The 288,358-nt window shown below is 38.2% G+C and overlaps 4 protein-coding genes and 1 pseudogene across 13 annotated transcripts; 4 read left to right on the top strand and 1 right to left on the bottom strand.

Annotated features, from left to right (window-relative positions):
• Nucleotides 1-30,559: 30,559 nt before the first annotated feature.
• On the top strand, nucleotides 30,560-32,083 carry LOC309959782 (neuropeptide Y receptor type 6-like; the record flags this gene model as incomplete). The annotated part of the gene is given in 3 exon segments (XM_082836276.1): nucleotides 30,560-30,646; nucleotides 30,648-31,137; nucleotides 31,140-32,083. Coding segments are annotated over 3 exon segments (1,113 nt in total). The 3' UTR covers nucleotides 31,676-32,083.
• Nucleotides 32,084-55,031: 22,948 nt separating this feature from the next.
• On the top strand, nucleotides 55,032-56,697 carry LOC309959229 (sorting nexin-5-like; annotated as a pseudogene). The gene has a single exon. The product of its transcript is annotated as a sorting nexin-5-like (transcript).
• Nucleotides 56,698-110,267: 53,570 nt separating this feature from the next.
• On the top strand, nucleotides 110,268-123,386 carry MYOT (myotilin; the record flags this gene model as incomplete). The annotated part of the gene is made up of 9 exons (XM_082835125.1): nucleotides 110,268-110,623; nucleotides 114,594-114,768; nucleotides 115,645-115,749; nucleotides 118,085-118,131; nucleotides 119,069-119,201; nucleotides 120,237-120,444; nucleotides 122,054-122,219; nucleotides 122,702-122,835; nucleotides 123,061-123,386. 9 exons carry the CDS (start codon nucleotides 110,268-110,270, stop codon nucleotides 123,231-123,233), a joined length of 1,497 nt encoding a protein of 498 aa, XP_082691251.1. The 3' UTR covers nucleotides 123,234-123,386.
• Nucleotides 123,387-125,274: 1,888 nt separating this feature from the next.
• Nucleotides 125,275-163,980, top strand: PKD2L2 (polycystin 2 like 2, transient receptor potential cation channel; the record flags this gene model as incomplete). Of its 2 annotated transcripts, none has more annotated exons than XM_082834972.1 (14): nucleotides 125,275-125,305; nucleotides 126,003-126,104; nucleotides 127,725-127,858; nucleotides 129,552-129,808; nucleotides 132,345-132,566; nucleotides 140,960-141,188; nucleotides 142,519-142,689; nucleotides 142,992-143,173; nucleotides 149,174-149,294; nucleotides 150,333-150,434; nucleotides 151,898-151,962; nucleotides 152,557-152,611; nucleotides 159,842-159,954; nucleotides 163,929-163,980. In XM_082834972.1, the coding sequence occupies 14 exons, from the start codon at nucleotides 125,275-125,277 to the stop codon at nucleotides 163,978-163,980; spliced, it is 1,836 nt and encodes a 611-aa protein (XP_082691098.1). The 2 variants fall into 2 exon arrangements, with proteins under 2 accessions (XP_082691098.1, XP_082691097.1); XM_082834971.1 differs by lacking the exon at nucleotides 163,929-163,980 and adding an exon at nucleotides 160,395-160,491.
• On the bottom strand, nucleotides 163,603-250,898 carry FAM13B (family with sequence similarity 13 member B). 8 transcript variants are annotated; one of them, XM_082834966.1, is made up of 24 exons: nucleotides 250,666-250,898; nucleotides 234,612-234,778; nucleotides 233,024-233,215; nucleotides 232,376-232,588; nucleotides 226,881-227,058; nucleotides 226,431-226,572; nucleotides 220,548-220,643; nucleotides 218,575-218,735; nucleotides 204,464-204,619; nucleotides 202,573-202,705; nucleotides 184,076-184,140; nucleotides 181,597-181,645; nucleotides 181,010-181,157; nucleotides 178,193-178,258; nucleotides 176,585-176,795; nucleotides 175,820-175,949; nucleotides 174,549-174,630; nucleotides 172,667-172,896; nucleotides 170,164-170,247; nucleotides 169,839-169,934; nucleotides 167,333-167,416; nucleotides 167,073-167,239; nucleotides 166,223-166,324; nucleotides 163,603-164,183 (listed from the first exon to the last, which is right to left on the bottom strand). In XM_082834966.1, exons 3-24 carry the CDS (start codon nucleotides 233,178-233,180, stop codon nucleotides 164,060-164,062), a joined length of 2,874 nt encoding a protein of 957 aa, XP_082691092.1. In that variant the 5' UTR covers nucleotides 233,181-233,215; nucleotides 234,612-234,778; nucleotides 250,666-250,898; the 3' UTR covers nucleotides 163,603-164,059. The 8 variants fall into 8 exon arrangements, with proteins under 8 accessions (XP_082691092.1, XP_082691093.1, XP_082691094.1 ...); XM_082834967.1 differs by lacking the exon at nucleotides 250,666-250,898 and having other exon boundaries at nucleotides 234,612-234,830; XM_082834968.1 differs by lacking the exons at nucleotides 234,612-234,778; nucleotides 250,666-250,898 and adding an exon at nucleotides 205,574-205,615 and having other exon boundaries at nucleotides 233,024-233,336.
• Between the last annotated feature and the right edge of the window lie 37,460 nt (nucleotides 250,899-288,358).

Raw genomic sequence — 288,358 nt, 5'->3', positions numbered from 1 at the left:
GCCAAAAGAAGAAGGTGTTTCAAGAATAAGGTCTGCTGTAACAGAACACCCCAGACTGGGTGGCTTAAATAACAGAAATTTATTTCTCACAGTTCTGGAGGCTGGAAGTCCGAGATCAGAGTGCCAGCATGGTTGACTTCTGGTTAGAGCACTCTGGTATAGTCTTTAACTGTTTCCTCACATGGCTGAATGAGAGAGCGAAAGAGAAGACAGACAGACAGACAGAGACAGAGACAGCATGTATTCTGATCTCTTCAACCCCTTACAAGGGCACCAATCACATCATGGGGTCTCCACCCTCATGACCTATGTAACCCTAACTATCTCCCAAAGGCCCTACTTCTAAATACCATCACACTGGGAATTAGGGTTTCCACGTACGAATTTGGGGGAGGACACAAACATTCAGTCTATACAAGATTGCTATAATCTAAAAGATAGACAATAACGAGTATTGGTGAAGATGTAGAAAAATTGGAATCTTCATGCATTGCTGATGGAAATGTAAAATAAAATGGTACAACCACTGTGGAAAAGTCTGGTGGTTCTTTAAAAGGTTAAACGTACAGTTACCATATGACCCAGAAACCCCACTCCTAGGTATAAATCCAAGAGAAATGAAAACATATGTCCACATGAAAACTTGAACACAAATTGTTCAGAGCAGCATTATTCATAAGAACCCCAAAATGAAAGCAATCTAAATATCTACCAACTGATGAACGGATTATCAATCTGTGGCATATTCTTACAAATGAATATTATTTGGCAATAAAAAAGAATGAAGTAGTACTTATACATGGTACAACATGGATGAACCTTGAAAACATTTTGCTAAGTGAAAGAAGTCAGACACAAGGCCACATATTATATGATTCCATTTATATGACATGTTCAGAATAAGCAAGTCTACAGAAACAGAGAGTAGATTAATGGCTGCCTATGGCTGGAACAGGGAAGGAGGGGGAAATAAGGAGTGAATGCTAATGGGTACAGGGTTTCTTTTAGAGAAGACAAAAATGCTCTAACATTAGAGTGGGTGATGGTTGCACAACCCTGTGAATATACTACAAACATTGAGCTGTACAATTTAAATAGGTGAATAGCATGGTATGTAAATTAGGGAAAGGTCACCTAAAGCAAATACTGCTGAGAGATCAGTTAAGATTCGAATAGAGACCACTCTATCGGTTAGCATCAAAGTCATGTGTAACCTTGACAAACAAATGTTTAGTGGAGTGATGGAGACAGAAGGCAAATAGGGTGGACTGAGAGGGAATAAGTGAGGAAGTAGAGTCAAAGAAGTTTTGCTGTTAAGGGTTGCAGAGAAACAGGGTAAAGAAACAGAGGGATATGGAATAAAGGGAGGGTTTGTTTTCATAAGATGTTTCATAAGATGGGAGATAATACAGCATGTTTGTTGATGAGAATGAATCGATGTGGAGGCAGAACTTGACAGTGAAAGAAAGAAAATGTTTGCTGTTGAATCAAAGTCCTTGAAAAAGGGATGATTAAAAAGCACAAATGAAAAGGCTGGCATGCCTTCACTTCAACAGGGAGAAGGCAGAGAGCCGAGGCATACATGTCAGTAGACTGTAGATAGTGTTAGGAAATCGAGAGAGGTGCTGCTATTTTCTACATGAGGCCTGAAGCAAGGTGACCAACTCAGGGTAAGGATGTAAAAGTGTATTGATTATATTGCTGTATAACAAAATTACTCCCCCAAACTTAGCAGCTCATGAGGTCATGTTTTTTCTCCACAGTTTCCTAGATTTGATCTTTGCCTAGAAGCCAATTCTTAACCTTAGAATCATTGCTTTTTGGAGATGCTAGAAACAATTTTAAGACCAGTAAGTAAGTCCTGGCTTCTTTGTGTTTAACCAGCTTTTCTTTAGCATCTCTCTTAACATTTCACTATAAGCAGCAAGAAGAAACCAGGAAATACCTTCAACAGTCTGCCTGGAAATTTCCTTAGCTAAATCAACAAGTTCTTTATGTATATTTGCTACCTTCCACATTAACACAGGTGACAGTGTTGCTAAACTTTCTGCCTCTACATATATGTGATCCCCTTTCCTTCGGTTTCCACTAATATTTTCCTCACTTCACCCATAGTCTCCTGAAAGGCCATAATGCATCTCCTAACAAACTATTTAAGCCACTTAAACTTTTCTCTAACATTCTCTTCAAAGTCTGTTCAGCTTCTGCCTACTGCTTAGTTCCTAAACTACTCCCATATTTTTAGGTTTTTGTTATAGAGGAATTCTACTTCCAAGTGCCAAGTCTGTATTAGCTCCCTATGACAAATTACCCAAACTCCACAGCTTAAGATGACAAATATTTATTATCTCACAGTTTCTTTGAGTCAGGAATTTGTGAGGTACTAAGCTGGGTGATTCTGGTTCAGGGTCTCACGAGAGGTTGTCATCAAGATGTCAGCCAGGACTGGAGGATCTGCTTCCAGGAGAGCTCACTCACATAGCTTTTGGCAGCTGGCCTCAGTTCCTTGCCATGTGCCCCTCTCCATAGAGATGCTTTGACATGGCGGTTGACTTCCCCTGGAGTGAGTAATTCGAGAGACAGGGAGAGCAACGGAAGCCACATGCTTTTTATGACCTAGTCTCAGAAGTCATATATAGTCACTTTCTTTATTTTCAGCTTCACTGGGGTATAACTGACAAATAAAATTGTAATATAAAGTGTGCAATGTGCTGTTTTGATATGCGTACATATACCCAGTCACTTCTGCCATATTCGTTTGTTTGAAATGAGTCACTAGGTCTAGCCCATACTCAAGGGGAGGGGAATGAAGCTCCATGACTTGAAAAGAAGATAACCAAAGAATTTGTGGACATATGTTAAACTACCTAAAGGAGGAATGGAGAAAGCATGCAAAGAGAGAAGGTGAGAAATACCTGTTTCTGAGAGTAAGAAAATGAATATAAGATTACTGGAAAATTGAATAGATTTCCAGAAAATTTTGAGTTCCCATTTAAGATCTGTGATAATGAATTTAAATAACTAGTCAGGGGACTTCCCTGGTGGTCCAGTGGTTAAGACTCCGAGCTTCCACTTCAGGGGGCACGGATTCGATCCCTGGTCAGGGAATTCCCGCATGCCGTGCAGTGCGGGCAAATAAATAGTCAGCCCCCTGAATTCATTGGCTGGGTTAGGTGTCTCTTTCACATGCTCCTCCACCATCCTATCCTTAACCTGTATTATATCTTTTATCAGGAAGATCTGCAGTGTCTGTTTACTTATCTGTTTCCCCCAACTAAATGATTAATCTTTCAAGGTCAAGGACTGTGAAATAGTCCTCACATGATAGGTATGCAATGACTATTGGTAATATAATTTAATCTGTTCCAAACACTTGCCTTTAGGCAAGAATAGAGGAGAAGGATGAAAAAGGAAGCTACAACATAACCTCGAAGAGAAGGGTGAAAATAATAGGGTAATGAGCACTTGAAGGGTCATAACATAACCTGGAAAGAGAGGAACAACATTTAATTTGCCAAAGAAACTAGTTTATTACCACCTTACCTCCAGTTCTTTAGGTTTGCCACTAGCCCAAATTCAAGCTAGCTCTACACTCCTCCCAATCTGAGCTTCCAGACCCAATTCTAATCAAAACATGGGGTGGAGGCTTATATTAGTTTTCTATTCTTGCCGTAACAAATTACCTCAAATCTAGTGGTTTAAAATAACACAACTTATTATCTTACTGTCCTGTATGTCAGAAGTCTGATGACACTGGGCTAAAATTAAAAGTGTTAGCAGGGCTGCATTCCCTTCTGGAGGCTCAAGAGGAGAAACTGTTTCCTTTGTTCACATTCCTTGGCTCATGCTCCCCATCCCCCTCCATCTTCAAAGCCAGCATCAGTGAGTCTATTTGCTTTCACACTTCAAATTTTTCTTGCTCCTTCTTTCATTGTCCTATCTATCTATCTATCTATCTCTTTCTCTCTCTCCCTCTGGCTCTCTGACTACAACCAGCAAAGGGGCTCACATGATTAGACTGTACCCACCCAGATAACACAAAACAGTCTCCCTATCTCAAGGTCCTTAACCTTATCACATCTATAAAGTACTTTTTGCCATGTAAGGTAACACATTTGTAGGTCTGGGGATTAGGATGTGGACACCTGTGAAGGGTCGTTATCCTGCCTACCACAGGGTTACAGACACAGAAGAGGAGAAGAAGCACAGGGAGGAGTAAAGGAGGCCATGCATTTGTACAGGTCATAAAGCCAACACTGATTTAATTAAGAGAAGCGCTGAAGGAAAATTTTAACTTTGATTACTCAGTTTACTTAGCACCACATATGAGGCTGAAAATGCCAGATGCTGAAGCAGCGCAAGGAAGGTAAGAAAAAAGTAGGTAGAGAAGCCATAAAATACCACAGGCAGACAAATCTCCACGTCCTCAAACTATTGCTGTGATTTGGTGGTTTCAATATTTGGAATCACAAACACACACAACCATTTATTGCTTCTCTTCAGTATATTATATTACAATTCTCAGTATAATATATATGTTATATATATTTTTAGTATAATATATTATATATTATATATGTTTTCAGTATAATATAATACATATTCAGTATATATTTCAAAATAGTTGAAATTCCTTATTTTCCCTCCAAATGCAATGTTCCATTCACATACCACCAGATGGCAGAGAAGAGCAAAGAATAAATTCCAAAATACCAAAGAGACAAACCCAAAACACAAAACAAAAAACAAAAAACCATTTTCTTATACTTGAAGCAGCCCAGCCCTCTGGTTAGGTGGCAAACACAAACATCTTAGAATAGAAAAACACCTTATTTTTTTTTAACTTTTTTATTATTTCAAACATACACAAAAGTGGAAGGAGTAGTGTAATAAATCCCCAGGAATCCATAAATTAGCTTCAAGAATTATCAACACATGGCCAATCTCATCTCATCTATATCATTCTCTTGTCCTCTCTCCATTTTTCTTATACAGTAGGTCCTTGTTGGTTATTTATTTTAATATAGCAGTGTGTACATGTCAATCCCAAACTCCCTAACTATCCCTCCCCTCCAGGGAGTCTGTGAGTCTGTTTCTGTTTTGTAAATAAGTTCATTTGTATAATTTTTGTTAGATTCTGCATATAAGCAATATCATACAATATTTCTCTTTCTCTGTCTGACTTACTTCACTCAATATGACAATCTCCAGGTCCATCCATGTTGCTGCAAATGGCATTATTTCATTCTTTTTAATGGCTGAGTAATATTCCACTGTATATATGCACCACAACTTCTTTATCCATTGCTCTGTCAATGGACATTTAGGTTGCTTTCATGTCTTGGCTACTGTAAACAGTGCTGCAATGAACATTGGGGTGCACGTATCCTTTAGGACCATGTTTTTTCTCTGGATGTATGCCAGAGTGGGATTGCAGGATCATATAGCAGCTCTGTATTTAGTTTTTTAAGGAACACCCATACTGTTCCCCACGGTGGCTGTACCAATTTACATTCCCACCAACAGTGCAGGAGGGTTCCCTTCTCTCCACACCCTCTCCAGCATTTATTGTTTGTAGATTTTTTGATGATGGCCATTCTGAATGGTGTGAAGTGATATCTCATTGTAGTTTTGATTTGCATTTCTCTGATAATTAGTGATGTTGAACATCTTTTCATGTGCTTGTTGGCCATCTGGATGTCTTCTTTGGAGAAATGTCTATTTAGGTCTTCTGCCCATTTTTTGATTGGGTTGTTTGTTTTGATGATATTAAGCTGCATGAGCTGTTTGTAAATTTTGGAGACTAATCCCTTGTTGGTCACATCATTTGCAAATATTTTCTCCCATTCTGTGGGCTGTCTTTTCATTTTGTTTATGGTTTCTTCTGCTGGAAAAGCACCTTATTTTTAAAGGCTTGAAGAGACATGAATTTCACAATTTTCCTCTAATTGATATTTGGGCAACCTGTTAAAAATGTGTATCAAGACAATATAGCCAAGATGACCTCAGACTAGTAGGCAAGTTCTAAGTTCAGAAAAAACTAAGAATCACAGTAGCTTAAAAAGAACCTACCAAAACCAAAAATTTTTCAAAAAACCAAAACCCACTGCCTTGGCCCTGACCTCCTTGAGGAAACTTAATGGTTGCCTCCTGATCAATCCCATGTGGCTGACCCTCAAATTCAACTTGTCCTACACTGAACTCACCCTCTTCCTTCCATACTCTCTCTTCCTCCTAGTCCCTGTTTCAGTTAAGAATACTATCATCCACGTGGTTGCCAAAGCCAGAAATCCTCAGGTCATCCTTGTTACTTCCATAACCCTCACACTATAAAGAATGAATATTTTATTATCCCTTTTTCTTCATCTACTGGTTTGGAAATAATGCACTGCTTTTATTTTTTTTAGCAGTTATCCCAGAAATTACTGCATGCATACTTAACTTATCAAAACTAAAATTAATGAATCTCTTTATCCTATGCTTAGGTGATATGAGTATCATTTAAAATGCATTACCCCCCTCCTGGATGACATTATTGTTGTTACTGTTGTATATTTTAATTTTTTAACCCTACTGGGACATTATTATTACTGTTTTATATAATTAGTGTTTGTTACATTTACCCCTATGTTTGCTACCTTCTTTCTTTCTTCTTCTTCCCTTCTTCATCTCAGACCTTCCCTTGGCATCACTTTCCTTCTCTCTGAAGGGCACCTTTTGCAATTTTCTATAGTGAGCATCTGCTACAGATGAACTCTCTTACCTTTTGTTTGTCTGCAAAAATGTCTTTCCTTTGCACTCTTTATTGAAAGATATTTTTGTCTAGTATAAGTTCTAGATTGGCAGATATATTGTCAGCCCTTTAAAGATAATCATTCCATGGATAAAGAAGATGTGATACACATACACATGCAGAAACACACACACAAAATGGTATACTACTCAGCCATTAAAAAAAAAGGTAAAACTTACCATTTGCAACAACATGGATGGACCTTGAGGGTTTATGCTAATTGAAAGTCAGATGGAGAAAGACAAATACCGTATGATTTCACTCATATACAGAATATAAAACACACACACACACACAAAATAAATGAACAAACCAAACTAAACAAAAATAAACATGTAGATACAGAGAACAGAACAATGGTTAACAGGGGACAAGAAGAGGGGTGGGGAGAGGGCAAAATGGGTAAAGGGAATCAACTGTTTGGTGACAGATGAAAACTAGATTTTTGGTGGTGAGCACGTTATAGGGTATACAGAAGTAGAAATATAATGCTGTACCCATGAAACATATAACGTTATAAACCAATGTTACCTCAATAAAAAATAAATTTAAAAAATAGATAAATAAAATAAAGATGCCATTCCACTATCACCTGGTTTCCACTGTTGCAGTTAAGAAGCCAACCGTTAATCCAACTGTTGCTCCTTTGAAAACGATCTACTATTTTCCTCTGGTGCTGCTAATACTGTTTGCCTATTGTTTGCTGTAATTTCTATGATGTGTCTTGGGTGGATTTCTTTTTATTTATCCTACTTGAGATTGTAGAGCTTCTTTAATTCATTCCAAAATACTTTCAGTCCTTACATCTTCAAATATTGCCTCTGTCTCATTCTTTCTCTCCTTTCCTTATAAAACCCCAACTAAATGAATGATAAACCCTCTTACTCTATCCACAACACATCTTAATTTCTCTTCCACATTTTCGGTCTTTTTGTCTCTCTTCAAAGCATTGATAATATCTTCCGATGTATCCTCTAGTTCATTAATTCTCTCTTTGGCTTTGCTCAATCTTCTGTCAGACCCTTCAAATGAGTTTTTATTGGATGATTTATTCATCATTTCTGGAAGCTCTATTTGGTTCTTTTTCAAATATTTTCTTCTCCTTTTATAAATTTTCTATTCCCTGCAGACAGTTTAGGCTTGTATTTTATCTCTTTTAACATTGTAAACATACTTGTATTAGTCACAGAAGGCTAAGTTACGTGACAGTAATAAGTGGTTCCAAAATCACAATGGCTTACGACCACAACCATGTATTTTTTGCTTTCTCCCTATGTTCAGTGTAGGTCAGCTGCAGTATTGACCCACATCTTCTCTGCTGTGGGACCAAGACTGACAGATAAGCCATTATCTGAAATATTAATGCTTGTCATGGAAGAAGTGAAAGAGATTATGGCCAAGCACATGCTGACTCTTAAATCTTCTGCTAGAAAGTGACACATGTCACTTCTGCTCACATTTCAAGTACAATCCTCTTGTAAGGAAGGGCACCAAATCTCATGAGTAACAAAAAGTCTATCACAGCACACCTTATCATTAAATATTCATTTCCCACCATCTGTCACATACTAATAAACTTATCTCCTCCCCAAGGGAGAAAACCCTAAAATTCCACACAGTCACTACTTTGAGCCTAAAGTGCAAGATCTCTGAGTGATATGTGTTCATTGCTATATAAGGTCTAGATGAGGTTCATTTGAATTAATAATACACATTATCTGTTCCACCCCACCCCGATATATATACAATAGTGGAACAGGGTCAGGATAATTGCAATAAATACTTCCACTTGGAAAGGAGAAAGATAAAAGAAACAATTCTAAAATCCCACTGGGCAGACGATTATAAGGGGTCCTACTCTGAGGCGGGGGCGGGGGTGGTGGTGGAGGATATTTCTTGAATAGGTCCTGATTTCCATAATCCATTGTTCCACTCCCTAATCCACTGTTCACTTGGCCCTTGGTTCTGCCCTTTGGCAGAACACCCTTTTCAGTTATTCTTAGTCACTGTGAAGAGGGCATTGGAAAATATGCCCTCCTTGGGGACTTAGCAGCTTTCTTTGCATGTTTCCTTCCTATAGAACATTGGGGCAAACAGTAGCAGACTCTTTTAATCCAGTCTGGTGGTATTTTTGATGTACAATTCTTTCTCAAAAATATGTTTGATTTTTATTTATTTTATTTTAATCAGCTTCCTATACTAATAGCCACACCCACAGTTCTTTTTAAGACAATCCCCCCTCATTAGAATCCATTCAGATACTTGAGCCTATCAAGCTTCTGTTGGGATAGACACACCTCTAGTCTCTTTTCCTTGATCATTCTGTCAAACTAAAAAGAACTTAATAAACATCACTTTGATCCACTCATACTTTTTTTTTTTTAGTTGCGCGGCACGTGGGATCTTCATTGAGGCATGCAGGATGCGGGATCCTTAGTTGAAGCGTGTGGGATCTAGCTCCCTGACCAGGGATTGAACCTGGGGCCCCTGCATTGGGAGCGCAGAGTCTTATCCACTGGACCACTAGGGAAGTCCCCATTCATAGGTTTTAACAATGAGTGTATGTTCACATCCTTGACGTGATCCTTGCTTTAGAGGCTAAGGTTTTTTTTTTTTTTTTTTTTTTTTTTTTGCGGTACGTGGGCCTCTCACTGCTGTGGCCTCTTCCGTTGCGGAGCACAGGCTCCAGACGCGCAGGCTCAGCGGCCATGGCTCACGGGCCCAGCCGCTCCACGGCATGTGGGATCTTCTGGGACCGGGGCACGAACCCGTGTCCCCTGCATCGGCAGGCGGGCTCTCAACCACTGCGCCACCAGGAAAGCCCGAGGCTAAGCATTTTTAATCAAACTTTATCATTCAAAGGTCTTAGTTTTATCTTTTACTAGATGGAAATGAGAAATGGAATCACTTACATCTTCCAAACCTCCAAGTTCAGAACTTCTATGCTCTCTTAATTTCCTCTCAAATTAAGGAATTAAATTCTTTTTCGACTTGCAAATCAGCCAATTCTTTTTCAAGCCCATCTCTTTCCTGTCATAGCTTATCAAATGCAACCAATATTAACTAACTCACACTACAAACATTCTATTTTTCCCAAAAATCTTCCCATAAAGAAAACTATAGGCCCAGATGACTTCACCATCAGTGCCTATAAATATTCAAGGGAGAAATAAGTCTAATAACATCCAAATTCTTTTAGACACTTTAAAAAAAGAGTGTATTTTTCCAATTTATTTTATGAAGCTAACGTAACTCTGATACTCTAACATAACTCCACTAAGAACAGTAAGAAAAAGGAGAACTTACAGGTAAGCTCACTGAAGAACATAAATGCAAACTTCCTAAACAAAATATTACACAGAAAACTGCAATGTATAAAGAGGATAAGGCATCATGATTAATTTGTGTTTACAGAAATTATACAAAGTCGATTAAGCAATAAAATATCAATCTTAATAACCAAACATCAGAACAGAGGAGAAACTATGATTATCTTAATAATGACAGAAAATGTATTTGATAAAAGTTAGTACCTAGTCAAGATTTTTAAAAAATAAATCTTAGCGTACTGATAAAAGAATTTTCGTATCCTGAAAGCAGCATTTACAAAAAACTTACAATAAACAACACACTTAATGGTGAAATGTTCAGTTTTGCCTTTAAAGGATGCCTGTTGAAACCACTTTTTATTCAACACTGTACTGAAGAGCCAGTCCAGTAAAGCAAGTATATGAAATTTTAAAGCTGGGCTTGGAAAGAGAGCAACAAAACTATCATTATTTGTAGATGATAGGATCACAAATGTGGAAAATTTAAGACTATCTAAAGACAAATTATTAAGACATTTTAGTAAGATGACTGAATATAAAATGAATTTGCAAAATCCACTTTATTCCTATATATCAGCAACAATTTAAAAAATGAAAAAAATGTTAAATACCAACTACGCTAGCATAACATATATGAAATATCTACAAATAAATCTTTAAAGATATGCCAACCTCTATATGGAAATTATAAACTTTATTGAGAGAATTTACAGACCTGAATACATAGAAAGATATACCACATCTATGGAATTTGGAAGACTCAACACTGGAAACATTTCAACTCTTCCAAAATGAAGTACAGATTCAATGTAATCCCTATAAAAGTCACTAGCAGTTTCTTCGTAGGATTTAAAAGCTGATGCTAAAATTTATAAGGAAACACAGAGGATCCAAAATAGCCATGATGGACCTAGAGTCTGTCATACAGAGTGAAGTTAGTCAGAAAGAGAAAAACAAATACTGTATGCTAACACATATATATGGAATCTAAGAAAGAAAAAAAAAAAGGTCATGAAGAACCTAGGGGCAAGACGGGAATAAAGACACAGACCTACTAGAGAATGGACTTGAGGATATGGGGAGGGGGAAGGGTAAGCTGTGACAAAGTGAGAGAGTGGCATGGACATATATACACTACCAAACGTAAAACAGACAGCTAGTGGGAAGCAGCCACATAGCACAGTGAGATCAGCTGGGTGCTTTGTGCCCACCTAGAGGGGTGGGATAGGGAGGGTGGGAGGGAGGGAGATGCACACAGCATTGTAAAGCAGTTATACTCCAATAATGATGTTTAAAAAAAAAAAGATGTGATTAATGAGAATACTGAAATTGAAATATAATTTTTCAGATTCTTAAAAAATAAATAAAAATAAATAAAATAGTCATGATGCTTTTGAAAAGCAAAACAAGCTGGGAGGACTTATTCTATGATATCAAGTCTAATAAAATACAGTAATTAATATAGTGTTATATTGACATGAGTGGTTAAAAAGACAAACAGAACAAAATAGCCAAAAATAGACCTATACCTATTTGTCCCTTGATAAATGACAGAGATGGCACTGTAAAGTACTAGGGGGAAATACTGCCTTTTCAATAAATGGCTCTGGAACAATCAAGTATCTATGAGAACAAAATTAAACTGTACTTCTACTTTATACCATCAAAGATCAGTTCCAAGTAGATTATAAACCTAAATATGAAAGTCAAACTGAAAAGCTTTTAAAAGATTATATAGGAGAGTATCTTCATGACCTCAAGATAGGGAAGAATTTCTTAAATAAGATGCAGAAAACACTGAAGATTTATAAATTCAACTCCATTAATCTTTGTTGAACTCTGGGGTGAGAAAGAAGATAATAAACTGGATCAGAAAATGATAGCAAAGTAAAAGGTTAGAGGGCTACACCCAAATTGACTGAAATTCCACAAAGTTGGAAAAGAAGTCATTTAAAATGGCAATGGGGAGCTAGAAATAAACAAATAGAGAGATAAATCAATAAAGCTGATTCTTATTATATGTTGTACTTATGGTCTATAAAGTTGTCATGAATGCTAAGTTAGTGAATACTAAAACATTGTTCCTAGGGGAAATATGGGGTTAGGTTTCTGTGAGCCTCTAGTCACGTTTTCATCAACTGATCAACACATAACCTTGTTTTGAATGTTTCTGTTTAAAGATACTTTATTTAATATACTCATGGCAACAGCCATATAACTCATGTTTGAACAAAGCTCATCTAACACATACGTTTTCTCTGTAAGGCCTGTCATAGCCTTCTTGCACTTAAGGACAGTAGATAGCACTTCAGCACTACACTTGGGGGACCAGTTTAAACAGTGAAATCACTATCAAAAAGCATAAAAGTGTGAAAAATATGGCACTAAATAAACTAAAAAAAGGACATCTGTTTACAGTATGAGAGCTAAAACAAGAAGGGAGAACAGCTGCCTTATTCAAACTCAATGTGCTCCTTGTATGATACAAACTGTCACCACTCTGCATATGTCTACAAATGACCTTGAAAGCACTGTGAGTATTGATTTGGGGGTTACGAATAAATTTTAGTGAGTAGGTGAATTTGTAAATATGTAATCCTTGACTGAGGATCAACTGAATATATATATTCTCAGAGAAGCACCATGTGAAGCTCTGAATTAAATGGGCAAGAGGGTGCAGGAGGGGCACACTGCCTGGAGGGGCTTATATTTTGAGAATACCTAAGGATGATAGAGATGAAAGAAATATTTGGAATTAACAGACCCCAAAATTTCAAATGAAACTCTAATAAAAAGTTCTTTGGGAGGTTTTTATTATGCTTTGACATATCTGTCTGCCACAGCACCACAGGACACTGATTAGGCCTGGATATATGGATATATTCAACATGTTCAAATATCACTGTATCCCAGACTGTTACTTCCTTGGGATAATCTCTAAAAATGAATGTGGGCTAATATTTAGCCACAAATAAAGTTGCTGTTTATAATTTGGTGTTGTTTGTAATGGGGGGACCATCAATAGGAAACTTGTTAAATTATGGTCTACCCATAAAATGGATTATTACTGTTAAAAGGGTATTATCAGGAGTATGTCCTGATTTATATTACCAATTCCCACCCTTACCTCTACTCTCCCCCTCCAAACCTGATCAACCATCATCAAAGAGAGATAGGAGGGCTTCCCTGGTGGCGCAGTGGTTGAGAGTCCGCCTGCCGATGCAGGGGACACGGGTTCGTGCCCCGGTCCGGGAAGATCCCACATGCCGCGCAGCGGCTAGGCCCGTGAGCCATGGCCGCTGAGCCTGTGCGTCCGGAGCCTGTGCTCCGTAACGGGAGAGGCCACAACCGTGAGAGGCCTGCATACCACAAAAAAAAAAAAAAAAAAAAAAGAGATAGGAGAAGGTGGGATTCTATAAAAAGATAGGTATAAAAGTAGGCATTGTCAAAAAAATAAAGGATTATTTTAGCTGCCATTCAACAATCAAGCTACCCACCAGCTCACAGAGTTCTTCCTATAGAGTGAAGAAGATACCGTGTCCCCCATTAAAACTTCTTAAAATTGGAGTTGGGAAGGACTTGATGGACTGTGGGGAAGGAGAGAGATATGAGATAAAGTTGAAGAGGTAAACAGGAACTACCTCATATAAGACTTTGTCAGGAATAGTAAAGAATTTGGATTTTCTTACAATAGCAATTAAACACTGATTAAAGGCTTTAGGTAAAGAAGTGACATGATCTAATTTATATTTTATCAAAATTCACTCTGATACATTGTGGAGAAAGGATTGGAGGAAGTAAAAGAAAATGTTGAGCAACAAGTAATTATACTATTGCTTTAGTCTTGGTGAGAAATGATGATGGCTTGGATAGGATGAGCACAATAGTAATGAAGAGAAGAGGATGGATTTAAGACACATTTTGGAGAAAATAATCCTCTAAAATGCTAAATTGATTGCACTACAGTGGTGATATTAAGATTATTTTCCCCCTCAAGTTATTTCCCAAGTTTTTAAAAATAATGTTCTTACATTTAAAATAAAAAACACATGGGCTTTCCTGGTGGCGCAGTGGTTGAGAATCTTCCTGCCAATGCAGGGGACACGGGCTCGAGCCCTGGTCTGGGAAGGTCCCACGTGCCACGGAGCAACTAGGCCCGTGAGCCACATTACTGAGCCTGCGCGTCCAAGCTTGTGCTCCGCAACAAGAGAGGCTGCGACTGAGAGGCCCACGCACCGCGATGAAGAGTGGCCCCCACTCACCACAACTAGAGAAAGCCCTCGCACAGAAACGAAGACCCAACACAGCCAAAAATTAATTAATTAAATTTTTTTTAAAAAATTAAATAAAATACATTTACTCTAAAATAATTAAACGTTGAAATAAACAAATAAAATAAGATACATCTAAACAGACTCATGCCTAATACTTGCAGGGTCCAGGGCAAGATTAAATGGAAGCTCATACCATATCTCTAAAAATTCAAAAGTTATAAAACAACCTATTAAATAAAATGTTTAACCTACTTAACTTGATAAGATTAAAAATGTGTAAATCAATAATTTTTATATAACTTAAAGTTGACAAAATATCAAAGACAATTGAATTTAAGTATTATTGCACATGTCCGGATACAATGATGAGCTGGCAATGTACGAATGAATTAATAAAGACATATTTAATTCATAAATTGTAATATATTCCATAAAATTTATTTTTCTTACTTTAATATCATCAAAATCACTAGTTATGTTGTTATAAACAAGATTTTCTCATAATCTGTCATATTGCCAATAAGGATCCACAGGATTAAAAATAAGATGCAGTTTAGAATCATCGACAGGAAGACACTGGAACTCACCAAAAAAGATACCCCACATCCAAAGACAAAGGAGAAGCCACAATGAGACGGAAGGAGGGGCGCAATCACAATAAAATCAAATCCCATAACTGATGGGTGGGTAACTCACAAACTGGAGAACACTTAGACCACAGAAGTCTACCCACTGGAGTGAAGGTTCTGAGCCCCACGTCAGGCTTCCCAACCTGGGGGTCTAGCAATGGGAGGAAGAATTCCTAGGGAATCAGACTTTGAAGGCTAGTGGAATTTGATTACAGGACTGGGGGAAACAGAGACTCTACTCTTGGAGGGCACACATAAAGTACTGTGCACAATGGGACCCAGGGTAAGGAGCAGTGACCCCATAGAAGACTGAACTAGACCTACCTGCTAGTGTTGGAGGGTCTCCTGCAGAGGCGGGAGCGGGGGGCTGTGTCTCACATGAGGACAAGGACACTGGCAGCAGAAGTTCTGGGAAGTACTCCTTGGTGTGAGCCCTCCCAGAGTCCGCCATTAGCCCCACCAAAGAGCTTGGGTAGGCTCCAGTGTTGGGTCGCCTCAGACCAAACAACCAACAGGGAGGGAACCTAGCCCCACCCATCAGGAGACAAGCGGATTAAAGTGTTACTGAGCTCTACCCATCAGAGTAACAGCCAGCTCTACCCACCACCACTCCCTCCCATCAGGAAACTTGCACAAGCCTCTTAGATAGCCTAATCCTCCAGAGGGCAGACAGCAGAAGTGAAAAGAACTACAATCCTTCAGCCTGTGAAACAAAAAACACATTCACAGAAAGACAGACAAGACGAAAAGGCAGAGGGCTATGTACCAGATGAAGGAACAAGATAAAACCCCAGAAAAACAACTAAATGAAGCAGAGATAGGCAACCTTCCAGAAAAATAATTCAGAATAATGATAGTGAAGATGATCCAGGACCTCGGAAAAAGAATGGAGGCAAAGATCGAGAAGATGCAAGAAATGTTTAACAAAGACCTAGAAGAATTAAAGAACAAACAAACAGAGATGAACAATACAATAACTGAAATGAGAAATACACTAGAAGGAATCAAAAACAGAATAACTGAGGCAGAAGAACAGATAAGTGACCTGGAAGACAGAATGGTGGAATTCACTGCTGTGGAACAGAATAAAGAAAAAAGAATGAAAAGAAAAAAGAATGAAAAGAAATGAAGACAGCCTAAGAGACCTCTGGGACAACATAAAACGCAACAACATTCACATTATAGGGGTCCCAGAAGGAGAAGAGAGAGAGAAAGGACCCGAGAAAATATTTGAAGAGATTATAATCAAAGACTTCCCTAACATGGTAAAGGAAATAGCCACCCAAGTCCAGGAAGCACAGAGAGTCCCATACAGGATAAACCCAAGGAGAAACACGCCAAGAAACATAGTAATCAAACTGGCAAAAATTAAAGACAAAGAGAAATTATTGAAAGCAGCAAGGGAAAAATGACAAATAACATACAAGGGAACTCCCATAAGGTTAACAACTGATTTCTCAGCAGAAATTCTACAAGCCAGAAGGGAGTGGCATGACATACTTAAAGTGAAAGGGAAGAACCTACAACCAAGATTACTCTACCTGGCAAGGATCTCATTCAGATTCGATGGAGAAATCAAAAGCTTTACAGACAAGCAAAAGCTAAGAGAATTCAGCACCACCAAACCAGCTGTACAACAAATGCTAAAGGAACTTCTCTAAGTGGGAAACACAGAGAAGAAAAGGATCTACAAAAACAAACCCAAAACAATTAAGAAAATGGTCTTAGGAACATACATATTGATAATTACTTTAAATGTGAATGGATTAAATGCTCCAACCAAAACACACAGGCTCGCTGAATGGATCCAAAAACAAGACCCAGACCCATATATATGCTGTCTACAAGAGAGCCACTTCAGACCTAGGGACACATATAGGCTGAAAGTGATGGGATAGAAAAAGATATTCCATGCAAATGGAAATCAAAAGAAAGCTGAAGTAGCAATTCTCATATCAGACAAAATAGACTTTAAAATAAAGACTATTAGGGCTTCCCTGGTGGTGCAGTGGTTGAGAGTCCGACTGCCGATGCAGGGGACACGGGCTTGTGCCCCGGTCTGGGAAGATTCCACATGCCGCGGAGCAGCTGGGCCCATGGGCCATGGCCACTGAGCCTGTGCGTCTGGAGCCTGTGCTCCGCAACGGGAGAGGCCACAACATTGAGAGGCCCACATACCGTAAAAAAATAAATAAATAAAATAAAGACTATTACAAGAGACAAAGAAGGACACTACATAATGATCAACAGATCAATCCAAGAAGAAGATATAACAATTGTAAATCTTTATGCCTCCAACATAGGAGCACCTCAATACATAAGGCAAATGCTAACAACCATAAAAGGGGAAATCGACAGTAATACAATAATAGAAGGGGACTTTAACACCTGACTTACACCAATGGACAGATCATCGAAACAGAAAATTAATAAGGAAACACAAGCTTTAAATGACACAATAAAGCAGATAGATTTAATTGATATTTATAGGACATTCCATCCAAAAACAGCAGATCACACTTTCTTCTCAAGTGCACATGGAACATTCTCCAGGATAGATCACATCTGGGGTCACAAATCAAGCCTCAGTAAATTTAAGAAAATTGAAATCATATCAAGCATCTTTTCTGACCACAACGCTATGAGATTAGAAATCAATTACAGGGAAAAAAACGTAAAAAACACAAACACATGGAGGCTAAAAAATACATTACTAAATAACTAAGAGATCACTGAAGAAATCAAAGAGGAAATCAAAAAATACCTAGAGACAAATGACAATGAAAACATGACGATCCAAAACCTACGGGATGCAGCAAAAGCACTTCTAAGAGGGAAGTTTATAGCAATACAAGCCTACCTCAAGTAACAAGAAAAATCTCAAATACACAACCTAACCTTACACCTAAAGGAACTAGAGAAAGAAGAACAAACAAAACCCAAAGTTAGCAGAAGGAAAGAAATCATAAAGATCAGAGCAGAAATAAATGAAATAGAAAGAAAGAAAACAAGAGCAAACATCAATAAAACTAAAAGCTGGTTCTTTGAGAAGATAAACAAAATTGATAAACCATTAGCCAAACTCATCAAGAAAGAGAGGGAGAGGACTCAAATCAATACAATTAGAAATGAAAAAGGAGAAGTTACAACAGACACTGCAGAAATACAAAGCAACCTAAGAGACTACTATAAGCAACTCTATGCCAATAAAATGGACAACCTGGAAGAAATAGACAAATTCTTAGATAGGTATAACCTTCCAAGACTGAACCAGGAGAAAAAGAAAATATGAACAGACTAATCACAAGTAATGAAACTGAAATTGTGATTAAAAATCTTCCAACAAACAAAAGTCCAGGTCCAGATGGCTTCAAAGGTAAATTCTATCAAACATTTAGAAAAGAGCTAACACTCATCCTTCTCAAACTCTTCCAAAAAATTGCAAAGGAAGGAACACTCCCAAACTCATTCTGTGAGGCCACCATCACCCTGACACCAAAACCAGACAAAGTTACTACAAAAAACGAAAATTACAGACCAATATCACTGATGAATATAGATGCAAAAATCCTCAACAAAATACTAGCAAACAGAATCAAACAACACATTAAAGGATCATATACCATGATCAAGTGGGATTTATCCCAGGGATGCAAGGATTCTTCAAATCAATACGCAAATCAATCAATGTGATACACCATATTAACAAATTGAAGAATAAAAACCATATTATCATGTCAATAAATGCAGAAAAAGCTTTTGACAAAATCCAACACCCATTTATGATAAACCTTCTCCAGAAAGTGGGCATAGAGGGAACATACCTCAACATAATAAAGGCCATATACGACAAACCCACAGCAAACATCATTCTCTATGGTGAAAAACTGAAAGCATTTCCTCTAAGATCAGGAACAAGACAAGGATGTCCCATCTCACCACTATTATTCAACATAGTTTGGAAGTCCTAGCCATGGCAAGCAGAGAAGAAAAAGAAATAAAAGGAATAAAAATTGTAAAAGAAGAAGTAAAACTGTCACTGTTTGCAGATGACATGATACTATACATAGAGAATCCTAAAGATGTCACCAGAAAACTACTATGAGTTTGGTCAAGTTGCAGGACACAAAATTAATGCATAGAAATCTCTTGCATTCCTATACACTAATGATGAAAAATCTGAAAGAGAAATTAAGGAAACACTCCCATTTACCATTGCAACAAAAAGAATAAAATACCTAGGAAGAAACCTACCTAGGGAGACAAAAGACCTGTATGCAGAAAACTATAAGACACTGATGAAAAAAATTAAAGATAATACAAACAGATGGAGAGTATACCATGTTCTTGGATTGGAAGAATCAATATTGTGAAAATGACGATACTACGCAAAGCAATCTACAGATTCAATGCAATCCCTATCAAATTACCAATGGCATTTTTTACAGAACTAGAACAAAAAATCTTAAAATTCGTATGGAGACACAAAAGACCCCGAATAGCCAAAACAGTCATGAGGGAAAAAAACGGAGCTGGAGGAATCATACGCCCTGACTTCAGGCTATACTACAAAGCTACAGTAATCAAGACAATATGGTACTGGCACAATAACAGAAATATACATCAACAGAACAGTATAGAAAGCCTGGAGATAAATCCATGCACCTATGGTCAACTAATCTATGACAAAGGAGGCAAGGATATACAATGGAGAAAAGACAGCCTCTTCAATAAGTGGTGCTGGGAAAACTGGACAGCGACATGTAAAAGAATGAAATTAGAACACTCCCTAACACCATACAGAAAAATAAACTCAAAATGGATTAGAGACCTAAATGTAAGACCAGACACTATACAACTCTTATATGAAAATATAGGAAGAACACTCTGACATAAATTGCAGCAAGATCTTTTTTGATCCATCTCCTAGAGTAATGGAAATAAAAACAAAAATAAACAAATGGGACCTAATGAAACTTACCTTTGCAAAGCAAAGAAAACTACAAACAAGACAAAAAAACAACCCTCAGAATGGGAGAAAATATTTGCAAACGAATCAATGGACAAAGGATTAATCTCCAAAATATATAAACAGCTTGTGCAGCTCAATATTAAAAAAACAAACAACCCAATCCAAAAATGGGCAGAAGACCTAAATAGACATTTCTCCAAAGAAGACATACAGACGGGCAAGAAGCACATGAAAAGCTGCTCAACATCACTAGTTATTAGAGAAATGCAAATCAAAACCACAATGAGATATCACCTCACACCAGTTAGAACGGGCATCATCAGAAAATCTACAAACAACAAATGCTGGAGAGGGTGTGGAGAAAAGGGAACCCTCTTGCAATGCCGGTGGGAATGTGAATTGGTACAGCCACTATGGAGAAGAGTAGGGAGGTTCCTTAAAAAACTAAAAATAGAATTACCATATGACCCAGCCATCCCACTACTGGACATATACCCAGAGAAAACCATAATTCAAAATGACACATGCACCTCAGTGTTCATTGCAGCACAATTTACAATAGCCAGGTCATGGAAGCAACCTAAATGCCCATCGACAGACAAATGGATAAAGAAGATGTGGTACATATATACAATGGAATATTACTCAGCCATAAAAAAGCAACGAAATTGGGTCATTTGTTGAGATGTGGATGAACCTACAGACTGGCACACAGAGTGAAGTAAGTCAGAAAGAGAAAAACAAATATCGTATACTAACGCATATATGTGGAACCTAGAAAAATGGTACAGATGAACCTGCTTGCAGGGCAGAAATAGAGACACAGATGTAGAGAACAAACGTATGGACACCAAGGGGGGGAAGCGGCGGGGAGTGGGGGGGATGGGGGGTGCAATGAATTGAGAGATTGGGATTGACATATATATACTAATATGTATAAAATGGATAACTAATAAGAACCTGCTGTATAAAAAAATTAAATAAATAAAGCACTTGGAGGGGGAAAACTGTGGTTTATTCAAAATGTATAAAATTTGAAGATACTGTCATAAAAAATATATACTAAATGTGAAAAATCAAAAATTAAAATTATTTTCACATTTGTTTTCAAATATTATCTTTTTTCCAAACTGCTCAAAATTATCTATAAAATTAGAAAGCAGTATACAAATTGTAATTAACAAATACCAAATTTTAAGTAAGATTATTATAATAAAGGGAAACTCATGTAATTTTTTAAAAAACTAACTAAATCCTATTATATATTTTTAAAAAAATAGAACTACTCTCAATTCTAGGATTCAAGGCTCATCCATTGTCACTGTCAACAACTGGCATCACATATATTATGCTTGGACTTTCATGTACAACATTTAAGAGTAATATGAATTGCTTATTATTATAAAATATTCCTCAGCTGCCATGGACCACTGTTACAAATACCACCTTAATTTGTGAGTAGAACCACAAATTGGAATACAATGAAAAACAAGAAAATGGATAGTTAGTAGTACTGGAAAACAGTAATTCATTACACAAGAATCTATTTCATTTATGCTAAGTTAGTCTTTCCTCTCACCTAAGAACTTCTGTCACTCAAGGCATCCCCATACTACAAAGCAGTATCCATAACATCAACAGCCCATAACCTTCATGATATTTGGACATAATCACCTTTATTTTTTGAGGGCATGGGGCAAGTGATGGAGAGAAGTGTACCTTGGGCCTGAACAGTCTTAGTCTTTTAAATGTTTAGAATTACAAGTTGTGCTCTGCCAGTGCTGAGTGCTGGAACCAAGATGACACTTTTTTTTTTTTAAAGAAGGATATTTATTTATGCTGCGTTGGGTCTTAGTTTCTGTGCGAGGGCTTTCTCTAGTTGTGGCAAGCAGGGGCCACTCTTCATCGCGGTGCGCGGGCCTCTCATTATCGCGGCCTCTCTTGTTGTGGAGCACAGGCTCCACACACGCAGGCTGAGCCAGACGCGCAGGCTCAGTAGTTGTGGCTCATGGGCCTAGTTGCTCCGCGGCATGTGGGATCCTCCCAGACCAGGGCTCGAACTCATGTCCCCTGCATTAGCAGGCAGATTCTCAACCACTACGCCACCAGGGAAGCCCCAATTTTTTTTTTTTTTAACATGTGGGTCCTCTAAGTACAAGACCCAGGGCAGGTTGTCCTCTGCCCCAAGTCTTAAGGTAGTACTCTAAAGCTTTAGTAAGTAAATAGGTCCTCTAGGATCTACTGAAATCTAAGGAAAAAACAATCAATTCAAGCAGGTTAATCCTAACAGCTTTTCTTTTTAAAAATGCTTATAATGAGACGGCTCTTAACAAAGACAGAGGTAAAGACAACTTCAGCAGGGTGAAAAAAAAAAACAGAAAGCCTTTCTTTACCAAGCTTTTAGTATAATCAATTATAACACAGATGACTGAGACTTTGAGTTTAGACACTACTTATATTTTTCAAGATGCTCCTCAATCTTGACTTTCTCTAATATGTAAAAGTATGGGCTCAGAGAATCACCTGATGGTTTAGTTTACACTTATCAAGGCACAGCAGATTAAAGACAATAAAATGTGCTTTATAACTAAATATAAAGCTTATAATATAATGAGAGAGAAAGTAACAAAGCAGCAAGAGCTTCAGAAAGATGGGAGAAATAATCAGCGGCTTAAGTTCTTTCTTTGGATACTTTGCTTGTTGTCCAAGGCTGTTAGCCTAAAAACTACCTTTTGCAATTAAAACAGTGAATTTTAACTGAGGCAAACAAAACTCAAATGCTTGCTAAATTTTATCACCAATAAAGACAGCAAAGGATTATATCAAACATCCCCTTAAAAATTTAACAACAACTGTTTTCACCATTTCCCAATATCTCATGCTCACTCTAGGCTTTCTTTGGGAAGGGATGCAAAACAGAAAACAATTAACTTTGCTCTTAACATGGATTATATACTTCTACTAAGGCAAACTCTAAAACACAACAGTAAGTGCCACTTACTGAATATCTACTATGTGCTACCATTTACCTTCAAAATAATTCTGCCAGACAGATGGCAATATTCACCTTACAGAAAAGAAATCAAAAGCTCACAGAGAAGCTCAAGGTGACCCAGGTTAGGTAACATGGGACAATCTGGGTTCAAAGCCAGCTCTGTCTCACTCAAGCTGCCTCTCAAAATCTTCACCAACATCACAGACAACTAAGATGATTTCTTAGTATGCTAATACTAAGTTATCAGTATGCTAATACCTCACTGCTAGTTATTGCCACTGTTCTATGTACAGAAAAGATATTTGTTTTCTAATAAGCCCTCCAAAGTTTGCTACTCTCTGTATTTCAAGTACAAACAGATAAATAAGTAGTGGGGATACCAGTAAAAGATGACTGGGGGAAGACGAGGTATGGGCCCTGAACTACTCTGACTCTCCAAGTTTCCACAGAGGAGGAGATTGGCTTCCACTCCTGTAGCGCACATCCCAACCCCCTGCCACATACTCCACCGGGCCAGTGACCTGGCAGGGTTCTATAAAACACAGATACATAATTTCAGTGTTGTTGACTGCCTGGTAATTTTGAGTTTTTAATTAGTTTGGTGTATTGGGTAGGGAAATAGAACTGATTTGCATGGCTTAGTTCTAAAATTTGGGCTCCATCAATGAATCCTTGAGTTAGGAAATATTTCAAAATGTTGCTAGTCTATCCACTAGGCTATGTCAGAAAGATCTTCAACCACACTTGATATTCCATAGCCCTGCTTCTCAAAGTCTTTGAACACACTCACTATAAGGAAATACTTCTTATATTTCATTGAAATCTCACCTTTCAGTCTTTTGTAACAGTGAGGAGCAGCCCCCTCTTGTAATAATCTTTCAAATGTAGAAGAGGGATTTTCAGTCCCCACTTTTATTTAAGAAGCTTAGTTGTTGTCAGTTTCAAAGTGCTTGATGAAAATCTTATTTAATAATACACAACTTTCCTGGGGAACTTAGGTTAACTTTAATTTTAAAATCATTTTTATTAGTCTCATAAATTATAACAAAATCAGGAATAAAACCCATCTCTTAACTGACAGTAAATTCTCGAAGAACAACCACTAATGCTTATGAATAATTTTCCAGGAATATTTAAATTAAATGTATGATTTTGGCAAAGCTATTTTTTAAGTACAAAACATATGTATACATGCCATAAAATGCCACAGATTTTCACATGTACTCTTATTATCATCTCTATAAGATGACTGAAAGTAACATTTTGAACACATCTTGTAAATAGTTCCATCTAACATCACCGCCGCTGTGACTCCTGACTCCTCCCTCTGGCTCTTCAGTGGCCTTCAGACCCTAATGGATTCCTGAGCTTGATCTTCTGTGCAATGATTTCAACTCTGGAAGCAGCTTCTGAAGTTATAGATTGTTTAGTGGATAAATAAGCCAAAAAGGGAGAGGGGCATGTTATGGCTTGGACAGGTGGCTGACATGTCATCTTTTGACATAAAAATAAACTTAGAAGAATAATCATGGAAATGAAGAAAGAAAACATGTAGAAGGTGAAAAGAATAGCAATAGAGCCAGAAATTTCCAACAGGTAAGAAACTGGGAAACAAAGCTCTAAAATGCTAAATAAAAATCTTGCAAGTACGTTTTTCAAATATTCTTTTCATGTTAAAATAATCCTGTTTTTAGGGCTTCCCTGGTGGCACAGTGGTTGAGAGTCCGCCTGCCGATGCAGGGGACGCGGGTTCGTGCCCCGGTCCGGGAGGATCCCGCATGCCGCGGAGCAGCTGGGCCTATGAGCCATGGCCGCTGGGCCTGCGCGTCCGGAGCCTGTGCTCCGCGGCGGGAGAGGCCGCGACGGTGAGAGGCCCGCGTACCACACACACACAAAAAAAATCCTGTTTTTAAATATGTGAAGATCATTAAAAATTAGAACTGCTGTAGAACTGTTGTATGTTCAGGCCTAATTATACCAGATGTCTTTTGCTTATGTGACCTGAAAAACAACCCCACAGCTTTAAAATGCACCATTGTAAAGAAATTATCAAAACAAATCACCAAATGCTAGTATTGGCAAAATGGAGTTTTCATTACTTTTTGTTTACCTGTTTGTAAATAAACTTAAAAACCTGGTATACTTACATTCATTGGCAGAGTTTAGCTCTCCTTTCTTGATACATTTAATGTGTTGTTATTTTAAGAATTAAAAGCCTCAACATTCCCAATAATGAAAAGTTCAGTCATTAACCTCCACGGAAAATTAAAGATTCAAACAATCTGTATTCGCTTGATTTTAAAAGTAACTGTTAGGATCTGGAAAATGAAATGTGTATATTTTCTACTGACATTTTATATGGACTCAGGCAACTCCCAAATTCAAGGAAAAACAGATAAACCATCTCCAGCAGAGAAAATCAAAGTACATGTAATAAAACTCTAATGTTACCCCCAAATCTTAAAAGCATACATTTCTCCAATAGATAGATGTAAAATCTGATTTAGGGGGAATGGGTGAATAGTTGAGTAGGATGAGGAGTTTGCACAGTATAGAATAACCAGGCCAATTACACTTTTATAAGGCTGTGAACGAGTAAGCATTTGTTTCTTGATGCTTCTTATGGTTACTTAACATAGTAGTTTGTTCTTAGGGAAAACTAAAAGATGTGACTTTACAGAGATTCAAGTTCTACTTGTTTTCATGGAACACAAATGATTAATTTGATTGATTCTAAGAAATGACCCAAATAAACTAGAAATATTACTTTGTGTATGGTTTAGAAAGTAGAAGTCCTATTCCTGGCTTTGCTATTAACTATGCAACCATGAGCAAGTCACTGGGTCTTAGTTGCCATGTTTGTAAAGTCAGAATTAAAGTAGAGTACAGGACTGCTGTTGCGATCAAATAAGAGAACCCACTTTGTCAGTATTTAAATTCGTTTTCAAAAATTGTAATTGAAGTAGAGTTGATTTACAATATTGTGTTAGTTTCAGCTGTACAGCAAAGTGATATCTTGTCATATATACATTTTTTTCAGATTCTTTTCCATTATAGGTTATTACAAGATATTGAATAGAGTTACCTGTGCTATACAGTAAATCCTTGTTGCTTACCTATTTTATGTATAGTAGTTTATATTATACTCCTATACTAGTTAGTAGTTTATATTATACTCCTATACTAGTTAATTTGTTAATTCTACACTCCTCTCCCTTTCCCTTTGTTAACCCTAAGTTTGTTTTCTACGTCTGTGAGTCTGTTTCTGTTTTGTATATAGATTCATCTGTATTATTTTTTAGATTTCACATGTAAGTGATATCATATAATATTTATCTTTCTCTGACTTGCTACACTTCGTATGATATTCTCTAGGTTCATCCATGTTGCTGCAAATGACACTATTTCATGCTTTCTTATGGCTGAGTAATATTCCATTGTATATATATATATAGATATAGATATAGATATACCACATCTTCTTAAACCAATCGTCTGTTGATGGGCACTTGGCTTGTTTCCATTCCTTGGCTACCGTTAATAGTGCTGCTATGAACACTGGGGTGCATGTGTCTTTTCAAATAGAGTTTTCATCTTTTCTGGATATATGCTCAGGAATGGGACTACTGGATAATATGGTAGCTCTATTGTTCGTTTTTTAAGGAACCTCCATACTGTTTTCCATAGTGGCTGTATCAATTTACATTCCCACCAACAGTGCAAGAGGGTTTCCTTTTCTCCACACCCTCTCCTGCATTTATCATTTGTAGATATTTTGATGATGGCCATTCTGACCAGTGTGAGGTGATACCTCATTGTGGTTTTGATTTGCATTTCTCTAATAATTAGTGATGTTGAGCATCTTTTCATAGCACTTAAATTCTTGAGTGAATAAATAAATGGGGTAGTACTTTAGACAAATTAAGCTCTAAACAAGTGTGAGATGTTATTTGCACCAACACAGCCATAGAATCTATATTCCTAGAGGTTTAAGGAAAAGGAGAGAGAGTTCTTGCAGTGTGATCCTGCACTATTTTGGGACCCTCACATACATACTTGGAGGTTGGGGATGCAAAACTTCACTTTGCCCAAGGCCACAGGCTCTTTGAAATTACATAAGGAAATTTTTTAATATAAAAGAAAATGTTCTGCTCACCTGCTTTTAAAATTAAGAACAACAAATACAGAAGTTTCTTCAAGAAATATAAAACAGGAGGTAGCAGAAAATAGTGGAAAGAGCATGGAACTCTCCAAGAAGCAGGAGACTAAGGCTCTGGTCCCTGTTCTGCCAGTAATTAACTGCAAAGCCACAGCATCTGTCAAATAGGAGGGGTATATTAAAATACCTATAGAGTTTCTTCCAGGTCAAAACACCATAGCACCAAATGAAATATAAGAGATAATCTGAAATATGCTTTAGTTTTTCTGTGTTATGGATAATTAAGGGAAAGGAGGAAACAGAGAGCAAGGCAGATAGGCAGAAAGGGAGGAAGACAATGAGAGGTAAGGAGAAAACACACATAGACCAAGGAGCAGACACACAAACTCTACCCCCAACACCTCCCCCCAACCCCAAAAAAGAATTGTATGAATAGAGACAGAAAGAAAGACACACACAAAAAAAAAGACATTCAGATACAGAAATAAATATGCATATGCAGACTTTGGCAGAGTAAAGCTTTTATTTTATTCATCTTGAAACTTTTAAACACAAAACTACCAAAAAATGTGTAATGTAATGCTGTACGTTTGCATTAAAAGGTATAAACAGAGCCAGTTCAAGGCATGTGCCTCATGAGCATATCTAGATACAATCGAGTTGAAAGACTGAAGACTACCTACCTCTGCCATATGCTACTCATATTTTGGGGCAAAATATCACTTGGTAATTTGAGATCTCACATCTTTGGGGGTCATTTGCAACCAAACAAGCCAAAGATGAACTTTCCTAAAATAGAAATGTATCCCAAGAATTTTTTTATGAATCAAGGCTTAGCATTACTTTGCTTCCAGATAGGCAAGATTTAAATATTTTAACTTAATAGTTACCAATTATGTAAAGTGTAAATCCCACACTGCCATTCAAAGTCCATATTGGGGATTTACTTGTTAATCTTCTCTGAACTGTAAAGAGGGCACTGGATAATGTAACTCCAGCACTCCCCTTTGATTCCCTCCCAGATGAGGCCCATCTGACCTGAGCTTCAAGCCTCCGTAGGAATTTATAGACTGGGCAACTAATTTGTATTTTGCTACTAATCATTATAGAAGAGAGTAGAGGGGTTTCTACTAAGTTTTAGACCTGCTGTTGCAGGGTGGTGAGTGATACTCATTCACTCGGCCCAGACAACCCAGATCAACAAGAATGGGCAACACAAGGGTTTCCAATGTTTATTCCCATCTCTATTACCAAACTGCTAGGAAATGTGCAAAACTGTATGAATTTCTAAATCTGTAAACAGAAAACTGTTACTCAAACCTAATTTTGCAGGGTTCACAGGAAGCTTTTCTCTATTGTAGACAGTAAGAGCTGGGAAGCACAAGACTTTGCTGGTTTTGTAAAATAGGCCATTTTTTAAATTTCATTTGACAGATAAAGAAATTGAGGCCTAGAGAAGGGGAATGATTTGCCCAAGATCAAAAAGCTAGTTAGGGCTTCCCTGGTGGCACAGTGGTTAAGAATCTGCCTGTCAAGGCAGGGGACACGGGTTCGAGCCCTGGTCCGGGAAGATCCCACATGCCTCGGAGCAACTAAGCCCTTGCACCACAACTACTGAGCCTGAGTGCCACAACTACTGAATCCTGCACGCCTAGAGCCCGTGCTCCGCAACGAGAGAAGCCACCACAATGAGAAGCCTGCACACCGCAACAAAGAGTAGCCCCCCACTCGCCACAACTAGAGAAAGCCCGCGTGCAGCAACGAAGACCCAACGCAGCCAAAACTAAATAAAATAAATAAATTTTTTATAAAAAAGCTAGTTAGCAGCAGGACATGTCTCCTGACAGGAAGTATAGTGCTCATGCTAGCATACCCATATGTATCTGTACATCTGTACACTGCCTATTTCCTTTTCATCCCTTTTCTCCTCCAAGTAAAGCTTGTTTGGTGGCAAGTAAACAATTTTCTATTTCTCATTTATAGTTCTAGTCCACTGACTGTCATAAAGGGCTTAAATCTATCTTGACATTTCCCTTCAGCCAATATCTGTGAACTCTAATTTTGTTGAACCCCTGAATCATCCAAGCCCTAAACTGCATCTCAAATACCTGTTTACAAATTTTGCTATTTCTACTCATCACCACAGCACATATGAACCATAGATCAGTTCCTTGTGTCCTTCTTTATCTTTTATCAATGCCATTTATGTTGTTTTCTTCAAAGTTCTAAATAATAAACCAAGATAAGGGGTATTTTTTTCCTGTGCTCTCTTTCAACATGTCCTCTTTGGGCCAGAAATGTCACCACCTGGAATGGCAGGGCATTCACCATGTCTGCTGTGCATCCTGGTACGAATAACTCCACTGAATTTGACCACCCTAAGCCATGCTGAGCCATAGGATCAAGGAACCCCTTTCCTCTAGAAGTCAGAAAAAGAAGAGACCCAAAGGAAAAGAAAACTGCGGGAATGCTTTCCAAATAAAGTTAATTCTGAGTAATAGCTCACTAGGCACTAGCTACCTTTGCTTGATCTCTAGACTCTGAGCAGTGTACCCAGAAACTGCTTGTGCCAAGTCTGGCTTCAACCCCAGAGAATGGAAGAAAGAAAAAGAGGGGAAGCCATATGCTGTTCCGCAGCGGGCATGATCTGGGAGTCTAGCCCCCAGACTTAAGGCTATAGACTAGCTCTGGGGAGTGGAACTGACAAATTTTATTCAGCACACATATACTGAATACATACTGTATACTCTACATTGGGCGTGAGCAACAAATTCAGTTGCATGATCTCATTTAGTCGTCACAACAATGCAGAAAGACATTGTTTATCCCCATTTTACAGCTTTAAAAAACTGAGCCATAAGGGTAATTAACTATGTCAAAGTCATACAGACACCAAACAGTAATGCTCCAAGTGGAGCCCAACTCCAAATATAGTTACTCTGGCCTCCACAGCACACATATACAAAAAAGACAGAAGGTGACAGGGATGGAAAGATGCCTTTGAGCTACCTTATATGGTTAACAGAACACTGTGGCATTCCCTTTCTCATTATCTCTAAAGATTATACTGTTGGGACAAATAAAACACCCTGAGATGAAAGGAAGGCAAGGATACAGAGACTCTCTGGATATCTCTCTTATGTACTCTCAGGGACATTGTTCCACCTATAGAATTGTCCAGGTTGTTAAGAACTTGCATTAATTTTCTAGGTTCTGTTTAATTTTTAGGATCTCAAGAGCTTACTCAAGTCATTCATGTATTTCCATCAAGCAGACAAAGAGGAAGACTAAACCCCACTAATCACTCATTGGAAGACTCAGAGCGAAGTTCTTTCCAAGAACTGATGGCCAAAATATCCAGCCATAATACAAGTAAGCTTAGAAAAGCTCTTCTTAAACCCTGACATGATGGAATTTTTCCTAAACCATCCAGCATCTAATAAAACCAGTATAAAGAGCAACAACTCTGCACTTTTCTACTTTGAGTCCTGTAGACCCCACTTCCCTAGGCTTGCTCCTATTACTCATAGTCTATACTGTGATCTTAATCATGGACTTTTCTGGAAACCTCTCTCTCATTATTATCATCTTTAAGAAGCAGAGAGAAGCTCAGAATGTCACCAAAATACTGTACGCCTATCTCTTCCTCTCTGACATCTTGGTACGTGTCATGTACATCCCTTTTACTATCATCTACACTCTGATGGATCACTGGATATTTGGGGATATCATGTGCAAACGCACCTCCTATGTGCATAGTGTCTCCATCTCTGTGTCCATATTCTCACTTGTGTTAACTGCTGCTGAAAGATATCAGCTGATTGTGAACCCTCGGGGCTGGAAACGCAGTGTAGCTCACGCCTACTGGGGTATCACATTGATTTGGCTATTTTCCCTTCTGTTGTCTATTCCCTTCTTCCTGTCCTACCACCTCACCCATGAGCCCTTCCAAAACCTCTCTCTTCCCACTGACCTCTACACCCAGCAGTGGCCTGTGTAGAGAACTGGCCCTCCAAAATGAACTGGCTCCTCTTTACCACCTCCCTGTTTATGCTGCAATATTGTGTCCCTCTGAGCTTCACCCTCATCTGCTACCTGAAGATTGTTATCTGCCTCGGCAGGAGAAATGGGAAAGTAGACAAGAAGAGGGAAAGTGAGAGCTGGGTCAGGGAGAACAAGAGGATCAACGCGATGTTGATTTCTACTGTCATAACCTTTGGGGTCTGCTGGCTTCCCTTGAACATCTTCAAGGTCATCTTTGACTGGTATCATGAGGTCCTGATGAGCTGCCACCATGAATTGGTATTTGTATTTTGCCACTTGATTGCTATGGTTTCTACATGTATACATCCTCTGTTTTATGGCTTTCTCAACAAAAATTTCCAGAAGGACCTGGTATTGCTTATTCACCACTGCTGGTGCTTTGCACCTCGGGAAAGATACCAAAATACTGCCATCTCAAGTATGCACACAGATGAATCCAAGGGAGCATTAAGATTAGCTCATACATCAAGAAGTACATAAAGGGCTTCCCTGGTGGCGCAGTGGTTGAGAGTCCGCCTGCCGATGCAGGGGACACGGGTTCGTGCCCCGGTCCCGGAAGATCCCACATGCCGCAGAGCAGCTGGGCCCATGAGCCATGGCCACTGAGCCTGCGCGTCCAGAGCCTGTGCTCTGCAACGGGAGAGGCCACAACAGTGAGAGGCCCACGTACCGCAAAAAAAAAAAAAAAAAAAAAAAGAGAGAAGTATATAAAAACTGGTAACACTTAGTGCTAAAGCCCTTCTTATGTGAGAGATGGAAAGGTAATGGCTGGGGATAAGGCAAGATGCAAAAGAAGCCAGAACTAAAAAAATTTTTTAAAAAGCAACTTTATGCTAAACAGTTTTGCTTTAGGCCAGACCTATCTGTCTCATATATCCACCCAATACAAACACACACACACACACACACACACACACACACACACACACACACACACACGTGTGCGTGCACATCACCCTTTTCTCTTAGAAGAATAATAACTCACACACCTAGCTGTCATCAATTGTGGCAAAGAATGACAGTGAGAAAGCAAGAGAGGCAAGGAACATTGATGGCTGGGGAACAAAATTCCCAGATATTGTTATTCAATGGAATATCCACAAGAGTTATTACTAATGACGTGCCCACTAAAAACAATGCTATATATATCTCCTTAGTGCTGAAGCAATTCCACTTTCTGATATGGAAATTGTAACTTTCAACCATGTAACTATTCAACTAATTAGCAATGTCAGAAAGACCCCTATTATAATTTACTAATTAGCTAACTGAGTTTGGATTGGAAGTTGAAGGAATGGTTTTAAGTTAACATTTAAACTAAGTATTGTAATTATAATTAATTCACATGCCTGAGTCAGATGCTCTAGTTTATGACAACAGTACATTTTCTTCACTAACAATGCTATTAGTGCCACTAGAACTGGTCACAAACTCTTTAGCACTCCAATTATGCTCAAATCACATAAACTAACTTATTAATGGCCAATGTAGATAGAGCTTTCATTACAAAATGACTTTTTATCTCTAATTCTTTATGTATATTAAGTAGGGGTTATTATGACTCTATCATTGGGTCTGATGAACTTCATTAGTAACACTTATAGTTAGCTCCAGATTTTTTAAAACCTCTTGCATATCTTATGACTTAAACATTTTAAAAATATCCCTCATCCCTACAGAGTCACTTAAATAGAGAATCAGCTAGATTGTCTTCAAAAAGAATACTAAGCTACTGTTCAAATTAGCTCAATGACTTTTACTAAATGATGACCGGCTTTATCTCTTCCTCAGATACATCTCCCTATTAAACTGGGGCTGCAGCTTATTTGTATGTTAAAAATGTAATCGTATTTTCTTCTTTCTTTTGAATAAAGGGTAATATTTCTCTGAATACCTGTGATTTTTCAATTGTGTGTGTAGTTTTTTTTCCACATTAATCTCCATATTTTCCCCTCCTGAAAAATCTTTTCTCTCTCTCTCTCCCCTTCCCCCCTCTGTTTCTGTTTCTCCCTCCTCTCTCCTTCCCTCCATCTAGCTTTTCCTTCTCTTCAGGACTTCTATTCTCTCTGATATATCATTTTGGGGAAAATGAACAAAAAAAGCACTGCAGGATACCTAACAGAAATAAAACGTAACAGTATCACAGTATTAGCTGCAAATAAAAGCTCTTATCTAAAAACCAGCTTCAAATGGTGTCAGTTTAGACTCCTAAAGGTACAGCTGCATCCCCTTAGCCCAGAAAACAGCTCTCCCTAGATATTTCTATCTCTTCTGACAGACAGTGGTTAATATATACTATAATTAAGATCCAATGTGCTATTTTACTTACTTGGTAAAGATATAATGATTCTAGTTTCCATTACTGAACAGATTTAGACCAAGCCACTGAAAGCAGGAAACGGCTTTCATCAAACTCTGATACCACCCTCTCCCCTCACCGAAACACAGACACCTGGGCTCCGCTAACCCTGGCACCCCACCCCGAGCGTTCACAAGAGATCTCCAATCTGTTCCTAAATATTATAGTGCTCTTTCTGGCTCCATGATAAGAACTATTTCCTTCTCCAATAAAACTGTTCTGTCTTTTCTTCTGAACTTTTCTTGAGCTTTAATGAAATAAAAGTCACTAATGACATAACTATCAATTATAGTCTTTTGTATTGCCATTTGCAGCAACATGGATGGACCTGGAGATTATCATACTAAGTGAAGTAAGTCAGAAAGAGAAAGACAAATATCATATGCTATCACTTACATGCAGGATCTTAAAAAAATATACAAATGAACTTATTCACAAAACAGAAACACTCACAGGCTTAGACAACGAATTTATGATTACTGGGGGAAATGGGGGGGAGGGATAAATTGGGAGTTTGGGATTGACATGTACATACTACTATATTTAAAATAGATAGCCAACAAAGGCCTACTGTATAGCACAGGGAACTTGGCACAATATTCTGTAATAACCTAAGTGGGAGAAGAATTTGAAAAAGAATGGATACTTGTTTGGGTATAACTGAATCACTTTGCTATACACCTGTAACTAACACATCATTGTTAATCAACTATACTCCAATATGAAATTTTTTTTCAGTTAAAAAAAATAGTAGTCTTTCTTGGGTTTATTTTTTCCTCAAAAAAGTAGTGAATTAACTGTAGTTTTAATGCATGCTTTTACCTGTAAGGGATTTTCATTCTGACAGATGGGAGAGCACAGGTCTATAAGTAGCTACTTAGGAAGGTATAATGAGAATATAAACCAAGTGTCGTGCGGACCCAGTGGAGGTAAAATGCATTTTTGAGAGTAAACAAGGAAAGATTTCAGGAAAGTCTACCATACTGTTTCTGCAGCATTTGTGGATGGTGCACACCAATTGGTCTACTGTTGAACCACTTGGTGAATGAAATAAGGCCACATTTTCTCACTTGCCTCTCCCCCAGTTGCCAGGTGGGCCTGTATTCTCCCTGCTAGGGATCTATCTGAGACTGGAACTTGACGATGTTTGCCTGATAGCCATGCAAACACAGTTCCCACTAGCCACTGCTCCAAATATCTGTTCCTCTGTCTCCTGACCTCAAATCATTTTGGATTGAGAGTAATTTCTCTTATCTTTAAAAGTTTCCAGAAAAGACAACTATTAGTGGGATGTACGTGTCTGCCTACTGAACCAGAGCTGAATGAGAAAATGCTAATACATCCTGCAATGAGTTCCCTAAGTTTTCTCTCTGACCGTTTCTAAAGATCCCCCAGATAATTTCTAACAGAGAATCAACAACATAAATGATCCAACATAACAAATGCCCAAATGTGGTTTAAATATATATGGTGCATATTTTTCTACAATGGAAATGTAATATCCTGAAAAAGGTGTAAATAACTTGACAGAGCAATAAGCATGAGGCTTCATTTTTGTGTGTGTGTGAATATTTTCTCCCATTCTGTAGGTTGCCTTTTCATTTTGTTGCTTTTAGTCTTTCTTTTTTAAAAAATTGTCATTACTTGAATTGGGAAATTGGAATTGACATATACACACTATTGATACTATGTATAAAACAGATAACTAATGGGAACCTACCTATAGCACAGAGAACTCTACTCAATGCTTTTTTGGTGACCTAAATAGGAAGAAAATGCCATCCCAAAAAAGAGGGGATATATGTATACATACAGCTGATTCACTTTACTGTACAGTAGAAACCAACACAACATTGTAAAGCAACTATACGCCAATAAAAATTTTTTTAAAAAGCAACAATAAAACCCATTTTAGCTTCAAAATAATAAATAAACAGTCATTACTTTATTTATTTTTAATTTTTGGCCGCACCACAGGGCACGTGGGATCTCAGTTCCCCGACCAGGGATCGAACCCATGCCCCCTGCATTGGAAGGCAGAGTCTTAACCACTGGACCACCAGGGAAGTCCCTTATTTTATTTTTTTAATTTAACTTTTATTTTATATTGGAGTATAGCTGATTTACAGAGGCTTCAATTTAAAGAAACTGTTCCTCACTCTGTGCTATGGAGGAAGAGTATATAATTCGTCAGCCCAGTAAAAAGGTCAACCTCTCTTCCTGTAAACTTTGTTTTTTGTAGAATAATAAATCAAGATAAATATATTAAGTTCTCACTATGTCTTTAGCAGTGTATTAGGTACAGAATAAGTATGACACAGCTTTAAGAGTTTACAGTCTAGCTGAGGCTTTAAAGAGTTTACAATATACCAGAGGCGTAATTCAATGTCTTGGTTTTGAAGGCTTTCCTTCTGGCTAGGTTGAAAGCTGCCAAAAGGAAAGTTAAGAGTAAATGACGGCAGAGTTGGTATCAAAGGAAGACTCACTTTTTCTTTATACCCATAAGTGAGAATATACTGGGGAAGAAAAGAGGAAGTATTCTAGAAGAGGGGTCAAGGAGGAGTATTTAACATTGATAAGCCCAGGAATTCCTAAAATCCTCCCTGAAGTCACCTATGCAATAAATGTGCTCATGCAATAAACTGGAGAAATGAGACAATGAGTGTTTCCAGTGCGCATTAAGGAAGGCAAGGCAGGTCTGTTTCCCCTGTTACTGTGTCCAAATCAAACTCCTTGTTGATGCTGGGATAGTATTTGCCCTGTGGAAGAAGTGAAAGGATGTGTGATGCCAGTGACAGGAACACATCCATCTTCCATCTGGTCACCGACTGTTTCCTGTGATCCTCTATTTTAGGTAGAGAAATCTGTTCTTCTCAGCTAGACTGTGAACTTTCAGAGATGTTAATCTACATCTTTTATTCCTTCTATACCAGCCCCACACTACCCACTCAGAGTATTTAAGATAGGACTAGGCAAGGAAAAGCATTTAATACAGATTTTAAAAGTTATTTCTTAAAATACAAGCTAGGCAGTCATTACTCACAAATTATTGAATGCCTGAATGTTCTCAAACCTATGTTTTATTAATTATCCAATGAGAATATAAAGACATAAGCCTAATTACACAGATTATAGTAATGTCAATAAACTACCAAAACCCAAGTGCTTTGGGGCTCGGCTTAAACGTTTCTCAAAAATCTTCTCTAATCTCCCAGGGCTGTTACAATCCCCCTGCTCTCATAGTACCCCGTGTATAGATAACTACCATGCATAACAATGAAGGCCTGTTTACATCCACAAGACATGAACTCCTTGAAGGCAGAGACTGGGTCTTATTCACTGCAGTGCTTCCAGTGCCAAGCATAGCATCTGGCACAAAGTAGGAATTCAATCAATATTTGCAAACTGTAGATGTAGAATAAATCTAGCAATAACAAATCTTTGCTTGGAAGTGGTGTGTGGATCTGAATAGTAAGTGGGGCCTGTACTCCCTGAACTCAGTACTTAAAGAAACAGAATGTCAAACTTCTATCTGAAATATAAGAGCCAAGGCTCAGGAAATCTGCATGAGCCGGAGAAAAAACAGGAACACCTTGGTTCTAGGGGAACCTCAAGGGTAAGGTGGATTTTTATGGCTCACATGTTATTTGCAGATACAAGTCGTGCCAGTAAAAGTCAGCTAACTGGGCAGGTCCTGAGAGTGGAAGAAAATGCCCTACTAACTTCCAATTAACGAAGTTGGCAAAGTTCTTCGAGCAAACAGATTTTAGAAATGAAAGGCCAGTCTTCCAGGGCAACCAGCCTCTAGGAGAGTGGGACTCATTATGACTCTACTAGAAGAAAAACCGGACTCTATAAAAGGCCAAGGCAGGGCAGAACTTTGTCTTTTTCAGTGAGCCAACTTCTTTTCCACCCAAAAGCAACAGTTACTGTGTTACTGATTTGGAGGCAGTCTTCCTCATCCCGGGATCCCAGAAGATGCCCTCTGCTTTTTTACAGCAGTAGGAGTCCCTGACTTTCAGACACTGTCACCAGACAATCATATCCTGAGGATTCAAGTTTTATACCTTTCTATTCCCTGCAAAGTTTCTCAATTTAAAAACAAAGACAAATATTTTAATGTGTATATGTGTGTGCGTGTTTATCCCTGGCTGATAGGACTTTTGGGTGACCTATCTTTACTTCTTTCTTCCTTGTTCCATCTTGCCTTCTAACCTCCCTTCCTCTCTCTTTCTTTTTTTTAAAATAAATTTATTTATTTATTTAGGCTGCATTGGGTCTTTGTTGCTGCGCGTGGGCTTTCTCTAGTTATAGCAAGTGGGGGCTACTCTTCATTGCGGTGTGGTGCACGGGCTTCTCATTGTGGTGGCTTCTCTTGTTGTGGCTTGTGGGCTCTAGGCACGTGGGCTTAGTAGTTGTGGTGCACGGGCTTAGTTGCTCCGCGGCATGTGGGATCTTCCCGGACCAGGGCTGGAACCCGTGTCCCCTGTATTGGCAGGCAGATTCTTAACCACTGTGCCACCAGAGTACGTCCCCCCTCTCTTTCTTTTGGCCTATTTGCTTATCTGCATTTTCTACTATACTGCTAGGAACATACATTATTTGTATAATTTTTTCAAATGGGTGAGAAAAGGTAAAAACTTTTTTTGTTGTTATAAATTTATTTATTTTTGGCTGCATTGGGTCTTCATTGCTGTGCACGGGCTTTCTCTAGTTGTAGCGGGCCGGGGCTACTCTTCGTTGCGGTGCGCAGGCTTCTCATTGCGGTGGCTTCTCTTGTTGCAGAGCATGGGCTCTAGGTACGTGGGCTTCAGTAGTTGTGGCACAAGGGCTCAGCAGTTGTGGCTCATGGGCTCTAGGGCACAGGCTCAGTAGTTGCGGTGCACGGGCTTAACTGCTCCACGGCATGTGGGATCTTCCCAGGTCAGGGCTCGAACCTGTGTCCCCTGCATTGGCAAGTGGATTCTTAACCACTGAGCCATCAGGGAAGCCCTGGGTCCCTATTCTTGAGGAATGCACTGTAAGCCAGACAATTACAACATGGTTAAGAGTTTAGAAAGAGGCAGAGTGGGACTATGCCTTTTCATCAGAATCTAATTCCCCAGCTCCCCCAAGAAACTGAGAGGGAGAGAGGGTACATGATCACTGACAAAAAGACTATACCGATTGGAAATTTTGCAAAGCTATAGCTGAAGCCTGGCATCCCTGACTGGCACTGACCAGCAGCTCTGTCTCCTATACCATTGGGCCCTGCCAGTGTTCAGATGAAAATTTTCCAGGGGAATGGGTGTCCGAATAGTGCCCATGCACCTTACTACACAGAATAAGCATGCTCTCAGCATATCAAACTGATGAGGAACTTCAGCAGTAGCATCACAGGCTCCTAGAGAGAGACAGGTACAAGCTAATCATGCCTGCCATAACCATGGAACATTTCATGAAAGTTTTCAGGCAAAGCCCCTCCATACTCATATGTCTTCTAAAAAATACTCTCTCTCTCTCTCTCTGATTCCAGGGAATTGAGAAAGAAATTACAAAACCAGGATTTCAGCTGCTTCTGGAAGAGCCAGGAGCTCTCAGAAACAGATGTTAAATCTAATTTTGGAGCCTAATAAAAATGTTGGATATCTAGCTTGTTAGAATGAGTCTGGGATATGGCTCATAAGTCAATGATTCAGTGGAACCTAAACCTACAGTATTGTGTAGAGGGGCTTCAATTCCTCCACAGAGCAACTGGTGGGAAACAGCTCACAGATCTCAGATGTTCACTCATCCTCCTGAGAGGCCACAAGGAGCAGCTACTTGCTCATTCATTTAGACCTACAATAAAATTGTCTCTGATGTTGGTGGGACATGGACTGTCAAATAATGCCCCTGGAAGCCAGGAGTCCTGAGACTCTCATCCCAGCTCCTCCAAGGACTTATTTTATAGCCCTAAGCATGTCAGTTACCCCTCTGTGCCTCAGTTCTGCCATGCATGGGAAGGGACTCCTGCTGCCTTCCTTTCTGGAAGAGATACAGAGATGACACTGGAATATTCACCCCCATGCTTCAGAAGTTAAGTGGTGATATTGCTCCCAGGTCGGGAGGGATGGAAAGGAAAGTGGAAATACATTATCAAAGTATAGTGGACAAAGCTCAAGTTTTGAGCCATCCAGCCCTGCGTGGCAAGCTTCTTTAATATCTCTGATCCTAGAGTTTAATAAGACAGAGAATAATTCCTGTCTTATAGGACTGCTGTGAGGATTCAAGATAATGTATGCATGGTGCCTGGCACAAGTAGGGACTGAAAATAGTAGAAATATTAAAATTTCTGGCACCTACGTAAGCCCGGAGGAAGTCACTCTTCTATAAATTTACCTGAGTCAGAACCAGCCCACAGATCAGAGAGTTGGGTTAAAAATCTATGGAGGAAAAAAAAAAGTCTATGGAGGAATCTAACTTCCTAAAGATGATAGGAGAAAAAAAGCAGACAATTTCACACTGCTCTCAGCATCCTTCCTCAACCCTCATCATATAGAAGGAAACTTTCCACCTTCACTCAGCCATGGCCTTGGTATCACTCTGACAAGAAATCTCTTGTCACCCCATGGGACCTGGCTTCATAACCTGACTACAGAATATTGCAGGGAAGGGAGATGCAGGATGTTGCAGGAAGGGCTTACAATTTTAAACATGTGGTTTGGGAAGGTTTCACTGAGGTGACATTTGAGAAAAGAACTGAAAGAAGTAAGGAAGTAAGACATGCAGACAGCTGAGGGAAGAGAGTCTAGGGAGAGGGTAGAACAAGTTGCAAGGGCCCTAAGGCAGGAGTATGTCTGGTGGATTCAAGGAATAGCAGGAAGACTGAAGCAGAGTGAGTGAGGGGAGAATAATAAGAGGATGGGGTCTGGGAAGGGAGGGCCTTCACATGTGGTCTCTGAAGTGATAGTCCTCCCTTAGGCCTCAGTTCTCTCTTCCAAAAAGTAGGCATAATGGTAATACTCAAGAATAGCATACTTGAAAGGGTAAAGTAAAAAGACAACATAGTGAACAATCTAATGGACTAGGAATCAGAATACTTAGGTTTTAGGCCTATATGTACTCTAGTTGGCTATGTGGCCTTGGGCAAGTCACTTCTCTAAGCCTGTTTTCTTATCTGTAAAATGGAATGATCTTGGTTAACAGAGAATTTTTTAATCTGAAAAGTTATATTGTGCATAAAGTATTTTTCAACAAATGGCTGGAACAACTGGATATTCGTATGCAAAAAAAAAGAACTGTTATTCAATACCTCATTCCATATAAAAAGCCAAATTCATCACAGACCTAAATATAAAACTTAAAGTTATAAGACTTCCCTAGTGGCACAGTGGTTGAGAGTGCACCTGCCGATGCAGGGGACACAGGTTCGTGCCCCAGTCCAGGAAGATCCCACATGCCGCGGAGTGGCTGGGCCCGTGAGCCGTGGCCGCTGAGCCTGCGCGTCCGGAGTCTGTGCTCCGCAACGGGAGAGGCCACAACAGTGAGAGGCCCGCGTACCGCAAAAAAAAAAAAAAAAAAAAAAACCAAGTTATAAAACTTATAGAAGAAAACATAGGGGAAAAAATTAAGAACTTGGGTTAGACAAAGATTTCTTAGATACAACACCAAAAACATGGAGTTCCTTTAAAGAACAAATTGATAAGCTAGACTTCATAAAAATTTAAAACTTCTGTTCTTGAAAGACACTGGTAAGAGAATGAAAAGACAAGCCAAACTGGGAGAAAATATTTGCAGAGCACATATCTGATATAAGACTTTGTGTCCAAAATGTATAAAGAACTCTCAAAATTCAATAACAAGAGAACAAACGACCCAATTTTTTTAAATGGGCAAAAAAACTGAAGAGACATTTCACCAAAGAAGATATATAGATGGCAAATAAGCACATGAAAAGATGCTCATGCTCATTAGTCATTAGGGAAATTGAAATGAAAACCACATGATACTAATACTACATATCTGTCAGAATGGCTAAAATTGAAAAGAGTGACACACACAAAGAGATGGCAAGGATACAGAGGAATTGAACCCCTCATAAGCTGTTGGTGGGATCTAAAATGGTACAACCACTTAGAAGTTAAACAGACAACTACCGTTGGATGCAGCCATTCCACTCCTAGATGTTCACCTAATAGAAATAAAAGCATACGCCCATGCAAAGATTTATATGTGAATGTTCATAGCAGTTTTACGTGTAATAGCCAAAAATCAGAAACAATCCAATGTCCATCAACAGATGAATGAACAAACATGGTATATTTATATAATGGATACTATGTGGCAATAAAGAAGAACGAACAATTGATACAGGCTACGATATGGATGGATCTCAAAATAATTACAATGAGTGAAAGAAGTTACACCCTCCCCCCAAAAGAGTACATACTGCATGCCATTTATATAAATTCTAGAGAATGCAAACTAAACTACGCTGACAGAGAGCAAATCAGTGGTTGTTTGAAGATAGAGGGTAAAAGGGAGGTTCTACATGTAGAGACATGAGAAAACTTTGGGGGGTGACGGATATATTAATTATCTTGAATGTGGTAATGCCTTCATGGGCATAGAGCACGTCAAAACTTATCAAATTGCACACTTTAAATATGTGCAGTTTATTGTATGTTAATATACCTCAATAAAGCTGTAAAACAATTTTTAAAGAATGCAAAGTATTCATTCCATTTTTTGTCAGCAAACATTTATTAAGCATCTACTTTGTGGCAAGAACCATGCCAGGCACAAGAGAGGCAGAGACAAATGAAACCAGGTTCTCAAGGTACTTACAGCCTCCAGGAAGGAAGCTTTAAAGCAATTTCATGAACCTACTGCACTGTCACCATCCTCTGCAGAAGGGGAGAAAACAAGGGCAACCTCTGACAGTGCTAGGAACCAAAAGGTAAAGCATGGATCAGAATTAACTCTCTTCCCTCTCCCCTCCTTGAATCCTCAACTCCCAAACTGGGAACATTCTTCTATACTCCCTCATCTCAGAAATTTAGAACATCAGGGTTGGAACTGCTTATAGGGACGAATGAAGCTCAGAGAAGGAAAGTGACTTGTTATCTCCCACAAAGCTCATCAGTGGCAGAACTAAACTGAGCAGGTTGACCCCTGACTTCTGTTTTAGTTTTGGATAAATTGCATTATGACAATTTTTATTCTCTACCTGACCTGACTTTAGTGATTAATGATTGAGGATTCTCAAATTCACCCAGAAACTTCACATGAAATGGAGCTGGATGAGCTGCTTCATTCCTCTACAGTGAGCCTTCAAAGCAATTCTGTGAACACCAGGGTCAGAGTCACTGGAAATTCAGCTGACCATGAATTTAAGTGTCAAAGCTTCCAGATCAGTTTTCTTCTGCTCAGTCACCACTCACAGCCTTCTCAGGGGAAGGGCTCTGCAGCTAGGCCAAGAGGTGGATGTGGGAAAACCTGTGCAGATATCATAATACCCACAGGGATGATGAACAGATTGTACAGATCTCTCAGTTTATCCCTTCTTCCTCCTTCTCCTTCTGAAACATACGTCTACAACTCTTTCACCCTACACCCTAAGGGTGAATCCAAACTTCTTCTAAGTCCCAATAAAGAAAAAAAGAATAAGAAGAGGGGGGACCTTCAAGATGGCAGAGGAGTAAGACGTGGAGATCACCTTCCTCTCCACAAATATATCAAAAATACATCTACTACACGTGGAACAACTCCTACAGAACACCTACTGAATGCTGGCAGAAGACCTCAGACTTCCCCAAAGGCAAGAAAATCCCCACGGACCTGAAGGGCAAAAGAAAAAACAGAGACAAAAGAATAGGGATGGGACCTGCACCTCTGGGAGGGAGCTGTGAAGGAGGAAAGGTTTCCACACACTAGGAAGCCCCTTTGCGGGCAGAGACGGGGGGTGGCGAGGGGCTGGGAAGCTTTGGAGCCACGGAGAAGAGCACAGCAACAGGGGTGCAGAGGGCAAAGCGGAGAGATTCCCGCACAGAAGATCGGTGCCAACCAGCACTCACCAGCCCGAGAGGCTTGTCTGCTCACCCGCCAGGACGGGTGGGGGCTGGGAGCTGAGGCTCAGGCATCGGAGGTCGGATCCCAGGGAGAGGACTGGGGTTGGCGGCGTGAACACAGCCTGAAGGGGCTAGTGCACCACGGCTAGCCGGGAGGGAACAGGGAAAAATTCTGGACCTGACTAAGAGGCAAGAGACCATTGTTTTGGGGTGCGGAAGGAGAGGGGATTCAGAGCACTGCCTGAACAAGCTTCAGAAATGGCACGAGCTGCAGCTATCAGTGCGGACCCCAGAGATGGGCATGAAATGCTAATGCTGCTGCTATAGCCACCAAGAAGCCTGTGTGTAACCACAGGTCACTTCCACACCTCTCCTCCTGGGAGCCTGTGCAGTCCGCCACTGCCAGGGTCCCGTGATCCAGGGACAGCTTCCCAGGAGAACACATGGCGCACCTCCGGCTGGTGCAACGTCACTCCGGCCTCTGCCACCACAGGCTCGCCCCGCATTCCATACCCCTCCCTCCCACTGGCCTGAGTGAGCCAGAGCCCCCTAATCAGCTGCTCCTTTAATCCTCTCCTGTCTGGGTGAACAACAGAAGCCAGAGGGCAACCTACACACAGAGGCAGGGCCAAATCCAAAGCTGAACCCCAAGAGCTGTGCGAACAAAGACGAGAAAGGGAAATTTCTCTGTGCAGCCTTCCGAGCAGCAGATTAAATCTCCACAATCAACTTGATGTACCCTGCATCTGTGGAATACCTGAATAGACAACAAATCATCTCAAAATTAAGGTGGTGAACTTTGGGAGCAACTGTAGACTTGGGGTTTGCTGTATGCAACTGACTAATTTCTGATTTATATGTTTATCTTAGTTTAGTTTCTGGCACTTGTTATCATTAGTGGATGATAATGTTGGATGAGTAGATTAGTGTTTCTTGGTTTGGTTGCTCTATTCTTATTTCTTTATAATTTCTTTATATTATAATTTATTTATAATTTTTATAATTCTATAATTCTTTATAATTTTCTTTAAAATAAAAATATAATTATTTTATTTTATTTCTTTCCTTTTTTTCCCTCCCTTTTCTTCCAAGCCATGTGGCTGACAGGGTCTTGCTGCCCCAGCTGGGTATCGGGCCTGACCCTCGGAGGTGGGAGAGCCAAGTTCAGGACACTGGATCACCAGAGACCCCCCGGCCCAACGTAAACTCAATTGGTGAGAGCCCTCCCAGAGATCTCCATCTCAACACTAAGACCCAGCTCCACTCGATGACAAGCAAACTACCGTGCTGGACACCCCATGCCAAACAACTAGCAAGACAGGAGCACAACCCCACCCATTAGCAGAGAGGCTGCCTAAAATCATGATAAGTTCACAAACACCCCAAAACACACCACCGGACTCAGTCCTGCCCACCAGAAAGACACAATCCAGCCTCATCCACCAGAACACAGGCACCAGTCCCCTCCACCAGGAAGCCTACATAACCCACTGAAACAACCATAGCCACTGGGGACAGACACCAAAAACAACGGGAACTACGAACCTGCAGCCTGCGAAAAGGAGATGCCAAACACAGTAAGTTAAGCAAAAGGAGAAGACAGAGAAACACACAGCAGATGAAGGAGCAAGATAAAAACCCACCAGACCTAACAAATGAAGAGGAAATAGGCAGTCTACCTGAAAAAGAATTCAGAATAATGATAGTAAAGATGATCCAAAATCATGGAAATAGAATAGAGAAAATGCAAGAAACGTTTAACAAGGACCTAGAAGAACTAAAGATGAAGCAAGCAATGATGAACAACACAATAAATGAAATTAAAAATACTCTAGATGGGATCAATAGCAGAATAACTGAGGCAGAAGAACGGATAAGTCACCTGGAAGATAAAAAATGGAAGATAAAAACGGGGAAATAACTGCCGCAGAGCAGAATAAAGAAAAAAGAATGAAAAGAATTGAGGACAGTCTCAGAGACCTCTGGGACAACATTAAACTCACCAACATTCGAATTATAGGGGTCCCAGAGGAAGAGAAAAAGAAAGGACTGAGAAAATATTTGAAGAGATTATAGTTGAAAACTTCCCTAATATGGGAAAGAAAATAGTCAATCAAGTCCAGTAAGCACAGAGACTCCCATACAGGATAAATCCAAGAAGAAACACGCCAAGACACATATTAATCAAGCTATCAAAAATTAAATACAAAGAAAAAATATTACAGGCAGCAAGGGAAAAGCAACAAATAACATACAAGGGAATCCCCATAAGGTTAACAGCTGATCTTTCAGCAGAAACTCTGCAAGCGAGAAGGGAGTGTCAGGACATATTTAAAGTGATGAAAGGGAAAAACCTACAAACAAGATTACTCTACCCAGGAAGGATCTCATTCAGATTCAACAGAGAAATTAAAACCTTTACAGACAAGCAAAAACTAAGAGAATTCAGCACCACCAAACCAGGTTTACAACAAATGCTAAAGGAACTTCTCTAGGCAGGAAACACAAGAGAAAGAAAAGACCTACAATAACAAACCTGAAACAATTAAGAAAATGGTAATAGGAACATACATATCGATAACTACCTTAAATGCAAACGGATTAAATGCTCTAACCAAAAGACACAGACTGGCGGAATGGATACAAAAACCAGACCTGTATATATGCTGTCTACAAGAGACCCACTTCAGACCTAGGGACACATACAGACTGAAAGTGAGGGGATGGAAAAAGATATTCCATGAAAATGGAAATCAACAGAAAGCTGAAGTAGCAATTCTCATATCAGACAAAATAGACTTTAAAATAAAGACTATTACAAGAGACAAAGAAGGACACTACATAATGATCAACAGATCAATCCAAGAAGAAGATGTAACAATTGTAAATCTTTCTGCACCCAACATAGGAGCACTTCAATACATAAGGCAAATGCTAACAGCCATAAAAGGGGAAATCGACAGTCATACAATAATAGTAGGGGACTTTAACATCCCACTTTCACCAATGGACAGATCAACCAAAATGACAATAAATAAGGAAACACAAGCTTTAAATGACACATTAAACAGGATGGACTTAATTGATATTTATAGGACATTCCATCTAAAAACAACAGAATACACTTTCTTCTCAAGTGCTCATGGAAGATTCTCCAGGATAGATCATATCTTGGGTCACAAATCAAGCCTTGGTAAATTTAAGAAAACTGAAATTGTATCAAGTATCTTTTCGAACCACAATGCTATGAGAGTAGATATCAATTAAAGTAAAAAAAAAAACTGTAAAAAATATAAACACATGGAGGCTAAACAATACACTACTAAATAACCAAGAAATCACTGAAGAAATCAAAGAGGAAATCATAAAATACCTAGAAACAAATGACAATGAAAATGCAACGGCCCAAAACCTATGGAATGCAGCAAAAGCAGTTCTAAGAGGGAAGTTTGTAGCACTACAATACTACCTCAAGAAACAAGAAAAATCTCAAATAAACAACCCAGCCTTACACCTAATGCACTAGAGAAAGAAGAACAGAAGAAAACCCAAAGTTAGCAGAAGGAAAGAAATCATAAAGATCAGATCAGAAATAAATGAAAAAGAAATGAAGGAAACGAAAGCAAGGATCAATAAAACTAAAAGCTGGTTCTTGGAAAAGATAAACAAAATTGATAAACCACTAGCCAGGCTCATCCAGAAAAAACAGGAGAAGACTCAAATCAACAGAATTAGAAATGAAAAAGAAGAAGTAACAACTGACACCGCAGAAATATAAAGAATCATGAGAGATTACTACAAGCAACTATATGCCAATAAAATGGGCAACCTGGAAGAAATGGACAAATTCTTAGAAAAGCACAACCTTCCAAGACTGAACCAGGAAGAAATAGAAAATATAAACAGACCAATCACAAGCACTGAAATTGAGACTGTGATTAAAAATCTTCCAACAAACAAAAGCCCAGGACCAGATGGATTCACAGGCAAACACTATCAAACATTTAGAGAAGAGCTAACACCTACCCTTCTCAAACTCTTCCAAAATATAGCAGAGGGAAAAACACTCCCAAACTCATTCTATGAGGCCACCATCATCCTGATACCAAAACCAGACAAAGATGTCACAAAAAAAGAAAACTACAGGCCAATATCACTGATGAACATAGATGCAAAAATCCTCAACAAAATGCTATCAAACAGAATCCAGCAACACATTAAAGGATCATACACCATGATTAAGTGGGGTTTAGCCCAGGAATGCAAGGATTCTTCCATATATGCAAATCAATCAATGGATACACCATATTAACAAACTGAGGGATAAAAACCACATGATAATCTCAATAGATGCAGAAAAAGCTTTCGAAAAAATTCAACACCCCTTTATGATAAAAACTCTCCAGAAAGCAGGTATAGAAGGAACTTACCTCAACATAATAAAGGCCATATATGACAAACCCACAGCCAACATCATTCTCAATGGTGAAAAACTGAAACCATTTCCACTAAGATCAGGAACAAGACAAGGTTGCCCACTCTCAACGCTATTATTCAACACAGTTGTGGAAGTTTTAGCCACAGCAATCAGAGAAGAAAAAGAAATAAAAGGAATCCAAATCAGAAAAGAAGAAGTAAAGCTGTCACTGTTTGTAGATGACATGATACTATGCAGAGAGAATCCTAAAGATGCTACCAGAAAACTACTAGAGCTAATCAATGAATTTGGTAAAGTAGAAGGATACACAATTAATGCACAGAAATCTCTTGCATTCCTATACACTAATGATGAAAAATCTGAAAGTGAAATTAAGAAAATACTCCCATTTACCATTGCAACAAAAAGAATAAAATATCTAGGAATAAACCTACCTAAGGAGACAAAAGATCTGTAAGCAGAAAAATATAAGACACTGATGAAAGAAATTGAAGATGATACAAATAGATGGAGAGATATACCATGTTCTTGGATTGGAAGAAACAACACTGTGAAAATGATTCTACTACTCAAAGCAATCTACAAATTCAATGCAATCCCTATCAAACTACCACTGGCATTTTTCACAGAAATAGAACAAAGCATTTCACAATTTGTATGGAAACACAAAAGACCCCGAATAGGCAAAGCAATCATGAGAAAGGAAAACGGAGCTGGAGGAATCAGGCTCCCTGACTTCAGACAATACTACAAAGCTACAGTAATCAAGACAGTATGGTACTGGCACAAAAACAGAAATATAGATCAATAGAACAGGATAGAAAGCACAGAGATAAGCCCATGCACATATGGTCACCTTATCTTTGATAAAGGAGCCAAGGATATACAATGGAGAAACGACAGTCTCTTCAATAAGTGGTGCTGGAAAAACTGGACAGCTACATGTGAAAGAATTAAATTAGAACACTCCCTAACACCATACATAAAAATAAACTCAAAATGGATTAAAGACCTAAATTTAAGTCCAGACACTATAAAAGTCTTAGAGGAAAAGACAGGCAGAACACTCTATGACATAAATCACAGCAAGATCCTTTCTGACCCACCTCCTAGAGAAATGGAAATAAAAACAAAAACAAACAAATGGGACCTAATGAAACTTAAAGCTTTTGAACAGCAAAGTAAACCATAAACAAGACCAAAAGACAACCCTCAGAATGGAAGAAAATATGTGCAAATGAAGCAACGGACTAAGGATTAAACTCCAAAATATAAAAACAGCTCATGAAGTTCAATATCAAAAATACAAACAACCCAATCCAAAAATGGGCAGAAGACCTAAATAGACATTTCTCCAAAGAAGACATACAGATGGCCAAGAGACACATCAAAAGATGTTCAACATCACTAATTATTAGAGAAATGCAAGTCAAAATTACAATGAGGTATTACCTCACACCAGTCAGAATGACCATCATCAAAAAATCTACAAACAATAAATGCTGGAGAGGGTGTGGAGAAAAGGGAACCCTCTTGTATTGTTGGTGGGAATGTAAATACAGCCACTATGGAGAACAGTATGGAAGTTCCTTAAAAAACAAAAAATAGAGCTACCATATGACCCAGGAATCCCATTACTGAGCATATATCCTGAGAAAACCATAATTCAAAAAGAGTCATGTACCGCAATGTTCATTGCAGCCCTATTTACAATAGCCTGGACATGGAAGCAACCTAAGTGTCCATCGACAGATGAATGGATAAAGAAGATGTGGCACATATATACAATGGAATATTACTCAGCCATAAAAAGAAACGAAATTGAGTTATGTGTAGTGAGGTGGATGGACCTAGAGTCTGTCATACAGAGTGAAGTAAGTCAGAAAGAGAAAAACAAATACCTTATGCTAACGCATATTTATGGAATCAAAAAAAAATGGTTCTGAAGAACCTAGGGGCAGGACAAGATAAAGACGCAGACGTAGAGAATGGCCTTGAGGACACGGGGAGGGGGAAGGGTATGCTGGGACGAAGTGAGAGAGTGGCATTGACATGTATACACAACCCAAAGTAAAACAGATAGCTAGTGGAAAGCAGCCGCATAGCACAGGGACATTAGCTTGGTGCTTTGTGACCACCTAGAGGGGTGGGATAGGGAGGGTGGGAGGGAGAGGGAGGGGATATGGGGATATATGTATACATATAGCTGATTCACTTTGTTATACAGCAGCAACGAACACAGCAATATAAAGCAACTTTACTCCAATAAAGATGTTAAAAAAAAAAAAGAATAGGGAGAGAAATGTGCAGGATGAATATATTTGTCAGGACAGGCTTGTATATGCTATGGTAACAAACAACACCAAATCTCTCAGATTAGGGCCTGAGACTGGGGCGACTTCTGCTCCAGATAATCACTCATGGACCCAAGATATTAAGGTTCCACCATCTTGTAGTTATACTATCTGAAATACATGACCTTTTCAGTTACTCAGGCAAGGAGAGGGAAAGATGATGAGTCTCATATCAGCAATTAAATGCTCTGGCCTAAAAGTGATATGCACATCACTTCCACTCAAAGCCCATTGCTCAGAACTATTCATATGTCCCTACCTAAATGCAAGGGATGAAGAAATATAATTCTCCAGTGTGCCCAGCAGAAGAAAACCAGATATGGGTGGACACCATAAGTCTCTATCACAATGGAGCCAAGGTTATTGGTATCTTGATTCAAACGGGTCAGCCAATAGCCTTTACAAAGGATCTTGAAGGGCTTTACAATACCTCCTGATTATCATTCTTCATTTTCTAAATGAAAATGATTATCATTCTATCATTATCTATCATTCTACCAACTTTCATTTTCTGAAATTCTTTGGATGACCAGTTTGTCAGTTGACCCTTAAGCTTTGACTCTTCTCACGAATATCTACTTGCTCCAGGTGACCTCACTTCAGTGCTCACAGAAGCACTTATTAATTTACAAAAAGCATTCCCTTATAGCTTCTTCTCAGTACAATAAAAAGGCTTCTTTCCATCCTAAGTTATTTCTTTTTGTCCTGATTCTTACCTTCTTGACACAGTACCCATCTCAAACACGTACTCCTAAAAATGGTTAAGAAAAAGATAACTGAGGGACTTCCCTGGTGGCGCAGTGGCTAAGAATCCGCCTGCCAACGCAGGGGACATGGGTTCGAGCCCTGGTCCGGGAAGATCCCACGTGCTGCGGAGCAACAAAGTCCGTTCGCCACAACTACTGAGCCTGCGTTCTAAAGCCCACGAGCCACAACTACTGAGCCCGCGCACCACAACTACTGAAGCCCTCATGCCTAGAGCCCATGCTCTGCAACAAGAGAAGCCACTGCAATGAGAAGCCTGCACGCCACAACTAGAGAAAGCACATGCGCAGCAACAAAGACCCAACGCAGCCAAAAATTAATTAATTAATTATTTTTAAAAAGATAACTGAAAATAAAATTCTATATCCTTGAGTCTGGGATATTGAAAGCCCAGAACAAGATGATCAGCCACTATCTGTGCTTAAATGATCTTGTATTTTTAAAAAGAAAAGCTAAACTCACCCCTTGATCTTCCCAAGGTGGCCCTTCCATTCCAATTAAAATAGACATTTATTTTGTCCACAACATATGGTCACTGCAGTCTCTGGGACTTTGCCCATGGTGCTCTTCTTCTGTTCTGAAAACCAACCAGTTTTTTATTATAATTAGTTTTTATTATTTCTTTTAAATTTTTATTGGAGTATAGTTGCTTTACAGTGTTGTATTAGTTTCTACTGTACAGCAAAGTGAATCAGCTATATATCCCCTCTTTTTTGGATTTCCTTCCCATTTAGGTCACCACAGAGCACTGAGTAGAGTTCCCTGAGCTATACAGTAGGTTCTCATTAGTTATCTATTTTATACATAGTATCAATAGTGCATATATGTCAATCACAATCTCCCAATTCATCCCACCTCCCCTTCCCCCTCTTGGTGTCCATACGTTTGTTCTCTACATCTGTGTCTCTATTTCTGTTTTGCAAATAAGATCATCTATACCATTTTTCTAGATTCCACATATATGTGTTAATATACAATATTTGTTTTTCGCTTTCTGACTTACTTCACTCTATATGACAGTATCTAGGTCCATCCACATCTCTACAAATGACCCAATTTCATTCCTTTTTATGGCTGAGTAATATTCCACTGTATATGTGTACCACAAGAAAAGCAACTAGTTTTGATCCATAATTTCCTTCAAGGTCTAGTCCAAGGTTCACCTCCCCTAAAAAGCCTTTTCTCAGCAGACCTGACTCACATTGTGCCTCCAGTCCTTGGGCCCCCTCAGTGCCTGTACACAAAGTCATCTATTCCTGCTGCCCACCCCTTCTCTATTTCTACACATAGTACTCTGCTTCCAGGCTGCCAGCCTGTCCCTAACAAAACTGTGAGCACCTCACCAGCAGATTCAGGCCTTTTTATCTCTTGACTCTCCCTGAGTGTCTAGCATGGGGCCAGATCTACTTGCTAAGTAAAGCAAAGATAACCTACAGAATTTCTATCAGCTAGAGAAGATTCAACCTTTAGAAATTACCCAAATTTCTCAAATCCTAATATATAACAGAATTGAGAATCCCTTTGTCCTATTAACCTTGCCAGAGCAAGGAAATTAAAAATTGGTATACAAGAAGGAAAAAGAAAATAGTTATTATTTACCTTCTCATGTGTTCACATTCAGCATCTGTTTTCTTACAAAGTTCCAAACAGCATCACTGTTTACAATTACTAAGAGCTGCATTCATCAAGTAGATACACAATATTTTACTGATCATTTCTGTGGCTAGATGTTTAGATCGCTTTAAGGTATTATATGATATGACATGATATTACATTACATTATATAAGAAATGACATTGTGATCAAATGACACTGTGATAAAACTTTGCCTGTGTTTTGGATTGTTTCCTTAGGATAGGTTCCTAAAAGTGGATCTGTCAGGTCAAAAGTTACGAACATTTTTATTATGCCTGATGTATACTATAAACCCATGACAAATTCTTAAATGCCGTTTGGCTCTAGAATATTATAATTCTACTGCTAAGAAATGGAAGCCCCCAATGGTAAACATTTTTTAAGGCAGGCAGAATAGTAAAAGTCAAGAAAGCAAGACTCTGAAATCAGATTGCCGGAGTTCAAATCCCAGTTCTATCACTTGCTATCTATATAGACATAAACAAGTTACTGAATCCTTCTGAGACTATGTACATAAAGAACAGGGTCTGGCACGTAGTAAGGGCTCAATAAATGTTAATCATCATCATTGCTTTTAGATTACCAAAAAGAAGATGAATCTATAATTCAAAAATCCAAGCATTATCCTCAAATATTACAGAGGAAATAAACATAAAACAAATGACAAAACAATACTCCTGTACCTAGAACATAAGTAAGCAGGTTCATTTACTGTGAATACTATTTACACTACTGTGGTTATTAATTACATATAAATAAAAATAATTACCATTTTACTGAGTGCCTGTCTCCTTTAAAAACCTCTACATACACTGTCTCATTTAATTTAACCACCACAACAACCCTGTATGGTGGTAGTATTAATAACAATAACAATGATAGCTAATAATTTCCAACTGCTGATTATGTGCCATACATGGCTATAGATAATAATTTATTAATCATTATAAAACCTATGAAGTAGAGCTTTTCATTTCACTATTATCCTCATTTTACAGACAATATAATTGACATACGCAGAGGCTAAAGAACTTGTCCAAGGTTACATAGCTAATAAGGTAGATATTATTCTATTCACTTTATAGTTAAGAAAACTGAGACTTAGGGACTTCCCTGGTGGTACAGTGGCTAAGACTCTGCACTCCCAATGCAGGGGGCCTGGGTTCAATCCCTGGTCAGGGAAATAGATCCCATATGCTGCAACTAAGAGTTTGCATGCTGCAACTAAAGATACTGCAGGCCACAACTAAAGATACTGCATTCCACAACTAAAGATCCCCCATGCCACAATGAAGATCCCGCATGCTGCAACTAAAGACCCCACATGCCACAAGGAAGATCCCACACACGGCAACAAAGATCCCGAGTGCTGCAACTAAAACCCAGCATAGTCAAATAAATATTTTTTTTTAATGAAAAGAAAAGAAATCAGAGATGTAAAGAAAATTCTCTATAAAGGTAAGTAACTGGGGCAGGCTTTGAACCAGTATCTGTTAAGACTCTCAATCCACACTCTTTTGTTCCACCACTCTGCCAAATTTATGTGGATTTTCTGTGTACAGAGAATGCCCTATATAGATAACAAATGTTTAAGGCTGGCTTCCCTCATTCTTGCCTTCTTTTTCCATAAGCCATGGGATACTGAGGACTGTCTCATTTTAACATGTGCCTCTGAGAAGAATATAATTGGGAAGGCAAGCCCAACATGAAAGCCCATATACTGAAATGTGTCCTTTAAAATGACTCTTTCTCCCGAGGCATTATGTGTTGTAGTCCTTTGAGAATGCGTACCTGAGAGTTTCTAAGGCTTACCTTTCAGATACTTGGGAATTCCTAAACAGGTGCTTACGGCAACTCTCCTTCAAAAGGTTTTTCAAATGGTTGCTACAGAAAGGTCTCCTATTTCTCTCTGCCTCAGAAAGTCCTCAAAATTCTCACCACTTGGAGAAACAAAAGCTGCTTCAAGCCTCCCAAAACACCTGGAAAATACTCACATTTATAAAGAGACTGAACCCACAGGAAGAAACTGGGATTGAAGTCTTAACTCTTGAATAAACTGATTGCTTCATCTTGGACAAACTATTTCCCTTCTCTGCGCCTCAGTTTCCTCTTCTACAAGATGAGGCACTGGATTAGATGGTTTTCCAGGTTCACTAGAGCTCTGATTCAAGGATGAAAATTAAAGTGAGTTTGGAGTCTATAGCGGTGCAATCCCAGGGGGGAACAGTTGTATGACAGTCCAAAGCCCAGATTTGCAACCATTAACAGAAACAGATTTGCAACGATTAACTGAAACCCACCAGGGCTGGTTTAACTTCAACAGGGAAGGAAAGTGCCCTGGGATTCTGATTTAAGAATGCAAGTCCTGTGCTTCCCTGGTGGCGCAGTGGTTGAGAGTCCACCTGCCGATGCAGGGTACACGGGTTCGTGCCCCGGTCCGGGAAGATCCCACATGCCTCCGAGCGGCTGGGCCCGTGAGCCATGGCCGCTGAGCCTGCGCGTCCGGAGCCTGTACTCCGCAACGGGAGAGACCACAACAGTGAGAGGCCCGCATACCGCAAAAAAAAAAAGAATGCAAGTCCTGCTTTCTTGAGACGCGTCTCGCTGGGAGAGTGTCAGGGGCACCGCGACCCCGTGGCAGCCTGCAGTCGGCTTCAGTGTGGCTCGGAGCCAGGCCAGGCAGCCACACTCGAGGCCCGCGTTGCCATGGCCACAGTTCCCAAGTTGCTGCAGCAGCAGGAGGAGGAACACAGCAAGCTGAGATCTGTATCGGTGGACCTGAATGTTGATCCCTTGCTTCAGACTGACATACCTTATGCACTCAGTGAGAGAGATAAAGTCAAATTTACAGTACACACCACGACCACGCTGCCCACGTTTCAGAGCCCAGAGTTTTCTGTTACAAGGCAACATGAAGATTTTGTGTGGCTACATGACACTCTTATTGAAACTACAGACTACGCTGGGCTTATTATTCCGCCCGCACCTGCAAAGCCTGACTTCAATGGCCCTTGAGAGAAGATGCAGAAACTGGGAGAGGGTGAAGGGTTTATGACCAAAGAAGAATTTGCCAAGATGAAGCAAGAGCTGGAAGCTGAGTATCTCGTGGTCTTCAAGAAGACTGTGTCTTCCCGTGAAGTCTCTCTTTAGCGGCTCTCCTCTCACCCTGTTCTCAGTAATGATTGCAACTTTCACATTTTCCTGGAATATGATCAAGATCTAAGTGTTAGGCAGAAAAATACCAAAGAGATGTTTGGTGGCTTTTTCAAAAGTGTGGTGAAAGCACTGATGAAGTCCTTTTTTCAGGAGTTATGGAGGTAGATGACTTCTTTGAACAAGAGAAGCATTTCCTCAGTAACTATTATGATAGGATCAAGGGTTCCTTTGCAAAGGCTGACAGAATGACCAGCGCTAATAAAAATGTAGCAGACGGTTACATCCTCACCGCAGCCTGCTTGCATAGCCTGGCTTTAGAAGAGCCCACGGTCATCAGAAAGTACCTACTGAAGGTGGCTGAGCTATCTGAAAAACTTAGGAAGGTAGAGAGTCGAGTCTCCTCAGATGAAGACTTAAAGCTGACAGAGCTCCTCCGATACTACATGCTCAACATAGAGGCTGCTAAGGATCTCTTATATAGACGCACCGAAGCCCTCATTGACTATGAGAATTCAAACAAGGCGCTGGATAAGGCCTGGTTAAAAAGCAAAGACGTCAAGCTGGCTGAGGCATACCAGCAGGAATACTGCCAGAAATTTGAACAGCTTTCTGAATCTGCAAAAGAAGAGCTAATCAATTTCAAACAAAAGAGAGTGGCAGCATTTAGGAAGAATCTGATTGAAATGTCTGAACTGGAAATAAAGCATGCCAGGAACAACATCTCCTTCCTGCAGAGCTGCATCGACTTGTTCAAGAACAACTGAACAAAGGATATGAATGTGAAGAAAGCCAGCATCATTTGCACTCAGATCATTACCACAGAAGATTACCTTTGACTTTAATTTAAAATTATGTGAATAAATATTTTGATTTCTAAAGATCTTAACACTTACCCATGTTGGTTTAAAAAGATTTCTATTGCATGCTACTTGGACACAACTAATCTTTATGCATTTAATACCTCAGAATGGGTAGAATCTAAGTACTGGGTTCTCCTCTAATTTGTCTTTCGTAATTAAGAAAGGGTGCGGGAATCTCATGCCTTCTGGAGTTTGTAAGGAGTGACCTGGCACATGCTGCCTCACTGTTCCATGTACCCATGCCCCTACAAACCGGTTACTTTAGGGTAGGTGCCGATTATAACAGATAAGTCAGCCGCTTGTTACAGGTAAGAGACATTCTATCTCTTCATTAGGTAATTTTCCCTTTCTTACTCTCCTGGTTCTTTAATCACCTTGAGTTGTTTGTACTATAACAAGAGCAAGAAAAATCTCATATCTTTATATACACCCTTTGCAGCCCATTTTTGTAGTAGGGGAGAGAAGCATCTTAAGGGTATAGGAACAAGTAACAAGGCCTAATTTAGAAGGTGGCCAGATCTACATTAAGAAAGATGTGACCCCCCTCCCTAATGGGGGGGGCGGTATGTGTGTGTTTGGACTTTTTATAAAGTGTACAATAAAATAATAATCCATGCTCTTAAAAAAAAAAAAAAAATGCAAGTCCTGGGAATTCCCCGATGGTCCAGTGGTTAGGACTCTGCGCTTCCACTACAGGAGGCACAGGTTCTATCCCTGGTCACCTGTAAGCTGCACAGCACTGTCAAAAAAAAAACCAGAATGTGAGTCCTTTGAGAAATTATTTAACATGGACTTGAAGGATTTGGTGGAGGAATGTAGGCAGTGGTAAAGGAATAAATCTTCTTCAACTTTGCAGGAAAGAGCAAAGCAGCATCGAATCCCTTTCGTATGTTTTTCCCTGTGCTAAAGACAGGAGCAAAGATAGGCTCCTGCTGCCACCTTGTGGCACATTGGACAGCTCAGAAGGAAGGGTTTACTCAATCTGGGTGCCCCCAAGTCTAAAATACCCTCAAGAAACCACATCTTCTTTCTCCCTTAACAATTACACAGAGCTTGATTACTCACAAAACACTTCCAACCCTATGATCTCGTTTCATTCTCTCAGCAACTATGCTGAGTGGCAGGAAGGAGTTAATAACACCATTTTACCAACAGACTATGTGATTTACCTACCGGCACAGTAGTTGGCAGTCAGGACTTGAACACACATCCTGACTCTAAATGAGGCAGTTCATTCACTACTATGTAGGAGTGGGGATGAAACAGGTTTAGGTATGCTCTGGGCCTAGGAATTTGAGAGAGGGAAGCTTGGGAAAAGGAAAACTCAATTTCTTGTGCAGACACAACTGGCCACAGGCTACAGTCAGGCTGCATGTCTATAGAAAAAGACATTCAAATAAGCCTGGATTCCTGCCTTCCTTCCTGGTTTGCACATTCTTGGTTAACATCTCTAGCCACTCCAGCTGGCCTCCCTCCCTTTGCTCCCCAACCCCAGCCTATAAATCAGGGCTCAAGACTTATAGCTAAATGCTGAACACCAAACAGATCCCAGGCACGGGAGCCACAACATCCAGAAATCAGCAAGAACTACTGGGAGCACTGCTGTGTCCCTGGGTTAGAGCTCGTAAGATTTGTGGCTCAGCCAAAATCTTCTTATAAGTTTTCATGGGAAGCCCAATTGGCTTGTCTCATAATGATGTCATGCTCACTGAAACAAAAGGGGCAATGCTGGGGTTACATGATTTACCAACTGGCATATAGGAATGGCCTAAAATTAATCTGAGTGTCCAATTACTCCAAGGCAACCATAACTTCTTTGATATGGAATTACAAAGCCCAGTGCCTAAACCTTCCACCACCATAGGCATTCCTTCTGGTTCATTCATTCATTCATTCCCTAAGTGAGTAGAGCACATTCACCAAATGAGTAGGGCACTGTTATAATCCCTTTGATTGAGATTTTGTTGCCTAGTGGTGAACAGAGGGAAATAAGGAAAGAACATAATTACAAATGCATGTGAGATATATATATTAAGTACTCGGGGGTTAGGAGGGAAAAATAAGATTCCTTCTGGTTTGGGTGTTAGGGGATTGGGGGCAGTAAGTGGATAAAGAATTATTTCACAGATATAGAACACAAAACACTTTGCAGTCTGGCCTTTACAAACCTTCTCTGCCTTCTCTCCAGCTACTACTTTGTTCTTACCTTACCATATTCCGAACATAAATTTTCTTCAGTAATTTAAGGATTAAGAGTTTAGGCTTTGGAATCAGATAGATCTTGGTTCTAATCCCAGCTCTGACACATTATACAACCTTGGGCAAGGCTGGAATTGCCCCAAGCCTCTGCAGTTTCCTGATCTGCAAAGTGGAGATTACAGTAATACTCATTTTAAAAGGTTTTTGTAAGAGTCAACTGAAGTCACGTATGCAAAGCACCTAGCTTTGTGCTAGATGCACAGTAAAAACATAGTAAATAGCAATCAATATTGTTAGTTAACTCTGTGCCTTTGATCTTTTCTTTGCCTGAGATTCTCTTCATATTCTCAGACTGTTTTACCCCTATTTCTCTTTTAGAGCCATCACAAAAGTGTATTTTCTTCAGTGCCAGGTCCTGCTAGCTGTCCCTCACTGAGTTCAGAACCTTTGTTCATTCCTACATGACTGTGTTTATGTGACGTCAACTTGTATTTGTTTATGTCTGTCTTAAGTCTGTGAGGCTTCAGAGGGTAGCAACTGAGTCTTATTCATTATGCACTAGCACCTAAGCACAATACATGACTCATGGTACCTCTAGAGAAATTACTGTTGAATAAATAAGATTATATTTGAACTGGATCTTAAATAAGTAGGATTTATTTTTTTTTAGTATTTATTTATTTGCACCAGGTCTTAGTTGCAGCAGGCGGGCTCCTTAGTTGCGGCTTGCAGGCTCCTTGCAGCTTGCGGGCTCCTTAGTTGTGGCATATGGACTCCTTAGTCGTGGCATGCAAACTCTTGGTTGCAGAATGCATGTGGGATCTAGTTCCCTGACCAGGGATTGAACCTGGGCCCCCTGCATTGGGAACTCAGAGTCTTAACCCCTGTACCACCAGGGAAGTCCCCAATAAGTAGAATTTAAAGCATACTTCCGAATGGCCTTTTAAATGTGAATATTAACCTATTAATGTTGTACACTAAACCACTGGAACCCACTATATTGAATATCAAACATTAGCCTTAAGATGGGCTGACAGCATCATCCACCACAGTATAGACAGCAGAAGCAAGAAGAATTAAAATCCTGAAGGCTGTGGAACAAAAACCACAATCACAGAGAGTCAAACAAAATGAAACGGCAAAGGATTGTGTCCCAGATGAAGAAACAAGATAAAACCCCAGAAAAACAGATTGCCTGGAGATAGGCAATCTTCAGAAAAAGAATTCAGAATAATGACAGTGAAGATGATCCAGGATCTCAGAGAAAGAATGGAGGCAGGTGTCGGGAAGTTGCAAAGACCTAGAAGAACTAAAGAACAAACAAAAAGAGATGAATAATACAATAACTGAAATGAAAACTACACTAGAAGGAATCAATAGCAGAATAACTGAGGCAGAAGAAAGGATAAGTGACGTGGAAGACAGAATGGTGGAAATCACTGCCACGGAATAGAATTAAGAAAAAAGAATGGGGCTTCCCTGGTGGCACAGTGGTTGAGAGTCCGCCTGCCGATGCAGGGGACACAGGTTTGTGCCCCAGTCCGCGAAGATCCCACATGCCGCAGAGTGGCTGGGCCCATGCACCATGGCCGCTGAGCCTGCGCATCTGGAACTTGTGCTCCGCAACAGGAGAGGCCACAACAGTGAGAGGCCCGCGTACCGCAAAAAAAAAAAAAGAAAAATGAATGAAAAGAAATGAAGACAGCCTAAGAGACCTCTGGGACAACAATTAAATACACCAACATTTGCAGTATAGGGGTCTCAGAAGGAGAAGAGAGAGAGAAAGGACCTGAGAAAATATTTGAAGAGATAATGGCAGAAAACTTCCCTAAAATGGGAAAGGAAACAGTCACTCAAGTCCAGGAAGTGCAAAGAGTCCCAGGCAGGATAAACCCAAGGAGGAACGCACCAAGACACATAGTAATCAAATTGACAAAAATTAAAGACAAAGAAAAATTATTAAAAGCAACAAAGGAAAAATGACAAACAATATACAAGGGAACTCGCATAAGGTTATCAGCTGATTTCTCAGCAGAAACTCTGCAGGCCAGAAGGAAGTGGCATGATATATTTAAAGTGATGAAAGGGAAGAACCTAGAACCAAGAATATTCTACCCAGCAAGGCTCTCATTCAAATTTGCTGGAGAAATCAAAAGCTTTACAGAAAAGCAAAAGCTAAGAGAATTTAGCACCACCAGACCAGCTTTGCAACAAATGCTAAAGGAACTCCCCTATGTGGGGAAGAGACCAGCAACTTAAAACAACCTTGTACACATATAGACTGCTATATCAAAACCTCATGGGAACAGCAAGCCCAAAAACTACAATAGATACACACACAAAAAAGAAAAAGCAAGCCAACCTCAACACTAAAGATGGTCATCAAACCACAAGAGAAGACAACAAAAGAGGAAGAGAAGAAAAAGATCTACAAAAACAAACCCCAAACAATTAAGAAAATGGCAATAGAAACATTCATATCAATAATTACCTTAAAAGTAAATGTATTAAATGCTCCAACCAAAAGACACAGACTAGCTGAATGGATACAAAAACAAGACCTGTATATATGCTGCCTACAAGAGACCCAGTTCTGGGCTTCCCTGGTGGCGCAGTGGTTGAGAGTCCACCTGCTGATGCAGGGGACACGGGTTCGTGCCCCGGTCCGGGAAGATCCCACATGCAGCGGAGCAGCTAGGCCCGTGAGCCATGGCCGCTGAGCCTGAGCATCCGGAGCCTGTGCTCCGCAACAGGAGAGGCCACAGCAGTGAGAGGCCTGCGTACCGCAAAAAAAAAAAAAAAGAGAGACCCAGTTCCGACCTAGGGACACATACAGACTGGAAGTGAGGGGATGGAAAAAGGTATTCCATGCAAATGGAAATCAAAAGAAAGCTGGAATAGCAATACTCATATCAGACAAAATAGACTTTAAAATAAAAACTGTTATACAAAGAAGGAAACTACATAATGATCAAGGGATCAATCCAAGAAGAAGATATAACAATTGTAAATATCTATGTACCCAACGTAGGAGCACCTCAATATATAAGGCAAATACTAACAGCCATAAAGGGAGAAATCAACAGTAACATAATAATAGTGGTGACTTTAACACCTCACTTTCATGAATGGACAGATCATCCAGATAGAAAATCAATAAGGAAACACAGGCCTGAAATGACACATTAAAGCAGATGGACTTAATTGATATTTATAGAGTATTTCATCCAAAAGCAGAATACACATTCTTCTCAAATGCACATGGAATATTCTCCAAGACTGACCACATGCTGGGCCACAAAGTGTGCCTCTGTATATTTAAGAAAATTGAAATCATATAAAGAAACTTTTCCAACCACAACACTATAAGATTAGAAATAAACTACAAAAAAAAAAACAGTAAAAAACACAAACACATGGAGGCTAAACAATATGCTACTAAACAACCAATGGATTACTTAAGAAATCAAAGAGGGAATCAAAAAATACCTAGAGACAGGGACTTCCCTTGTGGCACAGTGGATAAGACTCCACACTCCCCCATGCAGGGGGCCTGGGTTTGATCCCTGGTCAGGGAACTAGATCCCAAATGCATGCTGCAACTAAGAATTCACATGCCACAAATAAGGAGGCTACGTGCTGCAACTAAGAAGCCAGTGAGCCACAACTAAGGAGCCAGCAAGCCGTAACTAAGGAGCCAGGCTGCCGCAACTAAGACCTGGTGCAAATAAATAAATATTAAAAAAAACACCTAGAGACAAATGAAAATGAAAGCCCAACAATCCAAAACCTATGGGATGCAGCAAAAGCAGTTCTAACAGGAAATTTTATAGCGATACAGTCTTACCTCAGGAAACAAGAAAAATCTCAAACAACCTAAACTTACACCTAAAGCAACTAGAGAAAGAAGAACAAACAAAACCTAGAGTTAGTAGAAGGAAAGAACTCATAAAGATCAGAACAGAAATAAATGAAATAGAGACAAAGAAAACAAGAGCAAAGATCAATGAAACTAAAAGCTGGTTCTTTGAAAAGATAAACAAAATTGATAAACTTTTAGCCAGACTCATCAAGAAAAAAAGGGAGAAGACTCGAATCAATAAAATTAGAAATGAAAAGGGAGAAGTGACAAATGACACCACAGAAATACAAAGGATCATAAGAGACTACTACAAACAACTATATGCCAATAAAATGGGCAATCTGGAAGAAATGGACAAATCCTTAGAAAGGTACAATCTCCCAAGACTGAACCAGGAAGAAATAGAAAATATGAACAGACCAATCACAAGCACTGAAATTGAAACTATGATTAAAAATCTTCCACCAGGACATGATGGCTTCACAGGCAAATTCTATCAAACATTTAGAGAAGAGCTAACACCTATCCTTCTGAAACTGTTCCAAAAAATGGCAGAGGAAGGAAAACTTTCAAACTCATTCTATGAGGCCACCATCACCCTGATACCCAAACCAGACAAAGATACCACAAAAAAAGAAAATTATAGGCCAATATCACCAATGAACATAGACACAAAAATCCTCAACAAAATACTGGCAATCTGAATCCAACAATACATTAAAAGGATCATACACCACGGTCAAGTGGGATTTATCCCAGGGATACAAGGATTTTTCAATATCCGCAAATCCATCAGTGTGATACACCACATCAACAAACTGAAGAATAAAAACCATATGATCATCTCAACAGATGCAGAAAAAGCTTATGACAAAATTCAGCACCCATTTATGATAAAAACTCTCCAGAAAGTGGGCATAGAGGGAACATACCTCAACATAATAAAGGCCATATATGACAGACCTACAGTTAACATCATACTCAACAGTGACAAGCTGAAAGCATTTCCTTTAGAACCAGGAACAAGACAAGGATGTCCACCCTCACCCCTTTTATTCAACGTAGTTTTGGAAGTCCTAGCTATGACAATCAGAGAAGAAAAAGAAATAAAAGGAATACAAATTGGAAAAGAAGTTAAACTGTCACTGCTTGCAGATGACATGATGCTATACATAGAAAATCCTAAAGATGCTACTAGAAAACTACTAGAGCTCATCAATGAATTTGATAAAGTTGCAGGTTACAAAATTAATTCAAAGAAATCTCTTTCACTCCTATACACTAACAATGAAAGGGCAGAAAGAGAAATTAAGGAAACAATCCCATTCACCATTGCAACAAAAAGAATAAAATACCTAGGAATAAATTTACCTGAGGAGACAAAAGACCTGTACTCCGAAAACTGTAAGACGCTGATGAAAGAAATCAAAGATGACACAAACAGATGGAGAGATATACCATGTTCTTGGATGGGAAGAATCGGTATTGTGAAAATGACTATAATACCCAAAGCAATCTACAGATTCAATGCAATCCCTATCAAATTATCAATGGCATTTTTCACAGAACCAGAATAAAAAATCTTCAAATTTGTATGGAGACACAAAATAGCCAAAAGCAATATTGAGAAAGAAAAACAGAGCTGGAGGAATCAGGTGCCCTGACTTCAGACTATACTGCAAAGCTATATTCATCAAAACAGTATGGTACTGGCACAAAAACAGAAATATAGATCAATGGAACAGGACAGAAAGCTCAGAAATAAACCCATGCACCTACAATCAATTAATCTACAACAAAAGAGGCCAGACTATACAATGGTGGAAAGACAGTCTTCAACAAATGGTGCTAGGAAAACTGGACAGCTACGTGTAAAAAAATGAAATTAGAACATTCTTTAACACCATACACAAAAATAATTAGGATTAAAGACCTAAGTGTGAGACCAGACACTATAAAACTCTTAGAGGAAAACATAGGCAGAACACTCTCTGACATAAATTGCAGCAATATTTTTTTCAATCCATCTCCCAAAGTAATGGAAATAAAGAGAAAAATAAACAAATGGGACCTAATTAAACTCAAAAGCTTTTGCACAGCAAAGGAAACCATAAACAAAACGAAAAGACAAGCCACAGATTGGGAGAAAATATTTGCAAATGATGTGACTGACAAGAGATTAGTCTCCAAAATTTACAAACAGCTCATGCAGCTTAATATCAAAACAAACAACCGAATCAAAAAATAAGCAGAAGACCTAAATAGACATTTCTCCAAAGAAGACATACAGATGGCCAGTAGGCACATGAAAAGATGTTCAACATTGCTAGTTATCAGAGAAATGCAAATCAAAACTACAATGAGATACCACCTCACAATAGTCAAAATGGCCATTATCAAAAATTCCACAAACGATAAAATGCTGGAGAGGGTGTGGAGAGATGGGAACCCTCCTACACTGTTGGTGGGAATGTAAATTGGTGCAGCCACTATGGAGAACAGTATAGAGGTTCCTTAAAAAACTAAAAATAGAGCTACCATATGATCCTGCAATCCCACTCCTGGGCACATATCCAGAGAAAAACATGGTCCGAAAGTATACATGCACCCCAATGTTCACTGTAGCACTGTTTACAATAGCCAAGACATGGAAGCAACCTAAATGTCCATCAACAGAGGAATGGATTAAGAAGATGTGGTACATATATACAATGGAATATTACTCTGCCATTAAAAAGAATGAAATAGGGCTTCCCTGGTGGCGCAGTGGTTGAGAATCTGCCTGCTAATGCAGGGGACACGGGTTCGAGCCCTGGTCTGGGAGGATCCCACATCCTGCAGAGCAACTAGGCCTGTGAGCTACAACTACAGAGCCTGTGTGTCTGGAGTCTGTGCTCCGCAACAAGAGAGGCCGCGATAGTGAGAGGCCTGCACACCGTGATGAAGAGTGGTCTCTGCTTACCACAACTAGAGAAAGCCCTCACACAGAAGTGAAGAACCAACACAGCAAAAGTAAATAAATTAATTAATAAACTCCTATCCCCAACATCTTCTTTAAAAAAAAAAAAAGAATGAAATAATGCCATTTGCAGCAACACAATGGACCTAGAGATTGTCATACTCAGTGAAGAAGTCAGAGAAAGAGAAATATCCTATGATATCACTTACAATCAGAATCTAAAAAGAAATGATACAAATGAACTTAGTTACAAAACAGAAACAGACTCACAGACTTAGAGAACAAACTTATGGTTACCAGGGGGGAAGGGTGGACAGAAGGGATAGTTAGGGAGTTTGGGATTGACATGTACACACTACTATCTTTAAAATGTATAACCAACAAGGACCTACTGTACAGCACAGGCAACTCTGCTCAATATTATGTAACAACTTAAATGGGAAAAGAATTTGAAAAAGAATAGAAACATGTATAACTGAATCACTCAGCTGTACACCTGAAACTATCACAACATTGTTAATCAACTATACTCCAATATAAAATAGAAAGTTAAAAAAGAAAAAAAAATTAATAAAATAAAATAAAAAGATGGGCTGACAGGACCAAAGTGGATCAAAATTTCATTAGGGAAGGCTGAGATGGCTGCACAGATGAATAGATGGAGTCTGGAGCCCAGGTGGATGCTTAGGAAACAGGTGCAGGCCTTCCTTGGGTAATCAGGGGCACTTTGGGAGTCTTCAGTGGAGGAGGGGAAGGATTCCCTTTAAGAGTGGATAGGAGATTCAACAATAGAAAGAAGACAAAAGACAAGTAACTTTTTCCAGGATGACCCTAAGAGGAAGACAACACATTATGTTATACAGAAGATCACCATATAGTCTAAAAGGCTTAGTCTAAATGATAGCTTTCTGCCTGCTCATCATGAAACCATCACTTTATCTGCAGAGAAGCAGTCTTGTCTTTCACTACAACAGAATCAGAGGTCTCCAGGTCCTCTTAAGGTGCTTGGCAATTTTTCAGCCATCATTTTTTCAAATATGTTTCTGGTGTCCCTGCCCTTCTCTAATTCCAATTATATGTATGTTAGACCACTTGATATTGTCTCACAGTTCACTAATGTTTTTTGGGGGTTTTTTTCAGGCTTTTTTCTCTGTGCTTTATTTTGGATAGTTTCTATTGTTATGTCTTCAAGCATCTAACCTTTTCTTCTACTGTGTCGAATCTGCTATTAATCCCATGCAATGTACTTTTCATCTCAAATACTGTATTTTTCATCTCTAGACTTGTGTCTTTTTTTATATCTTCCATTTCCTCTCCTTGTTATACTCATATTTTCCTCTACTTCTTGAACAAGTGAAGCATATTCATAGTAGCTCTTTTAATATCTTGTCTACTAATTCTATGATCTCTCATTTCAGGATTTTGTTTCTATTAATTAAATTTTATATTTTGACTGTATGATCGTGTTTCTTTGCACGTCCAGTAATTTTTCACTGGATGCCAGACATTATGTCATTTCCCTTCCTTTACAGATCACAGTCCTGTGATGCCTGTTGTCCAATGTCTGAAAACTATTCTTTTCTGTATCCGGTTGGGTCTTTTAGTTGTTTAGAGTGAGAGGGTAAATTCTCTTCTTGATACTCATCATTGCTGGAAATGGAAGGCCTCACAAGCTCCAATAAATTAATGTATCTAGGCATTAAGCATCAATGATTCCTAACATCACAAAAAGAGAGATAACTAGATATTATGTGCTTCCTAATGATACAATGTCATCTATAGTTTTGCAAAAAGGTATGTAACAAACTTGAATGTGATCAAGCCTCTAGATCCAACTACCAATTTACAGGAAATACAGAAGACAAAGGAACATCTTAAACTACACAAACTACAGGGATACAACCAACAAAATAAAAATTGCAGGAAGCTCTATAGGACAGTTTTTTCAACAATTTAAATTACAAGAAAATTTAAAAGGTGAGGCAAAGCTGTAGATTAAAAGAGACTTAAAAGATACATCAATCTACTGTAATGTGTAGACCTTACTTGGATCCTGATTCAAGCAAACTGTAAGAAAAAATTATAACACTTTTGAGACAACTGGAAATGTGAACTCAGACTAGATAATTGATGGTGTTAAGAAGTTATTATTAATTTTGGTTCACCTAAATTATTAAATATAGATTATGGTATTATGATTATGCTTTTTAAATGACTCATCTTTTAGAGAAACATTCTGGTATATTTACAGATGAAATAATGTTTAGTATTTGCTTCACATTAATATGGTAGAGGGCAGGTGAGTGGAAGTACAGATGAAATAACATTGATCATGAATAGGTAACTGAAGAAGCTGAGTAATATATGTGTTTAAAATTTTCTATTACAAAAGAATTACAATTGTTTTAAGGATCATAAAATTGAGACATGAGTTCTAAATCTGGCTCTGACGTCATTCTGCTCTGCACCTATGGACCAATCACTTCTCTCTAGGCTTTAGCTTTCTCTATAAAATATGAAATATAAAGCCCATTCCAATGTATTTTCCGTTATATCCACTTATGAGCTATGTGACACAGGAAAGTTACTTAATCTTTTTAAGCCTGTTTCCTTATCTGTAAAGAGTGATGAAAACAGTAGCTGGTTTTCATGACTACTGTGTGAGTTAAATTGGGTACTGTATGTTAAAGCCCTCATCATAGTGCTTGGCACAAAGTAAGCACTCAATAAATATTATCTATCATTATTATTACCATCTCTTGCTACATTAAGAAATACTATAGATGAAAGGACTCTATACTTTATTACTCCCTTATCCCTTCCTTCTCCATATCGCCTTTCTTTAGGACAAACGTAGGAAAATGTGAAACTTCCCCTCTAAAATCTTTGCAACAATGTGCCCACCAGCACAAGCCAGGAGAGAAAGAGCTTGGCTCTCCTCAGAGTCATTGCTCTGGGTCTGGAAAAACAGAGGCGTCACTTTCATCATTTTCAGAATATAGTATGCAGCTGTTCTTCTGGTATGCCACACATCCTGAGGTTGCTCCCAAGGGCTAAAAACAGAGCTCAGGCGATTAGCCCAGGGCAGCCAAGATCATTCTTTTTCAAGGTGGCCCCATTTCAAATATAATGAGCACTTTGTATGTACTCCCTTTGTAACCAAGAGTTGGTCTTCCCCACCAGACTGTGAGCTCCTTGAGGGCAGGACTGTGTCTAGTTTATCTTTATAGCTTATGCTCCTAACATAACACCTGGGACAGAGCAAGTACTCAACAAATATTTGCTGAATGAAAGAATTAACTGTTTATTCTTCTGTTTTATTTAGTGTGGGACAGGAATGGGAAAGAAACATTGATAGGCATACAAAGAACCAACTGTTGGAAGAATCTTTCTAACAGTATTTGTCAGGGTGTACAAACTTGTTCACAACTTCTAATTCATTTCTTCTCCCTATTTCCCACTACTTCCCACTATGCATCTTTTATAACTTCCCTCCACTCCCATAAACTACCAAAAACACCCTGAATATTCTTCCTCCTGAGCCCATTTTCATACTATTCCCTCCATCTGTTAATATTTCTCTCTCTCCATCTCTCTCTCTTACTCTCATCTTAATATATGCATCCTTCAAGACTTGGCTCCAGTATCTCCCCTTCCAAGAAGCCTTTCTAAACCACTACAACTTAAAGGGATATCTTCTTGATTTCCTATAACACTTTAGATTAGCTTCAGGCACTCATAATATTACATCATATGCTGTGGTTAGTTGTAAAGGTTTCAAAACTTTTACAAGATTGAGGGAAAGAGTCATCTTTGAATTTCTTAGGCATCCAGTGTAGTGCTTTGTACACACCAGGCATCTGATGAGCGTTCAGTGCGTTTACTGGCTAAACTTTGCAGAGGAAGTAATATAACCATTCGACCCAATTTAAAGTATAAAACAACAAGTGAGGGCTTCCCTGGTGGCGCAGTGGTTGAGAGTCCGCCTGACGATGCAGGGGACACGGGTTCGTGCCCCAGTCCGGGAAGATTCCACATACCGTGGCGCGGCTGGGCCCATGAGCCATGGCCACTGAGCCTGTGCGTCCGGAGTCTGTGCTCCGCAATGGAAGAGGCCACAACAGTGAGAGGCCCGCGTACCACAAAAAAAAAAAAAAAAAAAAAAGTGAGCCTTTAAAAGGGTGTTTAGTCTATAAGATCTTTTTCCTTAAAAAGTTAACACATTGTTTTGGAAGTTTTGGTACCCTATTATTACCTGTTCTATTAGGCAATATCCTCTACTTTTAGAAATCAAAGGGAAAAGCGTCACACGGCATATATATTTTTTTTAATCAAGTGAATTTAAAAGAAAAATTCATATCATTAAAAAATAGTAATTTCACATTTTCTTCAAACCCCAGGATGACAGCCTGGAGTATCAAAAACCCAAGATTGAGAATCATTAGACAACTGTATAAGCTTGGCTAGGCCCTTGGTTTTCCCAACTATCATCCCCAAACTACTTCTCAGCAAAGTTACAGGGCACAAAGGAAAGAAAAGCATGGAGAAACTGTAAAATACTAAAATCGTAGGCTATTATTCTTCTCAAAGGTAAGGGTTAGGATAGAAACAAATCTCATTTCTTAAAATTAAGGGTGAGCTGAGGCTTCCTTTTTACTTGGATAGTTGCTTTATTATCTCTTCTAGAAGATGCACTCTACCACTGCCATCATATGTTTACCACCTTGTTGCCTTTCCTTTTTTTTCATTTCTTCTAGATTAAAGATTTATATAACCAATTACATTCCCCACCACCACTATCCTCAGCAAACAACTTCATTGTGGCCTTATCGGTGCTGTTTCTTAAACTTATCATATTTTATTGCAGGAGCATACTTAAGATTATTTAGTCTAACTTTTCCATTTTCCACATGAGGAATCCAAAGTCTAGAAAGAGTATATGACTTGTTCAAGGTAGTGTAAAAATCCATAATAGAAACTCATTTTCTTAATTCCCAGTTCTCAACATTACACCCAACAAATGTCTGGGCACACAGATGGCCATTAATAAATATTTTCTTGAACTGAAATGAATTATTGCTTTCTCTTTGTTTGACAAAACTACCTGGCCACCCTGTAGAATGTGGAAGAAAGAGGTGAAAGTGGTGTTCTGAATACTATGGCTTAAAAGGCAACTTAGTATAGACTGGAGTAGGCTGCCCAAGTTCTGATTTAGGCTCCACCACTGCCCATCTGTATGATCTCGGGAAAATTGCTTTACATTTCTTAGCCTCAGCTTCCTTATTTGCAAAATGAAGGTAATCACAGAAACTACCTCAAAGGGCTGTTTATTCATTCAATGACATTTGTTGAACACCTGCTCTGTAACAGATACTCTGTTAGATGGTGGAGATACAATGCACAAGAAAAAAAAGAATCTACCCTTAGGAGCTAATATTCTACTAGGATTACAGGATATAATGTACATAAAATGCCTAGTAGAGAGCTAATAAATATTCAACAAATGTTAGTTGTTGTTATCATTATTATTAAAAACTGTACTATGTATCCACGTTTAAAAAGCAAATCAGCAAATAAATCTTACAAAGAGACAGCTCCAAGCAAGACTTTAATACATGAAACAGCTCACACAGTAGCGTTTCACAAGGACAGATATTATCACCATGGAAACATTTCTCTGAGTTCCTTAAGAGTACTTGCTGGATATTGTGGAAGGTTCAGGCATGGTCTGTGAAAACACCTTATAAAGAGCATCACTTAGGGAGTGGAGAAAATCCTAATTTTGTCCAAAAAAGATAACTTTTTCTATAGAATCATTTAATAAACTTAATGTATAAAATCTTAAATTAAGAAACATAAATTAAGGGATAATTACTTGTATTACAGTGGGAGTTATCAAAGATATCTTTTTAATAGCCAGCTTCCCTAGCATATTCAAAACATGTTACTGTTCAAAATTCTACATGATTAACAAGAACATGAAAAGATAGGCAACATCTTCAGTCATTAGAAAAATGCAAATCAAAACCACAATGAGATACCACTTCACACCCAGTAGGGTGGCAATACTTTTTTTTTTTTTTTTTTGCGGTACGCGGGCCTCTCACTGTTGTGGCCTCTCCCGTTGCAGAGCACAGGCTCCGGACGCACAGGCTCAGCGGCCATGGCTCACGGGCCCAGCCGCTCTGCGGCACGTGGGATCCTCCTGGACCGGGGCAGGAACCTGCGTCCCCTGCATCGGCAGGTGGACTCTCAACCACTGCGCCACCAGGGAAGCCCGGCAATACTTTTAAAAATGGAAAATAACAAGGGTCGTTGAGGATGCAGAGAAATTGGAACCCTCATACATTGCTGATGGGGATATATAATAAAATAGTTGTCTCTGTGGAAAACAATTTGGTGGTTCCTCTCAAAAAGCTAAACAGAGAATTACCATATGATGTTGCAATTTTGCTCCATGATACATACCCAAAAGAATAAAACACAGGTACCTAAACAAGTAGATGTTCATGCATGTTCATAGTAACACTATTCACAATAGCCAAAAGGTAGAAACAGCCCAGATGTCCATCAACAAACACATGGACAAACTGTGGTACATACATACAATGGAGTATTATTCAGCCATAAAAAATGAATGGATTACAGATATATGCTACAATATGGATAGATATTATGCTAAGTGAAAGAAGTCAGATACAAAAGGTCACATATTGTATGATTACATTTATATGAAACATCCAGAACAGATAAATCCATAGACACAGAATGCAGATGTGTGGATGCCAGGGGTAATGGGGAGGGAAGAGTAGGGAGAAACTGTTTAATAGATAAGGCGTTCTACTTGGAGTGATGGAAACGTTTTGGAACTAGATAGAGGTGTGGTTGTACAACACTGTGAATGTACTAAATGCCACTGAATTGTTCATTTTTAATATTTATTTATTTATTTGGTTGGTTGGTTGGTTGCACCAGGTCTTAGTTGCGGCAGGCCGGCTCCTTAGTTGCAGCTCACCAGCTTCTTAGTTGTGGCACATGGGCTCCTTAGTTGCAGCAGGCAGGCTCCTTTTTTTTAGTTGCAGCTCGTGGGCTCCTTAGTTGCAGCTTGCTGGCTCCTTAGTTGTGGCACACAGCTCCTTATTTCTGGCATGTGAATTCTTAGTTGCAGCATGCATGTGGGATCTAGTTCCCCAACCAGGGATCGAACCCAGGCCCCCTACATTGGGAGCACGGAGTCTTAACCACTGCACCACCAGGGAAGTTCCCTGAACTGTTCATTTTAAAATGGTTAGTTTTATAACAAAAATTCTAAAAAAGAAAAAAAAGTTTTATGTTACATGAAATTCATCTCAGTGAGTTTTTAAGATGTTATCCACATGGCCTATACACACAAAAATGTGACCAAAAAAAAATTACAAGTGATGGCTTAGCCATCTCAGAAACCCTTGTAAACAGGGCCTATACCTATTCACAATGAAGGAAGAACAGAGAGCGCTTACTAAAATCCTAGTTCCTTCCTGTTAAAGGATAATTATTTAAGGTAAAATTATGACTGTCATATAAATATAAAACAAACACATGTCAATGTTTTATTTAACTAATTAATTAAAGACAGAATCAGAAGACGTTAAAAACTGGTTCTAGAGGTAGCCAGAAATGCTGAAATTAATTTGTTAACAGATGCAAAACTAGCCTCTTGGAAGAGGTGGTCGACTGCACTTCCACAAAACAAAATTGGTTTGCTTTTTATAAATAAGAATAATTTGCATTACCCTCAGTTTTCTACAACTTTATAGAGTTTAAAACAGTTCAAAGACACTGAAAGGTACAGATCACTACAGAATCAGATAACTTGGAAGAACATACTAGTCAATGCCTAGCATTCTAAAGGATTCTCAGTAATTTTTTTTTCAAATTTCACAATTTTTCCTGACATTCTTCTGGCATTCAAGGTAATTCACTACATTGGCAAATGGTTTCTCTTCTTTGACTTGAGGTCCTTGTCTGTTTTAAAAAAGTTTTTTAAGGAGTAGTTGGCTTGGATGACCTGAAGCTTGCCTTGATCTTTGACAGCCTGGTAAGAACCAACTTCCAGGGGCCAGATGCTCAGTCACAGATTCCTACAGCTAACAGAGCCTTTTAGGCCATCAGCACTCATCATTACATCACATAAATTACTTCCCTTCTGATGGGACATGCCATCCCTTGATGAGGGAGACCGTATTTCTAATGAATCATTCCAAAACAACTTGCCTTTTTGCACTGCTACTGGAAATAGGATTATACTGAATTCCCCCAGCTTCTGTCATGACCAAGAAGCATCATTTAATTTTTTTTTTTTTGCATCATTTAATTTTTAAGCAACTGACTGAAACTAGAGAGAGAAGTAGTCTGGAGCTATGAAAAAAAACAAGAGAAAGTAGTTGGCCTACATGAGATGCTCAAAAAATACTGGCTGAGTGGAATGGCTTTGGAAATTTTTATACCATGTATGTGGAGTTGTGATCAATTGTACTTAGTTTACTGTACTGTAGTAATGCTGTATTACTTACTTATGGATTACTTACTCAGTGACACTAAGGACTGCACTTAGGATACACTTAGTGTAAATGTAGCATGACATTGTTTCTTCCTTTTGTTAGCTCTTCCATAGCACTCTCCAGCTGCTCAGTACTGGGCATACAGTAGGTCCTCAATCAAAGCTTGCTGCTAAATCATAATTTACGACAGTGGAAGTCTATACTTATCACAGAAATTTTCAGCTTACTCATGATAACAAGAAGTTTCTCTATTTATTGGACCTACATTCTTTATATTTTAGGTGTATTGATCAATCCAGCACAATCAAAAGCACATCTACCAACAGCATGTAAAACAGAAGTCTTAAGCTTCAAAGAAAAAATGTGCTGTTCCACATACCTCTCCACAAAGATCTACAACCCTGCATAGATCCACCACCAAAGTCAATGCTGATATTATATGACACTTCTGAAATCAGTAAAATTATAATCCTGACCCAAGCAACTGTGAGCTATCTCCTGTCTTCTGGATTGAGAGGAAGGGCAGCTTGAATTTCCTTGAAATGCCAATACCAAAATTCTTTACATTCCAGCTAAAAAAACGCTTTGCTCACCATGAGACTTTGTCTTCTGCCCTGCCTTTTATCTCCTGGTTTCCATTCAGATTTGATGTATAACTATTAGTGGTTAACTCAGGGTCACATATTTTTTGGTCTTCTGTTGCAAGGCTGTGCACTCCCCAAGTGTCATTAATACAAAGTTGGGGCTGCACCAAATACAGTGGAATAGATAGACCCTTCCCCAGTCCTTCCAGTTGATACCCTAGCCTCTTTGCCGACAGCTGTCGTTACAGTCTATGCCCCTCCTTGACAGACAACAGGGATCTACCTCAAACAAACCCAGCCCTGAGGGGCTCTTCCTGTGAGGACAACAGGAGAAGAAAAGCACACAGACAACGTGGAGGCTGTGAGTACCTTTGAAACCAAGGCTGCTGTCTGGGTTTTCTCATATCATAGTGATCCTACAGATGAGGAAAATCAAATATTTCTAATTCCTTGGGCTCAGGACAGAGAATACAATCCAGATGCTTTTAATTTATAGGAAGTCAGTACAGTGACTTCCCACCTCTACTCACAGGACCAAATATATTCACTCACTCACTCACTCACTCACACAGTCATCAATATACACTTACCTAATGGCTATCATTAAAGCACTAAGAAAAATGCAAGAAGGGGTTCGAAGATATATTGGAATTCAGCATTTCCTGGCTCCAAACATCTGGAGCTGCTAAAGTCCCTGCACTTCCCAGCACTCCTCTTGGTCAGATGTACCTTCTGAGTGCCAAGGTGCAGGTGTAGCATACTAGAGAAAGAGCAGCCCTTCCATTGTTTCAATGATACATGGTCCTTGACTCTACATCGGGGAAGCCAGACAGAATTTGAAGAAAGGACTGCAAAAATACTGCTGGTGACTTTAAGACTGGAAATGACAACTTGCCGGGAAAGATGAAGAGAGGTTGTACTGATATAGCCAGAAGGAAAGGAAGAAGGTTGTGTAGAGGAAACAAACAAACAAAAAAAGAGTAATGAAAGGAGGACAGTGAATAGTTGGTCTCTACAAGGGATGCCACCTTTTATAGCTCAGCTCAAAAGGTCCAGAGTCAACACCTACCTGTAAAGGCTCCCTGGAGGCAGCTTAACTAAAATGTGTATAATGTACATTATGCTAAATGCAGGGAAATGGGTAGATACACAATGAGCATTACTGAATACCTATTTCATCTCTCCTTCCAGCCCACAGATTTAGTCAAAAACCTAAGGAAACCCAAGGAATTTGTTTTTGTGTACTGGGTCTGTGGTTGATTTTTTTCTCTCACTTCTCTGCCATATTTTCCAAGTTTTCTAAAATGAAAATGCATTTTTATAGAAACATTTAAATAAATTATTTTATAAAAATAGAACAAACCTCCAGACTTGGAGAGAGGGCCCTGGGTCAGACTGCACATTGCTTAGTGGACCAAGACATTCCAGAGCTCCCAGGGCTCTTAACACCAATTGTTGTCAACATCTGAATCTGTTGGGTTTTCTAAGTTCAGCAGTTAAGAAGAGGATAACATCTGCCTTCCTTAAAGACTTGTTCTGAAGGTCACAAGATAAATGTGTGAAAGTGTTTTGTGAGTATCAAGTACTGAATCAGTGTGACACAGTATTATTCCAGTTAAAGGCAACTTTCTATAAAATGAAAAGAGGGTAGGGATAAATATAAAGAAGGTAGTGATTCATATGAATTTCCCCTCCATCTGAGTTCAAACGAAATCCACAGAGTAATTCTGACTGGCAAAGGCTCTCTGCTCAGGACATCCAAAGCAACAACAGAAACAGAAATTCAGCAATAAGAATATTTCTTTACTCCATATCAAGTGACCTGGATGATTGTGAAGTCTTCAAGTCCTAGAAGTGAATACCTGAGAGGTCTTACCACTTTTCTAACTCCGGTGGACTCTGACCACTTGGGGGAAACACTGAAACCCAACTGACATGGAAGAGACCTAGCAAAATTATATTTAAATTATATTTGTTTCGAGTTCTCACCTGCATGTATTTAGCTCTCTCCCACAGGAGCTGGAGGGACTAATTAATTGAGTCTGACAAGAAGCAACAAGTACAGGGCTACAGACTTTTACTAACACTAGTCCATGGCCAAATATGTTTCTCATTCTGGCTCCTATTTGCGGTGTGCATTAGAATAGATGATGTCAACACCAGACGAGAAGACAAGTTATCTCAATACTCAACCCCTGGCAGGAGAATTTGTGCCCTGATTTATTTTTAGTGTTTTCTACCTTAGTAATCCAGTCAGCTGAAGAAAAGCTAGCAACCAGACTGTTCTCTGAGCTCACCACCCTTATTTATCCCTTAGCAACTAGCAAGACATTCAGTCACCTGGGGGAGAATCTACTAGGAGTTTGGGGTCCCATCATTTGCAAATTTTTAGAGGCCACAGAGGATTATTATCCTAACCAAAGTGGAAATGTGGGCTTCACTATTTCATTGGTAGCAACTTTTTACTCAAAAGAGAAAGACAAAGAAAGAGAGGTTCCTAACAAAAACAGGTATGTATAGCCTATCGCTTTTATCAGCAGGGTGGAAGATGGGATGAAAAGCAAGAATTGTGCTTTACCTTTTATGAAATGTTCGAACTTAAACTAGAGCACACATTATTCTCCTTATCTTAAGCTTCAAACTGGACTGTTACTAGGAGTTCACAATGAATAAGTGCCTGTTCACCAAGATGCAGAAAGGGAAGATTAATCAATACTTTCCATGTTTTTGTATTTGGATTTAACCCCAAATATTTAACTTTATTTCAATCTTATACAGCTTGTGAGGACAGATTTATCCAACACCAGCTGTCCTCATATTTAAAAGCTGCTCCACAAAGATAAAATTAGAATCAAGGGAGGATCATATTCCTCAGCAAGAATTCTGCTCTATGCCCCACTGATGCCCTGAGCCACAAATGACAAACCAAATACCAGCATTATTGTTGTTTTTCTTGGACATTTCCTAAGAAGCTACAGTGTGGTAGAAACAGTCTACACTGCACAAAAAAGGCATGAGCCCTAAACTCAGAATTGTACCCATGGGTATATATAAATTTATTCCCAAGGTTATTTCTCAGCAAAGTGGGAGGAAGGCATGTACTGTTTTGACAGAGCAGGGAGTGAAGTCAACTATCACACATACCCCCGCCCCTTTTTTTTCTGGAGCTTTCCACTCCAGGAATTTTCCAAACTTGTATGAGGCTCAAATTAGACTGAAGTCTGGGGAAGATACTACTGTTCATTAAATCAAATAGAAAGACCAAATGTCATCACCTTGATATTAAATATTTGGTGTGACAATATATTGTGTAAAAAAAACAAAAAGAAAAATCATCTCAAGATTCTAAAAGACTATTAAATATTTTCTTTGAATGATATCTAACTGTAAAAGTATAGCTGTAAAAATACATCGTTAATGTTCTATGTGCAGTTTGGAAGATCATATTTCTCAACAGGCATTTTACAAGAGCAGAAAGCAAAAGTGACCAATAAACACACAAAAGATGTACAACCTCATTCCAGATTAAAGAAATGCAAGTCTACAAAACAATGAGATGCCCAATTATGAGGATTACAAGGAAGTGATTCTCAAATAATTATTGAGAATGTACCATTTTACAAAAGGGCCATGTGGCCATAACTATTAAACTTCAAAATGCATATGCTTTTTTCCGCTGTAATTCCACTGCTATAGATATACTTTAAAAAGCATGCAAAGGTGTATTTATAAAGATGCTCACTTAAGTATTGTTTTTAACAACCCAGATATTTTTCAATAGGGAACTGATTAACTATTATAAACCATATAAAAATTCTATGTAGGAATTTAGAAGAAAAAATTAGATTTTTATGTGCTATTATCAAATAATGACCCAGATATATTAAGTGGAAAGGCAAGATGTAGAATAATATAAATAGTATGATTACATTTATGAAAAAAGAAAATTAAATTATATACATAGCTATATATATGATTAAATATCAGAAAGAATATTAAAAATTGTTAATAACAGAAATTAGAGACTAGAAAGGGTCAGTTTTAATTTTTATTTTTTATTGAAGTACAGTTGATTTACAAAGTTTCAGGTTTACAGCAAGGTGATTCAGTTTCTTTTTCAGATTCTTTTTCATTATAGGTCAGTATAAGATACTGAATATAGTTCCCTGTGCTATATAGTAGGTCCTTGTTGTTTATCTATTTTATATATAATAGTGTGTATCTGTTAATCCCAAATTCCAAATTTAGCCCTCCCCCCCACTTTCCCCCTTGATAACCATAAGTTTGTTCCCTATGTCTGTGAGTCTATTTCTGTTTTGTAAATAAATTCATTTGGATCATTATTTTAGATTCCACATATAAGTGGTATCACCTGATATTTCTCTTTCTGTATCTGACTTACTTCACTTAGTATGATAATCTGTAGATCCATCCATGTTGCCGAAAATGGCATTATTTCATTCTTTAATAGCTGAGTAATATTTCATTGTGTGTGTGTATTTCATTGTGTGTGTGTGTGTGTGTATCACATCTTCTTTATCCATTCCTCTGTTGACAGACATTTAGGTTGCTTCCATGTCTTGGCTATTGTAAGTAGTGCTGCTATGAACACTGGAGTGCATGTATCTTTTCAAATTAGAGTTTTCATCTTTTCCAGATGTATGCCCAGGAGTGGCATTACTGGATCATACGGTAGTTCTATTTTTAGTTTAAGAAACCTCCATACGTTCTCCATAATGGCTATACCAATTTACATTCCCACCAACAGTGTAGGAGGGTTCCCTTTTCTCCACACCCTCTCCAGAATTTATTATCTGTAGACTTTTTGATGATGGCCATTCTAACTGGTGTGAGGTGATACCTTATTGTGGTTTTGATTTGCATTTCTCTAATAATTAGCAATGTTGAGCATCTTTTCATGTGCCTTTGGCCATCTGAGTATCTTCTTTGGAGAAATGTCTATTTAGATCTTCTGCCCATTTTTTGATTGGGTTGTTTGTTTTTTATATTGAGCTGTATGAGCTGTTGGTATATTTTGGATTATTAATCCCTTGTCAGTCACATCATTTGCAAGTATTTTCTCCCATTCTGTAGGTTATCTTTTCGTTTTGTTATGGTTTCCTTTGCTGTGCCGAGGCTTATAAGTTTGATTAGGTCCCATTTGTTTATTTTTGGTTTTGTTTCCATTACTCTAGGAGACGGATCCAAAAAAAATATTGCTGAGATATATATCAAAGAGCAACCTGCCTATGTTTTCCTTTAGAAGTTTTATAGTGTCCAGTCTTACATTTAGGTCTTTGATCCATTTTGAGTTTATTTGTGTATATGGTATTAGAGAATGTTCCAACTTCATTCTTTTACATGTAGCTATCCAGTTTTCCCAGCACCAATTATTGAAGAGACTGTCTTTTCTTCACTGTATATTCTTGCCTTCTTTTTCGTAGACTAATTGACCATATGTGTGTGGATTTTTTCTGGGCTTTCTATCCTGTTCCATTGATCTATGTGTCTGTTTTTGTGCCAGTGCCATACTGTTTTGATTACTGTAGCTTTTTAGTATAGTCTGAAGTCAGGGAGCATGATTCCTCCAGCTCCATTCTTTCTCAAGATTGTTTCAGCTCTTTGGAGTCTTCTGTGTTTCTACACAAATTTAAAAATATTTTTGTTCCAGTTCTGTGAAAAATGCCATTGGTAATTTGATAGGGATTGCACTGAATCTATAGACTGCCTTGGGTAGTATGGTCATTTTAACAATATTGATCCTTCCAATCCATGAACACGGTATATCTTTCCATCTGTTTGTATGGTCATCAGTTTCTTTCATCAGCGTCTTACAGTTTTCAGAGTGCAGGTCTTCTGCCTCCTTAGGTAGGTTTATTCCTAGATATTTTACCCTTTTTGATGCAATGGTAAATGGGATTGTTTCCTTAATTTCTCTTTCTGATATCTCATTGTTAGAGTACAGAAATGCAACAGATTTCTGTATATTAATTTTGTGTTCAGCAACTTCACCGAATTCATTCATGAGTAGTTTTCTGGTGGTGCCTTTAGGATTTTCTATGTATAGTATCATGTCATCTGCAAACAGTGACAGTTTTACTTCTTCCTTTCCAATTTGGATTCCTTTTATTTCCTTTTCTTCTCTGATTGCTGTGGCTAGGACTTCCAAAACTATGTTGAATAAAAGTGTCAAGAGTGGGAATCCTTGTCTTGTTCCTGATCTTCGAGGGAATTCTTTCAGCTTTTTACTACTGAGTATGATGTTAGCTCTGGGTTTGTCATATATGGTCTTTATTATGTTGGGGTAGGCCCTCTATGCCCAGTTTCTGGAGAGTTTCTATCATAAATAGATGTAGAATTTTCTCAAACGCTTTTTCTGCATCTAATGAGATGATCATATGGTTTTTATTCTTCAATTTGTTAATGTGGTGTATCCCATTGATTGATTTGCAGATATTGAGAAATCCTCACATCCCTGGGATAAATTCCACTTGATTATCATGTACAATCCTTTTAATACATTGTTGGAATTGATTTGCTAGTATTTTGTTGAGGATTTTTGCATCTATGTTCATCAGTGATATTGGCCTGTAATTTTCTGTTTTTCTGATATCTTTGCCTGGTTTTGTTATCGGGGTGATGGCAGCCTCACAGAATGAGTTTGGAAGTGTTTCTTCCTCTGCAATTTTTTGGAACAGTTTCAGAAGGACAGGTGTTAACTCTTCTCTAAATGTTTGGTAGAATTCACCTGTAAAGCCATCTGCTCCTGGACTTACATTTGCTGGGAATTTTTAAATTACTGATTCAATTCCAGTACTGGTAATTGGCCTGTTCATATTTTCTATTTCTTTGTGGTTCGGTCTTGGGACATTGCACCTTTCTAAGGATTTGTCCATTTCTTCTAGATTGTCCATTTGATTGGCATATAGTTGCTCATAGCAGTCTTTTATGTTCCTTTGTATTTCTGTGGTGTCAGTTATAACTTCTTTTTAATTTCTGATTTTATTGATTTGGGCCTAATGAGTCTCACTAAAGGTTTATCAGTTTTGTTTATATTTTCAAAGAACCAGCTTTTAGTTTCATTGATCTTTTCTATTGTTTTTTTAGTCTCTATTTCATTTATTTCTGTTCTGATCTTTATTTTATTTTATTTTATTATTTTTTTTAATTTTTGGCTACATTGGGTCTTCACTGCTGCGTGCGGGCTTTCTCTAGTTGCGGTGAGCGGGGGCTATTCTTCATTGCAGTGCATGGGCTTCAGTAGTTGTGGCTCGCAGGCTCCAGAGCGCAGGCTCAGTAGTTGTGGCACATGGGCTTCGTTGCTCCGCGGCATGTGAGATCTTCCTGGACCAGGGCTCGAACCCGTGTCCCCTGCAGTGGCAGGCGGATTCTTAACCACTGTGCCACCAGGGAAGTCCCTCTGATCTTTATGAGTTCTTTCCTTCTAATAACTTTGGGTCTTGTTAGTTCTTCTTTCTCTAGTTGCTTTAGGAGGAAAGGGTTAACTTTTATTTTTCACTTTATACCTTCCGTACTCTGCATTTTTAGAATTTTTGCCCTAAGCATCTACAACTTTTTAAAATCTTTTGGCACTCACAAGTTTGTTTCAATTTTCTGGAAGATTCAGTTGCACAGAACATCCCAAGTTCCTAAAAATACATTATGAATCAAAGAATTAAATTATACTCAGGATAGTTTTAGTGCTGACTGTATTTTACGGTACTCTACTTCTCTAAAATTTGGTTATTCCTATAGCTTGGTAGAACTGGACAGAATTCCAAGGGATTGGCAGGGATCTCTTGGAATCTGGGCAGAGAAAAGAGATTTATGATCCAAACAACTTCCAGCCCCCAAACCCAGGGTCAGTCTTTAAGCAGGTAGCTTCCTTATTGCCAATCTTCTCCTCTCTTTTCTGCAAGTTTCCTCACCTGGCATTAAGGGCCAGGAGTTGAGTCTCTGCTACTTGATACCTAATACGAAACTTCTACCCCATATGTTCTGTACATGATGACAAAAAAATCTCCCTTAAGTCCTATCAGGTCACTCTATACCCAGTACAGGCCTGCAATGATTCCTTAACCCATATCATCTAAAACCTTACCCTGGCATTCAAAGCTCCTGGGGATTTGATCCTAACCAATCTTTCCAACTTTCTGTCTCCGTTAAAATGACTTATTTGTATTTCCTATGCATGCTTCACATTTTAACCAATGTTAAGACACTTTGCCATGCTATTTGTCAAAGTGTGGTCTGTGGACCAACAGCATCAGTTTTATCTGGGAGCTTGTGAGAAAAGCATGATCTCAGGCTCCCACCCAGACCTACTTAACTAGAATCTGCATTTTAATGAGATTTTCAGGTGCTGTGTATGTACATTAAATTTTGAGAACCACTGTAAAACTATTAAGTGTCTTTCTTTTTTTTTATTAGCTTTTTAAAATATTTATTTATTTATTTTTGGCTGTGTTGGGTCTTCATTGCTGTGCACAGGCATTTTCTAGTTGTGGCAAACAGGGGTTACTCTTCCTTGCAGTGCGCAGGCTTCTCATTGTGGTGGTTTCTCTTGTTGCAGAGCACGGGCTCTAGGAGCAGGGGCTTCAGTAGTTGTGGCACGTGGGCTCAGTACTTGTGGCTCGTGGGCTCTAGAGCGCAGGCTCAGTAGTTGCGGCACACAGGCTTACTTGCTCCGCAGCATGTGGGATCTTCCTGGACCAGGGCTCAAACCCGTGTCCCCTGCGTTAGCAGGCAGATTCTTAACCACTGCGCCACTAGGGAAGCCCTCAAGTGCTTTGCTGTGGTGCCTGAGGGACTATTATCATCATTATTTATTTCCCTGTAGAATATGTAAGCACCTAGAAAGCAAAGGGTTATCCAAATTATGTGCCTAAGATATGCTGTCCAGCCCTCAGAAACAAAGGATTACACTGAGCAGATACTCACTAAATATCTATGGATCGACTAATTTGGTTTCAGTTCTGCAGCTAAAAAAGTAACTAGAATCACCATCCTTCACTCTGTTGTCTGACAAACCAGACCCAACATAGACAACGTATGCACACAAACACACAAGGACATACACACACAGGGTCTTTTATAAACAGGATTTTTCACGGGAGAGGAAACTGCAGAAGAAAGGCATGTTAAAGCCTGACATGAATATCAAAATTGTTTCGAGATCAACTAGACAGTCACTGTAAGTCCCCTTTAAACTAAAACTGAGGGGCTAGATTTACTTGATGGACTCCAAGGTCATATGGAGCTCTAAGAGTCCATGATTCTATGATTCCAAGGGACATCACTTTTGTACTGTCCCAGAAGCTACTGTAGGGACCAGGGACAGCCCTGAGATTAAGTTTGACGCTGCAAAGACTGACTTCCTCTCTCAGTCCTCTCTAAGCCCCAGCTTCTCTATTACCTCCTCGAAAAGCTCCTGCTCTACACGTGTGTCTACTATCCTAACACTTCCATCTCCTGGCACTTCCAACTGCCCTTGCCTCTACGAGCTTGTCACTGTCACACTTCTCTCTCCTACTCTGTATTCAGCTTCTTGGTCTCTCACGCAGTTCAACATTGCCAAGGTGACAATGAGCTAATTAAACTGTGCTAAAAGAAGAAAGTTAGGGAAGAAAGATGTCCTGATAAGCTGTCCTAATTACCCTTGCCCACTCCCCTTGTGTATTCTTTGGTAACTTTATTTTTTTTTAATTTATTTTTTATTGAAGTATAGTTGAATTACAATGTTGTATTAATTACTGCAGTACAGCAAAGGACTCAGATATACATATATATACCTTCTTTTTCATATTCTTTTCTATTATGGTGAATCATAGGATATTGAATATAGATCCCTATGCTATACAGTAGGACCTTGTTTATCCATTCTATATATACCAGTTTGCATCAGCTAATCCCAAACTCCAAATCCAACCCTCTCCCACCCCTCTCCCCCTTAGCAACCACCAGTCTATTCTCTATGTCCCTGATTCTGTTTCTGTTTCATAGATAGGTTAATTTGTGTCATATTTTAAATTCCACCCATAAGTGATATAATATGGTATTTGTCTTTCTCTTTCTGACTTACTTCACTTAGTGTGATCATCTCTACTTGCATCTATGTTGCCGCAAATGGCATTATTTTGTTCCTTTTTATGGCTGAGTAGTATTCCACTATATATAGGTACCTCATCTTCTTTATCCATTGTATCTTTTGATGGACATTTAGGTTGTTTCCATGTCTTGGCTATTATGAATAGTGCTGCTATGAAGACAGGGGTGCATGTATCTTTTTTAATTATATTTTTGGGCTTCCCTGGTGGCGCAGTGGTTAAGAATCTGCCTGCCAGCGCAAGGGATACGGGTTCAATTCCCAGTCTGGGAAGATCTCACATGCCACAGAGCAACTAAGCTCGTGCACCACAGCTACTGAGCCTGCACTCTAGAGTGCTCAAGCCACAACTACTGAAGCCCGCGTGCCTAGAGCCTGTGCTCCGCAACAAGAGAAGCCACTGCAATGAGAAACCCGTGCACCACAACAAAGGGTAGCCCCTGCTTGCCGCAACCAGAGAAAAGCCTGCGCACAGCAACGAAGACCCAATGCAGCCAAAAATAAAATAAAATAAAAATTATAGTTTTGTCTGGATATATGCCCAGGAGTGGGATTGCTGGAGCATATGGTAATTCTATTTTCAGTTTTCTGAGGAACCTCCATACTGTTTTCCACAGTTGGCTGCACCAATTTACATTCCAACAGTGTAGGAGGGTTCCCTCTTCTCCACACCCCCTCCAGCATTTATTATTTGTAGACTTTTTAATGAAGGCCATTCTGACCAGCATGAGGTGGTACCTCATTGTAGTTTTGATTTGCATTTCTCTAATAATTAGCAATGTTGAGTATCTTTTCATGTGCCTATTGGCCATCTGTATTTCTTCTTTGGAGAAATGTCTCTTTAAGTCTTCTGCCCATTTTTCGATTGGGTTGCTTGTATTTTTTGTTGTCAAGTTGTATGAGCTGTTAGTATATTTTGGAAATTAAGCCCTGTCAGTCGCACTGTTTGCAAATATTTTTGGCAACTTTCTTGAGAGAAATGAAGTGGGGTATCATTACACCATATTCTGTAGTGAGGGGGGCTGGACCTAGTAAGAATTTGCCCTTTGGGACTCAATATTTTAATTTACTGAACACATTTTCAGTTCTGCCTCTCCCAAGCTCTCTGATACGGGTCTTTGGAGCTTTAACCCAAAGCTATTTCATATCCCCAAAATGGGATCAATATAGTCACCACACATCTCTCTCACACTTTGCAACAGCTTTTTACACACTGTCCAGTTTGATTTAGCTCAACACCACATCTAATTTCTTACACATCTAAGCAATAAAGAGAGACCACTGTCAGAATTAAGTTTCTGACCCAGTGTCCTGTATATGAGAAGATTATTAATGGACATCTCTGTTCATATCCTTATAAGGTCCCTCCTAAACCCAAAGCTTTAGAGCTACAGTAAGCAAGACAGTGGGGTATTAGAAGAGGGACAGAAACACAGAACAGAAGACAGAATCAAGAAATAGATCCATACAAGAGTAACTAACTGAATTTTGACAAAGGCTAGGCTTTTCATTGGAATTTAGATCCCCTTTCCTCCCATTTCCTAAGAAGTACACAGGTCAAGAAGTATATTTCTTATAGTAGAGGTTAAAAGCCCTCTGCTCTAGATATGGACTGTGCAGATTTTATTCCTGGCTTCACCACTTACCAGCTATGTGTGTTTGGGCAATTTGTATAACCTCTTTAAGCTTATGTTTCCTTATTTGTAAAATGAGAACAATAATATCTCTGTAGCTTGGGGGTTTTATGGGAGTGAATGAGATAATGCATACAAAGTGATTAGTACAGTGCTGGTGATTACCCTCATTTTAAGTTTTTAAAATCAAGCTCAGAGAGGATCATTGTACGTGATCTTTCTTTTTTTTTTAATCTGCGAAGCCTGCTTAATGCTACAGATTCCCCTCTCTAGGACTCTTCTAGTTACACATAGCTCTAGCACATGCCACTGTCCATGTGCTGGGTAACCTGACTCCCAGCTAATGACAGTATGTGGTCTTAGCTGTCCTTGTGCACATAGCATTCCTCTTGGCAATAACTCTGTATGTGTGTGAGGAGGACAAACAGAAATGGAACAGCCTCTTTTAAAAATCGAGCATGATCTTATAACATAGAAACTTATGTACTTAAGCCAGTAGCATCAAAAAGGACAAACATCCTCTTTCTATTTTAGGCTAAATATCAAAGGAAATAAAAATTCTAGGGTTAAATATCAGTCTCTTCTGAATTTAGCAGGATGTGAAAGACATTAGAAGGAATCTAATCTCCCCCACCTCTAAGATGACTTGACAACTGGCTTGTCTGCTTCAGAGTGTCACCACTGGAGAGGGTGTCATTTGTGTTAAAATAATGGCTCTTCCTGTTTAAAGACAAACGGAGGACTGGAATGTCTTCATGGAGAAATCTGTGTCTTTGTCTGAACCAGTCTATCAGAGGATTGGTATAAAACAAGTCAGTACTGATGTGGCCTTGAGGGTGTGATAACTTTGGAGGGCTACATCTAAAGGAAGAAATCACTATAAAGTGTGTGCAAGAAAGGGCTGCAGGGCTGAGGAGAGTTTGCAAAATACAAACTTTGTCAACTCGCCAAAAGTTGGACTGAAAGTTGCTGACTGTTTCCAAGACAGTAAGACTCTTAACTCAAGGCAACTTTTCTCCTAACATCTCTGACCAGCAGTCACTGCAGGTGCTGGAAAATGAGACCAGAAGTGTTGCAGATTATTCTTCTGGAGTCTAGGTCTCTGCCACCACTGCTCCTTTGCCCCAGAGCTGGTTTGGTTTCAGTATTTTATCCTCAAATAAGAAAAAAAAAATCTTAAACCCAATCTTTCACTAAACTTGAAAGTTCTCTAACAAAACAAAGTACAAAGTGGCTTGCCATATAATTCAAACCAAACATCTGTTTATCTTAGTATTTGAGCCCTAACGTCTGAATTTATTGTATAGAAGGACTCTACAAACTGAGTCTTTTAAAGCTAGTTCCTGTACTGCCATAAATGAGGGTCCAAGAAATAACAACAAAACAAAGTGGGGAAAGTTTTTCTTTAAAAGAGAGAGAGATTCTTAGAACACTTGCTCTTAGAGCCTTAAGCCTGCATGTAAGAAATCCAATTACCCTGAGGTCACCATGCTGTGAAAAGCCCAAGCCATATGGAAAGGCCCTGGAGGAAGAGACATCACATGGAAAGAGAGAGAGAGAGGCCAAGTAGCACCAACGTGCCGCACTTGTGAGTGAAGAAACCATCTTGGATTATTGCACTCTCTAGGCCCAGCTGCCCCAGTTGAAAACACATGGATCGGAAATGAACTGCCCAGCTAATGCTTCTTGAATTCCTGACCTAAAACATCCAGTAACAGTAGAAAGATCATATGCCCCAAAGAGCCCCTCAGTGAGCAAGAGTTTCAAGATATGTCCCAGTCATTTCCAAGCCTACTAGGATCTTAGCATCAGGGGGAGGAAGTAGTGACATTCCTAACTCATGATCAGGCATCATATCCTTTGATGGAGAAGCAGTCTGAGAAAGGCCATGAACAATGTGGACCTTGACAATAGGAAAACAAGTATGGTATAGGTTCAGCCACAGAGATATCCAAATAGAAATCTGTATGCTAGTTAGAGCGTAATAGATATCCTTTAAAACTGCTTTATATCAAAACACCATTTAGCTACTGGAGAAACCATGAGAACCAGGACAGTGAGTATTTAACATGGAAAGACATAATTGATAATCTCCTTGGCACTGTATAAAATCAAGAAATTTGACAAAACATTAGGAAGAGGCAAAACATTGAATGTAATTAAGTAAAATTTCTAGTCATCTAGAAAATAGCAACCCACCCTTGACATTAGTTTAACTGTGTTGAAAATAAAAAGAAGTGGTTTCTTTTTCTAAAAAGCAAGAGAGAGGGAATTCCCTGGCAGTCCAGTGGTTAGGACTAGGCACTTTCACTGCCATGGCCCATGTTTAATCCCTGGAACTAATATCCCGCAAGCCACGTGGCATGGCCAAAATAAATAAGTAAATAAATAAATATAAATAAATAAAAAGCAATAGAGAGAGAACAAAAGACAGAGAAACATGATCAAACGTGAAGGCAGGGGCTTCCCTGGTGGCACAGTGGTTGAGAATCTGCCTGCCAATGCAGGGGACACGGGTCCGAGCCCTGGTCTGGGAAGATCCCACATGCCGCAGAGCAACTAAATCAGTGTGCCACAACTACTGAGCCTGCGCTCTAGAGCTCACGAGCCACAACTACTGAGCCCACGTGCCACAACTACTGAAGCCCATGTGCCTAGAGCCCGTGCTCCACAACAAGAGAAGCCACCGCAATGAGAAGCCCGCGCACCACAACAAAGAGTAGCCCCCGCTGCATGCAACTAGAGAAAGCCCACGCAGAGCAACAAAGACCCGATGCAGCCAAAAATAAATAAATAAATTTATAAAAGTAAAAAAATAAAAATAAAAAGAATGCACCAAATTTGGCTTATTGTGTGAATTTTCACTAAGTATTCTAAGGTGACATTTTGAAACATCTGAAATATTGTACGTTGCTAACCTGCCTTACCTCTCTCTCTTTCCCCAATTTTGCCTAATATAGCTACTATGTGAGTCTTCTGTTGTTCACTTTTAAATAGACCTGATGTTCTATTTCTCAAACCGCTGAACCTACATTACATCCATGAAGCTGGTATAACTCTGCAGACATCCTATTCAGGCAGTGTTATAAGGGCCTCACCATTGTTCATGATCTCTATGTATCTTGTCATCTTTCCAGGGTAAGATTGCCAAGGTCTTAGACTCTTCATTTGGTGGAGTCTAATTCTGTTCTCTTTTCAAAGAGCTAGGGTTACACTCAGCAAAGGTTACAATTTACGTGAGACATGAAGCCTGCTAGCGTAACTCATCACCAAAGTAAAATCCCTAGCTATTTTTTCTCTCAAGGACATCCCCAGTGCTACCTAAAGTCAAGAAGGAACACTTCAGGACAGGTCACATGTAGGGCCTACACATATTCTGAATCCACATTTTCATTTTGATACTCTAGAGGGTGGTATTATTTCACAGCAGGCAAGCAAAAGGGTTTTTTCTTTCTGAAAACCTCCTTTTCTATCCCCTAGAGGGAAATACATGAGAACCAAATGTAATGACTGCAGTGGCTTTAGCAAGAGAAGTCAATATTTAAGAGTGAGCTATTTAAAGAAATATTCCTTTTCTGGAAGGAAGAGGGATGCTCTCATGTTTGGTTTGGTTTTATCACTAACCCAAATGAGTTCTGAAAGATTTGTTTTCATAAATAAATCACATTTTAAACTGTTTAAGTAATTCCTAAAGCGCAGCTCATTTTTCAAACCTCTGCATTCTGGAGTGGCAGTTTAAGCCACAGACCTAAGTGCTGACTGGTTTTGCCTTTAGCGCCAATGTTCATCTTTCTTTCCCTTATGCTCTGATGGAAGTTCATCTACTCCAGTAATTATGAAAATCAGAGATTTTAAAGCAGGATCAAATATTTTAAATATTTAAAAAGAAACCTTCTCACTTCTCATTAGATATAACTGAGACTCTAAAGGGTCTTGCCCAAGTCATGTAACTAATTAACGATAGATCTAGAATCAAAATCTAGATTTCCTCAATCCTGAATTAGTACCCTCTCTCCCATACTATCTGGCCTCTCTATATTTTTATCCATTTCTATATCATCTTCAGACAGAGACTATTTAACTCATGCTAACCAGTGGCATATCCCAAAGTAAGATTCAGGACATTTCATGGTTCTATTAGTTATCACTGTCTCCTTTCATTGGCTGGATGATCATGGACAGAAGATGGGAAATCCTGCCTGGCCTGTTCACCCCACTGATTAAATGACAACATGGGCTCTCTGGTGCCTTGCACATAAAGTTTGATTGTTCATGCTTAGAACAGGAAGCATATGGAATGTTAGGGGGCCTTACCTTCATAAGAACTGGATTTTCTCTTTCTTTTCTCATTAGCCTGGGGGCATAGGACAATTTCAAGGTGGGCAAAAACCTGAATCTCATCCACCACTGAAACTATTCTGCTGATGTTTTCTAGCTTCTCCTTCAAGATGTGCCAAGGAGCTTAAAGGAAATTCTAGCTTCTTGAACCAACTGACCTTAATATTTATTTATAACATATGTTTCTTCCAAGAAGTTCCAAATGTTTCATATACACTTTTACTTAATTCTGCTCCTCCCGTAAGGGGAAGAATTTCATTTTTATTTTCCTGCCACAGCCAGAGTCTCCCTGCTGTTTATAAGGGTTTCTTTCCGGGGTCTGATACTTAAAGGTTAGAATCTCTAGAAGCCACAAACATTCTCAACTGATGTCTCAGCCAATATTGCTAACAAATTCATTCATTCAACCAATATTTATTGAGTATCTCCTATGTGCCTGGCACTATTCTAGGCACTAGGGATACAAGAGTAAACAAAACAAACTATGTCTCTGCCCTCAAGGAGCTCATATACAAAGTAAAAAGACTGTTCCATTACCCAGTGAATTCAGAACCGTAAAAATGCTCTATCCTGATAAAAGAAAAAATCACTACAGTTTTAACTACTCAGACTAATATCTGCAGTTTTACATTTATCTGGTAATACAGAGTCAATTTGCTAGAGGCCCATATGGATTGCACTAGAAAACAGGAGATTTTGATTCTAATCCTGACTCTTCAACCAACAGACTGCATGACCTTGAGCAAATACATAACCTCTATGACCCTTAGAGTTTTGTTCTCTGAAGATGTTAGACAAGACTTCCCATGTCTTCTCTTGGTCTGCAATTCTTTTTTGAATTTTTTTTTTTTCTTTTAACCGGTACGCGGGCCTCTCACTGTTGTGGCCTCTCCCGTTAAGGAGCACAGGCTCTGGACGCGCAGGCTCTGGACGCACAGGCTCAGCAGCCGTGGCTCACGGGCCCAGCCGCTCTGCGGCATGTGGGATCTTCCCGGACCGGGGCACGAACCCGCGTCCCCTGCATCGGCAGGCGGACTCTCAACCACTGCGCCACCAGGGAAGCCCTCTTTTTTGAATTTTTAAAAATATTGTTATTTATTTATTTGGCCATGCCGGGTCCTAGTTGCAGCACGCGGGATCTTCATTGCCGTGTGTGTGGGATCTTCCTTGTGGCATGCAGGATCTTTAGTTGCAGCATGCAGGATCTTTAGCTGTGGCATGCAGGATCCTTTAGTTGTGGCATGTGGAACCTTTAGTTGCAGCATGCGAACTCTTAGTTGCGGCATGTAGGATCTAGTTCCCTGACCAGGGATCGAACACAGGCCCCCTGCATTGGGAGCACGGAGTCTTAGCCACTGGACCACCATGGAAGTCCCTGCAATTCTGTGATTGGTTAAATTCACCTAAGATGGCTGGTGTGGTGTGAGGACTTACTTCCAAGGTTAGAAGAGGAGGAATCTTTCTTTTCTTTTTAATTAATTTTTTTCATTGGAGTATAGTTGATTTACAGTGTTGTATTAGTTTCTGCTGTACAGCAAAGTGAATCAGTTATACATATACATATATCCACTCTTTTTTAGATTCTATTCCCATATAGGTCATTACAGAGTACTGAATAGAGTTCCCTATGCTACACAGTGGGCTCTTATTAGTTATCAATTTTATATACAGTAGCGTGTATAGGTCAATCCCAATCTCCCAATTTAGCCCTCCCCCACCTTTCCCCCTTGGTAACCATAAGTTTGTTTTCTACATCTGTGACTCAATTTCTGTTTTTTAAATAGGTTCATTTGTACCTTTTTCTAGATTCCACATATAAGTGATATCATATGATATCCGTCTTTGTCTGACTTAATTCACTCAGTATGACAATGTCTAGGTCCATTCATGTCGCTGCATGAACGAAATAATGGCATTATTTTGTTCTCTTTTATGGCTGAGTAATATTCCATAGTATATGGAATATACCACATCTTCTTTATCCATTTCTCCGTCGATGGACATTTAGGTTGATTCCATGTCCCAGCTGTTGTAAATAATGCTGCAATGAACACTAGGGTGCATGTATTCTTTCAAATTATGGTTTTCTCCGGATATATGCCCAGGAGTGGGATTGCTGGATCATATGGTAGCTCTATTTTTAGTTTTTTAAAGAATCTACATACTGTTCTCCATAGCAGCTGTACCAATTTACATTCCCACCAATGGTGTAGGAGGGTTCCCTTTTCTGGAAGAGGAGGAATCTTTCCACATCAGCTGTTATTATTTGTGGGATGGGGTTGAGGGAAATGGCACAAACCAACACATACCTCCTAGGACAACTATTCACAGCATCTCCTTATGCAATAATCTATAAAATCAATCAGCTCCACGCCTACTATCTGGACTAGATACTTTGGGGATGGGAAACATACGAAAAGACCCCTGATCTTAAGGAACTTCCAGATGAAAGTATGCAATAGTAAATAATTAAAAACAGAAGTGTATTGTAAGGAGTTCCCTGGTGGCCAAGTGGTTAGGATTCCGGGCTTTCACTGCCGTGGCCCAGGTTCAATCCCTGGTTAGGGAACTGAGATCCTACAGTTCTATGCCATTGAATGGTTATGGAATGCTTTCCCCACACGAGATAAAGAGAAAAGCATAGTACTGACACACCAGTTAGTGTTCCATGAATGTTACTTCGTTTTTCTACCCATCCCCCACCACTATTCACCGGCTAACTCCCGTCCCCAACTCACACACATACGTACTTTGTCTTTTCCAATTTTAACATTCTTCAAAACCGAAGGTCCACCCTGGGCAGGAAGTTTTCCTATGCTGGTCAAGCTTCTGTCTCCTTTGAAGTCATAGCACTTATTTCCAATAGCCTGTGGGGTGATTACATGCTGTCTTGTGATGTCACTGGCACTATTTAATGTCTTATGAGTTCAGTGTTTCTGATGTCTTATGGTATTAATAAGATAGTACCTATATTATTATTATCATACATCTTTTGCATTAGTGAGCTTTTCATATACTTTCATTGTACCAGCTAACTCTAAACTCCTTTGTGTTTCTCCTGGGGTCTTGGCATAGGAGACATCAGGAAGTATTCACTAATTCAAAAGTTTGAGGTGTTTGTGAAGTTTTCATTCATTACAAAAATGATCCAAGTCAAATAAATACAGCTAACACTTCATGGTTTGATTCTACTCTGTTTAGAGAGTCCATAGTTATAAACTCTTTTTGTGCCCAATTTTGGACATAAAGGTAATCTGTGCATGTTTTCAATCCCTTTAGGTCACAGAACTAAAGCTATCTTCTTCTGAACTACCAAAGAAAAATTCTATCTGTTCTTTGAAAATTAAAAAACAACCAACTAACCCTTTTAAAAAAAGCAGTTCCAGTTCACAGATTTTTTTTTTAATGTTTATTTATTTATTTTGGCTGTTGCCAAGTCTTAGTTGCGGCACATGGGATCTTCGTTGCGGCATGCAGGATCTAGTTCTCCGACCAGGGATCGAACCCGGACTCCCCGCATTGGGAGTGTGGAGTCTTACCCACTGGACCACCAGGGAAGTCCCCACAGATTTATTTTAATCTTATAAATGTATTATAAAATACTGTATGCTTAGAAAGGAGTAAACATAATATATAAGTAAAATTTAAATAATAATAAAATGTACACTCTGTAGCCATTATCCATCACAGGAAATAAAACATGAAATAGTAAAGCTTTTATATCACCAAAATTTTAGTCTAAAGCAAACTAAGTCCAAAATGGTTATAAGGGGACTGCCCTGGCGGTCCAGTGGTTAAGACTCCCCGCTTCCAATGCAGGGGGCACGGGTTCAATCCCTGGTCAGGGAACTAAGATCCCACATGCCACGCAGTGTGGCCAATAAATAAATAAATAAGTAAAATTTTAAAATGGTTATAAAGCTTCGAGATGATAAAGGGGTTTTTAAAGACTAAAAAAGACACCAACTATTACAGGATTATACATTGAGATTAGAAGGAGATTAGGTAAATCTTGTCCTAATGACAGTATCAAATACAAGACTTTTTAAGTTGGAACTACTTTATTTTCATTGACTAGATAGCCTGGATTTTTGGAATAGTTACAATTTCATTCCATTTCCATAAACCAATGGCTTTTTGGAAATTACAATATTCTGTTATTCAAACTAGTCTACATCTGCCAAACTACCTCTTCTATCTGGAAATAAAAGTTCTTTGTGGGGTCATGTGATCTAAATGTTGGTTTCTGTAAATAAATCAGCATAGATAAAATGAAAAAAAAAAGGCATCAGGTTACAGATTTAGGAAATCCTGACTCTAGTCTCTGTTGAATTACTGGCTTTCATGAAGTGAGCACTAGACTTTCAAGTAGCTAATACAGAAAGAAATACAACCAATATTAAGATCCACAGTATCTATGAGGAAAAATGAAACCAGTAGCACAGGAGAAGCCCGATTATTCCTGATTCTAAGAATTGAGATATATTTCTCTATTAAAGCCTCAAAGAGATAATATGAACATTGACATCCCTTCCTTATAGTAAGCACAGGAATGTGTTTCAATGGGTTTCTTTTTTTTTAATTGAGTTATAGGTGATGCAGAATATTATATAAGTTATAGGTGTACAATATAGTGACTCACAATTTTTAAAGGTTATACTCCATTTATAGTTATTGTAAAACACTGGCTATATTCCCTGTATTGTACAATATATACTTGTAGTTTATTTTATACATAATAGTTTGTATCTCTTAATCCCCTATTCCTATATTGCCCCTCCCCCCTTCCTCTCCTCACTGGTAACCACTAGTTTGTTCTCTATATCTGTGAGTTTGCTTCTTTTTTGTTATATTCACTAGTTTGTTGCAATTTTTAAATTCCACATATAAGTGATATCATACAGTATTTGTCTTTCTCTGACTTATTTCACTTAGCATAATATCCTCCAAGTCCATCCATGTTGTTGCAAATGGTAAACTTTCATCCCTTTTTATGGCTGAGTAGTATTCCATATATATATATACACACACCATATCTTCATTATCCATTCATCTATTATGGACACTTTGGTTGCTTCCATATCTTGGTAACTATAAATAATGCTGCTGTGAACACTGGGTTGCATGTATCTCTTCGAATTAGTGTTTTTGTTTTTTCCAAATACATATCCAGCAGTGGAATTCCTAGGTCATATGGTAGTTCTATTTTTAGTTTTTTGAGGAATTTCCATACTATTTTCCATAGTGTCTGCACCAATTCACATTTCCACCAACAGGGTATAAAGGTTTCCTTTTCTCCACATCCTTGCCAACAATTGGTGTTTCTGTTCTTTTTGATGATAGCCATTCTGACAGGTGTGAGGTGATATCTCATTGTGGTTTTGATTTGCATTTCCTTGATGACTAGCAATGTTGAGCATCTTTTCACATGTCTGTTGGCCATCTGTGTTTCCTCTTTGGAAAAGTATCTATTCAGATCTTCTGCCCATTTTTTAATCAAGTTGTTTTTTTGATGTTGAGTTGTATGAGCTGTTTATATATTTTGGATATTAACTCCTTATCGGTCATATCATTTACAAATATTTTCTCCCATTCAGTAGGTTGTCTTTTAGTTTCATCAACTGTTTCCTGGGCTGTGCAAAAGCTTTTAAGTTTATAGGTTCGATGGATTTCTTATAACAAATATGCTGAAGACTTGAAATCAAAATGCAAATTCAGAGACACTAACATATGCCCTCTGAAATGATGTTTTTGGGAAATAACTCAGCACTTCTTTTGGGTGCAAGCATAACTCCGTAAAGGTAAACATCTGGAATTCTTACACTGCAAACATTAAAGAAGTTCCATCCTTAGTCAAGAATTCAGATGTTCTGGATTGATCTGCTATTTGTAATTAATTTGCTGGTCCTAGTGTGAATACAATATACTTGAACTAAATTTCATTAAATTTCCATCAGATTTAGATAGAATTTCGTTTTTCTCTTTCTTTTAGGTAAGTACCCAGAGAAGTAAGAAAACATTTTCTCTCTGGGATTATGCTTGGAATATGCAACAGAAATGTCAGAGTAAGTACAAAATGTGAATGTGCATTTGTTGCATATGAATACAGGGAGAATTCTACTTTTAAAAAAATATACTAATTATCAACTTCCCTAAGTGCAAAGTGATTATTTGCTTTATAAGTTATTTTTTCTGCACAATAGTGACAGCCCACTGATTACGGGACTAAGACAAAGGAAATTTAAAGCAAAACTACTAGGAGGCATAATCCACTAATACTTGCTCAAAAACAAAAATTACTTGAATTTTTATGCAAATCAAAAGAAAAATAAGGACTAACGGTAAAAAATGTCAAACATTCAGATGTATTTTCAGTGAGGCACTTCTATCAAAGCCACCTCTAACCTTTCTTTAACTGGATTGTGTTTGGTTTTGTTTCCCCCACAGGATAAAGAAGAAAACCACTAGAGTTTCTCTGACCATCAGTTCCCCTGTTAATGAAACCTCCAATATCAGATCAAGTTATTCTACCTTAGTTCAACCACTGTGTATTGACCCCCAGAGGGTAGGTTCAGTTTTAAAAGCTTTCTGAGGGGTTCCAGTAATGGAGACACAGGCCCAGAGAGGAAGGAATCAATGCAACTTTCTTGAAAAGCACACATAGGGAGAGCCTCCAAGGTGCATGACCTCAGAAAGAACAAGAGAGAAATCTATGGGTCTCAAAAATAACTCCACGGTAGTTCTGTGGGTTGGCCATTTGTCTGTGTGCCAGGCCATAAGGGACAGTTGGTTTCTAGGAGCTCAGTCCCATAATAGAATATTCCAACTATCCAAGGAATGAATTCCCTTTTAATTAAAAAAAGGGGGAAATGTTTTTTCAAAAATCTAAAAGATACAACAAGAACAACTGTATGGAGAAAGGAAAAAAATCTAATCAGTAAAATTTAGAAGTTATTTAAACCTTTAATACACAGTCTCTAAATACTCATTTCTCAAATGTAATCTCCCAGTGTTGTGTTTCACCATCTCAGCTAATGGAATGCTGGAGGAGAGAGAAAAAAGGGTGGCATTGGAGCAGACATTCAAACTGACATTTAAATTAGGAGCATCATCCTTTTCAGAAAGTAAACTTAGAGTGTGGTCGGTAACAGCTAAAAATGATCCAGTTAGTCCATGCCCACCATGCACCTAGGTTTTGGGGCCTTGACAATATGGATGACAGTGTCTCTTCTATTTCTTAAACCAGATGCAGAGTCCCTGCAGCAGCCTGTCGGGATCCACTTGTGTAGTAGCCCCTGTGTTTACCAAGGTAACCTATCCACACTGCATGACGCAGTTTGGATTTTATAGATAAATTGTGGGGATTATCAAAGGTGAAAGAAGAAGGAAAGAAAACTAGAAAAGGACCTCAGAGATTATAATTATTTTATATATGAGAAAACTGAGTCCCAGAAAGCATAAAATTATTGTTCAGTGTCACAGAGCAACTCATGGTTTATCCTACGCTCTTTAGATTTTTGCTCTGTGTCAGTCCTCCAGCTCTGGAAGGAAATGCTTAGACTGTCCTTTCCAAGCAGACAATGCTCTGCCTGACCTCAAGATTCATCAGGTTCTCTTAACTGGCCATAAGATGCCCTTCTGAAGTAGTCAACAAGCAAAGCCATATCTACTTCCTGCTTGGGTCACAGTCAGAGATCAGGATTGAGAAGCCTCCTCTATCACTCACTGGAAACAGCAGGATTCAGTCAGTTAGGTCAAACCAAGCTAAGATTGATATCTTCTCTGGGCTCTCTGTTCCAAACCTAACAGAACTGAAACTATTGCCATTGCTGGCCCAAGGTATGAGAAGCATGGCAGGGACTTAACCAGATACAGGATGGGAGACACAGAAAACAATGTCATTAAGAGTAAGGAGCACTACTATCAATTCTGGAAGCCCACTTTCAGTAGATGCCACCAGGCACAAGCGTCTATTATTTCCACAAGTCTCCTGCTGCATTCCTTCCCTGTAATATGCAGCCCTGGGCATCAGGCTCAAGGGTGGGGTTGGTGGTCATTATGTCTTAACTAGGTCTCACCTGATAGAAGGGCCTCTGAGCCTCTCTCTCTCTGGTCTGAGGGCCAAGTTATAATCTGAAATGTAATTCTAGATTCTAGAGGACCCTGGAGCTAAGAATAGGAGAGGAGAGAGATTAGGATTTAAATTTAAGGGGTAAATTTACAACAATGCCACTCGTTCATATGCATTATGAGACTATACTAGCGTGTTAATAAACACTTCTTATATATATATAACTCTTCATTCTTTAAAGAAAGTTTTCAGATTATTTCCCTGAAATGAGCCTCAAAACCTCAAGTTGGCTGAGCATTTTACTAGCCCTATTTCACAGACAAAGAACATGAGTTCTACAAAGGTTAAGAGTCTTCCAAGTTCCTATGATGAGCTTCAACCAGCTAGTGGTAAAGTTGTGATTTTGGCCCAATTCCTCAAAGTCATGATTCAGAATCCTTAACAAATTACAATACTGCCCATGCTGCTTGACCAATAATAAAGATTAAATCTGTGACTTCACAGGTACTCAACAAAAAAACACAACAAAGTGAAGACTTTTCAAGTAATTGGTTTTCTATCTTGAAAAATGGCTCTTGGGGAAGTAAAGAGCCAACTTTCTCATTAAACTCCATGAAACTGAGATTAAAACTTATACCTGACTGTAAAGCACACTATAAAGCACAAAAGATGCCCAGCAAGCTCCTTATTTTGATTAAGGTACAGTCAGTAGTCAATAATTATGATGAAAAGCATGCACACTTACTGCAATTGGCACCCCAAATCATTGTATATGGTGAAACAGTTTCTTCCATTCTGTGAATTCTGTGTTTATTCTTCAGCATCTTCAAGACATCTCTACAACCAGAGGTCAGTGTGTCGTGTTTGAATGCCGAGTCCAGGCCACAGCCGCAGTTCAAGTTCACTGGTACAGAGAGAAAGAGCAGATAGCAGACTCAGATGACTTCCGAATTCTGAGAAAAAGTACAGTGATAAGCTTTTGAATTTACTTTTCATTCTGATTAACCTTGAAATATAATTCATGTTTTAATGTTTAATAGCTGATTCGTTACAGGCTCAAATATTGCTACTGCTAAACAATTACTTAAAATCCAAATGATTCCTCAACATAAACAGCCAAAAAAGAAAACAAAACAAAACAACTGTTTTGTTCTGATTAAACAATAGTTTTAATAGCTGTAAAAAGACTAGTTTGTTTTCAGAGATTAACCTTATCTTCCTAAACAGTTCTTAGTATACAAACAAGAAAAAAATGTGAGAATAAACATATTTTTTAAAGAGCAAAACAAATGAAAACTGGTGCGTAACTTTCTAAATACTTTATTGTGTAAGTTTCCTACCAAATAATTAATTTAGGGAAGGGTAGCAAGTATGACGATCTACCTCATGCTAAACACTGAGTTTATACTTTATAAACAATTTCTCATTTAATCCTCACATCAATATTTTGAGGTATGCATTATCATCTGCATTTTATAAGCAAGAAAACTGAAATAAGAAATATTAAACACCTTGCTGAAGGTCACAAAGCTAGTAAATGCTGCAGCCAAGGTTCAAGCCAAGGTACTTCTTGCATCAAGTGAAGAAAATATACTCACTTAAATATTAATTCAAAACAAGTGAACATTTGCACATCACATTTAGAAAGAAACACCTCTATTACACAACATGGTATTTCTCTTAAAAATAACATTTATTGCATTTTCTGAACCTAAAGTAATACATATTTATTATAATAAATCTAGAAAAATATAAAATATATAAGAAGGGCTTCCCTGGTGGCGCAGTGGTTGAGAGTCCGCCTGCCGATACAGGGGACACGGGTTCGTACCCCGGTCCGGGAAGATCCCACATGCCACAGAGCGGCTAGGCCCGTGAGCCATGGCCACTGAGCCTGCGCGTCCGGAGCCTGTGCTCCGCAACAGGAGAGGCCACAATAGTGAAAGGCCCGCGTAACACACACAAAAAAAAAGTACAAGAAATTTAAAGTTACATTCTTACTACCCAGAGAAAACTATTAACCTTTTGTGTAGTTTTCTACAGTAGTACTACAGTATTTTTATGATGTAATATTCAACTTTATTTTAATTAGAAAGAGTAAAAGAAAAGGATTTTCTCAGGAGAAAAAGGCCACCTCAGGATTAGTGTTTCAGCAACAGTTCACATTCAGAGAAGAGATATATCTGGTCTTACTTCCTATTAGAAATGAAGAACTAAAGCCCAGAGAAGTAAAGTAATTTTCAAAAAGTCACAGAGCAATCTAGTGGTAGAACATGGCTAAAATACAGTTTTTTTTCCTAGCACCTTGCCAAGTGTTCATTCCATTATGTACCTTTTCTGAGTTTCTAGAGAATTTACAGCCTGTGACTCAAGATTTCAGTCAACGTTGTATTTGCTTCAAGTTATTTCACACATGGCTCCTTCTCCCAACTAAATTGTCATCATTTAAATTCTCTCTCTATTCTTTTGTTTTATCTTTCAGAAGCTTGTTTATCATCCATTCCTGGTAAGCACAATTTTTCAACATCTTGATAATGAATAATTAAACCAAATTTAGCATCAGAAGACTTTGGCTCCTAAGCCACTTTTGCCTTCAGGAGCAGTTTTGAGGCTACCCTATGCCAACTCTTGAACTGATACAACAGAAGAAGCAAGATAACTGGGATCTATCAGTGTATTTATTCGTTTATTCATTCATTCAACATGTATTTACTAGACACAGGCTATGTCCTGTTCTGTTCTTCACACTGAGGAGTCCCTGCACTCACAGGGTACAAATTCTTCCTCTAATTCCATTTGGGATATTATTTGTGCCTCATGAGCAACATACAGAGGCAGTAAGGAGGTGTCCTGACATCATACATCCAAATTGTTGACTGTCCAAGAAGTATGTGTGGTGCCCATCACACAGTGGCCATCGCTGTCTAACTACCATGGCAATAATAATTTTTAGGTCAGTTCAGAAAATTTTTCTATAGGACCTTTATGCTAAGCACTAAGGCTACAGAAATCTAGAATTCAAGAGATAAAGTATAATCCCTGCTTTTAAGAATCTCACAGTCTAGTAGAGAAAACAGATGTGTCTAAGAAGTAGGTGTTAGGGACCAGGATGGGATTATTTTAGGTTGTATTTTTAAGATTTATCTTCATGAGCCCACTCAAAGACAAAAAAACTAATCAGATGGATTTTTTTAAATCTTAGGAATACAGTATTTATTCCTAGTACGTACTCTCCTTGACATCCTCCCACACTGTTTGTTAACTTGAGGGATCCAAATACTCTGGTCAAGTTGACTCTCTCCCCTTTCCAGAGGAAGTGTGCACCTTAATTATCGCAGAAGCATTTCCTGAAGATTCTGGGGAATTCAAGTGCATTGCAGAAAATGAGGCTGGGACTGTAGTCTCCACAGCAAGACTCTTTGTTTCTCCAGGTAACTCCTCAGGATCACCCTGCTCAAATTCAGCCCTGAGCCAAGAGGAAGATTCTGTTTCTATCTGAACTGGTGACTAATTATATTTTTCAGAAGGAAAAGAAGTGGAGAAATCAGAGAGTTCTCCAAAGTCACTCATGAGGACATTTTCTCCAAAACTGGCCTCCTTTCCCTGGAGCAGTGAGAGCTACACAAAGGGCAAAAATCCAGACAATACTCCAATAAACCTTATGCCAACTATTCCTGAAACAGCCAGTCACCATGAACATGAGATCCAGGTTCCAAAGGAGGATTTCTGTACCATCAATGAAAATTCCTCTGAGCTACAACCACAATGGTAAGGGCAGACAGACCTAACATTCACTCATTCAACAAATGTTCTTGGCTCTATATATAGAACAGTGAACATGACAAAGCTCCTGCCCTCAGTGAGCTTGCATTCTGAGATGACTCACTTTACCTGTGTCATTTCTCCCTTGCCCTCCATCATGCATTTCACCAGGGCCGAAATAGTAAGTCATGTGCTTAGATCCACATTTAAGGGTTTGGTACAGAAACTTAGTAAAAAAAAAAAAAAAAAAACACCAACAATGTTGAAATGGCAAAAGATTCTGAAGAATGGGAGCTTTTCCTGAAACAGAATTCAATGTCCTATCTCAATACAAATGGGTAAAACATTTTGTGATACAGGTTTCTTCACGGTTAGTCTTAGAATACAGACACAATTGTCCTTGCATTTAGAGGACAAATTGGAAATGGAAAGATAATTCAGTAAGCGAATTTGCCAACCAGGTTATGTTTAAAAACAACATAATCCACCACCATTCCCAGCCCCCAAAGACAAACCTCAAACGAAAATATTGATTTTTAAAAAACCTAAAAATTGATACTTGGAGACTCCAAGTCATTGGAGGGACTTCCCTGGTGGTCTATTGGCTAAGACTCTGCATTTCCAATGCAGGGGGCCCGGGTTCAATCCCTGGTCAGGGAACTAGATCCCACATGCCGCAACTAAGAGTTCGCATGCCGCAACTAAAGATTCCGCATGCCACAACTAAAAGATTCCCGCATGCCGCCAAGTAAAAGATCCCACGTGCCACAACTAAGACCCAGCGCTGCCAAATAAACAAACAAATAAATAAACATTTCTTTTTTTTAAGTTATTGAAGACTAACAGACCTGGAACAGTACGTGAAGTACATAGTAGGAATTCAATAAATAGTAGCTATTACTTCACTGCATTGTTCTTTTATCGAGATCAGTGTTATCTCCAACAACAGCCTATGACTGATTTCTCAGTTGGTCTCCTGGAATCCCTTTAGCTTATAGGATCACTAGTCACCCGGGCAGTAGCCACCCCTATCAATAAAGATTCCTCATGGGATCAAGGAAGAATGGGTGTGTGGAAAAATAAATAAGACTGCAATTTATTGAACAAACATCTATTAAGCACATTGTATGTGTTTTGTCAGTTTCTGTGCCTTGGGAAAATAGCCAATACTCATATCCAAAATTTTTCTCCATGAGTACCTGTGTTTATCAGTGAGCCTTTAGGACTTAAAAAGGCCTTGAATTTATAATATAATATCTTTCATATGAGACTACTATCTTTTTCATTAATAAAACCATTTGTGGGGACACTTATCAGGCAAAAGTTCCATGAACGTTAACAAGTTTTTTACTGAATGTCTACCATGAGCTAAATTGTCCTAGACAAGATAGATATATAAGCAATAAAGAATCCCTCCCTCAGAAAAAAACTTAACCTAGTTGAGGAGATACATTATACCACATAATAGTCCACTGTATGATTTCCTGTTTCATTTGAGTCTCTCAGCAACCCTGATTTAGGTTCGTAAAACTGATACTATCTTTGTTTTTTCAGTTAATTATTAAAGCTCAGAGAGTTGAAGCAACTTGTCTAAGGTTACACAGCAAGTATGTAGTAGAGTGGGCACTCACACTCAGGTCTCCAAAATAGATAATAAAAAGGTTAATGTCTAGAAAGCTGTAGAAGATCAACCAAATTAATGTTATCATTTTTACCGTTTGACTCCAAACCCAGTGTCCATTATTATTTCTTGCTTGAGAAGCATAAGATTGAGTCAACTACTACAATGGGACTCCCTTTTGCTATAGGTCTATGCAGAACTTCAGTAATCATAGTGATTAATGCATAACCTGAAAATGAATAAAACATTCTTCATTTTTTAGTCCTTTCATCTTCAATATGACATTTTCCTTCTCAGTTGAGACAGCAGAAATTAGCCTCATCACATACATCTGACCTCTGATTTTAGAAGCAGCTCACAGCACCATTTTTACAATCACATATATACTTCACATTTTAAAAAACAACATGGGATGAATGAGTGACAGTTAAACAGCTACCCTTCCACTGATGATGAGACAAGAAGGAATTCCCTGGACATGCAGCAAGAAACATTTCAGTAGGAAACATGTGAGATAGTAGGGAGTTACCTACATCTTGTGAGGCATTAGAATGATTTACCAGAGGCCCTTGCTGATAATTTAGAGATAGAAATGGAAAAGGCTGTCTCTGGGGCTTCCCTGGTGGCGCAGTGGTTGAGAGTCCGCCTGCCGATGCAGGGGACACGGGTTCGTGCCCCAGTCTGGGAAGATCCCACACGTCGCGGAGCAGCTAGGCCCGTGAGCCATGGCCGCTGAGCCTGCGCGTCCGGAGCCTGCGCGTCCGGAGCTTGTGCTCCGCAATGGGAGAGGCCACAACAGTGAGAGGCCCGCGTAAAGCAAAAAAAAAAAAAAAAAAAAGGCTGTCTCTGGGGGCAGGCTGGAATATGGTCCACCCACCTGACATCTTAATATTTCGTTCAGTTTTAGGATGATTTTTCTCAAATAAGCAACTAAACCATTCAAATAGCCATATTTGTGAGAAAACATAAAACACCACTCAAAAAAGCAAACCAAATATTAAAAAGTAGAAAAACAGATTCATGGTAAATTACTGAACACAGACCCTTAACTTTTGAGAATGGTGTTACCAGTGATCTTACTTACCTTTCCTAAACTATCCCTTGATCCCCTAATTGTAGCAAGAACCTTAGCCTAGATGTACCGTGGGGCTACCGCACTGTAACAAACGTTGTACCTTACAAAAGTCTAGGGAAAAGAAGAGGCAAAGCTTAAAGGATAAAGAGTAAATAAAACTAAAATTCTTCCTCAACTATGGAACATTTAGAATCTGCCCTAGGCAAAATTGGGGATTTCAGTTTGTCCTGAGCATCTTCCCTACTTGGCTGGTAGGGTGTATCTCAATCAAACCCTGTTCTTGGGAAGAACTAAATATCAGTCACATACACCACATTTAAAGTGCTCAGAATAGGGCCATACTCAAAGTAAATGCTGTATGTATCAGTTATTCTTGTTATTTTTATTGTCACTTGCACTTACATTTTAGGTCTCTCTAATTTAGATTGAAAGGCTTTGTCCCTATTAATGGAATCTGAAATATCAGTGAGCAGATGTGGAGAAATATTTTGGGTGATTCCTGAAATAAGACTTTGTAAGCGAACGCCTACTCAACAAGTCTAGTATGCTTTTTCTACTAAGTAACGGCTGTGTGCCCAGGTGGCAGTTATCAAACTTTCTCTGAACACCAAAGGAAGGTACACCTACATGGTCAGCTGTGAAGAATTTTAAACAGCTCACATGTGCTCAAACATCTATTTGTTGGATCCTAAAGTACATGATAATGACATCAAGACTGGAGTACGCATGAGGGAGGGGAATAAACAGATATGCTTTAAGCAATAATACCATACCAAAGTAAAAGCCACTAAATAGGGATAATTCCACCTGATTAGCCTGATCCTCATGCCACCTACCCCTCTTCACCACCTCTTGTCGATTTGAAGGTTTCTTCCTCTATAATTATTTACTTCCCTGCACAAAAATGGAAACTTAAATGCTAAGATGGTCTCCTTGATGAAAAGAGAAAGGAAGCTGTGTAACTGTAAGGAGTAAGGGAAATAAAGAGAGCTAACAACACAGAGCCCTAACTGTAAACACTGCTCGTTTGGTAGTTTCTGAAGTGTTTCAAACTCTTTTAGAATGAAAGTATAAAGTCAAGGAGGCATATGCTATACAGATTCAGAGAACTTGCTAAAGAAAGCAAATCACATTTTTCCACTTCCCCACCTTCCCAGTGACATAACACCATCATCCTGCTCTCCTGCCTTTGCCCAGACACACTCCCTCTCTTGAAACAAACTGCTTGAACCCCACTCCATTCCCCCTCCCATTTGGCAAGAGAAAAAAAAAGGCCTTCAGATGAACAACTATCCAATACAAATAAATTTGGAGCCCATCCATCACTGGTCTTATTTCTGGAGAAGTCTTAGCAGTTAGAATGTCAGTCTTAGAATACTACTTCCCTTTTAGTCCTTTCTTCAACAGGGAAGATCAAAGCCCCCACCACGAAAAAGAAAATAAGTTTTCTTTATATTTTTTCCCATTTCCCAATTCTTTGCTCTTCCCCCTATGTGAGTTTGCTAAAGCTCATAGTCAAAGCTCACATCTAAAATAAAGAGGCTTGCAAGAGAAGCTCATGTAATCCCACTCCTTAAATATCACTAAGACATCTGAGATATTGTTTAGATTGTGGACTCTTACTTTGACATGCCAGCATAGGTAGATGGACAGGCAAGCACATCAGATGTCACTGTTTGGCAGCTGATAAAAGTCAGTGGTGCTATAATACTAAGCACAGAGCCACTAGATTAGTCTGTGAGGGAAGGGGATGCCTCTTCCTTCCCTTTAGTAGTAGGTTAAACCGAGCAGGCACTCTCTGGAACTCGGGTAAGTCCCTTCTTTATTCCTGCTTCAGTTTGGGGTTTTGTTTTTGTTTTTTGTCCAAATCAGAACAGTATGTAAAAGGTGATCTTCAGATAAAAAGTTCAAAAGCCACAAGATCATAATGGCATTATACAAGATTTGAAAAGAATGTAACCTGTTCATTCCACTGAAATTGGAAGGCATTACAGAAAGGATAAAAGGAAAGATAGTTGTGTGTCATTATTTTTAAATCATCATTTTTCTCTGAAAAGGGACACTTGATCTAACTGTAATTGTGGTAATGTCCTACAGCTTCAAAATATCCTCAGTTTTTTGTGCAAGTCTGTGCTATATTAGACATGAGGGGTAAAGTCAAGATTTTTCTAAATAGGAGACTTAATAGTACTTTATTCATAAAATCTTTGAAATTTATTTAACATTATTTGGAATAAATTGATACTGTCATATAATAGAAGGCATTATAGAATTGAATTGTTGAACAGTAACTACTACAAACATGAAGAAAAACCTTTCAGAGTTACCTGCGTGAACATCTGTGTAAAATTTTGTTGAGACATGAATAAAATGAAACTTTTGAAAGAACATATTTTTAATTGAATTTTTTTTAAATAACAGTAATTGTTAACTATGTAGGCTGATACCAAAATGTACAAGACAGTTGACCTTCTAAAAATATATGTAAAGAAAAATAGGGAATTTTCTGGAAAATATCTACTGGCTATTTGTTAAACAGTTTATTCCTTCCTTGGTATTTGAAATTAATCTGAATGATTTGCCTGCCCAAAAAGGAATTTAAAACCAAACACTGGATTCAATTCTGCAATGGAAAAAATAAACCCATAAATATGAAACTATTTGCCTTGAAATAGAGTCTTTTTTCGTTTTTTTTAGAGTATCTAATTAAAGCCTCCTTCTGGATGTTTTTCTCCAATAATTTAAAGGCCTAATATAGTTAATTACTAAAATGCACTCTAGTTGAATGTGCTTATATTCATAAACTCAAAATTAAGAAATGTATGACTTTTTAAGTGCCTTTTTCAATAGAATCTTTCTCTTGGCTGTTTAGTTGCATTTTTGTTCTTTCCTAAAACTGCTAATTTTAACATAACTCTAAACTACATGCACAACCTGAGGATCAAGTTATCTGGTTTAGAAGTTTTTCATTAAAAATGATACTTTCTTCAAGATAGGAAACTGAATAATTATAAGACTATGCTTCAATGATGACAAACAATTTGGTTAATTTTATTAGTTAAAAGTTTGATTTATCATTACCTCAGAGTTGGTTTATATTATATGAAACAAACTAAATGTATTTTGAACTAAATTACTTGATATTTTAAATAAAGACAGAAGCAGTATTACAACAATTTATGGCGCTAGTTTTTGTGTATAAAGTCTATATACAGTCCTGCCCAGATTTACCTTACTAATGGAAGAAATCAGAAGCAAATATAATTCTCTCACTTCGCTATATAGTAGAAACTAACACAACATTGTAAAACAACTATGCCCCAATTAAAAACAAAAGAAGCAAATATAATTCTTTAAGGTTGATTATAGTGACAAATGATTTATCAAAGGAAAAATGGGGAACTACTGTCGGAAGTCAGGACTGCCAATGCAGAGCTAAGTAAGAAAAATGGCACCCTTCTCTTCTTGGAAAACTATAGGCTAGCTTCACAGTTGCCTTACTTCCCTTCTGTACATCCTGTTTGCCATTTCAAAAGGAAAAATAATATAGGAACTAAAGCAATTTCAAAATTAGTCTGAAATACATATTAAACATGTAAAAATAATTTAAAGTGAAACTAAATAACTAAGAGACCATCGAGACCAATAACTAGATAATACAATCTAAAAATAACAAAAAATTACAAAGGGCTCTGGAATACTGTCAGTAACATATATTATATACACACACAGAGACACACGAATACAGTCACTCCTTAATATCACCTAGTTTGGTACTATGGTCAATTGGGAATCAAAGGGAGAAAAAGAAGCAGTGAATTATAAGGTAAAACAAAATCCACTCAAGGTTGACAATAGTGAAGAACAGATGTTTGCTCTACTTTGTGAAACTGTAAAAGGGTGAAGGAGCAAATACGGACAGTAATGTTCTTTACCAAAGAAGCACATTGCTCCCCTTGATTCACCACATCATTCATCACAGATCACCAGGGCATGAATTAACTGGAGTATCAGAAGAGCTGTTCATCGGTTTTGATGAGCAAGGGGAAGAATTCAGACTGAATAGAAGCTGACATGTTATATATTTACCTGCTAATAATTTTAAACCATTAACTCTCTGTGGTTAACGAAACTGTAGCCTCTGGGCAAAAGCTAAACATGAAACCATAAAATTATCACATTGAGCAACATCACAGGTTTTCTTTTCATAAATAACCACTTGGCAAACTTAAACTTTTCCTACATCTTGAAGGCCCTGGGCGTGCTTTAAGAATCACCCAGAGGCAAACAAACACTAATGAATTCTTTTTTCTTATTCTCAAGGGGAAAGTCACTTGTGCAAAGACAACAGATAAAGGAATGGGAAGTCTAGAATTAGACTTGTCACCTTGAGGTGACTTTGAAAGCACATAAGCTTTAAAAAAACAAGCAAAAAAACAAAGCACAAAAACTCTTAAAGATCTTAAACAGTACTGTTTTTATGCAAAAACTGTAACTGAATCATCTTCTTCTTTTGAAGGAACAATATTCTTCAAGAGAAGGCCACTCTATCAAAGCCAGGAGCACAGTATTCCCAGGATATCAACAACGAGGTGCAGACCAAGGTTGCTTCTGATTCACTGCAACCTTGTATAATTCCAGGCTTGCAGCCCCAGATTCGGGACCCCACCCTTCCAGGAGCAAATCATTATAAGTTGCCTTCAACTTCCATAAACCAGCTAAGCATGTTTAACTACGAACGTCCAAAACACTTCATCCAATCCCAAAACCCATGTGGCTCCAGACTGCAGCCTCCTGGACCGGAAACCTCCAGCTACTCTAGCCAGACCAAACAGTCTTCTATTATAATCCAGCCCCGCCAGTGCAAAGAGCAAAGATATTCTGCCTCCTCAACAGTGAGCGCTCACATCTCTATGTCCTCCTCTGCTTTCCCTGGTTCTCCTCAGCAGCTTGCTGGCTCCAACCCAGGCCAAAGGGTTACAGCCACTTATAACCAGTCCCCAGCCAACTTCCTCAGCTCCATATTACCATCACAGCCTGATTACAATAGCAGTAACATCCCTTCCACTGTGGACTCCAAGTAAGTGAATTTTTAAAATATATATAGAGAGACAGACAGATAGAACTGTGTATACCGTGAGCTTGTATCTGGGGGAGAAGGGGAGATAGGTTATGTACGTCATTCTTCACTATCTCAAAAGTCAATGTGATATCAGAGTCTCATTCCGTATTTCTCCTAGAACACCTTAAACCAGGGTACTGGCAATAATCATCTGACCCATTCTCCAGTGTCCAGGTTGAGCTGAACCCAAATCACCTATTACATAACACAATTACTTACCTACTATTTTCCATCTTCAAAAAAAATATTTCTAACATACCCAGGAACAGTGAACTATTCCCCCACCTCTAAGTTACGTTCCTCATGCTGTAAATTTAATTGCTCTGGTTCTGAGCTTAGCTGAGGTGAACACCTGTCTGCTCTTCTTCAGATAGGATTTCCTCTCACATAAGCAGAGGCTATTAAGTTTCTTCTCAGTCTTAGTCTTTTCTTCCTATCCATTTTCCCCTCTGATCCTGAACAACCACTTGGCTAAAAAGAAAATATAGCATTCAAACACTGAAGTATATGAATTTTCCCTATGATCAGAAGGAAGGACTGAATAGGTAAAGGCTCATGATCTTAAGGTTTCCTCTGGCAATTAAAACTACACTTTGTTCAAATTGGTTAGACCAACCTAAATACAGGGAAGAATAACTGAAGCCTTATGCAAGCATGTACTCCGCAGCCCTAAAACTGTCCTAGGAGAACCTGATATGAAGAAGGACAAAGTGGTTGTGCTTTTTTTAAAACATGAACTGAATACTTTGTGCTTATGCAAACTCTGGGCTATCAGTTTTCCTATTCCTTGGCTGGCTAGAACATCAGAGAATTAATCAGAGGCATCTGAAAAACTGTGTGATGAAATATATTTTGTTGGTTACAGACTTATCAACAGATTTGCTGAAATTCTTGCTAATTTCTCTCAGTTTTCTCTAGAGGCTAATTTTTCTAGAGATTCCTATTTTTGGTGACAACTCTGGAAACCTAGGTGAACTCACCAGAGCAATTCAACTTGCAAAGAAACCTTTTCAATATTTTTAAAAATAAAAACGAGGAAAGCCAAAAACATTTGTTAGAATCCTATAGATACTAGGTTGAACCATTTGAAATGGCTGATAGTTAAAAATTTTTGACTGACAAAAAAGGCATTCTCATAGGTTTGGCCTAATGATTTTAAAAGATGCCTTCAAGAATTAAGAGCCCGCTCTTTCTCTTCTATCTCAAATTCCCATTATACCCATTATCACATATTGTAGATTTTTCTTACTTACATTTTACCCATATAATCTTTTTCCATCTAGCTTTCAATTATTTACAAATTTCCTGTATAAGCATGTTTAAATCTAAAATAACTCTTTCTCACTAAAATATTTTTCTTAGTAAAGGCTCTAATCCTATTCCAAATTCCTGCCCAGAAAAGAAAGCCACCAAATAAATACTAGTGAGCCTCAACCATGTACCTAGCTCTCTGCACAGAACTAAGAGAGGAAGGAAGGAAAAAATAGAGAGGATAAGAAATAAAGCACAGAAGGACCCCAAACCAGAGATCAAAGATCCAGCTTTAGCTGCTCCATTTTCAGCAACCATAGATAACTCTTTTAATCTTCCCACAGCCACTTGATACCAGTTCAGTGTCCAGCTGCACAGGTTGAAAGCTCTGGCCCTTTGAACATTTGTGCACAACTCCCTCATTTTTATGATGGGCTGAAGTTTGTCCTGTCTTCTATAATAATCCCTTGGATTCTGACCTAGAGAGGTTTGAAAGCTTTATTTAGCTTTTCATCAGCAGAAAACCCTTAAGCAAATGTTTTATTCAGTTTATCAAACCACAGACTAGAAATTCAGGGGAACTCTTTAACTATTCCTTTCAAAAAGCTTGCTGTGTGACATTCCTCAAGTTTTCCTTACCTGCTCAGTGATTCAGTTTTCTGATCTGTAATAAAAGTAAGGATTTAGGTGATTAATGATAGGGGGAGAAAAAAAAACCTATAAAGTTTTGTGCAAGTATAATATTAGTTTCTAATTATGAACAGATATCAAGTCCTAACACTTAAACCATCTAAACTGGTAATAATGCAGGTATTCAGTAAATAAAAAGGTGACTGAGATTACATATATATCAGTGATTCTCAGGCTTGGTTTTGATAGTCCTTCAGGATTTCTCAGATATATTACATCATATTATGACAGTCTGACAAAAGAATTATTTAATGCTAATTCACTTTAACCAAACACATATGACTGGTTTTTTTTTAGCTGGAAAAACAAAAAAACGAATGGGCTATTCTAACTTCATACAGTTGGAGACATAGTAGATCTATAAAACCAAAGAAATTTTACCACTTTGACCTGGGAATTCAATCTTAAAACAAAACAAAAACATCTCACTATTTATTTAAACACTTGGTTTGGTTATTTGCTTCACTGAACAAATCAGATACAGACAATCCTGAATATCTGAAATACAAGGAGGGAAAATGTATATAATCAACTTTCAATACAGAGCATCTTGAATACAATGGAAAATATTCATTCACTGAACTGATAGTGAGTATTACCTCACTATTTTGCAGGCTTTGTGTTAGTGGATACAAATAATACAACGGTGAGTAATAAAACATCTTTTTTTTCTTCAGTGTATTTACAATCTAGAGATTACTAACCAAGACCCCAAAGCCTGCAAAAATTAAAACTCTGGCTCCACTCAGAGGAAATGCATTTCCACTTAGCTTACAAGTTCTTTTAATGATCCCTGCGAATTTTTGAACAGGGACATGTCAGAGAACAGACCAAGGCTGCCTCACCTGGATACCTGGATTTATTATGATAATGGTAAAATATTCATTGAGGGCAGTGGCCAGTTTTCCCACATTAAATAGATATAAGCTAGCACCTTCAGAGCCCTAAATAAATAAACTAGGTAAAATCTGAATAAACCCTGTGAAAAGTGTGAGCTACCTAACAGATCTAAAAATATAGGACTCCCTAAATACCACCCCGTCCTCTATCAGAATCAGCAGGGGAACACCAGGAGGGGGCAAGGACATCTTGGAAGAAAATTTAGGGTTGGAATTTGAAATAAGGATTTAAACCAAACTCTTCAACTGCCGATCAAATTTGCTTTTTTTTCCCCAAAACTCCTTTTTTTCTCAGTTTACATTTCTTTCTCCTTCCTCCTCTAATCATCCCTTTCTCTAAAAATCACTTATGCAATGTTGAAGAAACTGTTATTACTGTACAAGTTGTTATATAGTGCCATACTTGGATTGTCTAGAATATGAATAGGAAGTAGAAATTAAAATGTAAACTGTAGACTCCATTCAAAGCAAGAGAATATTCACTAAATACCAGTGGTTATGCTGATAGATGTTTAACAATCAGCTCTGGAGGAGAGAGCCATGATTTGTGGTATTTACCAATTTCCCTGGTGTAGATACTCCCACCACCACCAATTTCAAACTTTCAGCATGAGATCACAGTGAGCTGGGAAGAGACACTAAAAATCAGTTCTCTTAAGCCCATATGAGTCAGCTCCAGCACATCGCTGCTTACTATCCACCCATAAATCAAACTCAGGAAATTCAGTTGGAATATTGGAAGAACTCTCAAGCTGCCAGTAACTAGACTTACTCTCACTTCTTGAAGGAAGATCTTCAAGGAAGGACATTCTCCTTATGTCTAATCTAAATTGCTCCTCCTGCTACTTAATTTTCATTTGCCAAGATGAAAAGAAACAAAAACAAAAATAAAAAACAGCTAGTAACCATTCTTATAAAATCCTTCTTGACTGTTATTAGGGCAATTGGTGTTTTAATAACACCAGCAGTACTAAATGGTAAATTCAACCTACCTAAACGTGACTGACAAAATGATGCCAATTCTATTTTACATACCACACCTTACTTTAAAGATCTTCTTTTTAAAAAATCTTTTTTTCTTTTTAAAGCTATCAACAACCCTCAGTTGGCCAACCTGTAAATGCTAAGCCATCCCAAAATGCAAATACTAAGCCCACACCAAGGACTCCTGACCATGAAATACAAGGATCAAAAGAAGCTCTGATTCAAGATTTGGAGAGAAAGCTAAAATGCAAGGACAACCTTCTTCATAATGGAAACCAAGTGAGCAAGATGTCTATTTTGTATTAAGAAAAAAAAGCCAATAAAACTATAAAATCTAATCTCAATAAGAATGTTGTTTCTGTCTCACAGATCTATGTCCATATAATCAGCAAGGGAGAGGAGTATCTAAAAAAAGGGCATATTTGGATCCTATTCTGTATTTCTCTGCATGAAATCCCCGCTAGGAGTTCAGTAGTAAAAGAATGAAGCAAATGAAAAAAAAAAAAAAACCCAATCTGAATGATTCAATTTTGTTTTAAGCATTACCATAAAAATATGTCTGATGACCAAATAACTAATGGGAAATGCTGTCAACCTGACTTCTTCATGTACTTTGGTATATATTATTGATGGAAAAATAGCTATAATTCTTATTATACACATTGTATTAGTCACTGATCTCTGAAAGAGTACTACTATATGCCTTTAATCCAAATACATTTAACATACGAGTTGCACTGCTCTTAACCAGAAGTTAGTAAATCAAATATAGTGTTCACTTAATAAAAATTATTTCTGAATCTGAGGACATACGGTACTATATTCAAAGACAGAGCCAACAGGAACATGCAGAACAAGGAGGAAGACAAAGAATTTCCCTTTATTGGGGAGAGAGAGCCTTATTTAAGGGTGATTATGCTTGCCTTTACTAGAAGAAAGAAAACAGAGATGAATATTACAGATGAGGGAAGTGGCACTAGAACGAAAGGAAAATGCTTTGAATGAAAGAATGTTTTTTTATAAACATAGTATCTATCATTCAATAGGCATAACTATACTTCTTTGGTATAATTCTTGGTGGTTTAAAGGTAAAGCTATACAAATAACTTTTATTAAATCTCATTACTATCTCCTTTATGATTTATTTCTTTAAAGCGGCTAACATATGAGGAGAAGATGGCTCGCAGATTGCTAGGACCACAGAATGCAGCTGCTGTGTTTCAAGCTCAAAATGACAGTGAGGCACAAGATCCAGCACAGGTAAATTAAAATAATCTTTATCTAACTGGAGCACTTTTCTTTTGTGTGATTTTTAAATATCTGCTTTTCTAAATGCTTATAAATAGCATTTGAAGCAAAAGTCAATTACTTCCATACTCCATTACATATAAAAAGTAGAGGCCATGATGGGTTGAATATATACACAAAAATTTTTAATTTTACCCCATTTTCTGGTGGTTCTAGTATCTGCATATGAAATGTTATAAAGTCAAAACACCAGAAGACTAATGGTGTCACTTTTCATCTGGACATTTAGGGGTCAGTTAAACCGAGGACTCTCCCTACAATGTCTACATGGACAGAAAATTTATGAGTTGTAAATCTTTCACAGGACAAAAGTTAAAACTCTAAACCAAAGTAATTATAACCTTTTCTCATAAGCTGTTTATCATTTTAATGTTTTAAAATAAACTCATGTACTAACGAAACATCCAATTTCTTCTGTCATGTTCCTGTATCTTAAAATGATTCTTATTAAAAACACAAAACAAACAACAAAAACCTTATGAGTAATGGCTCCAGAATTAAGAACAGCATCCTTTCCAAGGAATTAACTTTATCCAGAACATAAAGTGAATATCCCACAGGCTTGTTCCTGATCAACTTCATTTTAACAAGTTAACCTCAAAGAGAAGTGTACAGCTGGAGAGGCAAAATGAACTGCTATTGCTCTTCTATCTTCCTTCTGTAGTTACCTCTCATTCCTTCCTAAAAACTCCACAAGAAACTGGAAGCCAAACCGAGCATTCAAGAATTCCAACCTTCTACAGTATAGGAAGATGAAGATAAGACTTTTGTTTCTGTTAAATGTGACTAGATCTACTGAAAAGGATAGAGCAGGGTCTAGCACAGCAAGTAACTAGAACCTGAGAACAGAACTTAACTCTCTTTCGGCTACTGAGGAGTTCACACACTCATTTATTCAACTAATTTATATGAAGTACCTACTGTGTGTTGGGCTCTGGAGTTGGTACAGGAGATTACAGCAAGAATAAGACACAAATATATCTCTATTAGAAGAAATAACCCAAAGTAACATTAGATTGATGATGGTTTATGTTATAAATTCACAGTGTATGATTTCAAGGTCAAGGGTGTGTTGTTTTTCTCATTCATTCTTTAAAAACTTTAAAATGAAGGTGAAGGTACCAAGAAAAGAGATAGCAGCAAAACATATTATGAAATCAGAAAAGAAAAATCTTACGTTTTTTGGTACACTTCAAACAGTCTACTTAAATAATACAAAATGTCATCAAATTACATATAACTGAAATATCACACCTGTGAATATGAATACATACATGTTCAAACCACTACAGGAAAAGGTCAAAAACTTAATTTAGATATTATGAGTTTAAGTGGATTATTCTTATTTTTTACCAAAAAATTCACTGATCTTTTGACATTTGGCTTAGAGAAACTCAAAGCCCAGCCAAAAATTATTACAGAGTTGTAAGAATTTTGTTTTAGAATGACAAAATACATTAAAGTTCATCCCAAAATAAATTATTTGTACTGATTTGCTATGTTGTTTTTCATATACTTGGGTAAGGACTATATTTTCTACTTCTTTGTATCTCTCACTATACCAAGCACAATGAAATATACGGAATAGGCACTAAATATTTAATCAGTTAATTCTATTATAAATTCATCAATTCCTGATTTTATCCTCAAATATGAATAATTTTCTGGTGCTCAGATATAAATTCTAAAAGATGACTGCTTAAATTAAATACACCCTTATTAGGCAGGAAGTAAGTAATGTTGTTTTTCAAAGGCTTTTCATAACTCTACACATAGCTTCCACAGTGTCCATCAGGATTTTGTGCCATGAGCTAAAAAGAAAAGTATTTTCCAGTCTAATATGTGTTTACTGCTGTTGGTGCCACTTATGAGCAGTAGGCATAATACCCTGTAGCTACTGCCAACACAAATGACTTCATAACTATTCCTGTTTTACCAAAGGACAATCTGTACTATGTGCTCCCATTTCAAATACACCAGGGGGACTCATCATCCTTTGTCATAAAATCGTCATCTAAAAAATGAACCACCACCAATTCAAAGTCTAGTTAATTTTCATAAATCGTATCTATTGAATAGTCTTAATTCTGGGGATTTCTTGCTAGAGTATTAGAAGGTTAGTGTACTATATTTTAAATGCTTAACAGCTAAATATATAGAACTATCCATGACAGTACAAATACAGCCACAACAGAAATGTTCCTTTCAACTACGACTACTAAATTCTGCTTCATTTCAAGCTAACAACAGCATGTTAACATTATCACTTTGTTTTAACTTCAAGCAGCACAATTCAGAACATGCACGACTGCAACTTCCTACATCACAAGTAAGGTAAAAAAAAATTTTTTTAATTTTAAAGAAATATACATTTTGCTACCTAAAATGTTTGCAGCTTAAAAAAAATGTAATATTTACAAAGCCCTCAAGCTTCTTACATACTTCTTATACAAAGCAATGTGACCAGAGGGGATAGCAGGTTGGAAGGGATAAATCAGGAGTTTGGGATTAACAGATACACGCTACTATGTGTAAAATAGATAAACAACAAGGACCTACCATATAGCACAGGGAACTATTTTCAATGTCTTATAATAACCTATAATGGAAAAGAATCTGAAGAATCTATATATATTTAATATATATGTTATATATATATAACTGAATCACTTCATTGTACACCTGAAGCTAACACAACATTGTAAATTAACTATACTGCAATAAAAAAATATGGTTATAAAAAAAGAAAATAATGTTTATACTGCTTTAGAACCAATTGAAAAAAACAATGTGAATTTTCTAATGTCAAAGATGACAATAAAAATTTTTATCTGTTAATTATCACAACTATCTCAGAGGAAACTGTTTTTAATGTTTTGGTGAAATAAGCCAGGACCATGTTTCCATGCTAAACAACTTTTTCATAACAATGGAAACCTGATTCTAATTATACAATCTTTGCATGTGACTAGAATTGTCCATGGGGTACTCTGCATTTTAATAGATCAGTTTCTTCATCAATTCATGGCACTGAAAAAAGAAACAAAGATGTATAATTTGTATCAGGTGTTTCTAAATTGCTACCACTTCTAATAGTCATCAAATATGCCACAGCTAAATACAGCTCTGCAGCCTCTCTCCATTGTTACTACACTATCAGATCAAACAGCATAGACTCTAGGGTTTCAAATTTGATGGCTAAACTATATTTGCATGAAAGGAAGAGCAATGACGACTCTTCTGCATAGTGATTATTAAAATATTTTTGTAGAAGTAGATCATCTTCAAGGGGAGATGTGAATGATCAGGATGCAATCCAGGAGAAATTTTACCCGCCTCGTTTCATTCAAGTGCCAGAGAACATGTCAATTGAAGAAGGAAGATTCTGCAGAATGGACTTCAAAGTAAGAGAAAAGTTCAAATATACTGGAGAAAAATTAACAATGGGATACTAAGTTTTGAAAAATGTCCTCCTCCTCTTCATAGCTTTCTACACAGCTTGACAAGAAATATGTATAATAGATAAGAACACAAACTCTGGAGCTAAGTTTACCTGGGTTAGAATCCTGGCCCTGCCACTTTACAGCTGTGTAACCTGAGACAAGTCACTTAACAACTCTATGCTTTTGTTTCTTTGGGAATAACAAATATATCTACCTCATAAAGCTGTGTGAGGATTAACTAAGTAAACAGGTATAAGGTACTCAAAATAGTGCCTACCACCTAATACTCTATATAAATGAAGCTTTCATAGCAATAGGATTTCTAAAGTAGAATGCCTCTTTAAAGAAATTCAAGTCACCCTGCTCTCTCTTGGCCTAGAAGAATTCTTCAGGCTAAAATAACTTATTAGAAAGGCCTACATTTTTATTATCCTCATCTGGGAGAACTTTTTCTTATAAATGTTTTTTCAGATTCCTTATGAATGAAAGTCAGTGTATGGATTTAATTGTCAAGACTTACGAAAACACTTAACAAAATGTCATTTATACACCAGAACCACAGCTCAAGAACACTCAGTTTTGGAAAGGTTATTTGGAAAGGTTATCAGCAAGTCTCATATATATGGGCCTCTGGGACTTCATTCACACTTGCCATTAGCCAGAAAAGCCATATGACTTCCATATTCCTTGTGGAGACCAATATAAGATAACTTAACGTCCTTAATATAGTAATTAAGAGATCTTAAGGAGCCTGAGGTTGTTTACAAAAGAGCTAGATGTGTTTTCAGATAGTATGAAAATACTGTATTAATTTCAAGTGTTATAGTTTTTACTATTTTGTTAAAAATTATTGAAAGAAAATATCTTTTAAGCTCTTGTTTTGCATTTTCAATCACAAACCCACTCAGATACTGAACTGTTAAAATTCATAAATGGACAAATGGGTCCCAGTGATCTATAATGTAAAATTCTATCTCCTTGTGTTTTCATTTCTAGGTTAGTGGACTACCAGCTCCTGATGTGTCATGGTATCTAAATGGACAACCAGTTCAATCAGATGATTTTCACAAAATGATAGTGTCTGAAAAGGGTTTTCATTCACTCATCTTCGAAGTGGTCAGAGCTTCAGATGCAGGGGCTTATACATGTGTTGCCAAGAATAGAGCAGGAGAAGCCACCTTTACTGTGCAGCTGGACGTCCTGGGTAAGCTTTCAAAGAGATCCTACAGAGCTCCTTAAAATTTTGTAGAATCAAATAAGAAAGTGTTAAAAAAGAAAAACCCCAAGGACTTTATATTTAAGGTTAATGTCTATACTATACAACCCAGTAGAACACGAATTTTTATGTAAAAGCCACGGTGGGCAGGGGTTAGTGCTCTTGAGGGAAACTCAGTGAAACTAGAATGACAGATCTACCACTAAAGCTTTTCTGGAAGAGAAATAAAGGTAAAATTTCAGACAGATCAAAGGAGGTAGTATATTCTAGATATATTTCTAGATGTACAGTAGATGTACAGTATTTGTAGATATGATTAAAGGGTCTTAATATGAAAATTTTTAGTCTAATCATTTATCTGGTCTACAGTCTAAAATAATCAATCTGACTCACATTTTCACAGAATTGCTCTAATCACACATAGTTTAAAATTGAAGGGTAAATGTCAACTTTTAGCCTTAGACTATGCACTGTTTACCAGGAAACTAGTCTCTAATTATGACAACAAAAACATGCTTACTTGCTTTAGAAAACAAGTATGGTAAAACTCATATCTCAAATTTGTCTTTAGTAGGGCAGTTCTCATAAAACTAATGTCCTGTCTTAAAATATTACAATTCAAGTGCTCTAAATGTATCACATTTGCAATGACTTAAGCCACAATATACTGCATAAGCGATATTTTGCTATAATCCACTGCTTATTATATAAAAACTTAATCAAGTTCAAGGATGGGCAATCTTGAGTTTGTATTCTACCCAGATGAATGAAAAATCTTTAAGATTATTCTATGATATAATAAGGGCCCTCAGACTAAGGGAAAAACTAGTGATCTGGGAATTTATACACACACACACACACACACACACACAAAATCCAAGTGATTAAGCTTATGGCAAATCCTTTCTGTGCCAATAGCTCCAAAAATACTATAAAGTTAGAGCTGAAAAAGACTTTGACAGGCATCCGTCCAATCTCCTCCTTACTCCTTCAGAAAAGTTAGGGTTATAGTATTACAGTATCAGTTCCTCTTTACCCTCAGGTATTTGAAGAAAACTAAAGACATAACTATTATTGGCATTTGTATATTATTTTATAGTTTACAAAGTGCATCTTCATTCATTATCGCAATTGATCCTCACAATAATTTTGTGCTTTGGTGGGCACAGCAGTAACTATTTCTTGGGTATCATTTTACAATAGATAAAATTTAGCCTCAGAGAAACTAAACAAAATTTTCCCCAATGTGGCATGGCTGGTGGGGCAAACAGAATTCGAACCCAAGTTGCTGGTACTCTTTCCACCACTCATGCTGCCTCTCTATAGCTGAGATGATCTCAACTTGACTTAAATTCTTCCAATGAAACATAATTATAAATTCAACGCATCATTACATTACTGTTTTAGAAATATAAATAGTATACAATATACAACAGTATTGCATATTATTTTAACTACAGCTGAAACATAAAGCTTCCAATCCTGTCGTTAGTACTTTTTTAAACTTTTATATCAGCATACAAACTTCATAATACTTTGGTTTGACTTAATATTGTTTATAATACTTCAAATACGTGATTTTTTTATTAATATGTAGCAAAAGAACATAGAAGAGCACCAATGTTCATCTACAAACCACAGAGTAAAAAAGTTTTTGAGGGAGACTCAGTGAAGCTAGAATGCCAAATCTCAGCTATACCACCACCAAAGCTTTTCTGGAAAAGAAATAATGAAATGGTACAATTCAACACTGATCGAATAAGGTAGGATAAGTATTTCTAGACTTAACTATACTGTACTTGGGTGAATCCAGTTATACTTTTAAATGTATTATAAATGGCATGCATCTGTAACCTCAATTTGTCTAATTTTAAAAACATATAGATGAAACTAACACAATATTGTAAATCAACTATACTTCAACTTTTAAAATATATATATAGAAATATAATAAGCCTCATTAAGCCAGATCCCACTAATCAGAAATTTAAGGGATAAAGTAGGCTAGGATTTACCTTTTCACTAACAATAAAAGAAGATGGCTCAAGGAAATATGATACAAACAAGACTGGGGGGATGTTTAATTCAAAAAAACCCATAGCTATTTGGCAATGACTAGCTACAGACTCAGAATTTCCAAATGCTTTTTTCTTCCTATTAGTCTGACTCTGTAGGTCATAGGCATCATAAATAAATTCTCACAGGAAAACTAATTCCTTTACTTTCAATTTTTGTTTCTTTCCAGTTTATATCATGATAACTCTGGAAGAGTTACTTTACTGATAAAAGATGTAAACAAGAAAGACGCTGGGTGGTATACTGTGTCTGCAGTTAATGAAGCTGGAGTGACCACATGTAACACGAGATTAGATGTTACAGGTATCTCACGCTGTTATACAGTGCTATGTCAAGTGTTATAAAGAACTTAACTGGAAAGATTTAATAAGAAACATAAATTCCAGCATAGCATAAATTCTGAAGGATTCTCCCCATACATAATCAGTTTTGATTTTTTTTTCTCTCCCTGTCCGATAATGACTACCTAGTGCAACCCATTTGTTTAGGACAAGTTTTCTAAATTAACATTTATTTGATCCATTTCAGCCCGTCCAAACCAAACTCCTCCAGCTCCTAAGCAGTTACGTGTCCGACCAACTTTCAGCAAATATTTAGCACTTAACGGGAAAGGTTTGGATGTGAAACAAGCTTTTAACCCTGAAGGAGAGTTTCAGCGTCTGGCAGCTCAATCTGGACTCTATGAAAGTGAAGAACTTTAATAACTCTACCAACATTGGAAAACACAACAACTACACTATTAGCAATATATTCAATTACATTTTTGAAATAAATCCATAGCTGTATTAACAGATTATGGTTTTAATTAGGTAATACAACTAATATATATTTATAATGCGTTTATCCTTTGACTCTTGCACATTCTGTTTACCTCTCTGGTTTGTGAAACCTACAGAAAATCTGGGTTTGTAATTGTAGATGAAGATCTTAAAAAATGTGGGATTTTAATATTTAAGTCATACACATTTTACAACTACAGGTTATAAATGAATATCAACGTTTTAAACACATCTAATGCGTAATAAGATTTACTGGTACTGCTTTCTAAATACTGTTTTACCCGTTTTCTCTGATAGGAATACTAACATGGTATAGATTATCTGAGTGTTCCTTAGTTTTATGTCAAAAGAGAATAAAATTTCAAATATTTAAAACAGACTGTCTCATCTTCACAAAAGTCTAGATCTTTAAGATAAAATTGCTGGTTTGTATCTATTAAGCGACACACAGCAAAACCTATGAATAACAAGTTCCAAGAGACCAACAATATTATACTCTAGAACAGCCTGTCTTGGTGAAGCTCACTTACAGCTAATTTCTCCAGAGAGGGAACTAAACTTTTTACGGTTTGCACTTGAAGGCAACCAGAATAACTTAAACCATGACAGAATCTCTCCTGAAATTGTGATTTTGTTTTAACCAAACAGGTTTCTAATTCTTTAAGATCTTTGAGTCTACTGAGCTCAATGGATTAAGAATAGACTGCAGAGTCATCTACCTAATTCTTATATTTAATGTAAATTTGAATACCTATATTTTGGGCTTTTTTCTTCCTACATTTCTAGTTCAGATAACCTACTACTTTAGAAAACAATTTTGCCAGCCTCTGAGAGTCCAAGTACAGGAAAGGGCAAATCCTTGTATTAAACTATTCTTAAGCTAGGCCAGTGGCCCTTTCTTCTCAGGTCTCATCTCCACTGGCTGCTGGCCTTTCGCTACACCTCTCCTATTCGTTTTATCATTGGTAGTCTTTGACCCTCGCTGCTATGTGGCCTAGTTTTCCTTTTTACCTGACATGAAACAGCATTTATCAACATCACCCTACATCTCTTTCGGAGAAATAACAAAAGTGGCTTTATTTTTTACTTTCAAAACAGCTTGAAGGGTTTCTTAGCTGGCTACCCTGGGGCTTTCCACTGAATTCCTTTTTTATTTTCCTTTTTACCAACCTAAGAATCCCTGCCCCCCTCCCCCCCTCATATTCTGGCGGGCTTATGGATGCCTTAATTTACAACCAAATTTGGCCTTTTCTATAGCTGGTTTACAAACCTTCTCACTTTTGCAAAGCTGCTTGGTCAGATGTGAGTCTGGGCTCCCAAAGACTACTGTTTTGGGCTACGCTTTTACATTATCTTTTTTTTTTTAATTTTTTTTTTTTTTAATCTATTTCAACGTTCTCTTAAGCCATATTGGGTGGAAAGAGGGGTGGAAGCTATTTCCAGCAACAGCTCTCGATTACTAATAATCAGTATCTGCAAGCTGCAGCGGCTGAGTGGGGTCTTGGTTACAAATTCGGGCTTCGGCGTCGAGCAAACCTTGCCCCAACGGGCCTTTGGTAAGTAATTTATTCTCCTCAGTCTCTTCAAGTCTAAAACGAGGACAAAACACATACCTTTCAGGAAAGGGCGGTGTGAAGACTAAACAAGCCAAAAGATGTTAAAAGTCAAGAATGGGTAGCCCATTATAATTAATTACTACGATTTTTATGATTAACCCCAGGCCTAAAGCCAGGTTTGCCCTAGAAGTCGGTCCTCCGCAGGAGACAAACGCCACCACGCTCAGGCCCGCCTCACGCAAAGCCTTTCCGTAAAGGCCTCGGTGCGCAGGCGCGCTGGCATCTTCTAGCGCCGCTTGTTCCCATCGTGGAGCCTGGGGCTCGCGCAGGCGCATGAGCTAGGCGCGCACCGTGTGAGTATCGCGCAGGCACCGCCGGCGGAACGGGCGTTGTCGTCCAAGTTTGCCATGGCTGAGGCGTCCCGGTGGCACCTAGGCGGTGAGGGGGTTCCTCTAGGGAGTGGGTGGGGCAGAGCAGAATGGGCTATTGCAAATATCCTGCAAGGAAGTCTGTAGCCCCACGTGTATTCACGTGAGAGATGACCTCCAGAACGGTTAGCCGTCGCAGCCTCCGCTTGAGAAGCGGAGAGGAACTGTGGACCCATTTCACAGACAGGAAAAGTGAAGCCCTGAGGGAACATCTCGCCCCTTGCCGGAAGCTGGAGCTGGGCGCTGCCACATGCTGTATAGTAGCCTTCTCTAGGCCGGCCTTGGAAAGCCTTTGTTGATCTAGGGAGTAGTGGCCTTGGCAGAACCCCAGGCTAAGTCCTTTTACCCCCTCCAGCAGGAGCCAGCCATCCCAAGAAGCAGAGTTAACAGGAGGAGAAAACGATTAGGGACAGAGGAGGGGGTTTTGTTTGCTTTGTATTTTGCTTTTTCATTTTAAAACAAGACTGGTGAGGAAACATCCGGGTTATAAAATTCATTATATACGGTCATAAAATGATTGCCCACTATCACCATGGGAAAATGTTAGTAATTAGTCCTTCTTCATAAAAGTGGGAGTAAAAACATAACCAGAAGCCACTGGAGCTTTCCTTCACACAGTGTAAACAGCTAAAAGCGCCTGTGTTTTTCCATCCCTATTAGTTATATATATTATAAATTAAGGAAAATTTTTGTTTTATATCTCACAGGAACTCCAAAACATAAGCTGCATTACAGAAAGGAAGTAGAAATGAGAACCACACTTCAGGAGGTCTTACTCTACCTTATTTTTTTAATAAACTTATGTATATGTAAGTACACAGATGTAGATGAAGACACTGTTTGAACTAAGAAGTTATGTGCAGATGAAAAACAAAACATATGGATTTTATAAAACCATACGCTTTCAGACTACTGAAACCCCTCAAAAAATAGTGACACATTTTAAACATCTTAAATTCATTTAGGTTGACATTATTTCCAATTCTTAAGGGGCACAACTTTAGGTCACAGAAGTAATAAAAAGCTTTCATAGTCAACACTGATTTAATTAATTATTCCTTTCTGTTGGCAGTTCTGTCTTGAATATAATTATTCCCTTGAGTTGCCAATTCTTGATTTCTTTTAGAGCGATACAGATACATTAGCTTTGCTCTAGTTTCATAGGTCAAACTACAAATGAGGCCTAAGAAGTTAGTCTTGATGTCTGCTTTGTTCTTTTCCCTGGCCTGTTGCAGAGTTAATAGTAAAATATGCTAGTTCTGAGTCACAGAACATATGAATCAATGCAGATCTTTAGGGAGAACCAGGAAAACATCTCAACCTACATTCCTCCTATCTGTGGGTCAATATCATTGACTTAATCAGTATTAAAGAGCATTTTGTCTTTACAGCACCCAACATATAGTAGATGCAAGCTCACTGACTGGACTTATGTTGGTACAGCATACATAGTGGCAATTATATATCGCTTAACTAATTAATTGGTATTGTAGGGGTGAGCTTGAGTCAGATCTGGATTAAAAAGACAGCTTTAGCCAACTTTATAAATTAAGATATTTTAGATTGCTTTTTAACTGCTTATTACAAACCATTTGGGGAGTGGAAAAATATTTAAAGATTACTCATAATCCCATTATTCAGGGATTTTTTTTAAAAAACACCTTTTCATAATTAGGAAAAATTGGAAACAAATCTCCAACAGGATTTGTTTAATTTTCGGTATATACAGTGAAATACTATGCAACGTTAAAGAATGGCATAGGCTCATGTGTGCCATGGAATGATGTTGAAGATATATTATTTCTAAAAATAAAGGCCTTCTAGCAAAAAAAAAAAAGACATATTTAGTATATACCCTGCTCTAAAACGCACCCACCCACCCCTAGGAAGAGTGAGAAAGAATACTAGTTAATGTTCTTCTCAATCTTATCATGTGCCAAAACATAGTTTTAAATGTTCCACATGAATTATCTCACTTACTTCTCATAACAAAACTATGAGGTAGGAGATATTATCCCTATGGTGGGACTCAAACCATTATCTGTTTGATTTTAAAGTTCATAGCCTAAACTACTCACTATATTATGTTGCCTACTCTCAATATTGGGAAAAAAACCCATCTTGCAGAATAGTATGTATAATGTGATCTCAGTTTTATAAAAATAAAGTTATTTTCTCTGTAAGTGTCTATGCATTTAGAAAAATCTGAAGAATATATGCCAAACCTAATTCTAGCAGTGGGATTACAGGAAACTTCTTCCTGTTTTGTATATTTCTATTTTAGGTTTTTTTATTATTGCTCTTATAATTAGAAAAATAAAATTGAATTTTCAAAACAAAATTGAGAACAAATTACAAGTACATTTTTAATCCTGATAAAAATTGTGTTTTTAAATGTAAATTTTTAAACAAAAAATTCTTCTCCTTAGTGACTTTTGGGATGGTAAACCCACATATGTATTACTTAAACAAAGTTATGTCATCTCTATTTTTGGACACGTCTGTGCATGGTGAAGAAAGAATCAACTTTAAGTCTATTCGCAGCATAACTGACTTTTGGAAGGTAAGATGTCATGTGACTGTGGATGAAGTAGCTTTAGGCATTGCATAAACAAGCCCTTGGCACACATAGTAGGCACTTGATACATATTTATTGAAGGAATGAATAAAAATGTCATTTCTTTAAACTATTAGAATCAATCAACCACTAAGTGTTTATTGAGAACCTGTGTTCTCAGTGTGATAGAGTTCTTGTAACTTTAAAAAAGTGATATTTGTTTTTTTTAACATTATCGTTGCATTTGGGAAATAGATTTCTTATGTGGGAGTTAGGATCCAAAGTCAGTCTAAAATTGTATACAGTGAAAATTACCGTTAAAAATTCCTTAAATTGGGCTTCCCTGGTGGCTCAGTGGTTGAGAATACGCCTGCAGATGTAGGGGACACAGGTTCGTGCCCCGGTCCGGGAAGATCCCACATGCCGTGGAGCAGCTAGGCCCGTGAGCCATGGCCGCTGAGCCTGCGCGTCTGGAGCCTGTGCGCCACAACAGGAAAGGCTACAACAGTGAGAGGTCGCATACCGCAAAAAAAAAAAAAAAAAATTCCTTAAATTGCCCATAAATTAAAATATATGTGATTTTGGTATACAGGCCTATACTCTTGTGTGTGTGTTACAGTAATGTACAGTATATAATAAAGAGTACATTTACAAAATATAATTTTATAGTGTTTTTAATTGCATAAGAGTATCATTCCTTTAGCATTAGAACAGACTTGTTTTTTTTGTTACACTTAGCAAGATGTTCACATTATGAGGAAAGAACAATTAAGGGAACACCAGTTTCAGGTATCCTATGTCACAAACATTGGGACATACAAGGAAGAGGTAGGGAAGGCTTTCCAGAGGTGATCACAATTCAGTTGAGTTTTAAAGGATGAGTAACAGAAGACCATCCTAGGAAGAAAAAACGATATGTACTATAAGTAATGCATCATGTGGAACTATGTTTTGGCATTATAGGAATATAGGAGATGAGGTGGAAAAGACCAAACTATGAATTGAACAGAGGTCTAATCATGAATGCCATGCTAGGAATTTGAAACTTATCAAGGAGACAATGTCATTTCCTGAGAGTGAGAGAAGTGTGAGATAAGGCAAATGATTAGAAGTCATTGGCTTAGGCCAAGTGAAATATGAAAGAATGATAGGAAATTTTCCCTGAGACAAGAAGTGGAGCCCAACTGCTTCTTTTTTACTGTGCTGTCTTGAGGTATGTATGTGGCCAATGGCAAATAAGACAAAGGCAGGAAAGAAAAAAAATGAACCCTAGGCTTAGGATCTCTTAGAAGGAGCACATAGTGACAGAGACAGAAGCAGCAGTCACCACCACCAGAGTTGGAGAGGAAAGGGGGGACACAGGTAACTTCGAGGTGAAGCCATGAATTGTGGCTATGACCAGTCCTGATATTCATGTATTGGGGGAGAGTTTTCAGTATACCTCTCGGAGAAGAAGGGTTATGGAACTAAATGAGTTAATACCCGTAAAGTGCTTAGAGCAGTACATAGTAAGTACTCAAGAAATGTTAACCATTTTCGTTATCATCATCAACATCATCATTTACCATTACCATTATTAATGGTAGCTTGGCTAAAATCACTGATTTTTATATTCTTATGGATAACATTATGAATGTAGATTCTGTTATACACTTGACATGAAATATTTTTCCCATAACATTTATTTTTCTATATGAAGTTTATGGAAGGACCCCTTTTGGAAGGCCTGTACTGGGACTCATGGTACAATAACAAGAGTTTGTATGACTTAAAGAACAGCAGTCGCATCTACTATGAGAACATACTTTTAGGAGTCCCCAGAGTCCGTCAACTAAAAGTCCGCAACAACACGTGCAAGGTCCATTCATCCTTTCAGTCCTTGATGAATGAATGTTATGACAAATACACTTCTGAAAATGAAGATCTGTCTGATTTTGGCCTTAAATATGATACTGAGTAAGTAGTATAAAATTACATGTAACTTTTTCTAGCAGTTACCATTGTATCTTCAAACAATTGTGAAAACATATTTATTTTCCAAATAATACCAACAGGGGCCTGGCAGGTAAGGAGACTGTTTCAGTAATAGTATCAAAAGAAGACTCCGAGATGCAGTGTTTAGAAAAGGAAGAGTAAACCTGGTTTTTTTGGGTTTTTTTTTTGCGGTACGCGGGCCTCTCACTGTTGTGGCCTCTCCCGTTGCGGAGCACAGGCTCAGGACGCACAGGCTCAGTGGCCATGGCTCACGGGCCCAGCCGCTCCGCGGCATGTGGGATCTTCCCGGACCGGGGCACGAACCTGTGTCCCCTGCATCGGCAGGCAGATTCTCAACCACTGCGCCACCAGGGAAGTCCACAACCTGTTATTTTTTTTGTTTACCAAAGGATGTGAAGTGTTTTTTTTCCAACTGTGGTAAATGAAGTGCTAAGTCATATTGGACACAGGGCAAAGCGCCCATTTTTGCTTTTACAAAACTCAATCAGCTTTTCTGGCTCTGGCAAGATGCCCTCAAACACATTCCAAATGCTTCTTGGGATCCCTAGGGAGTGTCTTTGGTGTACTCTGTTGCTTTCTCACTCTGGCTTACTTCAGTGATATCTTCTATTGTCGCCAATGTTGAAAAGGGGCAGTTATGTTTTACAGACACTGCATCTGATGATACCCGCCAAAGATCTTACGGCCTTTGTTCTCCAAAGTGGCTGAGGCTACTGCTAGTGTAGACTCATGTCTACACTTTATATTGAAAATGTAAAAGCCCAAAGCCACTGACACTACCCCCGCTTAACACAGAAGCTGCTGGTATCATTGCTTTTAGGGTCATATGAAAATCATAGAGGCAAAAAATATATCTTTTTTAAAATTTGATATTTATCAGTGATGAAATATTTACAAAGTCCACCCTTTCCTACTCATAATTCCCACTCCAGAAGCAGCCACTTTTCGTTGTTTCTTCTTGTATATACTTCCTATTTCTGAATAATATGCTTATACTATTTCTTGATTTTATAGTTTTAAATATCTATTGTCTCTGTCATGGAAAGTGTCTGTCATATATCCCTCTTATGCCACTCCCTCCACATATACACTTCCTGTTCCTCTTAGCCTGTAGTTATACTGTAATTTTTGTTAATCATTAGTCGATGTTTATTTTATAAATATGAACAGTGATTACATTTCCTTTCTTGAACAACTACCTCTCTACCCCTAGGATTGATCATTGCTTTGTGGGTTTTGTTGACTTATTTTTTCTTTCTATGAGTTTTGGGTGTTCTTGAGGGCAACAAAGTGCTTGTATAATTCTTATAAACCTAATAAATTCATAAGTATGGTGACACATTCTCTTAAATATTATACTATTATAACAGTACTACACACTATTTCCCTTTCAATGAAAAATTACAAGATAAGTCAACTATTAATTACACATTTAAATTTGATCTCAAGACTAATCTGTTAAGTATTCTAATATTCCAAATTTTCATAACAACTACAAATAATTTAAATACCAAAATTAACATTATGGATTTAGAATTTTAATGTGTCATTTCCTGACAAACAAAATAAGAATCAATTTGTGCTTGTTTTTCTTTCTAAAATGTAACATTCATTAATTAAAACCAGTATAAAAAATTGGAAGTAGGAGAGGGTTGGTGTAATAAATGTTCTTGTTTCAATTTAACAATCATATGGAAAATGCTCAAACATACAACTATGGAATTTTCATTAAAAATGAGTATTTTATCTTAGTGTTGTCACTTTTCTCTTCTCTGCTGAAAACAAACATGGTGTTACTAACAGAAAAACAAGTTTAAGCAGAGCATCTTTGGATAATTGTTCAGATCTGTTTTAGGAGACTGAATAGGGACTAAAATGAAGAATCAAAGCTTTACTTTTTGATATTGCATAACTAAGTTAAAAGTAGAAAGAATGGAAACAAAATTTAGTTATACAGATTTTACTTTGTGTACTTTCATTAAAATAAGATACCTATATAACAATATAGACATTGTAACAAAGTTTTTATTTATTGGGCATTTATAAATGGTATATGATCGTTAAAACACAGACTGTGAAGCATCTTTTTCCCCATACTGAGACAGATATTTCTGAATCAAAACCCTGGATATTTTTGTCCTACTCAAAGACTAAAGATCTCGTCAGATAACAGAGACAACATGGTAAAGAAAAAATCCGTCATTATTTTCTAGATTTCAAGTTCCCTGAGGCAACAGATGGATTAAAAAAATTTTTTTTCTCATAGTATGTAGTCCAGTGTGTTGCCCACAATAAGCACTAAACAATGAAAACATATTCAATCTTAATCCTTTTAGCTTAATCCTTAACTCACCATCTTACTTCAAAATTACTATAATACTTATGAACTTAGTACTTTTTTTTTAACTACTACTTTCAACCAAAGGTTAACTTAAATTCTTAGATACTTCTCCGTCAGGCTTTCTCATCTCTCCATTATTCTTTTTATATCTAACAGATGGAAGTACTCTCCTCCTATTATCAACTCCCCTTGGCATTGGGGATTTACTGGTGTTTACCGAAATGGGGGATATATTTTCACTTTATCAAAATCAAAATCTGAAACCCTAAACAAGTTCATTAATCTTCGAATGAACAGCTGGATCACAAGAAGCACTAGAGTTATTTTTATTGATTTTTCATTATACAATGCTAATGTAAATCTGTTTTGCGTCATCAGGTGAGTTACTCAAAACCTCTTATTAGTATACTGAATTTAAAAGGCACCCAGAGCCCTCATTAAGGTTTCCAGTTTGTGCATGTTTGTACTGAGATTAAAATCATAAGCTCCAAAATAAATATAATGTAATTCTTCCAATAATGATAAAGAAGAAAGAGCAACATCATATTCATTGTTTCAGGATATGTTCCGAAACATGGAGAATTACATACAATAGGTTAGTTTTATATTGCTTAAGAATATGTAGTCTTATTTATTGCCATTCTGCAGTTGGACATATCTAACATTTAGTCCTAATGATTTCTTCCTTTAAATCAGATCATTCAAATCTGTTGATTTCCTTTCAGAATAAGCTTCTTTATTAAGTTACTCATTTTTGTCTCAAGAATGAACAATTTAAAATTCAAACAATATATAACAGTAGCCAGCATCCCAGAAATGATTACAGCCAATGGTGATTTGCAAAAATAGCCCCAATTCTTCACATCTTTGCCATGTAAATTTGCAGTGACCTGTCACCCAGGGCAGGGTGCACTGCCCCAGAACTTGATTCTGTGTTCAACCAGGTGACTTTCTTTGGTCAATGGAATGTCAGCAGATATGATACAAGCAGAAGCTTGAAAAGGGTTTGTAAATTAAAACGTGCCCTCTTGCACTTCTGCTATTGCATGAGAAGGACATGCCTGGGCTAACCTGTTGGACCCAAGAAAAAGATGACAGACATCCCCTCTCACAAGGAGGAGGACAGAGAACCAACCAAAGAGAAAAAAATTATTTCTGTAGGTCTGATTACCTTAGGTAATCTGCCTAACCTGGACCATGCTATTTGGCTTAGGCCTGGGTTCTAGAATCAAACACTGTCAAAGCAAATAGGATTACTGTGATTGAATCTGCCTGGGGATTGAATTGGCTTCTGCAAAGGGATCTGAGAATGGGTGAATGCCTGATACAATTAGGGTTCTGTTAGAAAGGAGGAATGGGATAATGAACGCTGGACAGGCAAACAATAGTGTCCACTAAGTCTCAGTGAGCCACTTTTTTCTCATGAGTCTTACATTTTTACTCTGGAATATGGAATTGGCATTTACTCTGATAGGGGAATTTTCCCCCTGTGCAACAGTGATGGTGAAACATAATCATGGCCTTTAAAATTTGTAAAAATGAAAACAAATGAATTACCATCAGCAGCCAATGGACACTTTACCTTTTATGTTATAGTATTTTCTTTCAGGGAATCAGCTTCTTACCAACATTTCCACCCTTCCCGATAGTCCTGGTAGGGATAAAGTGAAGAATACAAATCACTTCTATGTCCTAAATAAGAATAGAAACAGTGGGGTATTGGCTTAAAGTCGTATGAAGAACTCCTTGTAATACTAGATTAAGTCCATATTTTCTGTCTCTAGGTTTTGTGCTTATTCTATGTTACCTTTAATTTTTTTGCATATTTATTTATTTATTTGTCTCTGCTGGGTCTTAGTTGTAGCATGCAGACTCCTTAGTTGCAGCATGCATGTGGGATCTAGTTCCCCCACCAGGGATTGAACCCAGGCCCCCTGCACTGGGAGCACAGTCTTACCCACTGGACCACAAGGGAAGTCCCATCTATGTTACCTTTTAAAATGTTATTTCTCAGAAACTTTAGCAGATTTTGAAACTTTTAACTGGTAGTATATCTAATCAGTAGTTGTATGGGAGCATATTGCTTACACTAAGACTTTATCCACTTATTTTCCCTTTGTACACATATCTGGCAAACTAAACTGAATACTCATCATTTTTTGCTTTTTGTTTACTAGTCTACACTTCAGATCAAAATACTGAGTTTCTTTCACTTCACTCACTTACCCAACATTGCGCACATACTATACGCAAGGTGTAAAAACAAATTCCTGTTTTCTATTTGTTAACTGGTTGTTTTGTTCTTGGTTTTGGTGGTTTTTTGCTTTTGGGGCCACACCTTATTCCAGTACCAATAAGATTTGCTAATATCTTTAGGTAGGAATAATTACATCATGGCATTGTGATAGAGATGCTGGTTCCTTAAATTACTGTCAATTCTTAATTATCTGCAGTTGTGGAGAACACTAGAAATACAGTGAACTGCCTCAAAATCCTTTTATATTTAGTATTGGAATTAATTTTTATATTTCTATTTGCATATAGATCTTTGTGTCCAACATCCAGTGCCTAAAGTTAAACAGAAAACATTTGCTTTAGTAAAATATGTTATCTTGACATTTAGAAGCAAGAAGTATCTCTGATAAGCTAAAGGGGGAGAGTGTATTTCCCTCCTCTGAAATATTAAAAAATTATGTATTTTGTGGGGGGAGTCCTGACTAATAACAGTAACTAACAGTATAGCATGTTCTTGAACATCATCTTGTTCTCCTGTAGGGATATATTAGTATCCCAGTTATGAATGAGCAATCAAAACACAGAGTAAAATGAATGTCTAGCTAAAAATCACATCTTTCTTTCTCATTTACATTGGTCTTTGACCACTGGGAATTTTCAGAGTACCAAAAAAAAGTGGAGCATTAAAAAAGAAGTAATGGAGAAAGTGACGTCACGCCAAGGGCACTGGCTCCCAGAGGCGCAGGCAGGAGTTGAGGGGCTAGGGCTCTTTGGCACCTAGGTTGAAACTAGTTTTGTGTGTCTGAGGTCTCAGCTGGGAGACTTGAAGACTGGGTCTGTGATCATCTGAAGGCTCATCCACTCACAAGTTGAGTGGTTGATGCTGACGGGTGCTGAGGAACTCCATGTGATATTTTCACGTGGACTAGTTTGCACTTCCAAAGAGCATGGTAGATGAATTTGAAAGGGTGAAGACTAGAAGTAGATTTGCAATATTTTCCTTTGGCAGAACAGAATTCCATTAGAGCAACTTTCATTGTTAGAGAGAGGAGAGAGAGAGAGAAGCCTCGTTTGTTGACGTCACTTGGTTCATGAAGCCTTCACCTAGAAGTGAAGCTGCTGAACAAACCTTGAGAAGAATCATCTCCTGCTTCAATCTGCTGCTGGATAGGAACTAATCAGAGAGACAGAGAGGCAGAAGACGGAGAGGACGGCGTCCAAGGCTTTCGTGATCACAAATCTCACCTCCACTCCAACTCCCTTTATACTTTTCTTGCAAAAATAATAATATAAATAAGGAGGTGGTGGGGTTTCCAAAAACAAAAATCATAACCTTCAACCATCTGGGGAAGGCAAAAATCCCATCCACCTCAACTCTCAGTTCGAAAGTAAAGTTGTACCGCACGCAATCAGGATGTTACTTAAGAGTGCTCTTAAAAGAACATATGGGGCTTCCTTGGTGGCGCAGTGGTTGAGAGTCCACCTGGTGCAGTGGTTGAGAGTCCACCTGCCGATGCAGGGGACACGGGTTCGTGCCCCGGTCTGGGAAGATCCCACATGCCGCGGAGCGGCTAGGCCCGTGAAACATGGCTGATGAGTCTGTGCGTCCGGAGCCTGTGCTCCGCAACGGGAGAGGCCACAACAGTGAGAGGCCCACATACCACAAAAAAAAAAAAAAAAAAAAAGAACATGTGTGTGGCTGAGAGGGTCATGGTGCTCTGGGGTGGAAGAGCCGAGTTCAGGACATTGGTCCACCAGAGACCTCCTGGCTCCACATAATATCAAACGGCAAGAGCCCTCCCAGAGATCTCCATATCAATGCTAAGACCCAGCTCCACTCAACGACCAGCAAGCTATAGCACTGGACACCCTGTGCCAAACAACTAGCAAGACAGGAACACAACGCCACCCATTAGCAGAGAGGCTGCCTAAAATCATAATAAGGTCACAGACACCCCAAAACACACTACCAGACCCAGTCCTGCCCACCAGAAAGACAAGATCTAGCCTCATCCATCAGAACACAGACACCAGTCCCCTCTACCAGGAAGCCTATACAACACACTGAAATAACCTTAGCCACTGGGAGCAGACACCAAAAACAGCGGGAACTACGAACTTGCAGCCTGCGAAAAGGAGATCCCAAACACAATAAGTTAAGCAAAATGAGAAGAAGGAGAAACACACAGCATATGAAGGAGCAAGGCAAAAACCCACCAGACCAAACAAAGGAAGAGGAAATAGGCAGTCTACCTTTAAAAGAATTCAGAGTAATGATACAAAAGATGATCCAAAATCTTGGAAATAGAATGGAGAACATACAAGAAATGTTTAACAAGGAACTAGAAGAACTAAAGAGCAGACAAACAATGATGAACAATACAATAAATGAAATTTAAAATTCTCCAGAAGGAATGAATAGCAGAATGAGGCAGAATGGATAAGCGACCTGGAAGATAAAATAGTGGAAATAACTACTGCAGAGCAGAATAAAGAAAAAAGGATGAAAAGAATTGAGGACAGTCTCAAAGACCTCTGGGACAACATTAAATGCAACAACATTCAAATTATAGGGGCCCCAGAAGAAGAAGAGAAAAAGAAGGAACTGAGAAAATATTTGAAGAGATTATAGTTGAAAACTTTCCTAATATGGGAAAGGAAATTGTCAATCAGATCCAGGAAGTGGAGAGAGTCCCATACAGGATAAATCCAAGGAGAAACACGCCAAGACACATATTAATCAAACTATCAAAAATTAAATACAAACAAAAACTATTAAAAGCAGCAAGGGAAAAATAACATACTAGGGAATCCCCATAAGGTTCACAGCTGATCTTTCAGCAGAAACTCTGCAAGCCAGAAGGGAGTGGCAAAACATATTTAAAGTGATGAAAGGGAAAAACCTACAACCCAGAAACAAGAAACATCTCAAATAAACAACCTAACCTTACACCTAAAGCAATTAGAGAAAGAAGAACAAAAAAAAACCCCCAAAGTTAGCAGAGGAAAGAAATCATAAAGATCAGATCAGAAATAAATGAAAAAGAAATGAAGGGAACAATAGCAAAGATCAATAAAACTAAAAGTTGGTTCTTTGAGAAGATAAACAAAATTGATAAACCATTAGCCACACTCATCAAGAAAAAAAGGGAGAAGACTCAAATCAATAGAATTAGAAATGAAAAAGAAGAAGTAGCAACTGACACTGCAGAAATACAAAGGATCATGAGAGATTACTACAAGCAACTATATGCCAATAAAATGGACAACCTGGAAGAAATGGACAAATTCTTAGAAAAGCACAACCTCCAAGACTGAACCAGGAAGAAACAGGAAATATAAACAGACCATTCACAAGCACTGAAATTGAGACTGTGATTAAAAATCTTCCAACAAACAAAAGCACAGGACCAGAATGATTTACAGGCGAATTCTATCAAACACATAGAGAAGAGCTAACACCTATCTTTCTCACACTCTTCCAAAATATAGCAGAGAGAGGAAGCCTCCCAAACTCATTCTACGATGCCACCATCACTCTAATACCAAAACCAGACAAAGATATCACAAAGAAAGAAAACTACAGGCCAATATCACTGATGAACATAGATGCAAAAATCCTCAACAAAATAATAGCAAACAGAATCCAACAGCACATTAAAGGATCATACATACACGATGATCAAGTGCGGTTTATCCCAGGAATGCAAGGATTCTGCAATATATGCAAATCAATCAATGTGATAAACCATATTAACAAATTAAAGGAGAAAAACCATATGATAATCTCAATAGATGCAGAAAAAGCTTTCAACAAAATCAACACCCATTTATGATAAAAACCCTCCAGAAAGTAGGCATAGAGGGAACTTTCCTCAACATAATAAAGGCCATATATGACAAACCCACAGCCAACATCGTTCTCAATGGTGAAAAACTGAAACCATTTCCTCTAAGATCAGGAAGAAGACAAGGTTGTCCACTCTCACCACTATTATTCAACATAGTTTTGGAAGTTTTAGTGATAGCACTCAGAGAAATAAAAGGAATCCAAAACAGAAAAGAAGAAGTAAAGATGTCACTGTTTGTAGATGACATGATACTATACACAGAGAATCCTAAAGATGGTACTAGAAAACTACTAGAGCTAATCAATGAATTTTGTAAAGTAGCAAGATACAAAATTAATGCACAGAAATCTCTTGCATTTCTATACATTAATGATGAAAAATCTGAAAGAGAAATTAAGGAAACACTCCCATTTACCATTGCAACAAAAAGAATAAAATACCAGGAATAAACCTACCTAAGGAGACAAAAGACCTGTATGCAGAAAACTATAAGACACTGATGAAAGAAATTAAAGATGACACAAATAGACGGAGAGATATACCATGTTCTTGGATTGGAAGAATCAACACTGTGAAAATGACTATACTACCCAAAGCAATCTACAGACTCAATGCAATCCCTATCAAACTACCAATGGCATTTTCACAGAACTAGAACAAAAAATTTCACAATTTGTATGGAAACACAAAAGACCCCGAATAGCCAAAGCAATCTTGAGAAAGAAAAACGGAGCTGGAGGAATCAGGCTCCTGGACTTCAGACTACACTACAAAGCTACAGTAATCAAGATAATATGTACTGGCACAAAAACAGAAATATAGATCAATGCAACAGTATAGAAAGCCCAGAAATAAACCCACGCACATATGGTCACCTTATTTTTGATAAAGAAGCAAAGAATATACAATGGAGAATAGACAGCCTCTTCAATAGTGGTGCTGGGAAAACTGGACATCTACATGTAAAACAATGAAATTAGAACACTCCCTAACACGATACACAAAAATAAACTCAAAATGGATTAAAGACCTAAATGTAAAGCCAGACACTGTAAAACTCTTAGAGGAAAACATAGGCAGAACACTCTATGACATAAATCACAGCATGATCCTTTTTGACCCACCTCCTAGAGAAATGAAAATAAAAACAAAAATAAACAAATGGGACCTAGTGAAACTTAAAAGCTTTTGCACAGCAAAGGAAAACATAAGACGAAAAGAGAATCCTCAGAATGGGAGAAAATATTTGCAAATGAAGCAACTGACAAAGGATTAATCTCCAAAATATACAAGCAGCTCATGCTGCTCGATATCAAAAAAAACAAAAACCCAATCCAAAAATGGGCAGAAGACCTAAATAGACATTTCTCCAAAGAAGATACACAGACTGCCAACAAACACGTGAAACGATGCTCAACATCACTAATCATTAGAGAAATGCAAATCAAAACTAAATGAGGTATCACCTCACACCAGTCAGAATGGCCATCATCAAAAATCTACAAACAATAAATGCTGGAGAGGGTGTGGAGAAAGGGGAACCCTCTTGCACTGTTGATGGGAATGTAAATTGATACAGACACTATGGAGAACAGTATGGAAGTTCATTAAAAAACTAAAAATAGAACTACCATATGACCCAGCAATTCCACTCTTGGGCATATACCCTGAGAAGACGATAATACAAAGAGTCATGTACCACAATGTTCATTGCAGCTCTATTTAAAATAGCCAGGACATGGAAGCAACCTAAGTGTCCATTGACAGATGAGTGAATAAAGAAGATGTGGCACAGGGCTTCCCTGGTGGCACAGTGGTTGAGAGTCCGCCTGCCAATGCAGGGAACACAGGTTCGTGCCCCGGTCCGAGAAGATCCCACATGCCGCAGAGTGGCTAGGCCCGTGAGCCATGGCCGCTGAGCCTGCGCGTCCGGAGCTTGTGCTCCACAATAGGAGAGGCCACAACAGTGAGAGGCCCACATACCGAAAAAAAAAAAAAAAAGATGTGGCACATATATACAATGGAATATTACTCAGCCATAAAAAGAAACAAAATTGAATTATTTAATTCAATTGAGGTAAATGGACCTAGAATCTGTCATACAAAGTGAAGTAAGTCAAAAAGAGAAAAACAAATTCCGTATGCTAACACATATATATGGAATCTAAAAAAAAAAAAATTGTTCTGAAGAACCTAGGGGCCGGACAGGAATAAGGACGCAGACATAGAGAATGGACTTGAGGACACAGGGAGGGGGAAGGGTAAGCTGGGACGAAGTGAGAGAGTGGCATGGACATATATACACTGCCAAATGTAAAATAGCTAGTGGGAAGCAGCTGCATCGCACAGGGAGTTCAAAGCGGTGCTTTGTGACCACCTAGAGGGGTGGTTTAGGGAGGGTGGGAGGGAGACGCCAGAAGGAGGGGAATTGGGGATATATGTATATGTATAGCTGATTCACTTTGTTATACAGCAGAAACTAACACAACATTGTAAAGCAATTACACTCCAGTAAAGATGTTTAAAAAAATAGTAATGAATTGAGCCCATAACCCTGAGAACACATGTTTTGTACAAAATAAGTGATTAAAGTACACAACATCACTGACTAGAAATATCAATCGCGTTAGGTACTGAAATATAAATCCTTGAAATGCAGTGACTTTCACAAACCTCATTTTACAGATTGGTGGCAGAATTCCCTGCAACTGGAGGAATACTTACTTCATGGCAGTTTTACTCTGTGAAGCTCCTTAGATATGTTAGCTACTATGATTATTTTATTGCTTCCTGTGAAATCACATTTTGTATTTTTCTTATTGTCTTCACAACACAAGAAGTCCTAAAAATAAAAGAATTTAAATCTGCCTATTTCAAAAGTAGTTGGAACTGGCTAGAATTACTACTTTTGGTGGTAAGTATATATTCACAGATATGGTTGAAGGGAATCACATCTGAACCCACCAGTGAGAGAGGTTTAAAAAGCACCTCCCTCATCCAGGACTTATTTTAAAAGCTTTAAGTATCAATAATAAAATGAACTGTCATAGTACATACTAATGGTGTGCCTTCAAAAGGGAGAAATCTATTTTTTTCTCTCTGATTTGGTCCTTGGCAGGACTAGCATAAATCTAGAGGAATAAGTGATTCCATACGTATTATGATTTAGGGGGCACAGTAGGTCTCCCTACTCCCACTCAAAAAAATGTATTCCTCTCAGGGCCTCATGTTGAAAATAATGATTCTTTTGGGACAAGGTCCTTTAAAATGTACTCTTGTATGTTGCCTAAATCTGCTTTCCTCTTTACACTGGATTTTTAAATAGGCAAAAGACAAGCCTAGGCAGAATACAGAAGGGGGGATAAGGTTTGAGCAGGCAGAGCATAGCTTGTAGGCACAGAGGATGCCACCAGGATTGGGGAAATAATCCTTGAAGAAACTCCAAAGACTGCCAGTTCTCATCACTGGAAAATACTAAAGTAAACATAGAGGTGTGGGTAGGGTGGAACAAATCGTAAGAGCTTGGTTTTAGGAACAATGAACAAATATTCTGGCTTATACAACCTGATCTTTCACTCTTATTAGCCCTTAGTTATAGCCAATCCAGTATCTATATATATTTGTTTCTCAAAACCAAATTGAAAGTTTCTCAGAGTCAGAAAGTGTGCCATCTACCTCTCTGGTAACCACAATAATGCTTAACATAGGGTACAGCATTAAATGTTTAACTGAGTATTTTAGGGAAGAGAAATCAAAGGAAAATTTTCATGACAGTTAGAAAACTCTGATACCTAAAATAATCTGGTTCTAAAATCCTCTTCTAAAAGAGTTGTTAAGAAGATCTAAAGGGGTTTATTTTTTTGGAGCTGTAAAAAATTTTTTCTTCGAGTGTTACATAGTGAAAAATATTAAACTCTTAGGTATCATGTAGTTATATGGAGCAGAAACCCTTACAGTCTAGTCAGAATTATATAATCATTTTATACATTTGTGTTTTATGACACAAAGAAACAAAAAGTCATATAGATTAGGATAGCCAGGCAGTCAGTATTTTGCTACTTTTATGATAATTATGCTACCTTAAACCTCTATAAATTGAGGCTTACTTTCATTTAAGTAAAAACCTGTCTTATCTCTCCCTCCCTTTTTGTTGAATTTTGATGAACTTTTTCATGCGTTTATTCATAAGCTTCAGGAGCTTTAGAGGTAATCTCTAATTTAACCCTTCTTATTTTCCCATTTAGTTGTGTTTTGTGGCCGTTTTCTTCAACTCATACTGTAATATACAAACTTCTCTCTTGCTTGGACAACTGTTAAAAAGTACTGAAAAATATTCAGACTTCTATTTTCTTGCACACTGGCACATTTATTACAACAATATAATTGCCATAACCATCTTCTTTGCATGGATAAAGGTATTTATATTTTATCAGATATAACAGATTAGATATATTTTATTATATTAGATAATAAAATGGGAACTTAAACTACAAAGTTATGAAAAAACAAAAGGATATTCTTACCTATACAGTAATTTTTTTATACAGTAAATTTTAAAGTAGTTTGGCTTTGTAATGATTGCCAGCGAATCCTCAAACACCCCAACTGTCATGAAGCATCTCTTTTAATTTCAAGCAGATTTCTTTTGAAATTAATTTACTCTAATCATTATAATTTTTAATATTCTCCTATTTCAATTAACTTTTTTCTTTTTCAGATATTCAAATTCATAAGCTTTAATAAGACAATGTCTCAGCTGTCATCAACCTTGTCCCGCTGTATCAACGACATAGTAGGATTTGCCATCATGTTTTTTATAATATTCTTTGCTTACGCTCAGTTAGGATTTCTTGTTTTTGGATCACAAGTTGACGACTTTTCCACTTTTCAAAATTCCATGTAAGCTCTTAGCATAAATGTAATTTATGCAGTTTTATCCAGTTTATAACAAAAAAAGCATGAAAAGGCCTATAAGTACTGACATAAGCTTTAATAAATTAAAAAATGGTTTGATATTTTCACTGATGGCTAAATATCTGTCACACTCAAAGTACAGTTAGGCATTGAAAGATCCAAATGGATGGTGTTATCCACTTTTCAAGTGTTACCAGGTCAAGCTAGAAAAATATTTTTTTACTTTTCAATAGAAGTGAAAATTTTACCTAAGATAAAAGGAACTGGCTCCATGTCTCTGTAGCATTTATTCTCTGGGCAAAAGAAATCTTAAGTGTTTTCTTTAGAGGGCTCTACCTTTAGAATCCTTTTATTGATATTGACCTGATTATCCTTTGCTGATCTGGCAAAGCTGAATTTTAAAAATAGCTTTATACACGTAAAACAATCAGCAGATAACTAACTTATAGAACCGATTAGGTAGAATCCCTAGAAAAATATTGTCTTTAAAAGTGAATAATTTTAATAAATTTACTTTCGTTTTTGAGTAGGTAAAACAAGTTCTGTCTGTGTAAAAAAAATTATGATAGTCTAAAATATCAGTTCTCAAAATGTGTCCTGTGCAATCTAGACCAAGAAAGACCGTCTGGGGGAAATGGCTTCACTTTGCATCACTCTTGGAAATTCGTACTGCATGGTAACATATGGCTCTGAGAAAAACTGCAATAACTTTCCCTTTAGTTAAGAATTCCTCAAACTTGTCCATGGCCCTTTTACTCAATTTGGGGTAAATTCTGGTCTGAAAAATTTCTTAGGTTGCCCTCTTTTCATCATCCACATGTAAATACTGTATTATCTAAGTACCAATTAATTGCATGAAATTTAATAATATTTTTCTGAATAACCCTTTACTAAATTAGTAGTGGAAAGAGTGGACTAGCAACCAAGAGGATATAATTCTACTTTCCAATTCTGCCACTAGCTATTTAACTTTTCTAGACCTTAATTTCTTTATCTGTAAATGAAGGGGCTGGACTAAATCACTCCCAAAGGTCCTTTCCAACTTCAAATGACCTATAATTTGAGAAGTCTAATTACCTTATCCAGAGTGAATAATGTTTGCAGTTCCAACAATTTCTTGGTCCTTTCCTAGGATCTTAATTCAAGTGTTAATAATAAAACTAAGTAGTATTGGACATTAAATATAAATGTAGTAATTTACAGAACCTTGGAAATTTGTGTTACTTTGGATAATGGGAGGAAAGAAAGTATAAGGCACAAAGTAAACAGATAGAAAATTTTGAAATGGATTAATGAGGGGGCTTCTGCTTTTGGTAATGATGTGCTAGGTTATTCAAATCGACCTCTTCACAATTTAAAAAGCTGGATGAAATATAGGAAACATTTAAGAACTAACAAAAAATTGAGTGGCCAAAATCAGAAAGCAAGAACCCGGAAAAGTAAACTCAGCATCCGAAGCTACTTCTGCCCTGAAGGCTTTTTTTAAAAAACTGATAAAAATTTTAAATTGTGTATAACATAACATAAAATTTACCATCTTAACCATGTCTTTTTTTTAACCATTTCTAACTGTACAGTGAAGTACACTCATATTGTTCAATCATCACCATCATTCATCTCCAGAAATCTTTTTATCTTGCAAAACTGAAACTCTATACTCATTAAACAGGAACTCTCCATTTCCCTCCCTACCCCTGCCCCTGGCAACCATCATTCTACTTTTTGTCTCTATGATTTTGATTACTCAAGGTACATAGTGGAATCATACAGTATTTGTCCTTTTGTGACTGACTTATTCCACTTAGCATAATGTCTTCAAGATTCAACAATGTTGTAGGATATGTCAGAATTTCCTTTTTGAAGCTGAATAATATTCCATTGTATGTACATACCACATTTTGTTTATCCATTAATCTCTCAATGACACTTGGGTTGCTTCCACGTTTTAGCTATTATGAATAATGCTATGAGAACATGGTATACAAATATCTCTTTGAGATCCTACTTTGAATTCTTTTGGGTACATACCCAGAAGTAGAATTCCAGGATCATATGGTAATTGCATTTTGAATTTTTGAGGAACTGCTATACTGTTTTCCACAGTGGCTATTCCATTTTACCTTTCCACTAACGGTGCGTGTTTCAATTTCTCCACATCCGTATCAAAAATTGTTATTTTCTGGTTTGTTTTTTTTTGACAGTAGCCATCCTAATGGATGTGAGGTGATATCTCATTGTGTTTTTGATTTGCATCTGCCTACTGATTAGCAATCTTGAGCATCTTTTCATGTGCTTATGCATACGTTGGTTCACTTGATGGTATCCCACAGGTCCCTTAGGCTCTGTTCACTTTTCTTGAAACTTTTTTCTTTCTGTTCCTCAGACTCAATAATTTCAATTGCCCTATCTTCAAGTTCACTGATTTTTTTCTTCCGCCTATTCAAATTTACCTTTGAATCTCTCTAATGAATTTTCATTTCAGTTATTGTACTTTGCAGCTCTAGAATTTTTTTGGTTTCTTTTTAGGTTTTCTATCTTTTTATTGCTTTTCCATTTTGTTCATACATAGTTTTCTTGACTTACTCCATGTCTTCTTTTAGTACTTTGAGGATCAGCCTGAGGTGTAAACTTAAGGTCTTCTCAGGTCTTTTCTGAGCCTGTGCCATTCCTTGGGCATGCATGGTGACTGTCTAATTTCCTCCATATATGCAGTTGTTGTTTTTTTTTTAATGCCCTAGTCTTTTTTTTTTTTTTTTTGGCTGTGTTGGTTCTTTGTTGCTGCGCGTGGGCTCTCTCTAGTTGCGGTGAGCGGGGGCTACTCTTCCTTGTGGTGCATGGGCTTCTCATTGTGGTGGCTTCTCTTGTTGTGGAGTACGGGCTCTAGGCATGCGGACTTCAGTAGTTGTGGCTCGCAGGCTCCAGAGTGCAGGCTCAGTAGTTGTGGTGCACGGGCTTGGTTGCTCCGTGGCATGTGGGATCTTCCTGGACCAGGGCACAAACTCGTGCCCCCTGCATTGGCAGGCAGATTCTTAACCACTACACCACCAGGGAAGCCCCATGAATGTCCTAGTCTTTAATATCTGGCTCCCAAAGGGGAAAAAGAGAAAAATGAAGGAGGGAAGAGCATTGGGCCTCTCAATCCCAAGGACATTGCTTCAGCCGGAGAGGGAGGGGCTTGCAACAATGCAGGGAGATGCCTGCCTCTGTGATCAGAAGCAGTAATCAGCAATCAGAACACAGACCCTGATGTCTGGACAACAGGGTCCTTCTTGTCCACCCTGGCTCCCACAAGCTGTGTACAAGCTGCTCTAGAAATACATGCAGGGCTACCTGCCATAGGCTGGGGGGTAGGAGATGGGTAGCTGCTGCCAAACTAAAAGTTTAAATTGACCCAAACTGCCCAATCCTTTCCTGGAAGTTGTAAGCCTTCAACAGACTCCAGAGTTCCAAAATAGTTTCATCAGAAAGATTGTGCCACTGTGATTGTTGTCTAGGTGGTGAGACAGATTCCTAGTGCTTCTTACTTCATCTTCCCCAAAACCTCCACCATGAAGGCATTTTTGTTGATCCAGAAGAAATAGTTGAGAAATTGTGTTTCTAGTTACCTCTCAAGGATGAGACAGAAGACAAACCCAAGGCCTGTGTTTGTGTGCTGGGGAGTGGGGTTGGGGGAGAGGAGGAGTGTCTGATAACCTCTCCACACATAAAGTAGGGAGCCTGAACTGCTACAGCCTCAAGTTAAAAGTAAATCCCTCAGTGACTTGACTTGAAGTCTGGGTTTAGTCACCTAGGTATCCAGGGAACCTCATGTCTTGAATTTGGATTAAGATGGTCCCAGGCTGGAATGCCCATATGCACCTGCAGACACACACACAAAAATACCTCTCTGGAGAAATATATTTCATCCTAAGCCCTTCAAGTATAATTTACTGCTCATGGTCAAAGATAACTTGGTACATAAGGAGGAAAAATTCGTAAGCAAGAACCAGCAGATACAACAGACAACAGAAACAGACTCAAAGACTTCAAATACTGGAATAATCAATAAATACTATATTTAGAGAAATAAAACACAAGTCAGAAAATATCTTTAGAGAGAGAACAGGATGGTGTAAAAAGTGACATACTTGAAAAAGTATCAAACAGAATTCTAGAACTGAAAATTAAAGCAACTGAGATTAAAAGCCCAGTTGACAGGTTTGATAGCAAATGAGACATAGATGAAGAGAGAATGAGTAAAATGAAAAATAGGTGAGAAAAAATTTTGAAGTGGCACAGAGAGGCAAAATGTTCAGAAAATGACAGAAAGGGTAGAATGAGAAGGCCTAATATATGTTTAACCTGAATTACAGAAGACGACACAGTGGAATAGAGGCAATATTTGGAGAAGGCTTAGGAATACCTACCACCCAGTCATGCCTGCAAGTGAGAGACTGGGAAGTCAGATTAAGCATAAATGGTACATTATTATGAAACCGTCTGTAAGCTATTTTAATTCAACAAGAGAGAACTGTAGAAAGTTAACAGGGGTATCAAGAAGTTAAAAAACAGTGTTTTCATTCAGTATAATCTGTATCCTGAAGAGTCACGGTGTTCCTTTTAGCTTGGGGAGGGGGAGGGGAAAGGCATTTGTAAGTCTCCAGTTCCTATGTGATTATAACCATTCAGTAATTGCTTAGGTTTTTGTTATTCACACTATTTACAGAGCAGAGGTATGTGGACACTTTCTGGAGAGGAGAAATGCTGACTTGAACTTAAGGATAAAAAATTAAGTTAAAAACATTAAAACAGAACCTCATATTCTCCTATGCCAGAGAGGAAAAAAAATTTTTTTGATTTGCTGAGAAACTTTGGTCTCCTAATTCAGCATTTCTCCTTCTATCTTGTGTAGAAGAGCATTAGAATCCACTATTAGAAGCTGGATAAACACTGTATGTATGATTTAGTCAGGTCTCAGGTACTGAGGATGAAATTCCAGAAAACTCTGAGTCCTAGGACTCCAAATAGCTGATTTCTTTGAATACATTTTCTTCCTTCATTGTACATAGTCCTATGCTCCCTTCATGTGATTGGCAAAAGCAACAAGGAACAAGAAACATTCCGCCCTTTGACCAATCATGCAAAGTGTCTACATACTATTAAAAACTCCTTCCCAGATCTCCCCTTAAAATAAAGAACTCATATATATATATACATACATCATATATATATAATTTATAATATATCCATGGTGTGTATGGCAATACCACTGCAAACTAATGATGAGAAAACAAAATAAAACTTCAGGTTATGAAATCCTAATTCTACCTCTGCTACTACTATGCTCATTCAAAGCCTTAATTTCTTAATTTTTCCATCCTTAAAGTTAATAAAATGAAGATTTATAGTATTTTCAATGCTATTTCACTTCAAAGCCAAGCTTTTATACTTATTGGAGAAAATAAAATAAACCTCGGGATCATATTTGAGGATCACTACCAGCACTTGTTTGAGACTTAGCAAGTGACAAATTGTTGCCATTTTTATTTCAGCAGAAGAGATGCAAAAATTAAGCATACCATTGATATTAGAAATTGTAAGGCTCTTGGGTCTATGTACAAGTTGAAAATCATTTATTGGAAAAGGTCAAAGTATTCTAAGTTTTATAAGGGCACAGGAATGGCTAAAGAGGCCACTGTCAAGACAAGCTGGTAAGCAGGCATCTCAAGGTTCAAATCTTGGAGGTGAACATAGGGTTCATATTGATTGAATAAATTGAAGCCCATCATTTCCTGAACTATCTGTTCAGCTATTAAGTCTTGGCTTTCTTTAGGGGAATATTCTACATCCAATTTTATAGAACTCTGTGCTAACAAAACTAAAGCCAGAGAACATTGCCATATGCAGCTAGGTACTTTCCTAGGCACATTAGTAACCCCCATCTGTTGTAATGTATGTATGAAGAGATATAGTATTTTCTAATGGTTTTCTTTTTTCCCATAAAAGATTCACACAATTTCGTATTGTTCTTGGAGATTTTAATTTTGCTGGAATTCAGCAAGCCAGTCGTATCTTGGGACCCATTTACTTCATCACTTTCATCTTTTTCGTGTTCTTTGTCCTGCTGGTAAGAATGACCATATATGTTCCCCTTTTTTGCTTACATTTTTCAGAATAAAAAATATAATTACCAATTTAGAAGAAATTATAGTATCACTGCTTAGCTGTCAGAACACTTTACATTTATTAAGAATGGTGTAGATTCCTAGTAATCCAGGGGGTCCAAATGTTTTCAAGCTGTCCAATGGAGAATGTGATCATAATAGTTACCATCTGGGTGGTTATTGTGTGCCAAGAGTGTACTAAATCTTTTACACGTATAACTTGAAAGTTCCAGGTCTCTCCAGCCTGGGACATTTCATACCAGTAGGTATGAATTAGGCCATTCATATTCTGCCCATATTGCAACAGCTTTTGGCCCTTATGGATGAAAGCTCACACCCTGGTAATTTTTAGGAGTCCCCAGGATGGGTCTCTCACATGTGCTCAGGACAAATCTATTTGGCCTTCCTAATCAAGGAACCTTGCCTTTCTACTCAAGGCACTGCTACTGTCCTCCATGAAAACATTTTTTTGTCACACACAGCAGTTATCCCGATTGTGGGCAACAGTCCTCACAGTGACAGATCTGAGCCACAGTGAAAGATGGAGAGGTGGGCTGGGAGTAAGAATACCCTCTCCACAGTTCTGTTTGTGTTATCTGGACATTAATAGTTGTAAGAGCCCTAGTAAAACTGTGCATTTAAACAGCTCTATAGAATTTTAAAGAAAAAAAAGAAATACCCTTATGAACATATATTATTCTAAGTTTTCTTCTGATATGTAACATTAATACATTTTTATATATATATAATTAACCAATGTATATGCACTATTTTACATTCTGCTTTTCCCATTTACCATAAACATACTTGCCCATATCCACACACTACACATTTCCCATTCTACTATATTATATATAGTCTGCATAGTCATATCTCTTATTGAGCACGAGTTACTTTTAAAATTTAAATCTAATTTTACAAATCCCAGCACTTGTCAAAGTCATTAACAACATTTAAACTAAATTTTTATTGAAATACTTCATTTGAATATTTCTCCCCAGAACATGTTCTTGGCAATAATTAATGATACCTATTCTGAAGTGAAAGCTGACTATTCAATAGGCAGAAGGCCAGATTTTGAACTTGGTAAAATGATTAAAAAGGTATGTCAAATTCTTCTAATCAGAATTCTAAGACCAATCTTGTTCAGTTTATACTCTTGTAGTTTGAATAACACCTAAACCCCAAGTGGTAGTGCAGGGAGGACATTTGGGGTTTTTTGTTTTGGTCCACGGTTACTTATATTTGTATTATTTCAGTACCAGGAGAAATGTTCTCTGGCTTCAAAAATGTGACCAAAATTATTTCAGAGTTCAATGTATCAAAAAGCTACTGAGCACTAAATGCAAAGCACTTACTCTCTTCCCTCCCAAAGTTTTCAATTTAGATGCTGGTAAATTCCTATGAACAATCTGAACTCAGAACTCCTTTTGCCTTACCTTCCTCACTTTCTGTAGTGGCAACACTCTCCTCAGTCACCCCTGGCTCAGAACCCTTGAACTTTTTCTTTGTCCCTTATAATGGTCTGTTGCCAAGGCTTGTGTGTAAAGTTCACCTCTGTAGTTTTTGCTCACATTTGTGGAACTCAAAGACACTTTGAATTCTAACTGCCACCACTACATTAGGTACTCAGTCCTTTTCACCCAGACTTCTGTATGGTAACATCTTCTTAACTGTTACAGCCTCCTTCCTGTGCCAGCCCAGTTTTGATCATATCACTTCTCTGCTCAAAATTCTTCAAAGTTTCCCTGGGCTTGTCAAAATAAGTCCAAATTCTTTATTCAAACATTCAAGGGCCTTTTCTAGTCTCACAGTCTCAACCTATCTTTATTCACTATCATTGAACTAACTATACAATTTTTACCTTCTATGCCTCCATTCACAGCACTGTATGCCCCAGCTGTTTTGAGCACAGTGCTGTTTACCATGCTTGCTCTCATTGTCTCCTCTGGGCCTCTGCTCATGTCATTCCCTGACTCCCCAGGAATTCCCTCTGCTCTCTTCGCTGACATTCTGTTCTCCCTGTCAGAGCAATCTTCCTTGTCCTCTCAATACCGACCTCACTGTGAACTGTAGCAGAGTCATGTGTGTACCATCTTGCCCATCTCTGCATACCCACAGCTCTAACCATAGCATTTCACACAGAAAAGGTCCTATAAGCTGTGGGGTTAGTGGGGCTTAAGAACTCTGTCCAAGAACTTATCTGTAAACTACTAATATGTCCCCCAATGAACTTAACTGTGGGTTTTTTCATCTTTTATCTCTTGATTATGATGTTGGTTATGTGCATTAAAGTGTTAATATCATTAATGCAATAAATGTTAATAATATTTTTTAAAGATTTTTTTTTCCAAGTTCAAGTGTGATGCCTTCCAGCTTTTTCACCAGCAGGCAGAAACCATAAGTAGTGACAAGGTGAAAAAAAATAATCATAGTATTTGCCTCTACATTTCTTTAGGGCAGCAGTCCCTAAAGTCAAGCATTCCCTATTTCCTTTACCTTGATCAAAAATTGACAAGACAGAATATTATTTTTATGAACTTTTAAACTTTTAAATTATGCTCAGAGTTACCACAATGCTCTCGAAAAACTCAAACTAAAGAAACCTGAAACAGATGAAGACAAGAAAAGGTAAGATGAATTTTCTTCAATTTTTAACTTACCATTTTAAAGCTCTGTATTAGATTAGAAACTTACAGTGAGAGTAAGGTTTTGATTGCAAAACAACCACCATTCAATGTGCTGATTCTAAATAAACTGTCAAAACATCCAGTAGCACCTCATAATTTCTGAGAGTGTCATGAAACTCTAAGCTAATTTAAAATTAATATAAGGCATGCCATGCCACTCAGAAAAAGGTTTAACATAAAGCTGCACAGGATAGTAAAGTCCCTCTAAAAAAGTAGGAAATGATTTTAGTCTACATTAAGTGCATACTTTTAGCTATCAAAGTAAAACAATTTTTAAACAAAATATTTAAGAATGTATTTACATTTACTGCATAATTTTAGTGTCAAAATCTGGCAGTGGGACATAATAGAAACATGTTTTTATAGCTAGAGATATGATATAGAGAACTTATTAATGACCACATTTTCCAAATAATTAGTGTTATTAGAAAGAACAGAAATTAATTCAGATCCTTAATACAGATCTGGTTATATTTTATACTGTCATTTTCCTTTTTACTGTCATATACCTCTGATTTTTATTTTATATTCTCAGTAGGAAAAGCAGAGATTTGGCTGAACAAGCCAGAAGAGAAGGCTTTGATGAAAAAGTAAGATTTTAATTTTCTCGTAAAGAAGTGATAGCTTTATTAGAAAAAGTTCTGATTTAAGAACTGAATGATTTGCTTTTTTCAGAGCAGTAGTTGCCACCTCCAAATCTCTCCCAGAATCTAGATCCTTTCTTATTTAGGACAAATTGTTTGGATTCCAGATGCTCTGTCTCTCTTATTGGTGCTCTTAGCCAGATACCCTTGTCCTACAGCTGTACCTTCACTGTGGGATTAGTACACAGGGTTTAGTGAGTATACTCTATTGAGATGATTATATAATTGTTCTCTTGTAATCATTAATGTGCTGAATCACTTAAATGATTTTTCTTATATTTCAAAACTGTAACATATATTCAAATGACTAAACATATATGTTTAATAAATAATTATGAAGCAAACCTCCACATACCACTACCACCCAAGTGAAAAAATAGAACATTGCTCTACTTCTGGATGCCTCCCACCCCCCAATATATTGAGAAAGAGGACAGCAGGGTCAAGAGATTGGAATAAGCAAACAAGTATGTATAATGGAGTGAGGTTTCTCATTATCAGACAATGGAATTGCAAAAATGGAAAGGCTGAAGGTTAAAATGAACCTTGTGGTGTTGGATTAGAATTGCAACTGTGTGTGTGTGTGTGCGCACGCGAATGTATCTTCTAACTCTGTCCACTGAGAAAGCTAGAGTGACATCCTAGTAGCAATGACACAACGAGCATCCAGATCTTGGTTTCCAAATACCATTCTCCTCTAAAAGGAACCCGGGCTCCTTGGAAATACAGTTAATTCCAGGACTGGAAAGTATAGGTGCTTCATACTGTACTCCATATAGAATGATGGAGATCTGTTAAAAGGACACAAAAGTCAGCTTGAGTGGGGATCCCGCTGGCCAAGTGTGGGATTTTAAGCACTTATTTAAGCACTTAATGAATATTAATTTAAACCCACGGAATAAAATAGGATTCCATGAGTCCACACTGATCTAAACATATACATGAATGAAAGTCTGAGGAAGAATAGAACATTTCCATACCTCTCCACAAAATACTTACTAATTACAAAAAGAAAAAGAATAACATTACGGTGAAAAAGTCTAGAAAACAGAACCTTAATCAGTACTGGAACAAGCTGAAATTATATGCCACCTGACAAGACACTAAGAGAACACAGGATCCCTTCTGTAAAATTTCTGCCGAAGATGCATAACGCAACGAACCATCACACAATAAGAAACTGAGGGACATTCTATGAAATACTGGCCTATAGACTTCAGAAGTTTCAAGGTCATGAAAGTCAAGGTAAAGCTGAGGAACTACACCAGACTGAGATTAAAAGATGGGTAAATACAATGCATAATCATGGACTGGATCGTTTTACAATAAAGGGCATCATTGGGACACTGGTAAATTTGAATAGGGGACTGAGGATTTAGATGGTAATAATCTATCAATATTAATTTTCTGATTCTGATGATTATACTGTGCTTATATAAAGGAGAATGTCCTTGTATGCAGGAAATACACACTGAAGTATTCAGGGACAATAAGGCATTCATGTTGGCAACTTCAAATACTTCAGAGGATAAAAACTATTTGTATTGTTCTTATAACTTTTCTGTAAGTTTGAGATTCTTTTAAAAAACAAAACTATAATTCAATAAACCATTTCTGAAATAAAAGACAATGTATATTGAAAGACATACTATGTACCTGGGAAAAATTACCTAAAATGAACATGAGACTTATCCAAGCAAAATTTGGATTTACTTACAAGGAAAAGAGAATTAGGTTAGCATAACACCATTCAACACCATAAATCAACAGAACAACACCTACAATATAGCAAGGAAAGAAAATGTAAGCCAAGGCTTTTTTATATGCAGCAAAGCTGTGTTTCAAGTATAAAGGCTCTAACAGTTTTGAACATGTAAGAACTTGGGGAATCCCACTGTATTCCTGAGGATTCCATGTGAGGATCATCTTCAGCCAAACAAGAGATGACTCAGAAATTTTAGAAAAAAGAAGGAAGAGAGAAGGTATAAAGTAAAAAAAGCTGACTGATTATTTCATATGTAATAGCTAAAAAGTTGAAGAATTATCATTTAGAGTTAATAGCCCAAAAGAAGAAACTTTAGCATATTTAAGAGCACAGTAGTAAATTTAAAAGATATTGTTTTATTAATTTTAAAACACATTTTTCCACATTTTAATATCTCTGAAATCAAGATGTGCCTTATATTTGACAATGTGCCATATTTTAACTGGTGGCATTTTTTTTCCTAAGTGGTACATAAAATAATGGTGTAATGGTCTTACGATAGACTCCATCTCTCAGATACAACAAAATACAGTAATATGATTAAATATACTTGGGTAGTAGAGGGAAAAGAAATGAGGAGGAAGAAATTATAACCTAATTTTTTTGTTGAACTTGTTTGGTTCTTGTTGAGGGAACCAAAACGAGAAAGAGATGATGGAGGATGTATAAAAAGATACGTGAATAAAAACAGACCACTAAAACAAAAATACATACATTCTTAAAGGGAAGCAGTACCAAATCAAAAAAGAAAACTGATAATATGCCACATGGTAGAAGACTGTAAATATACCTTAAAACAATATAACTGTGACCAGATATATCTGACATATCAGTAAAGACAAATAAGCTTAATTTACTTAAAAAGAAAATATTTTCAGATTGAATCACAGAGTAACACCCAATTCTACGATATAGCCTAAAATATATACCTAAAACAAAGTGATTTAGAAAAGTATAAAAGCATGAGCCAAGGTATAAAAGGCAAGGAAAAGTTATCAGAGGACACAATATAAGTCAAGGTAGAATTCTAGAAAAAAGTTCTAAATGAGATGAAGGGCACTTTATAAGGCTAAGATCAATTTTAATAGTTATGATTATCTATGCAACAAATAATATGGCATAAACTTCCATAAAGTAAAGACTACTAACTAGACTTATAAAAGGAAAAACATACAAGAATACACTAAAGAACAGATCAAGAAAAATGAAAGGATTAAAAATATATATATAATGAATGAAGTGATCTTACAATTATGTATTAAACTCTGTACTCCCAGAAGATACACCTGTTTTTCAAAACCCCTTCATGAAAATAGATATATTGGGCCAAAAAGAAAACCTCAATAAACTGAAAATAAAATTTATCAAAACTGAGCCCAAAAGAGATTTTTAAAAGCTTAAACAAATCCATTCTGTAGAAGAAATGAAGCCATCAAAGAGCTACCTCTGAAATAAATCAGGCCCAGATGGTTTCATATGGAAATTTTACCAGATTTTTAAAGAATAAATAATTTCAAGCTATTTGAGCTGTTCCAGAGCAAAGAGAAAATTGAAAATTTCCAAATTATTTTTATAAAATAATTTTAGAATCACTATATAGTGATTCTAAAACCTAGTAAAGATTGTATCCTCCTCAATAAAAATAAAAAAAAAACAGAAAAAGAAAATATCACTTATAGGGACTTTCCTGGTGGCGCAGTGGTTAAGAATCCGCCTGCCAATGGAAGGGACACGGGTTCAATCCCTGGTCCGGGAAGATCCCACATGCTGTGGAGCAATGAAGCCTGTGTGCCACAACTACTGAAGCCAGCGTGCCTGGAGCATGTGCTCCGCAACAAGAGAAGCCACCGCAATGAGAAGCCCGCGCACCACAACAAAGAGCAGTCCCCGCTCACTGCAACTCGAGAAAACCCACGCGCAGCAATGAAGACCCAATGCAGCCAAAATTTAATTAATTAATTTTAAAAAACAAAATATCACTTATAAATCTTGAAGCAAAAATCCTAAATATTAGCAAACAGAATCCAACAGAACACAATACCATGATTCAGATAGGGCTTATTCAAAGAATGAGAAGATGATTCAAAACTGTATAATCAACTAATTACCATAATCCGTTCTATTTATAGATCAAAAAAAGGAAAACTATTATTTTCCATAGATGCTGGGTATTTGGTAAGATTCAACATCCAACTTTGAGGGGGAAAACAAAACAGGAATCAATGGACTCCTCCTTGACATGATAAAAACAAATTTATCTCACCCCAAAGCTAGCACCTGATCTAATAGGGAAACATTGGACATGTCAAGGACAAGACAAGGATGTATTGGAGAGATCAGACAAAAGAATTAAGCAAGAGGGCTTCCCTGGTGGCGCAGTGGTTGAGAGTCCACCTGCTGATGCAGGGGACACAGGTTCGTGCCCCGGTCCGGGAAGATCCCACATGCCGCGGAGCGGCTAGGCCCGTGAGCCATGGCTGCAGAGCCTGCGCGTCCCGAACCTGTGCTCCGCAACGGGAGAGGCCACAACAGTGAGAGGCCCATGTACCGCAAAAAAAAAAAAAAAAAAAAAAAAAAAGAATTAAGCAAGAGAAATACATGAGAAGTACAAAAGTAGAAAAGGAAGAGGTAAAAACTACCTCTGTTTGAGATATGATTCTCTTTCTCAGGTATACAATGAACTGAAAAATTATGACAAAAAGAGATTAAGTAGTAGGAAAAAATAATTTACATAGTCATGTCATATATGCAAACATCAACCAGCTCATTAAAAATTATAATAGAAGAAACTACAATAGCAACAAAATAGAAAATGCCCAGGGACTAATTTTTAAATGTTTAAAACCAAGATATGGAAAAATTAAAAACATTCCTTAAAGGCAAACATACATCTGACCAAATGACATACTTATTACATGTATGAGGACCTAGTCAGGAAAATGGAAACCATACTATACATTTCAAACAGAGAAAATTTATTACAGGGAATTGGTTACACAGATATTGGAAAATAGAAAAAGTAAAAACACTGAAGCAACTCATAAGTAATAACTGTAGGAGGATGCTACCACTCCCATGGCTAAGGTTACAAAAGGTGGGTTTATTGGAACCTAAGACACTTAAGGGGCCTGAAGCTGCTGCTCAGACCTCTGAGGTCACCCTCATCCCACCCCTGCTGCTCCTGATACTTCTGAGGGAGTATGATGAAGCTGGTGCTGGGTATGCCAAAAGAAGCTGGACAACTGCAGCCTGGAGCCAACTACCATTCTATCAGCAATGCTGATAGAAAGAAAACAAGAAGAACCTTCTCCCCTCCATCGTCCAGTGAGGCAGAACCCAACAAATCTGGTAGCAAGACAGTCTAGGGAATGAGGTTTGCAAAGCCTGAGATCCAGCATAAAGAGCATAAAACAGCATAAGAGTTTAGGAGGGCAAATTTTGAGTTGAGAGATATTAGCTAAACAGTCAGCTGAATTCACCCGCTTTGGCTATTTAGTACACATCTGTACTTCCATAAAATGACAATAACTATTTCTAGCTTCCATCTAATTAGACAGAACTATCCTCTATGAAAATGGAGGCCCTCTTATTCTCTCCCCAAAAGTGGAGAAGCAAAGTCCCAAGAGTAATTGTATCCATCTCTGGGTGACGTTAAGAACTTTTCTACTCGAATCACAATTCCTTAAGAATTTAATGTTTAAACTACAGAGTTTTAGACATGGAAGTATTAAGAGGCACCCCTCAGAGAATTCCCTGGGTTCCAAACAGAGCCCTCTCTGAACCCATTTTGTAGCAGCACCAATTTCCCCTTGGTAATTGGGATCAGTCACCTCAATCACTTCTTAGCCTGCTGGTTCGGTAGCCTGAGGAATCCCAAATAGCCAGGCGGTGGTCTCAAACTTTAAGTCAATTGTTGTGTCCCTTGGTGGAGGCACGCTGTCTATAAGGGTCTGTTTCTTTGGACCTTCTCTGCTACCAACCAGTCATCAGTTAGGGGCCAGTCAGAAAAACAGAAACACACGAGGTAGCTCAAAAAGAGGGGGTTTACTTCACAGAATTCATTTCTGAGGCATGAGAGGTCTGTAAGAAACATTGCAGAACACTGAATTAATCCAGAAACAATTATAAGCAGCAGCTACCACCTGCAGGGAAGAGGTGGGTTGACTAGAACCTAGGAGCTTGAGCAAATGCCCCCACATAGTTGCTGCTCTATGAGGAAAGGTATTACTTTCCTGTGAATGTCAAGGAAGGCTTCATAGAAAAAGCGATGGTTGAGATGGGTTTTTTGAAGGATGCATCGTTTACCAGGCAGTCTATTCAATGCATATTACTAATGCATCCACATTTTAATAGACCTGGTCATTTAGAAATATTTGTGGGGCCCACCACTTTTTTAACATCACATTGTAAGTACTGGTAAATATGTCAAAACATAGGTGCTGTAATGTGGCTGAAATAAAACTAGAAAGATTGAAAACCACCCTTTCCTACTTCGGATATGTTGGTTTAAAGACAAACACTTTCTGATATATAGCACAGCTCCTCTGGCCAGAACAGCATCCATTTATCAGGTAAACAATGTATGAACTTGGGCATCACCATTCTCTCTGAGGAAGGTAATCAGAACCCTTATACAGGGATCCACTTTGCTACTTAACATTACTGTTGGAGCAGGGCAATAGCATACCGATTTACTGAAAAGTCTTTGCATCGTATCTGGGTGCACTGTCTCTTCTTTCCCTCTTTTTCTAGGGCTGTTTCTATTTTCCATAACATAACAGAGCATTTTTTCTAAAGTTGGGAAAAAGGTATTTGGACACTAAAAGGAAAATGGGTGGGTAGTGAGCACAAAGCACAGAAAGGGCTCTTTAGGATCAGAGAAGGATACAGCAAGAATCTTCTGGTATGAGGAGCTTATTCTGGGGTATGTGGACAGATTGGAGTACACAGATTGATGCAGTAATTATGAAGAGGAGATTGGGAATTGTTAGGAGTCTGGCTGAGAAGCAGCTGGGAGGGCAAATAATACCCACAAACGTACTTTGATGTACACTTGCTTCATTATAGAACAGAGGTACAGAAAAGAACATCCCAGCTTTGGCCAAGTGAAGAATGGAGAATATCAGCTGGAGATGCAGAGGGGAAGAGGCAGTGAAAAGGGAATAAGAAGATATTCATAATTTAAAAGTCCCCTAACTCTGCTAAACAGTTTTAACACCAAGTTCTCTGAGGTGACTCTGCTAATGCATAGACCCAAAAATCAGGCAGGGCAAAAAGCCAGTGGGGCTCAAAATCACAGCCCTGGAGAGTAAAGTTTAAAATTCTCAACCCTGTGATGCTTGTGTGCCATGGGCCTGCAACAGAGAAAAATTTAAAGATTGCAGCTTATGCTTTTTCCTCTAACTTTACAGGAGATTCAAAGTGCAGAGCAGATGAAAAAATGGAAAGAGAGGCTTGAGAAAAAGTATTATTCTACAGAAATTCAAGATGACTACCAGCCTGTCACTCAACAAGAATTTCGAGAGTAAGCATTTGTTCTAACCAAGGTGCTATGGGATATCGTGATATGGGGACTGGGGACATTCCACAATTTTCCTGAGCCCAGAATCTCATTCTGTTAAGATGCCACTTTTTTTCCCCAATTTTTTACCCAACTTTAAAATGACACAGAAAGCACAAAACTCCATTTGTTTAAATGCAAGGTGAGAGCAAGACCAACTGCTTTTGTCCTTACATCTCTAAATAATAGACTGCCATTTATACTTGACACGCATAGCAGATACTGTGCTCCACACAGCTTTAGAATATTAGATCCATAACTGGCCATACTAGGCATATTTTGGGAGCTTAAAATACTATCTTCCCACTCAAAGTATTTCACAATAGGTGTTAATAACCTGCTGTCTCTTTATGTACAAAAATGTTACTGACTCATTCTCTACTTCCTTCTAAATTATCCTCTAGCCTCTTTTTATATGCTGTGGAGCTGGAGAAAGAATTACACTACGTCAGTTTAAAACTAAACCGAGTGATGAGAAAGGTTTCAGCTCTACAATATTGAGGCAAGTGGAGGTGAGAATCTGTGATACAATCATGGAACATTTCTAACGATTTATTCCTGTACTGAATTATTTCCTAAATTTGTCCCCATTTGGGGTACATTTTAAAAGCACAAAACTAGCTACCATCAAACTATCATCAGGGTCAATGATAATCATCAAATGATTTCTAGGAATGGGACCCAATATATAATCCATGTGTATTACAACATGCCTCCACATTATACACACACAGGTACACATGAAGACTTTTATAATGAGATTTATTATTAAAATCTAGGAATGTGAATGGAAAAGTATAAAATAATATTGCTTTTAGTTCTTAGGGCAGGTCTCTAATTAATAGTTCAATAAGTCAGTAAAGATAGTTTTCTCAATGCTACACAGAGTGTTAGAACTGTTGGTATTCTCATCATGTGCCATGTTCTAATTTCTCTAGCCAAAGGTAAATTAATAAATGCTTAGGATTCTAGAAAACCATTATATAAGACCCCAAGTAAAATAATCTCACCTCCACTCTTCCCAGTTGGAAGTCTCCTGGAAAAAGGCAAAGTGTAGAAGAACAAACTTCCCAACCACCTACAGAAATTTCACTAATATCTTCAAACTAGAAATTCATCTAGACAGTTTCTAAAGTAACACATTTGAAGTTTCCCAAAAGTGCTTCCTCGACTACTTTAAAAGTAAACTATCCTTTAAAACATAAAATAAAAGAGCCAGGTAGGAGTATCAAGGTTATAAGAAGTTATGTTTGAAAAGCGTAAATGAGGGTGTTGCAAAACCCCTGTATGGATGGCTGGCATTTTGGAAATTGGAAGGAAACTCTTCTAATATAGGTTACATAAGCCCTCCTAGAAGAGCCATATGTTATACGTTCTCTTAGCCCAAGTAACATCATTTGACCATAGACTTCCACATTGTGCTCAACAGTCCCTGGACTGTAAAACTCAAATAAAGGAATTGTTAAATATACCCACCTTCCTTAAGCCAAGCTCTTCTCTTAGAGACTGCATGTCAAGTTTTCTTAATAAGATAATTCACTGCAACAAGAAATGCTGACTATTCTCTCTGCATCTTCTCCCTAGATTTCCAAAGAGAATCAACAACATGGCCTTTCCTTGTCTTACCACTCCCTAGAGCTGTAGACAGTCACGTGGTTTAGTAACCTTGCTGTCTCCCCGCATGGTCCCTGGTTGGGGTAATTCAAACAAAGCCTGAGAACATTAAGGCAAGGGAACACTTGAGGGTTTTATTTCTTCTTTTTAAACATCTAGTGAAAAAAACAAAAAACATTTACAATGACTTAGAACATTAAAGTTCTTTTATTACAAAAGTCTATACAATGAGGTGCCAAACACAGCAATGCAATTATACTTGTAGTCGTATATATCTATATACTGTTTGTATATAGATATACAGTTTTTACTTGTACCAAAGTAAAATTATCACAAACTGCCTAATTCTACCACTTACTACTGAACTATGACACACAATACTGTCACATAGCATAAGTGCTGCCATGCCACTTTTTATCTATTCTACTCACAGCCAAACATTAACTGAATAACCAACATCATGAAGCAGCTGTTAATTCTAAAATGAAACCAGTCAGGCCACTGACTTATAAAAATATGGTACTCATATAGATTTAGCATTATAAAGAAGGAATATATTATTTAAAACATTTAAATAGTGCATATGGACATTTTTGCATGTGGTATATAAAATAAAACATTCATATAAAACAATATACAGTGCACATTAAATAAGATGTTTGGATATACTCCTGTTGGAGACTGAAAGAAATTAACTAAATGTACACTGCATGATGAATTCAAATCAAAATGATAACATCTTTTGGTGTTCTCAATTTCACGTTTCTAGGTGTACATTATGAATAACCTAGCTGTATCAAAAGGAAACCACACGAAAAGGGCTGGATTTAGTGCTTTATTCCCCAATGACATGTTCACTACCAAGGAACATTCCCTCCCCCCAAAAAAGGCATTGCACACACAGGTGAAATGTGAAGTACTAGAAATGTGAAGTACTAGAAATGCTACTTATTATCAAGCTACTTCATGTGCTATGTAATAGTGCCAGAAGTCTGAGGTTCATGCTTCCCTCACCTTATTAAAGGATGCTGCAAAAGTCCATTTTTGTATGGAACAAATTATGAATATTAGCTAGTTAAGAAAACCATGCATGAGTCACTGCATGCAAAAATGGGCACAAAGTGAGACACTCATCAATCCAAAAAAGCACCAGGAAAAAAATGAACACTTAGATTAAGCCTGATCAGAATATGCTGTTAATGACTATCATATTGTTAGCACAAATAAAGTCACCATTCTGTGAAAATAATTAGCAGAATTATACCAGGAAAGAACCTGAAGAAAAGCCATGCAAAGCCAGAGAAAAAAAAGATATGCTTAGAGTGTATGACAAGGGGCATACCACAATACACCTATAACCAGCTGCTTTAAACAGCTTGTGACTGAGCAAAAGGTGATCCCTCTAGAGGATGTTTTCTTTATGGATTTTGCTGATTAAAAAAGAAAAAAAAAATGATGCAACCCCTTGAAGGTACATGTAAAAATGCAGTGGTATAGCCCTTGTTAAGAATAGATTTACTTCAGGCATAATGATTCTTTTGCCAATTTAAGCCCATTTGATTGAACACACAAATCTGAGCACCATCAGAGTTCCTACATACTGACATGGCTATTTTCTCACATTATCTGGAGGTGGGTAGGGGGAAAAAAATGCAGGATCTAATCCAGACAAATCACATCATCACCAACTGATAAACTGTAACTGAGGAAACAAACAGTAACTTAAGTCCCAAAGGCAGCATGTGATATTAATTCAGTTCTGTGTGTGATGTGTGCTGTGTGTTTTCACTATACTAATAAGCAAGGTCACTTTTTGGTCTACCCGCTGTTATCTTCATCCAGGAGCTGTGTGACCACTGAATTGCAAAATTCTGCTAACATACTACCTGTGAGAAAGTGTCACTTTGGGAATTTAACAGAAATATGTTCCACAGTAGGACTTGAAATTTCAGTTGATTTTGGTTTTCTAAGAAAACAGAGAACATAGTTGCATATGTGCACATTTATAGGCTTTTCTTTCAAATTTTCAGTCATTCTGTAAGAAAAAGGCAACTGAAGAAGAATTCAATGTGAAGATTTTCCTCTCAATTTTCTTGAGTAATGAAAAACAAAATAATAAAGTTGGTAATAACAAAAAGCTTCTATCTCCAAAGTTCTTAAAGTTGAAAAGATAAAATATTAGTCTTCTACTAACACGATGTATCTGTAGTACAAAACAATGAAGAAAAGTGGATGTTTGCTAAAGGTAGAGGGGCAGTCTGTGGTTAACATGGAACATCGCACTCCCTAGACAGGGTCTACTTACCCTCCCATCATTTCTCTAGTGGCACCACCAGCAAGTACAAAATGAGACTCTGTGAGTGCCTGACAAAATGAACTTAAGTACCAGCCAAGTACACATGATGATAGCTTCAGGGAATACAACTGATTTTATGATGTTTTCAAGGACCATATTTTATATGGATTTTGAAGAATCTTGTTTGCTGATAAGAACTTCAAGAAGCCTAAGCTTGGCTTTAATTTTCTTGTACTCCCTGTACTCCTCAAGCACTGGAACACGATCCTCTTTCTGGGCATTCCTAGGGGAGAAAATAAAACCTAGAGATCATCTGGAAAATAAAGTCCCAGAAGTTGTCGTAATGAGAGACAGAATATTACCCAATACAAACTCAAATAAAAAACTGTTCTGCGAGAAAAAAGAAGATAATTGGACGAATTCCCTTCATCCCAATGGAATATTCCTAGAACACTTCTAATTTTGATGTATTTCTCTATTGACAGATTAATTGATGATATTAGTATCAATGATGATTGCAGGTAACTACAGATAATCAAATATTTTAATAAAACATGAGCTACTAGACTCTGTCAGGTCTGTGAGTGTATACTAAGTGCTAGAGGCTACGCTGAGTCATTTCATACATTCCATACATTACTTAACTCTGGCTTCAGTGAATTAAGATGTAAAAGTATAACATCTTAGTGGTAGCGAAAAAATCATTTTTCTCACTTTATATTACTGACCCAAAGCAATTCAGTTTAATAACCAGGTAAAGCATCAAACTACCCTAACTACAAGCAAAGTTTTTTTCCAATAAGACAAAGAATTAGAAGGTACTTGGAAAACACACTTGAGATTTTTTTAACCATATATGCCAACCTATGTAGAAGACTCTCAAACACAGTAGTCCCCCTCCTTATCCGTGGGGATACATTCCAAGACCCCAGTGGATGCCTGAAACCAAACCCTATATATACTATACATACATACCTATGATAAAGTTTAATTTATAAATTAGACACAGTAAGAGATTAACAATAACTAATAATAAAATAGAATAATTATAACAATACTCTGTAATAAAAGTTATGTGAATGCGGGCTCTCTCAAAACATCTTACAGTACAAGTTTAAAGCCTTTTCCATACCAACTAAGCACTTATCATGCACTGTGGCCATAACTTCTGCAGTTTGAGGTATGACAGCAAAACTAGTAGGAATTTCCTTTTCCTTCTTCAAAATTTCACGGATAGATTCGTTATTATAGATTGGAGCACCTCAGCACATGATTTTTTTCGTAGCCTCACTGAGTAAAGAACTTTCCCCTTTTCACCTGAAGTACTCTGTGGCTTCTCTTTGGCATATCTGAATTGCTAGCATCACTACTCTTGCGCTTTGGGGCATTAACTAAAGTAAGGGTTACTTGAGCACAAGCACTGAGATACTGTGACGACGGATCTGACAAACAAGATGGATACTAACTGACTAAAGGGCAGGATATGCTGGACAAAGGGATGCTTCACGTCCTGGGTGGGCCAGCACGAGATTTCATCACACTACTCAGGACAGTGCACAGTTTAAACTTTATGAATTGTTTATTTCTAGAACTTTCCATTTAATATTTCTGGACCGCAATTAACCATGGAGTAATTGAAACTGCAAAGAGAAACTGAAGAGGGGGGACTACTATAGAGCTATTGGCTTGGTAAGACCGTCTGGTAACATGGAAAAACTTTTCTGAGGCCTGAGATAAATAACCCTCATTTCTGGCCACAATCTGAATTAGAATGTATTTTTCTTACTTTTAAAAGAGTCCCACTGGGTCAACTGTGTATTACCCAGTTAGATAAAGGCACTTGCCATATTGTATTATAGGGGAGCCACATTGACTGCCACACTGATACACACCTTGGAAATACGTGCCCTAGAATGACCCAACATGCAGCCTAAGCAGCAATGGTCTCAGTATAAGAATCCAAACTAGTTAGGATACCACTCATATTTGGGACCCTTTCTAAAAGGAGATCTCGTTTCACAAACACTTCCAAAAGGATGAGGATACTGAATTAAGGAACATAAAATAACTGCCACTCAACCAAGCATTCTCTAGGACAATCCTGAAATATTTTGTCAGATGTTGTTTACTCCAGCTCTGACTTTTTCTTTCCATTAAGAGCAGGGCTGCACAGTATAAAGGAATGTTTTTTACCGTTATTTTCAATGCTAACATCCTTATACGCACAATTTATTTCTATTCTTATATATTTCTTTATTTCAACATATGGGCACTTGGGAGTTTAAGAAGAAAGAAGATTCAATTTTGTGATGCTCAACAAACCTTCCATTTTGTTGATAAAATGCTTCTTCAAATTCCCGTAACGTTTTACGTAGTTTCTTTTTTTCAGCTCTGGCTTTCCAAAGTTGTTCCAGTAATTCGGGCCTAAAATTGAAATGGGAAGAAAACATTTCAAAGGGCACTTTTGATTCATTATGTTCTTAACAGTGTTTCTAACCCTGGCTGCAAAATCAAGCCAGCTGGGGAGCTTTTAGAATATACCAATGTCTTAGGTTTCACCTTGGAGCGACTAAATCAGAATAGCTGCTGGTAGGGCTCTGCATAAGTATTTAAAACAAAAACAAAAACAAAACAACTTCCCACACGATCCTAAAGTGACGCCAGGGCTAACAACTAGAACCAAAGGCCATATCAGGTAAAGAAGCTCAAAGAGCACAAACTAACAGACGACTCTCAGCTGGTTCCAGCACTTTGTCATACAGCAAACGTAGGATTTTAGGTTTATTTATTTTTTGCGGTACGCGGACCTCTCACTGTTGTGGTCTCTCCCATTGCGGAGCACAGGCTCCGGACGCACAGGCTCAGCGGCCATGGCTCATGGGCCCAGCCGTTCTGCGTCACGTGGGACCTTCCCAGACCAGGGCACGAACCCGTGTCCCCTGCATCAGCAGGCGGACTCTCAACCACTGCGCCACCAGGGAAGCCCGTTTTTTTTAATTTTTAAAACACACTAATTTTCAATAAAGAAAATGTGAATCACAACATGTATTTGTAAAGCACACTTTTCAAAATGGGTGTATTTCTTTTCTTTACTCAATTATTTAACACTGAATTTCTTTGCATATAAATTTTATTACATGAATAGGCTAAAATCACAAACCAGGATACATACATAGAAGCTGCTCGAGTACTTGACAATCGGAGATCTAGAGCCAGTTTTTCTTGATTTTCTTCCATATCAGATTCTGAGTTTTCCAATGAAGACTGTGCCTGTACAGCAGTTTTCAAGATATCAGTTAACTCAGAGGACAGACTAACACCATCTTCTTCTTCTTCTTCCTAAAAATATATCCAAACAGAGAATCAAACATGCCATGATTTCAATTTTTCCTTTAGGAAAAAGATCAGAGAATAATTTCTCTTAAGGATTACCTTGATTTCCTCAAAAAAATGTGCAGTTTCTCCTTCTATGATTGGCTGTAACATCTGACCCCTTCGCTTGGTGGATGGAGATCCCTGTAACAATAAACATATAATGGGTTACATTTTAAGTATTTAAAATGTTCAATGAAGATTCACTTCACTATTACAGTTAAAATAAAGTTTAATAGATCTTAAAACTTTATTTTCAAAATTCTAACCATATGCTTTAAAATTTTTTAGGAATTCTTTACTAAATTTATTTTTGCTTTTTTCTTGTTATGTATCCGTAAGAGTGACAAATGATAATTTATGTCTAGGTAATTCTAAGAGCTCATTCAATAAATGTTTTTAAAATTCTAAATAATAATGTGTGACATATTATTTATTTAATTGGGAGCATTTTTCTTTTTAACCAAGCTGTCAACTTTTTTGGTCTGAGGACCCCTTTATACTCCTTTTTAAAAAATAACAGCTTCATTAAGATATAATTCATATACCATAGGTACTTCCCTGGTGGTTCAGTAGCTAAGACTCCATGCTCCCAATGCAGGGGGCCCGGGTTCGATCTCTGATCAGGGAACTAGATCCCACATGCCGCAACTAAGAGTTTGCATGCTGCAACTAAAGATCCTGCATGCCGCAACTAGAAGATCCCACATGCCACAACGTAGATCCCGCCCGTGTGCCACAACTAAGGACCAGCACTGCTAGCTAAATAAATAAATATTTTTAAAAAGATATAATTCATATACCATAAAATTCACTCTTTTAAAGTGTACAATTTAGTGGTTTTTAGTATATGCACAAAGTTGTACAACCATCACCACTATGTGATTCTAGAACATTTCATCACCCCAAAAGGAAACCCTGTACTCATGAGCCCTCTCTCCCCAGCCCATGGCAAACAACAATCTACTTTCTGTCTCAATGGGCTGGTCTATTCTGGATATTTCATATAAATGGAATCATACAGTATGTGGCCTTTTGTGTCTGGCTTTTTTCACTTAGCATAAATGTTTTTTAAGGTTTATCCGGGTTGTAGTGTGTACCAGTACTTCATCCCTTTGCATGGCTGAATAATATTCCACTATACAGATATACCCCATTATGTTTATCTGTCAGTTGGCTGAACATCTGGACTGTTTTTACACTTTGGCTATTATGAACAATGCTACTCTGAAGACCTGTCTACAAATTTTTGTGCGGACATGTTTTCAATTCTCTTGGGTATATACCTAGGAAGAGAACTGCTAGGTCATATGGTAACTCTATGTTTAAACTTTTGAGGAACTGCTAGCGCCATCTGTTGGAAAAACGATTCTTTCCTATTGTCTTGGCTTAATTTTTAGATTCCCAATTTCTCTTTACGACAGTCATATTTAGGCATCCATAAGATCTAGAAATGCTTCCTATAGACTCAGTTTTTAAAAACAAATGTGTGGAATTCTAAGATGGTTTTCATAAATAAATTCAAAGACTATTTATACTATTATGGAATTATGAAAATGTCAGTGACACACAAAAAATACCTTGTAATCAAAAGATAAAATCTGTATTAAACTATCTTATGTGTGAAAAGAATATAAACTATACAGGATTCACTGTTCAAAGAAAACTGATTATATCTAAATACTGTTAAGAGATGGCCAACTAAAAAAACAGCCAGTTAAAAAAGAATGTTTATATAAGGGCTAAATAAAAGGTGCTCAGAAGGCCACTGTGAACATTCTAATAATGAGTAGCCAGAGAGTCGAAGCCTAAAGGGAACCCTTATTTCAAGAGGCCATCAACATAAAAATGGCCTGCAAGCTTAAGCAAACCATAAGCTCCAGAGAATTAATTCCTAGGAGATGATGCAGAACGGGCACATGCTGTTTTCTATTTGAGCCTGAGAGACATCTAGAGCCATACTATCTAATGGTTAATTTGGAGACAGCACTTAATATGCACGTAAGCATTTGAGTTTTCATTTTTTCTCAAAAAAAATGCACATATATATGAATAAGTATTATTTTAATAGACTTTTTTGTTAAAAAAGATGAACTTGAAAAAAAAATCAGTCTACATTATTGTGCAATTAAGTGAACATCATCATGATGGCCATCACAAAAGTAATGTAGTTTCAAAGGCATGAATTTAAATGGAAAGAAATAGGCAAGGGTCTGAAATATGAGTTTTTAATTCTACAAGTAGGTAACCGTGGGTACATCACTCCTGAGTTTCAGGTTCATCATCTGTGAAATGAGGCTACCGTCCTCTCTACCTGTTGTGACTTAACTTGTCAGGACTTAATGACATAATCATAAGTAAAAATGCTTGTAAGAGTGCCTGGGAAGTAATAGTAGGCATTTATTATTAACTTCCTATTCTTTTAAAGCAGTAACCTCACCTTACATACACAATTCTTGTTACCTTGGCTGTGTATTTCTCTAATATACCACCATAATAATAATTTTTTTTTAAAGAGTAGGTTTTGGTAAAATGAACTAGATAAATATTCGCATGTTTTACTTACAAGGACAGGAGTGATGCTAGCTCTTGTCAGCATCTGTTTTACAAGTCTGTATCTATCATAAAGAGGTTTAACAATGTGCCTTTCTTCCCTGGTTACCTGAAGCAAGAAAAATGGAAATCACCTAGTCATCAGAAATCTAAAATTTCTAAAACATTGAGCAATATCACTTTCCCTGCAATTTTTAAAAAGTAATTTTAAATAAGTAGGCAATCTCCCAAATGTAGGAAACAATGCTCTATGAAACAGCTCTGAAGATGTGGGCCACAAAAGTGATTCATGTTCTTGAAGACAGAAAATCAAATCTTTTCAGCAAGAGAGACATTACCGGCCTTCCATGTTGACTTTCATAATAAAGAAGACTTTTCTGGAGAGAAGTTTTCTCTTCTACCAAATGATCTTTTGTCATTTTCTAGAATAAAAACAAACAAACAAAAAAATCCTTCCATTAGCAGCATCATTCCCTTCCCCAGCACAATGTAAATAATTTGGCTGAAAGGGCAGCCCATTACCACTCTTGCTTAGGTTAATAAGAACACATCTTTTGCTTATGGATTTGCAGGCAACATTTTTCAGTCTCTTGGAGAATCTGGTCTTCTAAAACTAGGTACCAACCACCTTTGGTGGTTTGATTTATTATATTTTATCTGAATAAGTGATGAATACCAGAGCTTAGTACCTTGGGTAAGTTACTTAGCCTCTTTTTGTTCAACATCCTGATCTGTAAATGGGGATACTTCACCTACCTCACAGAGCTCTAATGAGGACTAAATGAGTTAATATGTTGTAAAGGCATTTACACAGTGCCTACTCAGCACACAATAAAGAAAATAAATGCCTATTAGTTTATTTAATTTTGCACATAATCTTTTTTTTTTTTTGCGGTACGCGGGCCTCTCACCACTGCGGCCTCTCCCGTTGCAGAGCACAGGCTCCGGACGCGCAGGCTCAGCGGCCACGGCTCACGGGCCCAGACGCTCCGCGGCATGTGGGATCCCCCCGGACCGGGACACAAACCCGTGCCCCCCGCATCGGCAGGCAGACTCCCAACCACTGCACCACCAGGGGAGCCCTGCACATAATCTTTTATTAGCAGTATAACTATAATTTTGTTGTGTGTGGGCACAAACACAAAACACAGGCACACAACAAGCACAGGTCTTAAACCTGGTGTTTCTCCTAAACTGTTAAAATCTGGCAGCAGTATAGTGGAAAGATCCTGAAAAAAGCTCAACAATGTCAATTTGTGACCCTAGCCTTCTACTCTATGACTTCAGTTCCCCTTCATCTGGCACTTTCTTTATACTGAAAGTAAGATACTCTTCTCCCATCTTTCAGTACTCTAATGGTAGTAGGCAGGAATCCCAAATTTATTTGCCCATAACTCCTTCTCCCTTTGTTCCACAGCACAACCTTTTAACATACCAATGAACCAATGTTCCACAGAATACACTTTAACCCAAATAAAACTCTCCAATTACTCCTAGGACTAATTAAAATTACCCTGTTTGTCATCAGAATGAAAACTAGAGGTACAAAAAAAACTTCAGTGGATATGTACTTCCTATAACAAGCATTTTAGATTATGTACGTTCAGTAGAGGACAGCCAGGTGAAGACTCTGTAAAACATTGTGATTTCAACCTCAAGCTTGTACCTTAAACCTAGGAAAAGGAATTTGAATAAAGCTAATCCAATCAAAATCATTTATAGGAAAGGGGTTGAGGAGGAGAGGAGGCTGGTATAACATAAAAGTAAAACCAAGAAAAATTGGGGGAACTTCCCTGGTGGCACAGTGGTTAAGAATCCACCTGCCAATGCAGGGGACATGGGTTCGATCCCTAGTCCGGGAAGATCCCACATGCCGCAGAGCAACTAAGCCTGTGTGCCACAACTACTGAGCCTGTGCTCTAGAGACTGTGAGCCACAACTACTGAGCCCGTGAGCCACAACCACTGAAGCCCAGATGCCTAAAGCCCATGCTCTGCAACAAGAGAAGCCACCGCAATGAGAAGCCTGTGCACCGCAACGAAGAGTAGCCCCCACTTGCCACAACTAGAGAAAGCCTGCATGTAGCAATGAAGACCCAATGCAGCCAAAAATAAAGAAAGAAAGAATGAAAGAAAAACTGGGGAGGGGAGCAACTAGAATTTCTAATCCAGCTCTGTTTGAAGGGAGAAAGACTCCAATATTTCGATCATGAGGTATACTCTGTTGTCAAGATAGGAATGCACATCAGGATTCATCACTGCCTGGACAAAAGTTCACCTAAGACCATCTACCTCTGTAGTCTCCCAGCAAATTTCATCTGATAAATGATCTTGGTTGCCAAGTGCTTTGACCAGGACTGCCCTAGGCATAGGCTATACTAAGTAATGGTTCTTCATAAAAATGCATTCAATTAGTCCTCATAACTAATTGTGTTAGTACTTTAATGGACATAATCGCAGTCACATGGCTGTTGAAGGGACTCAGCAGCAGAATGCATATAATATAACCAGTCAGGAACTGGCATAAGCTAAGAATTTAATACATACAACTACTAAGACACAAGGCCAAGATTGAAACTCTGGTATATTTCGTGCTCTTAACACACTCATCTTGCTAACTGCCTCCAATATAAGTGAACAGACCACATTCTAGTTTTTTTAGTTTTATTATTTTGACTCAAGCACTTCTGTTGTGCTGATAAAAACATGCTTCTATAACTACAAACCTGGAGAGTAAACTGAGGCCAGCAGACTACCTAGACATCTTTATGCCACTATTGTAATTATTTTATTTCAGGTATTCTAAAGGCTAGTCTGGGCAAAAACCATAGCTCAAGATTACTTTGATATCTTCTGGAAGACACCTCTCAACACGTTTTTCTTTCAGTCTTTTCAGAATAAGTTCAAGTGTTGCTTCCTTAGATGGCTTCTTCTCCTTCTGAATGACCCGGGATTCATCTTCATTCTCTTCATCTTCATGGTCTAGAGAAGAGCCAAAGCTTTTTGGAAGAGTGTTACTACGTGGACGTGTCTGAGGTACAAACTCTCCATCAGAGGTTTTGTGTTTTGCATCTACATTTCAGAACCAAGAGGGTAGATCAGTAATACTGATTTTAGCTAAAATGAAGTTAGGTCAAAAAAGGTGCAAGAGATGCAAAAGCAAAGTATACATCAACAACACACAGGCTCAGATATTTCAAAGTCACATGAAATATTTAAATTATATATATACACTGAGAGAATTATATGGTTTTCCTTTCAACCAATATTCATAGAAAGCCGACTAAAGTGATGCTCTGATGAGCATACAGTAGTAAACAAACAAACATGGTCTCCGTTGTCATGGAGCATGTATTCAGGAAGTAAAAAAACAAAAACTAAGTAATCAGATTAATAAACAAAATAATTTCAATGATTGCTAAGTGCTATAAAGAAGATAAAGTAGAATGATGTCACAATGTTAAAGAAGTGTGCTTTTTGGAAGAGCAACTCCTTTGGATGGAATTGACAAAGAAGGCCTTTCTGAGATGGTAACGTCCTAGTTGAACATGGATTTAAAAGGAGCTAACCTAGCATAGAAGATTTAGGGGAAGAACATTTCTCCCCAGTTGAGGCAATAGCCAGGGCAAGGTCCCTAAATCATGACATATTTAAGGAACAGAAAATGAGGAAAAGTGATAAAATGGGCAAAGGGCAGAGTATAAAGGGCCTTGAAAGCCTGGGTAAGGGGTTTGGACTTTATTCTAAGTGGAAAGGGAAGTCCACTGAAGAGCTATGGACAAGATAGTAACATAGTTTTTATAAAAGATAATTTTGGCTGCTATGCAGAGAAGGCACTGCAGGACAGTAAGAGTGGAAGAAAATTGGGAAATTAGTTAGGAGGCTAATAATTTAACGACACTCATTAGTAATACATTCAAGGTAGTGATTCTCACTGATGGTTGGAAACTGGTGTTACACGAGGAAATTTTTGACAGAATTTTAAGGGAAAATTCTAAAGAAGTAGGAGAACTTATTTAACCATAAGAATGTAAATAAACTCAATGACAATAGGGACCCTGTTTGTCTTGTTCACTGCTACAACCTCAGATGTCTTCAAGTACTTGGTATTTACAGACACTAAAATTTCTGTTGAATAAATTCAAATGAGTAAACCAAAATGTGATGCTCCAGATTACAAACCCACACTCGGTACAGATAATTTTTTAGGTATTAACAATTATTAAAAAGCATGTTCACTGAACAGCCACAAAGGAAATAAACCTTAGCAGGTGCTATACTGGACTGACACCCAGTAACACACGACCTAGTTTTTGATTCAAGACGACTTACAATTTAGTCTTTGTAGTATAAAAGGCTGATGATTATTCTTAGCCTTGGATGAAATACCCACCAAAAATTCTTAATACCTACCCAAACCCAAAACTGCTTAATATTTGAAATATGTTTCATATAAACTTCATAATACAATACCACCTGTGAATATATAATCTAGGGTACCCTTCAAAAGACTATTACTAATAAAAACACATGAAAGACATTTGGAAGAATGTAATATAGTATTGCAACTTTGACCATAACTACTAAAAGAACAAGAGAACTTTTATTTTTCCAGATAGTGTCCAAGATTTAAAATTACCAAAAATTATAACTATAATTCTCAGATATTATTATAAAGAATATTTTAAAATGCAATTATATTAGAAAAATGGCACATTTTATACCTTTGATTTGCTTTCGCAGTTTGGTGAGCTCTGTCATCCATTTTAATACCTTTGGATTGGCTGCTATATCACTGTAGGAGGGCTGAAAATTAAGAAAACAGAATCACTGATTAGGCACTCATCAACCCCCTACCTGCGCTAAGTCCCTCTCTGATAATTGCCTTTGCCCAAAGGAGCTGCCTGGCCCAAGGTTACAACCCCTCCTCCAGAGCAGCCAGCATCCATGACTGGTTATGTGGGATTAAAAAGGCCTGGCGCCCTCATCTCAATTCAGGTCAATCCTGAGCAGCCATCCTAGCTTGAGACCCCGTGGAACCTCCTCTACTAAACCATGCTGGCCTCACTCCTTACAGCTGCGATTCTCCCTAAACACTCTCTTGGAAATCGCATGCACTGAAATCTCTGTCTCAGAATGTTCCCAGATGATCCAACCTAAAACAACTCTACCACTATAAATCTACTCATAGATAGACGCTGTTCTTTCATAAAGATAGTATTTTAAGAGATTTGTTAACACATCAATAAAATTAAGATATGAAATTCTAAAAAAAGAAAGAGAATCCATTTAAACCTTTGTGGGTAAGCAATGGTTTTTGTTTTTTGTTTTTTTTGCCATGCCGCACGGCATGCAGGATCTTAGTTCCCCGACCAGGGATTGAACCTATGCCCACTGCAGTGGAAGCGTGGAGTCTTAACAACTGGACCGCCAGGAAGTCCCAATGGTTATTTTAATTTATGCCCAGATAGTATTTTATAGTTCTCCTGGCAGAGATTTCACTCAATCCTCATTTCATCTTACTTTAAGTAGACAGGGCAAGATATTAAGTAAAGCTCTCTTGGAGGAGGGCCTATCAACTGGCAGAAGCCAGATTTGAATATGGGTCTTCCGACTCCAAGTATAGGGCTTTTTCCACTTCACATGTTCTAATTATTAAATATCTCATCCCTCCACCCCCACATCCCCTGGCTACCTGTGGTTTTTCAGAGAGCACAGCATTAACGTGATTTGTCAATGTAAAGTATTGGCTTTAAGAATTCTACAAGCTGTTTTCCAATAGAAATATAAAAATGCAATGGTGCAATGGCAAGAATACTGGTCCGGAATCAGAAGGCTAAGGACCTATATAATCTCAGATCTACATGATCACTATTTCTCTGGGCATCTTAGATTCGTTCTCTCTCGCAGGAAAGAGATGGAGGACTTTCTTGGAGAGCATTAGTCTCCAAGTTCCAACAGATCTACCTCACAGTGGACAATGCTACAAACTTACCTTGCTATTTCTTTCCCTTTCAAACTGTTCCTCAAATTGTCTGATTTTTTTCTGAAGTTTCTTGACTAAGTGGTATGGTGTTCTGTCTTCTCTTTTTTCATCTTTTGAACTAAAAGATGATCTTCGAGTCCTGAATTAAAACAAGAGGCAAATACTGTTAGTTAAATCTTTAAGTTATCGACACCATCTCTCTTATTATCCTGATAAAAAATGATACTATTACCAAGAAGTATATTTTTAAAGTGAAATTAAGTCCCTAACACTAAAGGACAGGTAGTAAAAAGAAACTTAAACTATGTTAGAGACCACAAAATTAGCTAACACAAGTAGCAATGAAAACAATTGGGAATCATTCAAAAGTTGTTTGGGCAAAGGCAGAAGAGAAACAAAGACATCTAGCAGCTCAGAGCTCTTTTGGTGTTCAAACTGCAAAGGAAAGGTTCTAACTTTCAGGATCAATTTTAAGTTTTGATGATAAAAACATCTAGGATTGGTGAGCTCCACTTGCAGCTTCCCTTCCAGAGTTCTATATTTCAGTCACAAGTGAATAAAAACACCATGGAAAGATGTCTTATTGGACAGCAAGCCTCCAAAATACCTCAGTGAACTCAGAATTTAGGGGCAGCCAAAATAAAAAATTACAAAAGCATGCTTCATGAAATAGGGGAGAAAGCTCTCAACTGCAGGTCTGGAGGATTAAAATCTCTCAAAGGACCTGGGTATGTGATAGGATTCACCTCCCATAAGAACATAAAAGTCATATACCTAGCAAAAGAAAGTGCTTTCGATGAGGAATCCAATGTTTCTGGATCATGTAGGAAACGCTGGCTTTGCCCAAAATCTAAACTCCGGTGTGATAATACTGGAGGACAGTCCTCTTCCAGAGGATGATGATTCATTCTTCCAGCTTGTGGAGAGAGTTGAGCTTCTCCAGACTCAGAGTCTTCCTGCCAAGACTTAAAAGCAGGAAATGGCTCTGCAAAACAAACACAAAGAATAGTACCATGGGTCTCTTGGTTTCACATGGAAAAAAAGTCACGCAATACCAGCTATATGTTCTTTAAACCTTTATCATTATGCAGTGGTTCATATAATAATTATGGGTTACTAGGGTCTTCATAAAGCCTAATATAGTTTAAAATTGTCTGAGCTTCATTTTTCAGCTCAGAGTTCTAATTTCACATAAGGAGTTACACTTTAAATTTCTGAACCCAGTCACAAAGTAAGAAGGGACACTGTCAAGCTCTTTAAAATTAAAATGTTATTTTTCAAGTAGGGAAAAGTCTTCTTTTAGAAACAGTAAACACTTAACAGTCATCAGTTAGGAATTTAACTTAGCCAAATGCTGCCAGGTGAATAAATCATCCCTCACTGTAAAATTACTGTGTTAAGAACTGGAAGCTATTCCCCATGCTATTCAGAACACTTACCAAATGGAGTTCTTGGACTCCAAAAGAATTCTAACCTTCCCAAACAAAAGCAGCTAACTCACCTGACAGTACCTGGCCTCTAACATTAAACTGTGGTGATTATTTTCTGCTACAGGATTCCTGTGTATAATACATATTTTAATAATTAAACACCCCAAAGTATGACCAAGACAAAATTTAAAAGCACTACTCCCTCTTAAGCACATCTATTTTATTGGAGTTATCCTGTATGTTCTCAAATGAAGTCATGTTAAGATATATGATGTCTTTGCACAAATAAGGTTTGATTACATACAGAACACATATAGATAAACACACAATCCACAAATATACTCCAAATACAAAATTATCTTCAAGTATCACTGGATTCAGGGTGGGGATTGGGACTTTTCCATCTACACGTTAACTTTATAACTACAGTGTAAAACGTTGATACTGTGGCTTTTAATAGCAAAAAATAGTTAAGTATTTCTGGATGCAAAAATGGCTTGACAGTGTCAGAAATCAAGAATGATGTTTTCTTTTTCTTCATACAATACCTACGCATTGCTACTAATTTAGTTTAACTTTATGCATTAGCAATTTAAAGCATTACTTTTTTTCAGGGTAACATAATTAATTTAGTTCTTAAAGCCCAGATCAATCTGATAACTAAAAATTGAGTACTAAGCGTGCAATCCCATAATAAACCCAGCAATAAAGTGATTTTCAAAACAACCCTTGTACCTGCTTCCCAGAAAATAAGTAACTGGTAATAAACATTTTATGAGAAATCTCCTGTTTTAAGAAAAGAAGGAACTAACAAAAACAATATTTTCTGGGTATCATCTTTAACCCAGAATAGTTTTCCTAATATATGGGGACAGCAGGAGAAGGGCTAATAAAAAGGTAAACAAAGTGAACCATAAAAAGGCAAAGCTAAACTATGGCGAACCATACTTACCCTCCCCATCTCTCTGCAGATGCATTGTTTTGAAATCAATGAGGGGAAAAGTGATAGGGCATGACGCTAATAAAATGGAAAAAATGGCAAAAAATACTAAAGTGAACACACAGCACAGTCAGAACAAACCATACACATAACTAACACAAAGCCAAAGATACCAAAAACATTTCCCTAAAACCAGTTAGGCATTCTGCTCAAAAACTTTATTCAAAGAAATTACTACTAACCAAACTTTAAAAACAAACACAAACATACATTTCTGTTTCAGCAAGCAAGGCAAAAAAAAAAAAATCAAAGTAGTGCTGTTCTATTAAAACTCAAACATAAAACTGAAGAAATGGAAACTTAATCAGGTACTGTTGAAACTTTTCAGTATAAATGATTTGACAGAAAAATATTTCCTTTAGTTTGCTCTTTGAAAAGATCCTACTGTATTTCATTCAAGAGTCAGCAGGAAAGAATCTGAAGTAAAGATGTTGTCTACTTCCATTAAAAACCAAGATCTTTGGATGGCTGCTACAAATGCATACTGGTGGCAGACATGTGCTACCTGCTTGCTAACTGCATTCTGCGGACTACCCTTTGAACAATACAAAAAAACAAAACCCACATACTTAGGAAGAGTGAGGTGGTCCTCCATTTGAAGTCACCCTACTTCTCTATTAAGAGTCATTTCAAATGGGGTATGTCTCTGATTCCAAGGTATGTAGGGTCTAAAGTAATTTGGTCTCTTAAGGAAGACTATTATTTAGAATATCTTGACTCCCAGTTGTAGAAAATCAGTCTCTGTATTATGGGGCACAGTTGGAAAGAACATGGTCTGCTAATAGCTACTCTCCCAAGCACATGCAGAGTTCATGACTGAGAAGTTTACTCAGATGTCTACTGCTCTTGGCTCTCTGAAAGTCACTGACCCTTACTCCTGGAGGAGCCAGAAGGAGGTCTACGAGGACTTGTCACAGCCAGGTAGCTAACAGGGCAGTTCAGACACTGAAAATCAGGGATCAGGAGTACATAGTGACCTACTTTCCCTACCACCACAAGTTGTAAAGGATGGATTCTGACAAAGCAACAAAAGAGAGCCTACCATCAGGGGATGGTCTCTTTGGGGAAGCCTCCAGAAAGCTGAAGCTGGACAGAGAATGTCCTATCTCCTCAGACAATGGAAAACAAATGGTCTTCTATGCTTAAAACTTAAGATCAGAACCCTTAGGACAAAGATTGTAAAGGGCTATTTATCTGCATCCTCCAAAAAGAAGCAGGATTAAATCCTCTGCCAGAATCCCAGCTTTATCTTTCACAGACTCTTTTCCTACTACAGCTCAAGGGATGCTCTATTGACCACCACTCCTTTTCAGTGACCATGCCAGGATAAATAACTAAAATGGACATCTGATCTTCACTGCCACCAGAATGCTAACGTATCCCTAACTCTGGGGAGCAACTTCATAAATTCCAAACATCCTGAATAACCCAGAACAAAGTAAATGGAAGACAACTTCCTGATTTAGTCTAAGTTAAGACACATAATATGCCATTAGGCATGCCAAACACCTAGACCAAAAAAGGGGTAGGAGGGGGAGGAGGAAAGACAGCAATAAAGATTGGCACAATGATTTGTTCGGGGCTTTTAGAAAATTGGCTATACCTTAAAAATAAATAAATAAAAATGCTCCTACTGTGATCAGGTACATAGACTTGAGGTGGCAAAAGGAGTGCGTGGTATTGGCATTGCAATTCGTCTTGTTATTGCTACTGTATGTCACTGGCTAACTTGCCAAAGGTGAGATTACCAAGGGATCTTCATCCAAGTGAACAAATATACAACTTTAAGATTTCTGAGTGGTCTCCTTGTCTCTTTACATAGGAAGGTGTATGATCCAGAGGCCTCCTGGATCCAAATTTGCTTCTTACTTCCACTCCTAACCGCAACATTTTATTTGAAAGTTTACAAACACACAGCAAAGTTGAGAGAATTTTAAAGTGGACATCTATATACCAATCACCTAGATTCTACCATTAACATTTTACTATACTTGCTTTATAACATTCCCATTCCATTAACCATCTTATTTTCTTCATGGATTTCAAAGTAAACTGTAGATACCTGTATACTTCCCCATAAACACTTCTGCATGCAAATCATTCACTGAAGTTCAGTATTTATTTATACTTTTTGCTTCTTTTGATTTAAAAAAACCTTACATACAATGAAACGCAAGTCTTAAGTATATATCTGCTGAGTTTTGACAAATACATATACCCATGTGGCTTGCCTTTTTAAATTAAAATTAAAATTTCTCTCCTTTGTAAAATTTGTTAGGACCCTGCTCCCATACCTTCATAACCTAATACAGAGATACAGGGATACAGTACAATATGTGCTTACAAATAACCTTGAAGACAATTTCTTTTTAAATGTATTCCTGATGATTATAAAGAAAAGGTAGCTATATATAAGCCCTCTGTTTAAAGTGGTGAGATCCCCAAGCCCTAACATACCAGACTTTCAAAAACTGGGAGACAGCACCTGGTTTAACAATTAACAAAATCCTATCCTTGATTTTAATTTTTTCATCAGTTTTAACATCCATCTTCAGAGCTAATGGATAAAATAAGAACTTCTAGTTCAAATGAGATAGTTGCCCCATAATTTCATTAGTGCATTTGAGTAAAAATAGTCACTCACTCTTACATGAATCAAATAAAAATGAATAAGGTTGCTAAGAAAAGGGCAGTAATCTCATTACTGCCTTGGGTAATTTCAGTTACAAATAACATTATCAGGAAAATAATGTGTGTGGGTAAAATTACCTTCCCATTTATCACCGTCAGAAACATTCTTCAGATCTAACTGTGGAATTTGGACACATGCTGCCTCCCCTTGAACACCAACACTTTGACCTCCTGGCACTTCTGATTCAGTGTTGGCATTCAAATCACATATCTTGCTACTAGAATCCTGTATTTTAAAATAAAGAATACATTTCACAACAAAGAAGCTTTTCACACCCAGCTTAAAGACAACCAGCATATATCCTTGTGTAGTCTTCATTAGTTTACTGTGCCTACAGTTAACTGTCCCACTCCCACCATTCAAACTATTTTCAAATACAAATGTGCAGTTTTTATAATACATCTTACTGGAACACAAAGTTTGGATCCCAAATTGAGAAAATTGTTTTCATAACTAAGTTTCTTGTAACCAAAAGTGGCAAATAACACAAAAACAAACAAAAAAACTAAAGTGGCAAATCAAGTTGCTGCTTAACTGTAAAACATTTGGTAAGAGTATTTACATTTCAACCTATTAAACCCAAGAGTTAAAGGTCAGATACAATAACTGGTAGATTAAACCTAGTCGAACTTTTAAGAACCATAAGAGAAAAAATAATTCTTACCAGAATGAAGTGTGACAATTTATCACTGTCAAATGACAAACATTCTTTCCTAAAAATCAAGTGAAGTTATTAGTCTTTTAAGAATAAATTGGTTCCTATCATTGCATATTTCTTACCTAGATTCCTCTCTTCCTCATACAGTTAGGATTTACAGGGTGAGAGCATAAAACAACAACTGGACATATGCCCATTCTTTGGAGCCTTATTATCTGAAAATCACACACTACTGAAAAGATCCACAGAATCAGTTCAGGTGTAGAAAAATTAAGTAACATTAACCACCCCTTTACACAGCCACTCCCCCAAAAGAAAAACACTTTAAAAGGAAAAATATAATCCACAATAAATAAAAGCCAAAAGAACTGAATGTATAATGGAAAAGATTTTATAAAAATAAATATTAGTTTTAACCAAATAACTTTATTCTCTCCCACTCTGGGACACTTTTTTCCTTTTTAAAGATTTCTTAAAGGTATAGCTATGTACCTATATATATATATATATATATATATATATATATATATTTTTTTTTTTTTTTTTTTTTTTTTTTTCCCTGCGGTACACGGGCCTCCCACTGTTGTGGCCTCTCCCATTGCGGAACACAGGCTCCGGGCACGCAGGCCGAGCGGCCATGGCTAATGGGCCTAGCCACTCCGCGGCATGTGGGATCTTCCCAGACCAGGGCACGAACCCGTGTCCCCTGCATCGGCAGGCGGACTCTCAACTGCTGCGCCACCAGGGAAGCCCTATGTACCTACATTTTAAATCTGATGGTATTCTATTACAATCAAAACAAGGTTACTACTTCTAAACCTCTCCTTCCTAAAAATATAATGGTAACATGTAAAAAGGAAATTTATAAAATCTCAATTCACTTCTTATTCCCCCATAAAAACTAACCCCCATCTAGAACAAGTGTTAAAGCAAGCTGTCACAAATGATCTCTACCTATTTGACCAGTCAACACAGTATCTAGTATCACAGTAGGTTATCAATATGCCGACTGCGGGAAAGTTCTCCTCCCCAAAGACACTGTGGCAATTTACAAAGATACTCACTGGTGCTGCTCCTACCCTGCCATAAAAGAGTGTGCATAAAAGAACTGCAAGAAGACAGGTCTTGATCTAAATATGGATTCTTGCTGAGCATGAGAAACAAACTAAATTCCCTGGGAAGCAAAAGCCCTCTTTTGCTTAGAGTGGGAGCAAATGGGGGGATGAGCTAAATTCTACCCTAACAGACTAAAAGACCTAATCACCTAAATTTGAGAAACATTGAGTGTTAAACATGCAAAATGTAATCCACTTAACCAAGAAAATCTTTGGGTCTAAAAACAAGTTTGCTAACCTATACATAAGTTGAAGGGGAAAGAGCTTTCTTGAAAAAGATTGAGTCCTCACTAAATGGATCCTTATTGTTCTACCAAATCCAGATGTCATCATTCTGGGGATGCCTGTTAATGCTGTTAATCTTTTATCTTCAGCCCATAGCTCCAATATTCCCTGGGCTGGAAGAAGATCATTCCTGCCTCCTGAAAGGAAGCACAAGGAACTGCTGTAAGCAGGAAATCTGTGGACCTTCAGAGTATGGGGACGCTCCAGAGACATGGCTCCAAAGAATTTACGTGCCCTCAGAGAACAGGTTTCCTACCCACAATTAAGAGAGACAACGGCATTAATGCAAGTTTACCTCTGCCAACAGGCTATCACCAAATTAGTAATGCTGTATGGGACTTCTCAGTATTTACAATCTAGTCTCCAACTTCATTACTAATGTGTTTTTAGAATATCAAATCATCATTCTGAAGAAAATTATAACACACTTCTTAGCAATGTCTTAAAGAATCATAAAAAGAGTAATGACACCCACAACCTACTTTAAAACATTCTAGAAAGCTTCTGTTTAAAGGGACTTTATCTATCGAGTAACTATGGGGACTACATATGGCTGAAATACTCATTGCCTCAGGGATCCCCCTTCCATTACTGCTGGCCAAGGACATAAACAAGCACCAACTGCATAGGACTGTACTGGGACACATGGAAGAGTAGTTAGAAGGGGAACAAAAACATCCCTACATATTTGTTGATGCAACTATGTTACAAACTTTCAGTTAGCTATCCATAGTTCCAAGACTATGAATTAACTCACTGAAATGTATTCAAAATATCAATAAACTCCCAAATTGTTCTACAAATCAGCTGAAAGTTTTAAGTGTCTCCAAGAAGGCTGTGTTCTTCCTTCTGAACATTTTCCAAGTTATAACTAATGTCTGTCTGAACCTGCATCTACTTTCAATATTTATGGACATTTAATATGCTTTATACTTACCATCAAAACAAAACATTTGGTTTTTTAGATCATCTAAAATGTATGTTATAATGGATAGCTTCATCTAAAACATTCACCCCAGAATCTGTAAAGAACTTCAATTCTCAAAATGAATAATTAATTAGCAACAACAAGAGAAAATGCTTACCTCTCAAGACAGCCATCTTCACCATCACCATGATCACTGCATGGCTCTAACAGTATACCTACAGTCTGACAAAAAGAACACACCACCATATTAATGGAGTTCCCATCACTTACATATGAGACGAAGTTTCCGATCTAAATTAGGATATTAGATTATAAGTTAGTCAAATGCCCCTCTTTAACTACTACTTATAATAGTCTATAGATGTTAGCATCTCTTTTTACAGAGAGTAATTTATCTTCCTCAAAACCTGAGTCTTATGTGTGTTTGCGTGTGTGTGTATAAAATGAGGACCCTGCATTTCTTGCTACCCCAGTGGGCAATAGGTACTGCTACTACTATCACATTCTTTTTCCTTCCTTAGAATTCTCTCCTCTGAAAATGATGGTCTGCTACTTCTATTTCTCCTCAGCCATGAACATACAGGTTGGTTAACTTCCTAGCAGGTAACAGAGGAGTCATGTAGTTCACCAGATCCCTTTATTACATACAATTGAAATAACACCTCTGAACCTCAGAAACACATGAGAAGGCTCCTGCATTTTCCAATGGACTTAGTGACATCATCCCATGCTTATTCCTCCCTTAAAATAAATACTTCCCAAGTCTAATACAAATGTCTTGTGCATTACTTCAAACTATGTAAACTTTTTAGTGTCTTTGATGATCACCTCTGAAATCAACAAAAGCTTTGATCTTCTTAGATTCTTCTTAAGAAACTACCACTTGTGCAGTTTTGTTTAATATGAAAGACAGTCTGTAAGGAGCTATTAAAATACTTCTCTCCTTTCCAACTAGATATCTCTGTGAAGCTAAACTGGCCTCATGCACTAGAAACAAAAGAACCTATAGAACAGAGAGAATGCAGAAGCAGGTATGAGAATCCAGCTGACTTCTGTTAAGTCAGACAGACATTAACCAGATTTGTAGATATGTATAACAATGCCGTGCCTCAAATTAACTATTTTTAAAAATAGCTGCTTTTGAGCAGAAGTAAGAAGAACTACATTCTTGCAGCCTGTGGAACAAAAACCACATTCACAGAAAGATAGACAAGATGAAAAGGCAGAGGACTATGTACCAGATGAAGGAACAAGATAAAACCCCAGAAAAACAACTAAATGAAGTGGAGATAGGCAACCTTCGAGAAAAAGAATTCAGAATAATGATAGTGAAGATGATCCAGGACCCTGGAAAAAGAATGGAGGCAAAGATCAAGAAGATTCAAGAAATGTTTAACAAAGACTTAGAAAAATTAAAGAACAAACAAACAGAGATGAACAATACAATAACTGCAATGAAAAATATACTAGAAGGAATCAATAGCAGAATAACTGAGGCAGAAGAACAGATAAGTGACCTGGAAGACAGAATGGTGGAATTCACTGCTGCGGAACAGAATAAAGAAAACAGAATGAAAAGAAATGAAGACAGCCTAAGAGAACTCTGGGACAACATTAAATGCAACAACATTCACATTATAGGGGTCCCAGAAAGAGAAGAGAGAGAGAAAGGACCCGGAAAATATTTGAAGAGATTATAGTTGAAAACTTCCCTAACATGGGAAAGGAAATAGCCACCCAAGTCCAGGAAGCGCAGAGAGTCCCACACAGGATAAACCCAAGGAGAAACATGCCGAGACACATAGTAATCAAATTGGCAAAAATCAAAGACAAAGAAAAATTATTGAAAGCAGCAAGGGAAAAACGACAAATAACATACAAGGGAACACCCATAAGGTTAACAGCTGATTTCTCAGCAGGAACTCTACAAGCGAGAAGGAAGTTGCATGATATACTTAAAGTGATGAAAGGGAAGAACCTACAACCAAGATTACTCTACCGGGCAAGGATCTCATTCAGATTCGATGGGGAAATCAAAAGCTTTACAGACAAGCAAAAGTTAAGAGAATTCAGCACCACCAAACCGGCTCTACAACAAATGCTAAAGGAACTTCTCTAAGTGGGAAACACAAGAGAAGAAAAGGACCTACAGAAACAAACCCAAAGCAATTAAGAAAATGGTCATAGGAACATACATATCGATAATTATGTTAAATGTGAATGGATTAAATGCTCCAACGAAAACAGGCTTGCTGAATGGATACGAAAACAAGATCTATATATATGCTGTCTACAAGAGACCCACTTCAGACCTAGGGACACATACAGACTGAAAGTGAGGGGATGGAAAAAGATATTCCATGAAAATGGAAATGAAAAGAAAGCTGGAGTAGCAATACACATATCAGATAAAATAGACTTTAAAATAAAGAATGTTACAAGAGACAAGGAAGGACACTACATAATCATCAAGGGATTAATCCAAGAAGAAGATATAACAATTATAAATATATATGCACCCAACATAGGAACACCTCAACACATAAGGCAACTGCTGACAGCTATATAACAGGAAATCAACAGTAACACAATAATAGTGGGGGACTTTAACACCTCACTTACACCAATGGACAGATCATCCAAAATGAAAATAAATAAGGAAACAGAAGCTTTAAATGACACAATAGACCAGATAGATTTAATTGATATTTATAGGACATTCCATCCAAAAACGGCAGACTACACTTTCTTCTCAAGTGCGCACGGAACGTTCTCCAGGATAGATCACATCTTGGGTCACAAATCAAGCCTCAGTAAATTTAAGAAAATTGAAATCACATCAAGCATCTTTTCTGACTATGAGATCAGAAATGAATTACAGGGAAAAAAAACGTAAAAAACACAAACACATGAAGGCTAAACAATACGTTACTAAACAACCAAGAGATTACTGAAGAAATCAAAGAGGAAATCAAAAAATACCTAGAGACAAATGAGAATGAAAACACGACAATCCAAAACCTATGGGATGCAGCAAAAGCAGTTCTAAGAGGGAAGTTTATAGCTATACAAGCCTACCTCAAGAAACAAGAAAAATCTCAAATAAATAATCTAACCTTATACCTAAAGGAAATAGAGAAAGAAGAACAAACAAAACCCAAAGTTAGCAGAAGGAAAGAAATCATAAATATCAGTGCAGAAATAAATGAAACAGAAACAAAGAAAACAATAGCAAACATCAATAAAACTAAAAGCTGGTTCTTTGAGAAGATAAATAAAATTTGTAAACCATTAGCCAGACTCATCAAGAAAAAGAGGGAGGGGTTTCCCTGGTGGCGCAGTGGTTGAGTCCGCCTGCCGATGCAGGGAACATGGCTTCGTGCCCCGGTCCGGGAAGATCCCACATGTCGCAGAGCGGCTAGACCCGTGAGCCATGGCCGCTAAGCCTGCATGTCCGGAGCCTGTGCTCCGCAACGGGAGAGGCCACAACAGTGAGAGGCCCGCGTACCGCAAAAAAAAAGAGGGAGAGGACTCAAATCAATAAAGTTAGAAATGAAAAAGGAGAAGTTACAACAGACACCACAGAAATACAAAGTATCCTAAGAGACTACTACAAGCAACTCCATGCCAATAAAAGAGACAACTTGGAAGAAATGGACAAATTCTTAGATAGGTATAACCTTCCACGAGTGAACCAGGAAGAAAGAGAAAATATGAACACACCAATCACAAGCAATGAAATTGAAACTGTGATTGAAGATCTTCCAGCAAGGGCTTCCCTGGTGGCGCAGTGGTTGAGAGTCCGCCTGCCGATGCAGGGGACACGGGTTCGTGCCCCAGTCTGAGAAGATGCCACATGCCGCGGAGCGGCTAGGCCTGTGAGCCATGGCCGCTGAGCCTGCGAATCCGGAGCCTGTGCTCCGCAAGGGGAGAGGCCACAACAGTGAGAGGCCCACGTACTGCAAATAAATAAATAAATAAATAAATAAATGCTGGAGATGGTGTGGAGAAGAGGGAACCCTCTTGTACTGTTGGTGGGAATGTAAATACAGCCACTATGGAGAACAGCATGGAGGTTCCTTAAAAAACTAAAAATAGAACTACCATATGACCCAGCAATCCCACTACTGGGCATATATCCTGAGAAAACCATAATTCAAAAACACACATGTACCCAAATGTTCACTGCAGCACTATTTACAATAGCCAGGACGTGGAGGCAACTTAAATGTCCAACAACAGATGAATGCATAAAGAAGATGTGGTACATATATACAATGGAATATTACTCAGCCATAAAAAGGAATGAAATTGGGTCATTTGTAGAGATGTGGATGGACATAGAGTCTGTCATACAGAGTGAATTAAGTTAGAAAGAGAAAAACAAATATCGTATATTAACACATATATGTGGAATCTAGAGAAATGGTACAGATGAACCTATTGCAGGGCAGGAATAGAGATGCAAACGTAGAGAACAGACTTGTGGTGTGGACACAGGGAGGGAATTGGGAGATTAGGATTGACATATATACACTACCATGTATAAAATAGATAACTAGTGGGAACCTGCTGTATAGCTCAGTGCTCTGTCATGACCTAAATGGGGGGATGGGGGTGGAGAGGTGGGAGGGAGGTCCAAAGTGAAGGAATATAAGTATACATATAGCTGATTCACTTCATTGTACAGCAGAAACTAACACAACATTGTAAAGCAACTATACTCCAATAAAAAGAAAAAATATATAGATGCAAAAATCCTCAACTAAATATTAGCTAATCAGGGCTTCCCTGGTGGCGCAGTGGTTGAGAGTCCGCCTGCCAATGCAGGAGACACGGGTTCGTGCTCCGGTCCGGGAAGATCCCACGTGCCGCGGAGCGGCTGGGCCCGTGAGCCATGGCCGCTGAGCCTGCACGTCCGGAGCCTGTGCTCCGCAACGGGAGAGGCCACAACAGTGAGAGGCCCGCGTACCGCAAAAAAAAAAAAAAAAAAGAAATAAATATTAGCTAATCAAGCACCTAAAAAACTACTAAAAGAACTATACACAACAACCAAGTAGGATCTATCCCAGGTATGTAAGGCTGGTTCAGCATTTGAAAATCATATAATGTAAGCTATCATCAATAGGCTGAAAAAGAAAAATCACATGATCTTATCAAGAAATGCAGAAAAAGCATGTGACAAAATCTAACACTCACTCATGATAAAAACTCTTAGTAAACTAGGAACAGAGGGGACTTTTTCAACTTGATAATGACTGTCTACAAAAAAGCTACACCTAACATCATACTTATTGGTGAGAAACTCTATAAACTTTCTGAGTTCAGGTACAAGGCAAGGATGTCCCCTCTCACCCATCCCTTTCAACACTGTATTAGAAGTCCTTGCTAATACAGTAAGGCAAGAGAAGGGAAAAAAGGCTAGCAGATTGGGAAGGCAGACATAAAACTATCTTTGTTCACATATGACATGATTGTCTATGTAATGTAGAAAATCTGAAAGCATTAACAAAAACAATCTCCTGGAACTAATAAGTGATTATTAGGTCGCAGGATACAAGGTTAATAAACAAGAGTCAATTGCTTTTCTATACACCAACTGCATTCTGAAATTAAAATACAATACCATTTACATTAGCACCCAAAAAAGTGAAATATTTGGGTATAACATTTATATGAGGGGGACTTCCCTGGTGGTACAGTGGTTAAGAATCCACCTGCCAATGCAGGGGACACAGGTTCAAGCCCTGGTCCAGGAAGATCTCACATGCCGCAGAGCAACTAAGCCCATGCACCGCAGCTACTCAGCCTGCGCTCCAGAGCCCGTGAGCCACAACTACTGAGCCCATGCACCACAACTACTGAAGCCCACGCACCCTAGAGCCTGAGCACTGCAACTACTGAGCCCACACGCCACAACTACTGAAGCCCGAGCACTCTAGGGCCGACGTGCCACAACTACTGAGCCTGCGCTCTGCAACCACTGAAGCCCATGCACCTAGAGCCTGTGCTCTGCAACAAGAGAAGCCACCGCAACGAGCAGCCCACGCACCACAACAAAGAGTAGCGCTTGCTCGCTGCAACTAGAGAAAGCCCGCACACAGCAACAAAGACCCAAAGCAGCCAAAAAAATTTTAATTAATTAATTTTTTAAAAAACATCTATATGAGAAAAACTACAGAACTCTGAGGCACCAAATCAAAGAAGAACTAAATAAATAGAGATATCCCATTTTCATGGATTGAACACTCAATATTGTCGAGATGTCAGTTCCTCCCAATTTGATGTACAGATTCAATGCAATCCCAATCAAAATCCCAGCAAGTTGTTTATGGATATTAACAAACTGCTTCTAATCTTTATGGGGGGAGGTAAAAGACCTAGAACAGCCAACACAATACTGAAGGAGAAGTACAAAGTTGGAGGACTGATACTACCTGACTTCAAGACTTATTATAAAGGAATAGTAGTCAAGACAGTGTGGTACTGATGAAAGAATAGACAAAGAGATCAATGGAACAGAATAGAGGTTCCAGAAATAGACCCCCATAAGTACAGCCAACTGATCTTTGACCAAAAAGCAAAGGCAATATAATGGAGCAATGATAGTCTCTTCAACAAACGGAATTGGAACAAATGGACACCCACATGCAGAAAAATGGATCTAGGCAGAGATCTTACACCCTTCACAAAAATTAATTCAAAATGGATCATAGACCTAAATGTAAAACACAAACTATAAAACTCCTAGAATATAACACAGGAGAAAACCTAGATGACCTTGGGAATGGTGATGCCTTTTTAGATACACCTCCAAAAACACAATCCATAAAACAAGTAACTGATAAGCTGGACTTCATTAAAATTAAAATCTTCTGCTCTGCAAAATCTGATATCAAGAGAATTAGAAGACAAGCCACAGACTGGAAGAAAATACTTGCAAAAGACACACCTGATAAAGGACTGTTATACAAAAAAGCAAAGGACTCTTAAAACTCAATAATAAGAAACAACCCTTGAGACACAGATGTAGAGAATAAACATATGGACACCAAGGGGGGAAAGCGGTGGGTGGTGGGGGGAGGTGGGGGGGTGGGATGAATTGAGAGATTGGGATTGACATATATACACTAATATGTATAAAATGGATGACTAGTAAGAACCTGCTGTATAAAAAAATAAATAAAATAAAATTCAAGAATTCAAAAAAAAAAGAAACAACCCAATTGAAAACTGGGCCAAAGACCTTAAAATACTTCTCAACCAGGGAACTCCCTGGCGGTCCAGAGGTTAGGACTTGGCACTTTCACTGCAGGGGCCGGGGTTCGATCCCTGGTTGGGGAACTAAGATTCCGCAAGCGGCAAGGCACAGCCAAAAGAAAGAAAGAATTAAAACTCAATAACAAGAATACAAAACCCAATTAAAAAAAAAAGAAAAAAAAAAGACTTCTCACCAAAGAAGATACACTTCTTTATACAGGAGATGGCAAAGAAGCATATGAAAAGATGCCCCCACATCATATGTCATCAGGGAAATGCAAATTAAAACAATGAGATACAACTACCTACCTATCAGAATGGCCAAAATCTGGAACACTGACAACACCAAATGCTGGTGAGGTTAGAGAGCATTAGGTACGCTAATACAATGCTGGTATGAATGCAAATTGGTACAGCCATTTCAGAAGACAGTTGGCAGTTTCTTACAAAATTCATACTGTATGATCCATCAATTGCGCTCCTTGGTATTTACCCAAAGTAGTGAAAAACTTAAGTCTACATAAAAACCTGCACACAGATGTTTATACCAGCATTATTCATAATTGCCAAAACTTGGAAGCAACCAAGACGTCCTTCAGTAGGTAAATGGAGAAATAAACTGTGGTACATACAGACAATGGAATACTGTTCAGCACTAAAAAGAAATGATCTATCAAGCCACAAAAAACATACAGAGGAACCTTAAATGCACATAACTAAGTAAAAGAAGACAATCTGGAGCTACATACTATGTGATTCCAACTATATGACATTCTGGAAAAGGCAAAACTATAAAGACAATAGAAAGGTCAGTGGTTGCTGGTGGGATGGGGTATAAACAGGCAGAGCACAGTTAAAAAACCCAGTATATTATATATTTTTCCAAACCCATGAAATGGACAACACCAAGAATGAACCCTAAGGTAAACTAGACTTTGAGTGATTATGGTATGTCAGTGTAAGTTCACTCGTGGTAAGAAATGTACCATTCTGGTGAGTGATGTTGATAATGCGGGAGGCTACGCATATGTGGGGGCAGGGGACATATGGGAAATCTCTGTACCTCCCTCTCAATTTTGTTTGTAAACCTAAAACACCTCTAAAAATAGTCTCTTAAAAAAGAAAAAGAATTCCTGCTTTCTTAAAGTAACTAATACACCAACTTCATTCAGCAAATCTACTGAGTTGCCTACTATCTGCCAGGTGACATTTATTTGTTTGGTCATATATTCCACAAATACTTAATGAATACATACTATGTGTTCTAGATAATGGGGATGTAATAATAAACAAAACAGATGAAGATCTCAGCCCTCATGAAGTTTACAGTCTAATGATGGGAAACAAACTAACAATAGATATGTGCAATGGTGACAGAACTATTAAGGGGTAAGAGAGGTAGACAGTGAAGGACAAAAAGTTTAGAGACTGGATAGAGGCAGGTCAGTGAGAGGGCCTGTTAATACATACATACAGAGTAATGAGGTTTGGCCTGAGAAGGTAAAATTGAGGAAAAATCTGCGGGATTAGACGAGGAAGCAAGCCATAGGGATATCTAGGCAAACAGCAATCCAGACAGCACCTTAAGACTGAACTGTCTCAGTCCATGTTTCCCTACTGCCTATTGCTATATTTTTATACCTAGATGGCACTGGAAGGTTCTGGGATGAGAACTGACATTACATAATTTTCATTTTAAAAGGATCGCTCTAGCTGCTGCTAAGAACAAACCATAGGGCGGAAAAGATAAGATCAGTTAGGAGGCTGTATTAATCTAAGTGAAATGATTGGACCTGTGTGGTGGCAACGGAAACATTAAAAATGGTCAGATTCTATACAAACTTCGAAGGTACAATCAATAGGTCTTTGTAACGGACTAGATGTGCAGTAAAAGAAATCAAGGACGACCCAAGGCTTTTGGCCTATGCATGTGGAAGGAAAAACTGCCGTTTACTGAGATTTTAAAGACAAAAGGAAGAACACATGTGTCAACAAGATTACAAGTACAGTTTGGTGCATGTTAAGATGGATATAAAATGTTTATATGATGTTTATGAGATATTAAGATGTTTATAAGATATTCAATGTTGGGTACAACAGCTGGGTATAGGAATCTATAAAGTTCAAGAGAGAGATCTGGACTAGAGCTAGAAACCTGGGAGCCTTTAGCATAGTTGTAATCACATAGCCAGTCTTTTCAGATTGGCTTCTTTTACTTAGTAATGTGCATTTAAGGTTCCCCCACGTTTTTTTTGTGGCTTGATAGCTCATTTCCTTTTAGTGCTGAACAGTATTCCATTGTCTGTATGGTATTTAAAACCATTAGACTAAATGAGATTACCAAGCGAGTGAATGAAATAGTGACCTGAGAACTGGGCCCTGGGCCATACTAAATTTGAGAACATGAAAAGCAATCAGCAAAGGGATAGAGCAGCCAGTCAAGGAGAAAAAAAAACCCAGAGGAGTGCGATATCCTAAGAGCCAAGTGAAGAAAATGTATCCAGGTAGTAGGCATAATTAATTGAATCAAATTGTGCTCTTAGGTCAAGTAAAATGTGCAAAAGACATAATTAGTGATTTGCAAGAACAGTTTCAGAGGAATGTTAAGGGTAAAGGTTGCCTGGAGGGGATTCAAGCCAGAATGTGAGAAGAGAAATTAAACAGACACAGACAATTCATTCAAGTAATTTTATTATAAAGGAAAGCAGAAAAATGATGGTGTGGCTAGAGTGGGAAGAAGGGTCAAGAGAGGGTTTTTTCCTAAACATGGGAAAAGTAACAGCCAAAATATTCTACACTGATGGGAATGATCCAGTAGACAGGCAGAAACCGATAAACCAGGAAAGAGCAAAGAGACAACAACAGAAGCAATAACCAAGAATAGATGAAAAGAGATTAATCGAATACACCAGTGGAAGTAAGAATATTAATACACAAGTAAAATACAAGTCCAGTAAAAGTAACAACAGCAGCTTAACTTCTGTAAAATGTTTTCCAGCTTATAAAATAACTTTATACTTTTACTTCTTTGGATATTTATAACAATCCTCTAACAGAGTTATTACCTCCCACTTATATAAAGAAAAGCAAAGAACAACTCAGAGAAGTTAGGTAACTTGGTCAAAGTCACACTGCTATTAACAGGCAAAGCCAGAATACAAATCTCTATAAATTCCTTATTACAGGTATGTTAGCTTATGATTTAGAATGAAAACATGCTGAAGAAAATTTCCTCATTCATTAAGTATATTATCTTAAAAAGTGTTAACAAGGGACTTCCCTGGTGGTCCAATGGCTAAGACTCCATGCTCCCAATGCAAGGAGCCCGAGTTCGATCCCTGGTCAGGGAACTAGATCCCACATGTCGCAACTAAGAGCTCACATGCTGCAACTAAAGATCCCGCATGCCACAATGAAATCCCGTGTGCCACAATTAAGACCTGGCATAGCCAAATAAATAAATATTTTTTAAAAATAAAAAAATAAGAATAAAAAGTGTTAACAAAACTAAACTTTGAAACATGTCTTAGAAAAAGGTTGTTTTGTACATTTATTGAAATTATTTTAAAAACAACGTTACCACTAAAAATTGTGACAGTGAAAATTTACTTTTTAAATGATGTTCATGGGTTTTCCATAATTATGAAAAGATCTCATGTTCTTCAGGAAAAAATCTGGGACATACAGGGCTTTTAAAAAGAACAGGATCTAGGGCTTCCCTGGTGGCGCAGTGGTTGAGAGTCCGCCTGCCGATGCAGGGGACACGGGTTCATGCCCCGGTCTGAGAAGATCCCACATGCTGCGGAGCGGCTGGGCCCGTGAGCCATGGCCGCTGAGCCTGCGTGTCTGGAGCCTGTGCTCCGCAACGAGAGAGGCCACAGCAGTGAGAGGCCCGCGTACCGCAAAAAAAAAGGAACAGGATCTAGGGGAAGATGGCGGAAGGGTAAGACGGGGAGATCACCTTTCTCCCTGCAGATACATCAGAAATACATCTACACGTGGAACAACTCCTACAGAACACCTACTAAACGCTGGCAGAAGACCTCAGACCTCCCAAAAGGCAAGAAGCTCCCCATGTACCTGGGTAGGGCAAAAGAAAAAACAGAGACAAAAGAATAGGGACAGGACCTGCACCACTGGGAGGGAGCCGTGAAGGAGGAAAGGTTTCCACACACTAGAAGCCCTTTCGCGGGCGGAGACTGTGGGTGGCGGAGGGGGGCAGCTTTGGAGCCGCGGAGGAGAGCGCAGCAACAGGGGTGCACAGGGCAAAGCGGAGAGATTTCCGCACAGAGGATCGGTGCCGACCAGCATTCACCAGCCCGAGAGGCTTGTCTGCTCACCCGCCGGGATGGGCAGGGCTGTGACCTGAGGCTCGGGCTTCAGTCGGAGCGCAGGGAGAGGACTGGGGTTGGCGGCGTGAACACAGCCTGCAGGAGGTTAGTGCACCACGGCTAGCCAGGAGGGAGTCCGGGGGGAAAAGTCTGGACCTGCCGAAGAGGCAAGAGACTTTTTCTTCCCTCTTTGTTTCCTGGTGCGCGAGGAAAGTGGATTAAGAGCGCTGCTTAAAGGAGCTCCAGAGACGGGTGCGAGCCGCGGCTAACAGCGCAGACCCCAGAGATGGTCATGAGACGCTAAGGCTGCTGCTGCCGCCACCAAGAATCCTGTGTGCGAGCACAGGTCACTCTCCACACCTCCCTTCTCGGGAGACTGTGCAGCCCGCCACTGCCAGGGTCCCGGGATCCAGGGACAACTTCCCCAGGAGAACGCACGGTGCGCCTCAGACTGGTGCAATGTCACGCTGGCCTCTGCCGCCGCAGGCTCCCCACCCCCGCACTCCATACCCCTTCCCCCCCCCCCGGCCTGAGTGAGCCGGAGCCCCCGAATCAGCAGCTCCTTTAACCCCGTCCTGTCTGAGCGAAGAACAGACACCCTCAGTCAACCTACATGCAGAGGCGGGGCCAAATCCAAAGCTGAACCCCAGGAGCTGTGCGAACAAAGAAGAGAAAGGGAAATCTCTCCCAGCAGCCTCAGGAGGAGCGGATTAAATCTCCACAATCAACTTGATGTACACTGCATCTGTGGAATACCTGAATAGACAACGAATCATCCCAAATTGAGGAGGTGGACTTACAGAGCAAGATTTATTATTTTTTCCCCTTTTCCTCTTTTTGTGAGTGTGTATGTGTATGCTTCTGTGTGAGATTTTGTCTGTATAGCTTTGCTTTCACCATTTGTCCTAGGGTTCTATCCATCCGTTTTTTTGTCTGTTTTTACTTTTTTAAAAAAATTTTTTCTTAATAATTATTTGTTTATTTTAATAACTTTATTTTATTTTACCTTACTTTATTTTCTTTTCTTTTATCCTCTTCCTTCCTTCCTCCCTCCCTCCCCCGCCTTCCTCTCTTTCTTTCTTTCTTTCTACTTTTTCTCCCTTTTATTCTGAGCCATGTGGATGAAAGGCTCTTGGTGCTGCAGCCAGGAGTCAGTGCTGTGCCTCTGACGTGGGAGACCCAACTTCAGGACACTGGTCCACAAGAGACCTCCCAGCTCCACGTAATATCAACGGCAAAAATCTCCCAGAGATCTCCATCTCAACACCAGCACCCAGCTTCACTCAACGACCAGCAAGCTACAGTGCTGGACACCCTATTTCAAACAACTAGCAAGACAGGAACACAACCCCACCCATTAGCAGAGAGAGGCTGCCTAAAATCATAATAAGGCCACAGACAACCCAAAACACACCACCAGACGTGGACCTGCCCACCAGAAAGACAAGATCAAGCCTGATCCACCAGAACATAGGCACTAGTCCCCTCCACCAGGAAGGCTACACAACCCACTGAAACAACCTTAGCCACTGGAGACAGACATCAAAAACAACAGGAACTATGAACTGCAGCCTGCAAAAAGGAAACCCCAAACACAGTAAGATAAGCAAAATGAGAAGACAGAAAAACACACAGCAGATGAAGGAGCAAGATAAAAACCCACCAGACCAAACAAATGAAGAGTAATATGCAGTCTACCTGAAAAAGAATTCAGAATAATGATAGTAAAGATGATCCAAAATCTTGGAAATAGAATAGAGAAAATGCAAGAAACATTTAACAAGGACCTAGAAGAACTAAAGAGGAAACAAGCAACGATGAACAACACAATAAAGGAAATTAAAAATACTCTAGAAGGGATCAATAGCAGAATAACTGAGGCAGAAGAATGGATAAGTGACCTGGAAGATAAAATAGTGGAAATAACTACTGCAGAGCAGAATAAAGAAAAAAGAATGAAAAGAACTGAGGACAGTCTCAGAGACCTCTGGGACAACATTAAACGCACCAACATTCGAATTATAGGGGTTCCAGAAGAAGAAGAGAAAACGAAAGGGACTGAGAAAATATTTGAAGAGATTATAGTTGAAAACTTCCCTAATATTGGAAAGGAAATAGTTAATCAAGTCCAGGAAGCACAGAGAGTCCCATACAGAATAAATCCAAGGAGAAACACACCAAGACACATATTAATCAAACTGTCAAAAATTAAATACAAAGAAAACATATTAAAAGCAGCAAGGGAAAAACAACAAATAACACACAAGGGAATCCCCATAAGGTTAACAGCTGATCTTTCAGCAGAAACTCTGCAAGCCAGAAGGGACTGGCAGGACATATTTAAAGTGATGAAAGAGAAAAACCTACAACCAAGATTACTCTACCCAGCAAGGATCCCATTCATATTTGATGGAGAAATTAAAACCTTTACAGACAGGCAAAAGCTGAGAGAGTTCAGCACCACCAAACCAGCTTCACAACAAATGCTAAAGGATCTTCTCTAGGCAAGAAACACAAGAGAAGGAAAAGACCTACAATAACAAACCCAAAACAATGAAGAAAATGGGAATAGGAACATACATATCGATAATTACCTTAAATGTAAATGGATTAAATGCTCCCACCAAAAGACACAGAATGGCTGAATGGATACAAAAACAAGACCCATATATATATGCTGTGTAGAAGAGACCCACTTCAGACCTAGAGACACATACAGACTGAAAGTGAGGGGATGGAAAGAGATATTCCATGCAAATGGAAACCAAAAGAAAGCTGGAGTAGCAATTCTCATATCAGACAAAATAGACTTTAAAATAAAGACTATTAGAAGAGACAAAGAAGGACACTACATAATGATCAAGGGATCGATCCAAGAAGATATAACAATTGTAAATCTTTCTGCACCCAACATAGGAGCACCTCAGTACATAAGGCAAATACTAACAGCCATAAAAGGGGAAATCGACAGTAACACATTCATAGTAGGGGTATTAACACCCCATTTTCACCAATGGACAGATCATCCAAAATGAAAATAAATAAGGAAACAAAAGCTTTAAATGATACATTAAACAAGACGGACTTAATTGATATTTATAGGACATTCCAACCAAAAATAACAGAATACACATTTTTCTCAAGTTCTCATGGAATATTCTCCAGGATAGATCATATCTTGGGTCACAAATCAAGCCTTGGCATATTAACAAAATTGAAATTGTATCAAGTATCTTTTCCGACCACAACGCTATGAGACTAGATATCAATTACAGGAAAAGATCTGTAAAAAATACAAACACATGGAGGCTAAACAATACACTACTTAATAACGAAGTGATCACTGAAGAAATCAAAGGGGAAATAAAAAAAAATCTAGAAACAAATGACAATGGAGACACGACGACCCAAAACCTATGGGATGAAGCAAAAGCAGTTCTAAGAGGGAAGTTTATAGCAATACAAGTCCATCTTAAGAAACAGGAAACATCTCGAATAAACAACCTAACCTTGCACCTAAAGCAATTAGAGAAAGAAGAACCAAAAAACCCCAAAGTTAGCAGAAGGAAAGAAATCATAAAAATCAGATCAGAAATATATGAAAAAGAAATAAGGAAACGATAGCAAAGATCAATAACACTAAAAGCTGGTTCTTTGAGAAGATAAACAAAATAGATAAACCATTAGCCACACTCATCAAGAAAAAAAGGGAGAAGACTCACATCAATAGAATTAGAAATGAAAAAGGAGAAGTAACAACTGACACTGCAGAAATACAAAAGATCATGAGAGATTACTACAAGCAGCTCTATGCCAATAAAATGGACAACCTGGAAGAAATGGACAAATTCTTAGAAAGGCACAACCTGCCAAGACTGAATCAGGAAGAAGTAGAAAATATGAACAGACCAATCACAAGCACTGAAATTGAAACTGTGATTAAAAAATCTTCCAACAAACAAAAGCCCAGGACCAGATGGCTTCACAGGCGAATTCTATCAAACATTTAGAGAAGAGCTAACACCTACCCTTCTCAAACTCTTCCAAAGTATAGCAGAGAGAGAAACACTCCCAAACTCATTCTACGAGGCCACCGTCACCCTGATACGAAAACCAGATAAGGATGTCACATAGAAGGAAAACTACAAGCCAATATCACTGATGAACATAGATGCAAAACTCCTCAACAAAATACTAGCCAACAGAATCCAACAGCACATTAAAAGGATCATACACCATGATCAAGTGGGGTTTATTCCAGGAATGCAAGGATTCTTCAATATACATAAATCAATCAATGTGGTACACCATATTAACAAATCGAAGGAGAAAAACCATATGGTCATCTCAATAGATGCAGAGAAAGCTTTCGACAAAATTCAACACCCATTTATGATAAAAACCCTCCAGAAAGTAGGCATAGAGGGAACTTTCCTCAACATAATAAAGGCCATATATGACAAACCCACAGCCAACATTGTCCTCAATGGTGAAAAACTGAAAGCATTTCCACTAAGATCAGGAACAAGACAAGGTTGCCCATTCTCACCACTCTTATTCAACATAGTTTTGGAAGTTTTAGCCACAGCAATCAGAGAAGAAAAGGAAATAAAAGGAATCCAAATCGGAAAAGAAGAAGTAAAGTGGTCACTGTTTGTAGATGACATGATACTATACATAGAGGATCCTAAAGATGCTACCAGAAAACTACTAGAGCTAATCAATGAATTTGGTAAAGTAGCAGGATACAAAATTAATGCACAGAAATCTCTGGCATTCCTATACACTAATGATGAAAAATCTGAAAGTGAAGTCATGAAAACACTCCCATTTACCATTGCAACAAAAAGAATAAAATATCTAGGAATAATCCTACCTAAGGAGACAAAAGACCTGTATGCAGAAAATTATAAGACACTGATGAAAGAAATTAAAGATGATACAAATAGATGGAGAGATATACCATGTTCTTGGACTGGAAGAATTAACATTGTGAAAATGACTCTACCACCCAAAGCACTCTACAGATTCAATGCAATCCCTATCAAAATACCAATGGCATTTTTCACAGAAGTAGAACAAAAAATTTCACAATTTATATGGAAACACAAAAGACCCTGAATAGCCAAAGCCATCTTGAGAACGAAAAACGGAGCTGGAGGAATCAGGCTACCTGACTTCAGACTATACTACAAAGCTACAGTAATCAAGACAGTATGGTACTGGCACAAAAACAGAAATACAGATCAATGGAACAGGATAGAAAGCCCAGAGATAAACCCACACACATATGGTCACCTTATATTTGATAAAGGAGGCAGGAATGTACAGTGGAGAAAAGACAGCCTGTTCAAAAAGTGGTGCTGGGAAAACTGGACAGGTACATGTAAAAATATGAGATTAGATCACTCCTTAACACCATACACAAAAATAAGCTCAAAATGGATTAAAGACCTAAACGTAAGGCCAGAAACTATCAAACTCTTAGAGGAAAACATAGGCAGAACACTCTATGATATAAATCACAGCAAGATCCTTTTTGACCCACCTCCTAGAGAAATGGAAATAAAAATAAACAAATGGGACCTCATGAAACTTCAAAGCTTTTGCACAGCAAGGAAACCATAAACAAGACCAAAAGACAACCCTCAGAATGGGAGAAAATATTTGCAAGTGAAGCTACTGACAAAGGATTAATCTCCAAAATTTACAAGCAGCTCATGCAGCTCAATAACAAAAAAACAAACAACCCAATCCAAAACTGGGCAGAAGACCTAAATAGACATTTCGCCAAAGAAGTTATACAGACTGTCAACAAACACATGAAAGAATGCTCAACATCATTAATCATTAGAGAAATTCAAGTTAAAACTACAATGAGATATCATCTCATACCAGTCAGAATGGCCATCATCAAAAAATCTAGAAACAATAAATGCTGGAGAGGGTGTGGAGAAAAGGGAACACTCTAGCACTGCTGGTGGGATTGTGAATTGGTACAGCCACTATGGAGAACAGTATGGAGGTTCTGTTAAAAACTACAAATAGAACTACCATATGACCCAGCAATCCCACTACTGGGCATATACCCTGAGAAAACCATAATTCAAAAATATTCATGTACCAAAATGTTCATTGCAGCTCTATTTACAATAGCCAGGAGATGGAAACAACCTACAGGAGATGGAAACAACCTAAGTGTCCATCATCGGATGAATGGATAAAGAAGATGTGGCACATATATACAATGGAATATTACTCAGCCATAAAAAGAAACGAAATTGAGCTATTTGTAGTGAGGTGGATGGACCTAGAGTCTGTCATAGAGAGTGAAGTAAGTCAGAAAGAGAAAGACAAATACCGTATGCTAACACATATATATGGAATTTAAGAAAAAAAAAATGTCATGAAGAACCTAGGGGTAAGACAGGAATAAAGACACCGATGTACTAGGGAATGGACTTGAGGATATGGGGAGGGGGAAGGGTAAGCTGTGACAAAGCGAGAGAGTGGCATGGACATATATACACTACCAAACGTAAAACAGATAGCTAGTGGGAAACAGCCGCATAGCACAGGGAGATCAGCTCGGTGCTTTGTGACCACCTAGAGGGGTGGGATAGGGAGGATGGGAGGGAGGGAGACGCAAGAGCGAAGAGATATGGGAACATATGTATATGTATAACTGATTCATTTTGTCATAAAGCAGAAACTAACACACCATTGTAAAGCAATTATACTCCAATAAAGATGTAAAAAAAAAATTAATAAAAAGAACAAAATTCGTCCATAATACCACCAAGCACCTTAGCTGACAAGGTAATTTGTTTCCTTCCAGAAAAGTATTTTAAAATAAGGTGTTTTATATTTACTTCTCTACTCAATGATGGTTCCTGACCTCTACTGAGAGTACGTATGTTCCTGGGACTTATAATCAAGGCAAACATGTGTAACAGCAAAGATACTGAACTATGGCTTCTGGTATCAAAGGAACACATGAAGCAATCAGAATTGTAATCTAGTACACCTAACACAGATATTTTTAAGTCTTAGCATTTCTTACCTGGTTATTTTCTTCATCCTCAAATACAAAATCTTGCTGCATAACTTCATTGTCTAAATTAGTGCTAGCCACAGGTTCTGAACAGTCTCTGTTACATTCACTGGCATTAGTAATACCATCAGCAATATCAACCCTAGTAATGAAGATTAAAAAGTCAGATCAGGCCACATGTTGAATATGTAATGCTTTAAAATAAATAAATAAAAGTAACAATCTGAAACTTTTCCTTGTCAAAGAAAATTTGTCTTTTTCATAAAGAACCACAGTTTCTTTATCTTGCCAAGTTAGATTATTAAGTGTACAAAGTTTATTTTTGTCTCTCCATGGGATGTTGTGAGGAACCTACCTGGTTTGCTATCCACTTTGAATATTTTCAAAAGCAAATAAATGGTTTTAAAAATAATTTATGTGCCAAAATAATGATTTCCCTTATAAATGCATACTCTAAATCATAATAATGACCTGTTTACTGATTAAAATACAAGTCTAGCACTAGGTACCAGAGTGTCCAACACCTTATCAAGTACAACAGGAATAGCTTCCTACTGCATATTTTTTCATCTTATATAATTTAGAATATGCACAACACTGCAGGTTTTTGTTTACAAAGATGATACCACTATTAATGAGAATATGAGTTATTTCCATAATACTGTCTGAGTATGGGCATAGGTTTTCAGGATCTCTAGCTAACTTAAGGGCAAACTCCAAGAAATCTGCTTATATTATATCCTTTGAAACATTTTCCTACTATTTCCAACTTTTAGATACTGCTTCTTTCCTTCATATTCAACTCAAATACTCCCTAGATCCACTTGTATAGTTCAAATCATGCCTTCAAAGCACATAAATCGGGGCCATCATATCGAGCTGCACAGGCTGGTGATGCCATCTATGCAGACTACATGGCACACCTACAGTTGTACAATACGGTATTCCACAAACATATTCCAAGCATTGGTTTTTATATCCATTAATTTTTCAGTTTCATTTCATACTATTTGATAGCTAGTCTAGTATACTTGACACATTTGGCCTTTTAAAAATCTAATTCTTAACAACAAAAACAGAATTCTACCCAGTCATCAATTTTTTTTGCCTTCCTATGAATTCTCCAAATTTGGGTACATCTTTCTTAAGATCATGATCGATGCTGCTCTGTAGATCTGTCCCCAGAACAAAAACTGATCAACGCAAACTATGAAATCATTGCACTGTGGTCTCAGAGAAAGGAACCTATATATCCTAAAGTGCAGGGCTGAGGTAACAGGAAAGGAGATGAAGCTTTTTGTCATTTAAAGGTAACAAGTCAGATGAAAAGTGGAGTAACATCACACATCACACAGTGCATAGAGTACTTTTAACTTACACAAATTCAATTATTAACAGCTAACCTAAAGCAAAGGCATGTAGGGAGGGCAAAGGCTGGAGGTAGGTGATAAGTTAAATAGCAAAGGATGATTCCATCTACCATTTCACTCAATGACCATGTGCACTAGGAGTGATGTCAATCTGCTGTCCCTGTACCTATCTGTCTAGATAACTGCATGTCATGGTGTGACCATTTGGAGAACAGACTATAGTTCTACTTTTTTTAAAGTTATTTTTCATATAACATGGATCCTAAAAGTAAGCTTGCTACTTCATCTGGTGTTCACAGGCTGTGTTGGACTTAATGCCTACTACCTTAATGGAAGACTTATGAGATTTTCAATGTTAAGAAGTATACACAATTTATATGCAAGTATATACAAAGTCACTTTTCACACTGACTTTCAGAAATGCTCAAGTAAGATGACACCCATCATTTAAGAAAAAATACAGTTTTTTAAAAGAAAAAACAATTTTATAACTCAATAAATAACAGTAAAATGTTTTAAAAGTTTCTTACTGGTTATTAGATCCTTCCCCATCACAATTAACACTTCCTGCTTCATTATTACACACCAGACTTTGCTGTTGTAAATTCTTAAGATCATGATCTATGCTGCTCTGCAGATCAAAAAGGTGCTGTTCCACAGCTGCTCTAATTGTTCTTTCTAAAATGCTATAAAACAGAACACATTTTAGTGAGAAGCAGTCACCCTAACTAGTTATTTGGTCACATAAACACAAACTTTAAAATGTACAACCAGTTAAAAAAAAAATTTATAAGGGTATATAAATGAACAGGCTAGAGGGGAAAAAGAAATAGGAAAACATAATATTGGCTTAAATTTTTAAATGAAATTTGCCCAAATAAGATATACAAATCAATCATAATGTCACTATTACTACTGAGGCATGAATGATCACTTGGCCCAGTAATTCACTCCTCACCTCAATACATATAAAGCCATTTAAAAAGACTTCAGGGAATTCCCTGGCAGTCCAGTGATTAGGACTCCGCGCTTCCACTGCAAGGAGCACGGGTTCGATCCCTGGTCAGGGAACTAGGATCCCGCATGTTGTGTGCCACGGCATGCATGCATGCATGCATACATACATACATAAATAAAGCAGCCATTAAAAAAAAATACTTCATAAAAAAGCTCTTTTGACATTTTCAATCATTTCAGAAGATCAAAAAAAATCAACTGAGGGGCTTCCCTGGTGGCACAGTGGTTGAGAGTCTGCCTGCCGATGCAGGGCACACGGGTTCGTGCCCCGGTCCGGGAAGATCCCACATGCCGCGGAGCGGCTGGGCCCATGAGCCATGGCCGCTGAGCCTGCGCGTCTGGAGCCTGTGCTCCACAACGGGAGAGGCCACAACAGTGAGAGGCCCGCGTACCACAAAAAAAAAAAAAAATCAAGTGAAAAAAAGTTCATCTTTATTCTGTATGTGAGTGTAATTCATTCCTTCTTCATTTGTTCTGACTGAAGTACATAAAATACTGGTTTCACTGCCTTATGTATAATCCTTCCTCTAAAGTAAGTACAATAAATACATGATTTTAATTTCTACAGTTTAGTAATATTTTTTTTTAATTTTTAAATTGTCTTCTGTAAGTATACTACTTACTCCACAGAGGCTGGTAAGATGCTGATAGGAGATATATGGGCACTGTAATCAAAGAAATAAATCAGCTATAAAATTTTCAATACTAAATGACTATAAAATGTGGTGAAAACTGCCACATTTACACTACCCTTGATACACCCAGGAGAACATGCACTAAGTTTATTATTCTAATTTTCTAAAGAAATTATTTTTCACATAAGAAGACCCTTAAAATACATACTCTGTGTGTGTGTGTGTGTGTGTGTGTGTGTGTGTGTGTGTGTGTGTAGGGGAGAGGGGGCCGCAACTACTTCATCTGGCACTTACCTGGAAGGAACACTGACCTATTCCAAGCCTGAAGGGAAAAAAACTGACTACTGGGCCAAACAAAAGTACCCATCTAGGATAGTATGGAGGCCTCAATGTTGGCCCTGTACTCCTTGCCAGAAGTAATAGCACATGCTCCTACTCAGAGGATATTCTCAGGCTACAAAAGTAAAAGGCAAAATAGAAACTAAAATTCAGGCCACATCATTCATTGCACTGGTAACAGACTTTCCCTAGCAAATTTTGTACCACAATATCTACTGATACTTATAAAAACAGACAAATAGACTCGTTTTTACCACAGTTATCGAAAGTACAACTCAAAACCCACAAAATGTATACTAAAATGTTTACAATTAAAGTGTTGGTGAGGATATGAAGCAAATAGAACATTCACATAATGCTGGTGGGAATGTAAATGTTCCAACCACTTTGAAAGCCAGTTTGGCAGTTTTCTTATAAAACCTACCAAGTGACCCAGCAATTGTACTCCTGGGTATTTACACAAGAGAAATGAAAGTTTAAGTCCATAGGAAGACTTCCACAAGCATAGCAGCTTTATTCATAATAGCCAAAAACGGCAATCAACCCCAACAGGTGAATGGATAAACAAAGTGTGGAATATCCCTATGGATATCCCATGGAATATACTTAGCATTTTTCTATAAAAGTCTTGAACAACTGATACATACAATAACATGAATCTCAAAAAACATTACACAAGCAAAAGAAGCCAGACACAGAGTACCTATTCTATGAGATTCCATTTATAAGAAATTCTAAAACAGGCAACATTCATCTATATAGTGACAGAATGCAGATCAGTAATTGCCTGGGACCAGAAACTGCGGGGGTCAGGGGGAGAATTACTGTAAAGAAGCACAAGAAGTGATGGAAACAGTCTCTATCTTGACTGCTATGGTTGTTAACAGATATATATGTATAGATGTTCATCATTCATAAAATGAATACATTTTATTGTGTGAAAAATACATCTCAGTATGATTTTCAAAGGAAAAAAATCAGTAAGAGAAAAAAACTAATCTACAATAATCGAAGTCAGATAGTGGCTACTTTTGGGGAACAGAGAGATTGGTAGCATTTGAGAAGGGACAGGAGCAGGGACCCAGGTGGGGGTTATACAAGTTGAGTTCATTTTTTGATAATTCAATGGCCTTATGATTTGTGAACTTTTCTGTATGCAAATGATTCTTCATAAGAAGAATCATTTTTAAAAAGTAAATTTAGTTTTATGAAGATCCTCTGTAAAATGTGCCAACACATACTCTAACCAACATGAGGAAGAAGGTCTATCAGGTTAATAGTCTCTGGATTGTCTGTAGGAAACCAAATGAACACCATTTACTATTCATCCAACAATCTTCAGGTCTCCCTTAAGCAAACACATCGGTAGCAAATTGCACCACTGCTTTATCAGACAACAGTAAGCCATCCTGGTTTGGCACACATAACTTCTCTAGCTTTAAAAAAAATTTTTTTTAACTGCCAATATTATACTAGTTTTCATGAATGAATTACTCTTAGCTAAATGCTTTCATGATGATACCCTCAAGGAAAGTACTTAATTTTTTTTCATATTTAAATGAAATCATTTAATAATTTTCATTTCTGAAATCAGGAAAAGCTGGGGAGAAAAATCACATATATGTGCACAAAAAACAGTGTAGCCATCAGTCTATTTCTAGCAGTTTCAGATGAGCTGAAAGTTAAATATTTAGTGACTTTTGCAGAAAAAAACAAAATACCAAAAATGATAAATGAGGCTTTCCCCAAAGGGTGTTTAAATGTCAACTAGGATATTAGATCTTTTTCTGATATTTTGCTACAATGATTTGTTGATTATATTTTTAATTTTGGTTATAGGTTGCTATTTCATTATAAAAGTTAAATCTGGTATATTTTCCTTAGTAACTTAGCAGTCTCTAAGTTTAGATAATTCGTTACCTATTTAGAAACATTCATTTTACTTTTAATACTGTTATCCACTGACAGTGCAATATGTTGAATGGTGTGAAGAAAAAATATATATCTAACATCACATTCTTGTCACCATTTAATTTGTGATTTCTGGTGAGCTTTTACTGTATCTTACAACAAATTCTCAAAAAGTTCCAATTCTCAACTACATAGTCCATCAGTCTGTTACTAAAGCCTTCTATCATGTTTTAACTTTTCATAGGGTTTACATCATCTCTCTGTTCTTTTTCAAATTTGCCATTGTTAGCCATCTACTCATTCTCCCAGAGGGATTTTCTCACCCTTTTTTATTAGATTAGATTATCAATAAAATGCTAGTGGATACATGGACACAAGACACTTTACAAAGAATCAAATAAACAAAAGAAAAATAATCACTCAACATCACTAATCATCAGGGAAATGCAAATCAAAACCACGAGAAACCTCATATCTGTCAGAATGGCCATGATCAAAAAGAATACAAATAACAAATGTTGGTGAGGATGTGGAGAAAAGGGAAACCTTGTACTCCGTTGGTGGGAATGTAAATTGGTGCAGTCACTATGGAAAACAGTATGGAGGTTTCCACATACACTCAAAATAGAACTACCAGCAATTCCACTCCTGGGTATATATCCAAAAAAAAAACCCCACTAATTCGAAAAGATACATTAACTCCAATGTTCATAACAGCATTATTTAGAATTGCCAAGATATGGAAGCAACCTAAGGGTCCATGAACAGATGAATGGATAAAGAAGATGTGGTGTATGTGTTTATACACACACACACACACACACACACACACACACACACACAAATGGAATACTACTCAGCCATAAAAAATAACAAAATTTTCCATTTGCAACAGCATGGATGGACTTGGAGGGCATTATGCTAAGTGAAATAAGTCATACAGAGAAAGACAAATACTGTTATGATATCACATATGTGGAATCTAAAAAAATAACACAAGTGAACTTATTTACAAAACAGAAACAGACTCACAGACACAGAAAACAAACTTATGGTTATGAAAGGGGAAAAGGGGAGGAGGGGAGAGATGAATTAGGGCCACCTGTATCAGACTCTCCTGAAGTAACAGTGTTATTTTATTGGAGATCCGGACCCTACTCTAGACCTCAAATACCATAAAACCAAAGTAAATAAGATAGTATGGTACTGGCACAAGAATAGACATACAAAACAGAAACAGACCCATGCTTGATTTAGAACAAAGATGCTACTATGGAAAGCAGGGAAAGAACAGTCTTTTCAAAAATGAGTACTGCAACAATTTGGTATCCATACTGAAAAAGGTAACTTGGCAACCTCTGTCATACACGACAGACAAAAATCAATTCCAGGTAGATTACAGACCTAAACAAGGAAGGTGAAATGATACAAGTTTCAGAAGATAATACAGGGGTGTGTATTTAGGAAAAGATTTCTTAAACAGGACACAAAAAGCATTAATCACAAAGTGAAAAGAATGATAAGTTTGATTAAAATTGGGAATTATTCATCAGAAGACACAATACGAGAAGGAAAAGGCATAACACACAATGAGGAAAATATATTTACAACATATTTTTTAAAGGGCTCCTAAAAAAGGGCTTCATTTTCAATAAGAAAAAGATAAGCCAACAAAAAATAGGAAACAGACTTGAACAGGCATCTCACAAAAGAAGAAATTGGTCCATACACATATGAAAAAGGGATGGACCTTATTAAAATGACAATGAAGTACTCAAGAATGTGAAGCAATGGGAAGGCTCACACACTGTCAGAATGAGAACTGGAGAAAGCACTATGGAAAACAATTTAGCAATAGTTACTTAAGTTGAAAGACAGTAAATGTGCATGCATGTGTGCACCAGAAGATGTGTACAACAATGTACACAGCAATGTTACTCACAATAGTCAAAAATAATTCAATTTTCCAGCAATAGTAAATTGGATCATTGCGGTGCAATCATATAATGGAATACTTTACAGCAGTGAAATGAACAAACCACAGTAACATGTGACCACATGGATAAAATTCTCATACCATGTTTAGTGAAAGAAGCTGGATCAAAAAATACATATAGCAAGTTTAATTTTCATAAAGCTCAGAAATATATAAGAAAGTGATTGCCATAAAAGTCAGCATAGTTGTTACCTTTCGTGGAGAGGGAGATCAGGATTGTGAGAGCTACCAGGGTGTTTTCAGTGCTTAGTTCTAGATCTGGGATATTTGGATATTTGCTTTTTACTAACCTGTTTTGATATACATTTGTTTTATGCCCGTTTCTGTATGTATAACTTCTTTCCCAGTTAAAAAAAAAAAAAAAAAACTTTAAGAAAGTAGATTCCTTGGTCCCTCCCCAAACCTCTGAGTTAGGACCCAAGAGTTTACATTTTTAATAAGCACCAGTGATGATTCTTATCCATACTAATAAACTTAAGAAACACTGGCCGAGATCTATACCTAGGCTCCCAAAAGATTAAACTTTAATAATATTTTCCAGGGACTTCCCTGGTGGTCCAGTGGTAAACAATCTGCCTTCTAATGCAGGGGACGCGGGTTCTATCCCTGGTCAGGAAACTAAGATCCCACATGTCACAGGACAACTAAGCCCGCGCGTCACAACTACTGAGCTCGAGCGCCTCAATGAGAGAGCCTGCGTGCTGCAAACTACAGGGCCCACACTCTCTGGAGCTCCCGTGCCACAACCAGAGAGAAGTCCGAGTGCTGCAACAAAGAGACCATGTGCAGCAATGAAAGATCCTGCATGCCTCAACGAAGATCCCGTGTGCTGCAACTAAGAGCCAACGCAGCCAAAACAATAAAGAAAATAAATAAATAAGATAAGTAAGTATTAAAAAATAATAATAATAATATTTTCCAGTTATCTAAAGGAGCCAAACAGAACAAAAGTTCTAATGGTCTTAAATTCAATAGGTAGAGACTTCCCTGGTGGTCCAGTGGGTAATACTCCGCGCTCCCAACACAGGGGGCCTGGGTTCAAATCCTGGTTGGGGAACTAGATGTCACATGCTGCAACGAAGATCCTATGTGCTGCAACTAAGACCCGGCGCAGCCAAAATAAATAAATAAATATTAAAAAAAAAATTCGATGGGTAGGCAGAGGATTTGATCTTTCAGTTTCCTATCCCTTTTAAGTGCTATGGGAATTAAATTTAAAATATATAAAAGTAGTCACCAGCAAGCTAGATTATTAGTATGAAAGTAAAGATTCCCTACCCCAAAAAGCTATAGTAAACAAATCAAATAAATAGATTTTGTACTTTATGAGTCACACCAAGGCTACAAAGTTGACTGTAAAACTGTTCTCTGAATTTCTGAAGGAAAAAGGACTGATTTAGTTTTCCAATTTCAAGGAATTTAATTATTCTTTATTTTCAGACTTTTGCCAAGTTCTGTGGGGAATAAAGCACTTATGTACAAACCAAGGCTAACATACACCTACAGCTATAAAAAAGATTTATCAATATAGTTATGCATCTGCAGAAGAAAAATAACGTAAGTATCATAAGAATGTGAGTTCTGATTAACAAAGACACACAAAAAATAAATGCTGACAAATTCAAGGTCAAATTACTTAGGTACTATAGACAGATGCCATAAAGGCCACTTAAAAATCCTAACTGTTTTCATTAAACCACCAGACGAAAAGGGCAAACAATAAATCACAAGGGTCACATGTATTTTAGGCTTCAATCAAGTATAACGTTAAAGACTGTAGTCATTCTGACCTTCTTCTCCCTTCTGCTGTTAACTCTATTTTTAAATCTGTGTAGAATCACATAATCTTCTTGAGAACACAAAATCAATCTTGCAGCCATTTATTCAAATTACTATTTTTTTGTAATTCAAATACAATTATCATAGGGAACTACTATTATTTTAATCTCCCAATTGCAAATATTTAATATTACAAATAATACTTCAATAAAAGTACTGTAGCTCTGCTTCAATTAAATCTGATAAGGATCATTTTACCTGTGTAACAGAGCCTTGCAAGCCATTCTAGGCACTGTGTCATATCCTAACAAAAACATAAGGTAAAGTGACTTCAAACATCATAAAGGATGGTGACAGGCTTATAAAAACTGCTGAGCAATCAGAACTGCAGTCTAAACGGAAGCAGGCTGCAACATGAGGTCACTACTGACAAGGAGGAACCCAATCAACAGTCCACAAATTTTTTCCCAAGTACTAAATAAGCAACTTGGTGGGAGATAGGGAAAGGGGGACAAAATTTTGAATCTGGCTGGAACACCTATAAAAATATTTAAGCCTAACCCAGTGTAAAGCAGAAAAAAAGCCTGTTTGTTTTCATTAATCACACTATATCAAGAGTTATAAATTATGACAAATATGACATTGCTGAAACAGCTGCACAATAGGTAGAGAACTATTGTTCACTCATCATCCATTTTCAGAAAAGCATTAATGGTTAGTTTTTCAAATCTAAAATTAGGATAATTTCCAGATAATTCATGCAAGAGCCCCACTAAAACGACCATTTAAAAAACTGTGGTTTCGAAAACTAAATATATAAAACAGGGACTTCTCTGGCAGTCCAGGGGTTAAGACTCAGCACTTCCAACGCAGGGGCAAGGGCACAGGTTTGATCCCTGGTCAGGGAACTAAGATCCCACATGCCGCGCAGCACGGACAAAACAAACAAACAAACAAACAAAAACAACCCAAAACCACATATCCCCTTCCAGTCAAAAGCAAAACGCATTTCTTCACTTTCCCCATCAACTTGGGAATACCCTATACCTATGACAAGAGCAAGAGTAAACTGGAAAGATGCCTCATTATTAGAAAGTTAGTCAATAAGTTATAACAACCACAAGTCTTTAAAATGTCAAATGCATAATTTTCAGGGCAATAGGAAGGAGGAAGAGAACCTGTCAATATCTATTATGCTCTGATACTTCAAAAAATGTTTAACTTTAATAAAATCATCTTATGACCCAAAGCATAAATTCTACTTTTTCCCACCCAACATTTCTGATACTCCCACCAAAGCACGTTTTCCTCCTCTTTGCACTTTTAAGTGGAATCTAGCTAGCGAAAATGTGAATTGATTGTCAACTGAAATATTCTGCAAACTGCTTATTTAATAGATTTAAAGGGAAAAGTTACTACTACATTTCTCTCACCCCTATAGTCAGCTGAAGGCATATTTCTTCAACAATAAGGTATCCACAGAATGAAGTGCAAACCAATTGCCTCAACTCAGAGCTCTTTCTTAATCACTACACCTTTCCTGCATCACACCTAAAATCGAACCATCATAAGCTAATGAACTCACCAAAATGAAGCCCTAGCATCAACAGTACATAAAAGATAGTATCAAATTCTTCGTTCTTTCTAAATTCCAAGTTTTAGCAAGGCATTAAATTAAAAGCACAACTTTAAATGAACTTTATAATAATGTCAGTGAGCTGGTTTTTTATTTGTAGTTCTGGAAGCAATATAAATTAAAAATTAACTAACCTCAAGCCAAAATAAACCTTTCCAATACAGCCTAGGAAAAAGACTGTGAAAAGCACAGGGAAAATAAAGAACTCTTTCAGAACTCTTCAATCTCCCTTTAAATTTTTAAAAGGTAAAGATTCCCCTAACATTTGTATATGTAAATAAGGCCAAATACTAGATAAACATGTGAATATAAAGCAATAATTTTTCCTCTACAGATACAAGGCACTTTAGAAGCAAGCTTGAGATTTCCAAGAACTTCATGGATAAGACTGAGCCTCAGAAGCAACCAAAACTTCTGCCTTTTATGCACCCTAGGCTACCCACACTCTAAATCCCACCATTTTTTCCACTCAACTTAGCTCAAATCTTAACAACATATGGTTAATGGCAAACAACGCACAGAAATAACAGATGTATAAATAAGTCAATCAATACAACTCATACATGAATATTTAAACCACTGGTTCTCAAAGGGTGTTCCATGAAACAAAAGATCAAAACTGTTTTCATAACATTTGCTTTTTTCACTGTGCTGATATTTGATGATACAAAATCAATGGTAGAAAAGATTCCTTGGGGTCTTAGCATAAGTCCAGGCAAGTGGTATCAAACTATACCATGGCCATTGCATTCTTCATCACTACCCAGTTGTGATCTTTTTAAAAAGGGAGCCAGTCCTTGATGAATACATATTATTAATTTTATCTCAGCCCTTGAGTACACTTCTTTTTAATATTTGGTGTGACAAACAGGAAGTACACACAAAGCAACTCTGCTGCATAGCTTAGTACAATGCTTGTCTTGTTTGAGTTGAGAAATGAACTTTTACCATGGAATACCCATTTTTACTTGAAAGACTGACTGACAGACTATGGTTATTCCAACTTGAATATCTGGAAGAAATTTTCTCAAAAATGAGCAAGACTAACAGTACTGATAAAATTTGGGATTTCAAGCAAAAATTAGAATTCTGGAAAACCTGTATCCTCTACCATAAAAGCTCAATAGCATCCCAATACTTAAAGATATTTTGACACAATCAATAATGATATTAAAGAATATACATTTTGATATTATATAACAGAATATATCACTATTTGGAAGCTCTGAATAACTCAGTAAGGCAGTATTTTCCAAATAACCAATATACCATATCACAAAATTAAGCATGGCTAAAAGATTCTCTCAAAGTACAAAACAGACTGACGGATCAGAGTACGAAAAATTCAGATATGCTTTCAGATTCCACATTACAAATAACCTTTAAGAAACTACCACTTACCAAGTTTTGGTGTATTGTCAAAGAAGAATATCCACAATTATCTGAAAAGGCTATAAAAATTCTCTACCTTTTTCCAGCTACATACTTGTGTAATGCTAGACTGTCTTCACATTACTTCAACCAAAATAACATATGGCAACACATTAAATGCAAAAGAAAATGTGAGAATCTAGCTACCATCTTTTAAGCCAGACATTAAAGAGATTTGTACAAATGTAAAACAATGCCACTAAAAAATTTCTCACTAAAAATTTTTGAGAGATTCTGGAAAAGTTACTTTTGATTAAAAAATTTTACATTAACATGTAATGAGTTCATTACTACTTTAAAAAATTTCTCAGTTTTGGTTCCTAATAGAGCAAACACCAATAGCTATAACCCACAGTAACAGAAGTTCTTTGTAGTCCTCAAATTAAACCAAAAAGTTCGAGAATCGATGAATTAAAACTATAGAGGAGGAGAAATCTACCAACAAAAAAACCTGTTAGATCATAAATAGCTGTATTTCAGCTACAAATACTAAGCGTCTTCCAAAGTACAACTCAACAAAGAACACTCCCAGCAGTTTAAATATGCTGCTTTAATTTATAATGTGGTAAATAACCAGAGGTATAAAATCAACATAACAAAAGTCTTCGGAGTCCTCAGTAATTTGTAAGAGTATAACATTTGAGACCAAAATGTTTGAGAACTGCTAAACTGTCACTTAATGTTTATTTCCCTTAGGTTTCTAATATATCTTCCCATAGAAATACAAAGTAGGCTACCTAATAATTCCATAAAATGTTTGCGAACAACCTGAAAGAAAAACTCAAGGAGACAAAACATTAAGTTAGCAAAAGTTCAATCTCTAGTTTCATGTAATACAGTATCCACTAATTCCCTAAAATGAATTTATTAAGCACTCCCTATTTTCTAGACCCTGTGCATTCTAGGATATTTCTCCCCTACCTTTCTTTCATCAAAGGTGGATATCAAAGAATGTATTTTTTACCTTTATGCAACCAATCAGCCAAAATTAAAATAAAATGTTAATGTATAAATATTAACTGAAATTTACAGATATCAACACTAAATCTAGAAGAGCACTGTGACATACACATCTATTTTTGTTGCCTCATATCCCTATCCTTTTCTTTTGGTATTAGCCCCATTTTTCTATGGCAAACTAGCTCCTCCCTCCATCCAATGCTCTTGGTACATGCATAAATTACAATGACCCAGCTCTACCCTGGTCAGGAATGGGCACATGACCCAATTTAGGCCAGACCTTCTCCTCTGCTACCCCACAGGAATCTGGTCTTGAGCAGAATGACAGATGAAAAGAAGTAATTGGAAATCTCACAGCAACAGCCACATGCTGAAGAGATTCTTCCATGACCCTCTGTTACTAAATTCTCCAAAGCTGCCATGTTCTTCTCTCTGCTTTTCCTTTCAACTCTGGGACCTATCCAGCATTCTTCTAATAAATTACCTTTTTTCTTTCCATTAACCAAGATCTGTTTCTACAACTTTCAATTAAGGAATCCTGATTACCACCAATCTCTAATGATTCCATCTAAAAATGACTGTGTTTGGGACTCCCCTGGTGGCACAGTGGTTGAGAATCTGCCTGCCAATGCAGGGGACACAGGTTCGAGCTCTGGTCTGGGAAGATCCCACATGCCACGGAGCAACTAAGCCCATGCGCCACAACTACTGAGCCTGCACTCTAGAGCCTGTGAGCCACAACTACTGAGCCCTGCACGCCTAGAGCCTGAGCTCTGCAACAAGAGAAGCCACCACAACAAAGAGTAGCCCCTACTAGCCCAACTTGAGAAAGCCGTGTGCAGCAATGAAGACCCAAAAACAAAGACCCAATGCAGCCAAAAATAAATTTAAAAATTAAAAAAAAAAAAAAAATGACTGTGTTGGAGGGAAGGAGGATCCTCTACAAAGCTAGACAGATGATCAAAAAGAAGAAACTATTGGAATCATGCATTTGAAACAATATTTAACCTTGCTGGTAATTAAATATATAAAAATAGTTAATGAATTTGCTCTCTAAATCAGCACTATCCAAAAGAAATTTTTACAATGATAGAATTGCTCTATATCTGCATTGTCCAATATGGTAACCACAAATCATATATGGCTATACTGAGCACTTGAAATGTGGCTAGTACAACTGTGGAAGTGATTTTTTTTTTTAAATAAACTTATTTATTTATTTGGGGCTGCATTGGGTCTTTGATGCTGCATGGGCTTTCTCTAGCTGCAGTAAGCGGGGGCTCGTTGTGGTGCACAGGCTTCTCATTGTGGTTGCTTCTCTTGTTGCAGAGCATGGGCTCTAGGTGCACAGGCTTTAGTAGTTGTGGCTCGCGGGCTCTAGAGCGTAGGCTCAGTAGTTGTCGCGCACGGGCTTAGTTGCTCTGTGGCATGTGGGATCTTCCTTGACCAGGGATCGAACCAGTGTCCCCTGCACTGGCAGGCGGATTCTTAACCACTGCGCCACCAGTGAAGTCCCTGGAAGTGATTTTTAAATTTTATTTAATTTTAATTGTTTTAAGTTTAAATTTAAATACCCACATGTAGCTAGCTAATGGTTACCTTATTGGAGGGCATAACTCTATAAATTAACAAAATAAAGAACACCAATTTAAATCTATTGTTTTCAAGTGCTCAAGAAAATATTGCTAATGGTAATGCAAAATGGGCCAAGTCTTTTAAGTAGTCTGGAAATACTTATCAAAAGCCATAGAAAAATTTACTCTTTGAGCCTAATAAATTTATATAAGTCAAAAGAAGGAAAAAAGGACCCAAGAACAAAGGTTGTATAGTAGTATAGCAATGACAAGGTACCTGGAATAACTCAAAGTTCAGAAAAAAGAATGACAGTAAATATATAATTAAGATACAGTTAAATAATTTAACATATAGCTTATAAATATTGTAATATATAACTAAAATATAGTAAAGAATGTCATGTAAACATAGAAAAGCACAAACAAAAAGCTAAATCGGGGCAAAAGAGTGAATAAACTTGTTAATATACCATAACTATAATCACGTCTGAAGAAACTATACATAATATAAAAATCTAGAGGGCCACAGAGAAATGTAATAGTTGTATTTAGAAGTATACATTTTAAACTACTTTATAATTTTTCTAAATGACACTGAATAGTTCTTCCCTTAAATTACTACTTATTTTAAAATGACATTTTGCTGTCTGACTCTTAAATTATTTCCTCTGCTTTTTTAACCACCGTTCTGTTGAACACAAATTTAATGAAAAATATCTAGTGGCTTAAACAAATAACTGTCCCCCTAGTTAGAAAACCATGGAGCTTTACAGAAAAGTAAGGACAGAATTCAGCAAACCTAGAGCTACCTACGGGGAGTTCTTAAATTCTCTAATGCTTCCTAAACAGTGTCCAATAGTCCCAGCTATGTGCTAGCACAGTGCCTCCAGCTTACCACATTTACCAAGTTTACCCAGTATGCCCTATAAATATCACTTTATACATGGAAAGGATTGGAAAGCACTACCTTAAAGGATCACAGAGTCCTCTCTTTACAGCCTAGTTCAATCTAGTTCTAGACTAGGACCTGGAAATATAGTCAACTCAACCACTGAAACTTCTCTAGCAATTCTACTTCCAAAGGTTCTGAAATTTTACCCAACCCAACTAATACACTAATAATACAAAAACAAATAAACTTTAAGAGGAAATATACATAAGAGGTTATATTTTTAAAGAAAGGTATAAATGCTAGTAACTGAAAACTCCTTAACAAGGTTGCTTCTTTAAAATTTTCTTATTGTTCTTTTTCATACAAACTAATCTTTCATATACCATTACAATCTGTGTGATTTAGTGCTTGAGTGAACTTACATCTAGAATGAAATGCTCAAAACTAAAGTCCTTTCAACTGAAATACTACCTTGTTGATGCTGTAACACTATTTGGTTCCAGGATGTTTTCAGTCATCCTTAACTGTACCACCTCTGGCATGTCATCTGATTTTTCTGCACCCTCTTCTGGAAGTTCTTCTGTATGTTCCAGCTTTTCGTCTTCCTCTTCTTCCTCAGAAAGTTCATTAATCTATATAGATAGAATTAAATGAGAATTAAAATTTAATGAAACTGTTAACTGACATACTATTCTAAGAAAGACATAACTATTCTAAGAAAAACTTAAATACAACTCATTTTTCACTTCATTTCCTAGGACCAATTTCTCCTACAAAGTAAACAGCTGCCAACTTCTCCATATTAGAGTAAAATATCAAACCAAACATAACATTTTAAAGCAGGAAGTAACGATTACATTACTATATCACTAGGAATATGAATAAGACTGCAAACTATGAAAAAGTCTGCACGCTGTAGTTAATTAACATTAAGAAAGCTTCATTTTCTAACCAATCAGATTTGTAAACCTATCAGCTACAACAAAGACTTCAACTGATCTCTCCAATTTCCAAGTGCACTGAACAAGTGATTTTAATATAGAATAAGTGTGAAAAAAGAAGGGCACAGAAATTTTGCCTTACGGTCTTAACTATGCATTAGAAAATGACAGCTAACTTCTAAATGATTCAGACTGAATTCTTCATGAAGAGACTGGACCTTACAACAAGAAAGAACTCACTGTTTTGACCATTAAGCACAACTCAAGGTTATAATTCTCTTTCTGGCAGGGGCTATAAAACATTTTCTATTATCAAATTGGCTACATAAGTAAACAATCACTCTAATAAAAAGACACAAATATCTGAGAATGAAAACCAATAAAATATTTTCAAATGAGAAACATTTGTTAAGCTATACCATAGAAGAAACTAGCCATAAATGGTCTTAACATTTTTTATAAATTAACACTAGTCATTAAAAACATTAAGCAGTAAATATGTACTTTTGTCCATCCTAGCCAAATGTGCTGGCAATACCTAGAATAAATTTACTGCTACATGTAACAGTGGTGTTTTTCCTATACACAGGCAAATACAGTTGCTAGAGGACTCTCAGAAATGAAAACTTCAACCAGAAGAAAGGTAATTACACTGTGATACTCTACCAATTCCTAATCAACGAGTACTGAAAATCATTAGCCTAAGTGGTTATTTACTGAGAGGTAAGATTTATACACAAAGGTAAAAATTTCAAATGATAGGTCAGTTTTTAAACGGGATCAAATGGAAAATTACTCTCTTTCTCTATCTATGTATTTAATAAATTAGTGAAAATCAAGAATGTATTTAATTAATAGCTACGTGGTAATCCAAGCCAAAAAAAAAACTGGCAAGAAAATATCATTTTCAGGTTTGGGTGCAAGAGTAGAATATAAAAAAAAAAAAATTAAGATGGCTATTTAAACTGAGAATAGATGAATATTCAGTACACAAATATTTCGTAAAGAAGTACTGCAATTTTAACATGTTACATTACACATTTTAAAATCAGTTTATGCCTACAGTCAATAGCTCTTAGTAACTACAAAAGCTTTATACTCAGTTATACTGAACATATTATATTCGATTCAATAAGCTTTATGTAAATTAATTGACATTCCCTAGTATTTTCACCAGAAACCATCAACTAAGATACGACATGAACAAAGTCTATGGCCTATGGATTTTTCTTCCCACCCCCACCTCCCATCCCCCCAGGCCTTCCAGTTTAACTTCCTGAAGTAAGAATTGACTAAATTGGTTTGGATAAGAGTAAAAATTATAAACTTATATAAAAATGCTCTCCCTCTCACCCCACACTTATCTTCAAAAATTCTTCTTGATCTTTTTCTTGTCAACTTGACCTTTTGCTTATCAACACTCTATTCTGTTCATAAATTATTCTGAACCTGCCCTATATATGCAGCTGCCTCAACTTACGGAAAACCCTCAGCCATACTTACATCTCTTCTTTCTTTGACTGCTGTAATTCCCTTCTCTAGGGCCTCGTGAAATGCCTGCTCTCCAGACTCCAGCTTGTGGAGAACGCTGCTACCTGCCTTCTCAAACGTATAAAGAAACATAATTATCACCTACATCTTCAAACCACTCTACTGGATTCGCAATCATTCAAGGATGCCATACAAAGAACCTATTCTCTAACTCTGGGTCATTTCTCAAACACTCCCTATTCAACATCTCCAGTCATCTCTCAAACTATTAAAAAAAAAAAAATCTACTACCTTGAAAATGATCTAATGACCAAATACTTGCATTAATGGGATGAAACTCTAAAAGTAGAGAGTGCTAAATAAACTTTGCTTCCTTCGAGTATCAAAATCAGGGGAAAAATCAAAGCACTGCCATGATAGACCAGGTCTGCCTACCTTTTTAAATACGTGGATAACAAATTAGCAGCATTTAAGTTATGTCAACTTTAAAATACAACCAAATTGTGTTGAGTTTGAGATTTTACTTTCACTCAATATCTGATCAATTCAGCTTCACAAGTCAAATTTTGACTTGTGAAGTTATGAAATGTTTTAACTTGTGAAGTTATGAAGTTACGAAATCTGCTTTTAAAAATAATACTTTCAGAAATCTGTTCTTCTATTACTTGCAAGCCAGTTATAATTCAAAAAAGTAATAAAATAGATAAGAAAATAGTTACTGGCAATTAGCAACATGAGCCAAGGTAATTAATATACATCACTGTCTCTCAGGACTCACTGCACTACCATGTTTATTGAGAATATTCTGTTCAATATGCTAACATCCTCTTTTCTATTCACAGGCAAATCTGCAGAATTCAACATTATTTCCTGGTGTTAATTAACCACCATTCTATTTAATGTAAAGCACAATATATTTTAAGTCAGTTTTTGTAGTGCTTAAAAAATACAGAAATATAAATGCAATATATGTGAGATATGAATATATTTCAGTTTACATAAGGAAGCTGCAGGATAATACAAATATTAGAGAATTAAACCACAATGTAAAACATAATCAAGATATACCCTGAAGACTAGAGGACTCAAGATATAAACATTAGATCAAATTGGCATCATCAGTTTCTTACAAGTCAAATCATCTTGGAAAAGTAGAAAATGAATAACACAAACGTATGTATATTATTTCACTTTCAGCAGCCATTAATTTTATTAAAAAAAATAAACTGCTGAACTAAAATATAAAGGAAAGAAAGATGGCACACAGAATTCCCCAAAGATGGGATTTCTTATGGGTATCAAAAAGCATTAAAGGTTTAAGGCATATATATCTACTTGTCCTCTTCTTGTCATTTTCTTTTAAGCAAAAATACTTTTGAACAGCTATGTCAGTTCTTTATTTTAACCAAGTTTTTTAAGTCAGGTACTGTATATGATAGTTGGAAACCTTCAAAAAATATGCCAGAAGTTTCATGGATCACTGATTCAGGTTACAAATTCTACTCACTTGATTTACCTCACACACACACACACACACACACACACACATTTGATTTCATCTTCATTTCATAAACTGTAAGTTACAATTTGGCATCTTTTGCTGTTTTATTAAAAGTTTCTGATACTTGAGAGAGAAGAGAAGAAGGAAGGTAAGGAGGGAAGAAGAAAAAGAGGGAAGGAAAGTCAGACAAAGGTAAAAATGCTTACACGAAGAAAATATAAAAAACTTAAGGAACTGACCTATAGTCAATTAATCTATGACAGAGACTTCCCCGGTAGTCCGGGGTAAAGAATTCACCTTCCATTGCAGGGGACACAGGTTCGATCCCTGGTCAGGGAACTAAGATCCCACAGGCCACATGTGAACTAAGCCCGCACACCACAACTACTGAGCTCACATGCCTCAACTAGAGAGCCTGAGCATGCAAACTACAGAGCCCACATGCCCTGGAGCCTATGCGCCACAACTACAGAGTCCACATGCCCTGGAACCTGTGCGCCACAACTAGAGAGAGAAAACCCACACACCACAACTAGAGAGAAGCCCGCACGCCATAACAAAAGATCCCACGTGCCACAACGAAGATCCCCAGTGCCGCAACCAAGGCCCGACACAGCCAAAAGAAACAAAAAAAAATCTATGACAAAGGAGGCAAGGCTATACAATGGAGAAAAGACAGTCTCTTCAATAAGTAGTGCTGAGAAAACTGGACAGCTACATGTAAAAGAATGAAATTAGAACATTCTCTAACACCACACACAAAAATAAACTCAAAATGCATTAAAGACCTAAATGTTAAGACTGGTACTATAAAACTCTTAGCGGAAAACATAGGCAGAACATTCTCTGACACAAATCGCAGCAGTATCTTTTTGGCTTCATCTCCTACAATAATGGAAATAAAACAAAAATAAATAAATGGGACCTAATTAAACTTAAACTTACCATAAACAAAACAAAAAGACAACCTTCAGAATAGGAGAAAATATTTACAACCAATGCAACCGACAAGGGATTAATTTCCAAACTATACAAACAGCTCATACAGTGCAATATCAAAAAAAAAAAAAAAAAAAAACCAATGGGCAGAAGATCTAAATAGGCATTTCTCCAAAGAATACATACAGATGACCAACAGGCACATGAAAAAATGCTCAACATCGCTAATTATTAGAGAAATGCAAATCAAAACCACAGTGAGGTATTACTTCACTGCAGTCAGAATGGCCATCATCAAAAAGTCTACAAGAAATAAATGCTGGAGAGGGTGTGGAGAAAAAGGAACCCTCCTACAATGTTGGTGGGAATGTAAATTGGTACAGCCACTATGGAGAACAGTATGGAGGTTCCTTAAAAACTAAAAATAGTTACCATATGATCCAGCAGTCCCACTCTTGGGCATGTATCTGGAAAAGATGAAAACTCTAATTCGAAAAGATACATGCACCCCAATGTTCATAGGAGCACTATTTATAATAGCCAAAACATGGAAGCAATCTAAATGTCCATTGACAGATGAATGGATAAAGATGTGATAAACACACACACACACACACACACACACACACACACACACACACACACAGAGGAATATTACTCAGCCATAAAAAAGAATGAAATAATGCCATTTGCAGCAACATGGATGGACTTGGAGATTATCATAAGTGAAGTAAGCCAGAGAAAAACAAGTATCATGTGATATCGCTTCTATGTAGAATCTTGAAAAACAAAAGATACAAATGAATGTATTTACAAAACAGATATAGACGCACAGACACAGAAAACAAACTTATGGTTACCAATGGGGGGGGATGTGCAATAAATTAGGAGTTTGGGATTAACATGTACACACTACTATACATAAAATAGATAACCAACAAGGACCTACTGTATAGCACAGGGAACTATACTCAATATTTTGTAATGACCTATAAGGGAAAAGAATCTGAAAAAGAATAGCTACATAAATATATGTATAACTGAATCACTATGCTGTACATCTGAAACTAACACAATATCGTAAATCAACTATACTTCAATAAAAAACAAAACCAACCAACCAACCTAAGGAAGGTATAATCCCCAAATATTAAAAACACTTATCTATAAAAGTTCACAATAGTATAGAAACCCTTTTAAATAAAAGCTGGGTTACCCAGGAAATAAAACTCCTAATTCACATAATCTGAGCCAACACCTATGAGAATGAATGAAAATCTGTATGATAAACTTTCAAGAGATGCTACTTTATAGTTTAAGAACAAATGAAGGGATGTAATCCACTGTCCATCAATAAATAGCATAACCATATAATTAATCATCTAAACCTGGATACATTTGAGTGAAAAGAAGAGCAACTAATAATTACATTAGAAAGCAAATATAAACTAGGACGGGCTTCCCTGGTGGCGCAGTGGTTGAGAGTCCACCTGCCGATACAGGGGACACGGGTTCGGGCCCCGGTCCGGGAAGATCCCACATGCCGCGGAGCGGCTGGGCCCGTCAGCCATGGCCGCTGAGCCTGCGCATCCGGAGCCTATGCTCCGCAACAGGAGAGGCCACAACAGTGAGAGGCCTGCGTACCGCTGAAAAAAAACTAGGACTACTCTGAGAAAACCGGGATATACTATCACCTTTTCAAGTGGATACAGGTACTATGAATCAAATAAATTATATGTTACATCCATACAATAGGGAACTACACAGATGTTTAAAAAAACTAATATGTTCTCTACATTCCAATAAAACATCACCATGGGGCTTCCCTGGTGGCGCAGTGGTTGAGAGTCCGCCTGCCGATGCGGGGGACGCGGGTTCGTGCCCCAGTCCGGGAAGATCCCACATACCGCGGAGTAGCTGGGCCCGTGAGCCATGGCTGCTGAGCCTGTGCGTCCGGAGCCTGTGCTCCGCAACGGGAGAGGCCGCAACAGTGAGAGGCCCCCGTACCACAAAAAAACAAAACAAAACAAAAAAACTCACCATGATACACTGTTACCTGATTTTAAAAAATAAGGTGCAGAATAGTGTGTATGGTATGCTACTTTCCTGTTATAAAATACAGAGGAAATATTTACTTATATTTGCATAAAGAAATTCTGGAAAAACACATAAAAAAACAATGAGAGGAAGAGGGTGGGCATGGGTAAGAATAGGACATTTTACTGTGTATTTTACCTTGTTTATTTTTAACCAGGTGAATTATTAGTCATTAAAAAGAGGTAGCAGCCCCACCCCACACTCAAAATATAACATCAAAGGTTTTAATATAAAAGTTTGCTTGACAAATCATTTCACATAAGCACAAAAGAAAAACCTCTACATCTATATCACGAATTCTAAACCTGAGAAGTCTGAATTAATGTGGCTTTACAGTCACTTACAATTAGTCAGAATCAATATTATCACTTCTTATAAAGAAGAAATTAGGGGCTTCCCTGGTGGAGCAGTGGTTAAGAATCCGCCTACTGATGCAGGGGACACAGGTTCGAGCCCTGGTCCGGGAAGATCCCACATGCTGCAGAGCAACTAAGCCCGTACGCCACAACTACTGAGCCTGCACTCTAGAGCCCGTGTGCCACAACTACCGAAGCCCGCATGCCTAGAGCCCATGCTCTTCAACAAGAGAAGCCACCGCAGTGAGAAGCCCACGCACCGCAAAGAAGAGTAGCCCCCGCTCGCCACAACTAGAGAAAGCCCGCGCGCAGCAACGAAGTCCCAACACAGCCAAAAATTAATTAATTAATTAATTTTAAAAAAGAAGAAACTAACTAGGATCCTTCTGCAGTCTCAACCATCAAGGCATAGCAGTAACAACAAAATATAATGTTGTTTGAGAAATGGGTTTTAAATTCGAGAGTCACAAGATTCAAAACATTATCTGTAACCTAAACTATTACTCTTTTGATGCTTCCCATTAAGGACAATGTTTGCACTGCTATACTGACTTGGTACTTCAATCAAGAAAAACATTTTTAAGTTTCTGTCAACTTTGTATTCAACCTTTCTCTCTACCTTCTAATTCTCAACCTTTGCCTGCATTCCTCTATGCAAGCAGTTTCTTTGCAAAAACAAAAGCACACTATTCTTACAAAATAAACAATGCTTAATTTAACAGAAGAAAAACACAAAAACGTCCACAAAAGCTCTACCATACACTCTGGTTTCAATTACTTTTCCATATCCAAATTGACGACAAGAAGTTGTTCAGAAAAAAGATCACACTCATATACTACATGGATATATATCACCTATGATTACATATAATAATCAAGAAAATTACTTCCAATTTAGTACTTAAAAATTCCACCTAAGTTTGGGCCAAGCCCTTAAGAGCAAATTCTTTATAAAGCAAAAACAACAAAAACTCCCTCCAAGTATATTTTAAATATTCTCACCTGTTCAGTAATTGAACTCAAATCATTAGATGAAAAATCTTCCTCTTCATTCTCAAAAAACTCATAGTAATTTTCCAGAAGTCCAGCCATTATCCTGCTCACTATTTCTTGTTCTTTCAGATCTTCCACATCTGTGTAAATACTAAGAATAAAAGTCCAAACTGAATTTAGAGTTCTTAAATCAATCACAGGTAAAGTTTGAAGACAACCAATGAGTCACTTTATAGATCTGAGCGATTTATGCCATCATTCTGTGCCTCAGTTTTCCCATCTGTAAAGCCTACCTAACTTGTACCCTGTTCACAGAAATGCTGGAAGGATTAATCAGATCTACTATAAAAAATAATGGTTCATCAAGCAACCTATGACCCTTGGAAGACAGTACAATGATTCTATTTCACAAATATATATATATATTTTAATCAAACAAAAATTTGTGAAAAAACTTACTGGAAGACATCTGGACCAAAGACAGCAGCCAAAGAGTTTGCAGACCAAATTTCTTCATGATGTGATGCTACATTGGCTAAAAATCTACACAGAAACTTTAACAAACTGTAATTAACAGGTGGAAGCTGTTGCAAGAGGAACCTCAACTTTCTTCCAAATTCATCTTCGTTATTATAATCTACAAAACATAATGACGGGTTTCTTTAATGAAGTAAAAGCAAAGCTCAGATATTTTGCCAGGTTCACATTTTTACACCCATATAACCATTTTACTATAACAATTACAAAACCTCTTCACTTTCTCTACTAGAGGCCAAATGCCTTAGGGCTTTGCATTTCACTTATTAAGTGGAAGAATTTGAGAAGGTACACAACCCCTCAACTGTTGAAGGATGTTTTCCTCATCTATTACTCACTGGCCCCAATACTCTATTTTTTTAAATTCTCATCATACTGTCTCTTGCATGACTGTACCTGTGTTTCCAAATTAGTTTCAACTCTAAGAAGTCAAAATGCACTAGCCAATATCAGTCAACACCAACCACTAATAAGCAAAGATGAGAAGCAATTTAAACAGCTAATAGTATTAGAATGGAAGAAAAAACAAGGAAGGAACAGAATAAGAGACACACTTTCTTCTTTTAACATTCTGAAAAGAACAATTAATTTCAGCAATATCAACACAACTAAATAAGAACGAATTCCACTTCTAAGTTGTTTTTCTCCTCTAAGTTGACATTGTTTTCTGTTTACCAAGTGAATTTTCAACTACCAGAAGCTAGGCCCTGTGTTTAGGTCAGTGAGTTTTCATTAACAGAAATTAGGCCTGTATCAACTCCCTGACTGGTGAGGGCCCCACTTAGGAGAAGTAATTTCTCAGAGTTACCCTCAAAATAAAGTAATTTATTGCTCCAATAGAGAAAGTTAACCCAATTATATTTCATTCTTTATTTTTCTCGAGGTTCTTAAAATTAATTTAAAAATTAATTCTTGGGGGAAAAAATTCTTGATAAAAGGTTATGATCATAATATTGGCCATCTCTGCAAAATAACACAACTCTAGGATGTTTACAGGAAAGGCTACAGTCACATGAGTTTTACTTAAAATTTAAAATGCAACCAATAAGAACTCTTCGATATTTCATAATATTACCAACTGCCCAGGTACTTTGACTTTATAATTGGTTGGAACAGTCCTTGAATTAATGTTTTTTAGATTACTGTGACTACAATTGGTGGAAATTTTTAACAACCTAAATTTAGCAGAAAAGGATTATTTAAGAAAAATCACGTATATCAACTCAAAAAATATATGCAAGCAATTAATATTATCAAAATGATCACTACATCAACACTGACAAATTCTATATAACATCTTCTCTAGCTACATAGCACTTATCATCTAACATACCCTTGTATTTATTTTGCTTATCATCTATTTTTCATCTAACTCTCCTTACGCCCTTTTAGAATTTTTAGCTCTATGATGGCAGAGATTTTTAGCCGGTTTGTTCACTTCTGCATTCCCATAATTTAGAACAGTGCCTGGCGCACAGCGGGAGTTCTATAAAAGTTAGCTGAAGAAGCTGAATAAATACACGATAACTGAAAAAAGATGCTGCCTTGATGAGGTGGTAAGATCGTGGGCTATACTGGTTTTACTTGAAATACTGTTCATGCTGCTTTACTTTTGTTAGTGAACATTTCTAGTATTCAAAAATATTTATACCTACCAGCCTCCTTCTAAAATATTTATGTCTACCAGTCTTCAAATAAGGCAGAGGAGCATTTCCATGTGTGTGTTTGTATTAAAAACACACCTGCTTAAATTTTTTTTTCCTTTTGAGCCTACTTCCTAGTTAGATCATAACCAGGAAAAACATATGTACGTATCAAAGAAGATTCCCCTAAGAATTCTTTCAAGCATTTTAACAGTTTTTGTAAATATTACAACAAATTCACAGAACTGTGAACTGTGTTTTCTACCAAAACATAATGTATAAGTAATTGGACAAACTATCATGGGCTAAACCAATGGTTGGTAACATCTGACAACGAATGGAATGGCTGTCATAACTTGCGGGAAAGGGGTACTAGTGCTATCTAGTGGACAGAGGCCAGGGATTCTACTAAATATCTTAAAATTCAAGGATAGCCCCTATACTAAAGAATTATCCAGCCTCAAATATCAGGAGTGCCAACGTTGTGAAATTCTGGTCTAAATAAAGGATCAAACCACACCAGAAATGCCACTTTGCAATGTCCGGCTACCATAGAAAATGAAAACCACTTTTTAAAGAACACTAACTCGGGGCCTTCCCTGGTGGTCCAGTGGTTGGGAATCCGCCTTCCAATGCAGGGGACGTGGGTTCAAGTCCTGGTCAGGGAACTTAGGATCCCACATGCTGCAGAGCAACTAAGCCTGCACGACGCAACTAAGACCTGACGCAGCCAAATAAACAAATAAATTTTAAAAAAATAATAAAAAAGGGGCTTCCCTAGTGGCGTAGTGGTTGAGAGTCCGCCTGCCAATGCCGGGGACACGGGTTCATGCCCCGGTCCGGGAAGATCCCACATGCCGCGGAGTGGCTAGGCTCGTGAGCCATGGCCGCTGAGCCTGCGCGTCCGGAGCCTGTGCTCCGCAACGGGAGAGGCCACAACAGTGAGAGGCCTGCGTACCGCAAAAAAATAAATAAATAAATAAATAAATAAATAAATATATATATAAAAATAAAGAACACTAACTCAAATGCAACTACATGCTGCCTCCATGATCTTAAAAGCATTAATCTCATATATTTGTGAACATCAATTAAAATATTAACATAATAGTTGCCTACAATAAATGGAGAGAGGAACTTTTCCAGAGACCTAGACACCTTCCCAAAAGAATTACTGAAGGATGAGGAAATAGATTTTATCACAACAGGAATGCAAATATCACCTCAAGTACCGCCACACCTATCTGCATAGCTATTAAAGAAACAGGTGTATATATGGGTGTGTGTGCATGCATACATACCCATGCTAATGGTTATATAAGTGGGGAATGGAGGAGAATGGTGGATTTCTTATAACAAATGGGCCACAAGCATTTTGCTTGCCTAAATTCCTTCACAGGTGAATGCTGACATAAGAATAATTAATTAGCAAGATATATATTGCAATTCCATAAATAACACAGTGCATGATGCTGTCATACTTTTAAATGAATACCAATCAAAATGACAATCCTACTGACAAAACAGCTTCTGATTGGTAGCATCAGTGAGAGGCAGTAAATTTATCATCATTAAATCTTATCCCACTTATTCATTTATAAATTTTCAATCAAAACTGAAAGATTATCTGATTCTTGGAACTTTAAAAGACTTGTCTACAATTCGCTAACACAGGGAAAATGGAACCCTAACACTATAAAAACAAAACGAATGTCTCTAGAGACACAAAAAGGGCTCAAAAAACTCTAACACATCAGTTTCATTATATATTTAATGACTGCAAAGTGCTTATTAGGTGACTAAATATAAACATTTGAAAAAATTCCTACTCCTAAGAAAAGAAATTTGAAATGGATTCAGAAATTCAGAACAAAAAAATATAGTATTTGTTGAGAGAAAAAAAGAGAAAAAGGTGACATTATTGATGACACTTCATTTTGAAGTCCAGGTGGCACAATAAAAAAACAAAACTGGGCTTCCCTGGTGGCACAGCAGTTGAGAGTCCGCCTGCCGATGCAGGGGACACGGGTTCGTGCCCCGGTTCAGGAAGATCCCACATGCCGCGGAGCGGCTGGGCCCGTGAGCCATGGTAGCTGAGCCTGCGCGTCCAGAGCCTGTGCTCCACGACAGGAGAGGCCACAACAGTGAGAGGCCCGTGTACCACAAAAAAAAAGAAAAAAAAAAAAACTGAATCAGGCTAACCATTCCTGAATAGAGCAAGTACAAAGTGAGCCCTATCATCTAGCTGTACAGAGGAAAACGTACATAAGAGGATCATAAAATATCTTTGTATTGACCTTTACACACAAATAAGAGGCATCCACTAATTCAGGCTCGTGTTTAAATTTAAGAAAAAGATGGATAAATACTCTCAAAAGGCAATCCCCTTCTCTGCCCATACACTGCTTAAGGATACACACAAACATACAAAAAGTCCAGCTCTGACAGCGAAAGGGATTAAGGAAGTAGTTATAATTTTTTTAACATCACTGAATTTCTGTAGAAGCCCCAATTCAAAAAATTAAAGAGATTCCATAACACAAACAAAAGCCAGAAAAAATAATTTAAAAATCCAAGAAATGTATTATACAGCTGACCCTTGAACACAGGGGTTAGGCATGCCGACCTTCCACACCACTGAAAATCTGTGTATAACATTACAGCAGGCCCTCCATAGCCACAGTTCTGCATGTGTGGATTCAAACAATTGCAGATCATGTAGTACTGTAGTACAAATTTATTGAAAAAATATGTATGTAAGTTCAAACCCATGTTTTTCAAAAGTTAACTGTATTATATGCCAACTTCATAAATTCTCCTATATAACGAAGCATGTCAATCCATTATGTACACATGAATACCAGTGAATACCATCTGGTTCCATCTGGTTCAAGGAAAAGAAGCATCTCCTCACTTTTTGGTTCTTTTACCTTTCTGCATACCTCTACCTTTATTTTTCTTGTCCATCCCAGCTAAGTCCTATTTTTAGTCACCACCAAAAAACTAACCTAACAGAAACAAACCAATTTTTTTCTTTATTTGGCTTGTAGTCTGATGCCCAATTTGATATTTTATTTCCTTCAGGCAGGTGTCCAAGAACAAGCTTTAGGTATATTCCAAACTTAGAATCAAAGCTGTCTTCCGGTTTTTGCTAGGATGTTCTATCAAACCAAGGATAAACATAGTAACATCACCACTAACCAACAACACTGACTATTATGGGTCATTCTGCCACACATATATTTTTTCTTCTTCCTTTTCCCTCCTACTCTTTTTTTTTTTTTTTTTTGCGGTACGCGGGCCTCTCACTGTTGTGGCGTCTCCCATTGCGGAGCACAGGCTCCGGATGCACAGACTCAGTGGCCATGGCTCACGGGCCCAGCCGCTCTGCGGCATGTGGGGTCTTCCCGGACCGGGGCACGAACCCGTGTCCCCTGCATCGGCAGGCGGACTCTCAAACCACTGCGCCACCAGGGAAGCCCTCCCTCCTACTCTTTGTTCTTTTCTCCTGCCTTTCCTCCTTCTCCTTATCACTATGTATCTTAGGCTTACTAAGACCAATCATAAAAAGTAAATAGCACTACAGGAATCTAAGAGGTTGCAATTCCCTTAACTAGATAATACAACCCCAAAGAGCATATGTCCCCAAATGGGAACTTAAGAAATTAATCTCAGAATTACTATAATTACTGCTTACATGTCAAGATTTCTAAAAGGTAAAGACTTTGAAATCAAATGTTAAGCGACTGACTGATAAGATTCAAATTATGTTACCTTGAGAAAGCTGCATCAAGTGAATATGCAAACTGCCAGGGATAACAGGTTCAGGAAGTTCTTGAAGGAAAAACCTAAGAAGACTAATAGCCGAGGGAACATCTGCTTCCTTAACCAAATCCACCTCTTCTCCGCTGTCGTATCTCTGCCGAAGCCACTCCACTGTCTCAGCATTTCCATTGACTTGAAAAAGTCCTTGTTGCTCCAGACCTCCTACATTAGTTCAAGGCAAAAATTAAATTAGCTTCAACTTCAACTACCATATATATTCATTCTCCAATCAACTTAAAATATTCATACTTTGGGAAAGCCATTCTTGGCTCCCCTGCTTGTGCTAACCACCTTCAAACTACACATCTAGAAACATATACTATCTCTGTCCCGAGGGATATTCTATTTTATCCCACCCCCTTATATCCATTAAAAATATTACTATCACCCCTCCCACTAAGATATGCTCTAAACTGGGCATTTCTGAGTATATGATTTTTAAGTAATAAAGACACACTAAAATGTTAAAAAGAATTTCCATTGTTTTTCCTCACTATATTTTGGACATTGAATACCGAAAAAAAAATCCAAGGTCAAAAATGGATAAGTTGTGTTTATTAAAACAAAGGCTAGCCCTCAAAGTAAGGAAATGTATACCATGTTCCTCAATATAGTCCACTACGTGGCGGACTATGAATGGAACCTCATTGTCTGGATGTCCTCCCTGCTGCAGCTCATCAAGTGGAATTCCAAATATTTTGTTAGCAAGAACGGAGTTGCAGTTATTCAAGGAAGGGGAGGAGCTCTTCCTCATATCTTTTTTGCAGCCAGAAATCAAAGCTGTCTTTTCTGCCAAATAAAAGAAAAAAAAAAAAAGACTATAATGATTAACAGGTGGCAATATGACTAAATACATTAAAGAAAAAGGCTTTACACCTGAATGTGTTCTCGTCTATTAAATATGTTCCAGTTACCAGGCCCATAGTGTGTTCTACAAATGAAGCTCAATACAATCATCTAAGCATTTTCTCTACCATGTGAAGTTAGTTCTGAGTGTTCCCTTTAGTGTTTGTATATTTACCAAACAATGGCAAAACCAAAACTGATCATTAAACTTCGCAGAGGACGTTAATATCTCAAAGACAAAGAAAGGGGCAAATTTTGCTCCAACAGGACCTTACTGACCAAGCTTATTAACGACATGAGTAAAAAGCCAAACCTAATCATTTCTGGACTCTGCTCTATGAAGGTCATCTAACCACTCAATTCATAAGCACCCAAAGAGGAGAGAATCATTTTTTAAAAAATGATGGGCTAATAAGGACAAGATTAACCAGTTCTTATTTCTACATGACAGAGCAGCCATAATATGTTTTTATAAACAAAGGAAATTTTTCAGTTCTAGGCATCAACCTTCAATGAAAATGTTCTTTTATCAATCCTGCTGTTTCATAATTATTCAAAAGAAAAACTTCCATAGCCCGGCTAGTTCAGAAGAAATAAATAATTTGTCTTTGCAGAAATTGTGATCAATAAAGAAGCAGTGGGAGAAAACAATGTTTCCAATTTATGAAGCATGAAAGAACAAGTACAGTAATCTCAAAAAAAATGCATTTTCTAAAATAATCATTTATGGGAATTCCCTGGAGATTCAGTGGTTAGGACTCCATGCTTCCACTGCAGGGGGCACAGGTTTGATCCTTGGTCAGGGAACTAAGATCCCACAAGCTGTGCGGCATGGCCAAAAAAAAATTTTTAATAAATAAATAAAAATAAAATAATCATTTATTATTTTATGTGGGGAAAGGAGTATTTTTAAAGGAAAGGAAAACTTTTTTCAAAGTTGATAATGAACAAAATGGGCTTTTTTCATCACCTCAGAGAAACAATTCCTTTCATACTACAAGAGAAAGGTAACAGAGCAGAAAAAAAAAAAAAGCTCAATATTCTAGAGTTTATACAAATAAGGTCCATATGTATAACAGGTGTATCCACTGGATCAAGAGACATCGTGACTGGAAAACAAATCCATCTAACTTATAGAAACAGTAGAAATTAACTTAGGGGCAGCAAATGCCATAAATTTAAATAGTTTTAGACAAGCAAAATCCATTCTTTAACACATCTGATGCCAGCTAAAAACTACAAAACCTTAAGTTAATAATCCAATAGCAGCAATAGTAGATAAACTCCAAAATCTCTGTGGATATATAAGTATGGGATAGTTACCATTGTGGAAACTTACCTTTGAGTACTTAAACACCTAAGTTTAAAAAATGGTTTCTGCACCAGCTACCCTCACTGAGCAAGCATTCTTTTGTCATTTATGGCTGTTTGAGATTATGGCAGAAGATCAGCCTGTAGTTCCTCATTGAAGAAACACAGAACTCGATCAGTACTTCAGCAGTTAATCTAGAAAAAAAAAAACAGTTCTTTTAATTTCCCACAACATCTTTAACTGTGAGAAGAGACTAGAATAAGCAGTGAAGTCCATTTAGGAAGGTCCCTATAATGAAAAGCATTCTTCTGCCTAAAAGATCTGTCTGTGACCTAGTTAGAGGCAAAACCTTGCACAAGCTTTCAAATTATGATGGCTAACCTGGGTATGAATCTTTCTGCTAAAGATAAACAAACAAAGGAACTGCATCTTCAGGGACTACACCATTCTAATAATCCATTTTTCCTCAATGGACCCTTCATTTGTACACACACACACATCCCATCCAGTTCTATTCCATCCTCATATACTCAGAACTAAACATGGAAGCATTTTTAGGTCAAAGAGTGGAAGACATGAGTTTAAGCTTGGAACTACACTTATATACTTTACTCTTTTCTCTGTATACAACAAATATTTTGTTAACAAGAACATAGTTGTCTGAGCTTTCTAATTTGGAGAGGCAATAGCACATGATGGAAAAGAACTAGAAAGGCACATATTCAAGTATCACCTCCATCATTCTGTAGATGTGATCCTGAACAGCTTCCATGTCTCTAAGCCTAGGTTTCCTTATATAAAATAACACCTAAACACATGTTACGTTTCACTGAGAAAATACATGCATGCATTAGAAAGAGAATCAGTTCCCTTCTCTTCTTTACATAATGTTAAAAGACCAGCAAAACCGGCCGGGAAGAGACAGGAGAGAGGTGAAAACCTGTTCGGCGGTATGTTTAATATTTGGTCTCATCTTCTGTAAGTTCTAATAATCTATTTAAAATCTAACAAGCTCAGTAAACTGCAAGATTCTGCTCAAGAGGCTTCAGGTAAGCAGAAGAGTATTATCATTCAGTGTGGTTTTCAAAAATGTCTTAATAGTTACATACACCTCTAGGAGGAACATTAAAAACCAAGGGGAAGGAAAACCACATTCCCACAACAAATCTTTAGTAGATGATTACTTCCAAAACATCCTGAAATGCCTGCTAAAACATGTAGTCTATTCATGTGAAAAACAACTTCAAAGTTTATATAAGATCCTTTAGGGAGGTTAACTTCAGGGATAAGACGTTTAATGAACTTACATTAAAAGTCAGGTTGATTACCTCATGACATAAAGGAAAGGGGATCTGCTTGATGTACAATAAATGAAGACTCATTAGAAGACTTTGTCAAAGGCAAGTTCTAGGGACTTCCCTAGTGGCCCAGTAGCTAAGACTCCGCGCTCTCAATGCAGGGGGCCTGGGTTCGATCCTTGGTCAGGGAACTAGATCCCACATGCTGCAACTAAAGATCCCGCATGCCTTCAATGACGATCCCATGTGCTGCAACTAAGACCCCACGCAGCCAAATAAATATATTTTTTTAAATGGCAAGTTCTATATCACGAAAATGGCTACTCAGGTTTAGTGTACTTGTTAGTGAAACCAGAACCAGTTATCTCATCCTGTGTTTTCTACTACTCCCAACCTCTAAGCAAACAATCTGAAAAGCACATCTTTCCTAAGGCAATGCTGGGTAGGAATCCATGAGTTCATCAGTACAAATTCATCCTTACTACTGGAAAAACAAAGGGCATCATCATGATAATGAAAACAGCAGCAGCGAACACTAAATGAGCAATTACTGATACTATGTGCCAGGCATTTCTATGCACTTTACACGTATTGATACAGTATTATGACTTATTTTAATGAGACACTGCATAGAGGCTCAACAATTTAACCACAGTTCACCCAGCTAATAAGGGTCAGAGGCAGAATCTGAATCCAGGAAGTGTAACTCCTAAAGTCCTTGCTCTTTATTACTATACTATACTATCACTCCGTGTAAATTCTGACGATTTAAAGTACCACAGACTCTCACATTTTATCACTCAAACTGACCACAGAGTCTTATATATATTTTAGGAGGCCATTCATTCATAGCTTGCTAAAAGGTACTTTTGTTTTGTTTTGTTTGTTTTGTTGTTATTGTTGTTGTTGTTTTGCTAAAAAGCACTTTTAAAGCATGCCTATGGTCCGAGCCCTTGCAGCCAACGACTATTCACTTCAGACCTCTATCCAGAGAACACTGCTGAAGGCATTCAGACTACAGTGGCCCAAAATAACATTCCTGCAAAATGCAAAGCTGTTTCTGACATGATTTAGTACTGCTTCCTGTCCCTTTTCAGAGCTTAAATCATGTAAATATTTCCTTTATATGTGTACTAGGTTGAATGAAGTGTCTCCCCAAAACTCATGTCCACCTGTAACATCAAAATGTGACCTTATTTGAAAATAGGATCTTTGCAAGTGTAATTAGTTAAGGATATCAAGATGAAATCACCTTGATTTAGGGGAGTCCTTAATCCAATCACTAGTGTGCTTATAAGAAGGAGACAGGACACACAGAGGGGAAGAAGGCCATGTGAAGACAAAGGCGGAAATTGAGTTATGCTGTCAAAAGACAAGAAATGCCAGGAGCCACCAAAAGATGGAAGAGTCAAGGAAGAATTCTCCCTTCAGAGGGAGCATGACCCTGCCCACACCTTGATTTTAGACTTCTGGCCCCCTGATCTGTGAGAGAAATTTTTCTACTATTCTAGAGTCACTCCGTTTTTAGTAATTTATCATGGAAGCCCTAGAAAACTAATACAACATCTAAACTACAAGATCCCATTTTTGAAGAAAAGAAAAATGGAAAAGAAAATAGCAGCAGGTCAGGTACCACAGAAAAATATGCCAAAGAGATCTGATGAAATGTCTGAACAGATACAGTCAATAATATGCAAACAAAGCAGTTAATTAAAGGCTTGACACAAGAGAATACAATGTGCAGACTTTCAAAATAACCAAGGATTTCTGAAAGCCTAATGTTATTATAAATCAAAACAGCAAAATCATTTTAAATACAAGTGACGGTTGCCTAGCATGGTGGTACTGACAACAAATAAGAAACCATTTTGAATTTTATATCACATACTTTACCATGAGACAAGAGTGATAAAAAATAATGCAATTAAATACCAATTATCAATAAGCTGACTAATGGGAACATTCAGGAAAGTGTACCTTCGTATACTAGCTATCAACCTGAGTTCTGCGAAGGCTCAAAATACTTCTACACTCCATTCATATACATATGGTTACATATACATATATATCAGGGGTCCCCAACCCTGGTTAGGAACCGGGCCACACAGCAGGAGGTGAGTGGCAGTCGAGCGAGCAAAGCTTCATCTGCCGCTCCCCACTGTTCCCCATTGCTCACATTACCACCTGAACCATACCCACCCCCGCACCATGGAAAAATTGTCTTCCACGAAACCGGTCCCTGGTGTCAAAAAGGTTGGGGGACCGCCGATATACATGACAGCAACAAACACACCTTTCTTAACAGCAAAGAATCTTTAAGTCTTAAGTATCAAGACTTCCTGGTGGTGCAGTGGTTAAGAATCTGCCTGCCAATGCAGGGGACACGGGTTCGAGCCCTAATTCCAGAAGATCCAACGTGCCGCGGAGCAACAAAGCCCGTGCGCCACAACTACTGAGCCTGCACTCTAGAGCCTGTGAGCCACAACTACTGAGCCCAGGCACCACAACTACTGAAGCCCTTGAACTCTAGGGCCCGTGCTCCGCAACAAGAGAAGCCACAGCAATGAGAAGCCCACACACCGCAACGAAGAGTAGCCCCCACTCACTGCAACTAGAGAAAGCCCACATGCAGCAACGAAGACCCAACACAGCCAAAAACAAACAAATAAAATAAATTTTAAAATGTGTTTAAAAAGAAAAGTCTTAAGTATCTAATAAAATTAGTAGTGACAGTTTTTTTTAAAGGATATAACACCAACATCAAAACCACGGATAACAGTAGATAGCATTAACTGAGCTATTACTGAGCCAGGAACTACCTTAAGGGCTTTAAATATATTAATTCATTTAATCCTTACAACAATCCTATGGAAGTACATACTTTCATTATATTCATTTCACTGATGAGAAAATTTAAAAGCACTGAGGACTTTTGGGGGTGATGGAAATGTTCTATGTCATGATTGTGGTAGTGGTGGTTACATGCTTAATACACTTGTCAAAACTTATTAAACTAAACATTTTAAATTGGTGAATGTGATTATATATAAATTGCACTTCAATAAAGTGGAAAAAATTAAAAAGAGAAAACTCACATGAATAAAGGCATAGCATCATTTTAATAGATTAACTATTGAATGTTAAACTATTTTTATTATAAAATATATTTTAAAATATGCTTTTCCATCCACAAAAGGAAAATAAAATATTTCTTTTTTTTTAAATGTATTTGTTGTGGTTTTTTTAACTATTTATTTATTTATTTATAGTTGCAGTACACGGATTTGTTTGCTGCACACGGGATCCTTTAGTTGCAGCACGCAGGATCTTTAGTTGCGGCACATGAGATCTAGTTTCCTGATCCGGGATCAAACCCGGGCCCCCTGCATTGAGAGGCGGAGTCTTAGCCACTGGACCACCAGGGAAGTCCCCAAAAATATAATATTTTTTTAACCACATTTCAAGAACCAATCCTGTTTGGCCCTTCTATGCTATCTAGCACATCCAGAAATTACTACAATTTCTATACAGCATAACTAAAAAAAAAAAAACGAATAAAACGCTGAAGACTTTATAAATTTTAACACTAGCTGAAAGTCTTCTCAGAGCAAATAATTTTACAAAACAGTATAATGGTAATAAGAGTAGATCTGGGGCTTTCCTGGTGGCGCAATGGTTGAGAGTCCGCCTGCCGATGCAGGAGACACGGGTTTGTGCCCTGGTCCGGGAGGATCCCACATGCCGCGGAGCGGCTGGGCCCGTGAGCCATGGTCACTGGGCCTGTGCGTCCGGAGCCTGTGCTCCGCAATGAGAGAGGCCACAACAGTGAGAGGCCCACGTAAAGCAAAAAAAAAAAAAAAAAAGAAAAGAGTAGATCTGCACTATACTAGTAAACTTTGATCATTTTACAAATAAAACAACCTGTGGTAAGAGGGGTACCTGCAAAAATAAATTATCACTTTCATGTAAAATTGTTCTACCTTCAAACTGAATAGAAAGGAAAAAGAAAAGTCACTTTTGCCCAAAATGCTTTTGACAAAATAGGGATACAATTCACACAGAAAAGTTTAAAAGAGCTACCTCAATCATCTTCAATGATCGCTAAAACAGGACTTCCCTGGTAGTCCAGTGGCTAAGACTCCACACTCCCAATGCTGGGTGCCTGGGTTTGATCCCCGGTCAGAGAACTAGATCCCACATGCTGCAACTAATGGAGTTCACATGCCACGACTAAGAGTTCGCATGCCGAAACTAAGACCCAGCGCAGCCAAATAAATAAATACTTTTTTAAAAATTGCTAAAACAAAACAAAAACAAAAAAAGCGCTATCACTAGTATAAAAAGAGGGAAAAGCCAAGAGGGAGCTGAGTCTCAATAAAGATGGTAAACTTTGGGAACAGAGATAATGTACCCCTGCTCCATACATTCATCTTTTCATTAATAAGCTCTAAGCAATTTATCAAACAAAGGAAAAGGCACTTCATTCTGACTGAACAAGGATGGTACTACAAAATTTGCCAGTATGCTAAATCTGTGGTTCCTTCCTGGCCTGAGAAACTGACAAGGCATCAATCTGTCTGAATCCTTAACAGTACCAAGCAAACAGAAAAGTTAAACAAACATCTCAACAGCATATAAATTTATCTGTCAAATGTCCATAGATGCTACTATGATCAGGAAAATACCAAGTCATTTACATCTACTATTAAATTCATTTGAAAAAGAATAGATACATGTATATGTATAAGTGAATCACTTTGCTGTACACCTGAAACTAACACAACAGTGTTAATCAACTATACTGCAACATAAAATTAAAAGTTAAAAAATAAATAAATTCATATTGACTTTGGCCTTAAGTAATTTATCAAAGTATATATAACTAAAAGAGAATTCAGGACTAGAAAGTTTGCTTGCTTGCTTATTTATTTATATATGTATGTATGTATGTATTTATGGCTGCATTGGTATTTATGTATGTATTTATGGCTACGTTGGTATGTATGTATGTACGTATGTGTGTATGTATTTATGGCTGCGTTTGGTCTTCATTGCTGCGCACGGGCCCTCTCTAGTTGCAGCGAGCGGGGGCCACTCTTCGTTGCAGTGCGCGGGCTTCTCCTTGAGGTGGTTTCTCTTGCTATGGAGCACAGGCTCTAGGGCATGCAGGCTTCAGTAGTTGTGGCATGCAGGCTCGCCAGTTGTGGCCCGCGGGCTCTAGAGTGTAGGCTCAGTAGTTGCAGCGCACGGGCTTAACTGCTCCACGGCATGTGGGATCCTCCCAGACCAGGGCTCGAACCTGTATCCCCTGCACTGGCAGGTGGATTCTTAACCACTGCGCCACCAGGGAGGTCCCAGGACTAGAAAGTTTTTAAAGCGAGCTCTAATACTCAAAAGTTGAGGAATTTCTTTGCCTTAAAAAACAAAAAAAAAATTATAAAGTATTTATCGCAACAATTATTACCCCTGTGCCTGAGGATCTGTTCATCTGTGCGCACTTTAACATACTTCTTGAGGGACCAATCCTCCCCCATGGTGATTCCACAAAACTACAATGAGCAATGAATCAAGTATATTTTGTATAACTACACTCCCCAAATCATGGTACTAGATACAGCACATATATTTTGCAGATTGCAACTCACTAAACAAAACATTTCACCTTGAGACAGCTCACTTATCCCTCTTTTATGCAAAGTATTCAGGCAAGGGTTTCATGGCCACAGTCAATTATTTTATAAACTCCCATGATTTCAAGCTTTCAAAGCAAAACAAAAGTAATAAAGCCAAAGAGAGATAAAATCCCCTGTAACTAAGTCCCTTCATCTATTCTCCTCACTGATATCCTCATCAAATCTAACCTGAATTCCCCTGCACAAAATTCCTCAACTGTTTTCCAATGCCTAGAGCCCTGGGCTCTAAATTTTTTGAACAGGAAAAAGATTATGCACATACCTGTCATATATGTATGTTATATCTAAAGCTGAATAGCGAATACCCTAGTATATTATGCACATAATAAACATACAGAAAAATAACATTTTAACAAATCCCTGGCAGTCCAGTGATTAGGGCTCCACTGCAAGGGGCACGGGTTGGATCCCTGGTTGGAGAACTAAGATCCCACACGCCTCATGGCGTGGCAAAAGAAAAAAAAATTGAACATTAAAAATAAACAGAAACAGGGCTTCCCTGGTGGCACAATGGTTAAGAATCTGCCTGCCAATGCAAGTAACACAGGTTCGAGCCCTGGTCCGGGAAGATCTCACATGCCACGGAGCAACGAAGCCCATGCGCCACAACTACTGAGCCTGTGCTCTAGAGCCCGTAAGCCACAACTACTGAAGCCCACACGCCTTGAGCCCGTGCTCCGTAACAAGAGAAGTCACTGCAATAAGAAGCCCGCACAGCACAACGAAGAGTAGCCCCCACTCGCCAGAACTAGAGAAAGCCCGCGTGCAGCAACAAAGACCCAACTCAGCCAAAAATATATAAATAAATAAATTTATTTTAAAAATAAATAAAATAAAAAATAAGTAGAAACATAAATTTTATTCCTCCACCTACACACACATTTTAATAGGTCATCCTGCCCATTCAAAGTGCCAGCACCTCACTTTTGAGACCAGTGACCTACAGCACTGGTTTCCTAACTTCATCTGGGGATGGGGAAAGTTTTGTTCAATATACAGATATTCACTATACAGCCACAACCCCAATCTAGCATCCATGAGAGCCTGGCCTGGGCTCTCTGTATGTTTAATAAGCTCTTTGGGGGATTACAATACATACAAAGTTTTAAGAACCTCTGACGTACACAGTAAACTGCAAACTCTATTACGTGGTGTACAAGTACTTCACCTACCAGTAAAATCTTCTTCCCTGCCACTCCTACACCTCACTCTACTCTCCAACAATACTTAACTACTTGAAATTCACAATCCACATCTCCCAAGCTATGCACATTGTTTTCTGTCTTGGAGCCCTAACTCAATACCATGTCCAATTCCATCTTGTTCACCAAACTTCTATCTACCATCAAGTCTCAACTCCAGCTTCCTCTGTCAAACCTTCCCTGACTTCCTGAAGCAGACAGTTCTCCTTCCTTTTGCTCCTAAGTTATCTCTTACCTTTTTAGCAAACATCCCATAGAATCTAAAAATATGTCTGTCTCTTTTTCAAAAGAGAGGATCCTTGTAGGTAGGAACCCTGTCATTTCATCTTTGTAACACCTCTGTATCATCTTTGTATTGCCTCATACAATCCCTAACACATAATTTAATGTTTAAAATATATGTTGAGGGACTTCCCTGGTGGCACAGTGGTTAAGACACTGTGCTCCCAATGCAGGCGGCATGGGTTAGATCCCACATGCATGCCGCAACTAAGGAGCCCAGCTGTCGCAACTAAGACCCGACGCAACAAAATAAATAAATAAAATAAAATATATGTTGATTAAAGACATAAATAAGAAGCAAATAATACTGACTATTCAAATTTAAGAAGATTAACAAGAGGAGAACACCTCCTTAAAAACTAAATAAATACACTTCTATATATACATGGTACATATATACACTACCAAATGTAAAATAGCTAGCTAACGGGAAGCAGCCGCATAGCACAGGGAGATCAGCTCCGTGCTTTGTGACCACCTAGAGGGGTGGGATAGGGAGTGGGAGGGAGATGCAAGAGGGAGGGGATATGGGGATATATGTATATGTATAGCGGATTCACTTTGTTACACAGCAGAAACTAACACAACATTGTAAAACAATTATACTCCAATAAAGATGTTTAAAAAAAACAAAAAACATCAAAAGTGGCTGCCATATCCACTCCCAGCAATAACCAAAGATAATCAAATCAAGAAAGGAAAGCACTTTATAACAACTTTATTTATTTATTTATTTTTGGCTGCGTTGGGTCTTCGTTGCTGCATGCATGCTTTCTCTGGTTGCTTCAAGCTGGGGCTACTCTTCATTGCAGTGCATGGGCTTCTCATTGAAGTGGCTTCTCTTGTTGCGGAGCACAGTCTCTAGGCGCGCGGGCTTCAGTAGTTGCAGCACATGGGCTCAGTAGTTGTGTCTCGTGGGCTCTAGAGCACAGGCTCAGTAGTTGTGGCGCACAGGCTTAGTTGCTCTGCGGCATGTGGGATCTTCCCAGACCAGAGCTCGAACCCATGTCCCCTGCATTAGCAGGCAGCAGATTCTTAACCACTGCGCCACCAGGGAAGCCCCTATAACAACTTTAAATGGAGTATAATCTATAAAAATATTGAAACACTATGTTGTACATCTGGAATGTATAATAATAATATTGTAAATAACATTAAAAACAAATCATATTGTAAATCAACTATAATTTTTAAAAAATTATGGAAAGGAACTATGATTTATGGAATACCTGTAAGTACATCACAAGTTATTTCTCATACCTACAAGAATGCTATGAGGCAGGCACTATTCCCGTTTTACATGTACTGTGAGCCTCAAGTCACTGAGCTAAACGTCAATATTTGTAAATGGTGATGCTAGAATGTGCTGCTGGATCTAACTGCAAATCTTTCTAATGACAGTAACTTAAGTCTTAAGAAACCAGAACAATAAAAAGCAGTATTACAAGGCAAAAAGAACTCCTCTCACATTTACTTGTAAATCAGCCACAATTCTGATTCAAATAGCCAAGGCAGGCTTCCCTGGTGGCACGGTGGTTGAGAGTCCACCTGCCGATGCAGGGGACACGGGTTCATGCCCCAGTCCGGGAAGATCCCACATGCCACGGAGGGGCTAGGCCCATGAGCCATGGCCGCTGAGCCTGCGCGTCCAGAGCCTGTGCTCCGCAACGGAAGAGGCCACAACAGTGAGAGGCCCGCATACTGCAAAAAAATTAAAAAAAGCCAAGGAAACCATAACGTACCTAAAGTTAGTCTCCAAGGTAGATAAACTTCCCCAAAGGATGAAGGATGACCTTTTGAGATATTTATCGGTCAGATGTAGAGTTTTAGAAGGTTCACATATCAGTGCATGAAAAACAGGTAAGAGTGGTAGAAGGATGTTTAATCTTACTCATGAAAGTATGAGAAAAGGTGACACTTTAAATGCTGTCTCCTGATGAAAGGGTAAGCCTGTAATGTGCTGGAGCAAGCTGGCTCCCAACAGGTTCCTTTACCCCACATTCACTCCAAGGTCACTGATCACTACTCTAGCATGATCTTCTATTAAGTCAAAGTGAGTTATGTGTTAAATTAGCTCTTCCCACTAAGTACCAACACAATGACTGCCCCCCCCAAAAATACCAGCTCTACAATTTAGAGGGCAACACAAAATACCTGAGAAAGCATATATATGTAAAGAGAGCACATATTCCAGTCAATTATATGCATGCATATAATCTCAATTTTGACAAATGTTGACTCTTCAAGACTCCTCTATTCTGGTAACTTTTCACCTTTCATGTTTCTCCATTGAAAACGTGCTCACCTAGGGCCTACTAATGAGTACAGTCTTAAGAAGACTAGCATATCATTTCTTATTGTTCTTTAATACAAAACTACAATACACTTTTTTTTTCATTTTTCTTTTTACCATTGGAGGTAACTCCACAACTTGTTCTAGCCAAATGGGTCCCTTGAGAGAACAACATTCTCTTTCTGCACTGACTGTGTAAAAACTGCGCTGGGGGGAAAAAAAAGGAACCTGGGAAATGAACAAAAAAGCACTGACTATACTTATTTTTTGTATCTGTCTTTTCCACTTGATTATAAACTTTGAGAGCAAAAAATATGATTTCATCTTTATTTCCTGTGTTGAGAACACTACACAACAGCAGAACTCCAGTACCTGAAATGATGCTATCATTTCTGGTATACTTTCCAGTTCACTATCCAACTGAATCCTCACAACCATCCCCTGTGAGATGAGCATGGCAGATTATCACTTTTTCTCAGAAAAGAAAAAAAAAAAATCTCAGAGAGCTGAAGAAACTGGTTTAAAGTCACTTAACTAGTGAGTAGGTCACTAAACTAGTGAGTAGAACTCTAAGTCTGCTGCCCTTTAGGCTGATGCTCTTTCAGGCAACAATGACTACAACCAAAACTGAAAATATTGTTTGAAATTTCACTGAAATGTATGAAACGATACTTCGTAAAGGTGATTCATAAAACACTTAAATATTCTGTACTTGCTAATCAAAAATCATTATTCAAACACTAGAATACTCCTTAACATAAAAAATATATATCTTTTGAAATCATTAGTTTCAAAAGTGATTCTATAATGTACCACTATATGGTCTGCTTTTCCTATAAAAATTCTCTCACCTTATCTGATCCTAAATTTGAGCTCTTTCACCTTTCCAAATTTTTAATCCACTATGACTGGTGTCCAAAAAGAACCTCCTCTCATCCTTCCCCCTAAATATTAAGCACCTACTATGTCAATCAACAAGTGTTTTTCAGTTTTATTTTTACTTTTACTTTTCAATTGATACATAAAAGCAAAAATACATATTTTAAGAATAAGTAAACAACTCAAGTTTTTCTATTTTCTATTTTTCTATTCCAGAAAAGGGCAATAGAAACCAGACAGACATCTCTCTGAAAACTGTTTAAAACCAAAAATATAAGAATTATTATACATCATATACAAAAGAAAAAGAAAATATACACTAAAACTAGGTAAAAACCTGTCTGAAAAGATTCAGGGTATTTCCTTCTCTAGTAGAAATCCAATAAATTTCATTAAATTATCTTGTCAAGCCACTGCATCTTCCTCAACCTAAGACTTTTATACATGCTGGTTCATTTGCCTCAAACACTCTCCCCCTCACTTCCTCCTACTCATCTTCCGCTCTTACTTAAGTCCCATTCTTGGAGGGGCCTTCTCCAACCCATCCAACCTAATGATATCCCCTGTCAGTTTTTCTTAGGACATGTTATTCCTTGGCTCCAAAACATTCATCACAAGTTTTATTATATAGTCCTTTCTGTGTCTGTTTAAAGTTTCTTTCTCCCAACAGAGTATAAGTTCCTTAAAGTCCACTAATGGGTTTTGTTTTTTTTTTAAGCAGCTTTATTAAGGTATAATTTACATATCATAAAATTCACTCTTTTCAAGTGTATAATTTAATGTCTAGTAAATTTACAATTATGCAACCATCACCAAGTAACTGCTTGGGTTTTGCTCCTTCATGTATCTCTGACATTTAGAAGGAGAAAAATATCCAGTGAATGAATAAATAAATCTGATAATGAGTTACTCTTAATGCCATTACCATTAATATCTCATGTGAGTATGATTTGGTGCATTAAACCTGCCTTTATTACATTCCATTCCAAAAATCCTTCATTATTTCCATGTCCAATCAACTTGGCTCTTCTATAAGGCCCCAAAGTAAACCTCCTCACATATTGGCCTTCTGCGCCACTTGGGGAACACTGATTCAGGTCAAGTTCATGTGTACATACTACACTTCCTTTTTCTCCACCCAGTAATCCCCTCCTCTGCTCCTAGCCATGTTAACAAAATACTTTATAAACAAAGGAAAGTTTAGGAGCATTAATCTTACTCATTAGTGAGGACAGGATCTTCATTTAATGCGTGCCCCTTTGTAATGCTGAGGTTATGGAAATAAGTTCTCGGTATTGATATATACCTAATTAAGAGCTTAATATACTGTGACTTACTAAATAATTGGAAACCTTTTTCAGATGTAAAATCTCTGTTGTTTACCTATGTGTAAAACAGAAATTTTCAATTTCTATTTATTTATTTATTTGTTTATTTATTTAATTTTTTTAGCCACACTGCGTGGCATGCGGGTAGTTCCCAACCAGGGATCGAACCCATACCTCCTGTAATGGAAGTGCGGAGTCCTAACCACTGAACTGCCAGGGAATTTACCCCAATTTCTATTTTTTAAATTTCAGTTGCATTCATTTTAAGAACCAATAAGGTTTTCAGATAAAAGATTTAATGCACGTACAAAATAACTTTTTAAAGTAACTTTTTTTTAAAGTAATTCAACAACAAAGAAACAAAAACCAATTTAAAAAATGAGCAAAGGGCTTAAACAGACATTTCTCCAAAGAAGATACACAAATGAAAGATGTGCAGCATCACTCTTAGGGACATGCAAATCAAAACCACAATGAGATATCTGTTCACCCCCATTAGGATGCCTATTATCAAACAAACCAACAAACAAAGAGAAGTAACAATTGTTGGGGAGATGTAGAGAAACTGGAACCCTTGTGCATTGCTAATGGAAATGTAAAATGGTGCAGCACACCTGGAAAACAGTTTAGATGTTCCTCGAAAAGTTAAGCACAGAATTACCAGCAATTCCACTCCTAGGTATGTACCCAAAAGAATCGAAAGCAAGGACTCAAACAGATACCTGTACACCAAAGTTCATAGCAGCATTATTCACAAAAGCCAAAATGTGGAAACATCCAAATATCCATCAAGAGATGAACGGATAAACTAAATGTTGTATATACACACAATGGAATACATTATTCAATCTTAAAAAGGAAGGAAATTCTGATACACGCTACAATATGAATGAACCCTGAAAATGAACTAAATGAAATATGCCAAACACAAAAGGACAAATGCTATACGATTCCACCTATATGAGGTACCTAGAATAGGCAAATTATAGAGACAGAAAGTAGAATAGAGGTTACCACGTGCTAGGAGGAAGAGGGAATGGGGAATTGCTGTCTATGAGTTTCTGTTTGGGATGATGAAAAAGTTCTGGAAATGGACAGTGCCAACGGTTGCACAACACGGTGAATGTACTTAATGCCACTGAACTGTACACTTAAAAATGGTTAAAATGGTAAATTTTACGTTATGTATATTTATCACAATTTTTTTCAAAGTATAGCTACAATTTATCCTATTATGTTTCCCAATACTAAAGTCAGGGTACAACAAAGGGGAGCCATGCACAGACTGAGGTTATTCAGAAATGATAATAACAGTAGCTGTCATTTTATTGATGGGGAAAAACTGACAAGTCACAATATATCCATTTCAGTCATTTTCTCTGTCCTAAAACAATGGCATTCTAATAAAAACACACTTAATACTAATACAAGATATAAAAAAGAGGGAAAATTGCATGCAGTGGGGGAGGAGATATGTAGCAACTCTGTACTTCCTGATGTTTTTGTGAACCTAAAACTTCTCTAAAAATTGCCTAGGGCTTCCTTGGTAGTGCAGTGGTTGAGAGTCCGCCTGCCGATGCGTGTGACACGGGTTCGTGCCCCGGTCCGGGAAGATCCCACATGCCGCGGAGCGGCTAGGCCCGTGAGCCATGGCCGCTGAGCCTGCGCGTCCGGAGCCTGTGCTCCGCAACGGGAGAGGCCACAACAGTGAGAGGCCCGCGAACGGCAAAAAATAAAAATTAAAAAAAATTGCCTATTAATTTTTTAAATAAATACAAATTTTAAAGATAGAAAAAATAACAGAACTCTATACACTCATATTAATAAATAAAACACTACATATACAGTTAAAAACACACAATGTAACATTTACTTCACCTAAGGAAGAATTTTGTAACACTGATAAGCCTTTCTACATCTTTCCAAGCATTTAAGATGTGTTCCAGATCCCTAACTGGTAACACAATTAAATTATTTAAAATACTGCCCAAATTTTAAAAGCAGCAGAGATAAAGAAAGTAAGAAGGAGCTCCCGATAGATATACAAATAATAACCAGTTCATTCAATTCCATTCAGCTAGTACGCACTTACTAAATGCAGTACCTGAGAGACAACCAGGCCAACAAGTATTGCATGCAAGGTTACAAAAAGGAAAGTTGAAGACACAGCGTCACATTAACCCAGAAAGTCAATAATTCAAAACCATCCTTTAATGTCCACTTTTAAAAGTAAGTGCATCTCAGCTATTTAATGTTCATAATCTATCTGCATTACTGTGGTTCCAGTTGCTATTTTTAGATTATCATCAACTTGAAAATAAGGTAAGTGCCCAATCTTAGGTACTTTTTTCATTGATTAGATGGCATAATGGGGAGCCGAATGAAATGCCTTTCTAAAAGTCAGTTTGATTTTTAATTGATTTTTTAATTGAAGTTTACCAATTTCCCACTGGGCAAGTGTGCCAACTGATTCAATTTCCTAATACCTTATCTTGGAAACCAGGCGCCTCATCTGAATCAGCGCTGTACCCTCTCTAGCCTGGCCTATGCAGAATGCATTCTAGACAAGTCCCCAGTGCACCAACAGCCCAATTTTGGCTATATTCGCTTAACGATCTAAGGAAGTCAGCAACCACTCATCTCACGTGATCTTAAAAAGGGGCGCAGTTGAGCCCAGATTAAACCACACTTTTTTTTTTTCTGCATCAACTTCACTGCCCAGCTTTAAGGAAAAGGGCAGGGAGGCGGCGCAGGTCCGGGGTGCAGGGGAGGCTAGCAAACAAGGGTGGGGAGCTGTGCCTTCTACTTTGGGGGAGCTAGGTGAGAAGGCACACCCGCTCACGCGCACTGCAGCGGCTGAAAAATCGAAGACTGCCACACCCCCTGGCTGCCAGGGGCACATCTTCACCTTCTCTTGCTCTAGGAGAAAGGGGGCCCTCTCTATGGAATGCCGCACCTGCAACGGCACTGCCCGGAATCCCCCGCACCCCGAGGTGCAAAGCCCTTGAAGCCGGCGCGGGTGGGACACGGAGCTGGGGGGAGGCAGAAGGGGCAGGGCCGCGGCTACAGGGACCAGCGCATGCGCAGTACCCGCCCGTTCACCTACCGTTGGAACCTCGATGCCCAGTTCCCCGGCCGCGGCCGCTTCTCCAGAACCCGCGGCAACTGAAAGAGGGCGAGAACTGAGGCCCCAAGTGGCTCCGCGGCCAGCGAGCTTCTTCTTGTGGCCGCCACTGGCGGGAGGCTGAAGCGACGACTGTGGCGCAGGGCCAGCCCGTTAGGCGACCCCCGGATGCCCCCGGCGGTGGCGGCGGCAGAGACACGGAGGATGCGGCTGGAGCGGAGACGGAGGCTGTAGCTGAGGCGCAGAGCCTCCTTAACGGCGAGCGAGAGGAGAGCGGAGGGCGGAGGGCGGAGGGCGGAGGGCTGGCAGGGGCTGGGCCGGACGTGACGTACATGGGAGGGGAGGGGCGGGCCCGCGGGGGGGGCGGGGCGAGCGCGTAGCTAGGGCGGGCCTCCCCCAAAGCCCCGCGGCCGCAGCCCTGGAGTCCGTAGGCTTTAGAGACGCCGGGCTTTTCCCACCCCAAATTTGGTCCCCTGAGTTAGGATGTGAGAAGCAGGGCGCGGGCCGGAGGGAGGTGTCTGGGGGTCCTCAGTCTGGGGATGTTGAAAAGAAGATAGAGGAAAGTGGGGGAGGGCGTAGGTGTCATGAAGGTCAAATCCGGCAGCCCGAGGTCACTCCTGGTCTCTGCGGAGGGAGCATGCCCACCTGCAGGACGCCAGAAAAATCCGGGTGCCGTTATCTAGGTGAGGAGCCCGAGATCTTAACAGAAACCTCCGGGCAGACTGAAGCGGTGAGTCACGTTCCCATTCTCAGCGACGGAGGTTAGATGGGGGACCCTGTCCGCCCCCACCCTTCCTCTTCACCTAAGGACAAGACCTAGACTCCAGAGAGAACATAGATGCCTCTGGTGCCGAAAGCATCTGGGAAAATGTAAGTCAACGGGCTATATGCTTACAGAGAGCTTCCTATACAAAACCAGAATTTCAGAGGCAGAGCTGAAAGGCAGAAAGAATGAGGAGCTCTCTGAGCCTGGGGTGTCTGTACTTGCTTGCATAGCCACCCAGACCGACCGTGCAGCTCCCACGCGTTCACAAAGGTATGAATATTCATACAATCTCGTTTTTTCCTTTAGTTTGTTAAGGGCTTTGAGATCTTCCATTGAGTAAAACGCAGTGTTCTGCCTTTAGACTCCTTGATGGAGGGTAGATAGATCCACACCTGCACAAAGAACTCTGGGTGTCTGTAAAAATATAAACTACCACAGTTCAGTTGTCCCCTACCTGCCTGAGCTGGAAGTCAGAAACCCGGAAAATGTAAGACAAGAACCCTCATAGAACTTGGGACAAAATTTACCCCCCCCCAAAAAAAAAGAAAGAAAGAAAAGAAAAGAAAAGTCACCTTATGAGATGATCTGTAAATGAGTTACAGAGGTCAGGGTGGCTCCCAAATTTCATCAGAGAGAGTAAAATAAATCATCTGTAACTTAAGTATCACATGCCCAGTTGATGCTGTCATAAGAGACGGATGGGGTCCATTAAGAGTCTAGAACCAGCAGAATCTGAATAAGAATGTACTGTGGGCTCGCATTCTGTCTAGGAGAAGGGCTACTGATTCTAATGACCGGGACCAATACCCATCCATTATCAGAACAGTTTAAAAAAACTTAGTTCAGATTCAGTCCCTCACTCAACAAATACTTATTGAATGCTTACCATGTTCTAGTCTCTTAGGACATATCAGCAAATAAGATCCCTGTCAGTGAGTTTATATCCTAGTAAACTTAAATTCTAGATATCATTTAAGAACATACAAAGACCCATGCTCTGATTCCACACTTATCAGGTAGTCTTCCCATCGCTCAAGGGCTCTCAATTAAATCAACACATGCAGTAAGAAGCAATTGTCCAAAGCACATGACTGGTACCAGTTATACTAGCAATACGGTTTTTCTCAGTAAATTCACATCATGGTTCATAAATCAGCTTCTGTTCATTGGGTTGAATTATAAAGTTGTTTTACCCAAATTAAATTCTCAGAGCCTGATTAAGCCTGAATAAAGTGAAATATAAGTGTCTGAATCTGCCAAACTGAGGACCAGACAGACTCTGGTTTCAAAGCAGCCCAATCAAGACGCAACCTATGCATTTAGCCTTGCACCTCTCTTTAAACGTCTTAAATGGAAGCTTTACCTGTGGTTCCATGCTTGAAGAACAGGGGCAACATGTCGCTTCTAAAGCTTAATCATAAGCGAGTAAAAATATCATGAGAGGAAATCATTAGAGTAAAAACCCTTCTGAACCTGCCCTGCCTATTCAACACAGGCTCTTGCTGACATAACTGACAGTAATAGTTACATTACTCTGAGTATGAAACCCAAGACTGTAAGCACCCAGACGACAGAGACTCCCTTGCATTTATGTGCCCTACTCCCAAAGTATGGGCTCTCAACAAATGAATTGATTCAAATAACATTTTCCCCTGTAAAACTCAAAAACATATCCTTGGAAGATATCTTTTCCAGATCCTGCTTTATAATATGTAACCAGTATGTTCAACATACAGGATTCAGGGGTATAATTTTAAAAAACAAAACAAAAAACCTTTATTTTTTAATTTCCTCATCCCTTTAAACCTATACAGTGGAGCCAATGTGTCATGTACCTGACTCAGATAGATTCCATGAATTCTGTGGTCTCTATTAGGAATAGAAAGTCCTATGGTTGTTGAATCAGAAAGAGTGAAACTTCCCTCTTCACCAGCTTGGGACAGTTGGCTAACTGCTGGCCCTGGAGAGGCATCATGCCTGGTCTTTCTTGTTCTCTCCCAGCTTACCAACCAGAGCCAAATGGGTGGAGAGAAAGGAAAAGAAAGGGGAGCAGGAAAATTTGTAACTTTTACTTCCATGTGATGGTTTCACACTCGGCCTGGTAGATGTTTAAAGCTGCCTTTTTTTCAGATGGATGCTTTTAAGGTTTTCAGAAACACCACCATCCCCATTCTTTGGTGGTTTCTCACCCATAGTAACCTTGGTTGGTCTGAGCAAAAGCATTTTATGCTGGCAGTTTTTTTACTCTTTCAGTCCCTAAGAATCTGGTGGTCCACCTCCAACTTCTTACCTCTTGAAACCTGTTTTTCTCAGTAAGGACCTGTCAGATAGAATCTAAGGTAGCTCTCACAGTGGCCCATTTGTAAGTGGCTCTGGGACCACCCCACATTGTGCAAGGTTATGCACTCCATACCCTAAGGAGTGCCTGCCATGCACATCACCCATGTGGATTTGTATATTTATTTTGACAGTATTCCAGCAGGTGGCAGTAAAGTGTTTTGTCCAAACTAAATTAGTGAGATTATTTTCCAACAGACGGAAGTGAAGTGTCTGGCCGAGGGAGAGCTTTTTTTCTGATGGTGTTTAGGCTAGCGGCAGCTCTATATTATCCACACCTGGTCGACACGAAGCTCTCATCCACTTCTTGCCCAAAGAAACTTGGGAATATAGGCCAGTCCCAGTGCAGGCAGCTTCAGCATTCCTCTGCTCTGCTGCCAGAACAGCTGCCAGCCTGTCTTGTCTTCTATATTTTTCAGGCAGGAGACAGACGCAAGTCCTCTGTGCCCCTTTAACTGCAAGAGACACATCCCAAGTACAAGTACTCTGAGTAGTTCCACTGAAGGTTCCTCTCACTAGGCTTGAGGTAAGAGGCAGGCAAGTGGCTGTGGTAAGAATCACAGCATACCAGCAACAGTCTCCAAAGAAATACTCCTCAGTAATTCTCACCTGACCTTTTATAACTTGTGAGTTTTTAGAGTTAGTTATCTACCTGATTTTGCCTAAATTCTCTAATTTCTAGGGATAGTCCATTTCAGAACTCACTTTACTTAGAGTTTTTTTGTTTTTTGTTTTTTGTTTTTTTGCTGTACGCGGGCCTCTCACTGTTGTGGCCTCTCCCGTTGCGGAGCACAGGCTCCGGACACGCAGGCTCAGCGGCCATGGCTCATGGGCTTAGCCGCTCCGCAGCATGTGGGATCTTCCCGGACCGGGGCACGAACCCGTGTCCCCTGCATTGGCAGGCAGACTCTCAACCACTGAGCCACCAGGGAAGCCCTAGAGTTTTTTGGGGGGTCGGAGGGGGTGGAGTCTTTTTTTTCTGTAATATCTTGGTGCTTTGGTTAAAACATAGTTCTCAACTGGAGATAATTTTTATGGCCAAGTCTGAAGACATTTTTGGTTGTCAAAACTCAGGAGGTACTATTGGCATCCAGCGGGTAGGGGTCAAGGATGCTGCTAAACATCCTGCAATGTACAGGGCAGCCCTCCCCACAACAAAGAATTATCTGGCTGATAGTGTAACTTCAGATTTAATATCTTGTAACAAATAGAATTTCTACATTTGGGAGTCACTAAGAGAATACTTTAAAATTACATCACTTTTTCTTCATTCTTCCTACAAATGCTTTACCAGTAGATGTAGAGGTCACAATTTAATATATAACTATGTGTTAGAAACAGCATTTCAGATAGCTGTTTGGGCAGGATGAGAAGTGACTGGTATATTTCTAAGACTTCTGGAGGTGAGGCCTGCCAGGAAAATTATTACTTGAGGTGAGATTTTTTAGTTATTTCTTTGCAAGATGACTTTCATAGCCCAGGAAACAAACATTTTACCCAGTTTGTCTGAGCAGAGGCTTTATGCTTCTCAGAAGTCAAGTCCTAGGTCAAATCACCATAAAAGAAATATCTTTGCTACAACCCCATACCATGTCCTAGATACTAGGGAAGACTTCAGCACGTGTGCCTCCCCAGGGTCACCAGTGTCACTGGGATGAGACTTGAAGTCAGGGAGTAGCTGTCTCTGTAGTCACTTTACAACAGATACCCTTATTATTCAAAGAGAATGCAAATGGACTTCTTTCCTGCCCACCCCGCCCCCCAACCCTACCTAGATTAGTTTGATTGAATTCAGCTCTTTCAGATGTAGTAATGTTAGGCCCATCTCTTGTGCCATCAATAAGGAAACTTTCATTATTTAGCTGTCCTCCTCACCCTTACTGATCTCATCTCTGACCAAGGCTATTTAAGTACTAGCATATAGATTAATTTTTGTTCAGTCAAGGCTGCTATTATCCTTTTTAGTACAATGTTCATAAGACACTGGAGCCACAGTAGCCAGCAAGAGCCAAAAAGACATATCCCATCACCTCCCCCACATCCCATGAACACTATTACTTAGAAAGGAAAATAGACACAACAAACATTTAAAACTTATGAATGTTGGGCTTGGAATAAGAACACTGAACTTGTAAACCTACATTTGAGTTCTAGCCCTGTCACATACTAGTTATGTGACTCTGGTCAAGGTACTTAACCTAAATGTACCTTAGAGTTCCCATTGGAGAAATAGGGAAAATAATACTGAAATGAATTGGCATGTATAAAGTGTTTTATAACCTGTATACTATAATTTTTTTACTCCTCTCTCCTATACTGCTTTCAGAGACCTAAAGAAGTATCTGGAAATGTTTTGCTGCCATATCTGGGTTTTTATTGCTAGGGATGAGGCCCTATGTGGAAATTTTTCTTGGCAGAAGTTGCTAAATACTTGTCTATTTATTTTTAAGTGAAAACTAAGAACCACCAAAAACCCCCAAACTCTTGATACTATTTTTAACATCTTTTGTACCTTGGGAATTACAATAAACACAAGCATACCTCCTCCCTAATTAGAAATATATTTATAGTGCCCACTAATAGAATTAGACATAAATGTAGATTAGGATGAGAAGATACTTGCAGTTTTGTGTGTGGGAAAAACTGCTTCACAGGGAGATGAGGTTTTAACTACCCTGACTCCTGCAGAGCAGTAAAATGCTATCAAATTCAATCAAACTTGGCCAATTCATTTTTTTGTTCTTGAAGTACTCACCACTACTGGCAAAAAAGAAAAGACTAAACCCCTCAAATTTAAATCTTCTGATAAAGAGACACTCACCATCAGAGAGTGGTATTGCTGGGTCTTCTGAGGAATGCAGTGGAAATCTGTCTGTGTCACTTTCCCCAGGACCATTGTGCCAGTGTGCAAGAATGCTTGTTCTTCATAAACAAAAAAAATAATACTAGCTGCAAAGAGAAGAAACTGTTACAGGGTGTGCGAATCCCACGCCAACCTCCAAAATAATGGCAAATACTGTTCTGATCTTTGCAACCCAGGGTAACCTTTGTGCATTTATTTATTCACCACATATTTCCTGAGCAACTATTAAGGACCAGGCACTGTATTAGGGGATGTAACCATGATCTCTGCCCTAAAAAAGCCTCATCTTACATATCTCTGGAATAGAATGTTTTCGGAATGGAACCAAAGTTAACATGACGTTGATTTCAACTTCTGTATTCACTCACACAGCCACTGGTGCCATCCAGCTTGGGGAGCTGGAACAATTGACAGTAACTCTCATCTTTGCCAAGTCCACATTTTTGGCCTGATAACTCAGAATTCAGTGTATGACAATGGGATAAGCCAATGAGATCATCAGCTATAAGACTAAGTTGTTTTGGTTTCTTAATTAAATTTCTATAGTTAAATAAATATTTTTTCCACAGTGGGAACTTTTACTGTTTTTTTTTTTTTTTAAAAGAATTAATATCCCTTTCTCCTCTTCCCTCTCCCTATATCCATGTAAAGGAAACAGAAAAGACTATGGCCTTTACAATACCATGGGCTGCCCCTTTAGCCAGAAATTCAGGTAGGAAGGTCTTCTCATTCTGCATACCCCACCTCTTCCTTAGAGGCCTTATGCTTTTGAGCCTTCATACCATTTGACCAGCCAGGTTCCTCAAAGTCCTTTCATGAGGACCACACCTTCTGTGGCAAACTGACAGCACAAATATTTGCAGATTGCAATCAAACTACAACCACATTTTGCCAAACATTCACACCTGACTACTCTTTTCCACTAAAGACAAGGGTATAATGATTTGCAGAAGCATTTAGTGTTTTCCCAATCCCCAAGCTCATCAGCAGAGAGGCTATGAAGCATGAAGCCTCATACCCTTATTTTAGCCTTTCATAGTGAGACAGAAACTAAACTGTGTACACAGGGGAGAAGTATTATAGTTATTATGCATGTGTCTTATTATCCCTATTAGAGTGTGGCACTGTCTGTATCCTAAATAAGGGTCTTACCAAAGACAACTATTGTAAAAACACTTGTTGAAAAAAGAAATGGCCCTTGGTTTAACCAAATTTGTTATTTTTAATTAAGTTTTGTTATTTGTTTCTTCTTGTTTGCTTTATATGCATTGTTTCCCTCCATTTGGAATACTATGATACTTCTTACTCACTGATACACTTAAATACATTAATTGAGCACCTAGTATGTGCAAAGTACTATGCTAAGTTCTGGAGACACAGCAGTGTACACATTGGACATGATTCTTGCCTTGTGGTGAACACAGTGTAATTATGCCCATTGCATGGCAAACTCCCATTTATTGTTTAATAAGCCTGAGTTCAGTTTAAGTGTCCTAAGTGTCACCTTACCTAGGCAGCCTCTGTGACCTCATCTGGATTGAATAAGACATCCCCATTCTCTGGGCCCCTGTCATCTTGCCCATATATCACACTGGCAACCTCCCCTAAACTAAGACCTCCCCAAAACTGAAGGGCTACATCCTCAGTAGTAGATTAAGGAAAAAACCTGACCTACAGAGGGAAAAGGTGAGGATACCTGACTGTCTCCATATTATCTGTGGATGGAATAGAAAAAAAAGAAAATAACTCCCCTCTGAGAATTCCTAAACAAGTTTGCAAGCATATTGTGGGGGGCTAGAATTTCACACTACCTGTGTGACCCAGAAAACCTTGAGCTGAAAACCATAAAGGTGATCACTTTAGTGTCCCAGGCACCTTGTGTAAGCAGAAGTAAATCTTCTCTAAAAATCCTACAGGTAAGGTTCCTATAGAAATATGATCTCATATTAAAATATCACTAAAAACACAAGGAAATAATGAACTTCAGAATAATACCTGCAACGACTGCAAGTATTCTAGTTATCAAATATCATATATAAAGAAAGTGTATTTGTGGGCTTCCCTGGTGGCGCAGTGGTTGAGAATCCGCCTGCCGATGCAGAGGACGCGGGTTCGTGACCCGGTCCGGGAAGATCCCACATGCCGAGGAGCGGCTGGGCCCGTGAGCCATGGCCGCTGAGCCTGTGCGTCCAGAGCCTGTGCTCCGCAATGGGAGAGGCCACAACAGTGAGAGGCCCGTGTACCGCAAAAAAAAAAAAAAAAAGTGTATTTGTGATATTGTGACATAAGAAGAAATATATATTTGGTCTTTGTCCACAGTTTCTGGCACAGAGCTTCTAAAACCCTTGTAATTTCCTAAGTGGTAGGGATAAGAGAATTGTATTATGTTATTCATAACAAGTCCCTTTCCATCATCGCTGAGTTTATGCTAATTAGGTGATTTATGGTGGGGCCCTATAGCCTCAGGATGGAGCTGATGCCAGAAAGACCAAAGGATTAGAAGGTTACAATTTTCAACCCTACACCTGAGCTCTTGTGAAGGGAAGAGAGTTGGAAATTAAGCTCTATAAAAGCTCTGAACAACAAGATTTGATGAACTTCTGGATTGGTGAATGCATCAATGAGCTGGGACAATGGTACACCCCAGACTTCTCAGGGACAAAATCTCTTAAGTTCAGGACACTTCTGGATCCCACCCTAGGTACCTCATTTGGCTGTTCATTTGCATCATTTATAATATCCTTTATAATAAACCAGTAGTAGAAAATAAAGTGTTTCCCTGGGTTATGTGAGCCATTTTAGAAAATTATCAAACTTAAGAAGAGGGTCATGGGAACCCCTGATGTGTACCCAATTAAGACAAAAGTGTGGGTAACTTGAGGACCCACTACTTGTGATTGGTATCTTAAGGGAGGGGAGCAGTCTTGTGGGACTGAGCCTTTAACCTATGGAGTCTGTGTTAACTCCAGGTAGTGTTAGAATTGACTAAAATTGTAGGACACCCAGTTGATGTCTGCAGAGAATTAGAGAATTGTTTTGTGTGGAAAACCCACACTTTTGGTGTCAAAAGTGTTACGAGTATAGAAACAGTTTTTCCATTAGAATGTTTAATATTTTTAAAGGAATTAGAGGAAATAAAGGTAATGAAGAAATAAGAAACTATCAAAATTGATCAGGCAGATTTGAAAAAGAGCCAGATGAACCTACAGTAATTTAAAAAATATGATAATTGAGATTAGAAACCCAAAGGACAAGTTAACCATCAGATTTGACAGCTGAAGGGAGAATTCGTTTTCTGAAAGATCATCTGAAGAATTTGCAAGATATAACACAGAGAGACAAAGAAGTGGAAAATATAAGAGGTTGAGGTGCATGAAGGATAGGGTAAGATTCAACAAATATCTAATTAAAATTCAAGAAGGAGATAATGGAATGGAGGAAGGTAGTATTCAAAGAAATAATGGCTGAACATTTTCCAGAATTGATGATAAATATTCTAAATTCTGGAAGATCAAAAATTTCTATGCCAAAAAATTTAAATGAAATCCACACTTAGTCACCTCATAGTGAAAGTTCATGACATCAGAGAAGGAGGGGATCTTAAAATTAGGCAGAAGAAAAGACAAATTAATCTTCAAAGAAATGACAATTAGCTGACAGCTGATTTTTCAACAGCAACAACAGAAGTCAGAAGACATTGGAATGTATCTTCAAAATGTTAAGAGAAATCAACTCCAAATCCAGTGAAACAGTTTAAGGATAAGAGCAAAACAAAAACATTTTCAGATAAACAATATAAGATAACTGAAAAAATCAGATAAAATTCAGATTTAAAAAAAGAATGTACTACCAATAGATATTCATTAAAGGACATGCCAAAGGATGTACATATGGAAAAAGGAAAGTCATCCAAGAAGGAAGCTCAAAAATGCAAGAAGTAATGGTGACCAAAGAAAATTGTAAACATTCTGTAAATTTAAACAAACACTAACTGTCCAAAATAATAGCAATATGGGACTTCCCTGGTGGCACAGTGGTTAAGAATCCACCTGCCAATGCAGGGGACATGGGTTCGATCCCTGGTCCGGGAAGATCCCACGAGCAACTTAAGCCTGTGCACCACAACTACTGAGCCTACGCTCTAGAGCTCGTGTGCCACAACTACTGAAGCCTGCATGCCATAACTACTGAAGCCTGCACGCCTAGAGCCTGTGCTCCACAACAAGAGAAGCCACCACAATGAGAAGCCCACACACCGCAACAAAGAGTAGCCCCCGCTTGCCGCAACTAGAGAAAGCCCGCACGCAGCAACAAAAACCCAATGCAGCAAAAAATAATAATAAAATAATAGCAATAATGTCTAAATTCAACTATTACTGAATAATTGTACATATACTGGAAGAGGATGAAAGGAGTTAAAGTATTATAAGGCTTTGTGTTGTTTAGAGGAGGCCAAATGTATTAAATTTATAATTTGTTGTGTTAGATATGCATGTCAAAATTTCTATGTAATCACTAAAATAAATAAGACAGTATGTATAACTTCCAGTTGATTACAGGGGATAAAATGAAATGGAGGGAACTTAATTCAAAAAAGGATAAGAAGTTTTAAAAGCAGGACAAATAGTAAAAAACTAGCAGAAACAAATCCAAATATTTGAGTGATTACAATTAATGTAACTATATTAACTTCTCAAAAGGCAAAAAATGTCAAACTAAAATTTTTAAATGGAGTTAAATGCTGTTTACTGCAAACATAATTAAAACATAAGAACACAGAAAAGTTAAACTTTTTTAAAAAGATTAAAAGTATATATATTTTATATATATACATACATATAATATATATACACACACACATATATATAATATATATATTCAGACTAGTTAAATATACATTACTCTAAACTTCATCAATGTCACACATACCCAATAAAATATGTGCACATAGGCATTGAAAGACATACTTAGAAATGTGCATATATGCTTTTTTCATAATGGCAAAAAAATGGAAACTCAAGTAGCTGTCAATGATAGAATAATGAATGATAGATTCTTGTGTATTTATACCATATGATACTACACAACAATGAAAATGAACAAACTATAGCTACAAGCAACAACATGATGAATTCCACAAAAATAATTTAAATGAAAGGAGCCAGACACAAATGCAGACTGTATGATTTCATTTAAAAAATTCTCAAAAGCAGGGAAACTAAACTGTGGTTTTAGAATTCAGGATTTTGTTTAAGGAAGGAAACCTTTTGGGGGAAGGAAGGAGTCAGTAATTGGGAGAGGAGTTATGAGGAAATATTCTATGTCTTAGGAGGTGATTATATGGGTATATTCACTTAGGGACAATTTATCCAGCTGTCTTATGATTTGTATGCTTCTCTATATGTACTTTATACTTGAAAAAAATCTTAAGTAAAAATTAGCTCCCTACATTTTTTAAAATTAAAGCTAAATATAACAGTGTTTTTCCAAAAAGAAAAAAAACTAAATGATCATATTTAGGGATACATACTGAGGTGGAAAAGCTATTTATTTTAAAAAGGCCAAAAAGTGATTAACATGGAGGTCATGGTAGTGGTTCCTTTGGGAGGGAGGAGCAAGAATGTGTTATCTGGGTTGTAAACAATGTTCTATTTCTTGATTTGAGTGGTAGTTACATGGGTGTCTGTACTAAATTATTATTGAGCTCTGTATATCTTAAGTTTGGGCATTTTTCTATATGAATATTTCACAATAAAAATACTTTAAAACAAGCTTCAGAAAAAGTAATTATAGGAGAATGTCTTCGTGATTCTTAAAACACAAATTCTGATACCATAGATAAAGGAGTAATAAATTCAACTACATTTTATTTGACACCATAAAGAGAGTGAAAACACTAGCCAAAGAACTGGAAAAGTTAATTACAAAGAATTCAACCCAAAAAGGAGTATTATCCATGTTATATAAAGAACTCCCAGAAATCAAATAAAAAGTTTTAAATGCAGACAATCCAATATAAAATTGCACCAAAAGAAACCTTTTTTATAGGTTCTGCACATACGAGGAAATTCAAATGGCCAATAAATATATGAATAATATTCAACCATATTAGTAACCAGGGGAAAGCAAACTGAAATGAAATACAACTGTACATCCACCACAATATACCCATCAGAATGGCTGAAATTAATAAGTCTGACAATACCAAGTATTAGCAAGGATGTGGAGCAATAGATTCTGTCATTCACTAACAGCAGGAAAACAATTTAGCATGATCCACTAAAGTTGAAGACCAAAAAACTCTGACTAAGCCTTTCTACTCCTGAGTATATACCCTGGATAATTATGTGCATGTAGTACCAGAATACATATGCAAAAATGTTCACAGCTACAGTGATTGTGATAGCCCCAAAATGGAAACAACACAAAATTCCAGCAACAGAATGGACCATGCAATGAAATACATACAGCAATGAAAAAATGAGTGAACTAGACTTAAACCTACAGATAAGAACATGGCTGAATTTTATAATACCCAAGGTTAATAAATACAAAAGAAACATACAGTATGGCTCTTTTATATAATTTAAAATGAGACAAGACTCAACTATATTGTTTGGAGGTACATACTTTGGTGGTAAAGCTATAAAGAAAAGGCAAGCAACTTATTACCATAAAAGTCAGGGTAGTGGTTTATCTCTAAGAGGAAGCGAAATGGTAAGTGATAGACAAGGACCACGAGGGGAACTTTGGAGAAGGGGTGCTGTCTATGTGCTATTTCTTGAACTGGGCACTGTTTACACAGATGTTTGCTTTAGAATTCTTTTCACACTGTACATTTATGGTTTCTGCTTTTTTTTTTTAAACGTGTTCATTTTACAACTTAAAAAGTTGGAAACAACAGGGAGCTTAACTGGTAATATCTGAATTACCTTACTTGCTCCTCAAGTTCAACTTGAAGGTATTGATAAATGTCCAGAGTTTAACATCCAGAGAATATATTTAATGTTACTTTGTGTCCAAACTCTGTCACTAGATCAAACTAAGAGTATTTATTCTTTTCACTTGTTCAGAAAACAACTCAGACAAATATGGAGTGAGGTATTTGTAAAAAAGAACCAAAAGAATAAAAGTGTTTTAGATGGTGGGCAGGACAAGCATGTGACAAAGGTGTGCACAAAGGTGGTTGTAGGAGGCAGAAGAACAATGTCTCAAAGGTGTCTACACTCTACTCCCTGGAACCTGTGAATATGTTAGGTTACACGGCAGAGAGGAATAAAGGGTTGCTAATCAACTGACCCAGAGACGTCGAGGTTATCCTGGATTATCTGGGTGGGCCCAGTGTAATCACAGGGTCTTTATAAATGGAAGAGGAAGGCAGAAGAGACAGATTGGAATGATTAAATGTGGGACTGACTCAACCCACCATTGCTGCCTTTGAGGAGGGAAGGGGCCCTCGGACCAAGAATGTGGGCAGCTTCTAGAAGCTGAGAAAGGCAAGGAAAATAATTCTCCTCTAGAGGCCACTAGGTTTTCCCCTAGAGCCATGATTTTAACTCAGCGAGACCCAAGTCAGACTTCTGACCCACAGAACTTTAAGATAGTGGTTGGTTGTTTTTGTTTTTATAAGAAAACTTTTTATTTCATAATAATTTTAGATTCACATAAAAAGTTGCAAAGACTGAACAGAGAGTTCCCAGCTCCCCTTATGCTAGTAATTAATGCCCTTTTAAAATATATATATACTTTAAAGCAGTTTTAGGTTCACAGCAAAACTGAGTGGAAGGTGCAGAGGCATCCCATATACCCCCTGCCCCCACATATGAATTGTGTCGTTTTAAGCTACTAAGTTCGTGGCAATTTGTTAGAGCAATACTCAAAAATGAATACAATGGCGAATGGCATTTTTAGGAGAAAAAGAAGAGAGGTAGACAATTTAGGGATACATACACATATGGTAAAATGATAAAGAAAAATAAGAGAACAATTAATCCAAAATTCAGTGTAATTGTTCCTTCTAGTAGAGGGTACGGCGCACATAGGTGGAATGCCCCCCAGGAACAGGGCTGCAGAAGGCTGTAAGTAGCCTCTTTGGGAAAGAGAAAAAGGATCATTCTCTGTGGGCCAACAGCCTAGCAGCAGCCAAGAGCTTTTGTACCCAAGGGAAAGGCCCCCATCCTCCAGGAGGAAATCTACCCCACCTTGGCAAAAACCTTTGTGCAGTGCTCAGTTTGTACCACAGTGCTGGCAGCCCTACCATGGACCTTCCAAAGTTTTATAATATTCTACTTCTCAATCTGGGTGAAGGGTACATGGGATTTGCTTTTCATAATTACTCTTCAAATTGTTTTTATATTTATATATTATATATTTGTTATACACTCTCTTTTATATAGATGTTGTTTGCAGTTTTTTAAATGTTAAAATATTTAGCCATGTAATGAAATGTAGTACAATCACACCCTGTGCAGACCTTTGCCAGTACTTTGGTGCCATTCCTCCTCTGTGTACAATCTAAAATCAGGGAGTTCTGAAGGATATTAGAGTGATGCTTTTCTTAACCCCGAGTACCTCTTTTCAGAGTTGGGGCAACTTACTGATGAGCAGGAAAACAGGATTCCCTTTCTTTCAGTTCCTATCCCTATCTTAAATAAGAGGTTTTATCTGTTTTCTCACTCAGGTATTTCACACAGTGGTAGGAACTAAATGTGCAACCACAGAGAAATTGGTGGGCACCTGTAATCCAAGAAAGCTCCCTAAGACCTGAAGAGAAATTTCATCATTCAGGATCTGGCATGTCTGATAAAATCTGACACGCTGACCTGTGAGGAAGCAGAGAGACAGATGAACTTGGAAGGTTCTCTGCCAGCCCAGGAGTCTTGGATTCTGAGGTGCTGTAATTATGAGGTTGCCTTGACTCTTCCAAAGAGTCCAAGACCTTTCTTTGTTTCTTTTCTTTCTTTCTTTCTTCCTTCCTTCCTTTCTTCCTCCCTTTCTTTCTTTCTTTTCTTTTTTTTTAAACAGAGCACCTTGTGTAGGACAGAAGATTCCTGAAACACCTCTCCTCACTCCCATGCAGTCCTGCTGTCTTCAGAAGGGGTCACTTGGGTTCAATGGTCCAACAATCCAAACCCCAAACCATAAAGAGGAAGTTTTGCTTCTTAAATACAAGCTCTGCCCACCCTTCCAGATCTAAGAAGTGCTTGGCTGTACCCAACTATAAACTTGGCACTAAACAAGTACTCACCATGGGGCTGAGGGATGGTCTAACTCACACCACCACCATTTTTTAAAATTGTTTTTTCAAATAAAAAATAATAGTTGTTGGGAAAATTCAAAACATTTAGAAGAGTAAAGAATAAGAAGTAAAAATTTCTCTTTATCCCTTAATCTTACTCCATTCCCTGAAAGTAATCCTATGAAGTATATCCTCCCAGACCTCTTTTTATACATTTATAAAATACACACACTCAGTTATCTTTCTTAACATAAATAGGATCATACTATAATGTTCTATAATATATTGTTCCAGTTCTCTCTATTAAAAACAATAGTTCAATAATTGTATACTCATGTGTATATTTATATATAACAGATACCTAGAAACAAAATTGCTGAGTTAAAGAGCAATGCAGGGGCTTCCCTGGTGGCTCAGTGGTTGAGAATCCGCCTGCCAATGCAGGGGACGCGGGTTCGAGCCCTGGTCCGGGAGGATCCCACATGCCGCGGAGCAACTGGGCCCGTGTGCCACAACTACTGAGCCTGCGCTCTGGAGCCCGTGAGCCACAACAACCGAGCCCACGTGCCACAGCTACTGAGGCCCGCGCGCCTGGAGCCCGTGCTCCGCAGCAGGAGATGCCACCGCAGTGAGAAGCCTGCGCACAGCAATGAAAAGTAGCCCCTGCTCGCCACAACTAGAGAAAGCCTGCGCAGCAACGAAGACCCAACACGGCCAAAAATAAATAAAATAAATTTTTAAAAAAAGAGCAATGCATTTAAAATTTGATAGATATTACCAAAACTACCTCAGAAGAGGCTTTATGAACAGTATAGGAGAATGCCCATTTGCTTAAACTTTCACCAATGGATATTATGTATATTTTTATGTTTGTCAATTTGATGAGCAAAAACAGTGGTACAAGTGAGGTTGAGTATACGCTTCCTGGCCAGTTATATTTCTTAGTGAGTGAATTACCTATCCATTTCTCTTGCCTATTTTTCTGCTTGCAGCTTCCTCATTTTGATCATAAGAGTAGCCACAATATATTGAGCACTTGGCTATGTGCCAGCCACTGCCCTCGGTGCTTTAAAATAACTTTTTTCTTGAAACAACCCATTTTACAGGTGAGAAATATAAAAACCATGGAGAGGAAATTCAAACACTGGTCTTTTTTACTGGTCTCTTCTACTCTAAAGGCTGCACTTTCTCCACTATATCACTACACCAAAAAGCCTCATTTTACTGAAACAGAAACCCCAAAGGGAAGAAACCCACCCAAACACTCACAGTCTCGTAGCTAGGATGTCCACCTCAATCCGGATCACTGGTGGCCTTTTTTCTGGTCTTCCCAGAAAACTAAGTTGAAAACTGCAAAAAGGCTGTTCAAGCAAACATATTAGACTCCAGTGGCCTGTTATCTGTGTCCTTCAAGATAAAGAACCCACAGAACAAGGGTGGAAGATAAGTAAAATAGAAACACCAAGAAACATGGAGACTTTAGCCCCATTCCAACCATATCACAGTCAAAGCAGAGAGCTGATGACCCTACAAGTCAGTCCTGGTATGGGTTTCAGTCACATCCCATGCCAAAATGTTTTTTAAAACTCTGAAGCTGGACGAACTATTAATCACAAGCATGAGTAGCAGATAGTTTGAGGTTCTGCTCTTTATAAAATCAAGATGTTTGTTTTATAATCCTTTTATCAGATAACCCAGAATGAAAAGCGTTCCTAAGACTTTCGCCCTTTTTTTTCTCAGATGTGATTAACGTAATGAGAACTACTACAGGAAATATGATTTTCTGATATTATTGTTCATACTGATCATAAACTTCTAAAGAAAAAGAGGATGGGACAAATTAAGTCTAAGAAATTTCCAAAATCCCTTCCTTCAAGATCATTAACTAGGGCTTCCCTGGTGGTGCAGTGGTTGAGAGTCCGCCTGCCGATGCAGGGGACACAGGTTCGTGCCCCAGTCCAGGAAGATCCCACATGCCGCGGAGCGGCTGGGCCCGTGAGCCATGGCCGCTGAGCCTGCGCGTCCCGAGCCTGTGCTCCTCAACGGGAGAGGCCACAACAGTGAGAGGCCCACGTACCGCCAAAAAAAAAAAAAAATCATTAACTAAATGTCTATCTAATGAATTGATAACAGTTTTAAACTGGATACATGGAGATGCATTAAACCATTCTTTCTACCTTTGTGTAACTAAAATTCTCCAATAATAAAAAATTTTTTAAAAAAAAGACCTATGTGTCAGAGACTGGGCTGGGCACTGAAGGTTTAGCAATGAGTAGAACATAGTTCCTATTCTTCTGAGGAGCAGTAATCCCTTCCATTACCATGTTAACGTGTTATGTGTTACAAAGCACTTTCACATGTATTAGCTGATTTATCCTGTAAACATACTATAGTTGCAAATTCAACGTGGAAGCCTCCTACTTTTTATACTTCTTTTTCTTCCTGGTCTTTGTTCTCTGCGATAAGAGGGCCAGATCTCTAACAGGTTGGATAGTGGTTGGGGGTGGGAGAGGTGAGTGAGATAAGGAAAAGACCTTTATCCTATGGTTAAGGACCTGGGTGGAGTTAGTTTCAGGATGCTTCAGACAATATTATCAGAATCTTAAATGCCATCTCCACCCTTTTAAATACTTAGGGTGAGCCTTTCACTCACAAAATCTTTCCTTGAATTCAGGTTGATACTCCTATTTGAAGACTATTAAAATGGGTCACAGAAAAAGAGCTACTCTCCCAGGATTAGATAACAAAATGGAGTAAAATTTCATTCCCTTTGACTCCAAGAATCTCATTCCGTGAAGCTCAACCACGAAGGGCAGAGGACTGATGCTTACAACTAAATTATGTTTAAAATCAGATTGATTACCTGCTCCACAGAGCTCCCCAAGTAACGCATTTACCTTTGGAATGCTGTCACCCTCAGCTCTCAGAGTCCACAGAATGTGTTCCAGTTCAATTCTCTTTTAGAAGTTTCTCCCCACTAATTTTCCTCCATGTGGTTGTAGCATTCTATACATGTGTACAAATGTCTCCTTCTTTAACCAGTTAGCCCTGAAAAACTTCAGAGAGTTCAGCCATACTGGGTATACCTTCTTGCTTTTTTGTTGTCTAATTCTTAAGTGTATGAAAAGGAGCACAAATTTATGCACAAAGACTAGCCTGGTTGTCAGAGACAAGCACTCACCTATTATCCCTACTGCACCCACAATTACTTCATCCTGTAGCCTCAGTTTCCCTATTTGCACACAGCCTAGAATCAGATGCTTCTTCCCTCCTTCCCAGGAAGTTTAGACAAATTTTGATACCAAAGCAGAGCCAAGGGCTCTCCAAGTTCTTCCAGAGACACAGGTAGACAATCGTTTCCTTGTAAAAAGATCTACACCAGCTACTATAATGCAGACAACACAATTTCCCAGAACGGAGGTAGACAGAGTAAAAGGCAACACAAAGAGATGAGATGGCTGGAAAGAAGCCCCAGTTCCCCTAATCTCATCCCTCCAGCTTTGTGCGGGAGCTATAGAGGCAATCAGCCTGACTCACAGACAGCACTACTGTTCCCAGGCCAAAGAGCATTAAGAAGTGAAGCACTGCTGGGCCCCATAGTCAGGGCGTGACAAGCATTATGGGATATATATGTCCCAGGACTGGCTGGCTTTTCTCTCAGCTCCTCATAGTCTAGCATCATCCTCATCTCACTCATGTTCTCATTGCTGAGAAAGGGCCAGACTAGAAGACACCCCTGCGGCCCCAGGTAGAAAAGCTGGCTCAAGTTGCAGGATATCTAATTGCTTGAGAAGGGGAACCTGAGATTTTCCCCAGTGGCTCTAAGCATTTCTGTAAGCAACGCCTGTTTTCAGCAACTCCCTGCACCAGCCATGCTACAGAAAGATTTAGTGGAGCTGAGTGAATGGCCAGAGAGAAAAGCTGGCCTTATCCCTAAAACAAGCCCACTTCACTTCTCAGCCTCTGGGAGAACACCAAGTAAGGAGAAGAGCACCCAACTAATCAAGTGTGGGATGAAAGCATTACCTCATCAGGGTGAGCTCCCATTAGCTGAAATTACTTCGGATAAAGCTTTCATGGGAGTAAATGAACCCTTGTCAGGAACTCACACCCCACCCAGGGACCATTTTCCTCCCCTATTGCTTCTTATTTTTAAATTAAGAAAAGGGGTGGATGGGGAACAACAGACCATTCCCTAACATTTTTCATAAGCATACATGGTCATGAGAAGGTTTAGATCTTCTCTGCCCCAAAATTATTATTCAGTGCCTTTTGGACAAAAAAAGGGGGCCACCTGCAACAGATTGGTAAGGGAAGTTGGAGAGGAGGAGGCAAAAAGGGTGAATTACCAGTCGTGTTCTGGACCTGCAGTGGAACTGTCAGAGGGACAAAGAAACAAAAAGAATAATAAAAATCAAAACACATTGGAGCAGATGGCAAGACACTGACTTGTTTTTGCAACTTAAAGTTATCCTCATAGCTACAGCTTCTGTTTTTAATGAAAACTGCCAAAAGTTATCCTGTTTTTTTTTTAAAGCAAATAAATATAAGCAGCAAATTTCTAGTTTGTGACTTAAATCCAGTAATGAATAAAGCTCTCAGTAAACCTGTCTTCCTGCTATCAAAACCCCATATTTGACAGAACCAAGAACAAAAGTTTGTTTTATGTGTGCTTCAGAAACTGTTTGCATTTAGTGATTAAAGGAAAAGGAAGGCACATCTCCTAAGATAGACTTGTTTCTATCACACAGAAGTTAGCTGTCTAGGCGGCTTCCCTGGTGGCTCAGTGGTTAAAAATCCTCTGGCCAATGCAGGGGACACGGGTTCAAGCCCTGGTCCAGGAAGATCCCATATGCTGCGAAGCAACTAAGTCCGTGTGCCACAACTACTGAGCCTGTGCTCTAGAGCCTGCAAGCCACAACTACTGAGCCCACGTGCCACAACTACTGAAGCCTGCGCACCTAGAGCCCGTGCTCCACAACAAGACAAGCCACCACAATGAGAAGCCCATGCACCACACCGAAGACCCAATGCAGCCAAAAATAAATAAATAAAATAAATACAATTTTTTTTAATTTTTGGAAAAAAAAAGAAGTTAGCTGTCACCTAAGAACTGATTTGCAAAAAAAGGCATGAAAACAAGTCTAATTTCAAATATAGAGAGTTGACTATTTGAGAAGGGAGTTCTCTTCCCATATTAGAGGCAGAGGCTATTTGGGAACATAATTATATCTTTTATTCTAAATTGATTTAAACTTAAAATTGACAGAATATAGGGAGCAGATTTGTTGTGGTTTGTTGTTGCTTTCCAAAGGGCTTTAAAACAGCTATTTTAAAAAAAAACAGCTATTTTTTAGTGAAGTAGTCTAAACCAAAGACTAGTTTACTATTGCTACAATGTAATTCACATTCAAGATTCCTTCTGCTTTGTAGCCAGGCCTACTTTGAGCCCAGCCCAGACTGCAATCATCAGGTTCCAAACGTGTTGGAATCTGTGGCAAAGTCTTCAAACTGGAATTCTACAGCAGCACTTTAACCATGTTTAAAGACCAAAATTCTCTGGAGAGAATGGATTCTGACTTGGGGATATCCCTGGGGATAAATTATGCAGGGTATAGGCCATGAGGAGGACCCAAAAGAACACTGAAAAAATGATTATTCACTTTGGTAGTCATGTCCCAGGTGCCTTGTAAAACCTTTTATCTTTGACACCTTCACTCATTCAGCTGACCTTTATTCAGTGCCTCCTACGTGCTGTTATTATAAAGATGTGTCAGACTCCTCTTGATTCAAGTTTGGCTCCCACCACTACCAGAAATAAACTATAAAAGATAGCTCAGTGTTCCCTTATACAAGGTTCCTTAATAGTTTTTACCATCTACTGAGCACCTACTGTGTGCCAAATACCTTTCCATATGTCAGAGGTTCCCAAACTTTCTCTTTTCTCAGAGCCCACCGTGTCTCAGCAAGTTTTCCACCATTCCCTTAAGCCAAAAGAAATACCTGACAGCTCCATTTATTAAATAATTTGATCGAAACAAGAAGCATTTATATACTAAGGATTTAGTAGTTGTTTGAAAAAAATGATACATGTAAATTGAAAGGAAACTATTATTTCTATTTTATTCTTAAATAATCACAATTACTTATTAATGAGATGTGTGCACCTATTTCACACTGCTCAACTTCTTAATCACATTGGACACCACCACCGTTACTTAGTGTCCCATGTTGATTTTTACATGGTACTTGCTTTTTATCACACTGAAAACCCAGCTTTGTGAAGATACAAACATAAGGCATGACAGAAGGTAGCACAATCTAATTTTGAAACTCTTAACTACTTCTGGTACCCAATGTACATCACTGTGTTTCCCTCAAATTTTTGAAATATCCAACTGTGGTAACCATGTGAGTTCACTGCAGAGCCTTAGGGTGCTTCAACACACAGTTTGGGAACCATGGACATACGCCGTTTCATTTTATCTTCACAACATTTCTGCATTGCAGGTACTACTCCAATTTTTAGATGTGGGAGTTGAGGCTGAGGACAGTTAAATAATTTACAAAGTTCACATAACTAGTAGGCGGTAGCACTGGGATCTAGGTCTGCCTGACTCAAAACACACATGCTCTTCCTGTTAGCCATGCTGCCTTTCTCCTCTCTCACTAGCTTTGCAGGATATTAGAATTACAGACTTTCAGAGCTGGAAGGATCTCAGGGATGACCTAGTCCCAGAACTCTGGTTTTACAGATGACCAAGACACACACTGCGTAAAGGCAGAGCTGGAGCCCAGGCCCCCAGACTCCTGGTCTAGAGTTCTTTCCATTGCATCAGGCTGATTCCCTAATAGATGAGTGTAAGAGGAGGGAAAAAGTGTCCCCAAGACATATTTTGCCCCATAACAGGTTTCCATGTTAGGGTTCACGTTTGGTCAGAGGCAAAGGATGTGCCCTTCAAAGATGAGAGGCTGCTGTTGGGAAAGCAGAAGGTAACTCTTCCCAACCTACTGCCCACTTGACAGCTATAGAAGAAGCAGGGGAAATAGAAAATATCTTAATTTTCTCTCTGCTAGTGATATGTTTTCAGAACAGGAAGCTCTGGATTCAATTTTTTTGTCAGTGCAAACATAAAACTATTTCCAGGCCAAATATTAATCCTCCCTCCTTTTGCATGCTCTTCTGGAATATGTCTCACACCCTTCTTCTCTAGAAACCAAAAACTGAAAGTACTTGCTCAGGAGTGGATGGCAGGGTCAGAATGATGATGATGATGATGATGATGATGATGATATTCAACTAACACTCACTGGACTTGTACTATGTGCTCCAGGCCAGTCACTATGTTGAGAGCTTTACACTTATTATTTCTTTTCTTATAATATTTTAAAATAAGTTATTTTAAAATATAATATATAGGGCTTCCCTGGTGGCACAGTGGTTGAGAGTCCGCCTGCCGATGCAGGGGACACGGGTTCGGCAAGATCCCACATGCCGCGGAGCGGCTGGGCCCGTGAGCCATGACCGCTGAGCCTCAGCGTCCGGAGCCTGTGCTCCGCAACGGGAGAGGCCACAACAGTGAGAGGCCCGCGCACCGCAAAAATAATAATAATAATAATAAAATATAATATAATATATACATAGAAAATGGCATAGGGCTTCCCCAGTGGTGCAGTGGTTAAGAATCCACCTGCCAATGCAGGGGACACAGGTTCGAGCCCTGGTCCAGGAAGATCCCACATGCCACAGAGCAACTAAGCCCATGCGCCACAACTACTGAGCCTGCGTTCTAGAGCCCGCGAGCCACAACTACTGAAGTCCGCGCACCTAGAGCCCGTGCTCTGCAACAAGAGAAGCCACCGCAATGAGAAGCCCGCGCACCGCAGCGAAGAGTAGCCCCCGTTCACCGCAACTGGAGAAAGCCTGCGCGTAGCAACAAAGACCCAATGCAGCCAAAAATATATAAATAAAACAAATTAATTTATTTTAAAAAAGGAAAATGGCATAAAGCATATATATAAAGTATATATGTATATGTGTCTGTAGCTATACCAATAATTATAAAGCAAATACCCATGTAACCATCACCCAGATCAAAAAATGAAACATTGCCACCTCGGAAGCTCCTCCCCTAGTCACAGCCCTCACTTTCCTTTTTAGAGGTGAACTATATCTTGACTTTTATAATCATCATTTCTTCATTTTTCTTTACAAATTTACCAACTGTTGACAGAGCCATAAATAAAATGTGTTTTCGACCATTAACAGCTTCCCTCCAGGGCCCTGCCTTCCACTCCAGGCTCCCCTGTTTTCTCTAGGCTGCGGCTCAGCATTTCTACTTAGACTGCCCTGCACGTCTTCTTGGAAGATCCTCTACTTCCTGAATCACTTATTCAATTCCTCCTTCTTAAGGAACAGTGCATGGGAAGTCAAAATCAAAACTGCATGTCTGAAATGTCTTTGTTGTATCCTCAAATTTGATAGCTAGGTTGGCTCAGAATTGAATTCTAGTTTAGAAATTGATTTCTATGAAATGTTTGAAGGCACTTCTCCACTGCCTTTTCTAATGGTGCTTTTGAGACTTCTGATGTCATTCTTATTCCTGTCCCTTTGTGGATGCCCTGTGTTTCCCATCGGGAAGCTTTCAGGATCTTTTCTTTATGCCTGGTTCTGGAGTTTGGGAGTGACGGATGCTGTGCAGCACCAACCAGATGCCCCTTCAGGAATGCAGTTACTCCCCCAACTTCTGGGAATGCTGCCATGACCCTCGGTTGTCAGCCCGCTTTGGAGAATGCCTTGGCTGAAGGTAACTTCCAGGACCAGCCTGTATAGAATAACTGACAACACGGTCAGGGGAGGGGTGAAGGCCCAGCTTCCTCACCTCAGCTGGCAACAATTCTGCACACACATCCCAGCTCTAGAGCTCCCCATGAGAGGTCAGCTGAGGTCTTCACTGGGCCTGCACCACTGCCCAACTTCTTCCTCTGCCCTTTCCTTCCCCTTCCTTCCACATGTGTTGATCCCAAGAGCACTCTCCTAAGTGTCCTGCCTGCTACCCTTCATCAGAGAGTTTCTTCCCAGAGAACCCAACTTGCAACTACAACATGCCTTGCTGTGGGTCTTGTTCGCATTCATCATGTTGAACAAATCTGTAGGCCCCATATTCTTGCTAACATTTACCTCCACTATGAGTATGTTGGCATACCCATTTTAGAGATGCACAAACTCAGACTACGGAAGTGAAAAAATTTGCAGAACAAGGTCACAGGTAGTAACAGGTAGTACAATAGGTAGGAAGTAGCAGAAATGGGATTTGAAACCAGGTTTGTCTTAGTGCAAAACCAGTGCAGTGTTCATTTCTGGAGTGACTGTGGGAGTTTTGGCTACACACACTGAGTCCCAAGCTTGTTGAAGAGAAAAGAGGAGCAGGCAGAAGCCAGGAACACAGCATGAACATAGTTACCTTTATTCTTTCAGTACAAGCCACTTTGTTCCCATGGGAGAAAGCCGATTCTGCCTGCTGCAATGGGCATTGTGCCTTCAGCTACCATGGCATCCATTCAGATGAAAGCTTAGTGTCTCTACATAAGCAGCTCTGATAAATGTTGGGACAGGAGCACATGTAAGAAAGATAAAATGAAGTCGGGAAACAGAGGTTCTGCCTAGTGTGTTTCTCTTACGACAAATATTTGGTATTTAATTTTATTGCCATCAAAGCTCATGTGACATTGGGAAGATTCCTTCTCTCTGGGCCTCAGTTTTCCTTTGTATAAATTAAAGGTTTACAACAGATAAATCCCATGGACTTTAAAAACCTCATGAATAAACCACAAATTGAATACCTATTACCAAGACATATACTTTCATTCAACAAATATTTATTGAATGCTTGTTAAGAGCCAGGCACAGTTCTAGGCACACATAGAACACACAGTTCTAGGGATATATAAGTGAACAAAACAAATGAAAATCCCTGGTCTGAAGGATCTTATGTTGTAATGGGACACTTACTTAGTGCTTACCTTGTGCCAAGCAGAGGTCTGAGCACTTGTAGACATATCAACTCATTTAATCCTCATGACAGCATTTTGAGGTAGGTACTATTAACATCCTTCCCATTTTATAGCTGAAGACAGAGGTGTAGAAACATCAAGTTGTACTTGTTACAAATCTGCGATGTGAACCCAGGCATTCTGGCTTCAGGGGCTAGGCTCTTATGTTATGCCACCACTGACTCTGGAAAAGTCCAATGGAACTACTTTCAAACTTATTGGCTTTGAAATTCTTGCCAAAACATGACGACCTTGTAAAGCTAACATAAAAGGCCACTTTCAGAACAGCATGTACTTAGAAGATTTACAAAAGAAACATTTTCTATTTTATGTTAATAGAAATTCAAAGACAAATCATTCTTTCAGTAGCCAAGTGAAATTCTAAATAGAAATGATAACCACATTTCATTCCAGCATGATTGTATAGACTATAACTTAAGTGAATATAGTGCCAGCTGGGAGCTTTAAGAAATTTATTTTTCTTCCTAAGTTTCTTATTTTTGGTTTACATATTCCTTGAAACAATCTGACAACTAGAATAATCACCTACGCTTTATTTTGTAGGTGACAACTAATATTATAATACAGATGTTCCTCAACTTATAATGGGGTTACATCCCAATAAGTTGAAAATATTGTAAGTCAAAGATGCACTTAATACACCGAGCCTACCTAACATCACAGCTTAGCCTAGCCTACCCTAAACATGCTCAGGACACAACATTAGCCTACAGTTGGGCAAAATCATCTAACACAAAGCCTATATCATAAAGTGTTGAATATCTCATGTAATGTATTGACTACCGTACTGAAAGTGAACAGAATGTTTGTATGGGTATAGAATGGTTGTAAGTTGTTTACCCTTGTGATCACATGGCTGACTTGGGGCTGTGGCTCACTGCCGCTGCTCAGCATCATGAGACGCGTTATCACTAGCCCTGGAAGAGACCAAAACTCAAAATTCAAGGTACAGTTTCTACTGAATGCATATCACTTTCACACCATCGTAAAATCGAAAAATCTTAAGTTGAACTAGTCAGGGATGTACATTGTATGCTGATACTCACTTATGTCACTGACAGAAGGATCTGTAAGAAAGAAGAGTCTGTATAGGGACTTGCTGGTCCCTGAGCCTTCAGATGCACTCTCTGTGGTGAGATTTGTTCTGCCCAAGCTCAGGGCAAGTTCCAAGAGAAAGTTTGGATGTCAGGGCAGCCTCGGCAAATTTCCAGATTGCTCCATCAGGTTTGGAGGGGCTCTTTGATATCGTCTTGTTAAGGTACCTTACTTTACCATTTCAGGAGGAAACTGAGGCTCAGAGGAGTATGAAATTAATGGCAGATACAAAGTTAGAGCCCAGGTGTCCTGATGGGATGATCAACTGTCCCAAATTTCCCAAAAATGTGGGATTTCCAGTGTTAAAATCGGGCAACTCGAGGGAGAAACAGAATGAATTGGTCACTCTAACTCTTAGTTCTGGCTATCCACTGCTTTTAAAAATATTTTCAGGATGCTGCATCATTCCCTGCTGGTCCCAAGCTCGGGAAGACCCTTTGTCTGTTTCCTTTGACTTCCCTTTAGAGTTTCATACAGAATTTTTAAGACTGTATCCTCCTGCCTATTGCCCATTTCTCTTCATCCCCTCTCTCTTGTTTTCTCTGGGAAAGTGGAGTTTGCGGGGCAAGCAGGGTGATAGTCATTTAGGAACTAAGAAGGAATGATTTCATCTCTAGAAATCTAAGAACACCTGAATGGTCCAAATGATATCCAGAGAGTGAAGCAATATCCCTCACAACCCATGGAAGGTAAGAGCTGGCCTCTGTGTAGGTAGACAGCTCCTGAAAGGTGGGATTTCACAGCCAGGGATGGCTCTGACTGACCTCTCTCCACTAAATACCTCTTCTTCATAATGACTCAAGCCAGTAATTCCATCATCAGAGTTTCATTCCTGCAGCTTAAGCCAAACAAAGCCTTATTAAATGAATTCCCCTTGCAAAGGTTAATAAATCAGTGATCAATCTCTCCAAATGAACAACGTCCTCAGAAACTCTGACCACTTCTCTGTTTTCTAATGCACTCTTCCTGGTCTGCGTGTATACAGTTCAGGTTCACATGCTCATGAAGTTGTGGAAGACCCAGCCCTCCAACAGTCTGCATACACTCCCTTCTATGTCCCCCACAGGCTGGGGATGTCTCTCCATCCAGCTCCCATTATAGGGCCACATGAGAGCAGTGGCCCATAGGATAAAGTCTAAGCTCCTCTGCTTACTTGTGAAGACCTGTCTGATTTGCTAAAAAGGTATGCTCTAGAGGGCAGGGCCTTGGTAAGTAGTTTCATGGCTATATTCCCAGCACCTAATCTGGTGCCTGGTACACAGAGGTGCTCAAAAAATACTTATGTTGATCAACTAACTGATTCAACTCTTTCTACATGCATTTATCACCCCAGACTTCCTGGCTAGAACCCTTCACTCACAAACTTCAACTCCCCCCAACCTTGCACATACACTCAGGGGTCAGAATTGCCTGTTGCACCTTGGTTCTTGTACTGCTTACTCTGGAAGTCCCCTGCCTTCATCTCCATCCACCTAGTCTATCCATCTTTCAAGTCCTATTTCTGCCAGGAGCCTTCCTGAGTACTACACCCCATCATGATTCCTCCCATGCCACACAGCTACTACACTCATCATTCAACTGGCATTCCACCCCTCAACTTAAATTGTCCTGGTATCCCACACTGCCCTGGTACAGCAACCTTACTCTCTTCATCCCCTTGCTTCCTTTGTTGGTGTCGCTTTGCTGAGAATCTGTCTTTGGCCCTCTGCTCTCTTCTCTCAGTTCCCTCTCTCTGATGCCTCATACAATCTCACAGCTTCTACTATTTCCTCTCCACAGTAGAATCCCAAATCTAGACCTTCAAAATTCTGTCCTCTCTCCCCAGTTCCTGAGTCAAATTTCCAACTACCAATGAAACATTGGTAGTTGGAAATGGGCTCTGCTGCCATCACCTTTCTCACCAAATGAAGCCCTGACTTCCCAGGTGTTACTATCACCCTTCTCCCCAGTCACACAGGGTGGAAAATGCAGCCATTAGGGATGAGGGAGAAAGGTAAGTACTATCAACAACAATAACAAAATTAATCAATAGGCAATCTTAGAAATGGAGGGACTTCCCTGGTGGTCCAGTGATTAAGACTCCACACTCCTAATGCAGGGGGCCTGGGTTCGATCCCTGGTTGGGGAACTAGATCCTGCATACTGCAACTAAGAGCCCACATGCCGCAACTAAATGTCCCGCATGCCGCAACTAAAGATCCCACATGCCGCAACTAAAGATCCGCATGCCGCAATGAAGATCCTGCATGCCGCAGTTAAGACCCAGCACAGTCAAATAAATAAATAAATTTTTTTAAAGAATGGAAAATTTTATTTGAGCCAAACTGAGGATTATAACCCAGGAGAGAGTCTCTCAGAGAGTTATGAGGATGGTTCCAAACAATAAGGGAGGAGGTCAGTACACATGCGACAGGCAAAAGTTACCTGTAATCAAGCACACATCTCTTGTAATTTCGACCAAGGTCTGGGAGGCATTTCATGACCAATTTGTCCCACGGCACTAGGAATGCTAGGCAAGGATTCCCAGGATTCTCAGGTCAGGCAAGGATTTCATTGACAGTCCATCCAACGTGCTATTACTGGACTAGGCCCTGTTAACAGTAACCAAAAGCCTCTGAACTGCCTATCTCACGAGTTTGCTATGGTCCAGGAAATGGTTCCCTCTTGTTGCTTCTTCACATATCTAGAGTTACACTATCACACTCACTGATCTTATAGAACTATATATTTATAGTGGTCAATTGTTTGTAGTCACCTAATCATCATTAATTTCATCTGAGGCTCAGTCACACATTTGGTAATGCAAGAAACAATAATCTTATAAAATAGGCAGAATACAAGTAATATAGCTAGTAACATTAATAAGGTCATAAGTAGTATTTCAGCTAAGAACTTCCTTTAGGTGTGGCCCAGTATCTACCCAGGTCATCTGAACAGTCTGTCCTGCACCAACTGCTATCTTTAAGGGAAATGATATATTGGCATTGTACATAAAGATCCCTAAAGCTGTCTGCATGTACAAGGCAAGTGGTAGGTCATCATGACCCCTTCAAGAATTGAGAAAGGAATGTTACCTTCTAAGGAATTACATGGCTGGCACCAGAAGGAGAGAAATTGATCTTTACAGTTGAGTCAGTTGAATAGGCATTTCTGTCATTGGGGAGGTCTGGTTAACTCATAATGCGATGTACAACACACACTGGAGGGGAAGCAGGAGGTCCAAAGGAGCAGGAAAAAATTTTATGTTTAAACTTTTCTTGTCTTGCCTTAAAATGTGAATTTTATTTCATCAATACAAAGACATAGTCAATTCTTCTTGAGAAGATCTCTCAATCTTTCTCCCCACCCGCCCCCAATTCATTGTCCACACAACAACCAGAGTAATCTTTTTAAAAAGTGAGTCAGATTCCCCTCACTCCCATACATACACTTAAAGTCCTGCATTGACTTCCCATTGCACCTAAAATAAAGGGTCCAGGTTATCTGGCTCCTGCTGCTCCCTTCACCCCTCAGCTTTCTCTCTCCTGGACTCCATCAAGATCTCAGAGCATGTGCCCTTGGGGGTCCTCTGCTGCTAGGGACTCTTCTCCCTCTACTCTCTGCATGGCTGACTTCTTGTCTTTAAAAACCTACTGCAGGGGCTTCCCTGGTGGCGCAGTGGTTGAGAGTCCGCCTGCTGATGCAGGGGACACGGGTTCATGCCCCGGTCCGGGAAGATCCCACGTGCCGCAGAGCGGCTGGGCCCGTGGGCCATGGCCGCTGGGCCTGCGCGTCCAGAGCCTGTGCTCCGCAACGGGAGAGGCCACAACGGTGAGAGGCCCGCGTACCGCAAAAAAAAAAAAAAAAAAAAAACCTGCTGCAGGACTTCCCTGGTGGTCCAGTGGTTAAGACTCCACACTTCCACTGCAGGTGGTGCAGGCAGAAGTTCCACATGCCTCACGGTGCAGCCGAAATACATAAATAAATAAAAATCTGCTTCACTTCTAACCCAACCCCTAAGTGCTTTGAGAAATATCAGAGGGCTACTTATTGTCTCCCAAATACAAGGTTACACTTGAGTTTGTGTCTGGAGACCTGTGTCCTCCTCTCTACCCACTTCCTTTTTGTCCTTCAAAGCTCTGCCAATATCACCTCCTCTTTGAGACCGAGCCCAGTGAAATCACTCCTGCCATGAATGCCACAGAACTTAGGGTCAGAGCCATCATTCAGTACTCATCAGATCCTCTCCTTATTTCAGTATTGTCAATTTTTTAAAATGTTTTATGCATATTGTTTTATTTTCCAGATATAAAGTTTCTTCTGAGAGCAAGGACCATTCTTTATATCCTGAATTGCAGCAAGCTCACTAGACCAATTTACATTTGTACAACCTTTTAAAATACCTTTTATTTATTTATTTATTTTAATAAATTTATGTATTTATTTTTGGCTGCATTAGGTCTTTGTTGCTGCGCGCGGGCTTCTCACTGCAGTGGCTTCTCTTGTTGCGGAGCACGGGCTCTAGGCACACGGGCTTCAGTAGTTGTGGTGCGTGGGCTTAGTAGTTGTGGCGCACAGGCTTAGTTGGTTTGCGGCACGTGGGATCTTCCCGGACCAGGGCTGGAACCCATGTCCCCTGCATTGGCAGGTGGATTTTTAACCACTGCGCCACCAGGGAAGCCCCAATTGTAATAATTTTTAATGATAATTCACATTTGAAAATCAAAACAATAGGGCTTCCCTGGTGGCGCAGTGGTTGAGTGTCCGCCTGCCGATGCAGGGGACACTGGCTCGTGCCCCGATCCGGGAAGATCCCACATGTTGCGGAGCCGCTGGGCCCGTGAGCCATGGCCGCTAAGCCTGCGCGTCCGGAGCCTGTGCTCTGCAACGGGAGAGGCCACAACAGTGAGAGGTCCGTGTACCACAAAAAAAAGAAAAAAAAAAAAAAAAATCAAAACAATATAAAAAGATTTGAAAAGTCTTCCTTACATCTTATTCACATCTATCCATACCTATCTCATTTTTGAGTCTACAGGAAACAACTTTTATTAGTTTCTTATATATTATTCCTGTTTCTTTATGATAATGTGGAAAAATATTAATATATATTCTTCTTACTCCCTGTACTAATACAAAAGAGACACACTCTCCACATGGCTATGTACCTCACTTTTTTCACTTAGCAGTGTATCCTGGAAATCTCTCCAAAACAGTACACAGAGAGGAGATATTACTATTCTAGGGCTACAGAGTATACCATTGGGTGGATAGTTTATTTTACTCATTCCCTGTTACTGATTTGTTTCTATGTTTTGCTATTATAAATAATACTCCAATGAATAATCTTGTACACGTATCATTTAATACTTCTGAAGTTGTGTCTGCAGATAGATTCCCAGAAGCAGAATTCTGGATCAAACGGTAAATGCATCTATAATTTTTGCCAATATCTTCAGATTCCTTTCTCAAGGGTTATGGCATTTTGCATTCCCTTCAGCAACGCAAATGAGTTTTACTATTTCTCCACAGCCATGCTAACACAGAATGTTATCAAACTCTTGGATTTTTGCTATTCTGACTGGTGAACAATGGAGTAGTTTCTACCTGCATTCCTCTTATTATGACTGAGCTTGAGCATCTTTTCATATTTTGAAGGGCCATGTTTGTTTCTTGGCCTATGAATGGTCTATCCATGTTCTTGGTCAATTTCTCTATTGAGTTATGATCTTTTCTCAGTTTCTAGGCTTACTCTATATTAGGTAGATTAATCTTTCTCTGTAATATTAATTGTTAATCTTTTCCCCCAAATTTTCATTTGTCTTTTAATTTTATTTATGGCATAATCAATTATTCTTGAGGAATAAGTAAATTACCAAAACTGAAGAAGTAGAAAACCTTTATAAGATCAATTACCATAGAAGAAACTAAAAGAGTTTTCAAATCTCTATATTATTTTTTAAATATTTATTTATTTATTTACTTGGCTGCTTCGGGTCTTAGTTGTGGCATGTGGGATCTTTGTTGTGGCATGAGGGAGCTTTTGTTGCAGTGTGCCAGCTTCTCTCTAGTTGTGGCGTGTGGGCTCTAGAGTGCATGGGCTCAGTAGATGTGGCGTGCAGGCTCTCTAATTGTGGTGCACGGGCTCTAGAGCATACGGGCTCAGTAGTTGCGGTGCACAGGCTTAGTTGTCCCCTGGCACGTGGGATCTTAGTTCCCCGACCAGGGATTGAACTCGCATCCCCTGTATTGGAAGGCAGATTCTTAACCACTGGACCACGAGGGAAGTCCCTCAAATCTCTATTTTAAAGAGGGTACCACGTTCAGAGAGTTTTACTGGTGAGTTCTATCAAACTTTCGTGGAACAAATAATCACTATATTATTATTAACTGTGGTTGAAAAAAACACATAATATCAAGGAAATGAGAAGACAAGTCACAGACTGGAAGAAATATTTGCAAAAGACAACCCGATAAATGACTGTTATCCAAAATATACAAAGAACTCTTAAACTCAACAATGAGAAAACAAAAACCCAATTAAAAACTGGGCCAAAGACCTTAACAGACACCTCATTAAAGAAGATATACAGATGGCAAATAAACACATGAAAACATGCTCCACATCAATATGTTAACAGAGAATTGCAAAGCAAAACAACAGTGAGGGGACTTCTTTGGTGGTCCAGTGGTTAGAATGGACCTTCTAATAACAATCTGCCCTCCAATGTGGGAGATGTGGGTTTGATCCCTGGGTGGGGAACTAAGATCCCACATGCCACCAAGGCAACTAAGCCTGCATGCTCTAGAACCCACATGTCACAACTAGAGAGCCTGCGTGTCACAACTACTGAGCCCACGTGCTCTGGAGCCCACACACCACAACTAGAGAGAATAGCCTGCACACCGCAACGAAAGATCCCGCATGCCTCGTTGAATATCCCACATGCCACAACTAAGACCTGATGCAGCCAAATAAATAAATAAATAAATATTTTAAAAATAAATAAATAAAACAACAGTGAGGTACCACTACACATCTGTTAGAAGGGCCAAAATCCAAAACACTGACAACACCAAATACTGTCAAGGATGTGGAGCAACAGGAACTCTCATTCACTCCTGGAGGAAATGCAAAATGGTACAGCCACTTTAGAAGACAGTTTGGCTGTTTCTTACAAAACAGGCTGAAGACCTATGTCCCCACAAAAACCTGGACTGCTTTATTCATAACTGCCAAAACTTGGAAGCAAGCAAGATGTTCTTCAGCAGGTGAATGGATAAATTGTGGTATGTCCAGACAATGAAATATTATTCAGTGCTAAAAAGAAATGAGCTATCAAGCCATGAAAAGACATGGAGGAATATTACTAAGTGAAAGAAGCCAATCTGAAAAGGCCACATGCTGTATGATTCCAACTACATGACATTCTGGAAAAGGCAAAACTATGGAGACAGTAAAAAGATCAGTGGTTGCCAGCGTTGGGTGGGAGGGTCAGGAAGGAAGAAGGAGTGAAGAGGTGGAGCACAGAAGATTTTTAGGGCAGTGAAAATACTCCATATGATACCATAATGATGGATACATGTCATTATACATTTGTCCAAATACGTAGAATGTACATCAAGAGTGAACCCTAATGTAAACTATGGACTTTGAGTGATTATGATGGGTCAGTGTAGGTAGAAATGTACCATTCTGGTGAGTAATGCTGATAACAGGGGAGGTTACACATGTATGGGGACAGGGGGTATATGGGAAATCTCTGTACCTCCTTTTCAATTTTGTTGTAAACTTAAAACTGCTCTAAGAAAAAGCTTTATATATATATATATATATATATATATACACACACACACACACACACACACACACACACACACACACATACACACACAGAAATCAGATTGGGGTTGCCAGGAGTTGCAATGGGGGAGGGGTTGATTATAAAAGAGCACAAAAGAACTTGGGGTAATGAAAATGTTCTGTGTGTTGATTGTGGTGGTTACTACATAACTGTATATATTTGTCAAAATTTTTATATACTTAAAAAGGATAAAGTTTACTGTATGTAAGTTATGCCTCACTAAACCTTTAAACATTTCTAAGAATGTATATCTTTTCAAATTCATTCAACAAATATTTACTACATGTCAACTATGTGCCTGGTACTATTGTAGGCCCTGAGGATACAACAGTGACTAAAATTGACAAAATTCTGTTTTCATGGTGTTTATGTTTTGTTGGGAGAAACAGACAATAAACAAGATTAATATGTAAAATATCTAGCATGTTAGTGTTGGTAAGATTTGCTATCAGAGTAGATATGGGGTGTGAGGAAGAGGAGCCTAGAATTGCCCTTAACAATTGAAAGACAGAGTTGCCATTTATTGAGATGGGAAGACTGGTTAGAGGATCAGACTGAGAGTGAAGAGGAAGAGAATGGGAAGCTCTGTTTTGGACATGTCACATTTGAAATGCCTGCTAGATAGCCAATTAGGCCTTCCTGGAGGATGCCCAGCAGACAGCTGGATATACAAGTTTGGAGCATAGGTGAGGTCTGACTAAAGATATAATTTTGGAGTCTGGCAGGACATGCAGCAATCTCCCTCTCATTTTAGGAGGGCCATCCCAAGAATAGGGTTGGCTCTTAAAGGCACAAGAGGACAATTTAAGAAAAAAGATATAATTTTGGGATAGCCACCATATGGGAGTAAATACAGACAAAAAAATAGAAGATGTCTGAGGAATGAGCCTCAGTGCTCCCCAATATTAATAGGTCTGAGAATTGAAGAGGAACCAGCAGACTGAGACAGAGTGGCCAGAGGTAAAAGGGAAACCAATCATCTCTGGAGTCCTGGAAGCTGAAAGAAGTGAAGGTTACAAGATGGAGACTGAATGATCTACAACAACTCTGGATTCGGCAATGTGGAGATCACTGGTAATCTAAAGTAGTTTCAATGGAACAGTGAGCGTGAAAGAAAAAGTTAGAGAAGTTTGTAAACATTTAGAAAGAAGCGCTGTTCACTATAATGTTAAAACTAAAATGTTAAATCTGCTCTTCCATTTTTTAATAGTTCCAAGTACTTAAAAATGGTCCTTTCATTATCTGTCCTGATTTTTCCTTGGTTCTATTTCCTGGGTTGGGCAGGGAGAGATCAAGTCAGCTGCTGGAAGATAGTCCCTGCTAAGCACTGGCAGAAATTGATCTTACTCAGACCATCCCAGTTGCATTTCACTTCCCCAATTTAAATTTTATTTTTAAGAAATCTGACATAAAACAACAAGTATGTGTATTCTAGTTAAACATTGCAGGTTGAATACATGCACTTATTATCCCTTCCTCACAAAACAGTAAAGGGATTTGTTTTAAGCACAAAACTCCAAAGTCAAAGAGGAGCCAAAAGTAGAGGGAAAACAAAATTTGGAAAGGTGGAAAGCAACTGAATTTACAAGTCTTGAGAAACCAGGAAAAAAAAGTCTTGAGAAACATTTTTTTATTGCGCTCATGAAACAAGAACAAAGAATATGAGAAAACTCTTATTTTCTCCTAGAAAATAAAACAACGAAAAAAATGGAAAACAGGAAAGAAGAGATAAAATGAGAGGATCAGTCCAGGAGGCTCAATAACTCCGCCTCCCCAAACACACACACACAAAAATAATTGTAGAAAAAGAAAACATAGAAAATGAAAGAAATTATCAAAGAACTAATATAAGAAAGTTTACCAGTCCAAAAAGACATGTTTACAGATTGAAAGAGTTCATGAGTACTAAACACGAAAAATGAAAAAGTTCTACACCAATGCCACATCATTGCGAAACTTCAGTGTGCTGGGGATAAAGAAAAGTTTCTAAAAGCTTCTAAGGAGGGTGGGGAGAAGAAGAACAGGTAACCTACAAAAGACTAGCATTCAATACAGCATAAGATTTCTCAACAGCAACCTTGGAAACTAGAAGACATTGGAACACTTACCTCAACATTCTTTAGGAAAATTATTTCCAATCTACAATTCTATACCTTACCAAAAGAGTAATTTAAAAATTTTAAATATCAATCAAGTGAGAGTAGAATAAAACATTTTGGATATGTGAGGTCTCAAAAAATTTGCTTCCTATGCACCCTTTCTCAGGAAGCTACTGAAATGTTATCTACCAAAATGAGGGAGTAAACTGAGATAAAAAGACGTAAGATTTAAGAAACAGGATGTGCAACAAAGTGGAGAAGCAAAGTGAACCCTCATGCTGATGGTGAAAGAAGACACTAGGATGACAGCTATGCAGTATGCAGAGAAGTAACTAGGCCAGATTGGAGCAAGTCTGAGAGTTAAATGAGAAGTCTTTTGGGTAAGGGCAGAATTTACATAGAAAACTAAGCAAACAAAAACAGATAATTATTAATTCCAGGGAAAACAAAAAGACATGTAGGGAAAGAAAAGTAAGCCTGATTTATTACATGACTGTCCTCTAAATAGTATACATGATCATAATGTAAACATTCAATATTGACCTAAGTAAATTTAACTATAAGAGGAGATGGAAAGATTAGAAAGATGCATTTGTATTTGGTAAATGCGAAAAGAAAAGAAAGGCCAATCCTCATCATCCATGGTGGGAAGTCAACAAATAATACCTAAAATTGAAAAAAAAAAACAATAAATAGGACACGAATAGGCTTTTTAGAAACATGGAGATAACACTAATAGCAGCAGATAAAAGAATTGAAAGTTGCTGCTTCTTGAGAGGACGGTGTGGGTGTAGTTGAGGCTGCTGCTTTTCCTAACAAACCTTATAGACTACTTACTCATATTAACATGCTTAATTTTTTATTTAATATAAAAATTAAGAGAAAACAAGTTAGATTAATATGTAGTATCACAGAAAGGGGTCCATGATATAAAAGTTTAAAAACAAAATTGAGGAATAACAACACAATTCTATTTTTTAAATTATGTATGTATTTACCAGCATTTGTACATGCAAAGAATCCACACTAAACTGTTCATAATGGTTACTCACAGGGAGTGGGATGGGGGAGACTCCTTTTTTTTTTGAGACTCTCATTTTTTACTTTACATATTTCCATTTTGTTTACTTTTTGGTAACAATTATTAATCATTTACATATTTTTAATGTATATTTGTTCATGTCTGTATATCAAATACAATGTTGTTTGCTTGATAACTTTTTCAATTATGCTTTATATCCACAAGCACACTGCAAGTTTTTTAAGGACCAATGTCATCTTAGAAGCTTTAATGTATATGCATCACAGTGCCAACCACTGGGCTGGCTACCCGTTGGGCAGGTGCTCAATAAAGGCTGAAAT

Source organism: Leucopleurus acutus (genome assembly GCF_964270905.1).
Source record: "Leucopleurus acutus genome assembly, chromosome: 3".
Lineage (NCBI taxonomy): Eukaryota > Metazoa > Chordata > Mammalia > Artiodactyla > Delphinidae > Leucopleurus > Leucopleurus acutus.
Note: the sequence above shows the minus strand (reverse complement) of the source record. Positions and strands in the feature narration are given on the sequence as shown.

Coding starts and splice junctions, on each gene's coding strand:
- FAM13B (XM_082834968.1), bottom strand. CDS start 233,282: ATGTATTTAGTCATATTGCCACCTGTTAATCATTATAGTCTTTTTTTT. Junction 202,706..204,463: donor GGGGAAGGATCTAATAACCA/GTAAGAAACTTT, acceptor CTTCATTACTAG/GGTTGATATTGCTGATGGTA. Junction 170,248..172,666: donor GTCTTCCAGAAGATATCAAA/GTAATCTTGAGC, acceptor TTTTTATTCTAG/AAAATGACAAAAGATCATTT.